Raw genomic sequence first — 280235 nt, forward strand, 5'->3', positions numbered from 1 at the left:
TCCTACTCTGTCTCCCTTGAGGTGTGACATGCCTATGAATTTTTTTTTCTAATTTTAATTCCCAAGACGAAATAACTCAGTGGTACATCATTCTCCTGGGATTATTAATACACCAACTTTTTGAAAGGCCTTCACAACAAGTGCATTAGTAGACCCTGTTGGCAAAACCCAGCAATCTTTCTTTTAGTATGATTCTTCTTGCATTGAAGCTGAACTTCAAATACCTGATTACTTGCCAGGTCTGGTACTGTTCAGGAGTAGGGGAGCCTACAGAACTCACTGTTTTTTGGCATGTAAAATCAATACTTGTGGTTTAGCCTTTGCAAATGTTGCAATGCAAAAATCGAAGTGCAGAAAATTTGTCTTGACAAATGCAATTTTTGTCAGTGCTGAAAAATGACGGAATTTTTCCTGGGCAAAACTAGTGTAAACTGGTACACGAGCGAAGCCCATAACCGTATTTGCTCAGTAGCTTCTTTTCTGCTGCTTGTTTCTTTCCTTGTTCAAGGAAGATTTCAGATTAATATCTACAGTTCAATTAGCAAGGAAGGTCTGTGGTTTTTCTTTCTTTATGAAAAAAATTCCTGTCAGTACCATGCCCCCTAAAGACAGAGGCTTATCTGTGAAACCTCCTTACAATTATTGTATAATGAATTCCAACTAGTTCATTAAAAGTGAAAATCACCAAAGAGACCTTTTAGGGCTAATCGTGTATGCTGTATGGTTTGGTGTAAGTACAGCATAAACTGAGCAGGCAGATAAGACCTTGTCTCTGTGGTAGTCTTTTACATTTGTTCAAAGTGTTAAATAAAAATAAGCCAAATGTAAAATTTGATACAAGTATCATAAAACTACATTGAAGGAAGGGTTTCATTTTTGATATGTATAAATCAACTCTTGCCAATAAGTCTGTGTGCCTGACTTGGTGAAGTACATAGTTATCTACATACCTTATTACATTTGTGGCAGGTTAAATAAAACTTGCAAGAAAACTGTTGCATGGGTCAATATTTTACCAATTCTTGTAGAACATGACATAATCTTTTCCTAAATTAAAATGCTTTTCCAGAATGTAAATTGTTAATTAAAATGTTCAACATCATATTCACATACTTTTTTATGTGAATGACAGAAGAACTGGACTATCTATCCAGGCTACTCATAAAGCTTAGAGTCCATGAACTCATAGGTACCGGGCTGAAATGCTTCATCTCTTGGGGAGTATTGACAACGCCCAACCTGAGATAATTATCTGACCTAGAGAGCTTGTCTCTTTACCTTCCATGTTTCAGAAGGTAAGGAAAGTTGTATCGCCCTCTTGAAAATACAGTTTTAATTTTTTTGAGTGGTGAAAGTTGTGATATTTCTATGACAAGGTTATCAAGGACAAAAGGAAGAACAGTAAGACAGCTTAGTCTTTGTTCTCAATGAATCAGGGGATTGTCTTTTCTTTGAGATGAGTAGACTATGGAATCGCAAAGATGCATGTAAAAGCTATAGAGGAAAAGCAATGTAAATTAACATGAACCAGCACAGTAAAATCTAAGACTAATGGCTACTACAGTGAATCAAATACCCCCACTCATTTCTAGCTCTAAATAGGTTTCAACCATGCAGGCAAATGACCTGCATGCTGTTGCTCACAATTCAGTCAAAATGTTTGTTCCAGAAACTCATTTGTACTGAAAACAAATAAATGAATTCTGAATAAGCTTCTTGCCTACTGTAAATATATTTTTCAACATATCTTACAAAGACAGTTTTCATTGTTGTTTTGCCGTGCGGGACAAATGCCTTTTTGTTTAAAACTGAAATATTTAGACAGAAATACTAGGTTGGTGCCTAATAGGAATTGAAGCTACTGCCTCAGGTCTGAGTACTGGTTTGTTCATACACTCACTCTGTCTGTCCTTCCCTGCTCCCTCTCTTTTCCACACACAAGTGGTGGACCTGGTCAGGTTGCAAAGGTAATTCTAGCTTTCACCTATGGTGTAATAATGCAGATTCAAAAATGTGCATGGGAGGAATCAAACCCAAAAATTTCAGGTACAATAAGAACAAAATATCTTGTTTGAAAACTGAAGTATTTTTTTCCAGTGGGGAAGAAGGGGAAATATTTTTTAACATTTTCAAGGGAGTGCAATGGAGATTCACGAGAACTGTGGTGGAACATAATTTTTAAGTTGCTATTAACAGAAACACTCATGCTTCCATGTGTTATGCTTTGGTGACTGTGTTCCTGAAATAGCAGTAAATGTATATTGCCACATAGATGATGATGATGTGTTTAAAAGAAATGAAATCATAAAATGCAGTTACATATCCCATTATGAAGAACCAAGGGTGGTGATCTGCTGTTCTGCTTCACATATCCACGTTAGTTCATTCAGGTACTGAAGCTCACTTGGGTATCTGTAACACAGTCTTAAAGATTACTACTGTTTTGAAAATGTAAGAGGTAAATAAAACACTATTACTGTGACAGGGAAGGCAAACCAAGCACCTTTCTTTACAGCATATAGCGAGTAGATGGCATGCTGTAGAGAGGAGCTAATTTACGACTTTTTAAATAGGAAGTGCTATTCTATGTGGTTTGCGGTTACTATTCACTGATGGTGTTATGTAAATGTAGCTTCCCTGATAGGTATGCCAATATTACCAAGAGCTTATATGTCAGAATGAAGTTTTGCATCTTCAGCTGTGTCCATTTGTAGCTTTTTCTGCTACGGATAAAAGTAGAAAGGGATATATGAGTTCCCCTCCATGACCTCCTCCTCTCTTGAAACTTGGCTCTTGAGAGAAGCACGCTGCTTCATTGTGAAGTGTTTTCACTCACTGGCTAATTTTAGTGCTGAGTTTCCCAGGGCCTGTGTCTCCAGTGGCCAGGATATCTGACTCCTATACCTGTCACCATGTGATCACACATGCCACTTTCCTGCAATGTCACGTTGTCAGCTTGATGTGGTGTACCAGTGACTAAACAGCATGCTGAGGACTCCAACTGTCCACTTGTGCATACATATGATAGCAACTCACACTTTACATGTTCCCTGGTAGCTTACTTATCTTTTATCACCCAATAATCACTTGCACTTAATGCTTATGAATATCTGACCAGCTTGTGAGTGCTGTAGCTCAAGGGTTCAATCAGCTAGCACTTCTTAAATGGTGCAAAACACTTGGGCCTTCCCATCAGTCTGAAGGAGATGAAGTCATCTTTCAATGAAGACTGGATAATGCTGGAAACAACCCTGTAACATCCCCTAGGGCATCCCGCCTCCAGGCTGGGCATGTGTTTGTTTCTTTAGTAGCATGCTCTCTGGGAATCTAATGATTGACACAAAACCGGTATCAGTGTAGCTAGCAGTGTTTGTCAGTAGATTAATATTATCCGTGGTATGATTACAAAGCTGATCATCAAGGAAAAAGTGTGTATTCTTACAGAGTTTGTGAGGCTGAGGCTGACTTTCACCGGTTTCAATCAGCTCTCTGTATCGAGTGGCAAGTTGTGATATCAAATACTGCTGCTCCAGAGAACTGGCATGAAAAGTAAATTAAGGCTGGGATGAGAAGTGATTGTCATGTGTACAAGAAAAGTCATTCTGACGAAGCAAACAGAAGTAATGTTTTTATGCAGACTTTTGCTAAGGCATTTACTTCAGAGGTGGGCAACTGAAACACCGTCAGAAGGGTCCTATTGTCGTTGGGAGGTCTCATAGTTCAAGACATACTTCGATGGCAACTGCTTGAATCATTAGATTTGACCAAGACTTAGAGATACATATTAAATTGGAACACATGTAGTACAAAATGAGAGAAAATATGATAACTGGTGGGGACTGAGGGGAAAGAAATACGTCACATACTTTAATGTGTATTATAGATATTACATACTTAGGTTAGATTTTGTTCTGGAATACATAGAACAATAAAAATATGAAAATGTATTTTTAGATGAAATACAGATATTGCTAACTGTAGCAAGTGACCATATCAGCTTAGTGTTACTTGATGCTGTAACTTGAAGTGTAAAGTGATTCAAAAGTAGTTCTGTCATGTCAACACTTAAAGCATACACATTTATATGGGAATGAAACCTTTTTAAAAAACATCTTAAACTGAGATGCTTTCAAATAAAACTCTAACTGCCAAGCATTAGGAGACTCCATCTACATGAAAGGTTGTTTTACTTTACTGTTAGTGTTTATTATTGCTTCAGACACACCTGGACCTGACCACAGCTAGGCACAGTACTCAGAGCAAGGTAGGTTCATGTTTATCTGCTAAGAAATAATGTCGTTCTTCCTCTAAATACCTGATTGCATAGTTTTTGTAAAGAGCACCCCTCCCCAACTTGTTTCTGGGTTTTCTTTGGGCATTGTGGTGTACTTTGTTTATTTTTTTATTTTAGTAATTGTAATTTTCTTTACTGTGTTTTTCACTAGTAACAGCTGAATACTGAGGTCTGAACGGAGCAGAGTACTTCTGAAAATGAACTGAAAAAGTCATTACTGCTCACTGGAATGGAAGATGGAAGTACCTATTGAGGCATAACATCCACAGACAGTTTTGGTTTGTAATACTTTTTGTTATATCATGGAACCACTGCTACATTCTAGCTTTAATTGAGGCTCACTATTTTTGTTGCTCAAGAATTTAGTATAATGATTAGAAACAGTTGTCTAATTGACAGCTTAAACATCTGGGGTAAATTTATACCCATTTCTTCTCACGTCAACATAACCTTATATCTGGGAATCTTTTTCCCTGTCATCAGCAGTGTTTATTTAATTTTAAATCATTTATCATTGAGAGTTAAATACAGCATCTCAACATTCATTTAGAAAACAAGTACTCTTCTTTGCGTGGTCTTGTGAAGTGGGCTTGTAATCTTGCAGTTCTAGTAGGTTTTATTTTATCTCTTTCCACTTGAATAAATCCTCCTTCTACACAGGTGACTGGAATTGAGAGCTTCCATGAATACTGTTCACATCAATATATACTACAGCGGGAATAACTTCCTTACCTCTTCTGAAAGTTATTCAAATCACTGGTGTTTTCACAGACATGGTGCATTTATGCTGTAGGCACCCCTGCTCTTGAGTAAAACACTCAAACACTGAGTTTCTCCAATTCTGGAGAATTTTCTCCAATTCTGATTTTATGACATAAATGCATGCTTTCAGTCTGCAAATAACCTTGTATCTTTCCATGATTTAGTACTTTAAAATCTAATTCTTTATTATTCAAATCTTCATCTCCTTCATGTTTAAAATTCCAGTTTTCTCCTTTGAGTGTTCCTCCCAATTTTATTTTCAAAGAAATTTCATTGCACCTCTTGTCTTGTGTGCCTAGGTGATTTGTGAATATGCTAGATAACATCAAGAATTTCAGGTACTTCACCAGGTGACTTCCAGCATTACAAATCTTCAAATGAGTATGTCTTCATTTCTCCTTTAACTAATTAGCTGTTCATTTTAAATATGTTCTACTAACATTTATCATCTACATTTCAGTGACGAACATTTTTCTAGAATATCTTTTTTTCTTGAAGAAAAATGTAAAATTATAGTTTGGACTACAGAGGTGTTGTCCCACTCTGCTCTGCACTGGTGCTGCTCCACCTTGAGTACTGGATGCAGTTTTGGGTGCCACAGTATAAAAAAGGTATAAAGCTACCGGAGAGGGTCCAGAGGAAGCCACAAAATTAGTGAAGGGTTTAGAGAGGAAGTTGTATGAAGAAAGCTAAAGTCACTTGGTCTGTTAACCCTGGAGAAGAAGAGATGGAGAGGAGACCTCATCGCAGTGTACAGCTTCTTCACAAGGAAAGGAGGATGAGCAGGTGCTGATCTCTTCTCTCTGACAACCAAGGAGAGTGCCCAAAGGAATGGCAGCAAGACGCACCAGGGAAGGGTTAGGCTGGATATTAGGAGAAGGTTCTTCACTCAGAGGGTGGTGGAACACTGGAACACGCTTCCCAGAGAAGTAGTTTTGGTGCCAATATTCCAGAATCATTTGGACAACACCCTCAGACACATGATGTGAATGTTGGGCTTGTCCTGTGCAGGGACAGGAGTTGGACTTGATGGTCTTTGTGGGTCCCTTCCAACTCAGGACATCCTAGGATTGTCCGAAAAACTGTTCATGTATCAATGACTCTTCATCTCCCCTTGTTTTTAAAGGTTTTTGAGCTAATTTAAATCAGACTGCTAGACTGATTCACAGTGTCATATTTGCTAACCTCCAGTCAGCTGAGACCTGCCCCAGTTAACCAGGACTGCTGATAAATGATGGAAAGTAGCTTGATGAGTACTTCCACCACCTCCCTTCGGTATCCTTGAGTGGATTCTGTCTAGCCCCATAGACTTGTAAGTGTCTAGATGCAGTAGTGGGTCACTAACCATTTCCCTTTAAATTATGGGGAGGCTTCATCCGCCTGTCCTATGCCAGCTCTCTTCTTTCTCTAGCTTGCCTGCCTGCTTTCATCAGTATGACTTTATGATGACATTTTGCTTCACTAAATTTATTAAAAACTGGTCTTTAGTCAAGAACTAACTTTTTTTTGTGCTGTTGTGCCTGAACTTGTAAGCAGTTTCCTCTGTGCACTGATGTTCCTACTTCACTTACTATACTGCTTGTCTAGCTTTATTCAAGTTTTGAAACGGTGGTTCTTAGTCAAGCATTTTTTTATGTTTCTGTTGAAGTTGATTGAATCTGAATGTAAACATCGCAGTTATAGTTATTCTGTAAAATGCATTTTGATTTTTAACTTTTGGTACGTAATGAGGGCTTTGCCGGCAGGGGTGATTAAATTATTAGTTCAAAACATTAATTTTCAAGAAATTTTTTTCTTAAAAACTTCTTAGTGTGTCAACAATAATTCAAAGGATGGATTTGATTTATTACATTACTATTGGATACTGGGTGTTTTGTGGGCTACAAGAGCTATTTTGAAAACAAAACAATTAATTTTTCATATTCATGCCCTGTTTCTTAAGCTGCTTTTTTGTAAACGATCAAGTGTAATTAGACTTCTTATATTCCATAGTTACAGGTAGTCAGTAATTAAATAATTTTAAAAAATCATGTGGAAACAAATAGTGAATTAAATTTCATTCTGATTGTAAGCCCTGAAGTGGAGTTAGGCTAACTTTGGTATAAACATTTTATGGAGCATTCTTTTTCTAGGTTGTAAGTGATGGAGGGCCTGGGACTAAGGAGGCATGAATGACTGTTGCTTAGCACCTCGTTCAGTGGCTGGAATGAAAGGTTTTCTGCTTCGTAAAGTCATCTCTTGCTCCTAGACTTTAACTCAGATCCTCTTATTCCTTCAGCTTTCAAAATACTGTAGTCAAACCTATATGATTAAAGTGCAAATATCAGTACAGTGTGATTTTCACGTACAACTTGGTTTTGTGGTTTTTTTATCCTTAGTTCCCAATTTCCTTCTTAAGACTGGCTTTTATGTAAGAATAAAAGGAATAATGAAAGCCTCTTGTATTGGGTTTGCACGGCAAGGTTCGGGTAGCAGAGGGGCTACAAGGGTGGCTTCTGTGAGAAGCTGCTAGAAGCTTCCCCCCATATGTAATGTCAAGATGAACCCATTTCTGGACAAAGCCAAGCCCATCAGTGATGGTGGTAGTACCTCTGTGATAACATATTTAAGAAGGGGAAAAAGTTACTGCACAACAGCAACTGCAGCTGGAGAGAAGAGTGAGAGTGTGTGAGAGAAATCACTCTGCAGACACCAAAGTCATCAAAGAAGGGAGGGGAGGTGATGTTGTAGATGCTGGAGCAGAGACTCCCTGCAGCCCATGATGAAGACCATGGTGAGGTATGCTATCCACCTGCAGCTCATGGAGGCTAATGGTGGAGTAGATGAATGCCTGAAGGAGACTTGTGACCCTGTGGGGACCCGTGCTGGATTGATATATGATGAACTATAGCCTGTGGGAAGGACTCACATTGGAGAAGTTTGTAGAGGACTGACTTCCGTGGGAGGGACACCTTCCTTGAGCAGGGGAAGAGCATGAGGATTCCTCCCCCTGAGGAGGAAGAAACAGCAGAAACAAAGATAAACTGACTTCAACTCCCTTTCCCTTTCCCTCTGTGCCACTGTGGGGTAGAAGGTAGAGAAAACTGGAATTTAAACCTGGGAAATTTGTTGGGGTACAGGAAGGTGTTTTTGAGATGTGGTTTTATTTCTCATTATCCTGCTCTAATTTGATGGATAATAAATCAAACTAATTTTCTTAAGCTGGGTAAGTTTTGCTGGTGACAGTAGTTGGTGAGTGATTTCCCTGTCTTTATCTTGAGTCATGAGACTCCTATTATTTTTTCTGTTTCCTATCCAGCTTGGGATGGGGAGTGATAAAATGACTTTGGGCACCTGGCATCCAGCCAGGGTCAGCCTGCCATGGCTGTGTAGCATGTCAGCAGATTGAGGGGGAACATCGCCTTTTATGTGTCTGGAAGTTGACAATTTCCAAAAAGCCGAAGTAGCGGCAGCAGGAAATTTCATCAGTGAATTTATGTTTCGTGCTTTTCTTTCTCTTCTTTTTAATGGCAAAGCAACTAAGTCCAACTACCAAAATTGAAATCTTGTCTTTTACGATTTCAGTACTGATATCTGGATGACTATTGTAAACCTTGTAAGAATAGGCAGTCACCTCTGATCTCTCCCTGATGATTCTTTATCTTGTCAATAAATTGCAGCTTCTCTTGGTACTTCAGAGATCACTCTTTGATTCTGATGTTGCTAAGTCGTGTACTGCATTTATTTTCAATTACATTTTCAGGAATGTGCTTGTTATGTTCCATACACAGCTTAAAGTTTCTCCATCTCCATGTTTTTTTCATTCCATCTTTCTGATATTTGTGAGATAGTCCTCCCTTTTCAGGTCAACATAACAAGAACCTAGATATGACCATAAGTTGTGTCTGGGTGTTAATGAGGATATGAAAATATTTTGCCATTTTTGATGCCTTTCATGTCCACAGTGCTAAGCAGTCATACGGAGTCTTCAATGACTTTTCCTGCCTAGTTAGAGGTGGCATCCTCCTGTGTTTTGGAAGACATGGGAAGCATCATCTGTCTTATGTTGGTGTGAATTGGTGTTCACTGATGTACATGTTCACCCACACCAGAGAGCATTTTCCTATGAAGTACACTGATTCATAAAGAATGAGTCATACACACTGGGTTTGTGGAAGAACTGCAGTACGAAAGTAGGGAAGGTTTTTTCTTTTAATTTTCTGAGGTCTTTGACATAATAATAACATAATATTTAGTGAATCATTAAGATAGGAAAAATACTGACAGCAGTCTTATCAGAGTCACTGTCAGTTCACCCTTCATGACTTCAGTGCAATACACAAAATGCAGGTTTCATGTGATATGTTTTTCTAATAATTTTGTATGTGTAATGAACAGAGTTGCAAAGAGAAGGAAGTTCACCAGCAGAAATTAAAAATTGCAAAGGCACAGAATAATAGTCTTTTAATGTACAGACTATGTAAGAATTGTTACAAATGTTGTTTTCTGCTAAGAGTTGACAGCACTGAAGCATAAATTATCTAACTTGAATTTCCTTCTATGAGCTTAGTCTCAGTCCAAGCTAACTGTAACCTCTTTCTTGCAAAAGTGAAAATCTGAGGTTGCTCAACAAGAATTTGGGCTTTTTGTCATTTAAATTACTGAGCTTAACTCCTCTGTCCATTTTTTTCTTTTAATCTTTTTTTAATTCTTTGGATTCTGCTTGGATGTTTTTGTTTCAGTGTTCACTAGGTTGTTCAATAACTTAAAGAAAGTTATATCCAGATAGTCTAGATGCAGTTTAGGACTGGACTACGTGTGGGATTTGATGTTACCAAAAATACGCAGCTTTCTCCTGAATTCTTGGCTCCTGTTTTATCAAGTGAGAATTTGAAAAGAAGAAATTTATTCAGTTGTGTTATTTCAGTACCATATTTGTGACTGGAGATGAGCCAACAGAATCTATTTGATTTTTTTTCTTATTTTGGACAGTGAAGGACATAACTCGTGGGAGTGCATCCACCATCTTTCCTTGTTTTGTTTTCTCAAAGCAAAGAAGGATCACCAAATTGTCTAGTACACACCCTCTGCTCAAATAAGTTGCCTAGGGCTGTGTCCAGTCTCTACTCTGGGCATCCTATTTCAGTGTTTGGCCACCTGTACAGTAAAATGTGTTTTCTTACATTCAGATGGAATTTCCTGGTTTTTAATTTGTGTCTATTGCCTCTTCTCCTGTTGCTGTGTGTGTCACTGATGTGTTTCACCAGTAGTGAGTAAAGGGAAGGATTACCTCCCTTTGCCTGGAGTAGAGAGAAAGAAAGAATGTGGAGAATATATTAAACAAACAAACAAACAAACCAAAAAAACTCACGCATTTAGATGTGTGAGAATTAAGCTGTCTCGGAACTTGATCAAACCATTTTTGTCACCTCATTCCCTATTAAAAAAAGACACAGAAGGGAGTGATGGCTAACATTTTATGTCTTACTTTATTGTACTACTTCGTCTGAAATACCTGTTCTTTCAGAATTTCTAATCTGTTTATCTCTGCAGCATTTTCTTGTGAAAAATAAATTAAGTATGTCTTGACACTGCATAATGATTCCAGATGGATTACTAAAAGCATGCAGTAAGCCTGTTTCATGGGGAAAGTAGGGCTTGCTAATCAGTTTCTTTAAAACCCATTCAGTAACCCCTGGAGTTCCACTTGCCTTCAGGCACCTGTATGTGACCTCCTGGAGAAACTTCAATAAGTTGTGTATTCTGCACCTGGTAATATGTCAGCAGCTTTTGTGGCTGACAATGTAAACCCTTTTAAATAAAAGCAAAAATTAATTTTCATTTAACAAGTAAATCATATTCTTAAAAAAAACTATATAAAATAATTTTGTTCCTAATTCTACAACTGCATAAACAGTATCTTGACCAGTATAACTGGACATATTGCCTGTGCACTCTCTGCCTACCTTTATTTTATTGCATGACTTTTCCAGTTTTTGTGCTGAACTTCAAAGGTCAGGATCCGTTAAGTCTCCAAGCTGCTCACCTGAGACACACGAGCAATTTTATTATTTAATCTTCTATTTTGAACATGCAAAGCTTTTTGATTTTTTTTTTTTTTAGGGGAGGTGCTTTATTTGTTTATTGTTGCTAACTGCATTTTGATGACTGGAAAACATTTAAATATTGCTCAGTTTGCAAATTGTTATGTGGGAGAGGAATTGCTGTGCATGGCATTCCTAATTACTTCATTTATTGCAGTTCTACACTCAGGAGATGGCCCACTTGCTGTCTGCCTGCCTATTGCCTATCACAGTAATCATTTACACTTCATACTGTGGAAATCTAACAAATCCTTAGTGTGTGTGTGTCTGGTCTGTGCACAGCTGGCGTAAAAGATTAAGTTGCACATACACTAAAACGAATGATTGATAGACAAGGTTTTCACCTAGCAAAGTGCAGTTTTGTTACATAATTACAAGAATTATGTGCAGTAATAAATCTACTGCCTGACTATGAATTGAAGGGTTGTTCTGACTGAGTTATGAAAGAAATTATAAACTAATTTGTGGAAACAACATCTGTTGTACACAGGTAAAAAAAGCTTTTAGAAGAAAGAAAGAAAATTCATTCCCCTCTGTTTGCAGCAATTTATGAGACAAAAGGAGAACACCCACAGTATTGCAGTCAGTAGTTCTTGTACAACACATTTATATACGCAATCTCATTTGCTGAAAAACAAGGGAGCTTGTTTTTACATAGTCTCAGGGACTTCAAGCAGCTTGGAGTAAGATACAAAGAGTGGGAATCTATTTCTATATGTTTGGCTCATGGTCTGTTGAACTTGGGAGATCTTTCTTACTAATATTACAGATACGAGAAGAGGTTATTCGGCAATTATCTGTCTTCACTAAAATGGTGAAGACTGCTTAAGTTCTGGGAATATACCTCTCCTCTTCTATGCAGTCTGATGTCCAAAGTGGATAGTCACCCAGCACTTTACACACAACAAAATGCTTTTCCATCTGTATTGGATAACACTCACATTTTATAAGGTTGAATAGACTAAAACTGTAATTCCCTCACTGCCTATTCACATTAAGAAGAAAAACAAAAACCTTATTGCATATTTTGCATTGTCACCTGCCTTCCTGGGACTTGCAAATAGTCAGTGAGAAAAGGCCATAAGGAATTTACCACAACTTACACTTTTACGTAGCTTAGATGGTTCTTTTCAAAGACAGCATGGCATGACCAGTGAGAAATTTTGGAAGTGTATTATTCTGGTATGAATGCCTATTGGAGCAGTTATAGCATGAGGGCAGGTTTTGCTTATGCATTTTTAGTTACACAAAGAAGATATCAAGGATATTGGAGGTCAGTTATCACTCCTGACTAATTTAAAGCTACATGGGCTTTAAGTGACTTTCATATTTGCAATGGAAATGTACTTTTTTAAATGGTGCAAAAATCATGATCAGGATTTGAAGAATACCGGATAAGAGAGGTAAAAAAGAGGGAAGAGTCAAAGTTGTCGATGGTCTTATCAATGCAAGTGAATAATTTTTTTTTTAATAAAATTTAGTGGTAGCAATAAAAATACTCTGATTCACAAGGGAAAAACAATTAATTTTTTGGCCTTGTGAAAGCAAAACCGGTAATGAAGCATAAAAAATTATGCTGAATGAAGGGATAAATTGTTGCATAATCTAGCTGAGGTACAGAAGTACCAGAAGAGTAAGTGGGATAAGACCAAGGGGATCAGAGACCATGGAAGTAGCTGTGACTCAGAAGCACTAACTTCGCACAAATACTTGTATATTTGTATAACTTCAGAGTTGACTTTACTACTTTTTTTTTAATATTCTATCATTTGTCCCATTTATTTGAACATGTTTTTGCTTCTGCAAATGTTTACATCTGCTGTTCTATGCCCACCATTAATTACAGGAATAAATATCATAATTTTCACGTTTGCAAGTGTGATCAGGTTCTGTTCATACTAGTGCTATATAAGCTAATATGTAGCTTCAAGATGCAGATTGTTTAGAAAGTAGCTTATTAATTAACTGTAGTGTGTTAATGTTTAATTTCCAGTTAGACATTGGAAAATGTAGGAATCTTCTCTGATTAACTCTGCATCACTGTGTTATAACTGCCACTCTCTTGACTGTTCTTTTCCAAATTTTGGTCTAGCTACAGAATATGTAGTATTTTTTTAGAGTTTAATTGTATTTTTGAATAACTTAAACTAAGGAACTAGAAGAATAAGGAATAAAAGTTCTAAGATACTTCTAATATACATAAATTTACAACACGTGAAGAATCCAAAATGAGATATGTAATCCACTATGATCTGGGTATTAATCTCGTGGAATTTGCCTGATACTTAAATGAACAAGCACACAAGTAAGAGCATTCTTTTACTGCTATAGTGCCACAGACATCTTATAGACTGCACAGGGAGGAGGCAAAAAAGACCCTATGTCCAGGTCTAATATCCTGCTACAATTGGTTGTTGTTTTTTTTTTTTTTTAACTCTTACAGATTATATTCATGTAAGATCCCAGACCTAGGGCAGTAAATATTAATACTGCAGTAAAAAAATGTAATTGGCATGCCTACCATTACCTTTTATTGAATAGCTTCAAAGACTGAACATCTAAATATTGCAATATTCTTTAATGTAGAACTGTCAGATATTGATGTGAAAATATATTATATTGGAGTTTTCCCACTGTACTTTCTGTTTAAAGGAATTCATACAGTTAAAATGAGTTAAAATGAGTTCTTTATCTCACACAAATTCATGGCATAACATTTTAGTGTCAGGAATATGGAATGATGTGTTTATACTCTGAATTAGATAAGAACTATGTCCAAAAGATACAGTAATTGTGGACCACACTACCTACACTAAAAATAAAATAAAATACCTGTATTAAGAATCAATATTAATTCTGCTTTATAGTATAACAAAAAGACACTATGACTAAATCTGCAACCAGTGGTACATAAGGAGTCCATACTGGGTCCAGCTCTGTTCAATGTCTTTATCAATGACCTGGATGAAGGCATTGAGTGCACTCTCAGCAAGTTTGCAGATGACACTAAGCTGGGAGAAAGTGTCGATCTGCTGGAGGGTAGGGAGGCTCTGCAAAGGGATCTGAACAGGCTGGACCGCTGGGCCGAGGCCAATAGCATGAGGTTTAACAAGACCAAATGCCGGGTCCTGCACTTGGGGCACAACAACCCTATGCAGTGCTACAGACTGGGGGAAGAGTGGCTGGAGAGCTGCACGGAGGAGAAGGACCTGGGGGTGTTGGTTGACAGCCAACTGAACATGAGCCAGCAGTGTGCCCAGGTGGCCAAGAAGGCCAACGGCATCTTGGCTTGTATCAGAAATGGGGTCACCAGCAGGTCCAGGGAAGTTATTCTCCCTCTGTACTCAGCACTGGTGAGACCACACCTCGAATACCGTGTTCAGTTCTGGACCCCTCACTACAAGAAGGATGTTGAGGCTCTGGAGCGTGTCCAGAGAAGAGCAACGAAGCTGGTGAGGGGGCTGGAGAACAAGTCTTACAAGGAGCGGCTGAAAGAGCTGGGGTTGTTTATCCTGGAGAAGAGGAGGCTGAGGGGAGACCTTATTACTCTCTACGACTACCTAAAAGGAGGTTGTGGAGAGGAGAGAGCTGGCCTCTTCTCCCAAGTGACAGGGGACAGGACAAGAGGGAATGGCCTGAAGCTCTGCCAGGGGAGGTTCAGGTTGGATATCAGAAAAAAATTCTTCACAGAAAGAGTCGTTGGGCACTGGCAGAGACTGCCCAGGGAGGTGTCGAGTCGCCTTCCCTGGAGGTGTTTAAGGAACGGGTGGATGAAGTGCTTAGGGACATGGTTTAGGGACTGTTAGGAATGGTTTGACTCAATGATCCAGTCCTTTCCAACCTGGTGATTCTGTGATTCTGTGAGTCAAGGGATAAGGATCTTGCTAATCTTTCCTCCCACACCTCCGTCAGGAGGTTTTCTGTTATGTCAGGGAAGAGTTTCTGACACAAGCCTGCTCCCCAAGTTTCCTGATCCATGTGGCTGGTGGAGGGAGCTATTTGGCACTTCCCAGTGATGCTGGGAACCCCAAAGCAGTTGGGGAAAAGGCTGTTGGAAAGGAAAGGGGGAGCCCTGCCAGGGCTCTGCACAGCACTGCAGTCTTTCCACAATGGTAAATTTCTTCATGGTCAATTTCTTCCTTGTTATTTACAAACAGATTTTATGGACCTTCCTGCAATTTTTGACAAAAATATAGCAGCAGAAAAAGCTTGTCTTTTTTTTTTTTTTTTTTTTTTGACGTATGTCTGTAATATGTGCTTCGTAGGCTTTGTTTAAGAAGACAATGGGTTTATCTTGTTAGTGGAAGGACTTGAAGAGGGAAGATGTGACAAGGTGGAAGGGAAATCTATTTGAAAGATTCAGCTTGAGGAAAAGAGGTTGAACTTTTTTTCAGTGGGACTGATGTTCTTCAGCCAGAACTGGTCTTTTTGCCCTCTCATAGTCTCGGTGCAGTTCTTTGGGAGTGGGCAGAGTTTAAAGACATGCCTTCCAAAGTGCTGTTACTGATAGGAATAGGCAAACTTTTCTAATTTGCTTTAACTGAACTCATCCAGAGAGCTTTGGCATTTCCAGTGCTTCCTCATCTGAAAAAAAAAAAAAACAAAATCTGTGATCCATAGCTGATGCAAGTATTTTTTCTTTATTGCTTTTCACAGGAAATTAAACAAAAGTTCAGAAAGCAAACTGAAAGTGAGGTTCAAATCTCTTTAATAAAAGGTGTTAACACTGGCTATGTTTTTCTCTTGAAATATTTACTTTTTTTTTTATGGAGAAACATATACAAACACATCATTATTTCAGAAGTCTTTATTTGTCTTTATTTTGAAACCATTTTTTTTTTTTCGGCCAGAAAAGTTTATTGCAAATTTTCTGGCAAATTTGTGTAAACTGCTGTGCCTGCCAGAAGTTCAGCCACAAGGCAGTGTCTCTGTGCCAACTTCCTTATCATTACTGCACTTGCGTGATAACAGAGGTAGTACTGCAATCCTGCCAGCAGAGGGATGAAAGGCAAAACTATCACCAAAAATGTCAGAGACCACAGACCCACTAAGACCCCCAGATGTATTTCCAGAACCAGGGACACTGTGTTTGTGCACCGAAAACCCCTCCCGTGAAGGACCCTAATCTGTAAAGAATGCAGTGTAATGCAATGCAAGTGTGCCTACCATCAGTGGAAAGCTGAAGACAATTCTGGATCCCCAGGGGGTGGTGATTTTCTAACACTTTTCTGTCTTGTCATTTCTAAGATTTCCTGTGCAAATAAATTGCTTTTAAATCAATAGTTCAGTGTCGTTTTGCCATAATTTAGCCTGAAGGGAGCAGAACCTACAAATTTTGCAGGAAGACTCAGGATCTATTCTGGCAACCCCTGGACAGTCCAGTTTGGGTTATAACAACTGGCCATACCTTTAACTGTGTCAGTAGACAGTCTGAGACATGTTTTTGAAGTAAGCAGTTGCCATACAGTATAAAAGGGATGTTTTTATATCTACTCCCTTGAAAATATGTGTATGTTTTACTAAGCCAAACAGCCCTGTTATCTTTAATCTGCCTTGTGTGTTTCTAAATTTTCATGTTTCTTGCTTTCAGTCTATCTACAGTTGTAACAGATTTGTAAATTTAAGATACCTGCATAAAATAGTCTCCAACAATGATATATCTAAGAATACTAACATTCGAAATGGATATGTGCTTGACTGTTCCTAAGAAAATGAGTAATCTTTAACCTGCCAGCAGAACGTCATTGTGGCAAATCCACTCCCGGTCTGCACAGAGGAAGAGTCTGTGCTTTTATCCATCTTCTCCTCCCACCCAAGTTAGTCCAGACAAAAGGCTCTGCAGAGGAGCAGAGAGAGTGAAAGGCAGAGACTTCAGTGATCTCCTCCCAAGACACCATTCATTGAGCAATCCAGTCATACTTCACAGGCCAGTTTTGAGAATTAGGCTATGTAAATGTTTCCTTGCCTTTTCATTTTGCCTTCATTTCCCCTCTAACCAGGACTGCTACTAGAGAGCAACCTGTGCATACCTGAGAACAACAGTATAAATCTGGATCTGGTTCCTGGTTCCTTAGTTAAAAAGACGACAAAGCTCACTGCTATGCTGATGTTTAGGAAGGAGATTAGAAGTGTGTATCAAAGCCTGGTTTACCTAGATTTGTTTCCAAATAAATATTGATCTTCAATGAGCAGAAGGAACATCATTCACACGATTGCTTAGACAAAAGTACTTAAATGTGTAGACAAAACTCTTTTATTTCCTCTTCTCGGGAGGTTCTGAAATAATGAGCAGGCTGGCATCGAAACAGATCTCTCTGAGTTGGGTGTCAAATGGTTACCAGCTGCTCAGCTCTTATCCCCTTCTGTCATCTTTGCCCCTCTAGCATTCAAAACTCTCCTGTTAGCATAATTTTTCCTTGCAGATAAATGACAAGTTCCTTATTTCTTTCTGAACTTTTTAAAATATACCCTGTAATACATGAGTTAAATCTGGATTCTCTAGGTGTTGCTTAGATGAGATAGGTAAAACATTAGTTGTATTGCAAGTTTATACAAGCTTTCACATGGATAATCAGCAAAATGAGTTTCAAATTTGATATTTATGACAGATATTTATCAATATATAGTAACGTTGAATAAAAATTTAGAATGCACAATCACATCTTACATAAACCTCTTTCATCCTACACTTTACTGTAGTAGTTTTACTCAGGTGGAAATTATTTGCTGCTTTTGCATGTTGTCTTGATAGTTATACTGTTGTTGATTATTTTTTTAAGGTTGACTTTCGTATCTGTTTTTTTACATACGTTAAAACTTCAAAGTTTTCTTGGAAAGACTAAGGGCTCAATCCTGCTAGTCTTTACTTCTCTGTTAAGATTTATTTAATTCACTAGGGCCTCACTCTGTGGAGAAGGAGCTACTCATTTGGGGTCTGTGCTTTCAGTGAACTTAATATATATTTGAGAGTTATAGCACTGAATCATTTTCCAATTTACCAGACAGGAAAGCCTTCAAATGTCAGAGAAACAGACCTTCCAAGGGTTTTGATGTTGATAATGTATAGAAGTGGCCATGGTCTCTTCTGACACAGCATCATGTTGAAGGGCAAAGAGAGAATGGAAATTTGCTGAAGCAGCAAGAGAGAATTCTTCAGGGAAACGATAGGATGTTTTGATTAAACCAGTTGAAGAACAAATGTCTCTTGCTAAGGAAGGTTGAGGGGAATTGTTTCAGCTCAGTGTTCTTCTCCCTCCTCCCTTCGGCTTCTGTGAGTAACTGAAGTATATAAAGGATTTTTAATTTTCTTTCCAGATTTATGCGTCTGTAAACTAATTAAAGCATCACCTGTATGCTGCATTTAGCAATAGCTTATATTCACAAGGGGCAATGTAATTTTTAGATAACAATGGTGTAAGAAATTATTTTCTGCATACTACTCTTCTACCTTATAACCTCCATCATCAATACTTCTAACGGTCTGTTTGAAAACTGTACATTTTTAAAAAGTATTGGGACAAAGCTTGTAGTAAAATTTGTTTGCTCTCTCATGAAGATGGGATAACCCAATTGAAACTGATATGTCACAGTGCTATGTAGTCTGTAAACGCAACTGAAAGTTGGTTCTGGTCTAAATGTGCCAAAGTTTCTTTTCCACATAATTCTGGCATGTTGGAAATGTCCAGGTAGGTCAAATCAGTGTTATTTTTTGAAAGATGTAGTGGAGGAATGGTTTGTCTTCCTTTTCCATGACAAATAATTGTTGTTTGCTGAAATCTAAGAATAATAGGGACAAGCTGTTATGTTGCACCTTCTCAGTGTGAGCAGAGATTCAGTCTGGAAGTAGGATTGGAAACAGATAAGTGAAACAAAATGTTGTGTTTTGTGTTGCTTGAACTGCAAACATCTGCTTGAGTTTAACTTTTCCTACCTTATTATTACTTAGTGACTGCTATTTTTCTTTCTCCTTGCAGCTGATGCATCTGTCTCCAGGAGAGACAGTTTATTAATAAGTTCATATTTATTTGAGTTCTGTAGTATGTCATAAAGTAACTCGGAGTGCTTTAAAAATATTTATTAAACTTTGAAGCCCCCAGCTATGAAAACTTATTCTCACTGGTTAAAATGGAATCATTGAAATACATCAAATACTCAGGGTTTAATAGTTTACATAGTGCAAATAAAAAAGGCAAAATATAGTAGAAAACAAAATAATAAGCAATAATAAGTTTTTTACATTGCTTTTTTCACCATGCTAATTGAGAAAATACAATGATTCTGGAGATGTAATCGAAGGTTTAAACAGTACCCTATTTCTTTATGTATTACAAGTGCAAGTCCATCCAAATTAATGCAGAAATTGATATTCAGGTAAAAATGTTTTCTGTGTATTAGAGTCTTCAATAAAATCTTCAACAGAGAAGAGCTAACTTTGTCGTTTTTTCTGTTCCCCCCAGTTTTGTTTTGTAAGAGAATTTAGTCTTACAATTAAAGCAGTAGTTAAGAACTCATAAATCTTGATTTTTATTTCCGGTTCTACTAAGTGCAATGTTGAGTGAATGCATAATTCTCTTTTAAATAGAAGTTCTTTGATGCGGTTCCACAGTTATGCAAATTGTGGTTGTCCGGTTTATGTATCATCTGCTTTTTTCTCTTGCTTAAATTCTCATTACTGCAGATAAAGTTTAGGCTCAAATTTCAGTTTGATTTGTTTAGATCTTCTTATGAAACTACTATTTTCTCTCTTTATGATACAAAATTTATAGCGATCATAAATATATTGGTCACAATTTGAAGAAATTGACTTCTAAACAAAAAATGTCTCTCCACAACTTCAATGCAGAGTCAAGCTTCTTCATCTTATTTACATACTCTATGTGATATGAAGCGTGGAATTTCTACTATAGGTTACTGATTTGCTAAAATATTTGGCTTCTTCCTTTCCTGAGAGGGACTACGAATATATAAAATGCCTATGTAAAAATACATATAGATTGGTTGGTATACATACATGTGTCTCAACTCTAGAGATATACTTGTAAGGAAAAATAATTGCTTCTAAGAAAGACACATAGATATCAGCAAATGTTACAGTATCATTTGGACCTCGGAGAACTGTGTAAGACTTATTTTTCCTGTTCTCTGTTGAACAGTAAGTATTTCATGTATTATTTGGGTCTAATCAGATACTTTATTATTTGATGAATCACCCTTTCCTTTTGTAAAAGTAACATACCACAAGTAGCAATCCTTTTTTTTTAAGGATGACATATGTCACATTTGAAGGAAACAGTCATTATAGCATCACAAGATGTACAAGGAAAGAAGGAAAACTCATATAAATGCATTTCTTTAGTGACCCTCTGCTGTTGTCTTTCCTGTTCTACTCATTGAAGCTGGTTACCTTTTTTACGCACCTAGAACAAATATGGATCAGTCCCAGGAGGAAAGTAATGGACTCAGAATTGTTTTGGTGGTATCAATTCCTGTATGGAACACAGCTGGGGCTATCAATGCAGAGCTATTTAATCATGTTTACCATAGTAGCTACCTACGGGGTGCCAAATGTAAAGGTTACTATATTTGAGTAACGTTGTTAAAGACTTGGAAGGTTAGAAATGTGCTGTCTAAATGTTAAATTGTGTAATGATGGGAGAGGATGGCATTTCCTTGCTCCTTCTGCCACTGCTTTCTCTGCTTCATCTGAGATAGGATGCTATTGTATATGTGAGGGTACCTGCTTCTCCTTTTGTACTGCTTAGAGAGTGCCGGAGGTGTCCTGCAGCCATGCAGGGACCCCTACTGTATCATCCGTGTCTGAAAAGGGCCTTCAGATGTCTTGATTACCATTATTTGTGTTGCAGGAGCAGGTTTCTCTTTTCCTGGCCTTTGTAGTGGCATGCCCATTTGAGAAGTTAGAAGGAAGGAAAAATGTTTTGGCTTCGGTGACATGAACAATGCTGGTGCTTTGCCTGGGGTCCCGTGCTGTGCCTCTGGGAGATGGGTTTTGACCAGACAATTCACCAGCAGCATGCCGTAGCAACAGCTCTGGAAAGTATCAGACACGTAAGAGTTTTTTAATGGGGTTTTGATTGATAATCTCAAATTTGAGCTTCTCGTGAGAGAGATCCCTGAGTGACCATGCCCTTGAACATCCATTTCTGCAATCTTTCTTTCCCTTTTCATTTGAGTTTACTGCTGAGGCTCCATTGAGCTTTCATGTAATCACGATACTCTAGACTGAAGGCTGTAGGAATGAGATTTCAGCAAGGCTCAACTCAGAATAACAAATATCAAGGAATTAAGAAAAGCAAAGTCTGCAGTTCTCTCTGTTGTACAATCACTGTTTAATAAGATATACTTATATAATGTGGCTGGCATTGAGCTCTAAGGGATCTCTTACTGTGTTGATACTGAAAACGCCGGGAAATAAAACTCTCTTAAGACAAATTTTGGAGTTTTAGAAAGCAAACATCCTTTATCAGGACTGGGCAACTTGTGGGAGTGGTCTCCATCAATCATGTGCAATGAGACAAAGGCTGATTACAGAATATACTTCCCAATTACTTGCATATGTATAAATTTCCCCACAAATCTTATGCATATTCTATTACTTTCCAAGGTCTAATTTTAATGTTATGAAACTTTGCAACATACAAAAGTCTTGCTAATTTGGAGCTGGCTCCAGCTGTCTGCTTGACCTTGCCTTTTAAGATAAGATGAAAACTTCAAACAGAAGTGATTACAGAAGAAGAGACATCTATTCAAAACATATTATACTTCACACAAGAAGTTATCATTTTCAAAGAAAGAACAGTGTCTGAAAAACAACATTTTGAAGAAAACATGTTATCAGAGAAAGAAAACATGGTACCAGAGGGACATTCTGTCTAACTTCCAAAAGCCAGAACTGCTTCGATGAAACTTAACTGTACTTTATCTTAAATAAAAATTTTCCACTTTGAAATATTTCACTTTGTGAAGTTTCAAAATATTCCACATATTTATCATGCTTATAAGATTGGATATTATTTCTTAAAAGCAGAATGAGAAGTGACCACTTTGCAGATGCAGGGCTGTAATCAATGGTGGAAAATATTGATCTGGCTGACAATGTAGCTAGAGATGCATAAAGCATGGAAACTTATATAAGTTTTCAAGATTTTGTGAACTTGACTCCTTTCAACTAAGAAACTAAATATTGAAAAATACTCTTTATAAAAGCAAATTCTACAGTGCCCTTAAAGATCAATAAAAATGTTTTTAGAGCATTTCCCTTTCGCAAAGGGAAGTTTATAAATAAGAAAAAGTGTTTATTTGGAAACAGCACGCTTGGGAGCTTGACACTATAAGTAGTTTCCAGTTTTGTTGCAAAACAGAGTAGAGGTGGAATTAGACCTTGTTTTACTTTTAGTCTGGTTCTGTTAAAGTTTTCTCTGATTGGCTGTAATGTTAACAATCCAATGATAATAATAACTGTATTGCTGATTTTTAGTATAATAGAGCATCTCGATTTCAACTAAGATAGACATTCATCTTGTTGTTTTAGTTCCTTCCTTTGTAGGAAGCATTTCTACTTTTATGTTCTTAAGTAGCAAAAGATGGAAAGACAGCAAAGATGTTAATTGACATGTCAAAGGTTTTACAGCAGGTTAGAAATTAAATAAAATATATTCTGAATGGTGATACAGATTTCTGTCTACGTTAGAACACAAATCTGCCAAATGTGCCTGCAAGCCTACCAGAAAGATACTAATGAACTAAACCTTTCATCTGAGGTAGCCATGATTTCTTTTAAAATCATTATTTCAAATGAGGCACAATTCTATGGACAATTATTTGTGTAGTTAATAATGTATTAAGTAGCCATTGTTGATATCCTGCTCTGCATGCTGCTGTTGCACAGCTTTGAAAATAATAAAACACTGAATTTCTAGGGCAGAGAAAGAAAATCAACACAGCACTGCATGCCATTTTGTATTTGTTCTACTGTATATTCAAACTGTGGTTCCTCCATCGGAATCATAATAGTGTTGAGTTAAAAATGAAATCGTGTGGAATTTCAGTCTTACCCAACCAAACAGCCATTTTATCTTTCTTTGTTCATCCTTCCACTTCCTTCTGCATTACCTGCATTTTTCTGAGTGCTAGTGTGCATGTTAACCAGAATTGTATGTGCTAATACGTGAGAGGAGGGGGAAGAAAAACAAAGATTTAATGTTATTGTTTTATAAATGTTATTCTGTTGTATAATTTAACCTGATGGTTTCAGACAGTGTCCCGAGTGCTAGTATTAAAAGCTGTTACAATTTCAATTATGTCAATTGTGTATTTTTCTAGAAAATATTAACATTTAAAATTCTTTTAAAGAGTACTTAATGAGCGAGTAGCAATAAAGTGTGTAATGAAAACATGGTGCCAGACAGTATTTTTGTTGTAGCAAAATAATCTCTGAAAGAAGAACAAGTTTCACTATAGGAAGAAATAGATACATTTTCACTTGGTAGGTGAAGACCTCTAGACATCTACTGGAATGACACTTTAATAAACAGTAAGTAGATGTTACAGTTGATAAGAAGAATAAAAGGTGGGAAAAAATATCAATAGCTGTTGAAAGAAGTCAGGCCCCAAAACAGTGATCTGATTTTTACATATTCAATGTAAAATCCTCTTGAGGCTTTTGGGCGTGTGAAAAGTTAGCAATATCTAGAGGGAACCAGAGGAGTTGAATCTGTGTAGTTGGACTTAGGAAATATGGGTAACTCTTCCATAGCTCTTGAACTCTTGGTAAAAGTAATCTGAAGACTCTTGGAAAAGTATGTTCTTCATAGACAAACATTTGATAACACCCACTGAATTACTCTATCAACTGTGCAATTACTGCAGGTTGGTGCTGTCTAGAGCTCTGTAATGTTTATACTCAGTTTTCAACTCAATGATATATTGTGTGTACATTAGTGAAGAACTTGGTGTTCGGGTGATAGAGTTATGGACAGTGACAGAAAAAGAAGAAATCAATGTAGCTTAATATAGCTAAGGTAGGCACAGTGGTAATGCACTATATGGTTCCATCAAGTAACAGTAAAATCAGGCACACTGATAATTCACTACTTACTTTCAATAAGTAGAGATAAAACCTTTGACTATACCATGCTTGAGCTATTCTGATTAGGACAAACTGAGAAATCTCTGTGTAGCTATGCTCACACTAAACAATTTTAGAATTAAGCTGATATTTCTAAAAAAATAATAATAAATTAACACTATATTTCTGATGCTAAAAAGCATGCAGCTAAAATCCATATAGAATTTGAAATTAAATTTATACACACACACATATATGTTGGATTTTCTACTTCATATTGTATCAAAAAGTACAGGATCTTGTACCAAATATTACATTCAACTAATGGATCTCACTCACACAATAGTGTCTATCAAATTCTTCTCTCTGCTGCTGAGCACAACGGTACCTTCAAAGAAGAACTTGAAAGTATTGTCTGTGGGCACAGGGCCTTGGGTGAAGGTGGAGGGGATGGGTTTTTTTCTCCAGAGTCAGCCTGGTAAGTGGGAAACACTTAAGTAATAAATCCACACATACCTCATTGTGCAGCTAGTGTCACAGTCAGAGCTTTGGCTTCTGTAACTAAGGGACCCTCTCTGAGTAATGAAAGCTGCTGCAAAGGCAGGATCCATCTAACAAAGTAAGGCAGGAGCGTCTTTGTCAGTGGATTTGTTAACCTGGTAAGATTGGCCTTTAATCCTCCTGAAAGACTGAGAACTATATCTTCACATAAGCGATCAACTGACTGAATAGTAAAGGCACTCTGTTGTATCTGCTGACCATAAATACAGAAAAATGGGTCAGGGATGTCAAGGTTACTGACAGCCTTGGATACAGCAGCCGTGAGGTGGTGCAATTTATGATGAGAGAAGACAGTAAGCTCAATAGCAGGACTTCAACTCTGAGCTTTGAGACATTACCCAAGTTAAGGAAAGATTGAATTTGGAGAGCCAAAGCTCACACAGATTTCTGTCAGTGAGAGAGAACATGATTAGCAATACATAGTCCATCCAAGTAGCTGGCTACTAGTGTCTTCCCATCATCTGTCAATGTTGGAGCTAAAAAAGTTCAAGACAACGAGCTGGATGTCGGATCAAATTGTTCAGCAATGTTGTATGTGGTACCAAATCGGGAAGACCAGTGAATGCACTGGTGAACAGAGTGGCTTTTCAGAAGGATCCCAACAAGCTGTAAAAATGTGATGAAGGGAATCTCATGAGGAGGAGGTCAAACAGGCTGACTCAATGAGCTCTTGCAAAAGAAAAGGCCAGCTACACACTGGGATGTATTTGCAAGACCAGTAGGTGTATCCCTGTGTCCTGTTTTGTCTCCCCAACAGAAGACAGACATTGACATACTGCAACAAGTCCATTGACAGGCAGGAAAGATGGTCATGGTGCTGCAGTGGATCACGCATGAGGAGGGGCTGAAGTAGCTGGTTTTCTTCAGTCTTCGGAAAAGAAAACAGAGCAGAGATTTTGTGGTTGTCTACATCTATCTGAATGGAGGGTATAAAAAAGAGTCTCTTTTTGATGGTGCAGAGTGGAAGGAAAAGAGGCAGTGGACACTGTTTACAAAGAGGATGATTCCAGTTAGATAAAAAGAAAAAAAAATCACCATGAGAGCAGACAAGCACTGAAACAAATTAATCAGAGAGTTTGTGAAGTCTCTATTCTTGATGACATTCAAAACTTACCCGAAAGAGACCTTGATCAGCCTGATCTGTTTGTCCTTTTTAGAGCAGAGGCTTGGACCAGGTGATGTCCAGAGGTCACTTCTGACATAAATTTCTCTATGTGTCTATAAATTTAGTGGACTTTCTTTTGTTGACAGTTGAAAGTTTATAATAATAGATAAGCCTCAGCATCTGAATTCCTAAATTCTCTGGATTTGCCATTGAGTGTTTTGCTGTAGTTTATGCCTTAAACTATCGGTTTGTAAAATATTCTGCAAATAAAGCTTACCCCTAGGGAGACTATGAGATTTCGTCAATGTTTGTCAAACGCTCTGGAATCCCCTAAGGAAATATGTTATTTCTACATTTTCCAAAAAGACTTTTTTCATTTATTATGAGGATGTATAAGATGTTTTTCCATTTTTATTAGTTTATGAATTCAGTAACGATAGATAGGTCATTACTCATAATACAAAGTCTCAAAGTGGTTCAAGCATGAGTTATTGACAAAGGTTACCCTCAGTTTTTATGGCAAAAGAAAAGATATTGATTAGCATGTGTGTATTTTCAAGGCTATTACATCATATAGTCTGATACTGGTGTAGACAGATGTTTTTGGCCTGGTGATTCTAGTTCAGGCATATGAAAAACAGAAGGAACAGACGTGAGTTCCAGCTTGAGCAAACTTTGGAGAAATATTGTGATTATTTATTTTAAACAAGCTCTACCTCAAGAACATTTTTATGATGATGTGCAAGTTTAAGTCATGGTATTTTTTCATTTAAATGTCAGGGGCTTTTTTTAACAACTGCAGGACTGAGTGTGCATTTGGAGTTTAGTAAGATATTTGCCCTTAATTTGAACTGAAAATAGTTATTTCAAAACTAATGGCATCTCATCTGCAATTTATTTTTCACTGACAGCACTTGTCCAGATGGCATATAAGTGTAGGTGTAATTGCTACAGCACACTCCATTATTGTAAAAGCAGCAAATAGTCGGCTCACTCTTACACATATCAACCACATTTCACATGGAGGAAAAAAAAATTGTATATAGCAGATGATTTCTTGAGAGAACCATAAAGACCACCTGGTGCAAACTGAGCATAGATGTTGCAGATATCGCCGTACTGCTGTAGTGGTGAGAACATTGACAGGTTGGAAGAAATTCTCAGAAGATACCAGCAGAGAGCAATTTTGAAAACAGATCAGAACAACTGGGTAGTGGTTGTACTGTTTGGTTAAAAGATGGCAGTGGGCCCAGCTGAATTAAATGTTACTCGTCACATAAAGTGTTCACAAATGTCACAAAGCAAACAATGGTGTATAGTTACAGGAAGGAGAAAACAAAATTACTGGTAAATGTTAGGACAGTGCAAAAATGAGGATTCAAAGTAGGAGATTGAGTAAATATAAGGAAATATGGGTAGTAATTATGATAGGAATACAGTAAATAGAATTTATTTTGCTGGATTTTGCTGGTTTTTAGCAATGTTGTTCATTATAGATTTAATAGAAATTACGGTTTTCCTGTTACCTCACTGTCATGGATAAGAATTATGAAACTTTGGCTTATCAGCAATTTATAAATTATTAGGGTAGGATTACAAAATTCCTATTAACACTTAATTATCAGTTGATTTACAATGTAATTAAAAATGATTCAATTTATATTTTACAATCAAATTGATCAGCCACTTAATCAGATCTCAAAATAATGAGATTCACTCCTATTTACTACATGGTATAATAACTTTATGCAAGCACAGAGGTATAGAAATGTGTGTGCACAAAGATATATTAGTATTTAAGCACGGGAGAAGTATAAGTTATGACAGAGGGGGAGAGGCTAGCCTGAAAATTTCCATCTCAAGACTGGTAAGAATACTCACATATAAATGCACCAGCATTCCTGACAGGCGATTGTTGGATCTCAAAGGGGGGTCGACGTAGATGAAGGCTTATTAATTTGGTGTCTTAACAAGTGTGATTGCACACAACACGTGAGAGGTGTCCTAACTCAGTGGAAGATTACTGGTCCCAGCCTGCTGTGATCTGGAAGAGCTCAAAAGGGTCTTCCCAATTTGAGATAATTGACTTTTGTCAGATATTTGAATATTAATTTTGATGTTTTAATATTCACTTTGGCTGCACTTGGAATATGTCATACTAATGGAACTTTCCACTAGTTGCATCAGACCACCCCACTTTCCACTAATTGCATCAGGGCCATAATCAAAGTGTCAGGTGTCCAGTGGGGTGTGGCTAATGATCAATGTCTTTCTCAGGCAGTGGTGGGGACTCTTCCCAGACACACAGTATCCCAAGAAGATTGGGAGACTTCCCATGTGCTCTGCATTACTGTATTGTAACAATACTTTCCTCAGTGTGCCTGGTTGCGATTACTCTTTATAATTTCTCTTCTTCAGGCAATAAGGGAATTTCTTTCCCAGTTATAGCAGTTTCAGGTAGGCCAAGGGGCTGTCCTGGTGCCTGGGATGACCACCTCCATACAATGGGAATTATTCCTACAAAGGCTGTGTTCCATTGTATCAGATAATAACCTAAATAAGGGAGGGAAGGTACTTTTGCAAGTGCATCATAAAGGTTATACAAAGCAGCACAGAGTGTTCTTTGTAGCTAATGGGATGGGAATAAATCCCACCACCTAAGCCAGCCCTTTGCAACTGCAATGTAAACAGGGATCATGAAATTCATCTCGTCTAACTTAAAGTCTATGTGTTTACTTCTGGACTGATCACTCTTCTTTCCTTTGTATTCCACGGAAGCAGGTAGTCTTGTTTAGGCTGCAGCTCATTTGTGTCATTTTTAGATATTAAGATTTGACAAATTGCACCTGAAATGCTGTTGACTCTTTGTTGACGAGATCCTTGCTAAACTGCAGAAGAAGTTGTGGTGGCTAGCTAGCTCCAGTGTAGACATGCATATATATATGGATGAATTTCAGTATTAGTCATAGTCTTGTGATGATGAAAATTAGAAACTTTGTTTAGAGCTTCTGATTAATTCTGACACATTGCCCTAACAAGAGACTATATTTCCAGTATGGTGTTATCGAGGATACAGAATTGAGTGTTTGTGGCTTGGCTGTATTTTATTCTGTCCTGGTGATGCATTTAAATATCTTTAGGTCTGGCCAGACTATCTATATTTAATGACTGATGTAGATTAATTAGGAGACTGGAGGTCTGCATGTCCAGAAAGTATAGTGTTTTCCAACTTAAGAGAAATGAGCTTTTTATCTGGAAGTTGTCTCCTTTGTGCCTGTTTGTGGCCCAGGCAGATGGTGCACTAATCATCCTTACAAATATAGTGTATTGAGTATAAATAATGTAAAAAATCAAGGACTTGGAACAGATAATCCATTAGTTCTGTAGTCACACTGCAAGACAGGTTTCCTCCCTCTGCCCCATGGTTCTGTCTGAGAGACAGTTGAGAGAGCTGCTCCATCTTGATCTGACAAGTCTAATTTGGGTTTCACAAATAGAATTTCATTCTTGTTGTAAGAAGGCATATATACAATATATGTACTTCCATTTTTTATGTTTAAATTAAGATCCATCTTTCTTGTCTATTTCCACCCCCGACACAGTAGCATTGCAACTTCTTTTAAAAAGAAGAGCTGTATTTTGCCAAAGAATATCTTACAGCAGAAGACTGGAAAAAAAAATATTTGATTCACAGCTGGTGAAATGGATAGAAGAGGCATTTTGGTAAATATTCATTACACTTGAGGTTCCAAAATATATGAGATATTTTAATTTTATTTTCTCCAAAACGGTAGGTTATTACATTTTTAACAGATACACTGCACAAATCCAAACAACGTATTTTGGATTTTCGAAGATTATTCTCCTGGGTGTCTAAGACAAAAAGGAAGACCCACCTATACTACTAGGGTTCTACTAATTAGGAGAAACCCAGATAAACCTTGCAGGCTAGCTGTGCCTTGGTTTACTGAGAAAAGCAGAAAAACATAACCAAATTAAACCTCCACCCAAAGTGTACTCATTGGAGTATGGGAATGAATCCTTGTATGCCCTTCTAATGTGATAAACCATCTGTGTCAAAAAAAAAAAACAAAAAAAAAACTTTCATGCAACACCTTGCTCTTACCCTGTTATAGCCCATGGACTACTATGGAAGATGGAAAGGGGGAAAATAAAAAGTCAAGGAAGAATAAAAAATAAATTACCTTTGTAACAGCTGGAATATGCTCTGAAGCATTTTTTATTTTTTGTCATAAATACTCTTAATACACAACTGTAGTTGTTAGCTTGTTATGGAAATGAAGATAGACCTAGCCTCCTTCTGCTTTTGCAGCGATAAGATTGAACAAGGGACGACAAATTTAAGGGCAAAAGGAATAGCTGCTACTACACAGTCCACCTTTCTCTCCACTATTATATCTGAGTTAGAGCATTTCTTCCAGCATCTTTGTTAAAGCATATAATTTCCAAATATACCCAATACCCAGAGTGTTTACAGAAATGTTACCATAGGATAATTTCAGGTTCTACATGTTGTTAGTTCTGAGGTCCAAAGTTTGTATATTGGGTGGGAGAATAAAGACTTGGCACACAAATAGTGGTGCTTGTCTTGTAAGTCAGTGATCAACTGGAGCTGTCGGTTGCCTGCAGATATTCATGTGAGTGGGTAGCCATAGACACAGTGTATGTGTGTTGTTATAGATCTTTCTGAGACAATTTATGCTTTATGTCTCCACAGCAGAGAATTCAGTGGTAGAAAATTCAGCAATTTAGTAGTGTTCTAACTAGAAAAACGCTGCCTCTTGGTGCATTGACTGGAAATGCTTCAGCACTTGCTTTAAGAAGATGTGGAAAGTATATAACTCCCATCTCTCACTCTTGAGCCTCAACAAATGCTTTTCAAAGGCACAAAGATCTGCTGCTTTCCAGGTGGGATGGATGTGGTGGTTCTGTTGTAGAGTTCCTTTCTTGAGCAGCTGGTGATTTCTAAATCTTCCTAACAGATTTGTTTATTACATGGCTGACAGCTTATGTGAATTAAACAGTGTCCAGTGCTTGGGATGCTTTGACAATGACAACTGAAAATTTAAATGAGGGTCAGTAACTGTCATTTAGTGCTATGAAGGGACTAAACCGAGTGTCCTGGATGCTTCCTTACTTATAAAAAGTTAAGGCTATTTTATTACATTTGGGTTTGTATTGTATTGGTTTATCAGTTCCTTTCTCTTCACTTTCTAGGGGGTCATTTTGTTAATGTGTATCTTTGATGAAAATGTATAAAACCCCCCAATCTATAATGTTTACCAAATCTCTGGAGTTAATTAAAGGAGGGAATGAGTGTATGGCACAGAAGGTGCCATTTCTTTAACCACAAAAATTAATATGCTACTTCTTGGGCTTTCTTCCCTCCTCCTCATCCCGGCCCCCTCCCGCCCCCATCTTTCAGGAGTTTGATACCTAAACACAGTTTTGTCATCTGTTTTGGAAGAATTAGGGATATCTTCTAGAAGAGTGATCTGAGTGGAAACATACTCTTTATGGTCTCTCTGAAAATGATATGTAGTTCCCAGGGCAAGCAGGTAATGAATCCAGCTACACGCTGGGCAGTCAGTTGACGATCTGCTTGGCACAGCCCAAGGACTTATAGAATCTCTGGGGATGGAAGGGAACTACAAAGATCATCGAGTCCAACTCCTTTCCTTGCACAGGACAACCCCAACATTCACACCCTGTGTCTGAGGGTGTTGTCCAAATGATTCTGGAATATTGTCAGGCTTGGCATTAAAACTAGTTCTCTGGGAAGCCTGTTGCAGTGTTCTACCTTTGAGTGAAGAACCTTTTCCTAATATCCAGCCTAACCCTTCCTTGGCACATCTTGCTGCCATTCCCTTGGGTCCTGTCCTTGGCTGTCAGAGAGGAGAGATCAGCACCTGCTCATCCTCCTTTCCTTGTGAGGAAGTTGTAGACTGCAATTAGGTCTCCCCTCAGTCTCCTCCAGGGTTAACAGACCAAGTGACTTTATTTGCTCGCCACACAGCCTCACCTCTAAACCTTTCACCAACTTGAGTTCTGTGGAGGAAACAACTAAATTGTTGGCTGTGTTTCAGTTTTCTTATTTGTCCTTTGAGAATGATAAAGCTTATTCCCCTCAAAGCTGTGTTGAAGCTAAATTTAAAATGTGCAAGATAGATTATATTTATTGATGGAAACTGCTAGTAATGTGAAAAAGCAACAAAACCTGGTGATAATGCTGTGTTTTAAGGTGGGACAGAGAAACTGTCATGAGTGTTTAAAAAACTGCCTTTCTGAGCTTGGCTCAGTGAATGGTCACTAATATTTTGGCAGGACCTAAGGAAGGATGAAAATTACCTATTTTTTTCTCATCACAATCGATTATCTTTTCACCAATGACTCTGCAGATTGGTTAAGGTGAAATGAGATCAAAGATTACAGGGAAAAAGTAATGCCTTAATATAAACCTGATTGCTTATATTAGAAACAGGCCAAATGTGATACTTCAAATGAAAAGTTTCTGGGAAAATGTAAAGCCATGGTTCCAGATACCTCTTTGCAATTTTTGGATTTCATCTAAACACCAAATTATATTCTGAGTTATTTGATGATAAAATCTCCTAGAAATGTTTTTTCCCTTTAGGTTCTTAACTAAGATTATCTACATGTACATCTCTTAGACTATTAAGTCATCATCACTCAAAGTGTCAAAACTTGATTAAATAAAGGCTTTTACCACCTTTATCACTACATTTTTCTGAAACCAGACAAGGAGGATTTGGAACGTTTGGAGGAAGTAGAGATAGCTGCACTGGATCGTGGAGGAGGGAGTTTGGACAGGGGTTGGCTGTGGTGATCCATTGGAGTAGCGAAGACTTTGGAAAATGAGGGAATGGGGAAATCCCTGTTCTCAACATTACTCCCATCCTTTCCCCTTCAGCTTTCCACTTACATCTCAATAAACCACCTCACATCTTACATCTGCTTTACAGTTATTTTGAAATTGCACAGCACCTGCATCACCAGCAAGTTCATGCAGTAGTTTGGCCTTTTTAGTTTCTTCAGTGCTGCTTTATGACTAGATAGCCCTAAGGGTGAGGACAAAAATCCATGCTCTACCTTACTGATGAGAAAACCATTACCTGTCTTCTAGGCCTTGTGTGACTGCTGTTCTGTTATCTCCTATCTCTCTTCTTGTGAATCCTTAATGGAAGGAAGTAACACCGTGTGAGTAGCAAACTCCACCTTTAAATTGTTGACACACGCTTTAAAGTAACTACTGCAAGAGGATAACCTGGAACAGCAATGAGACAGTTACTCTAGAAAGATTCTCACATGTTCTATGGAATGTAAAGATTATTTTTTCGTCTTGGGTTTTCTTTGGCAACAACCTTATGGACACAAGAGTTTTCCCTACAAAACCCATTTGCTAAAATAATCAAGCTACTTTTCAGTAGAAATGAAATAGTGGAAGGGGTGACATATTTATTACCTGATTATATTTCATAAAATGTTTTTATATAGTGATACTGCAGTTAAAAAGACCCTAATTAAAGATTATCAATGAAATTTCAAGTATTTTAATACTGATAACAATTCTGAATTACTTCTGTCATGAAAAAAGACATTTGTTAGAATTGTCATTTTACTTCTCGACTAAATTCATAGACACAATTCAGAACTGCCTTTTTTTAAGGAGGAATGTTTATGTTCATAGTAATTTTTTTTTTGCCAGATAAGCCTTATGAGCAGTATAGTGCATTTTCTCTCATAAGGCCAGGGTATATGAGTGAGGGAGTTTTATTAGAGTAGAATAACGGTATAGTGACAGAAAATTGATAGGATGCCCCAATGCAAAATGAGGCACTAAATGAGGTCACTCAGCAAAGACAGCCTTTCCCAAAACTTGTCATTTGTTTATATTGCAACATTTTTGACTTGGTAAGAAAAAAGCTTTGTTGTTTGGGGTTTTTTTCTGTCATGATACTAAAATGGATATGTAATCATGGGTTATTATGATAGAAGGGATTTGTAAACTTCATATTATTGTGTCAGGATGACTTGGAACAGGAAGGGGGAAATGCATAAGGCAGGAGTACATTATCATGATAAACAATGCATCCAAAGAACACAGAGAATGGGGAAGATGGATGGCCTTCTGCCTCATTAGAGAAAATCAGCTTTTCTTTATATATATTCCTAGCAAAATCCTGGTAACTTATCTGGAATTGAGAAGGCATATGCACCTAATGTTATTTAAGAATAGCAGGAATAGGTTTTCTAGTTCAAGCTGTAGCTGAATAGCAGTATCAAGAGAAATTCCCTCTCTTCTGTTAAAAACTATCTAAGCAGAAACAGGAAACAGGACTGTAATCTGAACAGATGTGTGAGATGAGAGGGCTTACATTTTTAATAATGAACTCCCCCAGAAAGATCTTAAATTCAAAAAGCAAAATTTAAAATTAAAAAATGGTCAGAGATGGGGGCTTGGATAGAGAGGGAGATTGAATAAAAAGAAAACAAAGTTTCAAGGTAAAGTCTCAAGTCATTTCTCTGAAGAACTTCTGCCCCACCTGCAGTGTCTCTGCAGCTGTACTGCTACTTTCAACTTGGTTCCGGATGAATGAAAAACAGTTTGCTGCTTTCTGGATTGCAATAATTTCTGTCTCTTCCTTGTCCCACCACGTCCTGCTGTCAGGTGGCTTCTCCTTGCCAAAATAGGGTTTGCTGCCCTTGAGGGAAGGAGCAGTCTCTTTCTTCCACATCCAGTCCTTCCTAGGGAAAAATGACATCTGAATGGAGAACAAATAAATTACATGGTGACCTGCGTGCTCTGTGAGGGAGAAGAGGCTGGTCTGCAGCAGCTTCCCTGTGAGGAGAGGGGTCTTTGCTGTTGTCTTAATGAAGGACATGGGTTCCAACAGGAGGAGAAAGAAAGAAGTGTGCCTCCAGGTTTCTCTGGCCACATGAGACAGTGGGGTTGCCTGTAATGTCTTGGCTGCAGAAGAAAAACTGCAGCCACTTGGAAGGATCATTCATTATGGATTTTGGAGTACACTTTATTGTTTCAAAATAGTATAAGTTGGAAAAAAAATACGTACTTTTCTTCTCAGTGGCATAAAGAGTTGTTAATAGCTCTTAGTTAATAAGAAAGTCTAGTGACAGTCACATGGAATCCTGTTGTCTCAGTTTTAAGAGAATACCAGCAAGCTCCTGCGGTGCCTTTCACCAGCCCTAATTCAGGAGGTTCTTGAGAGCTGGAACAAATACTTGCAACCGTGAAGGCTAGGTCAAGCATAGCAGAGACTGTCACCAGTACCTGCAGTCAGTTGACTCCTCTGGCAGGCAAGTAGTACTCCCATAGTGAGCCTGACAGTTCCCCCAGTGACATATTTTTGTCATGACTGCACGTTGTGTGCTGCCCTTAAATGAGGGTATGTGCCTACTGTTGGCGGAGTGCGTCTTTGATTTGATGATCTTCAGTCTGCCAGGAAAGACTCAGGGGAGCTGCTCTGATATGAAATGAGCTATGTTTAAATATCCATGCCTAATTGCAGCTCCCTCACTGCAGGATTTCTTCAGGAGCCAGCACTATAAAACACTTAGTAAATACAAGTAAGAGTTTAAGGATAGAAACAGTCGAGACCTGTACAGTTGTCCTATTGCAAGAGGACATTATGTGATGCTCCTTTGCCGTCATCTCACAGCTTTTGGTGCACCTCTGTGTTAAACTGGACTGATGCACAGTTTTTGAAGGGAGAGGGTATGCTTCCCACAGGAAGGAGACACCCGCAGCTGCTGATGGAGAAAGCAGAGCCTTTGCTAATGATATTATGTGAATTAGGAGAAGCAAAGCAAAGGCAGCTGTTCTCTTGGTGGACAGAGACCTAACGTATTTTAAGGAATGAAGAGAAATGTCCTAAAAGCTTTAGAAGGAAAAAGGTTTCAAGTTGAGCCATAGACACAGGGTCACCCAGGGCAAAGGATAGAAAGTGTTCAGTCCCTCCAGCACATAACACAACAGTTAAATTGGCTGAACTAAGCCAGAATCTTCTTCTGTAGGAAGGATGTTCAAAACAAACCAATTTAGCCATGTAGCAATGGTGAACTACTGATCAGCCTGCTATGCTTTCAGCCAAGTTAAATGATTTAAGGGATTGAAAGGAGGAAGAGGCTGGACTGGGCCTTAGTACCTGCATACCTGCTTTACTTGTCTGTTTGTTTGTTTTTAAAAACAGAATGACTCACTCAATTTTTATTACAATAGGCTACATGTATCTCTATCCACAGATCACGTTTTCCCTGTTTTGTAGCTAGATTTAATTGACAAATCTAGTGAAAGTGTCAAGCATCATACTTGTGGTGGCTGATGTTTAGAGTAGTATATGCATAGGCTTTGTAAAGGGAAGGGGAATGGGACCTATTAATGCGTTGCTGCGGTTTGGGAGCTGACTTCTGAGTCATTGATTTAAGGCAATTTTCTGTGTGGGATGGGAGGAGAGATGTGGAGGACCCTCACGCTGTAACTGCATCTGAAACGAGCTGTTGTTTGGCTGTCTCCTGATTCTGGTGAACCTAGGACTGCTCAGCTTTGTCCCAGGGTTCTCGGTCTGGGCTTAAAGGAGAGAGAAGGCATTTCTCCTCTTTGCCTCTGTTCTGCTTTGGCTGGAGTGAAGTAACTGAGAGTCTCTGTTGCACAGAAATGGCATATCCAAATAATACAAATGTGATGTAGTGTTTCAAGGTTGTGGTGTCACTAAACTGTATCCACACAAAGTGGCATATAAATTCCTGCTGAACGTTAAGGACATTGCCATTCTTCTCATCTCTGTTTGATCATTAAGAAAACTGAAGAACACCACACGGTGTCAGAAGTGTGGAGTGAGAATGAATTTAGGATGACTTCAGAAAAGGTCACAGAAAATAAAAGGAAGGGGAAGAAAAACAAAAGAGGAATTTTAGCAGAGATATACATATACGGTTTGAACTTCCTTTCACCACAACCATAAAGACACATCAATCCAATTCTGTTAAAGGATGGCTCCAGCATCCCAAGCTTTTCAAAGTACTTGACAAAATTACAGGCAGACTTGGACACAAGTGAGATTAATTTTTCATTCCACAGTCCTTTGGATCCTCTCTGTACAGAGATGAGACGATGTGACTTTCTCTGTCCTAGAGTACAGGTTGTTTCCCTTCTGTGAATGTTGCTTTATTTTACTAGGAGTCATCTCTTCCACTTAACTGGTTAGTAAATAACTGTTGCTTCACTGAGGTCAAAAGTTTCCTTCTTTCGGTAAAGAGGTTTTTTTTTGCTGTGACACTTGCATTTTATATCAGTCTCTACATTAAAAGCCTTCTTGATACAAGCATCTAAACATTATAGTAGTGTGTAGCTTATTGCTGAGTCTTGTCTTGTCCACTTGGGTGATAACAGGCTTGAGGTGGTGCCCACCATTTTCTTTATAGGCAGCTTATCACCTGTTCTCAAAATTGTGAGAAATTTATGTGGTGCTTTATATTACTAAATCACACTCAATTTAAACTCACTAGTTTTCAAGGTTATCCAGTGAAACAGGTTCTTATGTATTCATCTGTGCTTTAAAATGAGACAAAGTTAAGTGATGGGGTGATGGTTTGTAAATTGACATTTTACTAGATCAGCTATTATTGAAATTGGGTAAGGATGTGGTTGATTAATAGTCAGGAATGATTTACAACTGTTCATTCTGATATTGTTTTTCTTGTCACACATGATTTGGTTAATTAATATTTTCACATTTTAAGAACAACTCTGCATGCTGAGACTGAAGACAACTTGTTTCAGGAGATAATACTTTAATACTGTGCTGTGTTGCAGTGCTGTTATGACTAGCATAAAGTCTGCTTGCTTTAACAGAAGAAGTGAGAATTATTTATTTTTTTAAATAGTGACCTTCTTCCCCAGGGAATGTGCTAAATGGCAGCCAGCTATGCATAAGAAAACAATTATGCCTGGAAAAGCAACTGTTTCTATGCTCACGAGGTCTTTGCAGTCTTCAGTTTTCTCTGGCATTTAATCTGAACTCTGCATTGGCAAGGAATGAGCTTTATTAAAAAAAATACAAATATTTTTGGAAATCAAACTTGAAAATGATGCTCACTGGCCATTTTAATGTTGTAAGGTGTCTATAGAGGTGGCTATATTATCAAGTATATGATTAAATGTTTGAGAAATTATTGTTGCTCTTTATTTCCAATTTAAGAATTGATTTAGTATCATTTGGTAAATTATCTGAAGGAAACATTTTTCAAAGGTATGTGTAGAAATAAGAACTAAACCCTCATTATAGGTCAACAGCAGTTGGGCATTTATTTCTCTACGTTTTCCCCTGCTCACAGTAAGTGGACTAAACTGTTGTTCTTTGGTATGATTATACTAGATATGTATGCTTGGAATGAGTCTAATTATTATTGGTTCTCTGCTGCCATTGGTCACAGAAACCTTCCAGTACCTGAAAGGGGCTACAAGAAAGCTGGAGAGGGACCATTCACAAAGGCTTCTAGTGATAGGCAATGGGTATAAACTGGAGAGGGGCAGATTTAGACTAGACATAAGGAAGAATTTCTTCACCATGAGAGTGGTGAGGCACTGGCACAGGTTGCCCAGGGAAGCTGCGGCTGCCCCATCCCTGGAGGTGTTCAAGGCCAGGTTGGATGGGACCTTGGGCAGCCTGGTCTGGTGGGAGATGTCCCTGCCCATGGCAGTGGGGTTGGAACTCTATGATCTTTAAGGTCCCTTCCAACCCAAGCTATTCTATGATTCTAAGTGATTATATCTCTCTAAAAAGATTAACTCCATTTCTTGTAGGCTGTATTGTTTACTATATGCTGGAAAAGGGCACAGATACGGTGGTGGTGATGCTGTTATATAAATGGTCTAGGACAAGGTAACACAATGGTGAGTGTCCTAGAGACACATCTGCATCCTTGTTCAGTAAGCTTGCCCCTGCTACTTTCTCAGATACATTGTTGGTGGGTGCTAAGCACATATTTATGCTAATTCTTGGATTAAATCTTGAAATAATAATTGTTTTCACACTTAGTAAATTACTTTTTGGTATTGGCTGAATGCTGTACCATCCATATCTATGTATTTTTTGTAGAAAAATGAATGCACTGTCACATGCTGATTGCTATTGTCCCAAGAATGTATTTTATGTGTAAAAGTGTTGAGAGAGGTGTCTCTCCTTTATTCTGAGCAGCCACTAGCTACCAAGCATTGAAATCTATCTGCATAGTGGAGGTTTCTTTCAGAGATTCAAGAAGGTTTGCTTTCTGATGATGAGTGAGATTTTGGAGAGGTTGTTTCTTCATTTTTCAGGGAAGAATAAGGGTAGGAGGTTATTTAGGAGGGCTTTTCTATCTTTCTTCCAAGAGCTAGAAAAACACTATACATTTCATCGTAAGGAGAAAACTTCTACTGTGATTTTATGTTGCAGTACCACTACAGAGAATTGTCTAATGAGTTGTAGTGTAATCCCAGAAATGTTTTGAAATGGATTCCTTACAGTTCCCATTTATAATGAAAGACAAGTCTATATCTCAACAGGACTTTCTTGTTCTTTGCATGAGTGAGATCAGTTTTATTTGTTCTTTTCATTCACATTGAGATTTGGGGTTGTTATTAATCTAATGGGGTCAGAATCCAGTTGTTTTGAAATCCTTGGTTTTATACATAAGCAACCCAAGTAATAAAATGGTTTTTTTAATTTTGTCATAGAAAAGTTTTCTTTACAGAAGTGCCAGGTTTTGCATGCACTGGATTTTAAGCAGTTAATTGTTCTATTTTCATGACATTTGAGTTAAAAAGAAACAAACTACTCATATATTTGCCTGTAAACACATGCTTTAACTGTTCTGTTTGGATAGGAATATTCAATATTTTGCCAATGAGAATGTTGCTGTGTAACAGCACAAATTTACCAGCTGTTAAGAGTAGTTTGGTCTTAGTTGTTTCCTTTGGGTCTTATGATTTTTAAACAAACCATGTCATTTGTACTTCCTGGATGATAATTATTCTTCTTTGTGAGTTTGAATGCTAAAAAATATTTTAAGTAGAATCAGATAAAACAACCAATAAAAACTTCCTTTACAAAAAAACCCAACACTCACCTCTCATTCACTTTTCTGAATATTTTTTTCCCAATCTTATCTCTTGCTGGACAGATGGATGGTTTCCCCTCTTAAGCTTGAGAGGAAGATGCAAAAGCATCTACTGACAAGATATCTTAGTCATGCATTTTCATAAAACTCTGAATAACAGCAATCACTTTAGCTGTTCTTCCTTTCAAAAGGGGCATTTCTATATTTAAAATAGCACCTTGCAATATATACCTATATCTGCAGAAGATGGAATTATGTCTACATCCTGTTTTATATGTGAATGCAACGTAGTACATTTTTGGTGGATATATGTAGTAGAATCTTTTCAATTGTGAAGTGTGAAAGAGCAACAAAGTATTAGTTTTTTAATATATTACTTTGATAAAGGTTATAAAGTTTCTTGTCAATTGCTACCTATTGAAACTGGTCCAAAAAGACTTTCTCATGATTTTAAGAAACAGATGACCTCTCCTTTTTATCTTCTTTTTTTTTCCTTTCCTTTTTCTCTTTCCTAATTGTGTAAAATCTCAGTCAAAGCAACGCCTTAATATTGAAAACCAGCTATTTTGTTCAAAGTTCTTTGCAGGAAATTAATAGTAGATAATGAAAACGTAGAATTTATCCTTCTATTTCCTTCTAGTGACCTCTCTGCAAAACTTGCGCACTGTTCTTACCACTGATGACTAAGAAACTGTGATATCCTTCCCAGTACCCCTGTTTACATAGAAATACTCAGTGGTGAAAATGAGGTGGCATATTGTACCATTAGTTGTCAGAATATCAAGTGTAGAAACAAATCTCCAGGCCCTCTTTAGAAAAGCTTTCGTAGATTTTCACAGAATCACAGAATCACAGAAGTGATTCTATCTACTATCTTTAGTAGATTTTGTACAGAGTTGCTATATTCTGCTCCAGCCAGAGGGACTGTGTTCCTGCACTTCCTTTTTTTGGTTCACAGATTATAAATTAAAAGCATTTGGAGTCATGTAATTAGAAAACTTGACTTCAGCCAGGTAATCTATATCTGTGTGCTTGGGTTGGACTTGGGTGCTTGTACTTGAGCTGCTGAGAACTTACATAAGAAAGATTTTGGATTCAAGTTGATTGTACCAGAGTTCAAGTAATTTGTTTATTTTATAAAGATATCATAAATCTTTTATATACCTATACATAATTTTCCATCCTAATTGTGAAGGATACATGTGCTCTACTAAGCAACACAGTGAAAAAAACATATTATAAGTAGCCAGTGAAATAAAACATTTTATTCCAATTCTCAGCTGTGTGCACACGTAAATCATGCTGCCCTGATTAGCAGTTTTCCATTGTAAAAGAATTGGTGGGCCATTCTTATGTTATGGTGCAGACGAAGTCCATGAGAGTCTGCCCATTGATTATGCTGAGTTCTAATGGTAATTATTGGGGAAAAGTTATAAACAGCATCAGGATTGATCAACTACATGTTTTGTTTTCTCTACCAGAATTACCAGGAAGTTTACTTTATTTATGTGTAGGTAGCATACTAAAAGTATGCTTGTATTTATTTTTATGGGTGTCTCATTAAATATGTTATAGTGATAGCATACATGGCAGAATAACAGTGTATCACAGTCTGAGGTTTTTCTTATTAATTTTGTGGGTTTTCATTGTTTGTTTTAATATATGTAGAGATTTCTTTCTTTCTTCTGCACTTTGCACTTTACAGCACAGGGGAGTCCGAAGTGTGTTGGATTATCTGTATTACAAACAAGCAATGTCATTTGGCATCTGAGCTATTTTATGTTGCATCTTGAGAAGTTAAGATGTCTCTTTCTTTATTATTCTCAGATTACTCTTTTGCTTTCTGTCAGTGGATGGATTGCAAAAAGTTGCTTTTCCTGTGAAGGGTGCAGGCTGTCATGGTGTTTTTAACTGATTTTAGTTCCAAGCCAATGGGCTGGGTTTCCCAGTTAGCTATAGGAAAATGCCAGCTGACCACGAGAAGAAACTCAGTGCAGCAAAACAAATTACATTTGGTCACAGTAGGCAGTGAACCACATGGAAATGACTCTGCAGTTGCCTCTGCATAAACCTTAGCTGTGAATATTTCTTAAAGCTGTTGCTCTTTCATGCTTCCCAAATCATGCAAGCTCATAGACCAGCAGCTTCTTGTAGATCCCTGCTTCTCTTTGACCCGATATTTGCTTTCCTTTGATGTACAGGAGCTAGCCTCTTTGACAGCTTTTTCTATATTATAAAGCAGCGTATAACGTGAGGTTGAAGAAACAAAGCCTACTGTTTCAAGGAACGTTCATCGTAGATGTGCATGCCTGGGCTCTGTAAAAGGCATGGCAAGACTCTCAGCAATACAGCACAATAGGTTAAATATTTATTTAATTTGTCTTGCTGTAGATAACTTCCTTTAAAGGGAAGTTTGGGGGAAAATACCAGTGAAATTTCTTGTCTTCCGGAGACAGGTTGCTAGGGCCATTGTAGTTACTGTAAACTAACAGTTCTTTGAAATTAACCACATCAGCTACCTGTGCAAAAGTGGAACACTCTGACTTCTGTGCTTTTATGTGACTTTAGTCAGAATCTAATAAATCTAATAGAATGACTTTATCAATATGAATAAGCCTTAGGTTAAGCCTTAATTTACACTTGCAGTCCTGTGTTTTCAAGCAGTCAATGAAGTGTATTTTTCTGTTGAATTCACAGATTCACATTAGCAACTACTTTCTAAGAATGCTAGGAATATGAAAAAATACTCTAAATCCTTTCAATTTGACAAGAGCGAGTTTGAAAATGCAGATGTCTAGAGTACGGAGTTTAAACACAGTAAAACTTGGTTATGCAGTCATAAAATTATCTAGTATCCCCTAAATTGTGTCTTACTATCCATGTGTGAGTTATTTGGCATGCTGGAAATGAGGCATTCAAATCCTGTATCAATATAGTTCAGGTGGTCTTTCTGTCCTTAATACAATTTTAAGTCTATCAGTGTTGATACCTTAAAGCAGACTGATAGCTTTTAATCTTTCCTAAGGTTATTCCAGATGAAGACCACTGTGATTGCACTTACTGTCTTACAGCCATCTAGATATAAATGGTTTATAAGCCCTTTTTATCTTCCTTTTTTAAAAAACTTCTCTAATTAATCTAAATGTCATGGTGAGAGTCGCTGGGGGTGGAGCTGGCATAGAAAAACCTGGAAGAGGATTTTTATCAGATATGTTTCAATTTGCTGTGGACTAGCAGCTAATACTGCCTGAGCTAATCCTTAGCCCTCTCCTTTGGTTGTCTCTGCCTTTGATTTATAAGGCAGCTGACCCCAGCCGATCCCTGTCAGCAGCAGTTCAGAGGGGCTTTCACAAAAGAAAGGCCTCTGATCTGACAAATCGATTGGCTGCAAGGAAGAGTTTAACGGGGAAAAGATATACCTAACAAGGGCTAAATCCCTTTCCTGGGGAACATGCAGCTGCAGCTCCGCGGGGAGGATGAGGCAAGCACAGATCAAGCTGCCCTGCACGAGCATGAGGGCTGAGCACGAAGAGAGGCAACAAAAGGCTCACCGTTACTTGCCTAATAAACCCGACATGGCAACAAACATATTTAATTTAAAAGCTTTTAAGTGGAGGTCAATTGCTAATAATTGTCCTAATTAAAAACAAATGCTGAAATGATATTAAGAGTCCAGCCTGGACTCTACTGAAGTAAGATAATTAGGAGATTGAGCCATCAATTAAAGAAGTCTGTGTGGTTAAGGGACAAGCTAGATTAAAAACAAAAAAATAAACTGAAAATGTAGTAATGTTTTTTTGCATAACTACTCATTTAAAGTGAAATCCTTATTTTAAAAGCAGATACTGTTACTTGCAATCAGTTGGGATGTTATTTTAATTCTACAGCCATAAAGCAAATAGGAAGCTAATTTGGAAATACATAGATCGATATACACTGAAGCTTCCTTAATTAGAGTAGCAAAAGCAAGATGATAGCACATGCAGTGTTCAGTACGACAGACCCATATAGTCCTTATTCTGAAAATATTTAAAGTAATATGATGTAGGCACCTGTATTCTTGTATGAACTTCAGTTCTGAAGTAATTAACCTTTTAGACTATGCTCCAAAGTAAATGCCTTTACTGTGAGGGATTGGGCTGCCTTGAGTCTACTGCTACAGCAAAATGGATAAAAAGATTTAGAATAATAATTATCAGAGCAATGCCTCTCTAAACTGTAAATCCTACAGACTGTTTTTGCGAAGAGATTTTAGTTGCTGGCAAAACTTGTAAGTCAACATGAATTTCTTTGCTAGAAGGTAGGAGAAGATGAAAACACTTTTCAGTATTTCTATACAAAACAATACCAGGAAAGTCAACTAGTCTAATCAAAATATTTGCATAGTAGACAGAAATATCATATTTCTGGTATCACCTATGGAGTCTAAACTCTCACTTAGTAAGATCAAATACACCCTTTGGGACAATTTCTGTTCATGTTTTTGTGAGAAAAGCTAGCAAAAAACCATCCCCAGTCTTCCCTAAAGTGAATGTAGCATTGGGAGTTCCTCAGTTGTCATTTTGAACAAAATAATGAAAGTATACTCTAAATAACCTGGGTCTTATAACCTGTGTCTAACCAGTCTAAATAATCTTATGGCATCCGGTCTTCTGAAAGCAAGATAGATATAGAATATGTGTAAAATTAATGCAAGCAATATTGTTTAGTGTAGCTATATATATAGATAACTGATGGAAATGATAGACTAGTGACTTTTGCACATACTGGAATAAAGGAATAAAATTCAAAGTGTCTCCTGGCTCACAGTTGGTGAACTGTGGTGTTTCAGTGCTGCCTGAGGAATTTCTGCAGCTGATCTTTGCTATGTCTAGCTCAGCCAAAGGATACTGTGGTGTCTGATGGGAAGGGATATGTGTCAGCTTTACCTGATGTTGGGGTGTTGCAGGGTTGTTTTCTTTTTGGTAGGACATCTAGATGTGCAATCAACTGGTTAGTACATATGTTAATTAGTAACATATGATTATTAGTAACAGAGGTATTTCAAACTTCAATGTTTATATTTGTATTTGGCTACATCAAAACATGCTGAAGACTGTGAGCATTATTGGAACCAACAGAGTTTTTATTAAGCCACATACAAACCTCCTTGTAAAAGAAAAGGAGAACATCAACCTACCAAAAAGCCAGGGGAAAAGCAGCAAAACAAGCATGGAAAAATATAAAGGATGAAGAATCTTATTTCTTCCCCAGCCAGAACATATGCTGTTTCCTTCACAATCAAAGTGAGTATGAAGTTAAAGAAATGCAATTAAGAACTTTTGCTCTGCTCTCACAATTAATAGTAAAAATAAGTAATCCACAAATAACTTAGTTTTGTATGATTCAAAAAAAAAACAAAGCAGGTAAAGCACAAAATAAGCAGAAGTCTTACTAATAAATCTGAAGTAGTAAAATCCATTGACAAACAGGAAAATTCAATTGTGTCTGGTAATGGCATTGAGCCTCCTTCATGTCACTGGGAGTCACACTGCAAACTTTGCCACATTAAAAACTTTGCTTAGCCACTTAAGGTCTCTCTCTGTAACTCAAACAGTATCCTTTTTCCATCAAACTGCCATATTGACTGAGCCCAAATCTCAAAGCTCCTTGAGAAATGAATCATAACTTATGTTATTGCATTTTAGTGTATTCAGAATGAATAGCTTCTGATGTTTTACTGCTCAAGTAAAACTAAAACCAGTAAATAAACCAAAGCATAGCCTCAACTTTTCAGACACCTGGATACTTTAAAAGGTGCTCTTAAATTAAGCGTAGCCTCCTCATGTCAGTCTAGTCTTTTCTTCCCATGTCTGGTGTCTTGCTTATGTTGAAATCTTTTGGTCATGCTGGGTTAGATAAACAACTCTTTGATCAATTCCTTTTTTTTCCCCCAGCACAGTGGAAACAAAGGATTTTTTTCTCATTAATTTCATCTCTATTTGGAATATATAATGCCAGTATATTTGGGGAAGTGTTATGCAAAGCAATAGTAGAAATCTGTAGTGAGTTAAAGCATATGAGAACAAAGAGCAGGCTTTTCTAACCTTTTAGCAGTTGCAGCAGGCTTAAACTGAAATAGACACTGAAAATATTTTATTGAGTATAATCTGAATGTGTCAGGGCAATTTGAAATGACAGCAGTATTTAGAGGTTTAAATAACCCCAGTGTTATTGTAACTGATTACCATCAGGGTAAAATTGTAGTATAATTTGTTTGATGCTCACTTTGGCTTTCATTTATATCTCTTCTTCTCTCCTTTGTAAACATATTGACTTTTATAGTCATGCTAACTTATATAACTTTAAAGTATTCTTTGTTTGCTTTGCAGCAATTACAACGTTTCCTTTGCTGCTGAGAAAATTGAGGCTTTGCGATAACTTTGCTGCCTGGAGCTGTGTGGTTAGGGACTGTTTCTTTCCTGCCACATCTAGGCTTGTTCCAAGATATTCTGGTACCTGGTAGATTACGCTTCATTTCACAAATAAATGATTAGACAATATTATGAGTCTCACTAAAACCAAGTGTTTATTGTTTTGCTATTTCCTCTTACTGGAGCATTTTTCTTCATTCCATATTTAACTCATAAGGTTCTGTGCTTATAAATCCTTACTGCAAAGAGCATACAGATTTGGGATCTTTTTACCAGAAAAAAATCACCACTACAGGCAGTAAGACAATTGTTGTGGTTTACACTTCTGTTGTCTGTATTTTCGTGTGTAACACTGAATTTCACAGCAACTTCTCTGTCCTCTCTGTCTTCACTGATTAATTTTGCAGAATTTTATATTCACTCATTTGCAAATTAAAATAGTACATAGACATTAATATTTACTTCACAATGTAACACATGCTTAGAACAAGGCCTTGACCATCATTTTTACTGCATACTGATGAGAGGAGGGCACAACAGGTAGGTGAGCAGTCCTCATCCTCGCAGAAAAAAGGCACTGTCTTTCTCCACTTTGGAGGCAGAGGAGATAAGGGAGAGAGGAGAAAGATTTTTAGGTCTCTGTAACTCTGTTACATCACTCAAAATGGGTAGTACTAGGCAATATAGATAGGCTAGTACTAACATTTCTACTTTATAAAAAGCGAGACTGTAATAACTAGGGACATGCAGGTGTATTAAATTATATTCCTTAGATGTGACAGCACCAGGGAAAGGAAAGCTTTGCATCTAAGGCTGTGCTCCAAAACTCTTCCGCCCAGTGGAGGTGCCATAAATATGAGATGCATTTTGCAATGTAGCTGACAGCTGACACAGGTTATTTCATTTCTAATCCCAAGGGGAGAATTGCATAAATGCTTTTTTCCATGTAGCCCTGGTTAAATGTCATGAATTTCCAGCACAGTCCTGTGTTGCAGAAGTATGCCTTACAAAAAGTTTTCAGTTGAAGATACTGACTAGTTATCTAACAGCATCTTGAGATGCAGTAGAACATACCTTTGGCTATGTTGCAGGGTACTGATCACACCTTGATTTTGTGTTCCTAATTTGAAGGAATGCAGGCAGTATTTTTGACTGAGGAGAAATCTACATCTTTTTTTAAGTTCTTGCATGACAAGCCATCTCCTGGGTAAGGGAAAGGTCTTCTAAGTGGTCAAAATGGGAAACAATCGCTGGAACAAGAATGAACGGCAGACAATGCAGCTAAAAAAGTATAATTTTGTAAACTTCCACACCATTGTCTCAAAGGCAGAAAAACAGTGTTCTGCCAGAAGCAATAACAAATGTGTTAGTACTTTTTGCTACTTTAAAGTTATATTACCTTTCTGATATTAAAAAAAAAAACAACAAAAACCCAGAACCTAGACCAGTAACATAACAGTTTTCACAGGCTTTATAGTTTATAAAATATTTAACAGAATACAGATTAATAATTAAAACTGACTGTGTCAGGTAGAAGGTATTTGTGCTTAACTTTATTTGGAAAACTCGACTATTGTGGTAGCACTTCAGTGCTGTTGCATATTATCTTTTCCTGTAAAACACAGGGAATGCGCTGTGGTATCCATGAAAGTAAACACTGCAGCAGTTGTGCCACATTTCCAGCTGCTGATTTCTACTTACATACACTCCCCAGTCAGTAATAATGCTAAATCATTAATTTACATCCTTGTGTGTCAGGCACTCTCATGACAACTAATGTATGCTAAACTGCCAATTGCTGTCACAGTATCAGCATCGGAATTGGTCAACCCAGAGTTAAATGGTCCTTGGGCAGTACTGACATCAGTAGGAGTAATGATAATTTTTATCATCATCCTTCTACGAGACTCAGCATAAATCTCCTCCCTGCTTCATCCCATTGTGATCATGAAGGACTCATGTAAACTGGCAGCCAAACTGCCGCTCAGTTAGGAGGGAGGGGAGAGAAAGGAGAGGGGACTGATAAAGGAAGAAGCTGCTGTGTTAAACATGTTTTTGTATTTTTATTTTTAACTAGGTGATCATTTGCTATGTTCTATCACACTGTAGTTTCCATATTGTACATAAAGCCTACAGACTTAAGAAATTTCACTCATAGAAATAGTGAAAAAGGAGAAACGAAAAAGCTCCCCTGTTTAATTTCCAACGTTCCATAAAGCAAATTGTTTTGACTAACAAAAAAAGCTCAAGATTTTTACATAGCTGTGATTAACAATAGTGCAGTGATAGTCCTTGGCACAGAAATGGATGTACTTTCAAATACGTGGTATAATTGCTGAATACATCGCCACTGGGAATGGGTGTATAACTATTCTGCAGAACAGTATTAGAATATGAAATAAGAAAGACCATTTTCATGTCTTGCAAAGTGAAGCAAAAGAATGTTGCCTACAAATTTGCCACAGATTTTCTGCTACAGGATTAATATAGAAATTCAACAATTAGATTCTCATCCAAAGAATAAACACAGGGATCTGGAGTGATGTTATATATATATATGTGAAAATACATATATACTATCTGCTGTGGATGCCAGTGTCTCCATGGCCTTATATTAAAAATATTTGTTGCTCTTCTAATAAAATCATCAGATGAAACAGTTGCTCCTTCTAACGCTAAGTGTGATGTTACCTTACCCACTGCTGGCATTCTGATTGCCTGCAGACAGTGGTATTTGGAGCTCTTCACGTAGCTAGGGGCTATTTTTCCTTCTTGTTTCAGGGTCATTTTTGTCTTAAGTCTGTGAAGCTGGCAGAGCTCCATGTGATCTGGCCGCAGGATATGCAAATAGCCAAACACTTATGCATATAGGGCTGTTCATAAGCTGTGTATGTACAAACAAGCAGTTTGTGCGGTTAGAAGTTGAGTAGTTTTTAATTGTTTGATGTGCTTGCCTGAGGGATGGTTAAAATCACAGTCTGGCTGGCATGCTGTTGGTCAGAGTGTGCAGCTCAAGATCACCTCATATAGGACGGTGAAAGAAGTATAGGTTGAGATTACATTTATTAATGTTTTAGTTTTTTTTTAAATGCCTTATTAAGTACAACTTTTCTTAAGATGGAGCCAAAAATTTTATCAAATTCACACATATTTAAGTGTTCAGTATATTTTTTAAAATTGTGCTGGTACAGGACCATGGTACGTTTTCAAACAGGCAGCAGTTGAAATCTGTAATTGAATAAAAGAAGTTATATTTATTATAATTGTTCAGAAACGTGCTTATCATAATTGAAATTTTAACCCCAGGGACCTGGTTGCTATGGGTGTCCTAACTCCACAGACCACACTGTTAGTAAACCAGGGCAGAAATGAACTGGTCCTGTGTATTGGATAGGCTGAGACAGCAAATCACCAAGAAAAGATAGGTAGAATAAATGAAGAAAAGTTCTTTTTACTAGCTCTCTGCTGTTCCCTCCTTTACCTAAATTTCTATGACTAAAGGGCCAAATCACTTTCTATAGAGTCAAGGAGCATCTTTGAGAGGAAAGCTGTGAATTATAAAAACTTGAGAACTAGCCATGAAGAAATTTCCACAGGAAGCACTGCTGACCTCTGGTTTCTGGTATGCATGTTTCATCTGCAGCTATTAACAAACCTAGGAATTAAGCTAACCTGTTGTATGACCTGTTGACCCATTATAAACACATTATGAATGAAAGTTTCATGATAATGAAACTTTGGACACACATTTTGCACATTGTAGCAACAATGTGCAAGCAATGTTTGGTGTTTGGTTTTGGGTGTTTGTTTTTGTTTTTGTTTTTGTTTTTGTTGTTTTTTGTTTTGTTTTTGTTTTTAACTAGGGTGCATCATAGGAGCTGTGAAACTAGGTGACAATTGATGCCCACTACAAGAAAGTAGGTGGTGGCATTAACGTTACTTTTCCTTTTTTCTTCTTACCAAATGGAAACAACTATCATCTGTTCAAAGTTATTTTATCAAGGATAAGTTTGTGATAAACTACTTTTTGTTTTACCCCCCCAAGACATACAGTAAGAATGCTAATATCAGATATAATGAGACTCTAAATTGCCTTTTTCATTCTTGAGAATACTGTTTAAACACCAAGCCATAATAGAAGAGTTGCGTATTTTGTGAGAGCAAATGTGTATCCAAAGCAGATATGCAGGACAAAATACAAAATAAAACAACAAAAAGCCTGCAGAAATGGGATCTAAAACTCTCATGCAGGTGTTTTCCTAGGAGAAAACAATTTTGATAACATCATGAATTGTAGGCATAGTAACAGGTGAATCTAACACCTTGTCCTTATCTAGCCATAGCTTGGCAAGATTAATAGAAAACGTGAAATTCTTAGCTGATATACATAGGGCCAACTGTATGTTTGATACAGGTGTTCATCATCTACCCTGAAAGCTTTTGCTTATATTTCAAGGTTTAATGCATCTGACATCCTGTGAAGACTCCGTTATAGAGTTGTTTGTTTTTTTCCAAGGATGTTCAATAGCTGCTCAGTTGTTTTGGGCAAACATGTTGGTAAAGGTTTTGATTTAGAACAGAGTCCTAAAAGAATATTTGATTTCTTCATTGCTGAGTTTTTGTGAGGGTGGTGGGTGAGTGGTGTTGGTGTTTTTTTTTTTTAACTAAAGAGAATTAAACTAATATGGAAAAAGTAAATTGTTGATGCAACACAATGATTAAAATCAGTAGTTCACACTTCTTGGTAAAACTCTACAGAAGTAGTGCAGCTGTAGTCACTTTTTGCTTACATGATGCACACTGACTGGTTTTAAATGTTTATTCTTGAGATTTTCTCATACCTTTCAAGTTTTTTGGAAAGTGCTTTTTTTAAAATCAGTTTGGTAATGTACAGCAGATTTAGGCTTCATTCTATAAAGATGTTGGTGCATGAGTATTTAGTGTCCGTGAGCAGTTCCACTGATACAGTGGCTTGTGCAGTGGATGGGGCCTTTTCTCACTGTCCTGGAGTCAATAGCTACTGAAAAAATAATGCAACCTTTCTGTTGATTTAAACAGGCCATGGATGGTGTCCTCTGTGCATCTTCTTTTCCCACATAGTTTTCCTTAGTAGCTGAAGACTGTAATATCTGCCCACGTTAGAGATCTTGACCAGATGCCAATTCTCCCTTCTGGGTTTCCCTTTGCTCAAGTTGTGCTACAGCCTCATTTGGAAGCATAATTTATTGAATCTTAATAATTTTAGATTTGAGAGTCATATCTTGCTTTCCAAGACTCTAGTTGGACAGGATTAGGTAATAGCAGTCTATTTATTGCTATCAAGAAATAGCAGAAATCGTCAACGAAAAGAGAGTTTCAAATGATTCCAATAATTTCCCACTGAGGTGCATACCTACTTTAAAAATATAAAAAATGTCACAAACCAAAAAGAGTATGAAAGTCAATTAAGTGAAGTGATTATCCTGAGGATATTTAAAGGCACATTTATAGCAACGACAGTCAGTGAGTCGTGAAAGCTCATGTTCAGTAGAGTTATCTCCATCACAGTGGCTGGGAGCCACAGTGCTTGGATGATTTTCGGCTCTCTCCATTTTAGTCATTTACAACTAAGGTGCTGGATTTGAGTTGGTCAGAAATAAGCAAAGGTAATTGTGGTATGATGGGGTTAAGGGAGAGGAAACAGTAATCTTTGGTTTCTACATATTTAAATACTAGTTCTCATCAGTAATAGTAACCGTGTTCAGCCATGAGTTAGACAAGTAGTGATTTCACATGAGAAAGAGATTAGAATCAGGTCTTAATAAGTGACGCTAATATGACCACTCACATAGTTTGTGCTAATTCACTGACTTTACATGGTTCAGATGTTGTTGTTGAGATTTATCTAAGGCTGGTTCCATGACTCATTTAAAGTCACTGTGAATTACAGTGTTAGAGAGGTGAACAGTCAATATGACCTTCTGAATGATGATGAGAAGAAAAAAAGCTTGGCTTAATCTTATTAGAGGAAGTCAAATGATTTGGAAAGTGACTGAAAGCTAATCAGCTCTGGGGATTACTCTGAGGCTTTGGTCATTAACATGGTGCTTTTTTTTTTCTTTTTAACCCCCAGCCTTTAAGGTTTCCTCAGCCGTTGTTATGGCAGAAATAGTAAATTAAGTGTACTGTTTGACTTAGTCACTTGAGTCTAATCTTATTATTTTTAGCTGGATTCAAATAGTCTTAGAATATTTGAGTCATCAATGTATAAAAGATGGTCCCTTTCAACTTACTTTCCTGTTAACTCTGTTCTTAAACCACAAAAAATCAAACTAGTACAAAGTGAAAGAACGAACCAATTGTTTGTGGACTGAAATGGAAGATAGTGAAAAATTATTTGTCAAGGGAACAAATTACCAAAGGTTTCACTTTGTCTGTATGTGACTTCAGTTCATTAGTTGCTGGATAATAGTTTAGGACAAACTTTCCATTATAAGAAATAAGAGGTTGTAATAGGTAAAAAATGCATGATGGTTCTCACTGAAAATATACCCAGCGACAGACTATACGAACTTTGTTGTGGTTTAACCCCAGTTGGCAACTAAGCACCACAGAGATGCTCACTCACATTACCCCCATAGGATGTGGAGAGAATTGGAAGAGTAAAAGTGAGAAAACTCAAGAACTGAGATAAAAAAAAAAAAGTGTAATAGGTAAAGCAAAAACTGCTCATGCAAGCAAAACTAAAAACGGAATTAATTCACTACTTCCAGGCAGGCAGGCAGTCAGCCATCTCCAGGAAAGCAGGGTTCCCTTGTATGTAACAGTTACTTGGGAAGACAAATGACAGAACTCCAAACTCCCTGCCCTCCTTCTTCCCCTAGCTTTATATGCTTTATATGACAGCATATAGTGTGGAATTTCCCTTTTGTCAGGTGGTGTCAACTGTCCCAGTTGTCTCCCCTCTCAACTTCTTGTGTGCCTCCAGCCTGCTCGCTGGTAGTGTATGGTGAAAAGCAGAAAAGGCCTTGACTGTCTGTAAACACTGCTCAGCAATGACTAGAACATCCCTGAGTTATCAACACTGTTTCCAGCACAAATCCAAAACATAGCCCAGTACTAGCTGCTATGAAGAAAATTAACTTTATCCCAACAAACTGACACAAGCTGAAATGGAGAAGCTACATATTAAATATTTTGAGGAGATGTATATTACTACCATACATACAAGCTCACCCTTGTCCTAGAGGCTTAGCTTTGAGGCAGCTGGCTGCAGGTCAGATTTTAATCTGGCCCAGGTCAGATTAAAACAAGTCATCAGTGTGCACGTATTTAGGGCAATACACCCCTTGGACATGCAGTCACATCAAGACAGTCTTTTGTTTCTAGTCATGAAAATAAAAATCCATATCTCTTAGTTGGAAACAAAACTTGAAATTACACTCTGACTCCAGTCACTCTAGCACCATCTGTCTAAGCTACCAAATAAGCCTCACAACCTCACTGCTGCAGTGAACTTGGCTCTTAGTGGGGGGTCAAGACCATCTGCAATTCAACTTATGCTATGCTGATACTCCATCTTTTTGGCCTAGTTCACACTGTAGTAGCAGCTGCAGTCAGAAGGTGGAAAAAGCAGTAGCTTTTTTTCCAAATAGGAAACAATGAATGGTGTCCAAGGATAAGGCATAGTCCATTGAGTTGAAATTGAGTTAAGACCGTTATGTTCCCTTGACTCGGAATCACATGCTACACTTGTCATCTTCAAGTATGGTGGGAAAGGGGCAATTCACAGTGTAGCACACTCACAATGAGATTTTTAGGGAAATATAGAGCAATAATTTCTTTAACTGAAAAGAAGAGAAAAGGCCGGTGTTTGAAGAACAGATTGTGTTTGATTAGCTGTGATGCATAACAAACAAGAAATGATCTGAAATAAAATAGTCCAGGAACTACTGTGTTTCATCCTAGCTTTCTTAAGTTGGCTGCAGACAGTGTAGATATTGCTTAGATAATTTCACGTGATTAAGGGGTAATTTCAATAAAAAAATAAAATAAAAATGCAGGTTAGAATCTTGAACCATAAGATGCCATCACGGAGTAGGAGTTAAGCGTGATTGATTTGTCATGGCTCATTTAGATAAGGAATATCTTTCTTCAAAGATGTATCTTCATTCCATATGTTTCATTTTTGGATCAGTAATTTGGCACAACTACTGGTCAGTTCTTGAACAGTTAAAACTCTTAAAACTGGCTGTTCTAAGAGATATGAACAGATTCAACATCTGTGGACTTTAAGTGCCAAATGTCCACCAGGTTTTAATGTTTCTATAGCTTTCTTTACTCTAACACAGGGCATCCAAAGTTCTTAATGGCTATATGTTTACAGCACCCTTGAAAAGAATATACAAATGCATGTGATAGAATATGCCTGTACCATCCACCTTCTCCACAAACTGAGCCACTCAGAACCTGTGAGTTTGTTTTACATGAGCATCCATGACATATATTAATACGTATGTGATATTTACACAGTGATATTTACAAATTAGCCTTTGAAATTTGCTAGATGTGAAAAGTGCAAAATCAAGTAGTGTCTGAAAATCTGTAGATTAAAAGATCAGCCTCTGAGGGGCAGAAAATTCTTTACATTGTTTAATTTACAAAAAGGAGGATTCCACTGGCAGCGTAGACCAAACATATTTGGACAAAATACATAAATGTTTAATTCTGTCTGCATTGTAGAAATCACCTGTAACTTGTTTTGAATTGTTTGAGGTTTTTTTCTAGCTCCAGATGAATAACTTCTATTGACATTCTCATTTATGAAAGTGTTACACAATATCAAGGGAGGGAATAAGATTCCTTTTTTTTATTTTGGCCACAGCACCACAAATTTTAAGCTTTCAGATGCTTTTACAAACTAATTTATACAATATCTAACTCTATCAGTATCTATTGTTTTACAGTTTCATACTGCTGAAATCAGAAATTCCTTAACCTAGTGATTAGAGTACATTGCTTGTATTCGTTTCAGGTGTCCATCAGTGTGGTTTGCAGGGGGATGAAGCCCTTTTTTTGTTTTTCCCTCTTTTTTCCTTTCATCAGTATGAGGAAAGAAAGAACACAGCAGAGTACAGAGTGTGATTCAGAATACAGTCATAACAACAAAACTTAAAGAGCTTTAGAATAGTATCCTGAGGACAGCAAAACATTATGGGGTTGAACAGAGATACCATCTGGATTCAAGCTTCCCAGCATTTGTTTTCTTGATCTCATTAGCAGGCATTATAAATCACCACTGAAGATGTGGAATTAAGGGAAGTCTGCCTAAAGATAGAAAAATGTATTTGCTAAAAGAGATAAAAGTCAAAATGCAAGTCTCTGACTGGAGTAATGTTCAAATTCCCATATATGACATTACTAAATGTGCGTTGTTTTGGTTTGTTTTTTTTTAAATAAAATTATAGATATTCTGTAAATCTAAATGCTGTTTTTACTGAGATGGAATTGGCATTCTTGATAAGTCTTGAACTCATTAACAAATAAATGAAATCCCAACATTTTAAATAAATTCCATGGCATTTCTCTCTTGAGAGAAGCCCTAGGACATCTGTAATGGACTAGAAGTTCAGGAGTAAGATCTTAATAAGAGAGTGAGGTCAGGCTGAGATCAGCCTGGGATTCTGCTGGAGTTCATGAATATTATCCATGAAAAGCTTTCTTCAGGACCTTGGCTTCAAAACATCACAAAAAATGAATCACAGTAGTATCACCACTGCTGAAAGAATGTTTGAGTACAAGGCAACCTGTGTGCTCACCTCTGCACCTTCAGTCACCAGAAAGGATTCCTGTGGGGTCATGTTCATTCTATGTCATGTAAGACTTGAAAAATATAACATAGCTGACAAAAGTAATTTTTAATATTTTATGGTTTAGAATTTATCAGACTATGCCACATTTTCCTTACAGAATTAGTACATACAGTGATAAAAGAAGAGAACAAGAGAAGGCAAAAAGGGTATTTTAACATCAAAAATACACGGTTAGTGCATGGACTCTTTTTTAATGTGTTTGAGGGCTTAGAATTCTTTTTCTGTCTTTTGAATGCTAATTAGTTTTACTACAGGTTGTACGTGTACAGGAAACTTCAGTTATAACACAAAAAGCAAGAGTGAATACTATGGTCTAATTGTACGCCTAGACATTCTTAAACAAGTTGGATTTAAATGAGTTTGTAAATTCTGTAGTACTGAAGGTTATTCTGTAATCCTTTCTGTTCGGGAAAAAGGAGACATTGAGTAACCTGTATAAACGAAAGTACCTTAAGCATGCAATGGAAATAGTCTTCTATCGATTTTTGTACTTAATCCAACATATCTTACTTTGACCTATGTTTATAGCTGTTAATATAAAATAGAGTTTTTTGCTGGCATTACAGTATTGAATTATATCAGTGCTGAGGAGTAAAATATAATTTGACAGTTGTCTGGAGGACTGAGTTTCTTAGCTCTTTGAGAGGAATTATGCACACACTTTTAGAGGGTTTGGGTTTTTTTGTCGTTTTAGGGATTCTCTTGTCAAAGATCTCAAAGTTATGATTTTCCTCAACTTCTTTTTGGTTCTTTCCCCCTTCAAATATACATCTTCTGAAATTGGACATTAAAAGCTTCACAAAGTCATTTATCTGAAGATAGAATAATTGTTAAACAAATCGTTCAAATGTTAAAGAGGTCCTTGCTTTTCTCACACACTTTTATTGTTTGCCTCGGAGGCCAATAGAATTATTGATTTTTTTAGAGAAAAAGAAACCTCTCTGAAGATTTGGTTTGACCTTATGCATAATGTAAGGCATATAATTTCAATCCATGAATTGAGCAATCATCTTTTACATTGGATCCAGTTGGTTGTGGTAAAACCTTAATATATCCTTTAGAAATGTATCCATTCATTGTTTTGCAAAACAAAAGGAAAAGTATCCAGATATTGATTAACATACTACTTCCTTTGATAAACTGGTCTAATGACTTGATTATGCATAATACTTCTGAAATTGCATCAAGCCCTATTGCGAAGCTATTTCAAAGTTAGCTGTGCACTTTCCAATTCCTGCCTTGGGAGGTCTTTTCTGGTTCTAATACACCAGAATATTGTGTCTTTAGTACTTGGTAGGAAAAGCACGAAGAGACAGTTGTTTAGCCTGACTTTGCCTATACACTGAAATGTCATTCTCAGAAAGGCTTTTGGTTTATCACAATCTGGACAGCACACAGATGGGCCTAGAGAATGCACGCCAGCAGCATGGGCTCCTGTCATAAACTTGACTGATTTCCCTCTGGTCCTCTTTGTAAGCCCTCAGCTACACAAGGCAGATGTGTCAGTGAATGACTGCAGAGCTGCAGAGTCTGTAGTTCTGGAGGAACATGCTGTGTGGGCCACCTGAAACTACAAAGCTTTTCTTTTACTGTGGTATTCTGAAACAGTCAAATTTTGTTCTGAAATTAAAGGAAACCTTGTTTTGCAATAGTAAATATTTTCAATGTCATATCTTAGTATTTCAAGGTATTAAGTATTTGAGTGAGTGCCCAATCCAGAACCTGGGATTATAGCCTTGCCTGCTATCCATGCTCTTGCCTTCTGAAATCTACTGGCAGATAAAGCTAGGAGCACCAGCCTTCCACGGTGAGTGCAAGCTGCCCTTTCTGATGTAGATGGTGGACGGAGTATCTCTAAGATACTCAAAAACTGAAAGCTGGGAGGGATTAATTACATTTGCAAAGAACATCAAGGAGATGTAACTCACTGTAGGGCTTCTCTTGAATTGTACTGGGAAATAAATCAACTTGCAGGGCCTTAGCTGAAGGATTTTGAGTAACACCATATATCAAGGAATAGCCCAAGCCCAGTCATTTACTGGGTGGCTGTGACTTCTTGCAATCTGTCCTGTCAAAGAGCTCAGATTTTTTTTTTATGGAAGTTTTTAATGTTTATAAACTTTGTTCTTTCCTTGAGTTGCATGAGTATCCATGCTTTCTGCTGTAATTGAGAACTCGGGGAGGGAGGCAGAAGCAGTCTCATGCCCAAGCTTTGGCCCAGCTTTCTACATAAAAAAACTTACCAAAATCTTCCATGAGGTAGAATTGTCTTTCTCCACACAACCCTACACTGTGCTTTCTGAACACTAAGGTTCCTCTAAGCCAGTTAGGAAAACTGCAGTCAAAGATGGGTGCTCTGACACAGTAGAGGTCAGGCTCTTGAATATGAATAATTGCACGTATGCAGTACAGGCTGGTTTATGTTGAGATTAAAATTGACTCTGCTGTAGAACCAAGGAGTCTGAGAGCATGCCAATAATATATTAGACTGTCTGCGAAATGCATCATTGGATATGGCTGGGAGTGGATACTGAATTGTTCATTTCCTTGATTGTTTTAATCTTGTTTTTTTGAGATTACATTGATGGTAAACAGACTTGTTAGCCAGAGGTTAAGTAAGAATCAGTCTTACATAAAAGTATGTTTGCAGTAAGAAGCAGAGGTATTTTTCATTCTGGGTGGAAACACTACTTAGAAATGTGCCCAAGATAACATAGAGTATTAACAAGCATAAGATTTGTGTCATAAAGCCCTTGATTTTTTCTTTTGCATTTCAATTATGAATGCTTTTATTTTTTCTCTGCCAAAGTTCACTTCAGATTTCCTGCTGATTTATTTTTGTTGTAAATTAAGATTGATTGATCGTCAGAACTCTTGGTTTCAAAGACTTGATACTCCTCCACTCCTGTTAGAGACAATGGGATCTAGTTTTTCCTAGGCATTAGGCCACCATTGCTGTCATTTTTATACTACTTGTGATAGGAAACTTCTATAACTTCTCCAATGATTTTAGATAGAGATTTGATTCAAGAATCTGCTTTAATTCTCTCCTTCTTAATGGTTAAAATTTGCATTACAACTTTTGAGCCTTTTTTCTTGAACAAACACTTTCAATGTTAATGACATCTATTTATCTGTAAATTCATGTTCCCAGTGTTTATGTGCTGTAACAACATCATATAGAAAGGATTGTATTCTAATGGTAGTTCTGTTGAGGTTCAAAAACCACAGCAATCCAAGTAATTTTTAAATGATGGCAAAAATAGCTAGCATAAAAGTTGTTATGGAGGACAGGTGTTGCTAAGATGTAGTTATTTTAAATAAAGACTGAGCAGGGCTGGAATGCGTTCTTCATGTCTTTTACTTTTTTTTACAAGTCTAAGTACTTCTTTGTCTCTGTTCTTTAAAATTGCCTGCTTTTATGGACGTAACTAAGATCAAAACCCATCACGAGGAATTATTATCTTCTCATTGGAAAATGTGTCTTCCCAGGCTGTCAGGGTTTAGGCGCACTCAGCTCAGTTTTGGCAGCTAAAATCATACAGTTGAACTCCCAAAACCCTTCTGCCCCCTCCCCTGCATGGAAAGGGGAGAGGGAAGTGAGAGGAAAAAGACTTACAGGTTGGTAACTAAAACTACACCTTCAATGAAATTATAATAATGATAATGATGATGGTGATGATGATAATAATAATAATGAAAATAATTAGAAAAACAATAAAATATACACAAATATATGAGATCGCACTCCCACCACACCCCTCAATGACTATACGTCACCACAAATACTGTAGAGCAGACACGAGAGAATGGATCCTTGGCTAGGAGGAAGCTGGACACAGGAACAGGATTCAGGAACACAAGTAGCTGGGCCAGTAACAATGAGACAGACAAAGTCCTCACTAGACGTTGGCCATGGCAGAAGAGAATTCTATATAAAGTATGTGGGATGAAGTACTCACTTGGTCAGTTTAGGATCACCTGCCCCACTTGCTCCTCCTTAAATGCGCAGCTCCCTTCTGCTACCTTGAGAATGGCCTTGGTTAAGTATAAGCATTGGCCTTTTTGCATACCAGTGCCCTGTGGTATCACTTTTGGAGAAAAATGCTGTCTCAAAAACATGCAGTTAGCTTTTAGAAATTAAGTTACTTACAGTTACTGTGCTAGTCACAAAACTGACTCTAATTTAGCCCAAATCACAACAGAGGCACAGTTCAAGGGAACCCTCCAGATGAGTTTCCCAAGGATGCCACCTGTGGTTTCACTGGGATTATTTCAGTTTAAAAGGAGACAGCTTTGTAGTCCAGGGACCTTAACTGTGCTCATAATGTGGTTTGTTATTTTGGAGAAATCCTTTACAATAAGTAGCTGAAAGAGGCACTGACCATCTGAAGGACTCCCAGTTTTTGGAAAAATCTTTTTAACATGACAAGTGCGTCTTCTCTTACCCCATAATTGGCCATGATACAAGGGAGATATGCTGACAGCTGAAACTGTGGCAGTTCAAACCAAACAAGCCACGTGCAGAAAAAAATACGACAATGATGAAAATCTAGATTTTCCCAGGGAAAAGGGTAAAACCACTTGTCCTTTGCAGTAAAAAATGCAGAGTGATGACAGAGGCAAATATAAGCTGCTCTGTTCCTGTCAATATGAGTAAAGGATTGATGGGAAAGAACTGTCTTTAAGTAGCCTTATAGTGGAAGATCATAGAGATCTCTGCATTCTCAAAAGAGCACATACCATGTGCTGTGAGTCACACATTGTTAGGCAGCTGCATGAATGCATTTTAATTTTAAAAAATAAATTATGGATAGAGTTCACCAAGTGACATTTGGTTTAGTTTTAGTTTGTCTTTCAGAGAGTTTGATATTGTTGTGAGCACTAGTCACACCACAGTTTTAGTTCAACAGCATTTCAGTTGTGTTCTAATGGCTTGTTCAGTTTGTTTTAAGTGGGGAATGCTCTGTGATGTAGAGGAACATCTCATGCTTTGTTAAAAATCAAACTTGTTTTGAGATTAAAATAATAAACTAGTGGTGAAAAAAAAGCACTTATTTTTGTAGCATTCATTTTCTCTCATTTCTTCATTTTATATTTGCAAGGTAGGACAGGTAGGAGACTTCTTCTTCCTCTATGCAAAAAACCTTTATACAAAATGCTGTTCTTGCAAGTTTTTGAGCTCATCTTCACAGGTCAGGCAAGGTCAGGATAAGCAGCCATACTTTTAGGCATTTTTACCTGAATGGAGAATATAGAACATATAACACTTGCCCATTTCTAGCTAAAAGAGGTGTTTAGCATAGATGCAGAGCTCCACACCATCAGGGTTAGGTAATGGCCTGACGGTCAAACTGTAGGAAGAGTTACTGCTGAGTTTCTCTTTTTGTAAAACAAAAGTCCAAAGGCCAGTTGGAGCATGAAGCAAGACAGGTCCTTCTGTGGTTTTGTGTTGAAATTTAATATTGAATGAAAGTAGCTGAAAGTCTAATGACCATTGCATTTTTAAGAATTGTACTTCTTTGCCAGAAGCCTGAAAATATTTAGGCCCATGGAGCAGCTGCCCAGGGAGGATATGGATTCTCCATACTCGGAGGAGTTCAGAAGGTAACTGTGCAAGACACTGAGCAATGTGATCTGGCTTTGAAGTTAGCTGTACTTTCAACAGGTGGTTGGGCTGGAAATCTCCAGACATCCCTCCTAATAAAATATTTCTAGGCTTCTGTGTGAAGAGGAGAGGATACAAGGGCAACATCAGTTACCAGCTAGCTATGTGTCCTATGCTTAATTGTGGGACCATGGGTTTGCAAGGCATGAGGTTAACTTCTCTGTGAAATGTGCCATGATTTCAGTAATGTTTCTTTCTCCTTTCATTGATGGCAGTGTTGCAATATTAGGAAGAACAATGAAAAGCTGTAGGCGAGATCACACTCTCTGTGAACCCGCAATCATTAGCAGCTTCTGATTCTGTTTGTAGAAAAAAATCCATCTGGGCTAGGTAAGGAAAGAAATTGTGTACTGGAATTTTATGCGTGAGAACTGCCCCACTGAAGTCAAGAGGACTAAATAAGGGACTGGATGTTTGCATTAGGTCTCTCTGAAGAAGCAAGCCTTAGTGTGTAGATTATCAGAGTAGTTCAAATGTGATTAAGCAAAACACTTTTGAAAAAATCTGTGGAGGGACACATTACTTATGCCACTTGGTGCTGCAAAAAAAAAAGGAGTCAGGTTATTCCCTTCTAATACGTTATCATACCAAACAGATTGTTTTTGCAATTAGTTTTATTTTCATTGAGGCAAAACTATAGTGGAAATCCCCATGATAATGAGAATGGCATGCACGTTAATATAAAATAAATTCATTATGATCAGTATTATTATAGCAGGGTCCAAATGAATTAGTAATGACAGGACAGTCAAAACAAAGTGGAACCACACTTAGTTAAAAGCATAACATGCTGTTAATGACATCATTAAACAAAGCCTAGAGACTATTAGAAATTTGTTGTGGAAGGGGGATTGTAGCCTTGGGTACACAGTGCTTGTTTCTGTGTTCAGTTGTCAGTTGAAACAGTAAAAATTTCATTCATAAAAGTGCTTCAAATTCTTCTGAGTGAAACATTTCAGCTTTTGCTCAGAAGCAAGTTTGGTTTCAAAATTCTGCTTTCTTTTTCCTAAATAAAAGTGGAAGTCAGATTTTCAATTTATTTGTTAAACTTACTGCCTTTCAGCACCACTGAGGTAACCCTTCTTCTTCTAATACGAAACATGACAAATAGGAACAACTCCACTCCATGTCATTTTTATAACATTCATTATTCTGCAAAGTTTTAATATGTTCTTACATGAATTTGTCTCATCTACAAACATCTCATTCTTAGCACTCTCATTTTGTGTAGGGAAGTCTTATCATACCTCTTATCGTTTTTGTCATCCATCAGTGAATGCTTTGTACCCTAGAAAGGATGTAACAGAGAGGTGGCCAAAACTTAACAATTCCAAGGAGACACTGTACTGCATAACAATATCTAATATAGCAGCATTAAAAACATCGATTTTCGACCCCTGGTTTACAGGAACATCAAGGAGGCTATTTCTGGACTTATAAATTTAATCATAAAAGCAGCATAGTAAAATGACTCAAAAGATTTTATACATTCATTAGAAATATTGCTGATTAATGATTACATTCCCTAAATCTCCCAAAATACCACAATTTTAGGAAAATGTTTTTCTCTTCTCATAATTTTGATTATGAGCTCTTTTCTCTTGGAAAACCTTATCAATAGTTAAGTATAAAAGTATACCATGGTTGGCATTCTCTGCACTCTGAAATTGGTACAATTAGGTTTACTGCAAGATCCAAAAGTCAGAATGAGAGACTGTGCTCTACTGATAGCAAATAATACTCAAAATTTCCTATACTTTCTAGTGCAGCAAGGGTTAATTGTTTATCATTTAAGGTTCTTTAATGCAGTGAGAACATGTTTTCTGTAGCCTTTGCTTCTCAATTGATGGCACATGTCAAAACTGAGGCCTCCACCTTCTACATATTCTACAGAATGGTTGAGATTGGAAGGCTTCTCTGAAAGTCATCTAATCCAACCCCCATGCTCAAGCAGGTTCACCTAGAGCTGGTTGCCCAGTACCATGTCCAGACAGCTTTTGAGACCACCCCCAGTGATGGAGACTCCACAGCCTCTAGGCAACCCATGTCAAGCAGGTATATTCTTCTTAGACCCTGATCACTAACTTAGAAGAAAGTCTCTGTACTTCTATATGATTGGACTGGGGCCAGTGTATGTTCTTGCTATTCTTATCCTTAAACTTCTGCTATCTTTCTTGCAGTTCTCAGTGCCTCACAACCCCAGTTAGACATTAATTACATTGGAGCACAGCCCTTTGGAGATTCTACCAAAGTAGAGAAAAGTGGAAGTAGTTCTATAAGCGTTCACAATTGAGATACAAACTTTACTATTTGAGAAGGTATCCTTGGATTAGTGTTATCTTTTCTAAAAAACAATAATCATTGTGTAGATGCATTACCAATCATAATGTATTTAAGGAAATTTGCAGAAGAGTTCACAAAATTCACTAGATCTTTTATGTATGAAGTGTGAAGTGTCCTTAACAGAATCAAGTTATGGGACTTTTTAATGTGTTGTGGAAGGGTCTCTTTTCTTGTCATGCTTTGTAAGAATTGTATCCTTCTAACTCCACATTTCAAATTTCTGTAGAGCACTAGTTGCCCTCAGGCAGAGGTGTCCATCTATGGGATCCATGACAGGATAGTGCTTCTGGTTTGCAGCCACCTCCTTCAACCCTTGCGGCAGAGAGCAAGTTGAGGGCTGGATGAATAAGTTTTGGTAACACCAACAGTTCAATCTCAGCAGCTATCAGGAACAGGGTATCACAGGTAAAGATATTGACTGGGAATGAGCTCCTGTTACAAGAAAAAATAATCCCACAGTCAGCTTCCTGACTTTTTCCCGTGAAAAATAAGTAAGTTGTCTGCCACAGTTTAGCCACGGTACTGCTTGACTGGCAGCTAAACACGAGGACTGGCAGCTAAACACAAGCAGTTGGGTCCCCAGTTCTCTTCTCTCCACCCAGGCAAGAAGAAAAAAAAAAGAGAGATAAAACTGGTGGATTGGAAATTAAAACTAAAACAGATTTAATGAAATAAAAAAAAAAAATAGTAAGGAAAGCACTATTAATAATAAAATATATAAGAATATACAAAAATATACAAAATCATCCCTCCTATCCCTGATGACTACATTACCATAGAAGCTGCAGAGCAGGCATGGGGAAAAGGTCCTGAGCTTGACTCAGTAGCAGGAGGGAGCTGGACTCAGGACCTGGATCCAGGGGTGCATGGATGCGGGTTCAGGGGCAAAAAGACAGGTGAGGTCTTCACTGAACATTGGAGATAAAAGAAGAGAACTTGACCCTCATGATCCCTCTGGTTTATGCTACGTATGACATATAGGAATGCAATACTCTGTTGTTCAGTTTTGGTTCACCTGTCCTGCCTGCTTCTCCCTGCAGGTGAGACCCTTTTTGCCCCCTTTCACTTTGAGCATTCCATCATTTTGAGGATGGCCTTGGTTTCTACAAGTATAAGCAATGGCCTTTCCGCATACCAATGCCCCACGCTATCTGTTCGAGAGAGAAACATTGTCTGAAAGACAGGCAGTTAACTTTCAGAAAATGAAGGTACTAAGATGAGGCTTAGGTGAAGTTAGAAAACTTACTCTACTTTAGCTCGAACCAGAACAGAGGCTTATGTTAACTTTGGAGACCGTAACATTGAGGCTAAAAATGAAGAAAAGGTTAAAACCATACTTGAGACTATCTTCTTACTGCTTGTTCAGCAAGGGATTGTCTCTGGGATAGCAAACAATGCTGAAACCAGAGAAATGCTGTGTAGCTCCTGTGAATCAGCTGCAGAATTAGAGTCTGGGTGCATATGGTTGCTTTGGAAATGAAAAATAATAACTAATTGATCAATGTACAGGAGCCAACTTCATATTTTGCAAAACTGCTGGGGATTTTTTTCAGGTGGGATCTTGCACCTGAATTCTGGAGAAGTAGTTTTTTGTATATCTTTAAATTCAACATACAAATATGCCCACTGAATGCAACACTTTGTGGTCAGGAAGAGGTGTATCAATCTTCCTCAGGAAGGATAGGATTTGGGAAAGAGTTAGGGAGTAGATGAGCCCTAACTTGCTCTGCCTGATTGTCAGCAATGGGAAGCAGGATCATAAGGCAAAGTCTGAGTGCTCCTGTTTGTGTAGAGGTGGCCCGGATGGAGCTAAGGGATAACTGGAAAGCATGCCTGCAAAGATTCAACTTATAATACTATCCTAAGAAAAAACAATTCATTAAATAAGACAGTCTCAGTCTTCCTTGAGATGTCTGGCACACCTATCCTTGATGACAGAAATTTTTCTGTTGATACAACACTAGTTGAATATACACAACACTAAGCCAGGTGGCAGGGCGGTAGCAGGACCAAAGACCAGGCTGATAACCAGAGGTAGAACTAGTGTTGCTGTCCTGCCCTTCAAGGGTAGTGTTGCTGCTGCAAAGCCATGAGTACAGCTTAGGTTTTTGACAAATTTTGTTGGGCAGAATTGAGCTTTCTGTTCCATCATTCCCATCCTTCCGTGCCTTACAAGATGCAGTAAAGCCCTTCTTCGGCCCCTCAAAATGGTGAGCAAGAGAAGAGCTGAGGGAGCTGTGTGTAGTCTCTCATCAGTTCTGTTTTCATAACTGCACTTAAAAAGAAGTGCAAATGTTTGTTTTGTTTTTGCAAACCAGCACTTTGTCGTAAAGCTGCAGAGTAATCACTTTCGAAAAGGAAAACAATGGTATTCAAATTGGTTCTTCTGACTGTAGAACTGCTTGTAGGAGAATTTTTCATTCTCTAGTGGCTTTGTATAGTGGAGCTAATTAACATTTTAAAAGCGAAATAAGCAAAAAGGTAATCTGTGAATGCTAGTTATGGTAAACTCAAGTCATTTAACTCACCTGTGAATCATCTGTGCAACCTTCCTGACTCTCACGAGAGTAAAGATTCCTCCTGTGAATAGAGATTGTGTAATGGGGCCCTAAACACGAATTAACAAGAGCTTTCCTACAAGTATACCTTAATGTTGCAGGGCAGTAAAACCATACTTCTCCGATTTCTGTGTAACATACAATGTATCCTTGTAACTCTGGTAAGACTATCAAAAGAAAGTGAACTTTATGATTCCTTTAAAAGATTTCGGGTAGGAATTTAGTGTCATAATGACTGTGTACATGTTAATAATTAATTGAATGCTGTAAGGGAAGGCCAGGAAACTAAGGCGATATGTGCTGAGACTCCTAAAACTCCTCCGTATGTAATTTACTTTAGAGTAAGTTTTGTCTCATTCTGTGAATCAGACATTCACCATCAGAGCTGTATAAGATGTCCAGAAGATGAGTATTTTGTTCAGAGCTTACATGCCATTTTGGAGCCAACGTACCTTTGATGTTCATCATTTACCACACTCCAAAATTTCCCTATGAACTGAAGCAACAAGTGGTTAGTGAAGGCAAACAAGGAATTGACTTTAAATCTCACAGAGCTGCTCCTTGATTTTGCATTACGAATGCAAAACCAGATATGAGAGCAAGTCTTGAGTGGGCAGGGAAGAAAAGGAATGCTGAAGTATAGAAGCAGTGTTCTCATGGATTAAATCTGGAAGAAATATTTTCTGTTTGCTCCACTATAGAAGGAAAGCCATTAAGCTCTTTGTCATGCCTGCAACAGTGAGGGCCTTATATCCTGTGTAGCATTAAAAAATGGACAGGTTGAGGACTGATGATGCACTGATATGACTGTTTGTTTGTAAATTCAGTTGAGATGACATTAGAGAACATCTTTGCCTTGTTTTGTTGCTTCCCAGATTGACAGTCTGCTTCAGATTCACTTGCTGGTGAGGTAGATAGCATATGTTGGGGCAGCAAGAGTTTAAATCATTTTTTCTTTATAAATATTGGATCTTCTTTCCATATTTTGATTATCTAGTCTCAAATACCTCTTGCTGTCTTCACTGCAGTGTAGGTATCTACTATATCAACAAATGAAGTAATGGAACTTTAATAGAGTAGAGAACTACTGCTGTATCAATCATAAATCATTTCTCTGTATCTAATTACCAAGGAACTGGTACTTAAAAAAGGAGTCTCTTTATCTTGTGGATCAGTTACTGGTGTGAGTCAGACTGCCAGAATCAAGTTTTATTTCCAGTTACTTCTTTTAGCGTCAGTAGTATTAGATTATATTTCCCCTCAAAGTGAATTGGAAATGTAGCTAAACCAGTACCTAAAGTACCCAGTCAATTTCCATCTTGCTAAGAAAGTTCCGTTCGGGTCCTCTCTAATGCAAGTCACAATTGAAGCTGACAAATATTAAGAAAAAAATATATTGGTTGAAATACAAAGACATATGTTTGAAATCAGTTTAAGGCAATCTTGTAAAAACACTCAACACCCCTACCACAAAATTTTTGTTCTGCACAAGCAGCAGATTCTTCCCTTTAGAAATAAATCTGAAGTAACGAGAAACAGGAGGGACTGTTTCAAGAATCATTTTTTTTTTCCTGAAACTGTCGGAGGTGTCCAGGGTCCCATTCATTCGTGGAATAAATTCATGTAGTGAAAAAAATATCTTTGTGATGAGGAAGCATCTTAGCGATACTGAAGCTCTATTTTAGGATGACATCCCTTCCTCCCTTCCTCCCTTCCTCCCTTCCAAGATGTTATATGTTTACATTTTCTCTCTAAACACACGCACATTTGAAAAGAAAAATTTAAGAGATTCTCTAATATATAGATCTATGTCTAAATAGGTTAAAATTGAAGGCAGAAGAAAGTGAACAATGATTAATATTATGGAAGATGTGAGAAGTGGTTGCTTTTACTGTTTGTCACTTTGTAAGCACTGGATATAGGGTAGTGTTTAATTATTTCAGTCTTACTATAACATGTTTATAATACAAACACAGATTATAAATAAAGTATAAGCTTTTCTTACAATAAACTTATCAAGTATAAACTTACCTAATAATCAGTAAGATTCTTACTGGCCGAAAAACAGACTAATCCAATGATTTCTAGTAAGACAGTTGGTAGTGAGCACAGAGTAAGCACAGAGCAAGCACAGAGCAATTTTTCTCTTTTCATTTTCTTTTTAATTGGTTTTCTGCTAAAAGCACTTTGGGTGGTGGTAGTTACATGTGTCACTACATTATATTTCCTAGCCTCCTTGGAGAACATCAGACTAATTACAAAACCTGAGCTCTCATTGTAATTTATAATCTGGCAACAGAATCAAAGAAATTAAACAGCTACTAGGAACAGACCTCTATGACACAGGCCAGAGCAGTACTTCTTTACAGAAAGGTCAATATCATTGAGAGGCTGAGATATTATAGGTCTAGCTAACTTGACACTCAAGTGCCGGTAACAGTAATGAGTTTCTTAGTCTGCACTCAAGAGTGTGTGAAATTAACCTCATATCATCTTCAAACTTGACCTCAATCATAGCAATTAATTAACAGTCACTGAAAGAACTTTAACAAAGAAGATGAGTGAAAGGAATCTGAAGTGTACAAGAGACACTTTTATTTTACATTTCAGCACATTATTTCTTTTTTTTCCAGTACTATATGGAAATTTTATTTTTGGTGAAATCCTGAAAAAATACATTATTAAGACAAAATCTTTGACTTAATATAGACTTAAGACCTGGATATTAGCGTGCAACTGCATAACTTAATCGTGTTTTTTTTAATCAATTTTATTTTCTGTGGAAAAAAGAGATGTCTGTATTTGTATAGTCTAGGAGATATCTGCTGAAACATGCACAAACACACACATATTTGAAGGCAATCAACAGTGGTATCATCTGTAGTGTTACACTTTGCCATCCTACACCCATTTAACAATAAAATCTTTCCTGAATAGAGTGGTTGCTTAGCTACAAGGTTCATTCACTTTCTGTTGTCTCTCCTGAGAGACCGTCAGCCAAGTTACCTGTTAATTCTGGCTCTGATGGTGATATTTCTGATTGTCACCCTACCGTGTATGCAGCCTAGAACTGTAAATTCATCACATAAAACCAGATACTAGTTAGTGGAAAAAAAAACCCACAGGTTTTGTTTGGTCGTTCTTGTTGGCCAGGGTACAGACCTCACAAAACAAAAGCGACTTTTTTACAAAGTTGAAAAAACTCCAGTTTCTAACAAAAAAAAAAGTTGTTGGCTGATTTACACATGCAAAAATTCAGAGTTTTTGTGGTGATACTTTCTGAATAAAAAAAGTCTTTTCTACATTTTCTATAATTCTAATTCTCTGACATACACAAAACAGAATTTTTTTTTTTGCATTTACGCCTTTTGATAAGAATGAAAAAAATTGCAATTAATTTTAAATGCTTTATTAGATTTGAGACACTTTGACTTTCATGCTTGGATTCCCTTTGAAATCTGAAAGATTTTAATTAGACAGAAAAGTTGTTTTCTACATGGAAATACATAGACCCAAACATTCCTTAAGAATAAGACAACTCAGATCTATTTTCAAGATGTATAGATGAGGTTTGTCACCAGCAGGAAGAAAATAAGGATCATCTCTCTTGAGCCATGTCAAATTCAACAAAGGATCATGAATATCGTTTTTTCTGTCATCTTGCTTGTACACCAACTGTACAAACTCACTTCCTAAATCAAAGCTTAGATAGGTAACTTGCCGAGAACAGTCAAACTTTCAGTCCATTTGAAGAGCTGCCAGTCAGTGGGAATCTGACAGGCTTACCAGGAATTCACAAAACACGATTTTGTCAAAACCAGTTTTCACACCTAAATTCTTGTTTTGTTGGCCAAATTTCAAAGCATGGTGACATTGCCAGTGATTTTGGAACAATGCTAAATAGAAAGACTTCATTTTTTTTAATACATGGATCTACAGCACAATTCTGAAAGTGTTTTGTATTAAAGGTAGATTTTTCTCACTTTGGATATTGAAATAATTGGAAACTTGCATTATTTATAATTCAACATGTAGGCAAACATCTTAAAGATGAACAACTCGTGTACACTGTTTTCTCCAAGAAGGATCATCTATAAATAATGCTTATTTTCAGTAGTCTATTCATTTTAAACACTTTGCCTGATGAAAGAATGAATATAATTAAAAGTATACTGTGTATAAGAAACTTAATATATTTACAGGAGACTCTTGGACTATCCTGACAATCTAGAAAAGGGTACTAGTTCCCATTAACATCACATGTTTTTACCAAACTGATTTATTTTAAACCCTTAATATTTTTCTTTATATTTAAAGACTCCTCCCTTTTTTTGTTATTTACACTTTTAAATTCATGTGTTTTCACAGTATTTTTAAGCATTTGAGAAACTGATTAAAACATAAATAAAAAATATGAATGCTGTGCAAAATATTTGGAAGGTACCACATATTTTTATTTGAATTATTAAAGGATATGTGCCCTCAGAAAAAAAAAGATTTCGGAAATTTTTTGAGAAAACATACTTTATCTTACAAATTTAAAATTCACTAGAGCAATCTACTTGTATTGGAAGTTGTGTATTGATGAAATTGTTGCTGTGCTTCATGAAGAATATTCTCTATGTCTGTAAATATCTAGGACTTACATTGAGCTCAGGAGAATGAAAACAAAGCAATTCAGATTCTTCAGTGCTAAGTCATAGGCATGTCTTAATGGTACTTCCTAGACCATGACAGCCTCAGAGCAATGCAATAAAAAAGAAAACACTTTATTCTTTTGCTGGGGTTAACATTTCATGAGTTATCTAGAATTGCTTGTGGAAAAGAAAGAAACTTGATTACCAGACATAGATAATGCAGTTCTTTTCAGCCAGTATAAATGTTACAGAGCAGCCAGGGATGATGAATCTAGACATTTATGTTAAAAAAAAATTAATAAAAAACTATGCAAAAAAAAAAAAGTGGAGGTGCTTCGGGTCTTGTGATTTTAGCAGGTAAATGGAAAACTCCTGACATTTTTGTACTGCATATTCTACAGTGTTAAAATTAATCAAAAACACATTTTCTGTTCCAAGTAAAATTGTATTTTGTATGTATTACTACTCTTCTGCTTCATTCTTTGCTATATGATTTAGAGATGGCTTTAAGCTACCCTCTTTCCATTGAGCCTTAGATATGACAGCTTATTCACATAATGTTGTAACTGTGTTCCCTCATGCCCTACCATTGAAAAAGTCTTATTGCTGCCATTCATGTTGTACAGCTGACAAATCTCTTATTCTTGTGCTATTCCTGTTTGTGCAGTTGCGTGAGGGTAACTGAGAAGAGGCAAACAGTTATTTCTGGGCTAATTGACTACTGACAAATTACAATTACCTCTTAACAGAGGAGCCAATAATAGCAGTTTGCAGAAGTCACAAAACGAATCTAGAAGTCATTTCATTAACACTTCCCAGATTAAAGGCACACGTCTGTGCATTTCAGCCTGACAGTAGTTCTAGGAATGACAGTAACTCACACACAAGGGAAACCTCCCTTGGTGTCACTCAATGGCAGTGCTTTTGTTCTCCTTTAGGTGAAAAATACCTATGCTACAGACAATGGTAGTGGTAAGAACTGGATGATATTGCCTATTTTTTTTTACTGATACTTCCAAAAACTGTTCTACTGAATTTCGCATACTATATATTTATTGAGTCAGGGATTTTCTGGGGAATACTAACAACTAATTCACTGGGGATAAAATTGCCAGCTCTGTAATTAAATCATTATCCTTTGTAGGAAGTTTTGAAGCAGTCCAGGTTCAAGGTTTCCCAGTTTCCCAGTTTCCCAGTCAGATAGGACTTTATAAATGACTGATAAGGCTTCTCAGGTACATGTGCTAGGCAGAAGTGTCCTCACCCCATACTACATACTGAACACACAATCCTTGACTGTTGCTGTATTTTTCTTGACTCTGACTGCTGTACTCCAGAGTATGTATTGTGTAGGCGGTGAAGTTAATTAACATCGTAGAATACAGAAGTTTTTTGTAGGAAGCAATCTTTGAATTTTGGAGTCAAAAGGAATTCCAGCAGAATTTCGTTCATCCACAGCTGCTTGACAATCAGTTTTTAACAGTGGCAATAGATCACTTAACCCACTCAATCTATTTGGTGATTACTTCATCAGCAGACACCAGCACCCTGTTCCAGATAAGTATCCCCACAGAATTTGAATAAATAAACAAAAACACTGTCTTCTGGGTTTCCAATGCTGTGCATGGAAATCAGTGATAATTAAATATGTTTCAATTTACTATGAAATTAATTCTTTACAGGATTTAGTAAGTTGTGATGTTTAAAAAATAAAATGTAGACTGAAATGAGTGTTCTTGGGGGATGCATTTCTTTTCATGATTCCACTAATGGTAGCTTTATCTATATAGATATAGATATATAAAATAGTTGAGCAGACAGGTTGCAATGTAAATCTAAGTACAAACAGTGCTAAACCATTGTCAAATGTGCTCTTTAATATGGAGTTGAGTAAAGGGTGGACTGAAATGCTATAATGCAGTACTTCATTTTTCCTGTAAAGTCTGGTACTATGCCTAGACAAAGTCTCCCAGTCCCAAGCCCTTAGCAATGTGGGATATTGTAATGAAATTCTGTCTTGGTGGATAAATAAGGTACCACTAGGAATTAACTTCAGAGCACTAAGCAGGAATAAAGCAAGCCCGACTGACTGATTAAATAATCTGCTTAAATTCTGGGTAAGAGAAAGGGCGAAAAAAATTTGACAGTTGGACAGACAGATTTAGAGACTGTTTCTTTAAAACATTAAAGATATGACAATAATCAATTAAACTGGTGGGGAAATCAGCTATTTAAATTACACCCTGCTTGGGAAAACAGTGCTATAAATATTTTTTTCCATTGGTTTGTGGAGAGCTATTGCTTGCACAGAATTAATTGTCGTGTCTTTGTTTAGATTTATCACTTCTTTTAATGATCTGCTTTAGAGTTTTTTGTGGTTGACTACCCAAGAAAATTAGGAGTCCATTAGTGTATGGATTAAGTTATGCAGATTGGAAGTGTTGGACAGGCGAGGAAAAGTCACATTAAGGAACAGAATTTATTTTTAATTTACAGCTGAATGAAGTGCAGGAAGACAGGTTAAAAGCAAGTTTTCTCTGCCTTTTCCAGGTGATTAGATTTTCATGGCCTCTGTGGTGAAGCATATGGTGGTCTTAGACCCTTTACTGACTGTTGCACTTAGCGTCATCTTAATTCATGAAACCTCTAGAGTTTTTTCATAACAGCAGTTATATTTTTCATGCTAATATTTTAATGAAAACAAAACTTTGTTAAACAACAGAAAGAAAATAACTCTGCTGTTAGATTTCTCTATGTGATACACGTGAATTCAGCTTAAGATCTAGTTTGACAAAATGGAAGTTTCTTAATTGAAACTTTAGATCCCAAAGACCTCAGATCAGTTTTCAATGAAATCTCGGTCAATCTCAGTTCATTAGCAGTTCTGTTTGATGTGAGAGTTTTCAAAATGGCTGCATTTGCATATTTTAATGGCTATAATTGCTTCCATCAGATCAGCTCAACACCTAAATCTGAGTTAAGCCCAATCAGGAATCTGAAGATATATTCTACCCTGCAGGGATCCTGACGCATCCTAATGGACGTGATAGTTTCAGAGTGAGTTGAATGTGTGCAGACACTACTGTGCAGATGTCGTTGTTTTGTATGAAGTTGCTGCAGCAGGAGAGATAAGGTTTGCTGTGCTTTATCCTCAAATGCAAACTAGAGAGTCTTGGGAACAGGGTCCAGATTTCCAAACTTCTCTTTTTCACACTTCTTTTCAGCAATATGTCATATCTTCACCGTGAGGAGTGTAGGTAGCTCTTTCAACTTTGTGCATTGCCTTGATGTTAAGTATTCTTGTAGGAAGTTCAGTGATGTTGGTTTAAGATCCTTCAGGCTGAGAAAGGCATTGGGTCTCAGTCTTCTAGTTCCTAGGCAAATGCTTTTCATTGTGAATTAGTATTTCTGTGGTGATTACTTTCTTTTTTTCAGCTGCAATAAAAAAACAGGTTAATTTGGGCTTTAGTTACTAAGTGTGCAATTCTGTCTTTCCTGAAGTCCTGTCTCTGTGTTTAGGCTGTAGATGAGGGCAAGATTTCAGGAATACCCCTGTACTTACCTAGTGTCTTCTTATCTGTCTAGGAGTTGGAAAGGAATGCCTTTTTGAATTGCATAATCCTTTCATATCCTGCATAGAGAATATCTGCTGCTGACAAGCTTTAGCCTCCTCTATACCTGAACACTAGACATTAGGGCACCATATCGTAGGTACCGAAACATCTTTATTGGAACAGATTGTATCTGCATTGTTAACTACGGGTACAGAAATGATCAGATACTCAGTTCTTTGAAGTACTTTCTGAGATATTACTCTTTCATATCTCTGATAAAAGCTTTATTTTCAGCAGAGGGCAAAAAAATATTGACATTCAAGTACCTCATAGAACCTGAGTAAGAAGATGGCTCTTCCGTAGGTATTAGTGGTAAATGATCAGGTTTTGCATTCTTGATACTGCCATTAGGCCACACAACAAATGCCTGTTGGTATAAATAGGGAAGTCAACTTTTATTTTAAAAAGTGGTTTCTGTGCCTGCAGAAAGATATCTTGAGCAAACAGTGGCACTGATGAAATGGCACCACGTTGTATCTTACAGGGCAAAACCTTTTTATAACTCCAGTCACTAGGAAACTTAATCTTAGAATCATAGAATCATAGAATGGTTTGGGTTGGAAGAGACCTTAAAGATCATCTAATTCCACCTCTCTGCCATGGATAGTGACATCTGCCACCATACCAGGCTGTCCAAGGCCCCATCCAACCTGGCCTTGAACACCTCCAGGAATGGAGCATCCACAAATTCCCTAGACAACCCGTGCCACTGCCTCACCACTCTCATTGTGAAGAAATTCCTCCTTATGTCTAGTCTAAATCTGCCCCTCTCCAATTTATATCCATTCACCCCTAGTCCTGTCACTACACACCTTTGTAAACAGTCCCTCCCCAGCTTTCTTGTAGGCTTCCCTCAGGTACTGGAAGGTCACTACGAGTTCTCCTCAGAGCCTTCTCTTCTCCAGGCTGAACAACCCCAACTTTCTCAGCCTGTTCTTGTATGGGAGGTGCTCCAGCCCTCTGATCATCCTTGTAGTCCTCCTCTGGACCTGTTCCAACAGTTCCATATCCTTCTTACATTGACGATTCCAGAACTGGACACAATGCTCCAGGTGGGGTCTCACAAGAGGGAAACAGAGTGGCAGAATCACCTCCCTTGACCTGCTGTCCATACTTCCTTTGATGTGATCCAGGATGTGGCTGGCCTTCTGAGTTGCAAGCGCACAATGTGGGCTCATGTCGAGCTTCTTGTCAATCAGCACCCTCAAGTCCTTGTCTGCAGGGCAGCTCTCAATCACATCATCCTCCATCCTGTATTGAAACCACAGATCACCCTGACTCAGGTGTAAGACCTTGCACTTGGCCTTGTTGAACCTCATGAGGTTCTCACAGGCCCACTTCTCCAGTCTCTCCAGGTCCCTCTGGGTGACATCTTCCCCTTCTGTTGTGGCAATTGCACCATTCATCTTTATGTCATCTGCAAATTTGCTGAGGGTGCACTCTTGAAATATAAATGCATCAATAATGCTTTAAATTTCAAATAGCAAAAAGAATCGAGATGTCATTGTTTTAGTACATGAACTATGAAGTCACATATAGCTGAATCCCATAATAACCTCTTTATTAACTTAATGGCAATTAATTTAAATATTGCCCTTACAATTTCTACTTAATCAACACAGTCTATATAGGGTATGTAGTATTGATTCTCTGGCTCATAAAGAGTGCAGTAGTGTTGAAACGGACAGAAGATATGGCTGTGCTTATTGGAACTCCAGTCTTCATTGAGGTGATATTTCTGCAGTTGAAACGCAGGTGCTTTCTGAAGGTATCATGGTGGCCTGACCTTGGCAAGCTCCTGGAGGCTGCCTGAGCCTCGCTCCTGCTCTCCCTCCTCTACAGGACAGGCTGAAGAAATAAGAGGGAAAGGCTTTTAGGTAGACATAAGGAAAGAGAGATCACTGATGAATCACTGCCACAGACAAACCAGACTCGACTTGAGAAAAAAATGGTTTAATTTGTTGCTAATTAAAATATGTCTGGGCAGTGAGAAACAAGGAAAATGAAAAGACACTCCTCCTACTCCCCCTTTTTCTCAGGCTCAAATTCACTCCTTTCTTCCCGGCTTCTACTCCTCTCCACTGCCCCCAAGTGGCACAGAGGGACAGAGATTGTGAGTTATGGTCACTCCCTAACGCTTTTGTCTCTGCCACTCCTTCCTCCTTGTAGTTCTACCTCCTTTACTGTGGGTCCTCCTCATGGGCTGCAGTCCTTCATGAATAGCTCTCATGCAAGTCCTTCCTGTTGATTGTGGTCCTTCAGGATGAACCTGTTCCAGTGCGGGTCCTCCATAGGCTGCAGGGGAATCCCTGCTTTGATGACCTGAGTATCACCTTCCTTCCTCCCGCTCTCCCCTTGATGTCTGCAGTGCTGTTTCTCACACATTTTCCCATCACTCTTCCCTGCCATGCAGCTTTTTGCCCTTTCTCACGCAAGCTTTCCCTGAGGTGCTTGCCTGTGGCTGTGGCATCCAGCCATGCCCTGCAGTGGTTCACTTGGAGTTGGCTGGGACCAAGCTGTGTGTGACATGGAGCATCCCTAGCTGCTTCTCACAGAGGCCACCCCACAGCCTCCTGCCAGCCCCTGGGCCCCCGCACCCAGTATGGTTACGCATATTTTAAATCTCACTAAATATAGCAAAGACAGATGTCTTTTTAATGTTGCTTTTGTGAAAATCCTTGTGAATCATTCCTCATCTTTCCTGTTCACAACACCCAAGGCAGAGGGCACAGGTGCAGGTACGCACGGTGCTGAATGCTATGACTTACCTCACAGTTCAAGTGTTTGCACTACAATGTTAGAATGGAGTAGAATTAGAGGTTTGAATTTTGAAGATATTGTTGAGCCAATTTGGAGACAGTCACTAGATGTGATATTTCTTGTTCTTAAGGGGGTTTCTGAGAGAGATAGGAAAGAAATATTTCAGCTTCCTGGAGCTATTAAGAGGGAAAACTTGATGCTTGATGGCAAGCACTGAAAGACTACCATGACACAATCTTAAGTATAAGGCGAATGCAAATTGTGATTAAAACTTATTCATCTGCTTAGTATTTTTTTCTCAGTTCTTCACTATAAATTATGTCTGGGTTTTATTATTATTATTATTATTATTATTATTATTATTATTATTCACTCAAAAAGAATGAATGTTTTGCTGCTGCCTCATGCTGCCTGTCTTGTGACACTGACAGCAGTCTGAAGATAGTCTTTTGCTGTAGATGAACGTATGCATGTATGTTGATTCATCACACAGATATTTACTGTTTGCAGCTAGGAGAAGTCTGGAGAAGGAATCTGGTTTGCTAATGCACAGAAATACATGGAAAAGATAGACAGGACTGTTAGAATATCACACTTCTCCTATAGTTATTGTAGTTCATTTTGGAAACAGACCATTCAGAAAAGATATAATGATGCTTTAGAAACTGCCATAGATTAAAAAAATGCGGAAAAATACACAATACTGGGCATATTGTAGAAATAATATGTGAATATATGGGAGAGAGGGGAATGTAATTAAAAGCAGATAATTTATGGATCACATGTAATAACTTGCATGTGGGATTGATATTAGTGTCAATAGAAAGGGAAGGATGGAGATGGGAAAGAAGGTGATTTAAACGAAGAGGGAAGAGGACATGACACAAGAACAGGGAGATGGAATAGAGTATGACACTGAATGACACATGAACTGTGCAGGGGATCACAACAGATGGTGGTATTAAAGGGTGAAAAACAGAGGACACAGAAGGCGCCTGAAAGGGGCAGATAGATAAGGACAATATTTTCCTTTGCAATTCTTAAAAATGACCAAATTATTCCAAACCTATAGATTCCTGAGGTATTCTGGGCAGCAAAACCACTATTTCCATAGAATAAATTATGTTATGCCTTTTGTGATAGGTGTATAAAACAGATAACAGCCTACTTCTACTGCAAGTTATTCAATTAGCGAAAGTGGTGGAGAACTACTCTGGGATCTGAAATCGTCAATTCAGCTAATGAACCATGTAGGTGTTCAGGTTGGTTCCATGTGACTTGTATACGGGAGGGTGTCTTTTTAGGTGTTGCATTTTTAATTAGAAAATTTCACTAACGAGTGTGTTAAATGGGCATTTAAGTCAAGAATCAAGTTAAGAAATATGAGCATCAGAGTGTGCCACTGGCATATTTGATGGAGTAGGTCACAGAGTCGCTCTTCACTTTAGCTGGTAGTTGACTCATTTAAACCTCATGCATTCTTTTAGAATTAATATTATCAAAACTTTGGGAAAGATATTACTATTTTCTGATTTTATTACTGTCCTAATCTACTTGCAGATCTCTGTAGCTTCCCACCATACCACGGCTCCTTACCAATTCCCAGATAATCCTGCCTCCGCTTGAATTATAAAATTAAAGTAAATGAAGCTCTAATGGGAACTGAACAGTTTAAAGGAATCAAAAGACTCAACACTGAAATTTCAGAGTAGACAGTCAATAGTTGCATGACCTGGATTGAGTTTATTCATTTAAATGAGATATGCTATAACCTAAGGGATCAGTTTAGAAAAGACTTGGGGAAGCTGAGTAAAGGTTTTTCTGAGTTATGTTCTCATGCCTACCTTATTTCATAGGATATTTTTCACATTTGTATCAGTTAATTTCATTGATTTCTTCTGGCATGAAGGAACACTCACCCCCAGTATGTAGAGTTCCTCCTTATACTTTATTTTCTCATTTCAGTCACTCTGGGAAGGAGCCAACCTGCTCCCTCCTATTTCCTACTGCTCTCTACAAAATAAACTTTCTTTACCTTTCCATGTTATCTTACATTGCAGAACAACAAAAACTGAATCAATTTTTTTTCTTGCTCTACTTAGTAGTTGCTACCCTACTGTACAACTATTCTTTACGGCATTTTTCAAGCATCTTTTCCAGAACAAACTTAAACTTGTCTCTGATGTTTCTAAAGTAACTACAGTCCTTTCTCACTGTTGATCTGTCCTATAGCCAAAAATAGTTTGGAGTGAGTTATTTCTTTTTCTGAAACAGAATGAATGTATTGAAATGCAATCAAAATCTTGTCTTCTGGTGAGTCAGAGAATAGTTTGTACTTCAAGTATTAAGGCTGGCTTTTACCTTATACTTTATTTTAATGCTCTCATCTAAACTTTACTGTAATAAATTCTATCATGAAATCTGGATCCAGTTCTAGTAATAGTCTACTGCCTATTTATCACCTAGATAAATTGTTTGTTTTTATTAGCCATGTATTCTAATGCCCTCGGCAGACAATAGGTAAGCACATTTGGAAAGGATTTAAAATGCAGGATGTGTAAAATGGCATATCACTGAACCGTGGAAAAACAAAGAATGATTCCAAATAGTGCACAAATTATATTTCTTTGATTGTAATCAGAAAACCTGTCATTTATTAGCATTATTTCAGGGAGCATTGGGAAGGCAATAAATACCATCCAAGCGTCAGAAAACATCCTCAGCTGTCTTTTAGTCATTACATTTAACCTTTGTATTTTCAGTATCTGTACTGCATGTGACAGACATCTTCAATGGGCAAAAAGAATGTAATCCACTTTTTCATTATTCAGACCAATAATTCAATGCTGCTTTTTTGACACACCCTCATGACACTTTACTTTCTGACACAAATGGTATTAGAGTGGGGAGCTAGACTTCTAAACTACAGTAAATTTGTGATAAGGATATATGATGTGGCTAAAATAGGATAGTATCTCTGGCATAATGACAAAGAAGTATGTATTTTACAGAAGTAAAAGTCAGCAAGCAAAGTAGTTTCTTATCTATGTTATCTTCTCAGTTGGAATTGTTGCCCTTACATATGTCTAAAAGCAGGGATCTGCAAACAGTGTGAGTATTGCACCCTCTGATCCTATGTGTAGTGTTGCATTTACCAACATTTGATAGAGGATTTAGAAGACATTTTATGTCCCCCTCTTGAAAGTGTGCTGTATCTTCTGCTTTTCTGCAAGCTCAGCAATAATCAGGAATAATTGCTGCAAGTTCTCATGACTGTTTTGCTTTACAAAGGCCAGGGAATGTTATGCACATGGTAACTGCTGCGTTTCCGTCATCTCCTGGATGTCTACTCATGCTGCTGCCTGTTTCTGCTTAGATGCATCTCCAGTTTCCTCTGTCTCTGCTTTTTTAGGGTTCTGCTTTTCTTCAGGCTCTGTCTCTTCACTGCTCCATCATCTGAGGATTTTAATAGTCCAGCAAACCACAGAAACAATTCAAAATGCTTGTTTTGTAGAGTACATGGGCAAAGGTGTTAGTTAAAAGTCTGCCTTGAAGGTCTTCCTTCTCTTGGATCATATTCCAACTTCTTCTCAGAGCAAGAATTGGGAGAAGGGATTGTGAATCCCTCCTAGTGACAGCTGCCTTCTGCCCAGACCTAAAGCCTCTGAGAGCAGATATGGGATGATATTAAGGCAGCTTTAAAGATCCTACACGTGCTTATGGTGCAGAAACTGCAGCAGCACAAGAAAGCAACCTGTGAGCATCCTGTCTTGCCTCTGGAGGTCTGTTGGAGTACCATCATCCCCAGAGTAACTCAGGTGGCAACTCTGCTGGTGCATGTGGTAGCTGTACATGTAACCACTCCACCTTTTCGTTACAAACTCCCCCAAAGGATTTCAGCGCATGATCATTGTTGTGCATGTCATGCATTTTACACTTAGAAACTGACAGCTAGGAATTTCATGGCAGATCCTTTTTTAGGAGTTTCATCTTCTAGCCAAGCTGTTTCCCTCTGCCTATAAAGTGAGTACGAAAAGCAGGTCTGACTTCTTTTTCCGTGTGTAGACATTTATGTAAGCGGCTAAGTGCTGAAAGGTAGCAATCACCTTGCAGATTTCTTTGGCTCTGTGTACAGTCCTTCAGTGCCTCTCATTTCAGAAACGATATATTTCCTTGTCATGTTAAGGGCCACCTTCAGAGGTCAGACACTTTGATGAAAAAGAATGTAGCAATCATAGCTACATGTAGTGTTCGATTCACCATTCCAAACACTTCAAGCCCAATTTCATACTTAACGTATTGGACAATTTCACCTTCTCATACAATATTTCCATGTGACTCTTTTTTACTGATATTGAGGTGGCAGCAAATAGATCCCTTTTTTTTTTTCTTTTTTTTTTTTTTTTTTTTTTTTTTTATCTATACAGTTTAATTCCCAGACTGGAAAAGATTTCAGACTTTGAATTGTGCTGTAGTCTGGAATGGAGTTCTAATGATTAATGGCACATGCGTATCTTTCTTTGCAAGGCCACAGCTGGGGCCTGATTTCATCGCAGCCTGATTGCAGGTAATTTCTTCCAGTTCTGTAATTGTCTCCTTATGAGGATATACCCAGGAATTTATGCAGAAACTATTCTAAATAACTTGTTCTAGGGAAGCTCTGTTTGAAGTAGTTAGAGGATTAGCCACATAGGGATGTATTTTTTTATTTTATGTGTTTACCATAAGATGGATACTTAGCATTATACCCTGTTTTATACAGGAGTTCTCACCTGGGAGAAGGAAAGGAATCCTACACTGTGCTAGGTGCTACACCCCATGAAGGCAGCAGATGAACAGGTAAGGACAATGCCCTCTGCAATTAGGAAATACACTGTTTCTTTTCAACATAATTTAATTGTATCCAAGTTCATAGAAATGCCAGTGAATTTAATGTTGCTTTTATTTCTTTGCTCCAACAGATTTGTAGGAAAAGCAGTTTTGGCTCAGTGTGACAACAGACGTGGACCAGCTGTCCAGCAGATAAACACCCACTTATTTGGGTTTGAAAGAAAAATCTTGGGCAAAGAAGAGATGAGGAAGTGCTGGTTATGGCACTGTGCATGTGAGTTGTGGCTAGGTGTGGAAATTGTGGAAAGGAAGTGTTGCTAGGGAGCACTGAATTCAGTTTGAATGAAATGGTGGTTGGAGTTAGTTGTTAGTTGTCCTACAAAGTCATACTTTTCATTTTACACTTGTGAAATGCCATTGTGTGGTTTGCCTAATGTGTGCCCCATAAAGCACTATCCAGCTGGCAGCTGCATGCTGGAACCAAAAATGAAATCACAGTCAGGCTGCTGCACATGTTCCTGTGTGCTTCTTCTCTATGTGTGGTGCCAAGCCTTCCAGAGGAAGTGGAAGTTCAGAAAAAATTTTCACCAGGCAAGGCCTGGACTGAAAACCAGAAAAGGAACAAGTGAGGACCAAATGCAACAGCAAACAGATGGCTGTACCTGGAGCCTGTTACCTGACATTTGAAACTCGGTGTCTTCTGAATGGGATAAATCTGTGCAACACCCTGGGGAATCAGGCAGGTCCGCTCAGCTCTTTGAATGCTAGCTCTTTGCAAACTCTGTTATGAGTGCTGGGAGGGAATTCAGCAAAGTGAAGGTTCCACTCCCCAAATGTATACTGCCATCTTTGTGTTAATGGAGATAATACTGTGGTTGTGCTAAGTTAAGTGTCACATCTCTGAAAGTTTACAGCATAAAAAGCAGTAGGCTAGAGTTTCTGCTTGTATGAATACAGCTTTCATCAGTGCAGCATATATGTTTTGTCTAGCTTTTTTTTTTTGCCCAGAATATTTTGCTTTCAGTTGATGTATTGAAAGGTAAAGATTTTACATCTCAAAAGCTGTAGTTTTACTTACCTTACAGGTAAAGTATTTCCTTTTTCGCTAGAGGACAAATGATCAAGATAGTGTAGTAAAAGGTCTTGTAAGATATGTTTTCTCTTGTATATGAAATGCTCTAGGTCAATCTTATGGCAAATTACAGTCAAAATTAAATAATGGTTAATCAACTAAAAAGTTTAGTCAGCCTATTAGCTAATAAATATTCAACACAATTTGCAGAAAGGACGTTTTTACAGTATTCATATTATGATGAAGTATTTTTATTTTTACATATATTCTACAAATCTAACTGAGAATTCCCCCTTTCTTCCCATAAAGGTAGAAAAACACCTTAAAAAGATATTGTATTTTCAGAACAAAGCAGTCTGTTGAATGATTGACTATTTCTGGAAAAGTCACATTTAACTCTTTCAAATAGAGACACTGTTTTTTTTCTTACCTTCATATGTATTTGCACGGTGCAGCACTTGACTCCTCACCTTCCTGGCTGCGAAGTCCCTGTGGACTGTAGGGCACTGACTTGGAGAGTTTTTCCTGATTTTTGGGCTGTGGTGCAAAGATGTTCATTCTGGCCATGTACTGGGCCAGCTTGGCCGGGCAGAGTTGTAGGGTTGGGTCCATGAGATGATGTGATAATGCTCTTTTATGATTTGAGAACAGCAGGGCAGTGTGCTGGGTCACACAGCAGCTGGAAACTATGATGGACCGGAGTTTATTCTGTATTTCAAAGGTAGATAATTTGCAGATGGAGTAGTGCAGCCATGGCTAATTGAGAATTTTAATTTTAGTCTTATTACAAACCTTAAGCAAGATTAAGACTGTTGACTGATTAAGAAAGGAAAGAAACTGCTTGCAAGGCAACCAAGCCAAGAAAACACCTTTGGAACTGTTGCTGTAGACAGGCCTTGGAAGGACTTTCCACAGAAGAGCTTTCTGAACCTTTCTTACTACTCAGTATAGTTTTCTAATGCCTTATTTCATCCCACTTACTGCACTCCTATCTATTTAATTAACTTATTTTCACAGGAAGTAATTACGATGTCTTTTTTGTTCCCCGAATAATCATTACGTTATTTCTGAGAGATAGTGAGTATTTCTAATAGCTTCTGATTCTAAGAAATACTGGGAAAAATATGTACATACATGCAAAGAAGTTTTAGGTTTTGTGTATACAACTTTTCTTGTGGACATAGTTGGTTACCCGGCCATTGCACCAAATGGATTAGAGACCTGATCAAATATCCACAAACTTTAGTATAAATATCTCCATTCAGCTGAATGAGTAAAAAGAATAAAATTCAGAGAGCAGTATGCTAGTACGAGCTGCTCAATTACAATATGGACTTCAAAACCTGCTCTGAAACCAGAACTATTTCTCTGTCTCACGCTACTAGCACTCATTTCAAGAGAATGAGAGAGGTTCAAAGCAATACATGACTCTGCACTAAAAAGGAAAATGTGATCAAATTGAAAGCATGTAAAGAGTTATCCCTGATGAGCAAGTTGCTATATGGTCAGGTGGCGTGCTTGGTTATAGAGCTGTTCAGAGTCAGGAGGGCAGAAGATATTTGAAAGGCACATCTATGTGTAATGGAAGAGACTTCATTAAAAAGAAAATATCCAAATTAGCTGTTGGTGGCTACTTGGAAACAGAAAATCGAGCTCCTTCATGGCATGTGGCAACAATTGAGCTTGAAGCACTGTGGGTTCAACAGTAGCACACAGCAGTCACTGAACAATAAAATGCTGGCACTCATGTATTTTTGTTGCATCATGATGCTGACAGACATCTCAAGGAACATTCCCAGCTCAATGTTGTTTGTAAGCTTAATACTTTCTACTCTATTATCTGGGATGCTACTGAGACTCTTAGAAGGATCCCTCTCACACCTTTCTTTTTGTACATCCTCGCCTTGTACATCACATTGCAAAGCACAAATACTGCTACAAGGAGACCCTTCAACGTTCCTTCTACTACTAGTTTGCCTGGGAAAACTCATCACATCAGTGACTGAGTGCTTTTCATCACAAATCTGACTAATTTTTGTTTATACTTGCCAAAACTCTTTAGAGATAACAACAATTTTTGTCTAACCATATTTAAAAATTATTTTTTATGGTAAATGAAGAAAACTGTCGTCTTGAGTTTTGTCTTTGTTCAATGCAAACTACAACTGTAAATGTAAATAGATATTGGGAGTTCAGTGACGATTCTGATATTTGGGTAGATTTAAAGCCTTTAAGCTCTTGAGAAGATACATTTGAAGGAAAGAATAAATGCAAGTTTGTATATACATTTGTACATTTCTTTAGCAAAGTAAGGCAAATCTCAGCTTAAACATTTTTGCTGTTTTTACTAAACATCTATGACTTCATCTCTTTAAATAAGGAAAAAATGGCTATAATGGGAGAGAGTTTCAATTGTTTTTCAGACTCCTCTTTAATTTGTGGCTGTCACCTGGAATCTCAGCTAACATAATTCAGGATATGGCTCTAGATTGAATTTCTGTCAGTTTCCGTTGTCAGAGACCTCTCTCAAATACTTGAAGACTTGAAAGTACCTGTTTTTGCACCAGGGGAAAAAGATGTTGGTTTTGTACTTTTGTAAGAGCATATGGATTTCCATTTAAGTCAGAGTTTTGTCATGAATTTATCTGGCTGGGTCAATCTAAGTCATACACACCAGGTTTAATATTTGTCAGCATCCATAATGGCTGTATGATTTCATTGCACAGTGAAATAACTGAAATCTCTCAGATTCTCAGATACACTAGTTGTCATGGTTATTAAGGGATGTTTTTTTAATAGCTACTGCAATTTCAAAATTTGCAGGTTTATGAAAAATAAATGCTAAATATATATTGTGTACACTAAGTTAAATAATTTTACAGTATTATGGTGAATATAAACAAAGAATAAAGACTGCTACAGGAGGTGTGCTAAGCAAATATTTAAAATCACATCATGATGAATAATAAATAAGACATAGTAATATTGAACGTTTCCAAAAATCACGTGTGACTAGACTTGAGTTAACACTTTCAAAATCTTCATCACGGAATAAGTCTGTATCCTTTCTGTTGATTTAATATTTCATGGAATCTCCTAGCATTTTTATAAATAAGCCAACATTTCAGCTTTTCTTTCCAGTATTTTTAATCAGTATAATTTTCACTGCCTACTTGATCTTCAAAACTAAATTTTTACTTTTCTGCCCTTGAGCTGATGCACCATGCTTTTTCTTTCTACTGTTATTTTTTTTGCCATGCTTACATTTTTATGGCATCCTAATGCATGCTGCCAGTTTTCACACATTTCTCTAAGACATGTCTGTCTGCTTTCCTAAGGGTCTGCTGGATCTAACTTTATTTTTAACTTTTTTTTAATGTAATTTTAATCTTCTATTAGTCCTTAAAATCTCAAGTTGGAACAGGTACTATGGCCGTAATATTTCTGTCTCCCTCAGAAGCAGTAAAATAAAGTTCACAGCTTATTTCGGGATATATTTCCAGTGAACATGCGCAGACTTAAGAACTGGGATAATGCCTGAGCTGCTTTGTTTTACCTGAAACCAGCTGGTTCCTTCAGCTCCAGCATAGCGTCCTTGACTTTAGATAGCTACACAGTCCCTTTCTCATAGCTGCTTTTCCTTCTGCTGCTTTTCCTTCCCAGGGCTGCAGTGAAGCTTCCGAACTGCAAAGACATTGCAGTCTTGAAGCTGTCAGCTTAATTTCTTCATTTTTTTCGAGGCGTAAATGGCAACAGTTAAAGCTAGAAGCTAAGAGAGAGCTCACATACTGGTGTACAAGATATGCAAGGTTATCTGATAATTACCAAAAGACAATTCAGAAACATCTGCCTGTTTTGTGATAAAAGCAATGTTTCTTAGAGCCATCTGTCTGCTTTTGGATTAGCTTTACATTGTGGAAATAACCTGCCTTTGATTAAGGTGATGGGGTTATTTTTCCTTATTACACCTGTAACTAAAATTATAGATGGATTTAATACGGCATATAATGATTCTGGAAGGGAAATATGTTTGTCTTAGACTAGAAATAATGGAATAGATTCAAGGAGCATTTAAATGGTGAATCTCTTATAATTTTTTTCCTTTATTATTTTGGAATGGTTTTACTGTAAGACTTGGTGAATAGTCAAAGCAAATACCATTTCATCAAAATTTGTTTGCTTAGTAGAAATTTGAAATTATCTGGCAGATATTTATTCCCTGCAGTGCTTTTTGTTGTTGTTTTGGTTTTTTTTCTCCCTGTTGTAGTACTGGTGAATAGGCTTTTTTTTTTGAGAAACTACTTTGTCCTGCTGTTACCATTCTGAAGAAGGCTGAACGCTTGCACATGTTCGACAAGTGTCTCATTTCATTTCCACCACTGTTCATTGGCGTTGAAGCTATACTGGTCTGTTACGAGGGTGAGGAGAAGACATTTTTAAACAGAAGCAGCCTATAAGAATGAAAACAGACAGCCAGCTGGGACTGTTGTCTCCCTGATGTAATGAGAACAGCAGGTATGTTTTGCTTCAATTCTAAAAGAATAATGATCCCACTGAGAAGAGTCACCACTGCTAACTATGCTTGAGAGGAGCCTGTAGTGTGCAAAGATGCTCTCAGACCCAAGCAGGAATGGCTCTCTTGCACCCACAGCCAAGAGAAATGAAGCAGTGGTTGGCTCCTTTGTGAGTTGTCTCTGGCCTTTTGAAACTGTGTCGCTTCAGTAATCATTTTTGTGGTGGCCCACTGTTCATAAATGAAGGGGAAAAGAAGAGACCACAAGTAAGGTCAGGGGTTTTCTTCATGACAAAGTATTTTTCTGAGTAACAAATGGAGTGTTATTAAAAATAATGCTTCATTTTTCTGATTATTTTCTTAAATTTCTTTTTCTTGCTAAGTGACCAAAATGCAACTTCAGCGATGGCTATATTACCTTTTCTTTCCAGGTTTCTAGGTGACAGATGGTGTTACTGACAAGAATCTCATTTCTAATGAACTGAGCTACACCAAGCATGTTCAGTAATACAAACCTCATCTGCTGTCTTTTCAAGCCAAAACTTTGGTCTTCATCTATTTGATAAAGTACATTTAAAAGCATCTTCTCTCGTTTTACTGTAAAACAAACAATTACAGAGGTGATAATTCAACATCAGCATCACATAGCTGGTGAATATATACATATTTACAAGCCTTCCAGCAGACAAGAGGTTTTTTCCAGTAATCGTGAAGCTGTTAAGACTGTAGTACGTTCAAGTCAGTGAAGCAATTAAATGTTGCTGTACTTTTTTTTTTTTTATTATTTAAGAGGATTGTCTGCAAGATAGAAGAGATTAATTTGGCCTAAACTTAAGAACTGTGAAGATAGAACTAGCAATTTCATAGTATTTCCTTGCAAATATAATTTGTTATATGGTCTATTGAATAATTTAAAGCTGATATATGTTCTTTGCAAATATTTTTTCCTGTAACATTTGTAATTTTTGTGTATTGTTTTATTGTAGTTTATATTAATAGGACATGGTAAAAGACTGTTTTGGTTAGTTTCTGTTTCTGATCCATTTCCCACATGCTCGTGAAATTTGTACTCCTAACACAAAGTTTCATATAATAGGTTCTGTCATCTCTCTATTGTTTCTCTAATTTCTTTGGCATGTTAGACTTTCCTATGTCACTTCCTGGCAGCATCCATGGTTGTTTCACTTCTCAACAGTGTGAAATTCTTAAACAGAAACGTAATGCCTACAATGTCCCATGTTGACACAAAAAAAGGAACACATCCACCTAAATGAAAGGATGGTAAAAACATGAAAATCTATGAGCGGTGAAAGAATATATTGTGCTTCCGCACTTCTTTCTTCATTGTAGCTCTTTTATTGCATTTCAGTTCTTTATCCTAATAGTGTGTCACCAAACCAGACTTTAATCTCTAAGTATGTGCCTTCCAGCACTATCCATACTTTTCAGAGTCACAGTTGATCACTCTAACAGACACATCACATCATTTTGCATACCCTTTACATACTATTTCCAAGTTAACGTCTCCCACTTCCAGGCCCGTCTGCACTTTATTCTAGCCAAGAACAGTGCTTTCGCCTGTGAAATTGTCCTGGCTAGACATGTCGACCAGAATGTAACTCCCTTGCCTGCCTTGCATCTGAAGTCAAAGCCCTGTGGTTGATATCCTTCCATGCCTTTAACAGAGAGTGACTACTCTCAGATTAATATTTTAAACTGTTGCAGAGACTTAGTGAACCACTAACTTTTTTGTGTGTTGTTATTTTCCACTTAAAATAGGCTACTTCCATATGCATCAGTGATAAATTGACTAAAAAGAGTATTTGTAAAGGATACTCGTGTTTTACTTTTCTAGATTTTCCTAGTTTTCTCCTGCAGGAATTTTTTTAGGAGATTTTTCCTATTACTTCTATATTGTGTCAGTGTAATATGAGGTATAGTGTACGGCACAGTGGATATAATGACCGCTCTATCAAGTCCTACATGGAGAATTAATAATACAGTTTCTATGCTCAAAAGCTTAATATGTATTAATAAACCAAAGGTTGAAAAGAAAAAGCTAAAACATTCTTATTGTTTGCTTTTTAATTAACCTGCTGAAGATCACAAAAAGCCTGTAGTTGGCTGAAAATAATAATCTTGTTTCCTGCTTCAAAATCAGTACATAATCATAACATTTTTTAACCTCTGATCCAACATAGGTTTTAATTTATAATAATATTGTTAATTATGAGAGGGGTGAAAAAATATTCTCCAAAAGCTAGAGTAAAAATTTTGTGGGTCAATAACAGCTAGAGTAAAAAAAAAAAAACTTAATAAGTTTGGAGAATTAAAGGAGGATTTTTTTCCCTTCTCCCTATCTTAACAAAGAAATAAGTTTACAGAAAGATTCCTCTAAGCCATCTGGCTTATTCAACTTTGAAGTCCTCCTATAAGGAATCTTTATGTGACTGTTCTTGTTTTAAAGGAATTAGATATGAAGAAAATAATATATGTCTTGTTGGCTAGAGACTGTGAAGTATATTCCGTAAGTTGACAGTCTAGCGCAAGATGTCAGAAGCTCTGAGTTGTCCAAGCTGTGAAGAGAGCCTGCAGACTGGACTGGCTGGTTTACAAAAGAGCTTCAAAGTTGGTTCTCAGGGCTTTAATGGTATCGCTAGAAAAAAAAAGAAGAAATGAAGTTTAAAAAAATGTATGTATGATCAGCTATTCCAACTTGTCCCTCAGAAGCAGTTTATTAGCTCATGTCAAGTTTCAGTCTTGAGTGAGGAAAGAGCTGTACAAATTCATTCTGTTAAGATTTTTTAATGATTTCCTGAAGAAGTTTGTTTTTCTACTATGACTGAAAAAAATTCAGTGGTTTTCTTTTTTGTGCAATGGCTATATTCCAGTTACCAATTTTAATCTGATTTTAATCAGATCAGGTGAGTATCAGAATCAGAAACAAAGGTTGAGAGAATGGAGGTAAGGGTGGGATGAGTGAGGAAGAGGGGAGCAGCAAGGTGGTAAACCAGGCTTATAACCTTCATGTGTCAGACTGGCCCACCGGAGTGTTAAGATGGGTGGCAAAGGAGTTCTACCTGTCATTTGGACTTGTAAATTATAAAATTACATATAGAAAACATCAACTTGATGTTTTTGTTTCCATAGTACAATTCTGTAGAAGTTGTGCTAGGCCTAGGAGCAAGCCACTTTTGCAAGTAAGAAGAGGTAACAATAAATTAATTTTACCTACATTACTCCTGGAAGAAGTTGAGTTATAAAAATGCAGGTGTTCCCTTCTGAGCCACAGAGTGTGAAGGAAGGCAGAAGCCCTCTAGAAATGTGCATTGGGAAAACATTTAATATCAGCAAATAAACTGGCTGCAGGAAGTGTGAGACTTTTTGGATTTAATAATAATGTAACACTTGTAACTTGAATCATCTGGCTCTAATGAAAGCCGCGTTACCAGTTTGCTTCCATCTGGCTTTAAGGTAGGGATGCTTTTGAGGTAAACATTAGTAGCAAGTTGTTCTTCACCCATTGGAAAGAAAAATATCACCAGAAACAAACAAAACCCCCACCCTAACTGTAGAGTGGGCCTCATGCTTTCCTTGACAGCCAGTCAACATTTATCTCCTTTTGCAAAATATTACAGCTTCAACAAGGAAAGCTAAGCTCTTAATAAACCAAGTTTCTTAATAACAGTCAGCGAGAGTATGAAAAAGCCAGAGAAGCTGCTGCTGCACTGTAAAAAAAAGATTAGAGGGATAGTTCGTGTCAAGTCTTCTTTTGTGAGCCAAAGGATATAAAGAGACAAAGCTTTCCAAGCCTCTCACAAAGCTGAGACAAGCAGGATCCTTCATTAGGAGTGCAGAGCGAGCATCTTGGGTCCTCTAGGAGATATATACTGGAGAGCAGCAGTCTTAAGAAGGAGACACTGCTGTCTGTTTCTGGTTAATCACACTTGTGCTTATTTTCTCAATCCTTGGGAACTGAAACTTTACAGTGACTCTTCTGAAGGCACAGGAATCCTCTCTGTCAAGACTTCACTTTTGATTTTATTTTGAGCTTATCTGGAAGAGGTATTCTAGATGCATTTAGCCGGAGACATTATTCTCACCTAATAATTTCTTTAGAAAAGTGAAGAAGAAAAGTGATTTAAATGTCATAGCTTGTTTTTTCTGGGTGCTTAGAGTATCCTCTGAAAATTCCCTGGACTCGACTGCTCTGTGGCCCTGCCCTACAAGAAAGTTCTTATATCTTAAATACGGCTATTTTGTATAGGAGTTCTATTGCCAGATAGGATAGGTAATGTTCCTGCTTAGCATCAAAGACATACTCTGCCTCTGAGCCATCCACAACACTGATAGGTTTCCATGGACTAGTGTATACAGAGGACACTGGGTAAAACATTGAATGGTTCTGAAGATAACCAGTTTTTCCTTCTGCTGTTATATTTTTAAAAATTGTTTCTCTTAGTTTTTATTGTCTGATATCCCATTGCAAATTTTGGGGGATTATTTTTTCTTTTGTTTTGGTTGGAATTCAAATCTACAAAATGTTTATTTCCTTTCGTGTCTCAGTTAAGCTTATGCTCCCCAATTCCACACGCAGAATCTTACTTCTAAAAACAGCTCTGTACACTGATCAGAATTTCTCACTATATTTCTCCCCACTCCCCTGTCAAATGTAGGAGGATATGATCACAATCACCACTGTTATGCCAAAGGAGAGACATGAAGAAAAAGGGATGTGTCAAGATTTTGTGGGATAAGAAGGAAAAATAATGTGGATTTCTGACAAAACATGATCCTTTATCACATTGCTGGTGCCTTCTTACTATGTCTGTCTCTTTTGGGGGGGCGGAACAACAGTAGGGGGAGAAAGATGACTAATTTTCTTGAATTTGTTTCTGATTTTTGAAGACCTGCTTAAGTTTCACGCTCTCCTTCCCCTTGCAGAGAAATGGCTATGGTGAGTCTTTCAAAACAAATGGAGCCAGTGTTACATGTGCATTACAAAGTAAGCCCGTATCGTTCATTATATGACATTAGCTTGGCCCTCTGGTTTGGTCCTTTCTGCCAGAGTACTTCTCTCCTTTTTCTTTCCTACTTCCAATTCTGTCATAGTGCTAAATAACTGTCAAGGGCAAGAGGTGCAGTTTTTATTATCTAGTCAATATTGTAGGCAATCTGGTGTCTTCTTCAGTCTTTGGGTTCTAAGTAGGTTGAAATAATTATTTTTCACCCAGTAAAAGGTTTACAAAATACCTTATGTACAAAATATGCTGTCATTGCAACTTTGTTTTCTCCAAGAAAATGTTCCTATGTAATGCTCAGCCAAGTAGAATAGTTTCTTTCTGACTGTTTCTATTGTTTTAGTAAATATGTGTTTTAATATTTTGCTTGTCTTAATTTCTCCTAGAATAAATTTTCTGCTATCTTCAGTGCGGTCCTTTGTAATGGTTTTGACTGGGATAGAGTTAATTTTCCTCCTAGTAGGTGTTATAGTACTGTGTTTTGGATTTAGTATGAGTATAATGTCGATAACACACTGATGTTTTAGTTGTTGCTAAGCATTGCTTACACTAAGTCAAGGACTTTTCAACTTCTCATGCCCTGGAGGTGAGAAAGCTGAAGGTGCACAAGAAACTGGTAGGGGTCACAGTCAGGAAAGCTGACCCAAACTGGCCAAACAACATAATGCTTAGCCTATAAACTGGAGGGAGCTGGCCCAGGAGTGAAGACCACTGGCTGTGCACTGGTCAATTGGTGGTGTGCAATTTTTTTCATTTTCATCATTTGTCTTTATTAAATTGTTCTTAACTTACTAGTTTTCTCATCTTTTCTAATTCTCTCCTTCATCCCACCAGGGAAGAGGAGGCAGTGAGTGAGCAGCTTTGTGGTGCTTTGTTGCCAGCTCAGATTAAACCACGACACACTTCTGAGTGCAAGGTTTCATTCCGATATTCATAGAGTAAATTCATTGTCCTTGATTTAAAATACTCCTAAAATTTCTTATTGTTATAATTGTGATGAGCAGCTCAATAAATTCAGCCTTTGTCTTGTGACTAGTATTCTGTTGTTTAATACGGGGCAGGCTTGTCCTCTAGTTCTGGTTCCTTTGAACTCGAATGGGAAGAGTCTATGGAAGTCTTACACAGTCCTAGAAACCAGGAGACTTTGAGACAGGACTTCTCTTAGTGTTGGATTTAAGATGTGCTATGAAGTTACACAATGAAGGCTTACTGTGATTTGCTCAAGGCAAGGTGGTAAGCCTCAATTTTAGGGACTACTGAATCATTTTCTTTAGTTTAGAATCACTTCTATTTCTGCTTATTTATTAATGTGTACACACTAATGTATTTAGCTGGTTATGAGCTTTTTTGTTATCTTTTTCCTCATCTTTAAACTGGGCAGATTATTGGCATTAATCTATATTCATATAGAATATATGCCCAGTATATTTTCTCACTTCAGTTTCATAAGCTGGTTTAGAGTGTTCTGTTCATTTGTGAGATACAGATGTTTTCTCAGAGGGGTGGAAGTCTCCAGAGTTGCACTTAGGAACACATCAGGTGGTCACAGCCAAAATAATTGTGAGTAGGTTGATATTGCATGTGTGATCCAGACCAGAGCCCTGCTGACACTACTAACATGGGCATTTTCTACCCAAGATGTCATTGCAGTCATGGATATGTCATTCAGATACAAGAGATATGTAGTGGACTCATTATAGGCATTTACAAAGAAACTTCACAGCTGCCCGATATAAACTACTTGTGTTCTGATAGAAAAAAAATGCTTTGTGTGCAACAGGACATATTTCTCTCAGTGCTTCAGCTCATAAACTGATGGCTACGTTCAGAAGGTCATTGTTCATTCAGGCACTCAGGGAGGAAGTGGCAGCACAGAAGAAGTGAATGGACAAATGCTTTATTGAAATTACTTTGGAGAGAAGAAGAAATAAATTAGATGGCTTTACAAAAAGTCAGGTGAAAATAAACAGGGGGGTTTGAGTGAAAATGATGTAAAATAGTGCAAACAGTAACTTATTTATTCCTTTGTGTTTTTTAACACTCTCTGTTGGCAATAAATGATTTGAGACTGTCGTCAACTGACATCTCAAGGCAATTGGGCTGAGAGAGCCTAATGTCCTTTGAATTTCCTGAGTTCCTCTGCAGCTGCCTCAGATATGAAGGTCCCATGGAAGCATTATTTTGAGTATAAAAGCAATGACAAGTTTTTTCCATATTTATGATTGCATACTATATAAGCACATAAAAAGTGTGTCAGTGTGTCGTAGAGGCCAGTGGCTCCCTAAGGCTGCACTGGCTCTGGGCTGATCACAAGCCTCCACAGCCAAACCTCCAGCAGTTGTGTTGCCCTTAACCTCAAACAACTCTCTCAACAGTAAATCCTACAAAAGCAGTGTTAGATACCTGCAGCAAGTTAGGATTTGTCTCTCTCAGATAGTAAGAGTAGAGACAACCTTCACTCTTCACCTTCAGAGAGATCATGTTTCCCTTGCTTATTCTTTGCTATATCTTAACGTTGTACTTGCTAGACCTGGTAGGGCATCCACATGTGGATGTTCTGGCTCCTTTATCTGCTTGATTTCAAGGGGCTGAGTCCTCTGAGATGGTGAGTTGACATTTTTTCTTTGAAAGAGAAGCTCAGAGGTATGAAGCAACTTGCACAAGATCATGTGTCAGCTACAGGGGAAGGATTCCACGCTCCAGTCTTCCTCCTGCCTTGCCTAATGGGCAGCCTGTCCCACCAGTATACCTGCCTACAGCTAAGAGGAGAGTAAAACTGTCATTCTCTTATTTAGCAGTGAAATAAATTCCATTTTCCAATTAGAAAATTATTAGGTATCTCCAAAGTAGATCAGACTTATACTTTCTTGGTTCTGTTTGCTTGATTGAATGCAGTGGTGTGGTTGCACAAATGGATTCAGTGGTGTGGGTAACATATCTGTTTATATGAAGAAACTTTTTCCCAGAATCTACCATGGGAGCTTTTAAGAAGCTAGGAAATACTCATTAAAATAAGATATTGCTTGTACCTCTTGAAGTCACCAAAGCTGTGAATTTGTTTTCCAGTGAGAAATACAGCACGTAATTTGACAAGCAGTCCCTAGAAATGGTGTCACAAAAGGAAAGAATCAAAATAAAATAGTTAAGATGCTGTTAACTTTTATTTTTCTTACCCTGTTGCCTTTGATCTCAGAGAGGGAAGGAAGGAGGTGTGGGAAAGAGATTTACTGGGCTGAAACCATATTTCTACAGTTAGTCGCTCTGCAGCTTCATCCAGAAAAGCTTATTCCTGTTTTTCACCCCCTCAGGGCTGACTGCCTCGGGAAGTGCTTTAGATAGGAACTATGATCCAGCTGAATTACAGCACCTGCTAACAGTTTGCCCACAGATCAACTGTGGCTCTCCAGAGCCTTAAAATACTTGCGCTCTTTGTTCAGGACCTCAGGTTCTCTTTTTAAAGACATCTTTTATAGTAAAAATAGAGGTATTATAAGAAGCTAACACATGCTTAAGGTCAAGGTAGAAAGCCTTTTCAGTAGTCAGAAGTTAGAATTGTAGTAAAATTTGCCTGCTTGTGTGGAAAATCTTTGATGACAAGATGTTGATTCTGTAAAATAAGATAGGATTGTGAACGTTATCCCTGTGACCTGGATAATTGCATGATGATCCACAAAAGAGAGTTTATTGGAAAACAAAATGTCAGCAATGTATTTTTTTTATGTTAAGGTAAAATTACTTTCACAGTAGTGGTTATCTATGAAATGTTTCCATCTGCGTTTTGTGAGTATATTTTATCTACATAAGAGATCAGAGAAATTAAAATTTAATATTTTTTTAAAAAAAAGTAAAACAGAATATTACTTTAATCTGTTTCCATGTTCAAGTGCTAAGCTGTACTCTCACAGAGGCAAACACCTGCTTAAACTAAATCTAATCTGGTATCTGCTTAAATATACAACAGCATAGCTAGAAGCATAATTTTCTCCCTACTGGCAAGAAAAGGTTTTGGAGCTCTTGAAATATTTTAGTTAGAAAATGATGCTTAGACTGTTGTAGCTATAATAAATTTGCTCTGTTTTTTTCATCTTTCCTTCTACATTGTCTTCAAACTCTGGAAAATGCTAATGTTAGAATTAATATATTCTAATATAAATTACTTATGCAAAATTGCCTTTGTGTGAATCTATAAAAGACTGATCTGTAAAGCACCTGCTTGCTCAGGCTAGAGACTACATACTGATAAAAAGACATAAATGTTGACTTGATAAAAAACCAGATTGCTACTGATAAAACAAGAATGAAAGTGTCTATACTGGCTATAATTTTTGTTCAATAATCATTCCATTTGATCTCTGCAAGCAATGCCCTGAAATCTAAAAATACTAATGATTAACCGTACTTTTCATTACCCTCAATCCATGTGCCTTTGTGCAACTATCTTAATGGGTGAAAGCTTGTGCCTTATCAAAATTTGAGTTGCTTGGCTTTTAAAATTATAAACATTCTCTTTCATTCTGCAGAAAGTAGTTTAGTCAGAGTTCTGTCTCCTCAGTGCAACACTTTACTGGCATGTCCAAATAATCGCAGCAGATTTTCTCTCCTCACGTTGTGAAACTTCAAAAATATTTCACATAATTTGAAATAGAATCACAGCCGAATCTTTTCAAACTTTTAGAAAATACTTTTCCAAAACAACTTCTTCAAAATAATTGTAGTCCTGACAAGCGCCAAAAAAAAAAGAAAATATGTGTAAGTGCAGGCGACGATGGAATTTATTCTACTCTTAAACACTTCAGACATCCAACAGAATTATTTAATCTCCTTGCATAAATAATATACTGTAGAATTACATTAAGGTATTGTCACACACCGAGGGAGACTGAATAGGACCCAGAACTGCACTCAAACATTTAGTTAGTTAGAATTCTACATCAAAAGTATAAGCTTAAGTCTAGATCAATATTAGCATCCTATAAGGGTTTGTGAGGGACTATACGACCTGTCTGGAGCTCAGTGATAAAGTCTTTTTAGATGTTTCCATGAGGCTGCCACTGATGAAGTTTTTGCAGATGCTCCAGTGCTTGGAGGGGTTGGATCCATGATGTTATGTTGATGTCGGTGAGGGTCTCAGACCAGCTGAGAGAGAGCTCCAATTATGACCTGCTCCTCTCATTCTCTTATAGTCCCTTCTGGAGTGATAACATCTAGGGTATCAGTCTGTCCAGCTCCTTATCTTCTTTACCTTTGGCCAGTGGTGCCACCGGTAAGGGACATGATAGGTTGCTTTGGCTTCTCTGCCAGTGCAACCTCCACCAATGTGTAGGGATCTGAAAAACTCCAGAGTCATACATCAAGTCATTTCCAACACACAAAACTCATGGTTTCCATATCCATAAGTCATCCAAGTACAACATATATCCATATATGTTTCTACTCATAAATCTTATTAATACTTCTGTTTTCAGAATCAATTCTGATTCTTTGGTCCGTGGTTATGGTCTAACTCTGCATACCTGCGTTGATATGCAGGAGGGGCTGATCAGGTGCCAGTTTGGTCATTCTGATAGGCAAACGAGTGCCAGAGACATAATGGCTAGCTCATTCTCCCTGACTCATCCTTGCTGCACATGCGGGCTTTGATGTAGCTGATGATGTGGAGTGGCCAGCAGACCTCCGTCTCGCTCCTCTCCACTCCTTGGCTCATCAAAGCAGCAGACCTCTTCAGTAGGTTCAAGGCAGGAAGGAACGTGTCAGGTGTATAATACAAAGTAGTATGTTAAGCATTTTAATATAATTGAAATAGATTAGATCAGACTAAAAAAAATACTTTTTAGATGTTGAAGAGGAATGTGTATTTAATTTTCTCCAAATGGAAGAGAATTTTAAACCCCCATTCCTTACTTCTTCGGGGAATTCCTCCACATTGAAACCCAGAATTTGAAGTCAAGATATTTCAGAGTTGGACACATAGAAACTTTACTATGTGGTGCAGTTTGGCAGTCTGGGGCTGTATGCTAATTCTGTTATGGAAGTAATCTGTAAAATCTAGGGTAGGAGGAGAAAATTATTGATGTCAAGTATTTTGTGCACATAGCTTTCCAGGAGTTTGGTTTCTGAGTAGCACCAGGAAAATGTGTAGCAGCAGAAAAATAAGTAGCAGATACAGCATAAGCAACCAAATGATGCATATTTCTTATTCAATATAGGATGCTGCAAGGGTTAAGTGATCCGCCTGCTTTTTTTCTGTTTTAAATGAGTGCATAGGAGACTCTTATTTAGAGCTCACTGAGTTCAAACAAATCATAATCCATATGAATTGCGCTATGGGTGATATGTAATGTTTAACTGCATTGTAGGTTCCTTAATGTTTTGCTCAAGAGATCATATAAACTACTTAAAAGCAAACACAATTTTTTTTTCAGTATTTGTAAAGTTCACAAGGAGAGTTACAATGAAATACGGGTTAGGATTTAGAAGCTCCTGCTGATCTCTAGCAGCTCCCTTTAATTTTCTAAGGGATTGTAAGTATGAATGGTTTCGAACTAGTTAGGTCCCCAAGTTTCAAATTTCTTAGGCTGTACACCATGGGGATGGGATCAAGTCTATCCCAAATGGCACTAAATCGGCCATCACTTTCTGTTAGATCTTACGCTGTTAATGCAGTCAAAACTCTCTGCCTGTAAGGTCTAAGTTCATGCTCTTTGAAGGGCTGATGGTATGGAGACAAAGGAGAAAAAGGCCTTTGGTACATGATACTAGTGTGAGGAGGTCTTTCTTTTCCACATCCACCAGACCACTTATTTCTAAAATAAATTTGTGTGGGTTTTTTTTTTTTTTTTGGTTTCGGGGTTTTTTTTTATGGTTTTTTTTTTTTCTTCTTAGCAGAATGTCAGCAATGTCCTTTCCCCAGGTCTGATTATTTTTCTGACAGTACTAGGTTTTACTTATAAATGACTGAAGTGTGTCACATTTATGTTTAAGTCCTCAGAAGCATTCTTCTTCTCTCTCTTTTTTTTTTAAAAAGACCCCTGCAGACTGTCATGTGGAACAAGAGGTACCCTTGTGTAATTTCTGCATACGCAGAGCCAAGGAAGTAGAGGGAAAGACAGGGGGAAATATACCACTAATATGACTGTGCAGAGTCATGAATTTCTCCATATTCTCTCTTAAAACTGGCAATAATAATTTTTCTTTGACTAATTGTTTGGGTTTTTTCCTTTAAACATCGCTATTTGGCTACTGATGTTACTCTCATGACAAGAATTACAGTTAAACAAGCAAACAAACAAACAAATAAAAAAGGCTCTGAATGACACAGTTTCTCACAGCATTCTGCTGCAGAAACTGTCAGCCTCTGGCCTGGACAGGCGCACACTCTCCTGGATTGAAAACTGGTTGGATGGCCGGGCCCAGAGAGTGGTGGTCAATGGAGTTAACTCCAGCTGGAGGCCAGTCACAAGTGGGGTTCCTCAGGGCTCAGTACTGGGTCCAGCTCTGTTCAATGTCTTTATCAATGACCTGGATGAAGGCATCGAGTGCACCCTTAGCAAGTTTGCAGATGACACCAAGCTGGGAGGAAGTGTCGACCTGCTGGAGGGTAGGGAGGCTCTGCAAAGGGGTCTGAACAGGCTGGACTGCTGGGCCGAGACCAATGGGATGAGGTTTAACAAGGCCAAATGCCGGGTCCTGCACTTGGGGCACAACAACCCTATGCAGCGCTACAGACTGGGGGAAGAATGGCTGGAGAGCTGCACGGAAGAGAAGGACCTGGGGGTGCTGGTTGACAGCCAACTGAACATGAGCCAGCAGTGTGCCCAGGTGGCCAAGAAGGCCAACGGCATCTTGGCTTGTATCAGAAATGGGGTCACCAGCAGGTCCAGGGAGGTTATTCTCCCTCTGTACTCAGCACTGGTGAGACCGCATCTCGAGTACTGTGTTCAGTTCTGGGCCCCTCACCACAAGAAGGATGTTGAGGCTCTGGAGCGTCTCCAGAGAAGAGCAACAAAGCTGGTGAAGGGGCTGGAGAAGAAGTCTTATGAGGAGCGGCTGAGAGAGCTGGGGTTGTTTAGCCTGGAGAAGAGGAGGCTGAGGGGAGACATTATTACTCTCTACAACTACTGAAAGGAGGTTGTGGAGAGGAGGGAGCTGGCCTCTTCTCCCGAGTGACAGGGGACAGGACTAGAGGGAATGGCCTGAAGCTCCGTCAGGGGAGGTTCAGGTTGGATATCAGAAAAAAATTCTTCACAGTAAGAGTCATTGGGTACTGGAACAGGCTGCCCAGGGAGGTGGTCGAGTCGCCTTCCCTGGAGGTGTTTAAGGAACGGGTGGATGAAGTACTTAGGGACATGGTTTAGGGAGTGTTAGGAATGGTTGGACTCGATGATCCAATGGGTCCTTTCCAACCTTGTGATTCTGTGATTCTGTGATTCTGTGACCACAAAACCAATCTGGAGATCAGGAAAATAAATTTCTATCTAAGTATTCTGATATTCTTTACATCACTATTGCATCAACAATTACAATTGTACAATTGTAATTTGTTTCCAACAGTATTACAATGTGATACTGATCTATGGAAGAATAATCTGTGACTATTAAATGCATGTTTTAAAACCATGTGCCAGTAAAATACCTTAGATTGATGTCCACAACTGATCATAGGTCACAAGTTATGTACACAGATAATACCTCCTAACTGACTGCTACTCAAACTGCCCCAACTTTTTTGACCTCTGTGTGTGTATGTGTGTATATGAGAGAGAGAGGGGGAAAAATACATTAAAAAGTTTTAGAACATACTCTAAATGGGGAACAGTTCTGACTCTGTCAAGCCAAGGGAGGAAGACCATTTACCCACCTATTTTTTGTAAAGTGTAGTTTGTTATTTCATATGTGATAATAACCTAACATCCTTGTAACTTCTTCATCCATATTGATGGTGCATTTGGCTTTCTGCAGTGTGTAAAAGAGATTTTTTTCAGCTTCTGAATATAAAAATCACCTGTGTTTTTCACATATTTCATCCTATTTTAGCCTTACAAATAAGTTAGCAAACCCAAGACAGTTTCTAAATGAATGCTAGCTATGTGCTAATACCAATTATTGTCTTTCAGTAAATAAATTCTGCCTTCTTTTATACATTTCATCTTTTCCTACATCTTTTTTTTCCTTTCAAAAATGTACTTCCCATCCAGCACCAGCATGCAGAAAAAGCACAACTTCTGTGTATAGAAATAATTCATTTGTAACCCACGTACACTCTTTGTCTTGCCTGGAAAATACAGATTTTGAGTTGGACTTGGGAGAAATGAGTAATTTGCTTTGTTTTATTATTCCTGAATTTCATTCTTTACTGGCTAAAGGAATGTATGCCCTAAATCTCAGCTTGTACACTACCCTATTCTGAAGGGCTTACTTGTGAGTAAGAATATGTCTTTTAATACCTTATTTGATTAATGTGGATCTGTTCTGAAATAATAAAATAAGATGCTTCCAACATCATAGCTGTGAAACCTATGATGTAATTGCCATCACAGAAACGTGATGGGATGTATCCCATGACTGGAATGTGGCTATCAACAGCTACGGTCTGTTCAGAAGGGACAGACCAGGAAGGAGGGGTGGAGGCATTGCCCTCTATCTCAGGAAAGGGATAGAATGCGAAGAGCTGTCATCAAAGAGTAGCCATGAACAGGTTGAAAGCTTGTGGGTCAAAATTAAGGATGGAAGAACCAATGTGAACCTTGTGGTTGGTGTATACCACAGACCACCCAATCAAGGAGAGGTAACCGATGAAGTCTTCTTCCTCCAGCTACAGGAGGCTTCACGGTCGCAAGTACTCAGCCTACTTGGGGACTTCAACCACCCTGACATATGCTGGAAAAGTAGCACGGCAAGCTGTAGGAAATCCAGGAGACTCCTGGAGTGCATTGAGGATAGTTTCTTAGTCCAGCTGATAGAGGCCCCCAACTGAGGTGATACAATATCAGACCTTATGGTCACTAAGGAAACTCATCAGTGCCATTAGGATCGGAGGCAGCCTGGGCTGCAGTGATCATGCACTGGTGGAGTTCAAGGTCCAGAGGGATATGAGACCAGTGAGGAGTATAGTCAAGACACTAAATTTCAGGAATGCAGACTTCCAGCTCTTAGAGGTAAGAGTCTCTGGGACACGACCCTCTGAGACAAGGGAGCAGAACAGAGCTAGAAAATATTTAAGGAAGCTTTCCATAAAATGCAAGAGCGTTCAGTCCCCGTATGTAGAAAATCAGGCAGGAAAGGGAAGAGACCAGCATGACTGAGTCGAGACCTGCTGGTTAAACTAAAAAAGAAGAGGGAACTGCACAGTCAGTGCAAGCAGGGACAGGGAACCTGGGACGTGTATAGAGACACTGCCCGGTTGTGTAGGGGTGAAGTGAGGAAGGCCAAGGCGCAACTGGAGCTGAACTTGGCAAGGGAAGTAAAGACTAGCAAGAAGGGCTTTTACAGGTACGTCAATCAAAAGAAGAAGTTCAAAGAGAACATACCCCCACTGACTGTTGGAAATGGTGATCACGTATCAACAGATGAGGAGTTGGGTTGACAGCTATTATTTCATAGTTGTAGATAATATTCTGAAATTCAAAATTTTGAGCAAATAACCAATTGTAAATTACGAACCTTTGCACAGCATGGACTAAACAGCCATTTTTACCTGACCAGCACCTACAGATTTTCTCTCCTTTAGCTGCTTCTATGCGACCCCTTTAGCTATAATGAGAGTTGCATTTATGAACAGAAAAGAGAAAAGCCAATACAAACAGTTCAAGCATAATAGTTCTGTGAAGCTGCAGGGAGCCACTCTTGACAATCCCAGTGAAAGCATTAGAGTAATCTCTTGGGTGCCTGTGGAGAAAGGATTGCCATAATGGAGGCAAATGCGTTGTAGATATGTTAGTAGCTCATATGTTGAATTCTCTTCTGATTGACCACTCCATCCTTCTCTTGTTCCCTTTCATTGCAAGGTAGCAGCAAGTCCCTTAGAGTGGAATCTTTAGTATTTCATTCCACTCAAAGAGTTTGCCTATATCTCCTATCAGCAAGCATAACAACCACCAGAGAGGTGATTGAGTCACCATCCCTGGAGGTGTTTAAAAGGCGAGTAGATGAGGTGCTTGGGGACATGATTTAGTAGTAGACAGCTATGCTTGGAGTTGATGATCTCTAAAGGTCTTTTCCAACCTAATGATTCTATGATACTGTAATAGCCCAGTGTGTATGAAGGACACTACAATATTGTTTACCTATATTTCTTGATTAATTTAGTTCTACAACAAAAAATGAAGTCCCACTTAAAAATACTGTTGATATCAAGACATAAATATTAAGCACAAAAAGAAATAGCACTTCTGGGCTTGTCTGTGACAGTCTAAAAAAGTCTGTACAAGTGCTACTATCCATGCAGACAAGTAGCTCTGTTTGTGGTCTTTATTCATATGCTAAACTAATGGCACCCCTTGTTTTTGCTCTTACAATGATGTCAGGAACCTTCTGTTGTTACTTCCTCAAATTATGTTGGTAACATGATCAGGAAATTGCAAAAACTGTGGGAGAAATAGACAGAGCAGGTAGGTTGCTGTATTTTGATAATGAGAGTTTAATGGAGACGGAAGACATAATAGTGTACGTACAGAAAAGGTAGTTGCGTACCTTTCTTTGTTCCTTTCTGGGAACAACATGTGCTTTTAGATATTTGCTTGCTGTTTTCCCCAAGCTTAGGTACATACAAGCAGAGGAAGGCTCAAAATAAATGTGCAACTGTCAGGTCTATATGGTACTACCATGCCATCTTCATTTCTTTGGATGAGCATTTGAGGCCACCCTCACATTCCTGAATTGCTGAAAAAGACAGCTGCATCCCAGCTGCATCTGGCTTGGGTGAAAGGGAAAAGCATCCTCTTGAACTATGCTTACCTCATGAAACTCTCTCATACCTGTGGAAGAATTAGGTAAAATGCGGATCCTTGTAAGTAAAGCCAGTCTACAAGTCCTGTAACAGCAGAAAGTAAATAGATCTGGTGAGAATGTAGGTGTCTAAGAATAAATTAATTAAGAATATGGAATACTTTCTGCCTGTAATAGGTGAACACACAAACAATTAACGAAAGGTAAACACATCTGATGACCAACCAGTTGTAAGTAAGCAGTTGCACACTCTATATGGTCTAAAGAAGCCAAACAAAAATATTAGGAACCAAGAACTATCGTGCCCAGGCATATATGCACCCATCTTTTTTTGTCAAAGGCTTTCTGGGTGTGTGACCTAAGTAGCATTGCATTTTGAAATATTTTCAGCTGACATTGATTTTGAGCAATGTCGTCAGCCTATCTGTATAGCTCTTCATTCTCTCTGTTGTGCTAGTGGGCTTGAGGCTTACCAGAAAGTCCAGGCACTTTATTCCTCCAGAGCTGAGCCTTTATGCTAGGCAACCACGCTGAGGTTATGGTAGAATTTTTTCAAAAAGATTAAAACAAGTGAAAGGGAACATGAGTTTTCTTCTTCTGGGATATTATCTGTGATTATCCTGGAAGCTGACCTCAGTGGTTCTTCTGTGAGGCACACTGACACTAACCCTCTCCTGCTCCACCTTACAGCCTTCTCCGGGATTCTGCCTTCTGAAGAAAACCACACTGTGCCTTCCAAACTGTAAATTATTTTTGATCTCTTGAATTAGCTGATTATCTTCCTGCATAATATAGGCCCACTGTGTTTGTCTAATCTGGAAGAAACTACTTATCTGGGTCTGTGGTTTAAACTTAGTTAAGCAATAGCAAAAATCTAAAGGTTATTGTGTAAGTTGGATAGTGAATTTGGAGAAATGAAAGGCTGGAAATCCATATTTCATTCATTTCCATAGCAAATATGTATCCTATAAGAACATGCCAAAAAGGAAAGGGGAACAACAAAAGCAAAAAATTGCCACCTCATACAATTGACAGTTGTGCCTCTTGGCAGCAAAGTTCATTATGAATGATAAGTTGAGGGCTCAAAGCAGAAGAGATAGAAGCCTTGAAGGGATTTTGTATAGCATGGTTTCTTTAATGCTGTAGAGGAGGTTAGTGTAGTTTAATATGACAGTTTGTCTATTATAAGACATTTCCAATCAAAGAATTACAGCATGAAGGATGGTCGTAAAATAAATGATATTGTAGTAATATTGAGAAAGTACTTATTTTTGCGAATACTTGTGGATAGGGCTTTAGGTACTAAGACTTAATAAAAATCATAATGCCTGATATTGTAAGCCTAATTTTCATAAGAATGACTTGAGAACCATAAGTTTATACAATCTAAATATTCATCATGCTAAAGAATCATTCAACCAGTAGATAACGTTACATCATGCACTCAAGAATTAGGTATTTCTGTTGTCATATCAGAAGCAGTGGTTTCTGTTGCATACAATTCCTTGGTTTGTCTCATGTATTTTTGTTAGAAATCATATATGTTCAACATAGAATAGACAACAGTAGGGCAAATATCTGATTGATCACATGTTTTTCTCATCCTCCCTACAATGATGAAAGGTGAAGCTCTAGCATCTTCCTCTTTCCCACTCCCACTCCGATAGTGTTTTACACATGGGACAAATCATAAATTTTTCTACACCATTAAGTGTAAAAACCTACTTGGCTTAAGGATTTCCAATAAACGACCATTTGACTCTGCACAGGCCTTTTTTTCTGAAGAAATGAAACTTTGAAGAATGCAGCAACCTTGTGATAATCTTATTTAAATGGCATTTTAAATTCAGGAGAAACAGGGTAACCTAGTTAGTGTGGGAATTCCTACCTCTCTATTTCACCTTTTTGTCTAGTTACCATGTCACCGGTATACATCACTTTAGATTTATCCTCCACTATCATTGCACAGCTGCCTTCCAAGATTGGTTGACCTTGAGTAGCTCTACATCTTCCCTCCTGAGTTCAGAAGGACACATTTTTTTAACATTTAATTGCTTTAGCAGCGGTACAGGAAGTAGTCTATACAGTTCTGAGCTTCTAGCTTCAGAAGGACGCATTTTTTAACATGGAATTGCTTTAGCAGTAGTACAGGAAGTAGTCTACATAGTTCAAAACTTCTAGCTGCAGAAGTAATTTAGTGATAAATGAGTACAGCATTGCTCAAGTCTGACATTCTGGTTCTGCAGGGCATCTGATATTCCAGGTGAGAGATAACATCTTTAAAATTTACTCATCCTAATATATTTCCTGTTCTTCAGCTATGCTTCCTGTTGCGGGTGCTCCTATGCTGAAAAGGACTACCGAATAAAAGTGTGATGTTGTCTTTGCTGTCTGCATTAGACTCACTTGTGTATGTCTAGTTTTGAAGTTTGGTGAAATTGTGTAACAATACCATATGCCTCCCACTCCTTCTGAGAATTGACTGATTTCACACATATATTCTATCTGAATACTGTAACTACATATAGATGGAGCAGATGGAGTTGCTCTGCTTTCAATCAGGAAATCTATTTGCTTCAGAATAGCGTGCATTTGTTGTTTTCACATTTTTTTTTGGTAGGAGAAGGAAGTTTAGTATGTTATTTATAGGGTTCTTTCTAAGTGGATGAAATGATCAGAATATCCATTCAGAGAAGTATTCTATAAAGAATATTTGGTAGGAAGAAGTAAGAAGGTGAAGGAGAAGATCACACAGGATTGTTTCATGTTGCGGGTTTGACTTTCAGGTTTAAAGGATACGGACAGGAAGAATGGATCTACCTCTCTTGTGTATGGCTGCCATGCATGCACGCTTCAGTCAGGCCATGTGATTATAATCACAGCATTTCAGCCTGGTTCTTTATCTAATCTTTAGATAACTGGTTCACTAATTGATTTACAGTAAGAAATACATTTAGTTCTGTTAATGGCTTTTTTTTTGGTGCTTCTTGTCTTCCTATTTAGTAATACTTGCATAAATATATTCTTGAATGTAAGCCCCATGCTTTATTTTCTAAGTATCAATCAGCACAAGACCAGCTATTTAAAGCATTTGACCTTCTGACTTTATGTCATCTCACCACATCACGGGGATTATAAGGTCAATATTCAATGACCACAGCATCCTCTTTAAGTTGGAAAGCGTTTAGCAATTGAGATCTTCCTTTACCTCTGTTTTACTATCATATGTCAGTCTCTTATTTGTCTAGCAGGCATTATTGTTTTTCTTTTATATAGGGTCATGCAATTTCCATGCTGTCACTTGAATAGTTATTTTTTGGTTGACTATTCTGATAGGCAGATTGTTAATAAAAGATTGTGTCTACTTCCTTATTTTTTATGTCAGATTATATTTCATGCAACACACTGTATACTGTACTTGAAATCCTAAATAACTCAAGTTTTTGTGGAAAAGACACCAGAGTATAAGAACACATAGTGTAAATACACAGTGACTAAATTAATTTGGAGGGTTAAAACTGAAAGTGATATATTTTAAAAATCAATACATATTTTGGGGGGTCCCTCTCCATGTTAATTACAACATGATAAGCTGTGGTTTAACTGAAAAGACTGAGAACAGAATATTCTCCCAAATGATGAGTATGAATAGATTACTGACTGGAACCACTCACTCATCACTGTGCCTTGTGGACACTCCCCTTACTGACATGCTGCATGGCTATTTGTCTCCTAAAGGAAACCAGTAGAATCTAATTCTAGTCTAGGAGATACCTTGATATTTGTAGGACAGAAGGGATCTGTTAAGTCATCGTACTTCCAGAGCTGCCCACCTACAGTTTCCAAGTTTCAGACACCTGATTTAGAACTGGGAGAGTTGTTGAAAGTAGATTAATTTCTTTCCCCACTTCCCATATTAATCCGCCTTTGTAGACAAGCAAGTTCAAATTCCATTCCCAAAAGATGTCTTCAGCCCATCAGCTACTGTATTGTCACTGGACTCCCAGGTCATTTGCACTGATTTTGCCGTAACTAAATAGCAAAATGTCTGATCAATGAGAGGGAAAAGGAAGTGGCCTCTGACAGGGTTCTTGTTAGAACATCCAGGTGTTGAGAGAGGGGGACTCCTCTCCCACTCTTTGCAGCTCTGCCTGGTTGTGAGGAAACCACTAATATTGACTAACAGCAACTAATCTCTCTGCTGGAGCTAACAAAGAGCTGGGAATGCCTTAAACACATACAAAGGGAAGGGGAAAACCCCAGCTCAACCACAATAATAGCCCTGGACACACTTCCTTACTTCATCTTCCATTCCAGTAATGTCTTGGAAAAAGCTATTAATGTCTGAGAGCAGGCAAATGTTACGTGCGGGATAATCTTATGTCAAAACCAAAAGAATTGAAGTCCTGTTTTGTATCATAAAGCTGAAATTAAGCATCTTGAAATTTTGATAGACAGATTTTCTAGTACCTCCTCAATGTCATCCATCTGCATCAGGAATTGATGTAGACCTTGCTTAGAGGAGCCCTCTGCACAAGTGACTCATTTCTCATTCACAACCCAGCAGTGAGGACAGGAAGCCCTCTCACTACAATATTTTACCCGTGATTTTAGCTTCCCTGTCATCAAGAAGCATCTGCTGTTCTCTCTTTCAGTACTTAACGTCGTCTTACAAACCTTATTCTCTCTCCCATTTTACATTTTTTTAAATCTTAAACTTCTAGAACTGGAGTGCTCATTTAGCTGTACTAATTTTCTTTATTTTTATTTGAAAGTCTGTGAACACTGAAATGGTGAACTTAAAGACTCTTTCACGAAAATCTCTCATCTTTTCTGAGGTAAAAGGGACTGTGGATGTCCTCATGATTACTTTTGTGGGTATCTTTTTAATAGCCTTGAGGACATACACAAACAATTATTAGGAAGGAAGTGAATACATTGAAGAATATCACACTGACTTAGGAATATGTAGAACTCGTTAATTGATAAATACATTGAGAGACAAGCATAGATCCAGTGATTTTGTGTTAAGCAAGGAGTTTATGCAGGTATTTACTTACAGAAACAAAGCTTTTTCTGCCTTTTGTCAGCCTGTGAGTCTGTCTGACCATGGGGCAAGAGATAATCTACATGCCTTTGGAGCACCTGCCTCAGTTTCCTAAGATCCCTTTGTATCTACCCCAAGCAACTTGAGGGCTACTTTGCACAAATAGCTCACAAACACATTCATGGTGGCTAGTCCCTGGCCCCATGCACGAAGTCCTTTATCTCCCTAGGAAGTATCATGTGAATGAATGTGTAGCTGCAATATCATATTGTATCAACTTGTACTTTCTTACCAATTTTGGTGATAAAGTTAATTGTCAACTACACATAGAGAGTTAGTTGGCCATGATGGGATACAGAAGGCAAGTCAAGTGCTTGGCTTCACAATACATTGAAGCGACAGATGTAGGGAAAATATATTGTTAGATCTATTTCGATTAGCTGCAGAATAAGATCTCTTTTCCTTAATTTTGAACATTCCTAGGGGACAAGAAACCTATCTTTTGTCAAACTCTGTTTACACTGTGATCTCTAACTTAGTAATTTAATTTAAAGGGAACTGTCAAGTTTAATTTGGTATCAAATATAAACGTATAAAACACACTTTTTTAAGTTTTGTGACTCAATCACCAGATTTATTTTGCATGCTTTGAGAGATACTGTTTTATTTCTGCAATATTCATTGTGCAGTATTTAAAATGCCTGATTTTCCTCAAGTTTCCTTGAAAATATTTTTCTTTTTAAAAGGTATTTCACAGTGGCATTAGCATTCCAAATAAAATATTGTTATTACCACAGATGATAAAATACATTCCTAAATTCCTAAAAGGCATAGATGTGTGGAAGAACTGCAAGAATTCAGGGGTTCTTTACCCAGTCCACACTATTCTTCCAAAGAAGCCTCTTAAGCAAAAAGTAGTCTAGCATTTCTAAGGAGATAGAGATCACAATTATCCCACAGGTTCTGATTGCTATTTCTAAAATACAGACTTGAAGACTACTGCTCTATTTTCATATTTCACCCTATTTTATTTACAGGTAAAAGGTATTAAAATCTTACAGAAGAAAGCTGAATAAAGATTTAGAACTAGTTCAAATTGGGATAAATTTGCTGCAAGATGGGGAAAAATTGTCATAAAGAAAAAAAATTTTGTTGTGTTTGTTTGATAAGTCCCAAGTTTATACCATTTGTTTAGAAAAGAGAAGAATAAAAGTCTGATATATAGAAGGCTTGGAACAAAAACCAAAACAACTTTCCAGTAAAATAGGAAATGATAAAAGTAAGCTAAATTCATCTGTGACATTACATTAGAACTGAAGTTAGGAGAGATTTTCAGGGTTGGGATACTTTGTCACTTGAAGTCAGGCTGTGGCTCAACAACACAGGGATTTTGGCCGTTGTTCCTGGCACTAAGTGACAGGTACTGCAACCACACAGGGTATTGATCTGCAATGAGCACATTCTGCCAGTTTGGTTTTGTTCTAAAGATGCATCAGGTGATATTTGACTTCCTACTAAGAGCCATAATTTGGCTGATTCCCTATCGTCCGTTGAAGATATCTTGGTAGAAAGTCTGCCATGTTGCGTGCCATCACTGAGCTGGGTAAAATTTTTTACTGCTGCTATCTGTTATGTGCCAATGCACTACTAATGATGGGGGAATCACAGCTTTTAAGCATTCAGCAGCATTACAGCCTGACATGTGTCTGTGTAATGTACTGTAGGCATATAAATTAGCATCATTAATTATCATGGAAAACTTAAAAACCTACAAGTTGTTATTTTTTTTAAACAACAAAAAGGCACATAAAAAGAAAATATTCTCTCTGAGAAGGCATTGTGTGATATACAAAATAATAACAATAATAAAATCATTAGGCAAGCTACCAACTGTGAGCTGTTTTAAGTATCAGTTCAACATGTCAATTACATTATTATGTACACTGACTAACAATTTTGCCAGCAAAGTGCAGTAGAGTACTCTTTTTGATGGAAGATTAAAAATAAAGTATAATATATGCTTTGAAATAACAAATTATGTAATGGAAATAACAGTTTGCCTGTATACAGTTATTTTTGAGAAGCTGTGTTTTATATAACAAGTCAAATATAATCTTTATGGATTAATTGATTCATTATGACAAATTTTATACAGGGTATGAATTAACCATTGTGGATGAAGATAAGGTTGGATTCTCAATATTTTTAAGTTTACTGTAGATCTGTTCCTCAAACTAATAAACAAATAAAAATTCCAAAAGTAATATGTCTGTGCTTGCTGCTGGAAAAGGCCTTCAGGAACGGCTGCAACTGTATAATCCAAGTATTACCGTTCTGTGAAATGCATATGATATACTACTTCAGATGGGACTGAGGGCTCACATTTGATAACATTTTGTACTTTGTATCTACCTGGATTGGTTTGCATGCTTTTGCACTTATCTGCAAAGAACTTGCGGAACTGGAAGAAAATGCAGGTTTCAAGAGACAGTGTCTGGTGAGATCCACCTATTCCCGGTCCTGGAACAGGCACAGGTTCAGTCTCTAGGTGATCACTGTCAGAGCTGAATTTAGGACTCAAAATTTTGTCAACATTTCAAATAGAAACAGGATTTGATTGCAACTGCAACAGAGCCGACTATTGTTTTAGAGTTTCCTCCCCTAAAAATGTTCATATTCCATGAGGCTCCCTTGTCAATATGGGCATACTCTCCTAAATGTTCTTCAAGGTAGTACTAATCAAGAGTCTTTGTGTTGCAATGGCCACACCAAGTATACTTAAGTACTGTCACAATAACTATCTTTCGCTATCTCTTCTCATTTTTTTTTTCCTCCCTGTATATTGAACAGATGGCCTTGAGCTTTATGTAGGTGCTTAATTAAGCTGCACATAACAGGAGTATTTTTTGCATGCATAAATTCCTCTTAACAAGGTTTTAAACTCTTTCAGCAACCAATCTGCTCTGAGGAAGGGTAGAACATTTTTATCTTTCTGACTTTTCTTTTAAATATGTGCAATATATGTGTTAGAACAAAAGTCTCTATGTTGTACTACTTGTTAGAAAAGGCTTAGGTTTCAATTCTGCTGGCTAGTAAAACTTAACAAGGGTATCAGTAAACTAAAAAAAGCTTAATTCCACTGCCAAGAATGTAAGAGACCTCTGTAGATGCAGTATAACAAATAGCAACATGTATGGAAGAAGGCAGGCATTGCTTTGTCTGACAAGGGCTTTTTAGGGCATAGGAACTTGACCTCGACAGCTGTACTCAGAACTAGCTACAGTATGTGTCAGAGTACATGCACTGAAAGAAGAAGTGCCCTTATGGGGAGCTGAAATCATGAGAACACTACACAGAAATGGCATGAGACATTTTGCTGTTACAGGGCTCACTGCATATACCTCTGTTGTTGCTTATATAGACCAAGAAGCACTTTTGCAGGTTTCTCATTCTGCAGTTGATGCTGACCTCATGCTTATGTGAATCTTACTTCTAAGGGGTAAAATTGCAATGCTTTAAAATGGAGTTTTCATTTATCTTCACCACTATTGTTTTTCATGGGCTTATTAGCAAGAGCCAGATGTTTATTACAAAGGGATTGAAGGTACTAAAATAAATAGTTGCTCTGTATTCTAATTACACATACATCTCTTGTATTCATGCAGCTTTTATCAGTGAGTGGTCTACTGAATGACTTTGTTGGCAAGAACTTTCATGGGATCTGCTAATGCAAAGCAGTGTTTTAAAAATGTCATGAACACTTACTTGAGTAGAGGCATTCCTTTTCTGCCATCACTCAACAAAATATTAGAATTTGAACCCTCGATGTTTTCAGCTAAAATATGCGTGAGGGTCACTAGGTGCAGCATTGATACTAACAATCTTCAGGTTCTGGTGAGGATTTCAGGTCTCCAGTAAACTCCAAGTTGTGTCTTGTCAAAACAGCTTTGGTTTAGAATATTGAATGTGTAAAACAAACTAATTATACGTGACCTGCAAGGATAACCAAGGTTTACTTGTACATGAGCAAATGATTTCTGTTAATAAAAAAAAAAAACTGAAAAAAAAATTGATTCATTCAGAGAGGAATGAATGAAATTTCAAATTTGATAGCATCTTGTTAACTGGGGTCTACCTACAATAAATCATTATACTGCTGATGTACTCTGCTGGACAGTCGCCTAGAAACCCAGCATAATAAATAAAGGTGCATGAAGTTATATAGTCAGTGGTTGCTGTAGCAGTGTATTGTCTCAGTTACAGAGGTAGATGTAAATGTATGCTGTTGAAATCCATTATGAAGGGATGTGTGCCTGTGCATTTGTGTGTGCAAATCTAAGTACACTTAAAGATATCTTGCTGTTTGTTCCTTCCATTTTTTTTTTTTTTTACAACGTGGGAAGGAGAGCTAAAGGGAAGCTTATCTTCCTAGGAAGGGAAGGTTAACACAAAAATGGAATTGATTCTCCTCTCAGATACGTGGCCAGGGATAACCACAGATCTTGAAAAATCTGCTGCAGTATTCTATAGCTTTACTGCAATAGACAATCTGTGATACCCAACTATGAACATGCACATATCTGAGAAGAATGAAATCGTGTGAGGTTAATCTGTTGTAATCTCTTAGTTGACAAGTTTGCCAGCTTCATCCTAAAAGTTTCAGGTTCTTCAGGCAATCTTCACATGACCTCTTTCATTTTCCACTGATAACAATTAGGGAAAACATCTTTTCAGAAGGCAAAATTATTTTTAATTCAGTGTGCAGCAAAGTGTATATATTTGATCCTCTTTTTCATATTCCATGTATACTTTGGGGATATTACAATACATAAGGGAGCATTTTCCTTTATCGGATGACAGCAGAAAGTGAGCTTGGTGGGATGGGATTGTGTGAAGATGTGAGCTGACATTGAACATTTAAGATGTGTATTGATTGGATGCATACAGACCTTCTTAAAAACTTAAACTCCGTGTCACTTCAATGATAGGTAATCCTACTAAACAAGCAGCCTTGTTTCTCAGGCTGGGTGGTTCATTGAAGAAGCTCTCTTACTTTTTCTTTTCTCTATTCCTGCCTCACTGTTGCTGTCCACTCATATGCGGATATATAATCCTTGCAGCGCGTGAACTCTCATGCTGATCTCTGAACAGTGTCTAGCTATACAAGTACATTGTGCCAGAGCAATCACTTTCTCTCTTGGTTCGTTTGGCTGGAACATGAAATAGGGATCAGAGCTGAGCCCGCTGATTAGTTCTTAATCATGTGAGAAGCCCCACAGAACTGAATTGCTACCACTCACTGTGGCTCTGTCTATTGTCACTTACACCTCCTGAATTAAAGAGCTTATAAAAGACTTGGCTTGATATTTCTCAGTATGTAACTCAGCACTCTGAAAAAGCAGTAAACACTTTTTTCTGTTCAAAGGGGAAAAATAATGCATGTGGTTGCTTTTTTCCTTCTGCTTATCAGCCTTTACTTTTGATGTCTTTTACTGTTGTTTCTGTATAGTAGCTGATTAGACTAGTTTTCCACCGGCATATTAGCACTTCAGATCTGTATCTTGTCACAAGAGGTGGCGTACTTGTGACAAAGTGTGCACAGTGTAAGAAGCTGGTGAAGCAGCAGTGAAGTAGTTAATGCCTCTTGGCCTCAATTGCAGTGCAGCTGGACCAAGTCAACTCAGAACATTTGTAGTACAGACATTGCTACAGCTCGAATCAGCCAGACTTCTGAGAAAAGGATTAGGGTGGCATTTTTGCTAGATGGGTAGGTTAAAACTACCAACTTTAACTGGATGCCTGATTTAAGTGGAACACTCTTGTTTAATACAAGCCTCCTTTTATCTTAATGGTATTGGCAGAGCAGCCCATTTGTCTCAATTTCCTTCAAGCAACAGTTCTTAAGCCAAACCTTGAAAGCTGTGAATTCTACTGTACCTCAGCAAAATCACATACTTTAGTCTTAGTCAGGTTTCCACGCAAGGTGGTCAATTTTTTGTCTTGTCTCTTCCTGATATTAGAGTAGAAGTACATTAGTAGCATTGATTCCCACCAGGGAAACAGGAAAAACAAAAGATTTTAAGTACTATAACATGTTGTGGTATGAATACTTTGAATGTAACATGATTTGCAGATTCTACGTGCTACCAAAATTATTCCCTTATCCAGTCTAAATGATTAAATAAGCATAATACTGTTAATTGTATTAATATAGCATTTTTCAGTGATTAGCAATACATAATGCAGTGACAACCATTAACACTGCTCAGTTTTGATTTTGAGGAAATTTGAGCAGACTGATCAACATGCTTGCAACTTTCACATGACACGACCAGGATAGTACAACTAGCTGCTGTTTGTTTTCTTATCAATAAATATTATTTTTATAGCAGAAATACTACTAAAGTAATATTATACTTTGAAATGTTTCAGTTCTAAGGAGATTTTCTATTCTAACCATTACAGTGGCTTGTTTTGAGCCTGGAGAGGGTTTGTGAATAAAAGTCTCCCTTCTGGCATTTTGCTGCCATCGTAGATGTCAGGGGAGCTGCCTGCATGTCCTTCTGTTACAGTGAGAGGACTGGGGTTGTCTTGTGCCCGAGATCTCTGTGCAGCATGGGACAGCACAGGTCTGGGCATGTGCAGGTTAAAACTTGTGAAGCACTAACTCCTCAGTGTGCAACACTCTCCAGTCAGGATCAACACACTACACCCCTTGATTCACCTGTGGCTTATCTTTCCCAAAGATACTTTAAGCTACAGATTATACTTGTAACATATGTGCAGATATGGTATGTTAGAGTTCACTGACTCCTATGGAGACTTCCGCAAGGCTCCCAAGGCACTTCCTCTGTCATGCTACAAGTAAGATTTGCCATATGGAACTTGTATTTTGTTACTGCAAATGAAGGCTTCCTGGATCAACTGACAGGCCACTGAATTGTTTTGTGACTCTGGAAGTTAGTCTTCTCATGCACAGTTCTGCATGTCAAGGTAAGTGCCATTTTTCCATCAATACAGAAATCCCAGCGTGATGGAACTCTGATTCTGGAGAAGGTGCCTTTGAGATTCAGAGAATATGTCCTGACAGAGAAAGAGAGCATGACCATATATAATATGCAGAATATACTGTTCTCTATTTTCTCTGGTGAAGGCTTTTCTGAAATCAGATTTTGGTGGAAGAGGAGGGCAGTTTCCAGTTTAATGGGATTAAACTGGGGCTAAAGGAACTTTTATTGTCAGTATATTTTTCTTGTCCCTCAATCTCCAAAAGAAACATAAACTAAAACAACTTGCAGTCCTCTTACAAAGGTTTCACAATTTTTGCACAAGAGCATACAGTTCAGAAGTTTTCTCTGAGCTATATAGCATTTCCTTAAAAGGGCACCCAGCCTGCAGACGTTGATGATCGTCTGATGAATATGTCTTGATAGACTGAATTTTGAATACTTATTAACTCTCTGTAAATAAAATTGCATCCTGTACCCAGTGAGTTCCTAAGCTTTAAATAGTTTGCGTGGTTGCTATGCTTCTCCTCATTAGACAGAGAAGGCTGAAGCATCAGCTAATGATGAAACGTTCCTTTTTTATGTATGCCTATCTCTCTTGATATTCTTTGTCTGGGAACAGCAGGATCCATAGGAGTTCTGAATTTCTGCTTCAGTTGCATTGTTCAAAGGTATGAAAAACTCCTAGGACAAATTCAGCCCTGGATATATCTGGACCTAGGTTCATTGCATTTTTGCTAGGGATTGCTACTATACTTTCTATTGATCTAATTATCAAACTTTGATTATCTTATTGAGTTAGTGGAGCACTGCCTGTTTCTGCCAGAGCTGAATGTGACTCTGACTTCAGACGGAGACAACTGAACAGAGTTCTCCAAGGCTTGGTCAGAAGGTTATTCCCCTTTGATGTTGCCACAAAGCTCCCAGCTTGGTTGTACAATGCATCAATACATGAACTGCACACAAAACGAACAGAGTCGAGTCAAAGTTTTGTAAACCTTACTAAGTGATTAAGTTCAACATAGCACGTTGCCAGCAGCTGGCAAAAACTACCGCCTTGGAGAAGAGATCTGCTCAAGTGTTGGAATATAAACTGAATACATGAAATATTTTAGGTCAGACATGTGGCTTTTCAGAAAAGGGTAGCCTTGTCTTTTGTTGATTTTCCACAATATTATGGATTTTAAGTAGTTTATCAAGGCAAATGTCTTAGGGTTTGTGTTTTGTTTTTTCTTTCCCCTAATCCTTGTTAAATTGCTAATTTTATTGAACATTTAGCAATTCATCACTTGGGTTAAAACACTTTAATACAGATGGACACCCACTGGTGAAATTAAAGCTTGAAACACAGGTTATTGCTATTTAGGGACACAATTTATTACCATTTTACAGGCAAAACATTCCAGGCAAATTAATTTGGGTCATGTAGTGAAGAAAAATGTGAAAGCAAGAGAAAGACAACTTCTGTTGTACAAGCCAAACTGGTTGGCACTGGTGTGTTCAGAAAAAATGACGTTTCGTCAGCCTGTTATTGTAAAAGATATTTGCAATTTTTGACCAACTTTCTTATATACCCTGCATTTTGCAGTCTTAAACAGCAGGCTTAAGGAGTAGATTTCTACACAGTCTAAATGGAAGAGCAGTGTCCTATACAGCATTGACTGCTAGACAGTGTAGATACATAAGAAAGTGAAACACTGTTTATCATAATAAGCTAGCATGGACGAGGAGTTAATTTATAAGAACTTGTGATGATGATCACTTCGGCTTATGTCAATGACAAATTCTTAAAATTTTCTCCTCCTCAACATAAATCTGTCAATTGGGTTTGGCTTAAAGGATTAAGAAGCTTTCATGGCATTACTGTCACTCTCTGAATGCAGATCTCCCCCTTTTCCCTCCACCTCCCGGTATGAAAACAGTACTGACAAGACCGGCATAAGCAAAACTGAGTGAAGGAACTGACGCTGTGCAGTAATAAAGGTATTGTCCCAAGCCTTTGTTTGATGTGAGTATGGAATTTCAGCAAATGATACCTGAGTATCCTCCCATCCTCATCTCCATGGTTTTCTCAGGATTTGTGCTTTTTCACTTTTTTCTAGCCTATGTATAATTTGGATATTTTTTTTAATCTAGTAGAAGAACAGAAATATGTTTTAAAGATTTTAATGAAGTATCTTAGTGTTTATTTGCAGTACAGATTTCTCTATCAGTCTGGAGAAAATTGAAAATCCCTTGTGACTTCAAACGAGCAGGGTGTGTTTGGAGTTGAGGATTTTTCTTCCGTATTGTTGTTGGCAGGCTTGTTACACATTTTCCAACTCTTTGGTTTGGCTTTGGTCCAGGATCCATTGCTTTTCATCACAAGGAGTCTTTCTGTTACCTGCTACCAGTATTTGAAAAGGCTTTCTTAGACTTAAGAATAACTGTGCCACCTTCCGACGACTATTACTAGTGTGATAATCCATAGCCACAGAAGTTCAGCTTTGGAAAAGTGTCACTATACAAATGACCTTTCTTGAAATTTCAGAGGTTCTTGAAAGAAAATAATGTGCTATCCCTATGCCAACTATTACATCTTTCAGTGAATGCTTAGGTAAAATTTACTTCAAAAGTCAGATATTTCACAACTAACATGAATTGAATGAAATTTTTGTGGCTACCAACAGAGACCGCCAAGCTCCATTATTGTGTAATTTGTAAACGAAAGAACTCTATCAAGGGCATCATTATCTGTCTTCTTTAATTAAACAGACATACTGCGTACAAACACAACCGCTAAAAATAACCCAATGGAGAACCAGTACAGTTGATACTAGTGTTCTGATGGTTTCATGTGAAAATCTTTTTCAATCTCATTTACATACTGAGAGAGAGTAATAGTTATTCTGTTGAAGTTAGGAAGTTGCATAGCTTTTCTTGAAAAGATTAGGCTGTGCATACTATCCATAGAGTTGTGCTACCTGGCAGAATTAATGAAGCTGTTAGCATGATCTGTCATGCCAGAAAAGATCCTGAAAATAATTAGAAAGTGTCTTTGAATATTTAGATAGGGTACATATTATATATGCCACATTCTCTTGTAGGATATACAAGATTGTGTTCCAAAATATTCAGTGACCTCTTGCAACTGCTATACTTAAGTCAGAAATATGGACTTCATGAAGTCTGTTATGCTTCACATGTCATTCGGTTTTAATAAAAGGCATGAGCTTCTATGATCCACTGCTTATCAGGTGAATACAGTATTTATTTAAAAAAACGCCAAACAAACACAAATTGTATATTGTAATTGTCATAAGAGAGCTGTCTGCATATTTTTCTAAATGGATTTTGTAGGTGCGTGTCGATCAATTTATACATTTTTTTATCACGTGTATAAACTTAATATTGTGGAAAAAAGAGACAAAAGTGCATTTTAGGTGGGAAGTATGTGCATCAGCTAATGGGGATGTATAGGTTAAATTGAAAAATGAAATGAAAAATAAGAAGAAGGGAAATTAAGGTTGGTGCGGGGAAAAAAAATGATTAATGTATGTTTAGAATGCTGGTTCTGTTAATGATGACAAATTGCAAGGGGCGTTTTCATTACCTGCATGTTCAGCTCCCTTATCTTGATCTGATGGGGAAGAAAACAAATTGTTGAATACTATTACATCTTTTCATTGCTTTGCTTTTAAACACAGAGAGAAATTGTAGTTGACTTACTACACACATCTCAGGATTATTTACTTAAAGTTGCTTAGGGATATATGAAGATTTCAAAAAGCTATTTAATGTGTATACTTGGGAGTAAAGGAATAATTAGACCATTACCTGTTTAGAAGGTAGACATTAAAAATAAATTGTAAGATTAAGCTTTTATGTACAGTGAAACAGAATACAAATTCACTGAAAGAAATGCTAACTTTCCAGAATTAAATGAAAAGCAAACCACAGTAAAATACTTGAGGACTGTGAAATTGAGAACTATGGGGTCAATATTTTATTATTTTAAAATTATTTTAAGATAACTCATCTTTTTCTACAGTAAAACAGCATGAAAAAAGCTAATCTCACAGGAGGCATTCCATTGTCACAATCTAATGCTCAGAGGATTATGATATGCATACTGGAGAACTTTCTAATGGTGTGGTGAGGTGATTACTTGTGATTGCATTAACACTGTTTTTTTAGTTAAACTGTTCTTTGTGTATCTTGCAGTAAATGATCTCTCACCTCCTGCAGTGCAAGGAAAAACATTACTTAAAGCAATGCTGATTGCCCCACACAGCTGGACAAAACCTATTAAATTCATTTTGATGATCATTACTATGGTCATAAACGAGTGTCTGCCCCACGCATACCTGCCACAACTAAATAGCCTTTCAGTTTTGCAGTAGTTGTGTACAAGTTACTCAGAGGGTAACTGAGAAGGAAACAGGATGATTTTATGTTTGTGGTCAGAATTCTTCTCAAACTCTGTTTTAGTATAAGATAAGTGATCTTTTCTGTCTGTAACATATGTCAGAGTTAAGTCTGTTATTTTTTAAAACAGTTGCAATGACACTGCCCTAAAGCACAACAGGACAGTCAGCCCATCAGTTCTTCCTATTCAGAACTCTGATATTTTTTATTTGGAGTAAGTGGGTAAAAGCCCTAGAAGAAGGCATGCCTGAATGCTAAACAATAGCTATAAGTAAAAATTAACAAAACAATATGTTAATACCCAGATCTTTCGTACTCTTGTTGCTGTTCCAAGGAGTGTCCCTTCAATGCAAACAGTTAATTCCTGATCAATGGATAAGATACAGGATAAACATGTGGCACTAAACAAAATTAATTAAAAAGAAGCAAAGGTCATTTTGTATAGCATCCTATGGATACAGTTTTATATTATTAATCTACACCTGCATTTTTTTTTCTTTTAATGAATGCAAAAGAACACCTCCGTAGCCCAGTAAATGCAGTATTGTTTATACTAGGAACAGAATATAGGCTTTATACTTAAGTTGCAGACCAATGTAATCACTTGTTTAACCACAATCAGGGCCCAGGTAACTAAACCAGCTTAACATGTGTATTTTCACTTTTACTTAATACCAAAACAATTACAATAGTAATTGCCATACATATACTGTGAAACGGAAGAATCAGTGAAAAAAACAATCTTTGCTTAAAGTCTGGTGCCTTTACATTGGTCACTGAAAATAACCACAGAAATTACCCTTGCAACAAAAGCCTGGAGAGTCAAAGAAATCTGTGGAGGACCAGTCCAGCCTGAGAGCTTTAGCTAAATTTTGGGCCTAAATAAGATCTTCAATCACTACTTAATTACTACATTCAACGTTCCTGTAACAGTATGGTCTCTCAGAAATATACTTTGGGCACAATGAACTAACCATTGCTTTGTTTTCATGAAAATACACAAATTTGCCTTTATTTTACTTAGGTTTTAAGATAGAAGGGTTGTATAAGTTACAAGGGTGTCAGTGCACTTTGGAAAAAGGGCTTTGAAGAGCCTTATTAAATGTGTACCACTTATAAAATAATACTACTTCCTATATTATCTAAAAACGTTTAAACCCCTCTGAAATAACAAGTGTGAAATGAAGTAAAACAGAAAAATAAACTAAGTAAAGGACAAAGGTTAATAATACCAAAGAATAACCACAAAATTTAAAGCTGTTGTAAATTAATCTCCTGTATTTAATTCAGAATTGATGAGTGTAACAGTTATATTAAATGGTGTGATTTCTACTACATTTTTATTTTTCCCTCTGTTAAATTCTGATCTCAGCTAAACTCTGAGTCTTCCAGAGTAAGATTGTCTCTCTTGTTTCTTATGCAAGAGTTGATAATGACAGACTTTGTGTTTGAAGAGCAGGTATCACAGCAGATTTGGAAATATTACCCTGCTCAGTTTAACTAAAATATCTAATGCCATCCTTGTACTCATACTCCAGTCAATTCTTTTTCTTGTTGTTGTGCTTACTACAGAACATTTCTACAGCCTGCTTTTTCATAGACAAAGGTGCACAAGTGAGATCCCTAAAGGAAAATGCTGTATGAGTTAAAAAATCCTCAGTGTCACTTTCATTTGGATAAAAGGGAAAAATGGTGGTGGCTTTAATATCTAAGAATATGAAAATATAAAGAAATATGCAGAGAGAAGAAAGAAGGATACTGCTGGTTTTGAAGTCATATGAGACACAAATGTCCATTGCCTATAATAATCATAACAATAGACTAAATTGTGATGAAGAAACTGGAACCATGAAAATTAAAATATGTCAACTCAAACTGAACAGTAAACATATGTTACATGTTGAAGATAATAAAGAATATGACTCCACTGTTGTCCTTAAAAGATGGGAAATAAAAGAAAAACACACTGGTATATTAAAAAGGTTAGAGATTCAGTTCTTTTAGGGGTAACGCATAGTAAATATTGCAATTGTATTATATCAGAGGATATCCATTCCATGCAGTGAGATATATTATGCAAAGGCTTTTGACCTTTAAGAAAATATGTTGATTATTTTTCTCTGCATACAGAAAAATGTCAGCCCAGGTGTAAATAAATGTCATTAACTTTGTTTTTGTATTCAGAGTATATCCACAAGGACCAAGATGTGTTGGTATTCAGACACCTGAATGGAGAGCATTCGAACCACTCATTAACCCTCCTAGTTCACTTGACTGATCAGGCTGTCTCAAAGATATCAGACTCTTACATTGCCAAGGAAATGAGTTCTTATCACATCTATAAAAAATTGGGATGCACATGGTCTTACCACTAAAACTGCATGCATTGCATGTATTCTTATAATGGTTTTAAGAACTGCTTTCCTAGGGACCTGAAAAAGTCCAGTTTGAATTTTCTATTTTATCAATTTAAATATACAGGGAAGAAAATTAGAAAATGTAGAAACAGCACTGTTTTCTCTCATATACGACTACATGTCTATATATTTCAGCCTTTACAGAATACATTCCCAGGCTAAAACCTCATTTTGTGTTGAATGTTTCATGTTTCAGAGTATTACCCTTTTCTAAGCAATATATTACAGTCCAGTTAATAGAAAACAATTCCCCTCCATAAACTGAATACCTGGGACTTTTCCATGATCCAAATTTCTATCTATCTCCAGCTGTTTTTATGAAAGGGAAAAGGGACGTTTAATACGCTTAAGATTCTGAGGAAAGAAGATGACAGTAGTTCTTAAGGAAGCCTAGCCACAGTCTCTCCTGCTGTTCCAAATACATCTCTCTCAGGCCAGGCAGGTCAGTCCAAAAATACCTCATTTCAAGAATCTGCTAATGCTGATATATATTTACACCTTTTTAAATTTTGAAAGTATGATTCATTTCAGTATTCAGTGATATACTAAAGTCAAGTGATGTAAGTATATTTCCTTCCTCCTGAAACAAAGTTGACGTTGGTGTGTGACTTTCCAACATTTAAAAAATGTGGTTCTGATCCTTAGTTTTACGCAAGTGTTTCTGAGAATAAATGCTATTGCTTTAACAATAACATTGAGCTCAAATAAATGCCTGTGGGCAGCTTAGGTTTCATCACTATTTTCATACAATTTAACGATGATTGATTGCATAAATTGTTGGGAATTGCAGGCACTCAGCATATTTAAAAATTAGGTCACTTGTATAGGAGTAGGAGACAAATTCAAGCATCCAAGCTGAAGAAAAAATCATGAGGGTGCTTAATTACATCTTGCATACTAACCTAACCTGGGAAGCTGGATGCTCAAAGGGTGGTCCTGTAGATGCCCACCTCTTGTTTGAATCTTTGATTTTAGTTGCATTATAGGTGTCAGTAGACAAAGTTATGAGTGAATGTCTGCAGGACTAAATCCATTGTGGAAATTCCCTAAAGTATACTAGATTGTACAGGAGCTCATATTTCTGCTCCTTTCTGATGTATCTCAGTAACATTCAGCACGCAGCCTTGACATCCTACACTGTTACATTACAAATCTGCTTGAACACTCTAGGAGCTTGTTGGTAAAACTGTTGGGATTTTTTTTTAAATAGTCCATTGACATATTTTTGCTGTGCTATTGAGAGATTAATAAAGGACTCAATGATGAAAGACTTTATAGTAGGTATTTTGTAGCCATTTATGAATTGTTATGTCTTTCAGTACAAGATTCATTGTGAATTCAGGTGTTAAATGTGTTATGAAAAAGTGTTTACCTATACCAATCCAATTTTCAGACATTAATAACTAAACCATTCACTCTACATCAAAAGCACCTTCTGTTGTGAAAAAGATGGCTCTCTAAATAATGTATTTTACCTTTGTTCTCCACCTACATCACAAAGCCTATGCAGTTTTGGAGCAGAAAAAAAACAATGGAAATACGGTGTCCAGGAATAGTTTTCTTTCAGAGTTGTAAGGGACTCCAAATCACTAGGCAGTGTTGATATAGTAATAATAGTTGTTACTTGGAGGATAAGGAGGTGGAAGTGAAAAGAATGAGAAGTTAATTAGATCCTGCAGGAAAATCTGCCACATGAACGCATATGCTTATAAACGTGTGTGTGTTTCCATAAGTATATGCACACACATATGCAGCTGTGGGTGAAATGTAATAGTATAAGTACAGAAAACCTCAAAAATGCATCAATAATTTGCTGATCTTTCTGGAACTTCTACATTTTAGTGAAAGCCATTATGAGCATACTTAATTCTAAAGTATGCAGTACTTAGTATGACTTATAAAAATAAGTTCAGTGATGTATCACAATCTGTGTCTTCAAGGGACATAACACTTCAGTCTTTATGTCATTTGGTTGTCCTGAAGCCAATTATTTATGTTGGCTTAAAAATCTAGTTTAGAAATACTGCTAACTGACTTTGCTTATTGGCTGTGACAACAGTTCAGCTAACCTGTACGGCAAACCTGGTTTTGAAAATAACTTAGACTGGATTTTTTTAGTGTGGTTTGTAAGAAATCCTTAAAGATTTTTAGAATTTGGATTTGGATAAACAGCAGAGACTCATGCTCAGCTGAATTCTTTGGTGTACAACCAAGCTGCAAATTGCATGCTTGAAGAAACTTTAGAGAATTCTCTTTAATGAATGTTGTGTGACTATCCATGCAGAGAAGATTGAATCGGTAAAGTTCAGTGCTGTGTTCCTCAGTATCTTGATTTAGAGAACTTTGAGTACACAGTGGAAAAACTTTAAGAAGGGAGTAACCTTCAAGATTTATGAGAATATTACATTTTATCCTTTCTTTCAGTTTTCAGAGCTCAAAGGTGCCACCGCAGAACATGACAAATCAATCTGCAGGTTAGAAATAATCCCAAAGTGTTCAGTGGAGCTGAACCTACAGACAGGATTGCTGGTGAGGAACATGTTCTACCATTCTCTGCCCAGTTACAGAACTGCATTGTACTTGTGCTGGAAAGACGCTGGCTGTGACAGCTTATATTTTTTAACTGGTTCAGCTTCTTTTTTTTCTAAAAGATACTTGTCTGTTGAAGAAAAAGCCCAGTTCATCAAAATCAAAACCTTTCTCAAGAAAAGGTCAGCTTTAACAAATGTTCTGCCTTTAGGAAAAAGTATTTAAAAGTATAGAAACTACTCTTCTCTCACTGTACAGTCTTAAAATAAATATAAAATAATTACCTGCTCAGAATTTCTTTTTGAAATTCAAGTGAATGTGTAATAAAATACAAACATTTTCAGAATTAGTTGAGTGTTTCCGTATCAGATACAGATTTTTTTTTTATTTTTAGTTCTCAGAATTGTCACATTTTTACTATTCTCTGTTGTATAGGTTTTTCCTTTTTAAATTCCCCAAATATCTTTATAATTTTTCACTTATAATGCAGTTGGAAAGATCTGAGTTTGGTAAAATATCAGGTACAGAGAACAGGATGCCTCTCTATGTGGCTTACTGCAGATTTGTCAAGCGTACTTATTTCCCTTTGTGGTAGTGGCTAAAATCTCTTCTATACCGGGTCATAAACAATAATCACTGTTGTTCAATACTGTGTTTAATTACTGCCCACTAGAACATGTGTAAAATCTGTGATGGATTTTTGTTCTTTTCCTCTCCTCTAAGATCTAGAATGGGAGGAAGAGATGTTTAATTTTTTAGGAATAGTTTTGATTTTTGTTAACTTTATTTCAAAGTATTTGGTTCAGGAAGCAGGGCTAGGGAAAAGAATCCTGAGTTTGGAGTGGAAAATAAGGAAGATTTTTCCAGTTTCTCCAGTCCAAGACAAAATTATTTTAGACTTAGACTCAATTGGAAGAAACTAACAACAATCACACAGATTAGTTTTGCCATTTGAAGGAGTTCCCTTTCACCAGAGGAGAATATTATGGCAACTTGTATCGTAAACTTGAGCTTTAAGTAGTTTTTCTAAATTCCTTGCATGAGGAGCACAAAGAAGATAAAGCATAAAGTCTGGAATGTGATTCAAAGTGCATGTGATGGCTGAGATGATGCCTGGTATCACATTCTCCTGCACCACAAGGTGCAGAAAGCTTTATCTTAAGGAATGTATTGTGGCTTTAGTCTAAGGAAGAAATTATGGAAGTGTAAAAAACGAAAAGTAAAAGGGAGGTTCATAGCGCATGGCGCATTTTATCAAGGTCACACTTAAAGAATGTATTTCACAGAAACTCATGAGAGGGGAAACCAGACTGGCACAAGGGTTTCAAAGAGTTTGATGAGTATCATCTGCAAACTCAGACTAACTTTTTGAATGATCTTTCTATTTCGTTATGTTATGCTTTATAATCTATGAAGAGGAAGAAAAAATATAACAGTGAAGGATCTCTGGTTTGGTTTGGGGGTTGGAACTCTTTAATACAAATAAAATTGACAAAAAATCTCTAAATAATCTACTCGTGTCATTTGGTGTGTCACTGAATCAATGTTACTGGTTCTTGGAGAGCTTTAGATTCAATTCTCTCTAATGCATCTAATATGTTCTACAGCAAAAGGGCTATAAGAATTGGAAGGAGCTGACAAGTGCAGACAGGAACGTGTAATGGTGAAATTTGTTGATTAGAAAACACTTTTTCACACTGAGAACAAGTGTTATATTATGGACTTTCAAGTTGTCAAAATAGAAGTTCTTGCAACTGAGTGCCAGATGCAATTTTGTAAGAATAGGCTCAAATGGAATGAAGTCTTCTTGTAAGTCAGTCATGCTTGTACAGTTAAGTAAATGCTCTTTATATCTTGATTTTTATTTATTTTGAACGAGAGAGGGAAAAGGACATGTAAGAAATTTTCATCTTTATCCTGTGAGGGTTTTTTCCTCAAAACCTTCTACTCTGCCACTGTGTGCCCACTTATTCTAGCAGAAATTTGTGAACAGAAATGGTTTGGAAAACCAGAGATTAATACTGAAAACATAAACCTACAGATTTAATAGAAGAACTTTTCCTTTAAATACTAACTGCTTGATATGTTTGACTGCGTAAATACCATTTAATTACAAAGTAAAGGCATGCTCCCACACATTAATTGGTAATTGTTTTACATACTAGACTCAAAAGTAATTACTTTCAGCAAGAAGAGAGGTTGTAGAAGACAAAAATAATCATGCATTTACACGTAACAGGGTGCATTCTGTGTTTATCTTCTTCCACTCCCTACTACTTGTAAATAGATGATCAATGATTTCCATGCAAGAAAGGACTAACTCAATAACTTTTTCCTGTACAAGAAGCTTTATAGATTTGTTTGGTTATAAATTCATTAAACAGAAAAATTAAGAAAGCAAATGATGCATATTGCCAAATTAAAATGAACTGTGGGAAAAATCATTAAAAATTAATGTGCCTTAGATTCCATTCTATTTTGTTTACCACTCATGGTAGTTTTATTGCTAATTCAGGAAAAGAAACAGATGAATCAGGAAGAATGCAAGTTTTATTTCATCTTAAATGACACAGTGATAAAAAAGAAGCAGCACTCACACATGATTTGTTATTGAGAATTAGTATCAAGGATGATACAATATTATGATACTATGACAAATCCTCAGAATGCATGACAGGTCAATTGCATGTGAATTATAGTATGGAGATGCAGTGTCACTTTGACTGACTTGTTTTGTTTTTATTTGCTGTACCATAGAATTTTATTAGGAAATGCAAGATTGAAGAAGCATATTTTGCTATTGAAATCAGCTGTATGGATAGGTTCCACAGTCCAAGACTGATACTCAGAAGCACTGCTTACTTTGATGAAAAGTTTCAATATGTCAGTGGATACATAATTTGCGTTAGAAACACAATGCTAACAAATGCAATCTTGACATTTGGAACATGTCAGTCTTTGCAAACATGGAGGGTAAGGGCCATTTCTAGCCAGATAATGCAGCTCAGCCTGGATGCAGGAACAGACAAAGTAGAAGCAGTGCAGAAAGAGAATAATTAACAGTGTGGCATAACAGGAGTGGAAGCTAGTACTAGTGTCCATAAATGGAATTAAGGAGGAAGTGTCAGTGACATCATACATCTATTACCTTGAAATAATCTGTCGGCCTTGTCATGTCATTCCTATTGCACTTATGCATTGTAGAAGTGACAATAAGAAGGGAAACATCATTTAGCATTTAATCGTGCCTAAAGTAAATGTCTAATGTAGTGTGGTGGGTTGACCCTGACTGGATACAAGGTGCACACCAAAGCCACTCTATAATTCTTCCTCCTCAACTGGACATGATAAACAAAAATGTAATGAAAGGCTTGTGTGTCAAAATAAGAATGGGGAGAGATCACTCACCAATTACTATCACAGGCAAAACAGACTGTAGTTGTAGTTTCCAAGTCTTTTCCTGTCATTTCCCTTTCTGCTTTCCCCGGTGCAGGAGAAGGGAAGAGAGAGCTCAGCTGTTTGGTTTTAGCAGCAAAATTGGCCAGATTGGGGCTAAACCATGACAGCAGCCATAATATGTAAATGTTCCAAGACTTTTTTCTTAATTTCTCTAGATACATTCAACCTTGACAATGATTTGTTTCTTCTTGATAAAGTCTAGGAATTCAATAAGATGCCAGGAGTTTGTTTTTTTTTTAAAAAAAATAATTTTGCTTTTCAGACATTAAAGAGATACTGTTGGAGGTTGGCACTGATTTTCAATATGCATGTTTGGAAGGAAAATTATTCTCCCTGGAGACATGGAGGGACTCATGGACTCAGCACATAAAGTAACTCTGGCCAGTCTGTTAGAGAATGTCAATGACTTTTTGCCTTTTAGAAGGCATTGCTTTTCCCGTTCCTCAGGGAATTTATTTACTGCTGTTAAAGGATCTTGAGAAACAGTGAACACTAACTCCCTCCCCCCCCAAGATTCATGGTCTACCTGGGTTCTTTGCCTCTACTCCATACTCCATACTCAAATACTAATCAGAAACCATATTTCGTTCAGGGTTGGCAAGGAAATGATGGTGCCTTCCTGACGCTACTCTGTTCTATTCACCAGTTCCCTACCGAGTAATTAATCTAAACCAAGCCTGCAGGCTTTACACACAATGTTTACGATACGAGTGATGCATAAACTATTTTTTTGTGACTATCTTCCTTCCTGGGCATTATTGACCACTTCTTTAGTAAAACTCATAGAAAGGAAGCAGAGATTTCTCAGCAAGTCAGAATTTGAAACTGGAATTTCCCTCCGTGAGGAGAAGAAAATCACTACCAGTTTATATATTGTCTCACTAAACCATCAATGCCCACTTCTTTCATCTGATATTTTCATAGAAATGTGTAGTAATTTAGGTTGGGAAAAAATTCTGAAGGTCATCTTGCCCAAACCCCTAATACGAGCTTCGACAACTCTGAGATTAAATCAGATTGTTTGACAAGTTAAAACCTGAAAATTGCTGCAGAGTGAGGTTTGATAACATCTTTGGATAATTGGTTCTGATGTTTTTCTGTCCTCATGGTGATTATTTTCCTCCTAACATTGGACTTTCCTGTAACTTCTTTATGCGGCCCATGGGTCTTGCAATGTGACTATCAAATAAAAGCGTGTCTGTTTGTTTTAAATAAAGGTTGTCTAAAAGCTATGTTAGTTAAAAATAGCTTCGATATTGTTTAATACTGTAGTAGTGACTTCAAATTCTAAGATAAGAACGGGAAGAAACACACTTCCGTGACTTAATGGCTACTTTTGACAGATGTCTGAACTTTCTAACACCCTACAAGCATGCGGGTGCGTTTTTACCAGTAGAAAAGCAATACTTGTATTAAAATATAGACCAGCTGGTATTTATAATCTAATTATAGGACATTGAATCAGTCAAATGCAACATTTTGTAAAGAAACCTTTTGGCAAGGGATTTGTTGTATGACAGGTAATATTTGGGTGGGGGGTTTTGTTATTTTATTAATTTTATTCTTTTTATAAATATAATTAACAAGGGGTAAAACTTCTCAGTTCTTTCTCTGTCAACTGAATCACTCAAACTGACCTGTATTGATTGATTCTGTAGTTGTGACAGCCTGAACATTTTTATTTGTCCATCTATCCAGTTCTGTCTCTTTTACTTCTGCAGAATTAATACATGACCTTTGAGTGTAGTAAGAAAAATTACTACCTCCTCTGGCCTGGCATAAATTGTCAGTATTGAAACACTGTGCTCACAGCCACCAAGGTTTTTTGAATGTTGATATGTTGACATGCTGTTGTGCATAATGTTTTATACTTCTCAGAAAAATAGAAACTCCCTTGTGAAATATTTACACTTCAGTTCTTATTTCCCTAGTCTGCAGAAGTTCAATATACTTACTGAGTCATATTGACTCCTCCAAGGAATAATAGTAAATGAATTTGCTTTTTCCTGTATCAGAGAACCAGGAAAATCATCAGGCATGACTGTAATTACAGATTTCAATGCAATGCCATCAAATCAGATTCCTCTGACAATGTTTTTTTTCCTTTCATCAAAATAAATATCTAGAAAACATGAAATCTAGTGGAAATTTAAAATAGTATTAGTTCCTCTTCAGACAGCATGGGCTGGAAATTGGGAAGGTACTTGGACTTAGATTACATTTATACTTGCAAATTTGACTTGTCAAGCACTGTACATCTTTTCATGTTTCTATCTTGATGTCCCCATCTATGTAGTAGAGATAATACTGTAAACCCTTGTAGGAGATCCTTTGATAAAGAGTGTTATCCTGGTCTATTTTGAAAACAGTGACAGTAATATCATAGAGCCTTATCAGAAAAGAAAGATTTGTTAGAATTTTGCATTTATTTATAATGATTGATTGTTAAAATTAATGTATTTTGAACATTCATGCCAAAGTTTCATGCCATTTTTCATAGAATCATAGTATAACTGGGTTGGAAAAGACCTCTTGGATCATCAGGTCCAACCATTCCTATCGACCACTAAACCATGTCCCTGAGCACCTCATTTATCTGTCTTTTCAATACCTCCAAGGTGGCTCAACCACCTCCCCAGGCAGCCCCTGCCAGTGTCCAATAACACTTTTTGTGAATTTTTCTTTTCTGATGTCCAGTCTGAACCTCCCCCGGTGGAACTTGAGTCCATTCCCTCTTGTCCTGTCCTCAGTCACTTGGGAGAAGAGCCCAGCTCCCTCCTCGTCACAACCTCCTTTCAGGCAGTTGTAGAGAGTAATAAGGTCTCCCCTCAGCCTCCTCTTCTCCAGGCTAAACAACCCCAGCTCTCTCAGCCGCTCCTCATAAGACTTGTTCTCCAGCCCCCTCCCCAGCTTCGTTGCTCTTCTCTGGACACGCTCCAGAGCCTCAACATCCTCCTTGTGGTGAGGGGCCCAGAACTGAACACAGTACTCAAGGTGCAGTCTCACCGGTGCCGAGTACAGAGGGAGAATAACCTCCTGGACCTGCTGGTCACACCGTTTCTGATACAAGCCAAGATGCCATTGGCCTTCTTGGCCACCTGGGCACACTGCTGGCTTATGTTCAGCCACTGTCAACCAACGCCCCCAGGTCCTTCTCCTCTGGGCAGCTTTCTAGACACTCTTTCCCTAGTCTGTAGCACTGCAGGTGTTAAAACAAATGGTATGAAACTTTATGGAGCTTTATGTTAATGTGACAAATATGGAGTAGAAAAAATATATTTATTTTGGTCCTACCCAGGACTAACCCTATAGCTCAGGAACCAAGAGTAACAGCAGAAAGACAAAGAGATGGTTAAAGAACATGTTCTAACCTTTCACAGTGAGACAAGAATCAACTCGAGTACTTCACTCAGTATGAGTAAACGTGTTCAAATATAGATGTTTTCTTACCCTCGGTCAGAAAATGTCAGTGTACAAGACTGAACAGCGAGTACACATCAAGACAACACACCAGCCCACAATGCTTTGTCTGTGAAGTAGTTTTTAGCTAACAACAACATCACTGTGCTTGAGCACTCACCTCTTACACCAGACCTTGCTCCCTGTAATTTCTGCCTCTCTCCAAGGATCAAATCAGTGCTCAAAGGAACCCATTTTTTGTCAGTGGAAGACGTAACAGAAAAACTGTGAAGGTCCTCAACAGCCTTTCAGAAAATAACCTGTGGAATTGTCTTGAACGAAGGAATCAACATATGCAGCTGTGTATATACTCAGAAGAAAACTTTTTTAAAGGTAATCATAACTGATTTTCCTAATTTGTTAAATAAAAAGATTTACAGGCACAGTCTCTCTTTTTACTTGTGCTGTATGCTTAGTACTTGCCTAGTAAAAATACAGCCAGAATACCATATAGAAATATTTTAAAAACATTTTAGATAAATATTATTAAGTGTCATTGAACTAGTTACTTGTACCCAACTTTTCAACCTGCAGGGAAATAATAAAAAGCAGTAATCATTCTATTTTAAATTTCAGAATAAAGCAGAAAATAAGTATTTATGAAGAAAATGGACTTTTGGAATCCATTACATTTCAGACCAAATATTTTTCTCTCAGTGTCAGAAACGTTGCTTTTGCGATTGCGGTAAAATGGAGTAGATAGCCAGATTTATTTTTTCTTGAACTTTCTAAAAGAAACTATACAAATGCTCACCAGTCGCAGATGTTATAGGCAGAAATAGCACACAGAGTATCAGGCTACTTAATACAGAACATGATTACTGTACATTTATTCTAATAACTTAGTGTTATTTCCCTTTTGAGTATAAGTAGACCATGAAATAACCTCCTTTTTTATGATGATCACATCAAAATACCAGAAGTGGTATTCTGTTTGGCTCCAGTTTTTTTGATATCTGATTATTCCACAGTTTATTGAATTCCTTGTTTAGAAACTTATTACCAAGCAAATTTTTAAAACTTTTTTTTCTCTAATTTTATGATACTTCTTCCTCAAAGACACAAGTTATTCATTACTACTCCCAACATCTCACTTCTCTTAGAAGTTACGCTTTTTACAATGTTGCAACATAAGGCAACATTTATTTTTCCCCGTAGCTCTCTTCTATTTGTCATGAAGACTTAACCATTTAAGTGAACAGTAATTGCTCAAACTGTTTTTAGTTCTGCGCTTTCTCAAGATTCTAAGACAGGACATTATAATTCAAAGCTTTGAACAAAGTTTTTCTTGTTTGAGTTAGAATTTTTTTCCTATTTTTAGCCATAAAATCCTTATATTCTTACTAATTTTTTTTTTCAAAAATAAGTAAATTGACAACATATTTCAAGATTTTAAGCAAGTATTTTGCTGACCTCATCTAATAAAATTGCTGCATTGGAACTAGTCTCTAAAAGTGGAGAAATCCTTTTTAGCAATGCCAATCCCACCACAAATATAAAATACTGCTTGGATCACATTGTGGAAGAGGTATGACAAAGAAATGTATAGTAATTCTCTTCAGGTCTCGCATTATTTGTAAGAACTGATGTTAAATGAGAGAGACGAGTTAAAGTATTGAACAGGTAAGGACGTATTTTTTCATTGAGTCCTCATATATGCTACCAGATAACAGTTGAGAGGTACGTAGTTTTTGTTGGATCTTCTATTATTCCAAAGTTTATCTTTCTTAGAAAGGAGTTCTAACATTTAATGTCCTGGAAACCATGGCAATTATGTCTACATTGATTGATTTCACAGTGGTAATTGCTGGAGTGTGTTGGTCAATTACAGTCTATTCAACTTCAGACTTTCTTTAGTAACTTAAGAGAATTGTCAGGTTTGAAGTTGTTGCTTCTCATTTATAATAGTTATCAATGGTGGTTGTTTTGGACCAGCCTGTGTCATGGGGAAATATTCATTTCCCAAAGGAAATACCTGACAAGCGAAAAACCCTGAATGAGACTCCACCATTCCCTGTGCGGGAACTTGGCTAGAAGGCTTTTTCTTACTACATGTAATCTAATATTTCCATGATGGTGTCTCTTAGTTTGTTCTGCTGTAGTATTTAATTTTATGTGACTGGTAGACTTTAAATGTTTTGAGGTTATTGTCTTTTATAGGCACATATATTATGGTAGCAAAAATCTTTAATACTTAAGTTACTTGCCACTATCATTCTCTCACATTTTTATTTTATCCTCAAAAATTCTATTGCTGTCTTCTTTTCTCTTCTCATAACCACCTTTTATAACCCATTCTGAGCTTAGACATTTTCTTGATGTCTGACATTATGTGGCAAGATACATAAGGCAATCACTACAAAATCTGGGATAAAGGTTAATAGCAATCAAAAGAGAATCCAGGTATGTACTTTTTGCTTTGAGATGTCCAGCTTGTTATGTTTTCATTTGCTTCATGAGGGAACTCATTAGAAACATATGTACATTTATTGATTCAGCTGCCAAAGCTAGGCATAAGAGGATGATTAATCAAGCCTGAATAAGGAAAATCACTGTAAGTGGCTAAGAGGAGTGAGTGTTAAAAAGGTCAAGCAGGCAGAAAACCTATTTCAGGGATTTCATCATAAACATCCTGCCTCTTCTGCTTTCAATTAGAGCCAGTGTTCTGGGTTTCAGCTCCACTATGTCTTGTGCAGTGGCAACCCTCATCAGAGTAATTTGACTGATACTCTTACTGGCCTTTGCTGCCCCACTGTAATAAATGTTCACTTGTGTGAGATGTTGAGGTAAGTCATTATCTCTTCTATGCCTACATAGGAGTGTGTTAGCTAAGAATAATACTTAGCCAAACATTAGCAGCTTCATTACCTTCTTACATGGATTGACTTCATGCTACATTGGAAAGGTTTTACACTTTTTCCTTTGTATTTTAGAGTCAATGGTAAAATCTGAAAACTGTTAAACACAGTGATTCTCTCAGGTTTTTTTCAGTATGTAAGAACATCATCACTGTTAAGACATTGCTGTCCTCCTTTTTTTTCATACTGAGGAAAAAGAATAACCCTTGTCAAATACATTTACCCTCTGCTTCAGTTTTACTGTTTATGCAGAATTAGATCACCATATCAAGTAAAGTAGTTCAATAATAACCTCTTTTAAATAAATCAATTTTAGGCTTATTTTTCTGCAGGTATGAAGAGGAGGTATGAATGACGTGAGGTGTTGAACATTGATAGCCAGTAGCTAATTAAAATTAATTGCAAATTTAACAGGTATTCTAAGTTATGTGCATAAAATTGACAAAAGCATTAAAAATGGAATGTTAAACTCAGTTTAGTACTAAATTGCACCTAGGAAGATTAAGACGATATATCCACATAGATTCAGATATTTGTACAGGAGGAAATAGAAAATGGATAGCCTGAAAGTAACTATAACAAAATGTTTTGGGGGGGTTAGTTTGACTTTTTTTTTTCCCTTTTCAAATTCATAAGCCCCCCCCAAAAAAAGAAAAAAGATTTGTGGAAATCAGAGGAAAGTTTGAAGGTGATCGAGATCCAGAGTCTTCAGGTGATAGAGCCAGAAGCAGTATTTTCTCAGCCTAGTACCTCTGACTGTATTTCCAAAGTAGTCTGAGTCTTAGTAAAGGAGAAGGAAAAAATAATGATCTCTTACATCTTATTACAGTCCAGTTCTCCAGGTATGGTAATTCCTGCAGAATTCTGCTGTAATTCTGGTTTAATCTATACATGCTTACAGAGTATCTGGCAGCACTTGAAATGAGATTTTAGTCTCTGTGCTCCATCTTGTGTTATTCATTGTTATACTGACTGTGTTTAATACACTTGCAGGAAGCCTGTTACATCTTATGTACTACCTATGCAAAAAAAAAAAAAAAACCAAAAAAAAAACCACAAAACCCAAAAAACCCAAAAGATAAGCAAAGGGAGAAAACTTTGTAGAAAACTGGGGGTGCTAGCTTAAATATTTTTAATTATTTTTTTCTTAACTTAGAATTTGGAGATACGAGTAACTCTATGTGCTTACAGCAATTTAACTGGTGGAGGAGACACTCCTCTTACATACTTGAAATATGTGTTCTTTAGAAACTTCAGTCTAGCATTTGGAGAGCACATAGTAGTTTCTTGTCTGATGCCTCTGAAAGAGGTGGGCTGACTACTCTGTTGTGAAGTCAACAACAGCAAATAGAACTACTCCTGAATATTGCAGGACTTGCGTGGAGAAGTAGTTTTCATCTCTCTTCAGCCTTTCTCATCAGCTTTTGATATCTTCAGATCCAACTAGATCCTTTGAAGTTGCAAAATGAGGCAGTTGAGGAGGAAACACATGGCTGTTCTGAAGTCGTAGACTGTGAACGTTACTGTGTTTTGGAGACCTAGTTTCAGAAGACTGCGTCTTTCTCTTAATTCCTTTCTTTAGAGTTCCCATTCTTGTGACGTTCCCTTGTCCCTTGTAAGTCATCCCCTCTCCTTAATTATTCACCGTTCATTAATACATATTCTATGACAAGTAAGATTGAGACAAGAAAATTGATTAGCATGACACCTCTGAGGTATTTAAACCAATGTGCTGCCTCCAGACTGGTGGCCTGTCATAAGCTTAATATTTCATGCGTGGAGAATGTAATTGTACTCTAAAAGCAACATCAACGTTCATCTGTTGGCAGAAGTGCAGCTTTGCTAAGGCTGGTCTTTGGAAAAATACAATCGACACAAAAATTGTTAAATTTAAATTAAGCCCATTATTTGCCAGGAATGACCAGAATGCAGAACAAAACAAAACAATTTTGGGGAAGGAGTATTACACAAGAAAAGTACAGAAAATATAATTGTTTCTTCCATACTTAAATTGGAAGGGGAGGATTATATACAATGAGAACTGCAAAACATCATTCAGCTAGTTGATACTATTAGGTTTGATGTCAAAATACCATAATTTAAAAACAGTGTGAACTTTGGGAATAAAAGAAGCTACTGATTGTTAGATGCAATCTCGATTATTGGTAAGAAATGCAGTGGATATACCTTTTAAATCTTTTTTATATTCTTAGATGCAGTGACCTAGTGAGATGATCTTACAGGTGTCCACTATTGTTTCTCAATATTTGACATTCAGAAAATCTTTCAGTTAGGATGAAGCATAAGTGAGGATCTGACCCTTACACAATTCCAATAGGGCAGTGTGATACTTAGCGCTGAGTTGAACTCTGTGAGCTGGTATTCAGCAGTTTACACTTGTTACAGCACAAGGGCCATCATGCATTTAGAGGATAACATTAACCATCATAGCAAGAAGAGGATGTATAACATGTTTCTAAGTGTAGTCACTGTCAGTACTCATAGTGCTGGCACACACTGAAGCCAAAAGTTGTAATCTGCCTTCAGTAGAAGAAAAACTGGTGCAAGTCATCTAGCCTGTTTTCAACACCCACCTTACAGAGATATGAATGTTGCCCTGGAAAACTTCGTTTCTGTCCCTGCATAAAGGCAGTGAGGATAGCTGGCTTAGGTATGGTCAACTCCAAGTGGATTGCACCCACGGCAATTTAAATACATCACAATTGCCTACACTAAAACCCAGAAATTATTCTAGATTCATAGGGTGCTACAGAATAAGCTTGACTAGACACTTAGTAACTGTAAACTTCATATGGACTCCTGGACAGATAAAATAACCAAGTTCGTGTTGTGAGATTTGGAGAGATTTTCCAGATGTATCATCACACCATCCAAACAAGCTACACTGCAGATCTAACTCTATCTGAAGTTTTTTTTACCAGTTTCTGCTACACAGTGAGGGTATCAAAATGTTTGAGTGTAAAGAGATGTTAGTGAAGTACTAAGAATCAGATAGAATAAGCATATAAAAGGATACTGTGTTACGGCTACTTGTTACTACTCCGTTCTCAAGCCTGTTTTTACTTTAGTTTTGTAAGATTAAGAGCAAAGCAGGCATCCTCAGTACTTATCCCTGTCCTTGTGTTCTTTCTTGATGTAGCATTTACTGATTATATTTTTTCCGCCTCTTCTTTAAGCATTTTCTGAGTTTACAAGACAATAGTTCTGCTCACTTGGCTTTGTTGGAGACACATGTACCTAGAGGCATCAGAAACTTGCTGGATTTTTTTCCTTCCTCCATGTACTTTCCATTCAGGTGGGCTGATATCATCAGCTCTGATAGTCTGTCACTTCTTTGGTATTCTCAGAGACATAATTGAGCACAGGAGTCAACATCAAAACAACCAAATCATGGCAGTTGAAATACAGTGCATAGTGGAAGTTTTCACTATTTGTATGTTTAAATAAGACTGTAATCTCAAAAAAGAGTATCTTAAAAACTTAAAGATTTGGTATCCTAAATATTTACAAATGGTTTTATGCATATGGATAAAAAATATAATGTCTCTTACCACACCTGTACTGTCCAGCTACATTGAAGATAATAACTATTTCTGTTATATACTTTCCAGACTTCTGAAAAGTCTGTTTAAATTTGCAAGTTCATTTTTGTCATGTGCAATAATGGACATTAAGTACTCTTTAGAGCAAGCAACTACTGATTTTTCTCTTGCTATTAAAACCAGAGATCATTATTATTAGAAATGATACTTAATAAGGAGGCTTATGCTACACTAATGCAAGGTGGCTTGGTGCGTAGAAAAAAATATCCATCTAACTTGACTGTTTCATTAAGTCAGCTGATAAGTGGGCTTGACCAGATATTTAAAGTACTGCTTTATTATTTTTTTCTTAATTATGCAGTGAACAATGCTATCACTATAATACATTAGAGTCTCACTGATTCTTAGAACCAATTTAGAGGCTTACATGGGTTTATTGAATTTTGTGACTTAACAAATAAATGAACATATATAATGAAAATTCAAAGTTACTGCACTACAGTATTTGTTTACTACAAAGGTTATAATTTTAATATAACATATATAGATATATGTTATGTATAATATATAGAACAATATTTCATTCTATTTCTAGTAAATGTTAGTTATCTATTGTCAGGATAATTAAGTCTTACTAATGAGACCTTACTCTAGCATCTGTTGTCATCTATGAGGACAGAAAAGAATGCTCCATAGACAAACATCTGTGATGATCTTTTCATATTTTCAAGATGTAAGTTAAATCCGCATACTAATTCAGATTTTGTTCTGCATTACTTTCATGTTCCTCTGTTAATAGAATGACACAGATAAAGCAGGAATGGAATATTTATCTTTTTTTTCTTAAGGAGGCGAATTAAGTGACTTTAGGAGAAAGTCTGTAATTAATAGGACACAAGGATAAACATAACTTGGAGCTACAGTGTGCTCACATAGAAAAGTCAAGAAGGTTTTATTTAAAAACTGAAAGTGTCAGCTGTCTGCTAACCCAAAAACACAATGTTCAGAGATTTTCAGGGATCCAGCACAGATTATTCACACTCTAAGGCCTATGTAAGGCTTAAAAGTGGTAAAGGTCTCTTCTCAGTCTCCAGTAGGAATTGTAGTATCCCTGCTTAACAATAGACGAAGACGTAATATAAATACCACTGAGTATTTTACTATTGTTAATAACCAAGCTGAAACCACTGCTGACTAATATTATGAGTGCTGCTCTTTATCAGCTAGGGCAGCTAAGTCCCTTAATGCTTCTCCCATTAGAAAGGATTTGTGTGACCTTTTCTTTGAACAATATTAATCCATTCAGTGTTTGGAAAAAGCCTTTGCTATTGTACAGAGGATATCCCTTCAGTTTGAGGAGTTGCCTTTGAAAAAGCACATATTTTGCCATCTTCAGGGAAGCACCAGAGGATGCTGCATTTGATAGAGTTAGAAAGCAGCAGAGAGGGAGCATCCACCTTTCCTGCTTTGTCATTCACTGAAATTAATCCAGTACCTGTAGAACTATCTATCTATGCTAAAAGTTGAGGTACTTGGATGATACTTCATAAAAAGCAGAGTAATAGAATCACTCTTCAAGTTTGGAGGAAAAATAACCCCTCATATTCAAAGACCTGTGGTCAAAAGTGTTTAGATGGAATGCAAAGAAATAACAAATTTATGGGGTTTAATTGTGCATTAGTATGATGATTTTAATATGATCACATTGCCCTTCCTGAGGAGGCCTGTCTTGCTTATTCCAGCACCATTTATTTTGTAATTCAGCAAAAATAACTTCCTTCATAGAAATTTCTTGTTCATAGAATTATGCTACTGAATACTTCTCTGGTATTTGACAAAATTTGATCCTAATTTGAAGCCCCAAATCTTCCAAATTTACACATCATCTTTACACCTAAACTATACTCCCACTGATGTAGATTTTTTATCTTGCTGACTATATTTTAAAAGTAAAAAACTGTGCTTATTGACAAGATCAAGAAGGCTTCAAATGTTCTAGTGAGAAAAACATTTAAACAGCGGCTATTAGTGCATTTGTGTGTAATATATTAATTTGAGTAGAGGGCGTACACTAGTATCTTGAGAGACAATTCTCAAAATCTAGGGATCATTATGGAAGTTTTTCTGTTGGTTCTTTTTCCAAATGTTGTTTGTATTTGCTTCATAGGTGTTTTTATAAGAATTTTTAAAAAATGCTTTAAATTTGTTAGGATCTTGCAGAAGTTTCTGTCTTTCATGTAAACAGAAATAATCTCATTAAAATGCCAATGACAGAAAACGAAAGACAGGGAGCATTCCAGCTAAACTAATCTGCACTTCTGAGACCTTGCAGTTTAAAAAAAAACCCTGAAAAACTCAAAGTCTGAAAATAAACATATCACTGTGAATTTTATCAACTTTGGATCTGATTCTCATTACTTACAAGTAACAATGTAGGAGTAACTTAAAAATCTTCAACTATTTCTGCCATTTAGACAGAGATAAAGTCTGAGTTAATTTGATCTTAGACCTCAACAAAAAACAGTTCATTGATGCCAGTGTAAATTGTTAGGTCTTCATAGATTACGAAAATTTTTATGAATAAGGAGATAAGAACATATTTTCCAATTTCTTTAAAATCCTTCTGTATGTCAACTGTACTCAGAAATAGGCACAGTATTTTTAAATTTATAAGTAAGTAAGATTTAAGGGGCTTAGCTGAATGTACAGATCCCATGGAATACAGTAAAGATGTTGTGACAGTACATTTTTTAAAATCTCTTTCAGTTTTTTAACTCCTTTAACCCAAATTTGTATGCTGAGAATATTCTTTAATGTGCATCCATGGAGTTGACTCACCAGTATTTTTGGAGCTCAAGTTACAGATATAAATATTCACAAATGCTTATTTTTATGCACACATATAATATGATTTTCACAAGAAATAACAGCATAAGGTTATGCAAAGTCACAGCTAACAAAATCCAAAAGAAAGTCTCATCTGTTATTGCAAATGACAATTTTAACTACATCCTCAAACAACAAATTGTCAAGCTCTTGAATAAACGAGGTTTTAAGTAAAAGCTTTCCTCTGATGTCAAGAGTAGGGATAGTATGCAGCATTCCTCAAGGTGCACAGGGAAGGGCATTCAAATTATGGCAGCTTGCTGCTTTTGTGGTGAAATTTCTCAGAGATTATGTCACACATTTGCAATATCAACAGTCACCTCTGCCTCTCTGATGGGGTTTACATAGAATAAATATCTCAATTTGGAAGGGACCCATAAAGATCATTGAGTCCAAATTCCCATTCCTCACAGGACTACCTAAAACTAAAACATACAACTAAGAGTAATGTCCAAATTTTCCTTGAACCCTGACAGGCTTGATGCCATCCACTTTCCTGGGCAGCCTGTTCCAGTGGCTGACCGCCCTCGCAGTGAAGAAACTTTCCCTCATATGCAACGTGAACTTCCTTTGATGGACCTTCATTCTATTTCCTCATGTCCTATTGCTGGTCGCAAGAACGATAAGCTTCTCCCTCTCCAATGCCTCACGTTGAGGAAATCATAGACTTCAATGAGGCCACTGCTCAGGCTTCTCTTCTTCAAGATGAACAAACCAGGTGAACTCGGAGGCTCCTCATAAATCTTGCCCTCAAATACTTTCACCACCTCAGTGGCCTCCTCTAGACATACTGTAATAGTTTCAAGTTACGTGGTGGATACTCTGCAGTTGACTCAGTTGTGAAGTTACTCTGCCCCAAATGCACGTTTTTGATGTTCTTTTTTTTTACTTTAATTAATTTTATTTTTTTTTATTTTTATTTTAACTTATTTTGCTTGGAGAAGAAAAGTTAAAATGAAGTGAGAATTTTGCGTTTAACAATTAGCCATTTTTTTCATAACAGTAGGCAAATGTTGGGGCAATTTTAATTAATCTGGAAGTCTGTGAAATTAAGAAATAGTAGTAGATGCTCCATAAACCATAAAATCTCCAAAAGTTTCAGTCTGCCATCCTTGCAGTGTAATGTTGTGTGGATGGTAATGTGGGTGTCGGGATCCAGCCAAATTCCTTAAGTATGAAATCGAAAGGGATGTGTTGCTGATTAAGTCACACTTATTGCAGCTGTGCAGAATTTGCACTACCTATGCTTTTTCATGCTAAGATGAGAAATGACTGAGGCAGATAGAAATGGCCACATTTTTTTTAGCCTCCAGAATCAAGAGAAATATTTCAAAGACTGTATTCCCAGAAATCTAGACCACTTAAGAAAATATTTGATCACGGCTTCTCTCTCACTCTTAATGTTTTTTCACCACCCTTCCCTCTTTAGAGGCAGCTATGTAATAACAGATTCTGCTTCAGCAGTTTGGCTGCTATTTGAAAGGTGAGTGAACTCCCTAACTAGGGGAACAAAATTTCTACCTACTGTTCTTCAGCGTGTCTAGGGAAAGCAAAAAGCAAACAAAGTACAGGTGCCTGGTCACCCATGTGATCTATGATGTGAAGCATTATAATGAGAAGAGAGCTGGGTTGCAAGGGAGATGCTCTGGACCTTTTAATTATGTCTCATGCATCAAGTTATAGTTCTGTTGTCAGGGAAACTGTTTTGATGATCTCTGTTCTGAATCTTTGCCATTATGAAGTCCTATGCTTTGCAAGGAGAAAATCCAGAGAAGTATTCAAACAATAAACTATTAAATAGTTTTAAATTGATATTAATAATAATTAATCATACGGATTTGTCTGATTTTGCATTTACCTTCCTCCAGGTGAGGTAACATAATGTCATTTTGGGGATCTCTGAAGTTTGGATAATCATGCTTAGGCATGGGCTACCAAGAAATCATTTGGAGTGTCCAGAGAATGAAAGTATGGCATGCAACTTTTCAGACCTAGAAAGTTAGAGTTCTTCTGTGACCTTATAGAAATCCTTTTGCTCGCATTCCTAAAAGTGTTGGATGCCTCAAATTTTGGAGGTCTACTTTAGAAGTCTGTTGCCAGGGTTAAGTAATAACAAGTGAGATGATTCTGAGGGTAGATTAACAGAATATAAAAGCAAGTTTTATTCAGTTAGAAGTTTCCAAACAACGCAATTTATATACTTCCTAGGGCTTTATTTCAAGTTATAAGTTTTGCATAAAAAAACCCTACTCAGTTGCATGTTACTAACAACACAGTGGGCAGCTGAGACTAAAACAGTTGTTTTCCATTTATGCACATGCAGGCAAATCCCTTCTGTCCAGCAAGTTCTACACCTCACTGACAACCCATGCAGGATATATTGGGTAGAATATGTGGCATCCTTGAACTCTTCTCTTTTGTAGCATGAAGGAACTACAAGTAAGATCTTAAAGGGTTTAAAAGGTCTTTAGAGAGGGGATAAGAAGCTGTTTATTTCAAACAATTATCTTGAGATCAGTATTTCTGCTAATGGAAGTTGAACTCCTTAAGTAGTACTGTCAACTGTGGTTGACAGTACACAAGGTCATAAAGAACAGACAACAATAACACAAGTTCATCTTTCAGGACTTAAAGTGTTCAGACGGCCTCTAAAACTAATAGAAGTGGTTAAATAACTTTTTTTTCATCAATAGCAAGTGCAAAACAATTTAAACCACATATCAGTAAATCTAAAACTATTATTGCCCATTTATTTTTTTGTCAAATTCAAAAGGTGATAATCTTCATAGGTCCGGTAAAACAGTTTTCATTGAGAAATGGAACATGTACTTTTTCAAGTTCATAATAGTTTCAAATAAAGATGAAAGAACTTTTGAGAAAGTGTTGTGAATCACTTATCAAAGTGACAATTTTACCTACTTGCACTATAATGTGGAGTAAATTATTTAACCTCACTCAACCTCAGCCCATTATATGTAAATTTGGATTACTGGCATGTCTCCTTTTCACGTGGGCAGTAGTATTCTTCCATTTTCTATCTCTAACAAGTCTCATAAGGATAATTGCCTTAAAAACTCTAAATATGTTACATCAGGGAGAGCTGTTACCTTGCTGTATATAACAGAGTACTTCCCCAAATAGGCATTTGAAAACAGCTTAAATAACAGTCTTCTTTTTTCTCCAGTGTGTAAAAGGCAGATTAAGTGATTGGACTTTTTCCTTTATTTTTATATAAAATAGTATATATTAGCTGCATAAAAAGTATAAATACTGCATAAATGCAGTAAGAGGGGAGGCAGAACAATTAAAAAAAACAACCCAAAGCATATGCATTAGATTGCCAGATCTGTGGCATCGATTTTCTCCTTTCCAGAAGATCTTCTTTTGTTTAAAAGATTTAAGTAAAGTGCATATTTAAAAGCAGACATGAGAGGAGAAGTAACTTAAAGTATGTTTTTCTGTCATGGGATTATGACTCATGCACTTTTATCTGTACCAACTAACTTATCAAATTTTTCTGTAAAAAATCTTTCAGTGAAAAAGGATGGATGTTTAAAAACTTATTAGGTTTTTAGTAAAATGCTTAGGATCATTTTAATAAATAATATAAATTTTTAAAACTTCTGTGCAGGGAAGAAAAGCCCCAGTTATTTTTATTCAGTATCTTCTGCACTTCACAGTGCAAAATATATCTAAGATAGTGTGCTAATTTGATTTTTTTTTCCTTCTGTATTTCTAGCTTGTTCAGGAAGGAACATTGAAGTTTCATTTCTATGGATAGGTGTCAAGTATGGATAGGTCTCTGTATCTCAGTTTCTTAACTGAAAAAAAAAAAAGAGGTACTATGATACTACTCTGATAGTTACTAATAAGAACTATAAGGCTAAATATTATTAATTTTTTCCCATTATTTCTGTCTGGGAATAGTTTCTGCCTTGTTGCTTTAGATTTATCGATGAGCAGAGGATTTTATTCAGCCTGTTTATTCAAAATATTTGCCATGTAGAATATACGAAGAATTGGAGACCTAAGAAAAATTTATGAATGTTTCTTGGTGTGTTTTCTCAGATATAGGCTGTTTCAGTTTTTCTCAGATATAGGCATGATATCATGAAGTTTTAGGGAAAAGCATTTGGCTGGCTTCATGGATTTAGTCCTGCAGCAAGGGTACAAGTAAAATGCTAGGACTCCCTGTGAAGAATTTGCTGTATTGTCCTTATGCTTTACAAAAAACTTACATGATTTAGGCACAGAATTGTTGCTGATTTTCAAGGGGAGGAAAACAGAGGGAAATAGTTTGTGTAATTTTGGAAAACCTGCTTCTATAATCTAGTCAAAAAAGCAATTAATACATTTTAACCTGTAATTGAAAGATATCTGACAATGCAGCTTTCCCCAGGGTATGACTCAATGGTCACCCAGGCCTGCCATAGTCAAGTTTCTTAATTTCTTTGTCTGGGGACTGCATTTCTTGTCTACCCATGTAGCCAACAAAATATTTGAGCAGTCTGTCCTTTGGTCTAATGTCTTATATTTTGTAACTCAAAGCTGGTCTTGCAGATAATATTACAAAAAAGAAAAAAAAATGTAATAGGATACTGTGCCAGCAGCATTCAGTGAGGAAATAAATATTTCTGTTCTCAACACTCAAATAGCATTTGTAGAGTTTCTATCTTCAGCTGTCTTTCAGGCACAAATAGACAAACAGTCCTGGCATCTAGTAACATTCATTCGCCTCATCTCGCTTGAAATATATCTGTACAGGTGTGTTCTGAAACACTAATTTGTATGGAGGGACCTGGGGGCGTATTTTCTATTTTTGTTGCATATTGCACTGGCATTGATGAGAAAACTTGGGTCTTATCTGCAGCATATCATACATCCTGTAGCAACCCTGCAGGTAAGCCAGGTAGACTCCTTCTGAAATACCTATATTTAGTAGTATGAAAAGTGTTCTGGAGTAATGTTTGCATACGGATTTTACTGAGACTTTCCATTGTATTGAAAGTGAACTTTCTATTACAAATAGTAAAAAAGAAGGGATGGCAGCTGCCTTGTGTGTGGTGAAAGCATTTTTCTGAAGGAAAAGTGTAGAACTCTTTGGAGATATTGTGGCATTTCCCTATGAGTCTATTAAAAATTATCCCATGCAAAAACTAATTGCAGTACTGTATTGTTCGCTTCCCAGAAGACTTTCATTTTATTGAAAAGTACTGCCAAACTGTCAGCCTTGTCCTAGATAAGGAAAATAGTTTGAACACTGCTGGAGGAACAAATTGCTGTGAGTTAAACTGGACTGTAGTTTTTAACACATAGATATTCAACAGAACTGTGTGTGTGTGCTTTTATCTCATGGTAAATGCAAGATGTTTCAATGAAATTAGAGTAAGCAAGCCCTCTCACATCACAGAGAAAGAGCACGCGGAGACTGCTTTTAGCAGAGTAGCTGACTTCTTGTAATATCACAGCCTAGCTTATTTTGTCATAACTCATGTAGTTGTTCCATGTAACTATTGGCCTTTTTGCTCTGTATCATAATAATGTTCAGTATAAGCTACAGGTCCTACTTATCAAGATTTATGGCCCTGATCTGGCTACACTTACATATTAAAGAGTCTGGTATGTATAGAATGTCTGGGAATGATAAATCAGGACACAATGGAGGTGGTATAACACTGTGATATTAATCTAAAGAGAATCTCACTGAGCATCAAGGACCATATGGCCAGTACAAAACCTAGAATAAACAAGTATGTTTGTAAGACTTATCTTTCCAGTCAGAAAATTTGTATTTCCTCCATTGAAGAGTTATGAGAGACAGCTAAGGCTAATTGTGGCAATAAATTGATAATTTTTTATTATGTTTTAACTCCATTCCTGTTCCATTAATTCACTAACAGTTATAATCCTGCACCTAACATAGAAAAATATATGGTTTCCACGACTGGTCGGCATACTTTTGGGTGCTTTTTGGAAGGCCCTGATGAGGATGATACCTCTTCAGCACGCCACAGGGAGAAGGTGAATAAGGCTTCTTTGCATGCCTTCTGAGCTACAGCTTGGAGAAGGTAGCACATGAAAGTTTAGGAATCAGCTTCAAGTCGGTCTACTGGATCGCTTTGTTCCAATGCTAAAATCTTTTACTCTTTGAGTACCGATGCTCAGGCAGTTTTGCTGACTGAAACACTAACACGAGACTCTGAAAAGGCTGGCAGGGATAAGAGAGACAATTTAGGGGGAATGGTGTTGAATGAGATGATCTGGAGATGAACAAGGAAGGAAGCAACCATTCTAAAAACCTCAGCTCCCTGTTGCAGGGCAGAGGTATAAATCACATCAACCTTAGCAAGCTACAGGTACTTTAACACTTAAAAATGCCAAAAAAAGTTTCAGCAGGATACTCAGAATTGAGAGGATAAAAGATTTAAGGCTGTATAGGAGTGCATCTATACTATCAAAGAACATCAGTCCTTGGTTTAGTCCTAGTTTCAAGTTTGTGCGCACCTCATACATATAATTTCATGCTTAAGATCTCTTTTGGACTGATCTGTCTTGTCCCGCTGAGACAGAATTTGGACTGTTAGGGCTGAGGACAGCCTCTGATCCACTCTGTGGAGAAAGGACAGCAGAGCAACGCCCTCTGCCTGCACAGCCCTCCATCGTTCTTGCACAGGGCCTTGTACCCCCAAACAAACCAATTGCTCTTGTGCTGTACCTCATATCATGTTGGAAAAGAAGCTCTGTTCCAGTGGGCAGCAACACAGCTCTCACATTATTTAGACACTTCAAATTGAAGAAACAATAATTGAAATAATTGCTAGGGCTAGGGACTCATCACAGAGGGTCCAGAAGTCACCTGGGCAAAGCCCTGTGCTGTGTGGAAGCAACTTCTCCCATCTAAATGGAGATCAGCGAGGCAGAGCCTTACACATCTCCTATGCAGTTACTACAACATCAGCATAAGGCTGCAATCTGTACAAACTGATTTGTCCTTCCTATATGTACACAATAATACAGGCTTTAAATGCTATTTTAGCCGTTGCTAGATAAGAGTAGTCCTAGGCTGTTTTGGACTTATTACTTTCCAGGAATAGAAGTATACATTTTTTTTCCAGGGAGTGATAAAAGTTAAGGAGAGCAAAATCATGTTCAGTGAGAGCAGGGATGTGGGAAGTGAAGAAGAGTAAAACCAGAGATGGCGAATTCTACACGCCTTTTAGCAAAGTTCAGAGTAGAACACCTCCTAGAAGAACTGAAATAATGACAAAAAGTGAAAGAGTTTGGCCCATATGTCTTTTATGTATTTTTTGAGCATTTTTCACAAATAACATAAAATCAGACAGTTTCTGAAACTAAAATTAGATCAAAACACAAATATGTTTTAAAGTGGTTGTCTTTAATTATTTTTTCTAATACAATTAGCATTATGCAATGCAAGAAACCACCTACCACTTACTACATCCCATACAAACAGTCATTAAATATCTTTTATTTTAAGATTTAGACTCTTGGAATGAAGCTTTTTATATCAAATTGTCAAACTTTACTGAAAATTGTTTGGCTGCTTTGTAGGTTTATTACATGCAGGTTAAAATTCTACAATTAAGAGGGCTTGCTTCATACTATGTTCCTACAAATTGAATTTAAGACAGCTTAGCAAAGCCTTGTGACTTTGAGTTTTTTTCTCATAATGTAACTGGGGTGGGGCAAACCCACGTGTGCTTCAGCAGAAAATTATGTGTAAGAACTCATACCTCCGCTTTAGTTGTAAAACACTTTAAATTTAATCTTCAGAAGGTCCCTCTTCAATGCTGTCCATGTGCCTTCAATTCTTAATACTGGAAAATTTCCAGTTTCAGAACAGGTAGGATTTCTGTTGTGGAAGAAACAAGGATATGAAACAGTAGCAGTTGCAAGATTGCAGAAATTATCTATTTTTCTCCTTGAAAAACAGCAGCAGAAATAATTTACTGTTGCTTCCACATTGAATGGCAGCAGATGGTGGGCTTTACAGTACATCAAGTCCCTAGTTGAAAAGAAATTAGTTGCACAGATTTTGAAATATTTCTTCTTCATCTATTGCTATTTGTAAGGTGTAAACAACCCTACTTACCATTGACAGACGATAAAAGCAGTCAATGTGATATTCAGGCAATTTTGCCAGAGGAAAATCTAGCTCAGATTTCATTGTATAAGAAAATAGGTTTCCTATAAAAAGGTTCTATTTTCTGTAATTTTCCAGTCCTGTCTGCTCCTACACTATTCCCCTTCGTGGCTACCACTGGTAAAGCTGCATGCCCAGTACTGGGGAGCCAAAATAAAATATAAATCAGCAAATGATTTATTTATTGAAAAATTCTATTTCAGATTTTCCAGAATTGATAATCAGTTCAGGCTAAATTTACTGAAAGTTTGAAATTTCAGGAGGAATGAAAACAAAACATTTTTGTAAGTAAGCTGTGCCTTAGCAATTTAGCAAATGCTGAAATTAACTAGAATCTTCCATAAAAATCTTACCTCAGATTTATGAGGTAAATTAGTGACTTAGGATACAGAAAGGATACTTAGGAATTAATAACTAAGGATACAGAAAGTTCTATGTGCGGGAATGCTCTCACCTCTCACTTTTTATTCCCTCTTAATGTTAGAACTGTTAAGAATTTTCCTCATTCTTACCTAATGATACTTGTGCTTTGTGCATAGTCTATGTAGGTATGTATTGAGCCACTATAACTTTGTGATAGCCTTGTAAAGGGGAATTTGAATTAAAATCTTCTATATATTCCTGGAGAATATCCTAATTACTTGAAAAACTACTAGGTTGGGTTTTTTTTTGTTTTTTTTTTTTTTGTTTTGTTTTGTTTTGGGTTTTTTTGTACCAGAAGATTCCAAAATGTTTCCACCGAAGTAAAAGAATAGTTGATGGGAAATTGCTATCAATGAACTTGGAAAAAACAGCATTTGCCATTACATCAAGGGAAATGTTATTTTTCCCAGACATATTTTAGTCATTAAAGTTAGGTCTATGTTATTTATCATTCTGTTTAAAAGTAAATAATGCAAGCTTGCTGATGAGTGAAATAAAGATTTGTAATAAGGTCTACATCTTTTAATAAAGTGCAACTGCAAAGCTCAAGTTGTCATTATAGTCTATGGAAATACATGATTTCTGAAAGAAGAGAGGAGAAATTGATCAAAAAAATTATATATCTTCAGTTAGAAATTTATAAATACACAAAGGAGACAGGATTAATCAGAAAAGAAAAGCCTTTTTAACAGTCACTTCTCTCCATTTTTTTCTCCATGTTTCATCCATTACCTCTACTTACTTCCAAATGTATTTTTCTAATATTAGCACTTTCCAGTTGTTTTCACAGTTTCTTTAGATTGCCTGTAAAAGAAAATCTGTAAAAGAAAATCTTTCTGTTACACGTTTTTTCTGTTGTTCAAGTTGCCATCATTCTCTGATAATATTTGAATTATGATCTGTGTTACAGTAACCCACTAACTGTACAGAAAAAGCTCTCCAGCTGAGGGATGGGATACAGTTGTCCCTATAGCGTGTGTCTGGTTACTCATTGGATGGATCCTATTCCATTACTGCCAGCAATACAAAGTAAACATATTTTGTCCCATCTATATAGGAAGAAAGGGTTTTGCTGCTGATGACTCTGTTGTAAGTTTATTCTTCAATATTATATAAAGTCTAGATGAGCTTCTCTGTTACTACTGTGACTCAAACAGAAGCTCAGACGCCAGAGAACATGTTTCAGAAAGAGAATTTTAAGTAGTTTCAATAACCTGGAATATAAAGCCTTTCTGGTTCTGATTATGTGAAAATGCAGAGAAAGAAAGCACATGTATTGGAGCACATTTCTTCACTTCCATACCTGGGCCTGATCAAGTTTCCCTGGGCTGTCAAAACTGATGGTGGCTGTTACCTAAAAACATATTGAAGTTACATCTACTTGAGGCAGAGTTTCAGGATACAGAAGCAGCTGGACCTGACTTGGGCTAGGAGGTGTGGTGGGCATGGGGATAAGCAGACAATTTTTGTATCTTCTGTAGCAGGTGTGACAAATGAGTATGAGTCCATCCTACAGGCCGTTTTCACTTTATCTTTTCTCCTATGCTATGTATCTCTCTCCTAATATTATCATTTGTCATACCTTTAAGATTCATCTCACTATCACAAAGCTTTTGGATCATGGACCTTACATTCATAATTGATTCCACAATGGGCCATTTGTGACTTCTTTCTTGATAAGATAGCTAAAAATTCAGAATTCTGTTCCTTGACCTTCATTTTAATCCGTGCCACTTTCTAGAAGAGTTTCTGACAATTTCTGCTCATTGATCTCTGTGCTGCCTCTATTCATTTTAAAGCTACATGATGCGGTTTTGCTAACTAACCAACGGGGAGCTATATCTTTTCGAAAAGGTACTGCACTGTTTTTCTACACTTGGTTATGATCTGTTGCTTTATCATCTCAGATAAAAGTTAACACTGCATCAAAACCCAGCATATCTACTTTTGTGGGCGCTTGCAGATGCTATTTTTTGTTGCGTAAGTACCTAGAAGACATTGCGAAGACCAGAATACCATGTTACAGGCACTGAATGCACACATATGAAAAGCTTATTCCTCCTATAATTTCAGATTTCAGACTTTCAGACTTTATTACCAGCTAAGGCAGAAAATAGGCAATACAGGTTCCCTGGACTACGACTTTTCTTCTGGGGAAGACGTGCAGATTTACTTGAAAGTTTTTAAGGTCTTGCTTTTCTGAGAGACTCCCCTGGTGCTCAAGGGCCAAGCCTGAAGGGATGTGGCTATGGCACAGCACATCAGGCTGCAGGAATTGCTGCCTCGCAGCTCGCAGCTGCTCTACCTGCTGTTGCTGTTCTTCCCAAGAGCTGCTGTTGTGGCTCTCCTTAGCATGAAACATGGCACAAGTGCAGTGCATGACCTTCCTTAGATGATCATTTAACAGTATGCATCATTAGGATATCTTAAATGTCTCCCTTAATTAAGAAGTTAAGCTTTTCACCAGCTTGTCATTAATACCTAGAAATATTGCATAAATTTACAAAATTATGTATTAAGTATTCATACACAAGGAAAGAAAGGTTATTTCTTTCCTCCATAAAAAGAAGGTCTTACTTCACTTTTTTTTTGTTTTGTTCGACAGCCATTTTATGTTCCAGGCATTGTGCTCTTTGAAGACATAACTAAATGGTCTATTACAAACACCATTTGTAATGGTACCTTCTTTTTTTTTTTTCCATTTTGGGGTGGTTTTATTTGTGGAACACAAGCAGAAAAGTTTGATAGCAGGTGATACAGGCTTTCAAATGGTAAAACTGTAAGTGCTAATCTCAGTTCGTAGCAGGATTGCTCCATCTACCCAAAATCTGGAAAATACCAAAAATTGGGAGAAGTGTCCAATGGGATTGTGTAACTAGCAACATCTGCAGGCTCTCAATCCCTCTCTGACTTTACCCTCTCTTCCATCTCATGTGCTATTAGTAGCAAATTTGTGACAAGGGGAAAAAAAAAAATCTTGCAGGAGTTTCAGCATACAGACATCTCAAGGACAGAGGTAGAATATTTTAAAAATTAAGTCTTGCACAGGGTTGTGCATCAGGGTGCAATTGAACCCTTTAATTACACTAAAAATATTTTCAGATACTCTGTTTCTTAAAAAAGAATATCTGAAAATACTCTTTAAAAAGAGGGTAAGAAATGTTAGTTCCGTATTTCATGATCTCTCTGCTCTTTACCACTAGTGATGCTAGTAGACCTTTTAAGTATTGGGTGTTCTTATAGAACAGGAAAAAGCTCTAAACACTGTGATGAATTTTTCATCGAGATACTCAGCCTGTTCAAAAGAATATGATAAACTGGTACAAATGGGCCTTAGAAGATAAATAAATTTCTCTCATAAAATGAAATTTAGAAATTAGAGTGTTTGAATTACCTCTATGCTGAGGTCAAGGGACCCTATTCAATTAACTTCTGTTTAGAAATATGCGGCTTTGAAAGTGTTTGCTGATAGGTATAGATGTGCCCCCTGAGGTGCATGAAGTTAAAATTGTATTGTATTTGTGTTTAGCCACATACATTCTTACTGTCCCATTCCTTGATTCTACTTTTTATTCATTACTTGTTTTGTAGACATCTTAGCACACTTGCAAAACTGGCAATACTTTCTTCAGCTATGAAACTGAGTGCTGTCAGTTTCAGATCAAATAACCGCATCCTTGCTTTTTCAGAGTGTTTCAAAAGAGACCTGTGTTACACCTTGTTAAGTTATGCTTAGTATATATAGTTATTCCCAGCCGTTATAAACTCAATTCAGACTAGCTGAAATAAGCATAGCCCAGGTCAGAAGAAAACTTACATACAGGTTTATTAACAGAGTGTTTCACCACATTCTTCAAAAATGGCCATCATCTACCCAGTTTAAGACAGTGCAGAGCAACTCATGGTAATTGCAATACTCTGCCACCCTAAAGGATCATCAAATATATAAGACAAACACGCAAAACTACTGGAAGAGCTAAATTTGAAAGAGAAAACATTTTTTTTCCTTACTTATACTTAAAGACTGTTACTTAGAGACTCATACTGATGATCATTAGTAATGTCAATTTATACCAAAGAACCTTTCCCATCCTTGTAGATCTGTTAGTGGGTCAGGAATGAGGGGCAACTTGCTGTTGTGACTGCCTTCTGCTCTACTATTATCAACATGAATGTTGATATATATGTTGATAGCCCTGTGTTGGCTTAGCCACCAGATCCACATCTAGCATTTCGCTGATTTTATAATACCTATTACTGTGCAGAAGCTAAAGAAAATTGATAACAGATAATGATAATTTGACAAAACATGCAAAATGACACAGAGGTGTAACTGGAAAGGATCTTTAATCTTGTTTAACTTCTTAGAACTGACAAGAAAGTCTTCCATTTAAAAGTCTTCATAATATGCTCTTGAAGGATAGAGAAAAACACACTTTATTATTAGTTTCTGTCCCTGCTGCTGAATACAATTTCAATTTTATGACAGTAGAAAACTATGTTCATAAAATTGGCTTTCCACAGAAAGGAATCTACAATAGGTTTAACTTTCAGAGAAAGGAAAGGATAAACAAAGTTCAAGCTGATTTTGTGAAATGTACTCCACTGTATCTCAGTTTTAAAACAAAAAAAAATCCACACCAAAATGTTAAAATGTAGTGAATCTACGTTGCGTTAAAACATACCCTTTTTCACTCTCACATGCAAGTGACATTTTCTGTCTTGCTTCTCAGAGAGTGTTTAGTGGTGTAACACCACTGCAATATCACCTGTTATGAAGATTTCATTATTTTTTATTTTTAGTGATGGTACCAGTGCATCACAAAATAGTATCATAACTAAAAACAAAACTGGTGTCAAGAGTGTAAAAATGAGTAAAGAAAACACTGAAGCAGAATGCCTTTATTTTTTGTTGATTACGTTACTAATTTATGAAAACATTAAAATGTTTATAACTGTCTTTCTTAATGTGTGAACTCATGAGGTGATTCTGTACTAGCAACAGTTGATACAAAGAATATCAGGAAATTAATAACTAGAATGAGGAAAACAGCTTTTAAAATCTGGGATGGGTTATCTTCCCAATCTTAAATAAATAATTAAATGGAAAACCTGACGATTTTTAATTTTGCCTTTTATTTCTTGTTGCCTGATGTTTCACATCAAAGTTCAGCATTTTAGAAATATTTATTGGTATGTGTGCCAATCTTGGCACCAAGAGTTAAATAACATAATCAATATTTAAGGCCCTAAGCAAAAAACATCTCAGCCTCATTGGGCTGCAGAGAGTTAGTGGCTCCCTTCAGAATTTGCTGGTCTCAGCAATTCCTGATAATAGTGCTCTCCTTGTTTGGATGCCTGAAGTCAGTCACTATATACTGATTCAGAAATATGAAATGATGATTTGCCACAATGAAGCTGGATTAATCAAGGACTAAATTTATTACCACTGTAAAAGGAAATTGCTTTTTTTAAAAACATCTGAGGAGAAAATTTTAGCTAGCATGCTCAAAGACCCTTCTTTAATCAACTAGAATATTCTTGTCAGTCAAACATTAAAAAAAATGACTGTTTCTATTTTGATCTCTAGATCAAGGTCAGACTTGTCTCAGCCAGTATTTTGTGAGAGAAAATATTTAAGTTTGAATGGCATGCACTGTACAATTAGCTGCATTTTAATAGTAATTTTAAGTGGAATCTGAGAAATAAATAAATCTATCATTCATAAATGAAGGTTGAGGAAGAACAAGAAAGAATATATATATGTCTTGCCTTGAAATTATAATGATGTTAACTCTTGTCATTTCACTCGCAGTTACTAATTACAAGATTAACCCCATGTTATGCAAGAAAAGCAAAGAAAGATGCATATCCTTTTGAACTTTTGCCATATGTGGCACATAAAGATCACAGATCACAAAGAGAAAAGTGTTCCTGGAAAAGTTGTCATGCTTCTTGGGGATCCCTCATGTCTGATGTGGAGCTGGGCTGGGCCAAAAAAGCAGCAAGGGTAGCTATAGATACTGTGGTGACATCCACACTGCTCTTGAGCCACAGGTTTGCCTTCTCTCTTTAGGGGAATAGAAAAGCAACTCCTTCCATTTATTCAAAGGTACCACTTTTTGAAGTCCACAAAGTCATATAAAGTGACTAAGAATGTTTCTTTAATACAGTAGCAGAATGAACAGAAGGTAATCCTCGTGAGTAATCAAAGAATTTACTGTATATTTTAAAACTTCTTTTCCAAGGCATAAAACTAATTTGAAGTTGTGCAGGTGTAGTACTATTCAGGTCACATGTGTAACAACATACATTTTCCAGGGAAATGATAATCATGTAAGGTTGTTACTTCAATGATCGTGAACTGAAAATTGCTAGTATTTTACCATACAATAAATGAAACTTTCCCCTCTTTACTAAAAGGGAATAGTACCCTCATGTTTCTTGTAATAGTTTCTAATACAGTGATCAAGAACGTGATACCGTATTTTGGGGAGATACAGGCATGTTATTGGCACTAATTCTGTCAGGACACACAAATGAAGTGTTTGCTCTTAAGACTTAGATGGGTAGCCTTTGTTTATCTTGAAAGACACTGCTGCACACAATGAAATCCATTTCTTTTTTGAGAATTCTTAGATGAAGGTAGACAACATGCTACTACCTTCAGTCTATCCTATCCTATCCTATCCTATCCTATCCTATCCTATCCTATCCTATCCTATCCTATCCTATCCTATCCTATCCTATCCTATCCTATCCTATCCTGTCCTATCCTATCAAGCGACTGGTACATCTTACCTGATTCAGTCTTTATAGGATGAAAGGAAAATCAGTCTTGCAAAACTTTAGTCAAGCCATGCTGCAAAATAACTTCTTTCTATTTACTGATTGTTTACTATCTTTGATTCCATATCAAGTTCACACCAAAACCCTTTCTATCCAACGATCAGTATGTTATCCTTAAAGTCACACCTGAAAATAAACTGCTTCTTTCTGTTTCACAAATTACATCAAACTGTATTAATTGCATATATGGTTCGCTGCCCATTTTAGAAGTTATGATAGAAAGAATAAGTCTCTGTCTCTGGTGCGTCCTTTGGCTTGGGTGTAGAAATAGGTGTAAAGTATACAGGATTGACCAGTCTCTTCAAAAGTGGAGACAGACTGGTTCCCGTTTGCTTCCCTCACTGCCTCAGAAAAAGCAGAGGGAAATAAATGCTGAGAGTTACAGACCTGCATGAGAAAGAGGAGGTGATTTTCCTTCAGAATTGGTATGGCATAATGTTTGCTTCAGGCATAGGAATGCCTTGCAACTGTATTTAGGTGCTCTGACTGTTCCTCCAAGCTGGACTTCACAAATCGCCCAGAAGATTTGCTGGCTGATAGGAAGGTAACTATATTCTTAAACATTATTAAATTTGGGGTTGTGGGTATGATCACTTAACGTTGATTTTAATATCATTGCTAACAGGCAACAAGTTATAAACTTTGTTTTGAGAGGAGAGAGTGGCCAGAAATCATTACACATCTCTGAGTTTGTTGAATCTATTCAACTCCTTTACCTGAACCAAGTACAAGGGCTCCAACAGTAGCACAGGGTGTCTAAACTGCACAGAGTCAGCGCATTCCTGATGGTTCCTGCAGAGGTACAATCACTTCCTGAATTTAGATAAAGGTGGAGAAATGTGAAAAGATGAAGGCAGCAAGAGAAAGCTGAAAAGCCGTAAAATATTTCATTTTTTAGGCCTTTTACTTGTATTTATTATGTACATTTTCATATTAAAATTCAGTTTAGAAAACTTAACTTTCATCTGAACACATGTTTATAGGTGTTGGGGATTTTTTTATCTTGCAGGTGATGTTCCTAAACAAAAATTGGGCTTTCTAAATCTACACTAACTCTAAATGATTACCCTTTCCTATATTTTACTCCTTGAATTTGTTCTCAACAGGTATTTTTTTCACTCCTTTTAAGATTTTTCCAGAAACATTTCAGTAATTTACCCATGCATGCAGTCTAATAAAAAAAAATTAAAAAAAATACTTTCAATGATGCTTTAATAATCACATTTACTTTACACTATTTTAGACACACAATACATTATATGACCATATTTTTTAAAAGATATGTGTGTGTATATGTGTAATGTGTCAGCACACACTGTACAGTATTACTATTCTCCAAGCGGGCAACAATCCACCAGCATTTAATATTATTAGTGGCAGAGAAAGCTAGGGATGTTATTTTTAAAAAGATATCATGGTTGTCATGTTCTGATGCTGGCAGTACAGAAAAGCTATCACTTGTTTTCTTCTGCTCATTTGTTGGCTAAAGCCATCAGAGGGGTTATTAATTCCTAATTTGTTATATCAGGGGAGGTTTGCTAACTGCCCTTTTCTGAAACTTTCTTGAAGGGGAGAGGGATTTATTACCGTGATAAAAAGGGGGTCTGTTTTCAATTCAGCAAAACTAAATTTCATTCATTAAGGAAAATTGTCTATTTTTTCCCCTAAACCTCTTCATCCTGCATATGCTGCAATGCTGATTATATCTTGCCTTGAAATTTGCATGATCTGGTTGAGAAGAATGCTGAAAATTCCTGTAAATTCTGTTTTCTTTCTCACTGCCAATCCTGCAGCTAAGCAGGTTACTCCTACTGCTTTCCTGTACGATAGAGATTTACTGCATTTGGAGAGGAGAATGATGATGCAGGGGTCCTTTTCCCTCTTGCATATGTTATTACTCTGACCTTTCTATTGGGGCTTGGTTAATGTTTAAAGACTTTAATACCTAAAATACTGATGCGAACTACCAGTGACAAAGGAGGAAGGTTTATATTAAACTTTTGTAGTGCTTGGGATTTAATTTTCTCTACTTGGAAACATGAATCAAAAGACTAACAAACTATATTTTTATAAGCGGAGGAAATAAAATTGTGTGAGGCAAGTATCCAGTAACAATTCTTATTTCTAATGATTAATTAAACCAATTTTGCAGTGTTTCCTTTGGTGAGACCAGCTATTTTTATTGGACTTCTGCAATAACTTACTTACAGTTCAAAGACTTCTAGGACTTCTTGGGTACCAAGGTCTGACTTAAATTAATCTGATCTGCTAGATTGGCTTGTTTCTGTTAACCTCACTTCACTGACCGTTCCCATTATCTTTTTCTGTCTCTGCTGGCCACAACTTGCAGGGGTCTTTTCTCCACTAAATATTTTTCCATCCCATGCTTACTCTGTCAGCCTCTCTGTGTTCAGCCCTTGACCTGCTAGTCATCTTCTCCAGCCCTGCGTTGTGCTGTTCCTCATGCCTTGGCCATACCAGTTAATTAAGAGATATGTGTTAACAGCTATCCCATCTCAGCTTTTGGAAGAGTGCATGGAAGGGAAAGCCCTTACACTTGGAAGACATATTACAAATTCATCACATCTTCCTACACTAATTGCTACAGTATGGCTAATTTTGCTCGATCTAAAAAAAAAAAAAATAGTCATTCCTGAATTGTTGCATTTGGTACCTTGGAAATAAAATTCCTTTCCATTGCAGAACATTCACCACTCTGTGTCTTTGATGAGTTTACCTTAGTGGAATGTCCAGCCCAGAGAAATGGGGAGTTTTTACTCTGTCATAACTCCTAAGGCAAAGACACAGTTTTATCACATAGAATCCAACTATGCTTTTGGAAAGGAAGAAGCTACTAATAAAAGAAAGTTAATTTTGCTACTTTCCAGTGTTGGAATTTTTATTAACTGTCATTTGACCTTTATATTCTACACATCTGAGATTTGCTTTAGTTTGACCACTATTAAAACTTCTCTCTTTAAGGTATTGATAGATACATAAAATCAAAGGCCAAATTTTACTTCCGGGAATGTCATCTGAAGTAGATCTGCTGTTGAAGTATTTATTCGACATTTTCATAGATTTCAAAGGCAAGTGGGAGCATGCTGATTATTAACTCTGACTTCCTCTATTAGCTACACTAAGAAGCTCATCCAATTAATTTATGCTGCAAGACCACAGCTTGCATTTAATTCTACAGATACAGGTTTTTAAGTGACACTAAGTGTCTTGACTAAGACACTTTAGGTAACAGAAAATCCACTGATTAAGTAAGTTTGGTTATTTGTTCCAGTGTGCATTATTGCACTTGACATTAAAATGTGCAGGGCATCAAGAGTCTTATTTGTTTGTTTGGTTTTCCATTTCTTCCCTACATTAAGAGTCTGAGTTGATTGCCACATTAAATCATACTTACTGGCACTGTTCAACACTACTTGGCTTGCAGTTTAAAAAAATCATGGTAGTTGTTTTGGAGGCTATTATCTTGCAGTCAGACACAAACTGAAGTAAACTTATCTTTCCCAAAGTGAGCAAGGAAACTTTCACCTTTCCCAGAGCTACAGAAAGTGTACATGGTGTATACATGTCTACAGGTTATCTTTCTTTTTCTTACTTTATTTTTTTTTCTGGGAATGTTTCCACTTCCCCACTCATTTTAGTCTGTTTCTTCTTTTTGCACATTTTCTCAGAATTGAAGATGGGTATTTGAAAGATGACAAAAGCTTTCTCTGTCAGGTTAGTGAAAACTAGAAAAGGAAGAGTAAGCGCAGCTATAGAAATACTTGTTGAAAATTCTTGTCTTGGTCACATTTGAGAAATACACAGGCTGTTTTTGCATTGGAAAAATAAAATTTCACATGCATATTCATTTAATGTGTCTGATGCAGCTGCAAAATAGGTAGGTGTTACAAAGGGGAATTTTCTGTTACAATACATTGACACTCTTACCTCTAGGCAAGAATCGATTCATCCCTTCTAGGCAAGAATCGATTCATCCCTTCTAGGCATTTTACATATCTACCTACAGGAGAAAAAAACCCTGAGAAATGCTCCTACAGAAGCAGAAGTACTAATATAGTGTGATATTTTTAAAAAACACAACATAACACAAAGGAAAATCAGAACAGTGAGAAAATTGAAATCTGGAAATCATCACAGAGAATATAAGAGCTATAAAACAGCTTTCCTACATCCTGATTTAAGAGCCTTAAGTCACAAGATCAGTACCACTGAGAGAAAGAAAGGTGATCCTTAAATCTTACCTAGACTTTACTCAGGAAAATTTCATCATTGACTTTTTTCATTAAGGGTTTTACTTGTTAATACTGACATTCCTTTATTGTAGTAGGATTTAAAATAGTATTTCAAATTCAAGACAAATTACAGGAGACTATAGTCTTATTGCTTCCAATCACCCAGCAGTTTGTGTACTATTCTAAAGAAAGTAATCATCAATGGCTGAAGTATTCTCCATTAATCTAAAACTGATATAATTAAGTAAATCAGTGCTCTTCCTTCATGTTAATGATCTGGATAAACAATTAAGTGAGACAATCAAAATTATTTCCACAGTTGTATGCTTTTACCCTCTGTTGAAGTCTGTCAGTATGTTAGCCATAACAGTAGCGTTTATACTGAAAGAAGTTTACTTTTGTGGTATCACTACATGATAACTAATGACAAGTCAGTTTGGGCACTTATAACTACAGTGGATTATGGACATATCAGTAGAAGTACACCAAACATTAAAGAACAAATTTGAGAGACGAAGAGGAAAGTTCATCTTCTATTTATGCTGGCAGTAAGGTGGTGCAAGCTGCATCTTCCACTGACACCACGTTTCAGTACAGGATTTAGAAGACCAGAAGCAGAAGATACTTACAACACATTTATTTCTGACAGTTGCCAGCAGGTCTCTTTTGGCTTGTAAATCCCATTTAATAGTGATTTATTCCATTTGGTGTTGTCATGCATGCTAGATGGGCTGCAGCTTGTTCTGTTTCAGTGCCGTAAGCATCGTGCCATAATCATCAAGCCATAACACGTGACAAATACCACAAGCTAATAAGTCTCAGACTCTCAGCAGGACTTCTGTTTGAAAACAAATTTGTCAGCTGGGTTCTGGTACTCTGATGTTTCCTTGTATATTTATATGTGTAATTTCTAAGGTTCTGTTCTTTTTCGTTTTCTATTTTTTTTTCAGTTTTGTTCAGTGACTGTTTTAACAGTATAGTTGTTTTTATCCTATATTTTACTGACACAAACATATTTTCTTAGCATTTGTCTACAGGTTAGCAATTTATCTTTTACTGCACAATGATATATTTTTATTTAGTTTTCTTGTGTTCCATATATACTACCTCTTCATGTCTTTCATCTGTTACTATGAATCTTTCATAAATACCTCCTGTTTAAGATCTTTTCATGGCAAATATCAATCCTCACTGTGGTTCTAACAGTAATATGAACCTTATTAGGTTTTCTTCTCTTTGTTTTGAAGAGAGTTTTCTTCTGTGTTTGTTGAGTGCTTAGTGCAATGAGGTTTCTGTTTTTTACAAGGCAATTAATAGGAGCAAAAAACATTAAGTATCTCTGATTTCTGTTTCTGTGGTGAATAAGGAAGATACATGTATACATGACAATATCCAAGACTGTCATAAATTCAGGTCAATCATCAATGACTGACACAGTAAGGATCTTTTAACTTGGTTGATCTAGCTTCACCCCTGTTGATTCCAAGATTTATAAAATACATTTCAAATTCTCATTTAATCTCAGTTTGAAAACCTTATTAAGGAAACTCTTATTGTTCCTCTTATTGTGCTGTGGTTTAGCCCCAGCAGGCAGCTAAGTATCACGCAGCTGCTCACTTACTCTCCCACTCCTGGTAGAAAGGGGAGGAGAATCAGGAGGTAAAGTAAAAGTTGTGAGTTGAGATACAGACATTTTAAAAGGAAAACAAATGAATAAATAATAATAAAGAACATAAAAAAAAATGATGCACAATTTAATGTAGTTGCTCAACATCTGATGACTCGATGAGTGATTGGTCTTCCCATTTATATGCTGCACATGACATTATATTGTATTGAATACCTCTTTGGTCAACTTGAGTCAGGTGCCTGGCTATGTCCTTCCCAGCTTTTTGTGCAACTGTACACATGAAAAACACAGGAATCCGAAAAGGTCCTTGATGTCTTAGCAACAACTAAAACCATCAGCATATTACCAACCCTCTTCTCATACTAAATCCAAAAAAACGGCAGCCGCTGGTAAAAAAAAAATAACTATCCCAGCTGAGCATAAATATTACCTAACAACAACAAAAACAATATGAATTTTCTACATTATTCCCATACTAAATCCAAAACACAGCAGCTATTGGGAACAGAATTATCTCTATCTCAAATGAAACCAGGATATGGCAGGAAATTTGTCCTCATTTACAGGCTGAATTTCCCCCTTAAGTTCTTCTGGTAGACCTATTTTTAAAAAAGAAAAAAATCCCTAAGGCAAGGGTTTAGCCTCTAGAGACAAGGCAAATGTAAGATGATAATAATCTCTGATTTTTCCTTTTTTTAACCTAAATGTGCCACTGTGTTGTTTCTGAATAAACGTACTCTTAAGTGTTGTGCCTCTCCCTGCAAACCCGGGTAGAGAAAGAATACAAACCCACATTTTGCCCTTCACAAAATGTCAGTTGAGAAAACTTGTCTTAGGGAGTAGTTGAATGTAAAAGCTCATCCATGTTTACTTCTGATATGAATGCTAGAGGTTTAATTTGCCACTTTCACCCTGAAGATGAGGCCATGGATTAAAAGCTATTAAGCCACATTGGTCTAGATATACAATTTCAAAAATTTCTCTCAGATCCTGTATGCGTTTAGCGCTTTATGACCTACAGTGCTTTTTCATTTCAAATTATAGCATTAATGGGTATTACTTTCCCTGCTGTATTTACACAGTCCATTGACATTTGCATGACAGCAAAAAAGACTTGAATTCAAAGATTTCAGGAAAATGCTTGAGAAATCTTTCTTCTTGTTCTGATTTCTTTTTATTTTTTTAATTTAAAAAAATGTTCATTATCCCAAATACTTTGTTTGAAAACACAGCTTTGATGTCCTTTGGGAGGTATGGTTCACATCTCCTCTGTCTCACTTTTCTACAAAGGCAGGCAAACACATGACACTTCAGTCCTGTTCACCTCACCTTGCAAGTGGTAAATGTGTTATACTATTAAAATCTCCGACACAGGAAGCTTTCTGAAAGTTGTGAACATCATGTGTTTAATCCACATCAGGCAGAACAGGAACATGAGGAAATCAATGAAGCTCAGTGATAAATGATTTTAATTGAAATATTTATTTTACAGCTTTTAATAAAACATTTTTATGCTACTGACTCTTTTCCAAAATGAGCAGAAAGCTACTTCTCTCCAGTAAAGTTTCCTTTCATAGTCACTTTCAACTAAAGTTAGGAAGCACCTCAATGAATATGAAAAGCCTGTTGTACAGAATCTGGTACAAAAAGCCATAACATCATGGAGGAGAGTAGCATAGTTTTAAGAGAATTGGTCAGAAGAAAAGATAAAGCAAATGTGTGTTTCCCTTGGACTACGACATTTTTCATTACCCAACAAGCTCACAGGTCTTGATGGGAAGTATCATAAAATTTACACCCAAAGTAGAGCTAGCTGACAGGAAAAACACTGAAAAGAAAAGGCCTGAGGCCAAAACTTAATGCCTGTTTAAATTATTTTGTTGAGGTTCTTTTCTATCTCTGCTAGTTGTTTCACTACTTTTTGGGGCATATGCATAGTTATTTCCCAGAATAAATTATGGGAATTGATTGCTGGATGTAATGTGTCAGCATAATGACCAGTGTATCTTCATGCAAGACAGTTTGTTGAACTGAGATTTTTAAAGAAATTCCCCAACCCTTGTGTGCTGCTGTTGGCTGAGGCAGTTCATTTTCCTCATAATAGCTAGTCTAGCTATATGTTTTAGATTTGTACCGATATCAGTGTTGGTAATTGAGGGGTGTTTTTGATACTGCTCAGCAGTGCTTATACAGAGTCAAAGGCTATTCTGCTTTCCACCCACCCCACTAGTGAGCAGGTTAGGGGTACACAAGAAGTTGGGAGACAACACACCTAGGACAGCTGAGCTCAATTGATCAAAGAGGTATTCCATGCCATGCCATGTCATGGTCAGCATATAAAGCTGGAGGAGGAAAAAGGCAGCAGGTGATGTTCGGAGTTCTGGCATTTGTCTTTCCAAGTAACCACTAACTGTGATCGAGCCCTGCTTTCCTGGAAATGGTTGAACACTTGCCTGCCAAAAGGAAGTAGTGAATTAATTTCTTGTTTTGTTTTGCTCACATGAGCAGATTTTACTTTATCTATTAAACTGTGTTTATCTCAATACATGTGTTTTGTCACTTTTGTTCTTCCAATTCTTTCCCCCATTCAACTGGAGTGGAGTGAGCAAGTGACTGAGTGGTGCTTAGTTTTTGACTGGGGTTAAACCACGACACATTGGAATGCAAGTAACACACCAGGACAGAGGAGAAAAGACCTAAGTTTCTTATTTAGCACTGAACTTGTAGGTTTGACTGCAGTTCTGGTATTTTGGGAAATGACAAAGTGAAAATTATCAGTCTGATACTTGTAGACATACTAGCCAAAATATTTTAGGACTGCGAAAAACACACACAAAAATCCATGAAAACACTTATTGTATCACAAAGAGACTTAGGTGTACTCCATCTGAAACAATCTTTCTTTAAAATGCATTCTTACTGAGAAAATCGAGGGCTCTGTGATTCTCCCTTATGCTCCTCTGTCTAAAAATATGACCTTCACAGAACAGAAACTCAGACAAGAAAATCAGCCAGGCGGATTAGGTGACCACTCAAATAGTTCAGACAGTGAATTTCAAATATTCAGCTTCAATAAATACTTTTCACACAATCATAAAGTGAAGCATTTTTGCAAAACAATCAAAAGTCAAATTCAGAAGTGCATTTGTTTACAAGGGAAGGTTGTTCTTCCTCCAGTGACACTTAATGTCAAATTAAATTACACATGAAACACTAAGAAGCATGACGATGTTTTAGTATCTGATATGTATAATGAGCATGTGATAGTTACTAAATAATTACATTTAAAAAACCAATTAAATAAAAATAAGGATTCAGGACATTATAGATAACATCTATTGCAAATGTACTTTGTGTTAATTAATGTCTTTTTTCCCCTACTAGTCATTTTCTCAGTGTGCTTGTTTAACAGTGTTCTTGTGTAGTTCTCTATACGTGGACAGAGATAGAGTGCCATGAATCTGTACTAAAGCCACAGTTAGCAAGACTCTGTAGAGTTTAAATAATAAAATCAAATTCCCTTTTACGCTGCAGAACAGAGAGTGAGTTCAGGGGTCCATCAAACAGAAAACAAATTTGAAAACATGAACTAACCTGGCTACCATCTTTAAAAATATTATTCTCTCTTCCACAGATCCCCTTCTATTGCTTTTACCCAACTGGTGATCTGTTTTCAAGAGTGACTTTTTTCGTTTCCTGACAATAACAAGTCAGGAGAAGATGTAGGGCATTTCCTAGAAGGTGAAGAGCTGGTGCAGTTAGACCAAACGCAGTTTTCCTCAGCTCCTGCAGTAAAGACAGAAAGGATCAGGCCTCAGGCTGGCCACACTCAGCTCTGCTCCAGTGTTGCTGAGCCACTGGGTGATTTCCCAGGTGGTGTCATCTTTGTCCAATGCCAATCTAAAGGCTTGGGTAGCAGATAAGGAATTCCTCACAGGCTTCTCTTTCTTCCTCTCCCTACCTCATTTGCCAAGCATTGTCTTAACGAAGCAAGTAGCCTGGGACACAGTTTCATGGTTTGCATGGAAATAAGTAACCCATAATTTTTATAGGAATGTTCAGAAAGCTGGCACCTGGTTGTCCGGTAGGAAGATAATTACACCTAGTCTCTGTGAATACATGTTTTTCCTAGTGTACAAAAGGTATGTCATAACAAAATTGTTATGTTCTCTTAAATATCTCCAAGACCACATTCGCAGTCTGACTGTTTTTTATTATTCTGTGCCCTTTCTTCATTATCCACCCAACTTCTTTCTTCACTGGAGGTAGCAAATGACCATCCAGTTTAGCTGCTGTGGCCCTTTTCTACTGGAAAGATAAGGACTTAATACAAATAAGACCTCTGATTTGCGCAACACATTTAGTTCTTAGTTTGTACCTTAAATGTTGGCACACAGCTTGCACATTCAGGTTGGAGGGATATGATTATTTTAGTCCAAAATTAACAAATTATAGCAGTTTACAGCATCAGATTCAACCTCACAGAATTCTCAGACACAAAGAAAGAATTAATTTTAAAGTACATATTTTTACTACTGTAGTCAGCCTCTGAGTCAATGACACATGCATATTTCTCAGTGCGGAGTATTTTTTTCAATAGTAACTTTCATGGCTGAAACCATGAAACACTGAACAAATATCGTTAATGATTTCTTTTTGCAAAAGAGCTTTTAATGACTTCCCTGGTTGTGCTCCTTTTTCTTTCCTCCAAACATTGTTCACTTTTCTGAACATTCATTCCACTGAATAAACACATAGCATGGTTGTTGTGGTTTGTTGAACAAACATTTTGTATTTAAAGAAAAATCTCAGTGCTTTCATTCCCATCTACATTATGATGAAGTTAAAATTGATGATACTTCTCACTGACAAATGAAATATACTACACAATGGCTTTTAATCCCTCTTCCTCCTATTGAATCTCAGAAATATAAAGGTTACTTGATCTGAAATCAAAATGCATTACGATCTTGGTGTGAACAGTTAAGACCTCTAGTAGTCTAATATATTTACAACCATACTTAGTTTGTAATGTGATCCTTCTGAAATTTAGCAGCACAATTGCAAATGATAGGCATGAGAAGACATCAAGAAGACATCTAATCCCTTTCCTTGCCCAATATCTGCCTAATTCTTGATAAATATCTATCTAATGCATTCTTAAAATCTCTCTAATGCTAGACATTCTGCTGCCTTCCTAGGAAATCTGTTCCAGTGGTCTTCATTATCCCAACATTAGAAAATTTATCATCATGTCTCATCTGAATCTCTGTTAATAGACCTTAAGCTCATTACAATTTGTTCTATTGCCATGGACATAAAGAATTTTGCAGTGGCTTTTTACTACTTGAAAGCTGTTAGGTGTCAGCACTGTTATGTCTTGGCTAGACAAAACACCTCTGTCAAATCACATTTTCTCTTGTTATTGCTCTCCTCTAGTGTCCATTTGACACTGGATCATTGCTTTACACTTCTAAGATGTGTGCATCCTGCTTCTAGTGGCATTTTGTACCCAGTCCAGGGTTCCCGAAGAAGGTAAATGGAAAGGAGGGGAGAGAGCATCCACAGAACTTCATGGCTGGGAGTGGTAGAGGAGGAGGGCTTGCATACGGGGATGAGAGAGGAGGACCTCCCTTTTTAGTGGCAGCAAGGCCAGAGACTGCAAACCTAATCTACACCCTCTGTAATCTGTTCTTTCCTGTTGCTTTTGCACAGCCACCAGCAGCCCAATCTCTTCCAGTGAACAATGTGAAGTCAGGAAGGAAGCCAATTGCCCTTCTGGCATCATAAACCAATGACTTAATTTCTCCTTAGAGTAGTGGAACAATAACTACTTGGTCTTTCTCTCACTAAATTTAATTCTCATGTTTTGCTGTCCTTTAATTTCAAACTTAGCCTTAGTCAATAAGCTTAAAATAAAACGTTGATAAACATTTCTACTGATCTAAGAACAAATGGCACTTTTCTTCTCCCCTCTCCTTTTTAATTTTTTAGATACAAGCGTACTGAAATGCTCTGTTTCTAATCCAGTTCTGAAGCAGAACAAAGCAATGAGACAGTACTGATCAATTAAGCAGTGCTTCTATCTGCTTTACCTTGCAAGTAGTTTTCTCTCTACCGCACCACTTTCATGCCTTGAGATTTTCCTTCCATCCTGCCTTCCAATTTAAGCATAATTGGTAGCACTACATGTTTTTTCTTTCTTAATCTTATTGAATTATTTGATGCATAAAAAAATATAAGACTAGTATTCCCTTTCACAGTTTCTGCAACATTTCTTCCAAATGGAAGTAAATCCCAATTGTCCTTGCAATGCAATGCAAATTCCCTTTGTTTGTACGAGGTGGAAAAGTATATTCACAAACATGTGGGAGGGCAGGAGAATCTGACAGCCAGACTGCCGGCCACATTTACAGTCCATTTTCCACTACTACAGAAGAAGCTGAGTTTTAATTCAGGCCTTATCTGATATGTAGTGTCTCATAAAGTTAATTCAATACTCATCTGGGTAGAATATGTTGTGTTTTATTATATATATCAAAAGTTAAAAACTTGTCTACCATTGGAGTATAGAGATGAAGAGTTGCTGACACTGACACTCTACTAAATTCTTTTTTCCCTTCTCCCAATCCCCCTCCCCAGCCCTTTTCCAGTTCATTAAACTGTAATTACCTAAATCAGCACTGAAATCAGCCTTAAATCAGCACTAAACTTTTACATACTTATACATGCCTATTTGTGTAATGTAAAAATTGAACCCCATACTAGTGTAAACTTGCAATATTGAAGAACATTGTTTTATCTGCACCAAATTTTATTTTTATATGTTGAGAAGATTTAAAAGTTTGTTAGATTATATAAACCACGTTTTTCCCCATTGAAGACTGAGATTTAAGAATATGAGCCACAAAATGAGAGACAAATTAATTTTTAATACACGTGGTACAATTCTTAAAATTTTAGTGTAATATTGTTAGTGTAGGTGCTAAATTTTAACTGGATTCATACTATCAGTAAATGATTGTGGTCTGCATTTTTTTTATCTCATTAGATAAATATATCAGTTTGACATTCAATGAAGCCAACCAAAAAAGTTGTTCATGAAAATGACGTCCAGAATGAAAGAAAATAATGTTCTGTTAACCAACACAGCTATAACAAAGTGTGAGAAGCAGCCTAGAATATTAATAAGTGTTGATTTAATATTGATTTAATATTAAATCATCTTCAAGATGTGACATTGATGTATTTCAGGATTGTTTAAAGTTATTCTTCAGTAAAGATTACAAATGCTTACAAGTGAGTCCTTCAGAAGGAAGACTCTTGAAAATAAATTTTCATGCTTCACTTTCTTAACATCTGGTAAAGAATTTACAGGCAGAAGACACAACTTTCAAAGTCTATCTGTGAATTGTTTTATTATGTAATACCACACCTCAAACTCAATGCAAAACCATAGCAGTTATTTGTGTTTATATTACTGTTACATGTCCAGTTGTTTAAAAAATACACAGAAAGAATGTTTTTAAATTGCAGTTTGCAGAGAAAACCCAATAGTAAAAAATATATTCAAATAAGTATTTTTTGGCTTGAAATTTATTAGTCCATCCAAATCTAAATATTTTATGGGACAATGTAGAACATCATGACAGTTACCAGATTGTTCAAATGAAGCTGAGGAATTTGCCTTCTGAGAACATTTATGTCACCTCACCCTCCCAGCTCTTTGACAGTCTTCCTGGTGGGTAGACTTCCAAGCATGTGACTTCTTACCTTTCTAAATTCCCAGCGTCTTCTAGCTCCTTCCTCCACATACCCTCCAAGATTGTCCATAAAGGCTGGATAGAGATGGAAACTATTTTTCAAAAGTTGTGTAGTTTGTCCTTTCTGTGAATGACAGAATATTTTAAATATATGAAATTCTTAATAAAATTAGTTTGCTCTTCCCTGCTGTCCCTATTTGTACTGTGTTTAATATTTTAGTATTTGTGAAGTTACATCCTGGAATTTTTCTCTGCATTTATCATAGACAGTGTGAGAATCTAGCATTCAAATTAGGAATGGCTGTGGCAGTTTGTAGGATAAGGTGTTTTAATTCATCAATTGCACAGAAAAGACTGTGTTTCTCATTACCAAACTACACAGGCAGCACCAGACTTTCCTCTACAGTATATTGACTGTCTTACTACACTGAATATTGCACACAAATTCAGTGATTCAAATGAGAGTAAGTGACCTTAAATATAACTTCTTCAAAAGCTTTAGTTGATAAGTTTGCAGTGTACTATCTCCTTCAAAATTGTTTTAGGAGTGATTGTTAACATCATGGATTAGTCTGATAAATATGCTTCTTTGTCAAAAATCATAGAAAAATACATCTCTCCACTGAGCATGGGATTTTATTAAACTGAAAAAAAAGATCATGCTAATGCTCTGTGCTGTCTACTTCACCAAACCACTTTGTCAATGACCCTGTAAAACATATTCTATAAAATCTTTAAGAGAATCCTCACACAAATTATTATTCTTTGAATATCTGCAAAAAACCTTCTAATATGTCAGGGGACACACTTTGAGTCTTGAGTTTAGTTAATCCTAGTCATTATGCACTTCTAACTATTAAAGTTTAGTGTCCTTATGTTCTGACTTCAGATGTGAATACCGTGCGCAGTAGCAGTCACTTTATATTGATCCATTTTAATGTGAATTTCTGTCTGTAGGCAGTGACTATTGAATTCGTTGACATAGTTACTTCTCCAATCTTCCAAAGTAATTCTGTAAACAACCAAGTCTGTAACTCACTTTAAATCCATGCATTCACACTCATATATGGGTAAGTTCTGACCATACAGCTAGTGGATACACACTCTAATTTGTCATCAGCTTGGTCAAGTAAGGCAAACCAGGCTGCGGTGCTTCTCTACCTGCAGCCTTCATTTGTTTGCCAATAAATGACAATATTCCCTGTTAGCATATATTCATGCAATGATAGTTCACATAGCTTTGTAAAAATGGATCTTGTGACCTGAACATAATTTTATTTTTTGATTGGGTTATGTATCTGTCTGAGAAAATAACTTCCTACTTTAATTAGATTTGACACTGGGAATAGATATAATGCTCAATGAACTTGCTAATTGGCTGATCCTAAAGTGCTTGACAAAAAAGAAATTTTATTGAAATGGGAGAGATGCAGCAGAAGTTCTACAGAGCTTTACAGATCACTTGGTAAGATGGTTCCACCTGTATATAATACTCTCTTAATATAACCAACTGCAAAGATGCATCCATTCAGGAAAAAGGAATATGGGCTGCCATGCAAAGGAAGAGTGCAGCATTCCAGAAAGCAGCAACTTAATAAAAATTATTTTAATGTAATTGTGAATAAAAATATTGATGCAACAGGGAATCATTGATGTACTGGAGATCTATGCAGAGGGGTGGATGGATGACTTTTGTCTCTTCGTGTTTGCATTAATAAGATAAATTTTGGAACACCCTGTCCGATTTCAGTCTGCAAGACCTCTTGGGGAGGAGGATGTTGGCCTTACCTAAGAGAATGTCATCTGGATGTCTCTGACTGGAGGAAGTGTGGTGGCAGCCTGCTGCTGTTGTGAACAACTGGCTCCTCACTGTGCTAGAGGGTCTGGATATCCCCTCATGCTGGATGCAGTATCCTCAAGGCTTTGGACATGTGGAACATCTATTTTATTCGCATCAGCTGTAGCAATCCTTAAAGCTGGACAAAACAGAAAACTGATTTTTTTGCTTCTAACTTTGGTAACAGCATCTGGCACTGGCTAAGAATGAGCACATCTAGGTGTCGGCATGGTCAAGGTGACAGTTCTGGCACAAGGTACGGCTTGAGCAGGGACAGCATTGTGTAGGAGCCTTGGAGAGCACTATGATGAGCGTGTGCTAGAATCTCTCTCCACCCAAGAGCGGCCTGTAAGGAGACATCTGGACAGCCCTGAGGGACTAGCAGCATGCAAAACCCTCAGTTGAGTCATGGCAAAACGTTGTTTTGAAGCAAAATAGAAATTTGTGTATAATTTTACAAGACTGTTGCACAGTTGAAGACAATACAGAGAAAAATGTAAAGGAGTCTTCTGGAAGGCATGAACATCTTTATACTGAAAAGCAATGTTACTGGATTTCTTCAGGGTGAGTACATTTCTGGAAAATGCATTAGGCAGAGACACATTATGCTTTAATCACCTGCTTTTTATAAATGGGAGATCAAATTGGATGATCAAGTGAACTTTCCTGCCCCTAAGATGTCTGGAAATGAAATTTCAATGAATAAATAATATAAACAGTAGGCTTAAGTTTGATTAGTTTCTTCTTTCTTTTGTTTTTCTTTAAGCTGAAATAAAGAACACAAAAGCCTTGAGGAAAAATAAAGTAAGCCACTCACATTTTATGTGTAGATTGAGACACAAGTATTTGCAGCATGGATATCACATAAGACATTGCACCTCATAGAAAGAAGCAGCTCAGTGTATTTCCCTAATACATCATTACTTTCAGTATATTTCTTTCCTCATCTGTGCCACGTATTACTTCATCTTCAGGATGAATCTTCCAGGTTAGATGGTTTCCTTCTTATTCTTAACTATGTTGTCTGTTCTTCTAATAATTTAATGTTAATGATAATTTTGATGTCTGAGGTATCATTAGTAAGATAGTTGATAAAGGTAACAATAATTCAAAAATTTTATATCAGCAACTTCAGAAAGAGGAAACGTAACTGCTTGAAGAGAACCTGTATCATGATTCATAAGAACATATCAATGTCTAGGCATGTGAAATGTCAGAACTTACAAATGGATAAGCGGCAAGAAAAAGACAACTATTGCAGAGGGGTAGCACAAAGAAATAGATATTGTTTCAATGCTTTACTTGTATCTTTCAGCAAATTTTCCATGACTGGATTTCAAATTTTCAAAGGCAGGTCTACAATATACTTTTTAATAACTATTTAAGTACGATGTTGGACTCAGATACTTATGTCAGTCAAGCCCTTTTTAAAAGTTTCAAAAAATACCTATGTGTTTGATTTTATTCTAAAAGAAGATATGGAGTTAAAATAATTGTTATAGACTATTTGTACCTGTACCATGCTGCTATGATGACTAGTAAAATATTTCTCTGCTGACAAAATTTAATGCCCAACCAGAAATTTTTGATTTATTGTCTTTTTATGTGATCTTTGATATTTTCATATTACAATAATTCCTACTGGCAGAAGATCAGTATCTCCAATCAATATGATAAGATCAGTATCTTATCATGCAATTAAAAAATGTGCAAGATGATGGAAAAGCAGCTTTATTTGGTAAAAAGACAAAAAAAAAGAAAAGCTGAACAGCTTGCTCAGAGACATTCATGATTTCTGTCAGAATCTTTGATTTGAGTATTTATCCCTGAATGTCTGTGTCTGCAACTAGAAAGAATTCTCCTTCCTCAATCTTCTTAAGTATTAAAGGCAAATTTACTTGTGGCCTAAAATTTGATGGGTTTGAAAGAGCATCTTTGGTGCTATAACATTTTTCAGTACCCGTTAGGCGTAGTAGAGCCTGCTTGCCTCCAGCTGTCGAAGCAATGGCATTAACCAAGTTCAAGTCATAGAACTACTCAGTATTCACAACAGAGAAATTGTGTTGGTAGTGTCAAAATACTTTTTCAGTGTTTTGGAAATAAACAAGGACTAGTGTAAGTTACAAAAAATAGAGTCCTGGAAGATTTCTGCCTAACTGAATGTTCACTAGAAATAAAGTAGGGGACAGACAGACACTAGAATTAATTTTATTTATGTTTATTTATTGCAAGTATGAATTTGCTGCAACTCCTCATACATTGTGGTGATCACTACATAAGAAAGTGTTGCTGGTAAACAGGGAGCTAATAACTACCTAAAAAAGAAGGTTGTGGAGAGGTGAGTGTTGGTCTCTTCTCCCAAGTGATAGGTGATAGGACAAGAGCAAATGGCCATAAGCTGCGTCAGAAGTTTAGATCGGACATTAGAAAAATTTCTTCACAGAAAGGGTTACCAAGCACTGGAACAGGCTGCCAAGGGAGGTGGTTGAATCACCATCCCTGGAGGTGTTTAAAAGGTGGGTAGATGAGTTGCTTGGGGATGTGATTTAGAAGTGGACAGGTACAGTTGGAGTTGATGATCTCAAAGGTCTTTTCCAATCTAATGATTCTATGATTCTAAGAGATTTAAGGAAAATAGAAGTCTCCATTAGAAGAGCACCTGAATCTGGCTTGTTTAGCATGGCATACTGAAGGGGTGAAAGATTTCTCTCCACAAATAACATCCAAAAAGGAAATAGAAGGAAGAAAATCTATTTAATATGAAAGAAAAATGTGAAGACTTTGACTATTACTCTAATATTAAGTGTTTCCTTAATATCACGTCATCAGCTTTAAAAGGATCATTTCTGCTCTCAGACATTGTTTGGTGTTTTGCATAGATGTCCAAATAGACCAGCCTTCTTTCTTCCCCACCACAGCTGAAAGGAAAGAAGCTGAAATAAAATACAAAGATACTGCTTTAAAAAGTAACCCCAAAAAATCCCTGTTGACTTTCAGCCAATTAATGATTCTGGAGGTTTTGCTTTCTGAAAACATTTGGAATTGACAGTACTTAAAGCAGCATAGAAGACTGTTTTACATAACCTCCTTTCTTCACTTTTCTGAATACTGCATGTGGTTTAGGTTGTGTTTGCAAGGTAAAGTTAAGAAGGAGCTGAAAGGTAGCCGGATGATGGATGTACTAAATTGCAAGAATGGTTTGCACGTATTGTTTCCTTAGAGATCTTAATAAATGAAATGCAATTCCTACTGTGGGACTAAAATTCTAGCAGCATGATAGCAGGAGGAAGATAGTCAGAGGAAATAGGTCAGTGCTAAAAATCATCAGGGATTGGAAGACGTCTAGCTATAGGCACTAGTTGTCCCTACCAGCACCACCTAGGGCCCCAACAATGCACTTTCCGTCCATGGGCCTGTGGTCTCCATCTGGGCTTGGGTCCTTGCCTAGGCCGGCTTTGAGGGAGCAGCAAGGGCAGGGAGCTCTGCAAAGGAAGAGGACTCAGAGGTAGAAACCAGGCCATGCCTGTGCACCTGTGCTATACGAGGAACAAGAGCAGAGAAGGTTTGCTAACATCAGCCAATGTCAGGCAGCTTTCCCCTGTGACAAACAGGCAAATCCCTCCTGCCAAGGCATGTCTGAGGCCACATTGGGCAGTTGTCAGTGGTAGCAGAGGTCCAATGCTCAGGAGAGGCTCACCTGCAGACCAGCTCAGGCAAGGAGTGGGGCAAGGATCTGTGCTAACCTGCTAAGGGTGTGTGAGTGGAGCCTTTGGATGAAAATTATCTGGGCAGATAAGGGTTACTGGTGCACTCAGGGCTCTGAGAAAAATTATCCCAGAGCTCCCAGATTTGCAGCACGGAGACCTTTCTGAATGGCATCATTAAAAGCTAATTAATATTCCAGTAGTACATACTCCCTTGATCAGAGCCTACTGTGCTAATTAAAATAAAATCATGACTCCAAGGTGTTTGCAGTCTACACAAATGAGATAGGTGAACAATGGTAAAAGGACATTCATTGTTCCAGTTTGATTGAAAAGAGATGCAGAGAAGATGCTTTCTTACCCCGACACAATTTAATGCTAGATACAGAACTGCGCATGAGGTTTTTAACCTCTAACACATGAGGCTGTCCTATTGCTGAAGTTTCCAGTGTCTGATGCTCAGATTTGTCCTCTTTGGGACATGGCAACACAAAGCAAGAGAAGGGTAGCCCTTGGGCAACACCTGTAGACTCTGAAGTCCAAGTAACAAGCATAAATCACTCCCATGTCCCTACAATAGTTAAAGGATTTTGTTCTACAACTGCGTAAGTCCTTTTTGATTATTTAATATTTTTTTTTCACCTCTCCATACTGGAGATTTTATTTTTGTAAAAAGAGAAGTATTTTTATTGTTTGCTTTTAAAGACTGCGCTGTTGTACTTGCTCAGGCCAACTTAACTCATCTGTGACTTGGCAGTGTTAAGTTTTGCCATTATCTTCTACAGAAGCAGTGCAGATCTCCTGATCCTTAGCTGAGTGATGACAAGAATGAGCCATGTTGGTGCTGGAACCAGTACATGTCACCAGAAACTATCTGCACTGCTGGTATGCTTTGGGAGTTTTTGTTCAGTGCCTAGGATTTTGGGCAGTCTCACAGTCACGGGTTTCCAGGTAGCAGATGTAGCTACCTCATCATTGCCTTATTATCATGGTTAATTACTAGTATGAATCTGTTGCTGACACATTTGAACAGTGATTTCCTGCACACAAATTTAGTTGTGAAACAGGAGATTTTTTTTTTTTTATCAGAAAGTAGCATTTCTGTGCAGTCTTTTGAATTCAACATGAATGGCTTTTTCCATTCAAGAGATTGAGATTTAAAATTGTGAATGCACTATTTGTTTGAAACACTGCTTTTGTCCCAGTGTTTTAAAGAAATGCTTTATAGTTCAAGTAGTGGGAAAGTCTAGGGGTTTTTTTAAAGAACAATGAGATGTCTGAAGAAAGCTGGTGCAAACTGAGGCAGAAGAAGGAACACTGTGATTTTCTGCTCTTAAGGCCTTTTTTGTATAGGAGAGGAGACTCAAGCTTAGATCATGAGAAATGGTAATTTCTTTGTAGGCAACTTATTTCAAAGCTCTGAACATGAAGGAGTCACATCTTCTGGTGTGGGTCTAGTGAAGCCAATAGTCATCTATTTTGTACCAGCTGCACACCGGAGCTGTAGAAGCTTAGTTAATTCTCATTGATTCTTCACTTTTTCTTCCTCAGTAATAAGAGGCATTTGTTAAAATTTAAGACATATACTACACTGGTGGCTACTTTAAAATATGATTTATGTATAAACTATCATTCAGAAAAGAGTAGAGGCTACATAAATGACTTGAGTTTAGAAGTAACTTGCTCATTGTGTTTATAATGGCGAGAAAAAAAACTGCCACCATCCAATTGCTTCATCCTATATATGCTAGGATTTTTCTGACTTTGTATCTCATAATATATCCCTATTTCCATTAAAATAAATAATTTGCTTAACTGCTGTCCTTCTGAATACTTTATTATTCTGTTCACTGTCTGTGTTGATTTTCATGAAGTTTTAATCAGATATATCCGTCTCTCTCTGGATTGCTTTTTATTCCATATTTTTACTTGTCTTACAAAGAGTTTTTTCCTCAACGAGACTCCAAGGATTTTTTCTAGGTAAAGATTTTGTTCTTTAACATTCAGGTTTTGTCAAATGTTATTCCTCTGAAAAGGAAATACAAATCGCTATTTCTTATCCACCAGGGCGCAGCGGCAATGAACACAGCCAGTGGCAAACTGTATTCCTGCTCCAAAAGAGGGTTAAAGGATAAGGGTTGGCTTCACCTTTGGAGGACAGAGTTTATGATTCTATTCTAACTTTTCAGAGCCAATGTTAAGAAAAGCTTAGAATGCTGCTCTGAATTGAGTGTAAGGTGTATCCAAAAAGTGCATCTCATTGCTCATATCTTGATAATCTTGTTCCTGTTCTGACTATTGAAATTAATGTAAAGATAAGCAAAAATAAAATTTCTGAGTTACAGTGTTGTGAAATTCTTTCAAACAACTTTAGGGGTTAGGACTGGAAAATCAGGAAACTGGTTCATTCAGAAAGAAGAGTAACTTTTCATGTGTGATCTTCAAGAGGGGCTGGCCCTGTAGACTATACTCAACAGGGAAATGGCTTAAAAAATGCTTGTACTTTACGCAGACAAACGTTAATAACAAACAGAGAATCAAGAGAGGAGAGAAGGAAAAAGAGAAGGTGAGGGGAAAACTTGGAAATGACAGAGGGAAGAAGGGAAATAAGAAGATGGAATGGTTGTTTCCAGTCAGTGGTGACACATGCTGATCATCATTGCTCTCAACTAGAATTTTGCCTGAGGTCTTAGTTTCAGCTCTATCTTGTGGAATTCAGATTCCTCACATGAAAAAATAACATAGCTAGGCTATGTGTCTTTGACAAAGATCCTTTATTTACCTGGACTCTAGGTCTCCAGATATTGTCAGTGGGTGTTTAAGGTACTCATTCAGAAATATTCAGCCACTAAAGAAAATTGCCTTTAAATGTGGTTTTCTGCTACAATTGATTAACAACAGTTTGTTATTTGTCCAGTGGGAATTAAGCACATAATCAGCCACCAGCTGATTGGTGGGACTGATCAATACTGGCCTTGTGCTTCTTTGTACTTGTCTGTATGTAGTATCTGCTTGTTTGGTTGTTTTTTTTTTCTCATTCATACACAGTGAATGCTTTGGGAACAGCTCTGTGTAATAAAGACCTAGTTTATGCCTGTGACTGCTATATGCCACAGTAATAGAATAAAAATGGCAATGGCAACAATAGTAATATGCATAGATCTGGAGACGAATTATATGTATTAAATCTGCCTGAGGTTGCCTCTTGTTTTCATGCTGTGTGACTAGGTCCATCTGTTCAAAAAAAAGCTATTGAAAGGTACTATATTTTTTTAAGCCAAAGACCAAGCTGACAACTTTCAAACTGCTGCTTCATAATAAGGTGTCATATTATCCTCCTCCAGCTATTTCACACCTCTAGCTATTCCCTTTAGGCAGATTCTAAAATGAAATTAGTGTGGGGCTCAGTAAAGATTATGCACGGTAAAGAAGCAATGAAAAATGCTTGAAAGAATGTTAACCAGCATTTCACAACTTTATTCCTAGAGGCAGTGGGGTGGTCACACGCAGTGTGCATTAATAGTAGATCAACACAAATCATTCATAGTGGCCTGGGCATCACATTGAGAAGAAGAATGGGAAATACATAACATACATAAAATTATAATAAAGTATCATAATGTGGACAAAACTGAATCTATTAACTAATACAGTCATTTTCACATACTCCAGTGAGTTGTTCCTCTGCTCTTCACTCAGAGATAAATGTGGGAACACAAGAGACCTGTCGTGTGCAATTTGCCTTACGTAGCCCATCTACCATTATCTATCCCAATACAAATATGTACAAGCATGATATACAGCCATAGATCTGCAGACTATGCCAGCTATTTCTCTGTTATTAAGATGACTGACATGATAAAATAAGCAAATCTATCCTTTAGACCCACGTCCACTAAAGAGTCCTGATTTCCATTTAGAAAAAAACCTCTTTAGGACTTGTTATAAGACGTTGTAAGATTTTCTGTAATCCTACAAATAGGATCATCTCCTAGAAGATTTTTGCCATTCTTTTACAATGCTGCTGCTCTTTAATTTCTGATGTGCCATTGAGAGGCATGATTTTGAGAAATTATGATAGTTAATATTTTATTTAGCTACTTCTGCCTCAAAGTAAAACTTTTTTTCTGTTGAGGATCCTGAATGCCATGGTGGGAGACAACCTAGTTACTAGACATTTAGCTTTTCTATGATATGTAATGTACTGCTACTCTCTCCTCCTTTTTCCCGTGCTTGGTGAATATTATTCTAGTCACTAAATCAGAGTAGCACCTACAGTGGTTTATTTGCACAACAAGGAAGAAAAGCTACTCAACTTGCAGTGACATGTTATCCAGAGAGATAAACAGAGTCACTGAATTTTGACCAAGGATGAAGTCAAATAGATACACATGATAAACAGCTTTGCTTGTCTGTAAATCTGAGAATTAACAAAGGTGTTCAACCAAAACAACACCAGAAGACCACCACTACACTTTTTTTTCCCCTTGATATTTATTATTTCCATTAAGGTGCTTACATAAAAGATCAGGAATTTTGTCCCTTACTCAGTCATCAAGCCATTTTCTTCTATGTATTCTAGAAGGAATGGAGTTTTTCAGATTTCATCCATTTCCTGTAGAAATTGTATTCTGAATATTTCTTGTCAGAATTAAAATGTGTGTAGAAAAGAAAGATACAAGCTTGAAAAAATGAGGATATTTCTAAGAAGAACAAAACAAAACAAAGCAAAAAAAACAACCAAAACCTAAAATGCTCTGACTTTCGCACATTGAAATTAGCTGCGATCAGCCATTAAGTCCTATAGTCATAAAATTAAGCTTGGGTTTTTTTTTAACTGATCTTGTTTAAGCAGCTTCGTAGATCTTATCAGGTGTTGCTGGAAGCCTAATTCATTAGTCAAAATAACAAAGTGGAATTTATTTATGTAACTATTATTAGGCTCAGGCCCATTTATTTAGAAGCCTTAAACATACAGGAAAAAAGACTGTCAAAATAGCACGTGAGGATTTGGCCTACTGACTCCCATTAACTTCAATAGGAATCATTCAGCCAAAGCCACAAATCCTACTTTAAATGTATAATGGAGAGAGATTAGACTTGATCTGGGCAATGAACCTGAAACCATGAAAATGTCAAGTCTTTGAAAAGTTTTGAGGTAATATATATACTTAAAAGAAATTAGACAAATGTATGATGTTGTGCAGACTGTTCCCTGTGACAAAAATCTCTTTTTAGTGTTATCTTTCCTGTATCATTTAAAGCTTCCAGTCTGTAAGACTGATGGCTAAGTGGGGTTTTATAATCTCTTTTTCACAGCTGTCATGTGCAAATATATACATAACTGTCTTATATTCATCCTGTTGACAAGCTGCAGCTAGACTGCAGATCACAGCAGGTATTACAAGTAAGCAGTATGTTCATAGCTATATCTTACATCTTTAGAAAAAGGATTATGCAAGCCTTTAGCTTCAATTACACTGCTTTTTCATACATCAGCATTTTGGTCGAGTCAGCAGGCAAACTATAAGACCAAGCGTATTTAATATGAGGAAAAAAAGGAAAAAATGTGAGATTGTGTCCTCCTGACCCACTAGTGCACTTGACCCATTCTTTTCACTCCTGTGTATAAACACCAAGATAAAATAAGTTGCTTAATTGGGGAGGGGGGAACAGTTAATTAAAATATTTAGATGAGGAACTTTCAGGCAAGATATGAGACATTTAAGATACTTGTAAGGTCATTGAATCTTTTATTCTACATCTTTTATGTTGATATCCAAATTCCTCAAAGTTTCCTCTCACTTGCAAAAGATGTCTAGTTGCTGCTCTTAGTGCTATGTCCATTGTAGAGCCCTTGAAAAAAATCTTGTTTATTTTTATGCAGGTATAACTATTCTGGCAGAAGTGTTACTGCCAACCTAAGAGAATAGTTACAGCTCTTTGATCACACGTTCCCTTGCAGAAACAAAAAGTCACTGTGGATCTCTGCATGGACACATCTGAAATCTGACTGTATTCAGGTGAAGAACAGAGAAGTAAGATGCCCAGATCATTTCTGTGTGAACTGCTGGCTACTGGACACTTCCTAAATTGAGAAAGAACCAAGTTAACTTAAAAGCTGTGTTTCCAATCAGTTTGAAACAGTGAGTCAAGGTGTCCAGTTGCCACCTTCTGGCAGCAGAGCTGTTCTATTTTCACCTTGAATAGAACTGGCCAAGGGTTGAGTTCATAAGGCACATTTCATCACAAGGAAAATTGAGTATGTAAATTGAGAAATGCTAGCAATAAAAAACTGAAAGCACCAAACAGTGGAAAATTATGCTTTCTTGCTCACAAGCTAGCAGCTGTATTTCTAGTTGAAGAGAACCCTTAAGTTGTAAGCGAAACTTATCTGTCACTACATGTGCCTTCAATGCCATGCATACTGGGAAGGAGTACAGAGTAACGTCACTTAGCTCCAACAGGAGTTGCAGAACTGGGTCCTTTACTGAACAAGTGAATACAAAATCCTAGACCTATCCGGTATGGCATATCACCCTGCATATGTATATTCACTGTGTCAAACAAGCCCATCATGCTAACTCTACAGATACTATCTGGCACCACAAATGTTCTCAATATGCATCCAGACTTTATGACACTCCGTTCTATCATCTTGCATTTACTAACATGTCAAATGTTTATGGTTGCTTACTTATCTAATTACCTTGGATGCCACTATATGAATACATGGTATCTGGGAAAACAATCTTGTATAGAAATTTGGCAGGAGAATCTGATATTTTATAGTATAATACATTGTACTTGGTAAAGAATTAAATACAAAGAAAAGATAGTGAAGCAATGGAATATTTGATTGCTATTGAATGATGTGTTTAGGCTATGTTTGACTTTCAAATCCATACCTAAGACACCATTTTAAGATTGCATTCAAAAGTTCCTTTGCATTCAAAGGGAAACTCATTTAGGTTATTCTGATTAAGTTCTGAATTGTAATATGTACCTCTGTGTGCCTAGCAGACTGCAGTCTCTGAAATTTGGGTCTTGTCTGCTGCAGTGGCTGGATTTTACACCTTTCATCCTTGTCAAGTGAAGCACTTCAGCAGTTCCCTCGGAACTGCAGTTACTGTGAAGAATGTCCTTATTTTAAGTTGCCAGAGTGTGGACATACAGTCTTTCCAGAAGATGGAAGAATAGACTTTTCAGAAACTACAAACTACATTCCTCACCAGTCTTCAGGAAACAATTTAACTATCAAAGCTTTTTCAGATTTTTATTGGAAGCAATAAAACTTCCAGACTTTTGGCATTCTCTGAAATGTTTGTTTCTCTCTCGAACTTGACATCAACTATTAGTGGACTATAAGAAACAGTTTGTCTTATGCTATTAATAATTAAAACAGCAGATAAATAGACTGTGCAATATGACAGAGCAGCTGCCATGAAACATTTATTAAAATTATTTCTTAGTGGCTCTCTGACTAAAGAAATCCAGTCTCTGGATTTTTGAGATGTCTTTTAATTTACGAGAAAGGATTAGGGTGTAGGAGAAAGCACCAGATACTAGTAGTGGTGATGTCCTTCCAGTAGAGCTGCTGAGAAGAACAGTGTAAAGGCAAGGGGCTGAGCTCTTCATGGTCACCCTTGGGATTGTCCTCATCTCATCAAATGTGTTTCAATCTGTCAGGCTATTACAATCATAATTTTGTAGTTGTTGGGGTTTTTTTCCTAATATTTTTGGGAAATTTCCTCAGAGAAAGGAAAATATCCTTATTTTTCTGAGCAACAGCATAGATTTGGGGTAAATTAAGGTAATGAGTTCTTAAAAATGATTGGTTTCTACCGTTGGTGATTCTGTTACTGACAGGTTAATGCATAACACCATCCTATCAGAGCATAAAGAGGAGATTTAAGAATGATAGGCTCTAAAACTATGTGCTTTGGACTCACTTTCATTTTCTGTTTACTTTATTTACTAGTATGTACTTCCAACTTAATTTTTCATATGACTCTTGTAGGTTTGACAGTGGATGGTCTGCTAGCTGCAATTGGCTTTTGTACCAGTACTGTCAAGGGATTTCTGAAAAATTATGTCCCAATTTGCTTTTGTTTTCTGCTCCAAAGGCTATATTCCTCATACACCAAATGTCTCTTTGCATTAGCCATAAACTGAGAGAAATTTCACCTCTGTAAACCTTTGCTTGCATGAAACTGAAATGTAGTGTTTCCCTACGCAATTGTCAGCTGGGTTTAGTGACATAGAAAGAGTATGGAGTTCATAACACTTCAAAGGTTTTTGATGCTTTCCTGAATACCAGCCACAGAAAATAACTATTTAGATTGTGTTTCTGGTGCACAGTTTTTATTCTAAAACATGGATTACAGTTTAGTTTTCTTCTTCTTTCATTTAGCAGAGGAGGTAAAAGGCTTAATGCAGTTTAACACTCTTTCATCAATTCTCATTTGGTAAATATTAAGAAGACATTCTTTTTGTGATGGTTGAACAGAACTAGAACAAATATCTGGTTCAAGAAAATCTTCCAGTTTTGTCATCAGTTTACAATAAATTAGAGACAGGCTTTTAACCTTTTAAATCCCCAGTGTCCTTATTTAGGTTTTATTTCATTATCAGAGCAATATATTCTGCAAGCTTTTTTACAGTTACTATGTGAAGTCATCAAAATGATCATTGATGTGATTAAGGATGCCAATAAGCTTTAACTGAATTTCTTCAGATGCAAGAGATGCCTAGTTGCTGTATACAGTAAATTCCAAAGAAGCATTGTATCTTATTTATACTTTGTTCTGCATAGAGTGTTTGTTAAGCTCAAGGGATTTTTCTTTCCTGTAAAGACAATCATCAGCTCAATGTTGAAAATCTGCCTTCAGCTATGATATTCTTTTTCACTTGGTCTTTTATCCATAATAAATTACCGGGTTTGTTTATTTCCTGCATACGTGGTACTTGTATTTTGACCGCGTGCTGCCTTTTTAAGTTTTAAGCTTACTCTCCTTGGTATCAAAGATCTTTGCACAGCATTTTTGCTAGTCCTAACCTCTCCTCCGCACTTCACTGATATGTGCAGTCAACTTGTGGAGTCTCTGAAGTCCTGTGGCTTTGACTTCCTTCAGGATCTATTGTTGTAAAATCTGGTAAGGTGCCACAGAAAGTAATAAATTCAATCCTAGGTCTTTCTGTCATCATCATGAATATATGACTATGTAAAACATAGGCAGCATGTATTTTAGCAACAACAAACCCAGATATCTTCAGCAAGTAGAAAAGTCAATTTATCTCACAAAGGAAAGGAATAGGAACACAGTCTGGGATGAATTAGTGAACATCAAATAGACAACAATTTGCCAAAAGGAGATATCTATACCTCGATTTCAGTGAATGACCATTCCCACGCAGAACAGAGAGGTTCAAGTTTCCTGTCTAGATGTGATTTTCTTTGTAGTTAACTTTTGCATCTAAAACTAGCAATTAAAAATGCATGACAAAGTCTAAGGAAATCCTGAATTGTGTTCACATTTTTGTTTTCCAAAAATGAAAATGTATCCAGCTGTAGATATGTAAGTGAAAAGTAAGAGGAAAGGAGTCATCACTGTGATTTCATTTTTATTAATCATCTCTCATTCATTTAATACAGTGCAAAATTAGCATGAATTCAGCTACTTGTGAAGAAATGTTTCTTATTACTCACCTTACATTTTATTTCAAAACTTCTGTTTTCTGAGGACAGACAGTCTCTGATATCTTATCAGTATTTAAACCTACTGTGCTATAATGAATTCTCCTTTGACTGTAAGACTCAGATAAGATCAACCATGAGCCACAGTGGTTCAGAATATTGAGTATATGTTACCGCAAAAAGGTAGGGTAACCTGTTTATGTCAGTAAGTTTCTTTAGTATTTTTTAATTTAAGAACTAAACTAACCTTGATGATGCCTTACTGGGTTTTAGAGGATGCATGTAGAGTCAATAGGATACAGTCAAGCCAAGGTTAAGCAAGACAAAAATTTTTACTCTTGTGTTTTATTTGAAGCAGTTTTAGCAGTCTTGTGAGTTTTTATTTTATATTTTACCAGAATATAATGAATTACTATAAAATCCTCTTCAATCTAGGTAGATAGATCACATCAAAAGCATAAATAACATCATATACCAGTAGGAATTAGCTTATTGACCTTCAGATAACTTGACAGTGGTCAGATTCAACACATATATACATATACACATGCAGACACACACAAAAAAAGTAATACTGATGTATGTTGATTTTGTTGCTGTCCCTGTAAGGCAGAAAGCATTTAATGAACACAATAAATCAAAAGCAGGACTGCATTTTAAAGCAAATATTTATTTGATCATAGCTGTGGTATGTGTGTGTATGAATATACTGAGAAACTTCTGAATAATGCAAAGAAGGCTTAAAACTTTGAAAATGTTATAATTTCCATAGCAGCTGGACTTCAGTCAGCCCTCATCATTTGCATTTGCACCAACAAGGAGATGGACAATTATTATCAGACAGTTCCTTCTGTATTGAAGGTGTGATTAAAAACTTAGTTTCTTTAGGATGCTAAATGTGGTAGAAGTTAAGGGCTAGCATGTTCTACCACCTCAGCTTAAATATTGAGAAGAAAAAGCTTTTCCTCTCTAGAATCTGACACAGAACACACTGAGTTTGGGGGTGGATTGTTTCATTTAAGTCAATCAGCTTTGTATTTGGTCCTTTATGAGATATTAGTACACCGTAATATCACAAAGTGCATGGCAGAAATTCTTGGTACTGCCAGGCTTTGACATGCATTCATGAGTTCTTACTGATGACTCAGAAGGTGAGCTGAATAGCTGGGGGCACATTGCTTAGGATTTTTTGCACATTGTAAAACTCACAACCTTGTTTTCCTGCCATCAATCTGCTTACTGTGGTCTATGGTATTCTGCTGAATAGTTGATCACATAGTTTTCAGTGTTGTTGTGAAGAAAAGCAAGATCCACTGATTAGGCATCGAAATACTATGTGCTAGAGAACTTGGAAGATAAAATGTTTAGTGCTTAATGTTTTGTTTGTTTGCTTCTTTGCTTGCTTGCTTTTCTCCTCATTTTTCCTAGTAAATCATATCTTTTATCATAACTCTTTATGACAGTGCACTGCTTAAGATGTACCGCTGAGAAGCCCTATATTTGAAACTATCCTACCCCAGAATAGATTGCATGCCATGAAATCATTTTTTCCACGTATTTTACCATGTTTCCTTGTTGCACTAGCAAAGTGGTTGGCTCTGCTCTAAACAGATAATGAAGGAACCCCCATTTGCTGCTTCACCTATTACCTTTTCTAATAACTTAGTTCAACTGTTGTAAAGGGTAGGGGATAGGGTAGAAGTAAGCCTGCCTAAGCCTAAAGAGTGCATTCTTGAGCAAACACAGGGATTGATGTTTTTGGAAGATGCATAATAACTAATCTGACTAGACATCATAGTCTGACTTTGATATTGTAATCATTTGCTAAAGCTTCGGAGTTTCAAGCAATTCTGAATGTGTTTCTTTAAAAACAAGGCTAGACCTTTGCTCATCTTAAACTTCATAGTTACGATGAAATGTACTTCAGGGCATAATAATGTTAAAGCTTCATCAGTGTTATCTGACAAGCACTATCATTATGGCAACAAAGCGCCCTGTGTTTCAGAGTAATGTTTTATATGGACAGTGGTTGAGTCCTATCTCATTTCTCCAGTCCTCTGACAGTGTCTATGATAAATGGATTGTAGCCATCTTAAATTCATCATTATTATAGTGTCCTAATGCAAATAAAACCTTACAAGGACCTTGAGTCTCTGCATAGGTGCCCTTCTACTGTTTTGGTTTTTTTTTTCTTGGCAGTGCCAATGTATAGAAAACCATCTTAGGAACTTTGTTTCTGGATGACACCCTTTCTTGATAAAAAATAAAACTGACTGAGTCTGTATGATGCTGTGTTGTATCACTGTATACAACACAGTGATGTGTTATATGTGATATACACATCACTGGTACTATCTTTTTACAGATGGATTTGAACTACACCTCAACTGAAGTTGAATTAGACTAGAATAACATAACACAGAAAACGGTATTTATAAACACAGTGTATTACAGTTTTCTGTTTCATAAAAAAGAGTTCTAACTTGTGAGGAGTTCAAGAGAATGTTGGACTCAGATTTTGGAGGGAATAACAAAAATCATATCCTCTACTAGGCTGACTTTCTGCCATAAAATGTCACTTGTTTGAAGCAGTTCACAAATTGTAACCTGAGAATAAGACCTGAGGGTATGAATTAATTAGCAGATGGTATATGCAGCTCCCAGAAAACTGAAGAATGTGAAAACTCCCAAAATGCCAATTTAATCCACTTGATTTTGTCATTAACTTCATCAAGAGTAGGACTTTGTTCTGGCTGTCATTATTCCTGGAAGTTTACCTAAATGATTAAGATCATATATTGTTTAATGTTTTTTGCTACTTTTACAAACAATGTATTTTTCATTTTTAAGAGCAGACTCCATCAACATTTAAACAGACAGGAATTAGTTTCGTTTAAAGCAATATTAAATTTGACTAGTGTCAATTTGCTGTGGCTATGTCAAGGCTGTAGAACTTTGCAAAGACAGATGTGTAGGATTAACAGATAGATAACAGTAATCCCACTGCAAAGTCACAGGCAGAGCACGCTGGTACATAATGCTGCATCATCTGTGCACATTTTCCCTTACTGACTGCTCTCATTTTATGAAGAATTCCCAGTTGTATCTGCAGCTTGTCATGCAGTTTCTGAAGACTACGTACAGAACATAGGACGTGAAAAACGCAAAAAGATGCTTTTTAGGATCCAACACCTCTCTGCCACCCAAAGAGCCTTATAAAATAGTATTAGCTAGCAATTAATTTTGACTTCTCCACTGTAGTGGCCAGCTAGGTTTAATCATAACATTGTACTTAGAAGCACACATCTCATTTTTCTACTTCTTGTGTTACTCCACTGAGAAAGGCCCTTCACTCCTGGATTTTTTGCAGAGTTCCAAGTGTTAGAAACTGCTTGCATTTCAGTCCTTGAGAGAAAAAACTTCAAAACAAAATTATTGAGATTAATTTCTGTTTTATTTGGTAGTTGTAGCAAATGGATTATAGCTTTTTCCACATTTTTAAAGATCTTGTATTTCTAGTTGATCATTGGAATATTTTGCAGACTGTAGAAGATTGATAAGAACAATGGAAGTATAAAACTTTTACATTAAACTTTGGATGTATATTCATGGATATCACTGAATTATTCAAGGAAAAAAGTACATAAAACTGTCAGAAAAACACCTGAAATTATTAATTTATTTAATTAAAGGGAAGAAGTTCCGATATTACCGCAGCTGTGATTAGTATCTGACTACACCTATTTACTATTATTTGTAGCACCACGTTCCTCTCTACATTGTCTGCAGATATTTTAAAGTTATCTGTGAAACAAAATGTGTCTGCCTTGCCTCTAAAAGTACAGAAATTTTATTTCTAAACCTTCAACTCCCCACCATGTTCAAAGCCACAGTTCCATGTGCAAGGTCTTTTCCCCACCTTTGGCAAATTCATATTAAGAATGATTTCTGTTCGCAACATTTTTGTCCTTACAGCAATCACAGTCAGAACCTGGTGACTGATGACAGGTTTTTTTTAACTAAATAGCAAGTATTTTAGATCGTGTCAAGACAAGTTACTTAAATGATAACAATGTTTATGCCATCAGAGTGTTACATATAATATACTTTCAATTGAGAGATATATATATACGCATATATCTATACACACACCCACACATACACATATATATATTAGCTATATATATTAGTACATTCTGAAGTTATTATCTATCTCTGGAAAACCTGTTCTATTATCCTTCGCTTTGTATGAAAAGCAATTCTTCCTAACATCATAACCAAAGCTGTGAGGCAGTCTTCCTTCCATTCTGCAGGCAGATATTGCTTCCAGTAAAGCAAGAGCATTCAGCTTCTCTGGATCATAATGTTTTTCTACATTGCCACTGCACAAAAGAGAAGGAGAATCACACCAATGTTTAGGCAATGGAGCTTGTTTGAAATGCAGAGGAATGCAGATAAATATTAGAATATTTATCAGTACATTTTTCCAGTTTCTTCCTTTTAGAACTGTCCACCTTCTAATGTATGCAAATTTATTCTTTGTTAAAAATAAAACTTCAAATCCAATAACAGTAATTTCAGTGGAAATGAAAGAATGGTTTGTCTCCTTGGACCTCTGAGGGAGTTTGACCAAAATAATTTTCTTAAGCAGCACCATAAATCCAGGGAAAGAACAACACATTTAGATAAATGAAAATCTGTCAGAGGCCACAGTGTTAGTGATGTTGAATTGGTCATTTAATTATGTATTTTGTGCATATCATAAATAGTGAGCAGCTTAAAGAATGACTACTCAATAAAATAGCAAGGAAGAAATCAGAGTGAATTTTTTATCAATATTTGTCCCCTGTGACCCATGTTTCACCCAATGCCATTGTAACCATGTGATGAAAGGATGAGAGTGCTGAGATATCCAAACCTACTGCCTGTTCTGATAGCCATACCTTTCTTATATTTAGAAAATTAAATAAGCAGATGTGATCAAATACAGAAATGCAGGGGTAGCTCTTTAAGCATATTAAGTCTCATTATGCACAAAACTTCATGCACAAGGCAGCTGTCCCATAATACCAAAATGACAACGCAATGTGTCTGTGAAAGCACTTTGATCTCTTGATATCAAAGAAAAGTGATCCATACTGCTCTTGTGCACAGTATTTATGTATGCAAGGCTGAGAACTCACTCAGTAAACAGAGCCTTACTTGTGTGTGTGTCTGCCAGAAAGGGTCTGAGGCAGCTACAGGGCTGACTACACCTTCCACTTTTTTCTCTTTCTCTCTGCAAGTATGAATTTTTCCTTTGCCCAGTCTAAGACTTCATTTAAGAGTTATCCTCCAAAAGGATGTCTGTTCTGTCCTTTGAATACAGTCTATTCAGATCTAATTGAGCTAGGCTTAAACAAGACAGATCAAGTACTGGTTATGCTGTAATTACGAATGTGCTTTTGTCAGTTCAGGCTGTTCAATCTGCCTCTGAGGAGCTGTGTGAATGTGCAAGTGTCCCAGCTGCACTAAGCTTTGCACTGCAGTGGCTAATTTAAAATTAGCAGGTGTACCTGATCTACAGTTGCACTTTTTGTTGTGAAATAAACATATTTTAAGATGTGCAATGTGTTAAGGTAGTGTGAAGACCAACTTCTTTACTTGTATTTGCTGTGTCTTAAACATTGCCTGAGTGCAGACCTGAGTGTGTCTGAGGGACTTTTCTGTGGTTTCTGGTTAACAACGAGAGGGGGAAGTGTAGGATTAGGCACTGGTCCCCCCACCTGCAGGTGGGCTAACAGTCCCGGGCAGCTGTCACAGAGGAGGGGGAGCAGGTGCAGTGCAGCGTCACCCGAGGACTGCATAGGCGTACCCAAAGGGTTCACACAGGTTGTTCTGGCAACGGTCTGTTGAACTGCCAGTGACCTTGGATTCCCCAGCCCTAATTCCAGAACTTTCCTGAAGGAGCTTCTGAGCATGCCTTGATTTGAGAACTTTCACAGCAAGACCACCTCTCACATGTTAATAGAGCAAAGACTTGCCCTATAAATAGGCCCTGCTAAAAAAGCATCAACATGCGCTGACAACCCCACGGAACCGGCCTGAAGAAGTGTTGCTGAAGAACTACCGGAAGATGTGTTCCTGAAGAATTACTGATGGGGAATTGCTGCTGGATGGACCATGTTTTCCTGAGGAACCACTGTGCCCCATTGGAGTGGTAATAATTTCTCCCCTGCCACATCTTTCTCTCTCTTTCTCTGACTTATTCTACTGAACCTTCTCTTTTTCTTGGCACTATGGTGTATTGGATTGAATTTGAGTTGTGTTGTAGTTTGTTTAGTGACCTTGGCTGTGTCCAGGGTATCAGATTGTGTTCTGAATAGATTGGGGTCTGGTTTTGTGAGCCTGAGAAGTTGCAACCTAGGGCGCACCTGAGCTTTCTGATTTTGGTGGCGTCCAAAATAAATGCTTCATTTGAATTTACCCAAGGAGATTTGTCAGTCTGTGATTTGCCATGCAGATATCAAAAGAACAGTTTTACCCTCCCTCTTCAACTGTGAAGGTTGGAGTGGGCCCTAACGCTACTGGCGTCAGGAGTAGGCTGTAACACATAGTAACTGTGCTTAAGTGACTGAGCTAGTGCGACTTCAAATCCTCCCTTTGAGAGCTGTAGTCATGGGTTTAGACAGCCTCCCTCCTTAAAATCAAGTGTTGTTCAATTTAACAGCAGGAGCAAAGTACATAGTTGAGAAGTCTTAAGACTAGTGTAAGCAAAGTTTGCTCTTCCTGGATGGTAAGCCAAGCAAGCCCGAGTTCATTAAGAACCTCTATAGATATCTATTTCATAGTCTGCCTCTCCCTAAAAATAATTACTCTTGAAAGCGCGATCATATTTTAATAACCCTATTTCTACTGCATTTTTTTAGACATTATTTTTGGGGGACAAAATCTGGTCTGTTGCTTCTTCAGGAAATAAAACTTCCAGAGCTAAAGTTTGAGCATTTTTCCTTAATGGGAACAAAGCTTGTAAAGTTTCAGCTATCTTTTGCTTGTGTTTGGTTTTATCTCTTAACATTGCAAATCAAAATGCACAGGGCAGGCATGCCAGTAATACCATACTTCAGAACTTTCATAAATTGTAATAAGGAAGTTTCCACCCTCCAGCATGAGTTCAGCTGAAAGAGAGAGCAACAAAACTGAAAATTAATGCTGGCATTACGTTTGAACAAAAGAAGGTAATAATCTATTCCTCTCTGCCCCTCTATTTCTCTCTTGCCCCCAGTTAACAATGAGACCTCACCTGGAGTATTGTGTTCAGTTCTGGAATACTCAATGTAAGAAGGATATGCAACTGTTGGAGCAGGTCCAGAGGAGGGCTAAAGAGATGATCAGAGGGCTGGAGCACCTCCCATACGAGGACAGGCTTAAGAGATTCTGTGCTTAGAAATGTTTCCGGTTTTGTTGTTTTCACTCTTTCCTTGTTTTGTTGCCTAAAAGCAGTGAAGCCATGCTACATTTGGCACTTTCGTAGTTATGTATGTGATAACAAAATGGAGTGAAACCGATGTCATTTGGTGAAACAGCTGAGGTGATCTTATGATCTGGTGGCAACTGCGGAGTTGGCAGGAACATCTCTTGCTGTTGCAAAGAGCCTTCTGAGGTCATTCACTTCAGCTCCAGGGAAAGTCACTCACCTGCAGAACTCTTTGCCTCCCTTTTTGTGCCCATTTCTCCCTCTTTAGGCTGCCTCCCCTATGATAAAATTGCCAACACACTTCTGGTTTTCTCCTAATAAGTAGTTACAGGGTAGCAGGTAATTAGGAGACTCTCCACTTACAACAGTATCTGGGCTGGGGCAACGTCAGCAGCTGATCAGCAGTAGAGTGCAGCTCAGCACAGTACAGAAAAAAAAAGTATTATTAGGTGTGTATACAACCTCATTAAATGTTCCATAGTAGAAAATTGGGGCAGGGTTCTTTTCAGAAGCTGGGCTAGTATTCCACTTCTTAATTTGTGTGGTTGTTGTGGCTGCTACTTAGCTGAGGATCTGGAACACATTATGGCTGTCCTTGCAATGCTCACCAGGGGCCTGTTCTGAGTCATCATCCCTCATGGTCCAGGAAGGAGCCAGGAAACAGCCACCATCAGAACTGTGAGGGGAAGTAACTCTCGTTTCCCTAGACGGAATGCAGCTAATATTATCCATGAAAGCTACAACCTGTCAAAGGGGGTGAGTCACAGATGGCTTTCCTTCTGGCAGAAACCACTTTGCTATGCTAGCCAGACATAGCTGACATATCACATATCAGTACTTCATTGTGTAATGTTTGTGTTTGGTTTCTCCAAGTGTTGTGACAGTTACTTAAGGGAGCCATCACAGGGCAGCTCAAGATAAATAAAGCAAGCCTAGAGTTAGCTAGGTGAAAATCCTTTAACAGGTAGGCACTTTTTTATGTCCACTTGTGTAAAAGAAATTGCATTTCTTTGTCTGATTGTTTGCCCTCAAATTCCTAATTATCTGGATATGACTGCTAGGAACTTGGTCATGTATTGGCTCAGCATTCACTGCCATTGCTGAAAAAGACTGTTGATAAACTCAAGTGATCGGAAAAGAATTATTTCCTAAATAGGTACTGGATGATAAATGACATTAACAAAAGAAATCCCTATTATCTACTGCCAAAAAAGTCATTTATTCTTCCCAGAAAGTCATTCTTGTGTGTGTCTTACTCAGCTGAAGACTGGCAAAATAGCATATAGCATACTCTGCTGGACCACTGGTCCATTTAGGTGATTGTCTTAGTTTACATACTCAAGTACAAGTTATAGCTATAGAACAGGTGCCATATTGACGTTTTCTAGCTACCTCTTTTAAATGGGTTTCTTTCCTGAAACCTAAGAGGTTTAACAATTCATTACAGATTCAGTGTGGAAAGAAACCTTGAGTCAGCAGAATAGAAATCTTAAACCATTTTTTTTTTGCGATATAAGTGATATAAAGCAGGTAATATATTTGTCACATGTAGAATTTATGATCATATTTTTTTCCTTTTAAATTTAAAGTTAATTGAAAAGAGATAGGTTTCTAAGGGTTAGTTTTTCCATATTACAGATATTTAAAGGGACAATTTTTTTCATAGGTGTTCGATTTGTTTTAAAATGTTACCTTTTTTATCTTCTCATCACCAATCATCAATACCATCTCCATATACAAAAAATCAATCATATTCTAGTTAATACCATCCATATCAATCCATAATCAATGACATTTCACCCAGTTTCAGAAAGTGACATTTTCTCATTTCTTACTTGAAGTGTCAGAACTCTTTACCTGAAGAAAGGAAGGGAGGGGAGGGGAAGAGAAGGGAATGGAAGAAAGATCTTTCTCCGCCTTCCGTTTTATGTAATGATGAATATGCAAAAGTTAGGAGATAGGGAAGATAAGGTACTTTAAAGCTTAATACCCTTGGCTTTTCAGAAATAAATATTAAAGAAATGCCTTCAGTTTCAGAATTCCGTAATAATAGTACAATCAGTGGCATTCATAAAATTAAACTGCTTTTGCTGTCAAAAAGAAAACAAAAACAAAGGAGCAAAAGGGGGTTTTTTTGTCGAAAAAGAAACAGTTTTTGTTTCTCTTTACTATTCTGTTAGTTTTACTATAAAGCAGCGGTGCTACTCTGGAAAGCTAAATACATAAACAAAAGAAATAATTTGGAGAAAGTTAGAATTAACATCTATCTTAATAGTGCAATAAAATGCTCAAATCTGACACTGAAGTACAATTATGAAGGGTGTATTTACATTCAGAGGCCTCAAATGAGCATATCGATGACCTTACACTGGACAAGAGCCTACTGTGACTTGCACCATCTCTTTTTTAGGGAAACTTTTTCTCCATAAGTAGTTCTCAAAGAGAAAAGAATGATATACTGCCAAAACTATTCTCCTTTTTAGCAAATCCAATAATACCTACTTTGTCTTGCCTCTTATCTCACAGGAGGTCATAAAATACTTTGTCAGTGATTCATGAGAAATACACATTATAAGTCTTTTCATTTCCGATTGTTAATTTTCTAGTCTGTGTGTGGAAGTGGGAACACATTATTCCATGTACTGAAATCAGAAGCAGCTTCCTGACATTTAGTATGTCCATTAGAAAGTGTCATAGTGAAAGCAATAATGGATGAATATTGAAAAGTGCAGAAGTTTGATATGGTTAATTAGAGAAGATGAGGTGATAATTCACAATTCATGCCACGTAGAGAAAGTAGACTGGCTGGAGGAAGCTTCTAGAAAATGTTGCATAAAGCCAATTTGGTCTAACAGAGCAGCCCACTTTTGGTACATGGATCAAGGTCTGCAACCTTTCCATGAGTTTATCTCCTTTCTTCTCCACTTTGCAAACAGGCATCCCTGCCAATGCAAGTATCCCATTCAAGGTGACAGGACAAATCACTGGAAAAATTAGCCCCAGCATGTCCCTGCTGTTAGGTTAAACAGGAGGAGCAGGCCTGTCAAAGACCAATTTTTGCTACTCATATGGTTTGCCTCAAATAATTTGTTTTTTGAATGTTAAGGACACTAGAGGCAGTGTCCTTCAGTACTTTATCTCACAAGAAGCCTGGCTGTTATTTTGCTGCTCAGAGAGGTAATGCTCCAATGTTGCTGATAGGGAGAGCAAGGGCAGAAATATATCTTGGACTCACCTCAGACCTCAAAGACCCTTCAAGTCCCCCCAGTTCTGTTTCAGAACCTTCCAGAGAGAACAATGTGCAAGTCCACCAGGAATCCTGTGCCCTTGGGACCTCAATAAATAATCATAAGAGTGTGGGGCAGCACCTTGTCATTCTGAGAGAAGAACACCCAAAGGCCAGGTGATGTCCTGCACTTTCCTCTCTCTCTCTTCCTTTCCTTCCTTTTCTCTCTTTCTTTCTTTCCCTGAACACATATTTAGCAAGCCAATGCCAATCAAATTCCTAAGATTTCCTGTATGAATAAATTCCTTTTTGTATCAATCATTTGTCATTGTTTTGCCTTCGTTTAGCCTGATGGGCACTGAATCCATACATTTTATGGGGAGCTCCAAGGTCATGCCCCGGCAACTCCTGGACTGTCCAACTTCGGTCATGACAAGGTCAAGCTGGGTCTAGGCATTGTCCTAGGAGAAGGCTGTGGCACATGAAGGCTACTTTTTGCTGGTGTAGGGAGTTGAAGGCTGCATTTTTTTTCCTGGAAAAGGCTATCTCCCTCCCTGTAATGGCCTCCACATCTTCCTTCTCTCATCAGTACCAGCAGCCTGAGCTTCCAGGTTGAGCTCCACAGACAGATGATGGTTTTGAGCTGAATTTGTGGCTGAAAAACCTGTTCTGAATTCTTTGTGAACAAGATAGTTTTGGTTTGGCAGATAGACCATCTGTTTGAATGTACTGAATGCTCTATGCTGATAAGAGAAAGAATCACAGAAATAAGGAAGTACTATTTCATAAAACCTGGTAAAAAGACTTGTTGGATTTCACATAAGAAGCATAGTAGAGAGTAGAACTGAAACTAGACTTCTGGCATCTAAAACCATTACCCCTCCATTCCACTTTATTGTGCTGTCTCATTAATCTTCTGGGCTGTGCTGTGTCAGATCCTACTTTGTGTAAGCCTGCCACTAGATAAAAATAGGAAAAAAAATAACAAGATTATCAAAGTTTCTGATAGCTGTCAGGTATCCCCTATTATTTTCCTTATTAGCGTTGTTCAAGTCTATCCAACTCTTGGAAATGTACCTATGAATAAACTATTATTTTCCCTTCTTTTTTAATCTAGCATTAGTTGCTACACATCTATGTTCAGCTTTTCCCATGATAGTTTCCTCCAATAAAAATATGCAAACTTTCCTCTGATTTATCCATCACTATGACATTACAGGCTTCATTTTCCACAACTCTCTTCATCCTCCTCAATTCTGTTCAGTTAAAACACTTTTGGCTCTAATTGCTCCCTCTGATCTTGGAATTAAACCACTCAATAAACTGGAGCTTCTCTTTGAACTCATGTAGTCCTGTTTGAAAAATCATGAGACAGGAGAAACCCATAGACTTGAAACTTGCAAACCACTGAGACGATCCATTTTCTTCAGAAATGGCTCTGTTGGCTTTCTGACACAGAAGAGCTCTTCATCCTGGCAGGTCTTCCAAGGCCCCTGATGATCCTGAAGCCAGTGTGAGAAGCATTGTGATCATTATGCACAGTCTTAGACTCCCTTATCAGTCAGTACATCGAAGTATGACCTGGAAAATGCATGCAAACACATATTAACTTACTGGACGAGATGTGCCAGAGATGAAGGAAGATCAGAGTAGGGGTTAACCTATTTATGAGTTGTAATAGACTTTTACAGGGGGTTCTGTAGCTTTACTCCCATCTTGGTAATTCCCTTGGCATGAGGGTTAAGAAGGCTTACCCTCATTTAATCAAATATTGAGCTGATACATAGGAATTTGCTTCACAGACTAGTAAGTGATTGACTCTAGATGAAGTATAAAGAGAGACTATTTTGTTCCCTAATACAGTTTAAAGTGTTCATTTCATAATTTGCCTCATGATTGGTTCCCAGAAGAATTTCTTGCTTACCTATATTGACTTCTAAGTTTATCCATCTCTTATGGGAGATGATTACCTGCTCAATTCTCGCAACAGGTATGTTCTTTCACCTTTTGCTGTCTTTTGACTTGCTTTCATTTTCTACTTGCTTCTGGAAGTTCAAACACCAAGCTCAAAAAAAATTTTTGAAATGCATATGACCTTGTTTTCCTATGAAGATAAAGTCCTTTTTCTATACCAGAATATGGCTCCTTAGCACTCTGTTAACCCCTTCTGGATATTGTAGTCCATTTGACATTCTTGTAAGCTTTATTTGAATTTCTCTTGTACTCTTGAATAAGAAAGTGTGTCAATGACTTGTCTTCCCCTTGGAAACATCTGTTACATAGACTTGTTGGTGTTTTTTAGTGCATTGTTTTACTCTAGAAATTTTTCTCTGATTTTGAAGTTATTATTACAGAGCAATATCCTGTTATCCTGGGACAGGCGAAATGCAGCTATCAAACAAAAAGTGAGATTTTTCTGCAGGTTCTTTCACTGAAACTACTAATTAAGTTTATATAAATCATAATTAATAATATATATAATAAACAAATAAAATATATAAAATAATTATAAATAATAAAGTAGAAAATATTTCTGTCTGATGTACATCCACTCTTCTGCTATCTCCCGGTCAGGTAATACAATGACTTTTATTCATGTTGCTCATAGCTAGACATCCTCCATGAACTGCAGTTGCGTTCTTTCTGCAGGATGCCTGGCTCCAGCTTTTCTAGGACTCCTACAAAGCCCTTGTATCCTAAACCAAAAATACTTTAATTTGTGAATTTTCAGTGTAAAATGACTGATATTAATATGAAGGCTATATCAGACTTGCAGAGCCATTCTTTTTCTTAATAGCCTGGTAGGGAAAGGCATTGCGTACCTAGTGGCATGGCACGAGGCCATGTGTAAGGCTGTTCCTGGCATCAGAAGACTATCTAGAATTTTGTTATCTGTTGCTTTCCTATTAGAAGTGTCCTGTTCATTCAGCCTCTTAACTATTTCCAGAAAACTTTTCCAGTTTTCATTTTAGAGTGATTTTAGGTGTTTTGCACCAAAAGAGAATCTACTACTGAACCTATACACCATTTGGAAGGTCAAAGGGAGAGGACACAGTAATGAACAAAGTCACTAAGTTGTTCAACAATGCAGATACATAGTGAAGCTGAGCTAAGCTTTTTTTCAAGCTTAGGAGACCGTCCAAGTGAACCTGCCCAGTTCATGTCTCTGACCCAAACCCAAATATATTTGCTAAGTATTGCTATTATTTAGGGCTGGATTAATCATATTATAAAAGAAGTTTGTGACAAAATTTTTATTTAATGATCATAAAGAATAAGTGCATAAAATAAGATTAAGGAAATATTCATGACAATGTTTTTCTTAGCTTTATTGAGAAAAGTGAATAAAAAGAGGTAAATCCCTGATTTAGGTGCTGTCATTGTATGATGCAGTGCAAGAATGCAATGAAAGAAACTTTAACACTTTCGCTGACCAATGAATAAAGCAATATGGATGCCTTATTTAGTTTGCTTTCCTCCTAAGATACTATCAAGAAAGATAAAATTCCTGTTTTAACTCAGTGATGTATAAAAGACTGTGGAAATATTAATGAGTTCTGAGTCACAAAGAGCTGACACTTGCTTTATGCAATGTTCTCTCGCAGTCCATGGTGATGAAAATACAGTCTTCATTGAGGCATGTTAATTACAGAGAGGGAGTTTCCTTATACCCATTAATGGATAAGGTTCCTGGAGGTTATGCAGCCTCAATAGTGAAACTTTTGAATCTTGGCTGCCTTGGATTAAAATGTATTGTAAGATTTCCATCTCAATTAAAAGGGTCTGTGTGACGTTTAACTTTAAGAAATTAACTCAAGTTAGGCAAGTACATTCAAGGATGAGTTCTGAATAATGTTTAGTTTATTTAGGGCTTTAGTTTATACAGAGCTTTACAGTCCGTTACTACAGACCTTTGCAAACTCTAGACAGACGCCTTTTCTGTAGTCTTGTCCCAAGTCAAAGACTGGAAAAACAACGGTTTTCTTCTGCCAGGGTCCTCCTACTCACCCTCAATCAGAGGCATAAATACCACCTAGGCAGATAGCGACAAGGCTTGTCTGGGTTCTATTTGAACTCCCCAAGGCTTTGGACATCTGCGGAGTACCTGCACACTACCCTGTTGCACTGCATCTACAGAGGGTCTCAGTACATGAAGTGTTTGCAGTGTGTGATGTTTCCGTGGGCTGCAGAGTGCTGAAGTGGCATCACATGACAGACAGGCCATCTGGGTATATGGTGGGACTTGAGTGGGCTTATGTGGATGAGAAGAAGAAGGGAAAGTCCTCTTTCTCCTTCTTGTGCATCGTTCAACACAAATGTGCTGCAATTTTATCCCTTGCTGTTGCTGCTGTGTGCTCGTACCACAGACCTACTTCAGCGATAGGATGTAGTTCTGAAAGGTAGCTCCACAGCAGTCCTAAACTGATTAAAGACTCGTGACACCATGTAACACATCTACTGCAGAAACAATCACCTGCTTATCCAGATGCCAACAGAGAACATATTCAGTCAGAGAATTACCCAGTTTTAGTCTATGGATAGTCCTTCTTCGTCCAAAAATAACTGTAAATTTAATTTCTCTATGAAAAATAGGTTTCGATTTTTCTTTGAAAGACATTTTCCTTAACCATGCTGTACACTACAACATCCTACTTATACTGTCAGTGACCTTCAGGGGGAAGTGATATCACTTAGCAATCATCAGTACAGATTTCTAGTGACCTAGAGGATTCATGTAATTTTCAGTGCAATAACTGTAGAAAAAATACCAAAATGTGACACTAAAATAATACTTTCTGGTTCTTAGTGATCAGACATAAGTATTGAGTCTGCTACCATTGCATGGAAAGGAATGTTTCAATAGGAGAATATGTTTCATATGAAAGGATGATCAGAATGTGAGAAATGAAAAGACACAGCAAGAGCACACAGCAAGGCAGCTCTGGATCTCAAGAGAAGGAAAATCACCCAAATCTCACTATGCCGACTGAGTATATCACTCCTTATTTTATTCAGTCTGTGAGCTATCACAAACAACTGTAACTTGGCCAGTTATTATACTCTTTTATTTAGCACTAATGTTTTGCTATATCAAACACATTTTCTGTAAAATATTAACCCCCTTGTTTCGGCTGTTATTATGGAAAGTATTAAAGATGTATCTGCCATGCTGCCGTTTAAAATTACCAAAATACCAGGCAAAATTAACATTAGAAACATGCAGCAAAAAAAATGAGGGAAAGAAAGAGAACGAGTAAGTATATGCACACTGATATAATTAATGGGTTTTTCTTTTGCAGGATTGTTTTCTGAATAATCCTTTGTGGTAACCGCAAGATTGCAGCAATATGAAGTAAATATACTCTTAGATCATTTATGTTTTTTATGCTGCTATGAATTCTGTTATTAAAAGATAGAGGGGTAAATATTAAGGTACATATTAAAAATCAAGATGTCACCACTTAACACTCTTTCCTGAGATGTAACTTCCGCTTTGTTCCTTGGCTTTGAGTCTGTTTTTAGTAATGAAAATCAGAAACATCACACAAGTCGGTGGAATTCTGTCAGGGTAATACCAAAGCAAGCTATCAGCTTCCTAGTGAAAAGTCACCAATCCCTAGCTTACATTTTATAATTTGAGGATTAAATAGAACATGCTCATGTTTAAAATTAGTATGGATAGAGCTGTGGGTATGTCTATTAATTATTTAATGCTTCTCTAAACTTACACAAGCAAAACTAATTTTAATGAGTTAGAACTTAGTTAGCTTAGGCTTCAAGAGCCTAAGTTTTACCTGTAATGTTCCGTTCGTGTTCACATATTGGGCAAGAGTCTGAATAGTAAAAGTGTGTTCATTTGAAATATAATTATCAGAAAGGACAAAACTTCAAGCCTCTAGGAAGTATCTTTGAAACAGTCCATGCATTTTAATGTCAGTTAGGACTGGGGCAGTTCTTGTGAAGGAGAGGTACTTTAAAATACAAGTGGAGTTCTATTATGAGGATGAGCCCACTAGACTTTACTCCAGGGATGAGGGCAGATCAAAGGTAAGTTATTAGCTCAACTTTAAAATGTAGATGCACAGTTGATTTTGACCCATGAGTGGCCGCAGTAAAAGTACATACTGAAAATTTTCTTGTAATTGGGGAAACTGGAGTGTTTTCTATCCAATTACTCAGCATTTTGTATTTATTATTCCTGACAACAATAATAGAATGGTATTAATTTTTCAATTAATATTAGCATGAATATTGACTTATACTATTATGTATATCAAGACACAAAGAAGAAAAGCTTTCCTGCTGCTTTACATAATTGAATGATGCTACTTTAACATTTGGAGGACCTGTAGGGAAGTATAATGAATTCTGCAAATACTCAGATTTTCATATGGGAAACAAACAACTATTGGAAACAAATAGAAGGGTTTAAAATTAATCTGCTGTATTCATGCAAAGTACTGTTGGCTTAATAACAACAAATTCCTGAAAAAAACTGTGAAGTAATCTTTGCCACAGAGCAGACAATGCTATTCTTGCATTTAAGAATTAGGAAAAATTGATATTTATACATGGAATGAATGTCTGTCATTTCTAAATCTGACTAAATATACAGGCAGCACAAAGGACAATTTTGGGATCCCTCAGTAATCACCCAGCAAAGCAAAAAACATTGACAGTCAGAAGTCATCAGGAGTCCAAGATATTGAAAATAAGTGAAAACTAGGATAAATATATTTGGTTTATTTCGTTCGAGTCACTGCATAGCTGTGGCCTAAATAAAGCCTACCTTCACTGACCGGCCAGTTATAGCTGTAGCCTTTGATGCAAAATGAAACAGTGCTGCCCCAGATCCAGGTGTGAAGGATGAGTATCCATCACCCAGCGACTCCTGAACAGAATCTGCATTCCTTTCTGTGAAAAAAAAGGAAGGAGTCCAGATTAATCTCATGCTAGACTATTTTACAACCCACATTTTTTCTTTGAAAGCTAGTACTGTTGATTTCTAGCTGTGAGTTATGTTGTAGGCAAGAAGTAAGAAGAATTAAAGTCTAACAGTATTTGGCCAACACCAGGCAAAACGGACTGTAGGCATGTCTTCTCACTGTAGCATTTCTAGAACTGCATGAATAAAATCAGGTTAACATGCATCTTTTCTACTGCCAGATGTTGACGGACATATGTCGGATTATATTAAAAGACAGAGCTTGGAACATATTGTCGGAGGTAAAGATGCAAATGCAGCTCCATTTCAAATTGGAAAGTTAATACATTTTTTTGAAACCTAGGTTTTGATTCCTCTGCTTGCCCTTACAAGCCTCTCCCTCATCACTTACAGTCTCTCAGTAATTCCCGGGAATGGATAGCTGCAGGTAAATTTATGTTAGTGGAAAAATGTCTTATTTTTATTTGAATGAAGATAATTATAATTCAAGGAATTTGGCAGTGAGATGGCTGGTACTACATTGCTCCAATTATTAATTGTTTGGATTTATGAAATGTGGTACTTTATTGATGATATTCTCGCCACTACTTTTACAAATCCCCTTTCACAAACTTAAGTAGTCAAGGTCATCTCAGGGCTGGTTTTACTCTTTCTCTCTGCTCAGGTTCAGACAAATCGCTGCTACTGAATTCTATTCAAAGCTGTCGCCACTGATCTTGTCCTGCAATGTCTGCTTTGTGGAGTATTTGGCATCTCTGAGCAGAGCAGGACCCCTGCAAAGAGCCTGTCTGATGATCTGCTTTTTGGCTTTCACCTTCTTAATTAAGAGTTTGCTCAAGGCAACGACTTTCCCTAGGCTATGTCTTCATTTCACCCTTCTGTGTGTTCACTGTGTGTTCACGCATCTAGGCTCAGAATATAGACTCTTAGTGTATCAAAACGGTGAGTGAAAAAATGCACGGATGCTGAAAAATAATTTATGTAAATGAAGCCTTCCCATGCTAACTTTTCTCTTCTCCTAGAGGGGGAGTGCAAGTCTTTTCTTAATCCTTCTGGCTTATTGCATTAATAATTCATGACCAGTGTGCTTTATATAGGCAGTGGCTCACTCAAAGCAAACTTACAGTAAGCCATTTTTCTTCCAGTGTTCATCAGAGTGGATTTTCTTAAGAACATACAGCTTTCCAAACCACAAATTCTTCATTTCTGGGGAGAAAAAAATCACAGTTCTATGAACTGTTTTAAATCGATTATTGAGTTGTTACTTCTCTAAGGAGCTGAAGATGTGCATAAATCAATGAAGGAGGGGTTTAGTACGACAGATTCTTCAGAGTTAATTAAGGTAACAGAGCTGCATTACCAGGAAGGCACAGCGCTGTGAGGCAGGGCTTGATTAAACATTTCACTAACTTAATCAGAAGAACACCTTTAGTATATTACTAATAGTAATGCTTCATCTTTGAAGACTGGGACAAATTTAACAAGTAATTCAGTAGTTTTACATCTATAACAAAAAAAGCAACTTATAAAATTTTGAAATAGTAAAAAGGTTAACAAGCTCTTTAGTTCCCACTACTAAGTAATAGTTTTCTAATAATAAATTACTAGAGTTACGTTGTAGAAAAAACCCAGATGGATGGGCTTAAAGTAAATTTGAAGAAAACGTTTTCAAGGCAACCTTGTGGAATGTATAAAGTAGATGAATGATCTGGTATAAGCATATGAAGAAGGTAAAGAATTATTAAGTAATTTTATAAGGTATAAAGTAACATGAACAAATATTTCAGAAAACTGGAAATATTTGGAACTGTATAATGGTGTGGCCTCATTTAATAACATTGTAAAAGAGGAATTTCCAAAAGAAACTAAAGAAATGTGGAAACAAGACAGAATCCAGTAGGTGAAAGCAGGTTTTCCTACGTTAGGACAGTAGTCATGGTAAGTAAATCTGGATTATAGAGTTAGCTGTGCTTAAACTTTTGGTAATTTACACATTACACTCTTCATGTTAAAGAAAACCTTGTGAGACATCTTTGAGGGCCAAAGTCTGTAACAGAGATGAGCCATCTTGGAAATGTCTTCTGCCTAAATTCCAGGGTTTTGTATTTTTTTTAAGAATGGCAAAATCACAGTAGAGAGGCTGAACCTTCACTCACCTGTGTCCTCCACAGAGACCCAGAAACAGGCAGATAACTTAAAGGTGAGCCCAGAGCAGAGAATGCTCAGAAACCTAGTTCTCAAGCAGTCCTCAAGCAACGGAAAATTGTCGATCATCTGGACAATTTCTCTTGTAATATTTGCTATGTTGTAGCCAGTGCCTATTTGCTGAGTCCTACTTTTAGCTTGCCTACTTTTAGGCAAGTGATCTACTTACCCTGTACACTTTTCAAACACTGGACATCACAAGGTGCTCAACTCAAAGCAAAATAAGCACTACACCTAAAGCATTGACACTAGTGGTCTCACAAGCACTTAAAATAGTCATGATTCCTTTTTAAGGTCTGCATCCCCTGGGTTCTGTTTACTGTTGTTAAGCGATGAGGCAGCAGAAGCTGTCTCTTATCCAGTCACAGCAGGAGTGCAGTTGTTTTTCCTATTAGGAAATATAAAGCTAAATAGAAAACTACATGAGGTTTGTTTCAAAACACTTTCTTTCAGTTACAATTTTCCTAGAGAAGTTCTTTGTCATCACCCAGATCCCACTTGAAAGCTATAATAAAAGGGAAAAATACTAAAACAATATTAAAGAGTTAAATTTTAAATCCCAGTAAATTGGCATGCTGGCAGAGAAAAGATAGATTATAAAATGATTTTCAGCCACATTCTGACAACAAGATGTTGTTTATCAGGAAAACGAAATCACTTTACCTTTTAATAAAGTTGCAGATTATCTAAAATCCACAGTAATATAAATATTAGGGATTATTCTGGTATGTTACTATCCTATGAAATTGAATTGAAGGCCACAAGTGAAGTAGTGGGAAGTGATTCATACCCCTATAAAACACATCAACAATGACAATAAGTCTAGGGTACGTAGCCGGTCAAGATCAGAAGTAATTTATTTTATAATTCTGTGTAGTCTGTAGTTTTTGTAATTACGGGTAAGTGTTCATATTGGAGGCGTGTTATAATGATTTGGTCAGTTAATAGGGAAAAAAAATCACATTTTCTTCATTTAGTTATAATGTTATTTCATACAAAATTGAGTTTGAACATTTTATGCAGAAGCGTATGATTAATATTAAGAAAGGAAGCTAACAATTTTGGAAACTTTTTGTAATGTTCTTTTGGTAACCCAGTTGTTTTGATGTCTTAAAACTTTTCAGGCTAAAAATCTGGAGGTTGCTCGAAGTGATGGGGAAGTCATACTGCAATATATGGACAGACAGAGATAACATGGAGATGTGTTTTTTCAAAAAGAACTGCGGAAGACATGAAGAAGTGTGGATGGAAACGTGGTATGGATACAGTCACTACCTTGTCTGCTGTCTTTACAATAATATAGGGAGTTGCAAAATCAGACCAGCAAATGAAGTTTGACATAGAACACCTCCCTTCACCAGTGCGTGGTCTCCCAGAAGAAACAGTGAGGATGGGGTGGATGGAAGTGCTCAGACAGCCCATTATCTCTCCCCATCCCTATTTATATGCCTAATTAACTACTGTAACTAAGAAGAACAGGAGAATTGCAAGTTCTCTTCTGGCCTAGTTAAAGATTTTTGCTGCCTCTTTTCTCTGCTTTCTTGCTTGCAGCAAGGAATGATTTGGCAAGCAGACCTGATGTGTAACTACAGCAAGAGTAAACACTACCTGAAGAACTTATAGCATGGGATGAAATAAAGGGTGGCCACAGGTGCTACCACAGCTGTGCATCTTCCTCCATACAGCACGGTATGGGTTGCAGTAGATGTTTTAGGATGGTGTCTGCAGTAGAGTGGCAACAAGGGCTTGCTAACTCTGCTAGTAAACCTTCCCTTCTGATGTGCAATATTATCAGATATTTATAAGTATTGATCAACAGATCAATAGATATGGGGCAATTATTTTCTATTATTTCATTTACAGCTGTGACCAAAGAAAATTTGAAGTACTGATAGGAAAGTGGAAATACTTACATATTCAAAATATATGCATTGTGATCACTGAAGAAAAAAACTCAGAAACTCAAACAAGAACTTAGAAGTGGTCATCAGTCTTAAACTTAGGAATGTTTCGGGGTTAAAGAGTTTCTTGTTATCAAAATCTTCTCTCTTCTAACTGCAGAGATTAAAGATTAATTAACAACTGAAAATGAAGAGCAGTCTTTAATTAAAGAAATCATAGAACCATTTTGTTTGGTTGGAATAGACCTTTAAGATCATCAAGTCCAACTGAACCTGTTGACTACTAAACCACACCCCTAAGAACCTCATCTGCCCATCTTTTAAATACCTCCAAGGATAACAACTCAGCCACCTCCCTGGGCAACCTGTTCTGGTGCCTGATAACCCCTTCAGTGAAGATATTTTTCCTGATGTCCAGTCTGACTCTCCCTTGGCACAGTTGGGGCCATTCTACCTCATCCTATCACCTGTCACTAGGGAGTACAAACCAACACCTACCTTGCTGCAACCTCCTTTCCAGAAGTTGTAGACTTCTGTAGTGATAAGGTCCCCCCTCAGGCTCCTTTTCTCCAGGCTAAACACCACCAGTTCCTTCAGCCACCTTTCAAAAGACTTGTTCTCCAGAGTCTTCATCAGCTTTGTTGCCCTTCTCTGGACACGCTCCAACACCTCAATGTCCTTCATGTAATGAGGGGCCCAAAACTGAACACAGTACTGTGGGTGCAGCCTCACCAATGCTGAGTACAGGGGCAGAATCACCTCCCTGCTCCTGCTGGCCACAGTGTTTCTGAGACAAGCCAAGATGCCATTGGTCTTCTTGGCCACTTGAGCATTCTGCCAGCTCATGTTCAGTTGGCTGTCAGCCAACGCCCTCAGGTCATTCTCTGCCAGGCAGCTTTCAAGCCACTCTTCCCCAAGCCTGTAGTGCTGCACAGGGTTTTTATGTCCCAAGTGCAGGACTCAGCACTTGGCCTTGTTGAACTTCATCGTGTTGGTCTCAACCCATTGATCCAGCCTGTTCAGATCCCTCTGCAGAGCCTCCCTACCCTCTAGCAGGTCATCACTTCTGCCCAGCTTAGTGTCATATGCAAACTTACTAAGGGCACACTCAATGCCCTTGTCCACATCATTCATAAAGATATTGAAAAGAACTGGAACCAGCACTGAGCCCTGGGAGATACCACTTGTGACCAGTGTCCAAGTGGATTTAGCTACATTTACCATGACTCTTTGGGCCCAGCGATCCAGCTATTTTTTTACGCAAGAGAGGGCATGCCAGTCCAGGACAGTGGCAGCCAGTTTATCAAGCAGAATACTGTGAGAAACAGTGTTAAAGGCTTTACTAAATTCCAGGTACACTATATCCACATCCTTTCCCTCATTCATTAAACAGGTAACCTTGTCTTAGAAGGAAGTCAAGTTAGTTTGGTTGGACCTGCCAATCACCTGGTTGTCTTGTGTGTGCTGTGTGGTAGCACTCAAAATGCATGATCAGTATTGTAATTGGAGGATAGTTTTTTTGTCAAAATGAATTATAAAAATAATAGACTGGGTTTTGTGAACCTTGTGAACATGGATGTGCATAGACAACATTTTTTAAGCTGGTCTAGCTGTTCCTTGTTCTTTAGTTTACGCTGTTTTCTTTAAAGTATGTAAGGTCACTGGATAAACGCAGGTGTGTTGTAAATAAATATTGATAGAGAAATGTTATAGCAGAATAACAGAGACTCATTTTACAAGCTCATCATGAGTTTCAGAAGTGCTTTAACAAAATAGTAATAGTCCTCTGAAACTTGTCTGTTTTTCAGTTATTAGGAGGAGTACTGTTCTCGCTGGCACAAACCACAAAAACCTGTTAGGTTTTGGCTTAGCCCTGGGAGAGTTAGCAATAGCACCCTCCCATATGTATTGCATTAAACACTTCAAGTCACTTTAATAATGCTTGTAAGTTTCATTTAAAGGTTTTTAAAACTAAGAAACCATGAGATTATTTTTAAGCATTCAAAAAGAAATTAATTTGGCAGTCTCTTATTATACTATGTTTAATGCAAGCACTTAAATTCAGATGTTCAAAATGACCAATGATTTGCAGCTGTCTAATGTGGAGAGGTTTTTTTGAAAATGCAGGACACACAGAATTGATTGAGCTGAAGAATGCCCTTGAAGGGCCTTGAAGAAGCAGACAACAGAAAAGCATTGCAGGGAAAGTCCCTAAAATACCTATGGAAAGCGCTGAAGACAGAAGAACAAGAAACACTTGTAGCTTTCTGATACCCAATGAAGGAATTGCGGTTGCACATAAATAGCGCGTGCGTGATCGCTTGCCTGTTAACCAGTTATTTTGTAGTTTGAGTGCGCAGACAGTTGTTAGTAATCAATCAGATAATGCCAAAGTTTTGTATTCAACAGAGTTGTATAAAAGCCACCCGCCTTTTCAATAAAGGGTCTTCTGTTAACACAAGTTCAGGAGCCCCTGCTTCAGCCTCCTCAGTCTAATTTGTGCCATATTGGAATTCATTATTACAAACCTTCTGAAGTATCAAATATCATACCATTTGGACCCCACAAAATTGTTCTTTTCCTGAGTTATAGTACCACAGTTGTGATGTAAATCAGTTTCTAAGTTACTTTGGGAAATATTATGAAAGTGGATCCTTTAACACTTCCTAACTTTTGTAAAGGCTTTTGAGGACATTAATGAAGCACTTAGGCAGCAACCATGTTACAGACTTCAAGACCATTAGATGACCAGGCTGTAAAACTTAATTAGCATAATTCTATGATATGTAGTGAGCTGTACACTGCCACTAATTCAAACCTTCTTGTTGAGAACAGAGAAAATTACCTGGTAAATAGTCAGCTTTGAAGTATTGCACAGAAAGTCCTGAAATAAAATCTCAGAAGTTTTGAAACAGTGGATTGAGACAGAGGGAACGAGAGTGACTGTCTACAAACATGTCAGCAGCTGGTTTGGTTTGTTATGTGCAGGGAAAAGCTTTTTTAAAAATATTTTCAGGGCTAATTGACTTGAGGTAGCTTTGAATGTTAACTGTGAATTTCTTACTCTGGTGAGGAGGATAGAAAGGAGAAAAAAAGCCATCTCCTTTCCCAAAACCGTAGCCTTAAAATTAGGCTTCTGTTTTGCACAGAGAGATGGGGGATGAGAAGGAGAGAGACAGCACAGGGATCTTTACACATCTCAGTAGGAAACGACTAACAACAAACAGTATAGCAAAATAATTCTTTTCTGTAAGACAGAATAAAAAGAGGAATACAGATATCCCTCCAGGTGCTGGGCACACCACATACATGCAGCATCAGACAGACCCCAATAAATACAGTGGCAAAAGAACATGAATTTAAAGCCTTTGACACAGTCTCCCACAACATCCTTCTCTCTAAATTGGAGAGATACGGATTCGATGGGTGGACAGTAAGGTGGATAAGAAACTGGTTGGATGGTTGTATTCAAAGAGTAGTGGTCAATGGCTCAAAGTCCAGATGGAGATCTGTGATGAGTGGTGTCCCTCAGGGATCCATACTGGGACTGTTTAATATCTTTATCAATGATATGGACAGTGAGATTGAGTGCACCCTCAGCGAGTTTGTGGATGACAACAAGCTGAGTTGTGTAGTTGCCACACTGGAAGGACGGGATGTCATCTGGAGGGACTTGGACAGGCTGGAGAAGTGGGCCTCTGAGAACCTTATGAGGTTCAACAAGGCCAAGTGCAAGGTCCTGCACCTGGGTCAGGGCAATCCCCATTTTCAGGACACAATGGGAGATGACGTGATTGAGAGCAGCCCTGCAGACGAGGACTTGGAGGTGCTGGTCAATGAGAAGCTTGACATGAGCCAGCCATGTGCGCTTGCAGCCCAGAAGGCCAACCGTATCCTGGGCTGCATCAAAAGAAGCATGGCCAGCAGGTCAAGGGAGGTGATTCTGCCCCTCTATTCCTCTCTCGTGAGGTCTCATCTGGAATCCTGTGCCCAGTTCTGGAATCCTCAATGTAAGAAGGATATGGAGCTTTTGGAATGGGTCCAGAGGAGGGCTACAAAGATGATCAGAGGGCTGGAGCACCTTCTATATGAGGACAGGCTGAGAGATTTGGGCTTGTTCAGCCTGGAGAAGAGAAGGCTCCAAGGAGATTTTATAGCAACCTTCCAGTACCTGAAGGGTGCTACAGGGAAGCTGGAGAGGGGCTATTTGTAAAGGCTTGTGATGATAGGACCAGGGGCAATGGGTATAAACTGGAGAGGGGCAGATTTAAACTAGGCATTAGGAAGAATTTCTTCACCATGAGAGTGGTGAGGCACTAGAACAGATTGCCCAGGGAAGGTGTCGATGCCCCATCCCTGGAGGTGTTCAAGGCCAGGTTGGATGGGGCCTTGGGCAGCCTGATTTAGTGGGATGTCCCTGCCCATGGCAGGGGGGTTGGAACAAGGTGATCTTTAAGGTCCCTTCCAACCCTAACTATTCTATGATTCTATGAATTAGCAGAAGGGTCCTCACAGCCTAATTGTGATACCACAGGGACAGAGAAAATAACACCTCACCTTTAGTTGTGCGTATGCATGGGTGGACATATCACCAAAAGCTGGTTTGCTGTGCATCTGAAATGCACTTTCACCGCAAGGAGGCATGGAGCAAAGTTCTAATGCATCCTTTATGTTTCAGTCCTCATATATCTTCCTGGACATCAGCCAAGCCCACAAAAAATTACACGTCAACAAATTGCGGAACTCAAAGATATATGGCAGAAACAAACAGATCTCATTAAGGCTGTCTATAAATTTTGTGTCTGGCCAAAAAAGACTAAGTATTGTGTAGCCTGAAGATAAGCATAAAAATGTGAACGGAAAAGTCTCTTCTTTTTTTTCCCCCTGACAATAGCAAGAAATAGAACACTAGGTAATTTTAGAGCAGAAAATTTTAATGTTGGAAAGTCCTTTTAAAACAGGCAGTAGAGCTTCCATGGCTCCACAAGACCAGAGGAGATCGATACTACTTCATTTTTCTTATAAGAAACAAAGCCAACAGAAACCCCTATCAGATTAATTTGGGTTTTCTCAAGCGACAACAAAACCATGCAATGAAGACTACAGCCATTCCTAACCAGAAAATCAGTTACTTTCATAATGAGACTAATGAGAAAATTCTGCCACTATTTTTGAGAAAAAAGAAGACTAGCCCATATTGCAACAAAATTCATAAAGTTAAAAAAAAAATCCAATTATTTCTCTTCCTGAACTTTAATTTGATAGCTTCATTATTTCACAGTATTCTCAAAAATGTTTCAAATATAGTACATTCAAATACAGACATATTTTCATATAACATACTTAAGTCATATTTAACTAATCTTTAAGATTTTCAAAAGCTGGGAATTGGGAGGGCCTTTCTTAAGGATTTGTTGGTTAACAGGGAATTTTTTCAAAATAATAAGTTAATATGTCTTTAAGGCAAAGAGGTTTAGATGAGAGGAGGAATACAATGTGACTTGCAAAAAAAAAAAAAAGACTGAGAGCTAATGCGTCTTCTTTTGTATACACGGTGTGTTTGGGAAGCTTCTGATTAAATGCATTAATCAGATTTACTGTACTGAGCTATTAACAGGAGCAGTGCCTATAATGACATAACATGTTAAGAAACTGCTGTTTCTTCCTACGTTTTAAGCAACTTGAAACTAATGGTAACTTGGGATTCAGTGGAAGATGCTTTCACTGGCAGATAGTACCATAGCTTGTTCTTGTACAGTGCTTTCTTATTTGCTTGTTGGTTTGCTTTTTTGGTTTGGTTTCTGTTTTTGTTGTTGTTGTTCTAGACAAACACATAAGGCAGTCCACCTGTTGTTTGTCTAAACCAAATGAATTACCCGCTTTTATTTGCCATTTTTACCCGATAGCTTATTGTCATTAAGTCACAAATAAGCAAAGGGATAATTTAAAGAGGCAGAATTCTACTTCCAAAACAACAGCGTATAAAAGGCATGTAACAATAAAAAAAAAAAAAAATAAAAGTCACTTAGCAATGAAACAAATGCATGCAAAATCCTGAAAGAAGAAAGATTTTAGGGAAAAATTATTACATTGAACTGGTTGTAAAGGGAAAGTGTTTCATTTTTTAAAGTTTCCATATCTTTGTCAAATCACACAGAGGTATCTTCTAAAAGCCTTTTTTTGGTCAAAAGAGCTAGTAGGTTAATTTGTCCTTTCAAAGTATCTGTAGAAATTCTCATTTAAGGCAAAGCGTCTGTGATTTCAGTGACAAGGTGACATTTCTCTGTTATGCATTCATATCTACTGAGCAAAAATGAGAAATAAAAAAGAAAGTATAGCTGTGGGAAGCACTTTTGAATATGGTAGGTATCACAGCCAAGCAACTTCATCTCCAAGAAGGGAATTCAAGCAATGTATTTCCTGCCTTCAATCTTCCATTAAAATATTATATGAATATCTCATTCCTGACAATATTTTTAGCAGAATAATCTGAAGAAGCTAAATCCTTTTAAAAAATAATCAATGTGTGAAAAGAAAGTGATAACAACAACAGATTTTGTTGTCATCATAAGAGGTAAGCAACTTACAAACAATAGCACATAGACACACTCCCCTCCCCCCGAGTGTGTTGCATTCCAAAAACCATCTCAGGAAAATGTCTAGTTATTATGCCTACTATTAAGATCTGTTAAGACTACAAGAAGTTTTGATCTGTCCTATGTCTGCATTTTCATCAGAGTTTACAAAGAAGATCTAATATCTAAAAGTTGACTCAGAGAAAGGGATGAAATGGACCACGGAAGACTAAAAAGCTATCTATTCACTTTATAAGGGATTTGAGAAAGAAAAGCTCTAACAGATTCAATCTCACAGCAAAGAACATTTTCATTACCCAGTTGTTAGTTGAAGGCAGCCTAGTCAAACAGCTGCAGACTTATTCCAGGGACTTGGAACTTTTTATTCCACTCATGTATGTGGTTTTGTTGGATGATTCCATTAACTTCTGAAGAGTTACCTTGGGTTACACAGATACCATCAAAATGAGGCAAGCAACCTCAAAAAACCCTCATCATTGCCACCACCAAGGTTAAAAAAAGCTCATGACTTCAATAAATAGATGTTACGTTCACAGATATATTTTAGAAAACTAGTCATAGAAACTTTTACAAATAAAACATAAAGTACTAGAAATCGCTCCTTCTTGACCTTCTCAACAAGAAAAAATCTTAATACACAGCTCAAAAAGTGAACCACTGATTGAGAAACAGATTCCAACCAAGAAGCAGGAGTTCCTAAATGTGGTTGGTGATAGGGAAGTACAGAGTTGTACAGCAGAGATTCATTTGCTTCTCAGTAAAAGATAAAGTTGCCAGACAAGAATTACTCTGTAAGGACTCTGGGAACGCAACACTGGACTGAAAATAAAGGTAAAAAACCCCCAATGCTGCCAAAAGCACTCTGAGTGCAAAGGTATACAAGGCAGCTGTAGATCACGTGAGCCTTTTCTGACAGAAATCAATTTTGTAATGTTTTAAAGAACTTCTTATCTTCCCATTATTTTCTTCTTTATAGACCAGATTTCTCTAATTTATGTTTTGTTGTTGGACCTGCTAGGTCAATAAAAGAGTAAGCTGGTTTTGTTTTATGTTGTAACTAATGCAAGTTGTAAAGAAATCTCTGTTGAAACCTATTTGCGACAATAAGTGGGAATTGCACTCTAGTAGATGTTAACCAGTGATTCTAGGATAAAATGGGATTTCCTGGGTGATGTAATATTGACAAAAGTGTCACCAGCCAGCAGTATACTCGTGCTTACATAGAAACAACAGTGAATTTTTAGTATCTCAGAAACATACAAAGCACCTTACATTTCCAGGAAGTTGTAATTTGTGAACATGATACAGTAAAAGAGATACCACCATGAAACCAAACAAACCTATAGGGGAAAAATTGCTCAGGTACTAATCTCTATTGTCTATAAACAGTTGTTGGCTTATTAAAAGAGAACCATTTTTGTCCACAGCCTAAACACATATCTTTTCTCTTTAACTTTTTTAAATATAAAATTGCATGCTTTCTTTTTGATGCCTATTTGTCATATCTGAGGATTTTCATGGGTGACACGCAGACATCTGTTCTGTCCTAGAGTCAACATAATGTGTCACAAATCACTTTGAGAGGTGTGAACCCCTTAATACATCAAATGATGGAGATAGTGTATGTTTCTTGCTGTCAGCCTCTTCTGAATGCTTCCTCAGCATCCTTTGCTGCTCTACCTACTAGTTTGCTCACGTGTCATAGGTCTTAGGCTTTTAAGTTATCAGAAACACCAGCTTAAGTTGCTAAAGATGCCAGGTGGAAGAGCAGTACCATTCAGCCAGACCAGAACGAGAAACAATTATGCTCAGTGATGGGTTTCGTAGCCCTGTTTGCTGAAAAGGCAGGAGCCCAGTCCCTCACTCCATTATCCTATGGGCTAGAGTTCACTTCATGGGTTGCTTGATACTAAATTGGAAAGCTATGATATTTAGGAAGGAAAGTTCAAAGCTACATGAGTCAGAGTGAGTTCCCCTTTTATTCTTTCACCATGTCAAATACCACAGATTAGCAATTTCTGTAAGTCGTATTTAATGCTAATTACTACAGGGTCAATGAGCTATAACCAAAAATCTTTAATTAGTCCTTTCTCATTTAAGGTTTATAATGAGTGTTTCTTCATGTGTATCTGTCCTTACCTATCCCATACAAGCCTGTATGTTGGCGTTCATCTTCAGATCTTTGTTTTTCCTGTTACACTAATCAAATATGCCTCCTACTAATGCAGAGAGGCTTTGCACAAAGCATGTGAAGCTAACTGCTTGATATATGACAACCCTTTCTCTGTGCAGTGTGCTCCCCTCAATGCACTCCCTTTGTGCTGTCATGTTAGAGAATACAAAAGGACTCGTAATTTGAATTTAGCACTCCAAACCTGTGGAAAGAGAAAGTATATTTTCTAATTGCATTCACTTGCATTTCAAATTGCATGTATTGCAGATCAGTCCATGTCATCCCCTGCACCCTTGCCCGTGTTGCCACAGTGGGGTGGGATTTGTTTGTTTTTTTTTCCTTACAAATATAAAAAAGTATCAGGGTTTTCTTTGTACTTAGAAGACAGGAATCCCAGGCCTTTGGAACAGGAAAGAAACACAGGAGTTAGTGAGTGAAACTGTACAGCTCTTTTGTTGCAAAACAGAGATATTGTCTTTGTTTCTTTTGTCCTTCAAGTTATCTCAGTAGTACTACTATTTAAATATTAGTCACACTCTTGGGAGAAGATAAAAGTAGTAATTTTGGGTGGGTTTTTTATTTTATCTTTTAAGATGTTGAGGTTCATGTTCTTAGCCTTGTCTCTGGTATCTTGAGGCTAGAAAACTTCTTTTTAAAGAAAAGCTGAAGTTCTGATAAAATCATATGGCAAAAGGGCTCTCTGAGCTTTGAAGAAGTTTGACCCAAGACAAAAAATTCAGCATTTTGCAAATACGAGTTTTATGATGGCGGTATTATTTAAATGCCAGGAAGAGTAGTCTGTTATTCTTTTCCTAGACTATTGGAAAATTGTTTACAAGATCGAGTGTTATTGTCAAGTGAGATTAGAAATACAAAGCTGGTGTTAAAAACAGTTAGTTAATGTTTACACAAAGCTTACTCATAAATACTGTAACACTTGCCTGCAACAAAAGCCTATCATTTAGAAATAGATGTGCAATAGTCTATTTGCTAAGATATACAGTGCCTTTTTTCCAGTTGGACAAAAATCTACGAAATTATTTTGGTCAGAAAGAGGAGAGACTGGGATTAGACTTCTAAAACTCTGCTACTACTTTTACCTCAGTTGATGGCTTTGGCAAACATATTGCTGCAAGTTCATGGAAAGCCAGACAGCCTCCTGCATGGCTTCTAAACTGCCTTAGGGCTGCCTAAACTTGCTAGGGAAAACATTCCATGTTGTGGAGTTCCTCCTGTTGACTTTCTCCCATTCTGAGCAGAATATTTGAGAGTGTCATTAAATAACAGAGACTGAAATTGAGAATGGTTTTGTAGCCTAATAGTTAGGGCAATTTTCATCCTGATAGAGCACCTGACCTTCAGTCTCTGTTCTGATGCATATTTAAGTGTTCTGTGCAAAGTGGACAGGTACCAACACAAGTGAATCAGGAAATGCCATTACACTTGCCCCACTCAATGCCCTGGTGCTCAGACAACACTCAGGCAGAGACATGTTGTAGGTACAAATCTCATAAGCAGAGAGAGAAATATAGGAGGAATTACTAAGAAAAAATTGAAGCTGCTTCATTTATAATTCTTATTTGATCCTCCCCTCTTCATTCTATCTTTTCGATTTGTTTTTACAACACTCAAAATCATTTCATTTTCCACCATTTCAAAGAAAAATAAGAAAGGAATTTGACATAGTTACCACATTTGTTGACTACTTGCTTCCATGAGTAGTCCAGTTCATTGAAGAACATGTTACATCAAAAAGTTTGAAAATGTCTGTAAAAACCTTCAGATATCTCTAAACTTCTGAAAAATCCTACACTGATTTGTAAGCACTCTGAATACACTGAATAATACACTGAATATTATTCATGTAAATAAATACGCTGAAATATACAGTGCTAAAATCGGAAAAAAGTGTTGAACAATCTACTTGATCTTCTTTAATACGCATTAAAATCCAGATATCATTTGTCCAAGTTTTTTTCTTAATATAGGAAAATAGAAGATTAAAAAATGGAAGATTCAATCCAGAAGAAGATCTCTTCAGATTTCTTTTGAGGAGATGGAGTAGGGCATTGGATTTTATATGCAGATACATTCCTCAGAGTTCTGTCTTTAAAGAAAAGCAAAACTTCATTAATATGAACCCTAACTTGTCATTTGACAGTGACTATAGGTTTGTGTAGACTTCCTTTGCTTTGACAGACAGAAGATCAATACGAAAACTGCTGAAAACTGCAGGGTACAGTTCTATATCCTATTTTATAATATTAGCTACAGAAAAGTGGCAAGGAAAGAGATGAGGAAGTAATCTTCAGCTGAGGACATCTATGAATAATTCAGCCTGCTCAGTTTCAAAACTTTACAGTTCACAAAAGCATAATGAAATGAGGAAACTCTATTTACCATTAATAACTGCAGGCTTCATCAGAAATTAAGTCTCTTAAACAGAGTAAATGGACCAGCTGCCCTCACAGCAGTTGAAAAGCTTAGCTTGTCATTACAGCTGTCTTTGGCAAAATGTACTTACTAACTTGGTTTTATTCCTTACTTTCAAAATGAGGAGCTAACAGATATATAATATGTTTAATTTATTATTATTATTACTATCATCATCATCTTTATATTTATTATTACTTATTTTCTCAATGAGTTGTGGTTTCATACTTAGTGAGCAGATGAAAAATACCTCTGTTCTGTAATCCTCTTCTAATTCATGTTATTTTCCCGTTTGAGTTTGAACTGTTTGTTAAAATAATGAACACTGACATTACAGGCAGACTTAACTTCCCCTTGCTATGTAAAATCAGTTATTTTTCTATTTACTTTGTTTATAAAATGCACATACATCCCATGACTCAACTAAGTTTATTGCCAGAATGGTAGTATTAAGCCTGAAGCAGTAATCATACTTGCTTAAATATATATTTGCCTATACATACCTATGTATTTATTTATCTTTTAAATACATGCATTATATACCCACACATGAGTATACACAGCTCAAGCTTTATGTTTGGAATTATTGGGTCTGAAAATATTCAGATTACTTTCACATTTTTATGAAATTTTAGTTCTGTACATGAGTCAGCTCCAGTTTTACAAGTCAGACTAACAATTGGTACATATCCTCACATCTTAATGTGGCATCTTGTAAACCCACAATACAGTACATAGAGGGGAAAGGGAATTTTTCTTCTTTTTTTTTTCTCTTTCTAAAGGAAGCACCTAGGTGTCCCATATCTCTCTTGTATTCCTATGAAAAGATACAAAAGGCAGATTTGACTCTGACTTCTCTGTATTCCTTTCTTACTCTGGAACTGCCTGAATAAGGATCCAAAGTATTTTTATCTTTATCTCACTCAGGCTTAGCCAGTATGTTTTAAAAATTATTTGATAATATATCTTTTCTTTATTTTAAAGACAAAATGTATCTCTTTGTAAATCCCTTGTACATGCAGGAGGCTACCTGATAGCCCTGCACTTGCACAGGTTTGGTCCTGCTTAATCTGAAGTTCACAAAGCCCTAGATAAACCAGCATAATAAAACCCTTTTCTGTCTTGAGACAAGCCATAATAAATGGTAAATGAATAAATCCTGTTTTCTTCTTTTGTAGATAGCTTCTTTTCAAGTACGAAATAGGAAAATATATTTATTTGTAAGTATTTGAACTTGCAAGTGGTGTTATATAGGAAAGCATTTAATAAATGATGAAGGCATGAAATGAAGACAAGAAATGTTTGGTAAAATTGACTAAAAGGCAGGTGAGAAAACATCTGCTTTGAAAAGGAATGATTGGGGGGTAGAATGTTACACTTTGGGTTCTTCAAGATGAAATTCAAAATAAATCTTTCTTTATTTTCCTTAAAAATCTCCACTAAAAAATTATTGCCAATTATATTAGTTCATAGGCACTGTTAGTACATAGCAGGATCGGATAGCAGGATTGAAGTATCACACAGAAAGAATCTGACTGAAAAAGAAGGGATAAAATACAATAGTACAAAGAAAAAAGTCTTTGAAGGCACTTGTGAAGAGTAGGAAAAGAAGCCTTATAGCCATAAGCCTGCAATGTGGAACAGGTATGGCAAAGCCAAATGCATCCTTTTTAACAGATGATCATTTCTAGTACACATAAAACAATATTCATTTTGTTTCAGTTAGCACTATTATGGGAGTTTATCTGCATCCAGAGTCTTCTGTTAGCACTCGTTTTCATTGTACTGTTTTGGCCAAAACAGATTTGCTTATTAAATATATGAGAATTTTTTTCTCCCACTCCCACTTCCTGACAGCCAGCCCTGACCTCACAGAAGCACAGTCAGCAAATCCAACCCCTTCCCACTGGGCATCCTTGGCTATCAGGTGTTTGGGTTCACAGCCAAGAGCTGCTTGCTCAACATAGTTTAAGTCAAGGCTAGAAAAACAGTTACTTCTGAAAAAAAAGACAGTGTTTTCAATCTTTAGATAGCCATGTATGGTTTGGGACAGTTAAGGACTCAGAGTTCTTTTGCTGCTGTTAGACTTGATACAAGATTTTTCCGCCTCTTTGGCTTCAGCTTCCCAAAAGTCGGAGACCATTTCACTGGCAGAAACATAGTATCTCTGAATTCTTTCAAGAATTTCCTAAGGACTATGAGGGCACAATGTGAAACAACCAGAAGGAAAAGCTTCCTTTTGCTGTGAGAGTGGCTGAACAATGAAAGAAGTTGCACAAAGAGACAATGGAGTCTCCATTCCTTGAGATATTAAAAACTCAACTAGACATGGCTAGAACAACTACAGCAACCTGGTCTAGCTGACCCTGCAATCATTGTTTGGTGAACATCTATGGAACCCTTATTCAGGTAGAAGGATAAATGGTTTTGTGAAGTAAGATATAATAAAAAACATAAAAACTGACTTTCCTTGTTTTTCTGATGGTAAAGTTGAAAGAGTCTTTATCAGTTCTAGACTATTGATCAGAAATTAACCATTCATAGGATATATTTGAAAATGAAACACTTTGCTCTATATATTCATAAATTGGAGCATTCATTTTAATATAATTCTATGTATTTTAGAATTATTTTTTGTAACCGAAGAGGAACCAGTTATATTATGTAGTACACTCTCCTTAATAACACAATTTTATTGGAATTTAGGTTGATCATCATAATTGTATGGAGTGCACGTATTACTATTAGAGTATGCTGCATTAAATTACTATACTTTTATTAGACAATTGAGTTTGTGTTTGCTCCATCGGAAATGAAGACAAAGGACTTAAAATCAAAAAGATGTCTGAAAAGCAAAGACTAATTTTGAACTAGCTGCTTCTATTTTTATACAAAACCAGGAATCTGTCCCTTACAGGTGTAACTGAATGACTGTTACATGTTTACTCTATTTCAGAGATTTTACCATTAAAAAAAAGTCATTCCATGCATGATGTTTAGCTGTTATTCACGAAAAATGAACTGTACCACATGCACATTCGTAAGGAATATTCTTCTTTCTTCCAGGGAAAACCATGACCCAAGGGCACGAACAGCATGTGGACAGGGTTCAGCTTTTCATCTGTCCCTCTCTGCAGATGTATATTCTCTCCATGTGTAGTGCTCCAAAAGATCTGCACAAGATTTTTTGTTCCAATTGTTTATAGAAACAGACAAGAGCTGTGGAGAACCTCTCCTCTGAAAGAATGGCATCATGAAGCATCATCATGAAGCATCTTCATTACTTTTAAACACTCAGTATAATCCTCACCAGAATCTCCTGACTCATCCTTGAAAGACTCTCTGCGTTGTTAGTGTACTTCAGTCTAATTTATTATGTAATTACATGCCTACACATAAAGTATACCTGTATTTAGCTGTGATTCAGCAGTGATGTAGACTTTGTAAAGTCATAAAGACTGTAAAGTCATAGAAATACTACTTTTTACCTAAGAAATATATACCAAAGTTACCCATTGTCTGTTCAAGATTGACAGTAGTGATTTTAAGAGCGTCCCCATTGCTTTCTGTATCATTTATTTGTGAACATGAACATTTTTAAAATACGAACAGTAACTAACTGTTCACTACTAGAGAAATATTAATGAAATACTCTGCATTAATGGGGTAATAAATTTACCCTTCAGGATTTTTTTCATTATTCCTACCTATCTACTTAATATTTTTTAAATGCGTTTTAGTTGAAGGCTGCTCATAAATATTTCCAAGTAATACTTCAATGTTGAGCTGCCTCGGATACCTAAACAAAAAGGAAACCAGAAGAATACAAGGGTTTTGACTTCATATGATTACATTTTTAACTACTTCTGTAAATAAAAAATAACATATAAATGTACAGTATCTAAGATACAACTACACCTGAGTGTGTGCTTTCCCTAAAGTATCCATCTAGGAAAAATTCAGTGCTATAGGAAGGCAGTTAATGGCGTACAAAAATAAACTGATGGTAGAAGAAAGAACTTACAATGCAAAAATGACATGTATAATTGGCTGCTTGAAAATAAGTGTCTGAATCAAATCTTACACTTTTTAAAAGAAGTAATGAAAATCCAATGTTAATCTTGCTATAAAAACTGAGTATGTATTTCCTTGGATAATGGAGAAATATCCTGGGATTCTTCTTGAGTTTAAAAAGCAATGATACAAAAGAATAACTTTATATGCAGTGCTTTTAGCTGCCAGAGATCAAGATGGGAGCACTAAAATTGTCAGAGCTCACAGGTACTATCTTATGAAAGAAAGGTTATTTTTCATTTCAAGTTCTGAGTCATCTAGTGCAAGTTCAAAGAATGAAATTCAATGTTCTTAAAGCACGTTCTAGGAAATGCTGACATTGCATTGTAATTTCCCATCAAACTTCAGATTAATTATGTCAAAATCATATTTAGAATCTATTACTTTAAGGAAACCACATGTTTATAAAATAAGATTCAAGGTGCAAACCCTGCTACAAATATAGTTAGTGAAGATGAATCTGATGGCTGAATTTTTGTGACCTTTTTGCTAATGTTTATTCTTACTTACAGTTATTTACTCCAGACATGTTGGAAAGAGTAAAACATATCATGCTGATAAAGGCTGAAGCCTCATTGCTGCCTCTGCATTTTGATGGAAATCAAGAACTTGGCAAGGAAAGATTCAACCAAACCCTCAGTAGCTGCTCCCCTGATTTAAGTATTAGTGTTGGTCATAAGGCACAACACTGTGTTCAAAAAGGAGTCTACCTTGGCATGAGATGCCTGGGGTTTTTCTGCTCTCTTTGGTCTGAAGTTAATCACAATCTCTGTTTAAATGCTACTATTTTTCATAATACATTGTGAAAATGAGGGGGTTACAGCTTCCGGAAACCTTGACTAAGTGCTTTCTGGGCTTTTAAAGATAAGAATTTTCTCTGAATTCATGTGTGCTTTAGGCCACACTGGGGACCTTACAGCGTTCTGGCTTGGGGTATTGTGACACCATCCCATGTGTAAAGGCAAGAGAAACAGTTCCCTGAAATGGAATCCAGACAGGGTGAACTGTCAGCTCCAAGAGGAACTTATTTTTAAGGTTCTGAACTTAAGAGGCATCTGCTCTTTTCAAACAAAACTCTCCAGCTTGTTTTGGGGTGCTTGTTCTGTGACTGTCTACACTGAATAAATGTCAGACCATTCTTTTCCCACACAACCACCTCTAGAGTTTGAAGTGAAAGCAGAATCAGCTTTCCTCCACCAGCTGAGCAGATGAATTTTGAACAGTATTAATTAATTAGCAGATTCCACTCTGCTATTCACATGACATAGCTATTGTTCAGGTCTTTCCTGATCCAATGAACATAGATTCTACCTAATGAACAAAAATAAAGCCATTGCTCCTAAAATTGAATAACTTTTCCTAAGGCAATATCATTATTACATGCAGCTGTGCAAAATAATTTCTCTTAACAAGATGTATTTGTGTGGCAAGGTTTTAGTAGCAGGAGGGCTGCAAGGTGACTTCTGTGAGAAGCTGCTAGAAGCTTCCACTGTGTCGAATAGAGCTAATGCCAGCCAGCTCCAAAACAGACCCACTGCTGGCCAAGGCTCTCTATCAGCCTCGGTAATTCATGATAATGATTTTGCAATAACATATTTAAGAAGGAGGCTGCTGGGATAGGGGACCAGTGTGCAAGGGGAGAGTGATAATGTGAGAGAAGGAGGAAGGAACGGCAGAAACAACATGTGACAAACTGACTGCAACTGTCATCCCTGTTCCCCTGCTAGAGGGGAGGAAGTAGAGAAAATCAGGAAAGTTCAGGAAGAATGGAGGTGTGGGTGGAAGTTTTTTTATGAGATTTGGTTTTATTTCTAATTATTCTGCTCTGATTTGATTTGTAATAAATTAACTCAATTCCTCCAAGTCAAGTCTGTTTTGCCTGTGATGGTAATTGTTGAGTGATTTCTCCCTGTCCCTGTCTCGACATGTGAGCCTTTTTTTTTCTCTCCCCTGTTCAGCAGAGGAGGGGGAGTGTAAGAGCACCTTAGTTGTTCAGCTGACATCCAGCCAGGGTCAACCCACCACACAAGAACTACTAGAAAGTTTAGTCTTTTGCTAACTGTGACATTATGTTGTAAACTGTATAATTTTCTGGAAGAAAGTTGGGAAAGTACATACCGTGTTTCTTGTAATGCTGCACCATCCCTAATTTTAGTAAAAAGTTGTCTGAGAGCCCTGAAGATAGAAAACTTCTGTTTGATTTTACTTGTTGTTTGTTTTTATTGAACAATACATAGCATACACAGAGTATCCTGTTAGTTAAGCTAGAACTGTGGTAGAGAACACGACACTTTATTCTTGATGAAAAGAGAAACTAGGCTGGGTCATCTACTTACAGCAAACATCATACCTACCTGACTCACTTATCTTGCAGGAATCACTCAACAAGTGTCTTATATAAACTGTATCCCAGTACAGGGTGAGCTGAAGTTTCTATTCTAAGAGGCTACTGAAATTACAAAATAAAGAATGACGGGCTTAAATATGAAAAGCTTTCAGCACCTTAAAATTTGTACTTCTAGTCAAATTTTGAGAAGTCAATAATTTTCAAGTAATCAGCACAATATTTAATGTGTTCATAACATTTTAATAATTTTCTCAAAGTATTAAGAATAGCCATCTTAAAAGTTGAACATAAAACCTTCAACAAGAAGACTGCGTGTTAGAAAATGGATCTCAGCATTATTTTTGTAGTCTATGATACCATAAAAAATCACATTTACTGAAAAAGAAAACTCTATTAGTTTTTAATATGAGGTTGCTGATTTATTGAGGCATAATACTGTTTGCATTTTAAACTGAAACGTCATGTAAATTGCATCAAATTTTAATAAAATTCTTTTTCAGCACATTCTGAACCTTAGAAAGTCAATCTGAAATGTTTGTCAAAGGGTAAGACATCCTAATTTTTTTTTTACTGTAGGAATCTTCATGTTAAGCTAACCAGCCTGATTCTGATTCATATTTATTTCCGATGGCATGACAGTACCCTGGCAAAATTTGTTTGATTGATATTTTAGTAAAATTGCTAAATCCCTATATTCTTTTATGTGTGTTTTGATACAACGGTCAACCTAGCCATTTGGAGAGGCATTTCCAACCTATGTTGAACTAAAACTAGTTGAACTGCACCTTCATCACATAATGTCCCTTCTCACAATTATAGCTGTATCAGAAGACCAATAACTAAGAAAGTATCAGTTGAAAGCTCCCATTTAATCAAGCACTAGAAGCCTGGAATCCAACTGCTGCCTGGTTTGTTTCACATATAAATCTGGGAAGTTCTATGGGAAAGCGTGAGCAAAAAACATAGAGGTAGTCTCTGTAACAAAAATTTTCTCCTTCCCATTTACAAGTTGATTTGACATCTTTCCCCTCAGCACAAAGGGAGAGCTACAAACAATAGAAGTGGGATGTTGAATATCACCTTATATGTTTTTCTAAGGACAGACACTGTTCAAACAAACACAGGGAAGTTATTTTCTGAGACTAAGATTGTCTCTTAAATATAAAAAAGTAGTTTTAGTGATAGTAATATAACACTAACAACAACAACAATAACAAAAATCATTTAAAAAAGCAAAACACCCCTCCATAACCCCGCATTCCATTTTTGTAGCAGAATGGGGTGTAGGAGTCTTGATCTGGTAGTTCTGGGAGTGCCCTTTAAAATTTTAATCTTAAAATGCATGCATTCTCTTTTCAGTGTTGCTTTTAATATTGACAATAGAAAAAGAATGGCTTTTAAAATAAGCATATATATTTTATATGCATTATTTTATTTAATAATGACTGTACTTTTATTTGTTCTTTCATTAAATGTAATCAACAGGTGTCAGCATTTAGATTAAAAACATCCCATGAACTCTATACCCTGATATATAGAGATAATCAAGCTAGGGGACCTCAGCCTTCATTCCACAAGGTAATGAAGGGTCCACAAGGCTCCTGTGGACCCTTAGTTTATGAAAGAGTGCATCCACAGAGGGGATTGCATGCTGAAATTTCAAGTCATTGTGTTCAAACTTCCTGCTTTGCTACCACATACCCCTGGAACTTGGACTACAGTCTTCTGGGTTTAATGTTACAGTTTCTAAGATTATACGTGTTTCTAGAATATAATTTCCTTGCCAGATGATGTAAGAATAGTAACAGAAAATGAAGTTCATGCCTCCACAGATCCTTATGAGGCTGGGAAACTCAATACTGAATAAGTCTCTGAATTCACTGAGATCCACAAATTTGTTCTTAATCAGAGAAGCTGATCAGATAGGGATCCCTAGAACTGCCAACTGGACTAGTCTGCACAAAAATCTGGTCTCCTGGTTTAAGTCCTCTGCTGGTATCTGCAATGTGTTGAGAAACACTTAGACAGACTCATCAGCTGAGATAACCTCATCTGCACCCAGGGTGAGAGCTCTAGTTGCTGACTGGTAGCTGCATTCAGATTGCTAACAGATCTTTTGGGGTGTGGGCTGGTAGGATTTCAAGAGCAGATCTTCAGGTAAGTGTCAGTCTGAGTCTTTTAACTTTTGAAGTATAAATGCTGTCTTTAAATTGTAACACAACTCCCTGTATAAATGTTGCTTGTATTATTGAATGACAAATGTCGAAGGATCTGGTTACATCACGTAAGTATCTGAATTATGCTAAAAATAGCTACTAAGGGACAAAATAATGCGAAGAAAGATGAGAATTAGCCTCTCAAATGGAAATTGTGCTTTTAAATTAGATGCATGATAGAGGATGACAGAATAGTGATAGAAGCAGCAATCTTTGCACAGTTTCCTAGGGACTTCAAAGTGAGTTTTCCCCATGTGAGAATTGCAGGATCAGACATCTTATCTGTACTCATTTCTTTCAACATCTGGCTCTTACATTTGTTGTCAGGAGAGCTTTTCTCACCATATGGGACTTGTGAAACGTATTTAAAGCCCTTGGTAATGTTCAGTCCATCGCCTACTTGGTTGGGCATTCCTTACAGCTTTTTTTAAAAAGTGCCACCACAAAGCAAAGTTTAATTTGCACTTTAATGTGGGGAAAGAACTCTTCTTTTCATAGAACAGTTCTTTACAGTGTTTGTCTCTTACTGCTGCTTTTAAAAAAGTGAAAACCCCATTCCCCATGCTGCCTCAAGAGAACTTGAGCATGTCCTTTTCACTTATTACTGTCAGACTGGGATTCTTCCTTTTCCAAACCTCACTTAGCAGCCTGAAGCTAAAAAGGTGTTTTTTCAAGTACCTGCAAAATTTTCTCCCTTTCATGTCATGGGATGTAGAATGACTTTTGGGCTGCTTTTTGAAACTGAAAAACTGGTGAAAATTAACTATTCACTCTTTATGTCTAAGTGTTTGGGGAAGGATCAGTCAGATAGCTGTCATTGCTAAACATTTATGTGGGAGGTGAATGTTGGTGTATAAAAAAATTGTCTTATGCCACTCTGTGATGAGGATCTGATTTCATGGATGTCCTGTAGTTATCCTAAATTCTATTTTAGATTTTTCTGCTTACATGCAGCCTGACTCAGAAGCCTTTGCTGTATGTTTTGCACTGCTGCATTAACAGTGGAGAAGTGAAATGGTAGGTCCTGAGGATGATTAAGGTATATCTCTAAGGATCAGTTGTCCATCACTGATTTAATTTCTGTGTAGTACAGAGAACACTCCATAGTAGGCTGGGGTATGTGGTAAGACCAGCATTCACAAGCCTACCTTTGTGTCCTACGTACAACATAGTACCTGTTCTCACTATTGTTGGCAAGGTCCAGTGCATAATTTATATATCTGGTTTGGTAATCATGGAATCATAGAATGGTTTGAGTTGGAAGGGACCTTAAAGATCATCTAATTCCAGCCCCTCTTCCATGGAGAAGGACACCTCCCACCAGATCAGGATGCCCAAGGCCCCATCCAACCTGGCCTTGAACACCTCCAGGGATGGAGCAGCCACACCTTCCCTGAGCAACCTGTGCCAGTGCCTCACCACTCTCATGGTGAAGAAATTTCTCCTTATGTCTAGTCTAAATCTACCCCTCCCTAATTTATAGCCACTCCCCCTCGTCCTATCACTACAGATATCAGTCAAAACAGATTCAGTATCTCATTTTGGATTCAAGGCCTCGGTTAGAATTCTTGTTCCACTAAAGTTTTTTCACAGTTATCAATTCTGTTCAAACTGTGAAGAATACCATTGACTATCAAAAACTCCAGAGCTCCAGAGCAGGAAGAGCAGTGACTACCTGAAAATGTTATTGAAATAACATATTCTAACTACTGAGATTATTTTTAGATATAAATAGTAATATATACACATGATGAGAAAGTGAATATACAGTTTCCTTGCTAAACAAAACGTGCAGAATCATTCGTTAAGGTACCTTTCTCACTTCTGCATCTTGAATTTATGGAAAGTGGATAGAAGATGAAAAGTTTGTTTTTTCTTCCATTCTTCTTGAACGGTCGCTGAGTGCATGTAACTGGGTGATCTACAGCAGTTGTGTTATTAGCTCAGGTTTAGCTTAATGGGATATTTCTGCTGCAGGATTCTTGAAAACTGTGAGGGATAGCTCAAGTAAAACATATTCTGATAGCTTTAGGCTATTCTGAATGACCAGGAAGTATCATTATCCAATAATAAATATTTTAATTCTACTGCTGTTGGTAGTTTAGAAAGTAGGGTTAATTACAGCACACATGGCAAATATGTAATGTCTCTGTGCATTTATTGCCTTGCTGTAATGTGTGGCTTCCTTTTTTTAAAGATAGCATTTATTGTGTGTAATCTGTAAGTATAGTTATATTTATATAACCACATTTTTTTATCACCATACTCTTCTTGCAGACTAGAGCACCTAATTTTCTCCAATAACCTTTTCTTTCCATTTATATTCTGGCATTCTACTGATTTAGTTTACATATTTCCTCTATCCCAAGTAATTTGAGATACTGAGGGTGAAAATCATGACAGAAGACTCAAAAGAAACCATTTGGTTAAACTTCTAGGTGGCCATCAAAAATTCTTGTTTCAAATGCCTTTCTGCTGTGAAAAAATGAACAGATCTTCATTGTGATATTCAGCTTTGATCAAATGTCATATCTGGGATTCCTTCTGCAAAGCAGTGTTTTTATAATAAGAGCTGTTATAATTCTGCAGCTAACTCTTTAAAACAGCATTAAATAAAACTCCGTGAGCTGGATGCATTTCACAATGGATAGCATATCTTGCTATTCTCTGGAAGAGGGAAGTTTTAAGCTAACAGTGCACTCTTAAATAGTGTTTTGGCACCATCTAGATATTAGTTCATTCTGATATTAATTTCCTCTGTGTCTTTGCATGAGTAGTCAATCAAGCACCTTTGATTTTTCTCTAGATTTGTTTGCATTTAAAATAGAGATAATGATATTTTTCCCCCAAAGAGCATAGAGTTCAGCTAGAACAGGATAATTTTCATAAAGCATCAGAACTTTGACAACATGATACAAACTTATCTGTGATTTTGGACTTCTGTTATATAAAAGCATGATATATTTTAATTTCTTCTCTCGTGTCTGTTTGCTGAAATATACAGTCTTGTAGATATATTACTGTAGAGAGACATTAATCATTCCTTCCCAGCTTCAAAGATGAAAGGAAGAGAAGGAAAGGGAAAGGAAGGGAAGTCTCTAGTCATCTTCATCTTGTATGCATCAAATTCAAAACCATACAGGAAGATCTGTATTTCTCTCTCTCTGTTATCATTCCTGCAAAATTTTTTTTCAAATACTTTATGCGATGTCTACATGTGTCTTGAAAGTTCTGATTATAAGTGTAAGGTTTGCTGCCTGTATCAGAAATTGCAGTAGTAGGGATTATTTTTTTTCTTTAAGTTCCTTAATAAATTAGTGATGTAACCTGCAAAGAGGTCTCTAAATTATAAGTGGGCTGGTTTTGTTAAAGCTCAAGAAACACATATTTCTGTTTGAAGAAGTAAAATAAAAAGTATTGTTAGCTAGCAATCCTTCGAACAGAAAGTGGATGCCTTCAAAGGGCAACATACTTGCAGTGCTCTTACCTTTCTTCATCTCCTTATCAAAAGCACCACATCTGGCTTTCAGAGTTCAGATATTTCCTTCTGAATAGACCAGCAGTGGAGGGGAAGAGAGGGAATTGTCCCGAATATGCTTGTTTCTGCAAAAGGCTTTAGGAAACTAAACACAGATCATCATCATTGATAACCTTTGATTTCTTTCATGTTACCATTTAGTCAGTGAAGTACTTTATTTTATTTTTTTCTCTTAAGTCTTTCGTCTTTCTCATCTATTTCCCACTCACTCTGTTAAATCATCTGGTTAAAAAAGAATCTTTATCAAACCCATTGAGGTGCCAATCTGTTCATATCTGATTTATTTTTCATGAAATAGGCTTTTCTCTTCTCTGGTAGTACTTAATCTCTATAAACTGGATGTTTTAGTCAATGAAAATTTTTATGACTTCAGCAAATCAGACTAGAGAAGAAAGCAACATATTGGTGAGGTGAGCTATGCAGCGTGATGAGATGCTTTCTTCCTTTAGGCTCCCAATTGCGAAGCAGTTTGGGATAGCTATAATATTTGATTGATACAGTCATATTTGAAGTGAAATCCAAAGAAGAGCAAATCTATGGCTCATCACATTAAAGACTTTTCTTACATAGGTTGAACACGATTTCTGTTTAAAAGCTGAATTTACCTTTCACTGTAAGGCTTTTTAAATCTGTGGCTGGCAGACCTGACTTAACAATTAGTAAGTATCACACCTGTGTACACACGCAACTGCCTGTAAAGGTGTTGATTCCAGCAAACTATTTAGAGGTCCTGTTTCATGTCAGTAAAGGCGGTGGGAAGTTTCATAGCATATCTCTAATGGCAAAAGCAATGAACTACAATTTGTTCACAATGCACATCTTGAATACTTGATATAGCATTTTAGCCAAAGGAATTGCAATACGCAAACTGATATGGGAAAACTGTATGAAGGTTCTGAATCATGTGGCATATCATAAAAGCCAGTGATAACTTTGTTTCAGGTATTCAAAAAAAGAAGAGATGGACACACATATGGACATCTTCTCCCAGCAATGCCTAAGCAAGCATTCAAAATATTAATTTTTTTAGCAATATTTAAAGAGAGCAGTTTATTGACTACTTGTGAATAAATGTTTTCTTTTTCTTTATAAAGTCCTATTTTTATTTACTTTCCTTTGAACATTTACTTTGCTTTGAACATCCCACCCCTTTTTCAACACAGACTGCTTTCTCTCTGGTTTTGGGTTTCTGTCAATTTCTCTGGCTTTCAGAAGAAGTCAGAAGGTCATCAGCATGATATTCTGATATTCTTTACTCCACAGCTCGGCTAATGAAGTATTAGGATAGACTACACTGCATTTCCCTTCTAAGGAATCAAAATCCACCATGAGATCTGTGCAGACAGAGATTTTTTTGAGTCATCAAATTTAGGCATGAATTATGGTACTGAGAAACACTATGTTTAAAACCTCTTTGGTGTTATGACTGTATAACAGTTCTGTTTTAAGAAAAGTTAAGAGAGTTCAGCAGCTTTTCAAATGAAAGAATTGTGGCAGTCAAATATGCACATGCAGTGGTATGAAAGTATGAGATATCCACATGAAGGTTTTTTGAGAGATTAAGTAGTAAAGACCACATCTTGTCAGATGATGTATGCTGGCAATGGAAGTGAGAGCTTTGTGGGATGTAGGAACATAGTGTTGTCGGAACAGGACACAGAAAGCTGAAGGGACAAATAATTTAATCTTTTTTTTTCCTCCAATTTTTGATTTAAGGTTTGCAATGTTGAGTTTTTTCTTTCTCTAACTTTATATACACCTAAATTAGGTTTGCTGACGTATATACATGTGTTCCACTGAAATGTTGACTCTTACGCCACTAGACTAATGACATGTCCTTACAAATATTTCTATGCATATGTAAGATAAAGATTGCCAGTAGGTCATTCAAGTCAAGTAATATTCCATACATCCTTATGTTTCTTAAGACAGGAATTCACAAACCATCTCATGCAAGTAAAAACACGAGACAGTTTTCAGTGCTGCATCTATTCTCCACATCTCTTTTGTGCCATGGGTATGCCATTAATAAATGGCACATTTTTCTTGGGGATATCTTTAGCACTGAAATGTAGTGTTTAGCACCTATAAAAGGGTGGAAATAACACAAAAAGCTGAAACCGCTACTGATTCCCTGGAAGATGAGGGTGCGAGGCTGGAGGTGTGAGTCTCAGCACAGAAGCAGATGCTGTGCTGCTGCTGCCACCTAGGAAGCTACTCATTACTAGCACCAAAGGTTTAGATGTGAACAGCACAGTGTGATAACCTGTGACTTGAAAAATACGTGTTTGCAAAACCAGTGTCTTAGTGCTATAAGGGTATCCATGAGAGGTTAAAGTGTTTACCAAAGTGGATGTTGAGTAACTTTTCTACTAAGTTACCTAACCAAGGATGCTGATGTTACCTGCAGCAGTCAAGACAGTTCTGACTCACTTCTAGCTTCTGGATCAAGCTCCTTCACATAAGAAAAATGAAGCCAAGGGTGGAGGCACGTCACGAGAGGAGCTGTATGATTCAGATTTCCACACCACATCAGGCACTGCTACAACTCCTGCCTCTTCTCACACTCTTTTTGCATTCCCCTTTCCTTAAGCATCTTTTTAATTTTAAAATAGTTTGTTAAATGAGGGCCCAGAATATCCAGAGTGCCTGGGTTTGTGAATTACACAGTATAATTTCTGATACATTTCAAAAATAAATATTCATAAAAGATCAAATATTAAACAGTTATAAGAGATTACTTACTTTAGAAAATATTTTTCCTATTCCAGAAATACTGCAGTTTATATTTAATTCTCTTAATAAGAAATAAGTTATTAAACAGATACATAATGCTTCCCTTTTTGTTTCCCATGGGGTTAATCATTCATTTTGCATAGAAAGATTAATTTAAATGTTTTATTACACTTTATTAAACCAACATATTTTTTTCAGAAGGAGTGATTGCAGTTTGTGGTATTAGCAGTTCTTTCAAACAGATGCTGATTTGGAAATCACAGAGATCTTCATGTATATTAAATCAATTGCTAGCATCCCTACAGAGCAGCCTACAATGAATTAGTAGTAGCTCCTGATGGTCTGAAAATGTAAATGCATTTTAAATTTTGTCATCTGGGTATTGACAGTTCATTTTTCTCTTAGAATTACTGCAGTTGTTTATTACTGCTTATTTGATTTTTTCAGTTCTTCATGACACACTGGAGACGCAAGAAGGAAGATGCTGTTATATTTGAGAAACTGAGAAGTAAAGGTGCTTAAAATTGCCCTGTCCTGGGAAGCATGGGGTCACTGTGGTGCTATTGTTATTGGGCTGCTATAGAGATAAATGTCCCGTACACCCACAGAGCTTCTTGATGACATGGACATGGTTCCTACTGTTTTAGCTGATGCCCCTCATGACCAGGCTTTGCCTACACAGTTTGGAATCTAGTAAAAATCATTTCAGATTTAGTAAACCTAAATCTAGGAGCATATTATGATGCATAATCTTGCTTTTGAAACACCATCTAATTGTATGTTTGAAATGAAATGTCAAGATAGAGACATCCTGTAAGAATGGGTCTACAGGGTCAGAGTAAAGATCTGCCTCTAATAGTGGTTATTGCAGAAACTTGTGGAAGTACAGGAGAAGTGTTGGTGTACTCTTTTTCAGAAGCCTAGAAATATTTTCTGAATCCTCAATAACTAGTAATTCAGGCAGTTCTGAAAACACTGGAGTATTCAACAGTCTTCAGTGATTATTTTTTACTCCATTAATTTGCTCAGTTGCCTTTCAAACTCTGGAAAAATGTAAGCATCCTGAACATCTTTTGACAAGGAATTCTATAGCTTAATTGTATGCAATATGAAAAATAGACTGGTTTTGTTCGTTTTGAGGCTGCCACCTCCCAGTGTCTCTTGATGTTCCTTGGTTCTTTTATTGTAAAACACAGTGAATAATTATTCTCTACTTATCAGAATCTCAACTGTATGCCTTTCAAGTAATAATTTGAAAATATAAATCATTTATGTGGCAGTTTTGATTGAGTGTGATCATGAGCATGTATTCATTCCTCAGTTTGGGTGACTTGCTATAAACCTATAAATGGCCGCTGCAAATACTCTGAAAATAATAGATTTTCATGTATTATTAAATATTTTCAAATACAAATGAGATTAATTAATAATGTTAACAATATTTTCTTTGGTGAAAGTGATTCATCCAGATTACCACATTCCATTTGTCTCTCTTTGATACTTGCATGCTTTACTAATCATAGATTAATGATGCTAAGATCTAAATCCTGGCTCTAGCGTTCATACATTTTATCTGGCCTTTTCATGCTAGATTTCCAAAACATTCTCTAAAAGGCATAGGGCAAATCAGATGAGTAAACCCCTGAAAAACATGGAAGAATATGGAACAAAACAAAGTTAGTGAGATGTGAATATATCATTTTGAAATTCAAAGCATTAAAATTGGCTCACCAGACAATATTCTAGAATTTCACTGAGGAGTGATTGCATAAATGATGAGTAGAGAGAAATTGAATCTTATGAATCTCACAGTTTTATTAGAATTTGTGGTAAGTTCATTAGATTTGTATACATGATGTTGTTTTATTTTACCTTTATTCTTTGGGCAATATCTTGTTTCTTATTCAATCCTACCAGAGTAAAAAATGCTCATGAGAAATCCATGGAATTTGTGATATCAGGTTTGGAAATAAAGACCAATAACCTTTCAAACATACAAATGCAAAGAAAAACCCCACAAAACTTTATGAAACTTAAAGTCTGTTATAACTCTAAGTGTCATTTGGAGAAAGCAGATGCTTTTAAAATCTATGGATATTACATCCTTTTAAAAATACTCCTTTAAAAAAAAACAGGCTTTCTTATAACCATAAAACATGGGTAAGCAAATACATGATGTGTTTCAGTTGACTTTCTCCCCTTGGCTCTAGCATTTGCCCCAGTATTTATTGCACTCTTTCTTTCCTGTGTAGTAACTTACTGAAATATAAGTTGTTTTAATAGTATGCCCTGCAAGTTTGCTGATCTGATCTGGGCTATCAGTATCTGTGCCTGTAATACTGAGCTTGAGAGATGTTGAAATTTCAATTTTGTATTTGTTCCACAGCAACATTTAAAATCCCAACGTCAGCTAGTAAAGCTTATTATGAGCTAATGAGATCAATTGGAATTACAGTCTGTAAATGGTTGGACTTTTAAAGGATACATTCCTACCTTCTATTTCGGGCATTTAACATTACTACTCTTTCCAAGTAGATGAATGCCCAATAAATGGCCACAGAGTATTTGCTGAGTCTTTTTGCTATAAATGTGATGGGGGTTTATGGTGTTATTTTAATGAAGTTAAAATGGTGTTATTGAGTAATGAAGATTTCTTTACAAAAGATCCATAGTTCTAGTTAGCAATCCTGAGTGGAAAAAAAGTGCTCTACCACTTCCATAACACATGATCAATCCAGATGGTCAGAGCATATGGCAGCAGTGAAGTTGTCGCTGCAGTGCCTTTGGGTACCCAAGTCATGTGCCCAAGAGAAGATGATGCCTTCTTTCCTGAACTGACCTTTGAGGGAACAAGCAGATTTTTCCTCCAGGTGTTATCTCTTAATGTGGTTAACTATATGCCACCAACAAACTGGTTTCAAAGTCAAACATTCACCAAGATAGGGCTTTCCCAAGGAACTTTATTAAATAAATTATTTTAAATGTTTCTGTCCAGAAATCTGATGAAGACAGATGGCAAAATGGAGTTTCTTTCCAAAGGAAAGGATTTTTTTATTAGTTTTGCTGGAAAGACACTACATTTCTGGGAAAGATTTAAGGACTGCAACTGTACAGAAGAAATGTTTCAGAAGTGCTGGTAAACTATTCCAAATATTTATAAAGGCACAGTGTTTTTTCATAAGCACTATCTTTTTAAGAGTGCTTTTATTCGGATGTGTTGCCAGCAGCAGATATTAACTGTATGGTCTGCATTAATGTGGAAGTTGGGACAACTGCTTCCTGTTTATGTGTAAGAAGGAAAGCTGAGATTAAAATCCTTGTATAACACAGTGCTTAAGTACATGAGTCACTTTAAATACGTGAGATGCTAGAATGAAAACTAAGGAATGCCAAGTAATTTAATCCAAATATTACTGAAATTGGATAGTGAAAAGGAATGCAAAATGTAAGGTAAATTGTAAAGCCAATTCAGTTGCAGTACCTCCACTGTTTCAGCCACATTCCTAGGGATCACTGTGCAGGCTAATCACAATTGCTAAGCATATTTGTGTTCCTGTGACTGCACCACTGAAGTGTGATATTCTTCTCTCCAAGATGTTTGCTTTATCAATGATGAAATGCAGAGATTTTCTTTGTAGCGTGGTTGACTCTCTGAACAGTGGCTCACTCTGATGTGGTATGTGACTCATAAATGAAGAAATGATGAGCAGTAGCTGAAATTGTCCAAAGGTCTGCCTAAGGAAAAGGCAGACAAACAGAAGGTGAGATGTCACATGGCTTTAAGGATCAATCAGGACTCATAGTACTGAATAAAAAACAGGAGGGAGCTACCGCTACCAGTCGTGGCTCTTTTTTGGCTCTCTATGTTTCTGAGAGTAAGAGAGGATTCAGACTGGATATAGCAGACACTGTTACTGAAAAAAACTGAAAGAAAGTTTTAAGTTTTCCTTGTTTCTTGAAAAGGGAAGTTGGAGTAAGACTAGCTTTACTGTTTGATGTGTGTTTCTGGTACCATCTTTCCATTATTCTGCATCCTGTATGTTATTTGGAGCAGGCTTCACTTTATAGTTAGCTTCTGATCAAATGCCTTCTGTCTTTATAATATCTATAGTAGGTTCACAGTTAAGACTGTAATGACTGCCACAAATTATTCTGGGTACATTGACTCATTATCTCATGCTAAATCTTTCATATATATATATATATATATATATACTAACAAAAAGAACATTGCACAGAAAAGTTTCCTTGGAAAATACATTCAAAGTATAGCACAGGAGTCATACTGAGATTTCATAAGTCCTTTCATTACCATCACCATTTTATTTACAGTAGAGTTTTTTTGTAGTTGGTGATAATTGATGTAGCTACTAATACCACAGTATGATAATCTGTGATTTAGAGACCAAAACTTATTTAATTCCATTTTAAAAATTCAAGTAATTTATGGAAGATTTTAAGATGAAATTGAAAACATTATTAAAGTTTGTGGGTTTTTAAATTGAAACAGCATTTTCAAGCCTTGTGTCTCAGGATTGTTTCCTGTAAGCTTTGGGACACAAGAAATAATAGTATCTGCATTCTTTTTTGCTGTAAACACATAATTTCCCTGTCCTGAATTTTGTGGTCTCTTCTAATTGCATGAAAATTATTACGCTTCCTATTTTATTTGTTCCCTGGGTATTGTAAAGTAATAAAACCAGTTTGCCTGCTTGTGCTGTAATAGGGAGAATTTTGTAGCTGTGTGAGGCAAATCCAAATTAAAATAAAAGGTTGTCAGCGACATAATTACACACTAATATTTTCCAAGATTTCTCAGGCCTTATGCATGCCAAGGAGCCTATTTCTCAGGAAAATATATTTATTATTATTATATAATATTATGCCTGCATTTACATTTACAGTATTTCAATTCAGTCTGTATAAGCGTGGAGACCTCAACAAACCATGCATATTTTTACCGAGTCCCCTTTTTACACCAGGCTTGTGATCACATTAATAACAGCACTGGCTTCAGACTTGACAGTGCTGGAAGTTCTGTGAGGGACAGACTCTGAGCACAGACTCCCCAGCCCTGAAGGGCACATCAGCCTGCACTTTATATGTGCCTGGAAGAAATGCTCTGAATCAGGGCCACAAATCTTCAACATTAAAAGAAACAATTCTTTCTGCAGCCATAGAGCTTTCTGTCGTATCAGTCTGTCAGCCTGTGCTGAAGTATCTTTACTGTCACTGGGTGGAAATTGACTTCCTAATATTAGTGTCAAAAAGGCTGAAATAGGGATATAATATTTTATTATTTGCTTGGGTTTGGGTTCTTTTATTCCATAGCTTACAAGCTTGGAAAGTAACTTTTGTTTAATACAAAGCTCAACAGCTCAGACACCTGCATTCCTCCATATTGGCTTTATGAATAAAATTATTACTCAACAATTGTGGTTGTTATTTTTGCAGTGTATTGGATTGAAAAAAAAGAGCTATTCATGAACAACATAAAATATTATTTCTAGTAAAAAGTAGACAATTGTCGTGTTTTAAGCTTCTTGAATTCTCATCAAAATCAGACTGATAGAAATCTGCTAATCAGCAGGATATAAACTCCTTATTTATATATGTGATAGTACCAGGCTGTATAAACCCAAGGTGCCATGTCTCTGCCTCTAGTCAAACTGGCTGCAACAAACTGGAGCTGCTTTAGCTTTTCATCACTTTACTATTCTTGGTCTTGCTATCTAGTGCTTATCACCAAACACACTTTTAGTTGCCTTTAATTTTCACACGTCTTAGCACTTGGGACTGAAATCTGCAGTTAAGAGCCTCTACTTAAAGTGTGATTGTTAGAGGGACTTCCAAATAAAGTGCATTCAATAAATGAGGGCACATGTGTGTGTGTATCTATATATGTATATATATATATGAAAAGGGCAAGAATATCCTATAGATAAGATCATATATATATTATCATCTGTAATCCCTACTTTGTTGATGATATTTGATGCTTTATTTTTTTATTTAGAGCCCTTCTGTCACTGAGAGGCCACCTATTGTATAGCCATCCAAATTTGACTGTGATGAATGTGCCCAAGGAATATACTCAGCAGCAGTTTGCAGGTTTGGAACCTGAATTATCTGGAGTTTTGGCTTTATTTAGCATATTTAATCTCCTGATTTGTGTGCTTCTGGGCTCTACCTAGGCACTATCACCTCAATGGGACTAAACATCCAGCTGCCCATCGTGAGAATGTCTACAAAGAAACAACACTACATCATTCAGTATCTGGACTATAATGCAAGCAGTCAGAGACTCATAGGCAATCTCAACTCTGGCACATCCTGATTTCCAAAACCTTGTATTTTTAACAATAATTTTCTGAGTTCTTTATAACACAATGTTTATTTTGGCTATGTTACTTGGGGTTTAAACTTGGAAAGATATCAACCCCAAGAGTTAACTGCCACCACTAGAGTTTGAGGCTATTTCAACATCTCTAACAAGGTTTTTATTAGATATAGCATGGGTCATGTTACAGCTTTTGTATAATTCAAAGGTTAGGGGAAACGGTCTACCGTTTCCATGATGTCTGTAAAACAAATAACAATGAATGATTTACCTTCCTTGATAAAGAAGCTACACAAACTACTCTAAAGCATTTATTGCTTTAGCTTTCAGGTACTTAGCAGCTGCTAAGCAGCAAAAAGTTCCTGGACATTTTTTCTACAAAAAACAAAGTAAATTTTTAAAAGTTTGAACAAATTATTTTTAATTGAATATATGTGATATGGACAAGAGCTCAGAAGCATGTATAGTAATTTCTTTCCATTTTGACCAGTTGGTATTAAAGTATAAGAAAAAGATTTTCATCCTACAGATGAAAAGCTCAAATACATTTTGAATGAAAAATCAGCAATCTCAAGTCTATGTTGATTAGATTTTCACTATTGTTTGTACTGCAAAACCTCCAAAGAGCATCTATCTTGCACAGTGACTTTGTTGTACTAGGTACTGTACCAAGGCCTTGTCCCATTGTACTAGCAATCTGTGTAGCAAGTATTAAAAAAATGCTCAAAATAAGGTAGTTGTAGTAACACTTTCAGAAGAGACACTAAACCACGGGAATCCGAATTTCACAAAAAGCCATTGGGAATTGACTGAATTCTAGACTGAGCTTGGCAGATACAACAGGAACAAGGATGTGCTTATTTTATCACCAAATGCTTTTACTGAGGAGATTCAGCTGCAAAATACAACACTGATCAGCAATGTAACATTTTTCTCACTGTAGCCTTCAACTAAAAAGAGAGGTCTACACAAATGCTGAAACATACTCAGTCTGTGCCTGAATGATCTGCAAATGGAAATCTTGCAAAATGCAAAAGAGGATCTGGTTCAAGTTTTAGGACAAAAGGAAGAGTCCACATATTCCCCACACTAGTTCCTAGTTTCCTTATCTTTTTAATGTTTTGGTTGCAAAGAAAGTGAGTCCCTATATTTTACATAATCTTTAAATGATGACCATCAATTATGAACCATTTGAAGGCAGATAAATTCATGATTCATGTTGTGATATTGGTGCAGCTCCACTAGATTTGTCAGTCTTAATTTCTACGGAATGGCTTAAAATGTTAATGTTACAAAATAACCCTGTTTACAGGTAACCATCTTGTACTGAGGTATTAGATGCTACTGCTGAACTGCTTAGCAGTTCCTGTTCCAACACTCCATGCCTCCAGCTATGTCTAACATATGAAAGTGCACAGTCAGATCTATCTATTTCATTAAAGACCTATTAGGAAAAACTGAGTAAATGCCTATTTGAAGCATTATGTATGTAGTTGTGTCTAACAGTCTTTTCAGTAATGAACCATGGATAAATACTGACGAATAGACCGCAGAATAGTAATAGTTTGAGATAGACTGATAGCTTCCCATTCATCTTGCTGTATCAGTGTAAGTTGGAGTAAAAATCTGATTTTCTGAAGAAAGCTGGCAGTACCCAAGTATTCAAGACTCTGCCAGCTGGGATTGGTTTTCGGTATATTCTACCTGCCACAAAACATTGATATTAAAATAGAGAAAGAGAAAGATCAAGATTAATCTTTGTGTCCAGCCAAAAGACTAAGTGTTCTTAGTCAGGGTCACCATGGAAACCAGCAGCAGTGTTGAAAATTGAATTGAGATGCTCAATGTTTGACATAGACGGCCCATCTCCAGAAGCAACCAATCTCTCCATCCAAAGGGAGACATCATCAGACTTGTTCTCTGGTGATGTTATATGTCCGCCAGAAGAAAAGACAGGTGCTGAGAAAGCTAAATACAAAGAGGAAAATGAGCTAAAGCAAGGGCAAGATAATGAATTTTCTTTTATAGAGTGGAAGTAATTCTATTCATACTTAACAGTTCTCAGGAACTCAAGTTTCATAACTAAAACTGTGTGGTGCTAAAAATGTAAGGCAGTGTGGGACTGTAAAGCTCTGCTAGGGACTTATGTTAAAATTTGATCTAATTTTGTATGTGCTCCCCAGGATGAGAAGTATTTTGGAGACATATTTCGGTCTTTCATGTCTGCAGAAAGCAATGCCACATGATGATAATTCAACTGGACAGTTGCATCTTATAAAAAAATCATCCCCAGCAATCTAATCCAAATTAAAAATCCAGTACTTTGCATCACAGAAGACATCACTCACACTGAATATTTCATAGGATAGAAGGGGCTGCCACAGAAGAAATATACTTTTACGGTGTTAATTCCCATGCCAAGGTGAATATCAGTGTTATATTCTGAGGGTGGGGAGAAGAAAAACAAAACAAGCCAAAAAGACAAAAAGGAAAAAATGGCAAGTCTCAGCACTCAGCAACTGTGTTTCTTTAAAGAGAAAAGTGATTTCTTACGACACCGTTCCCAGGAGCACCATCACGGCTTAAAAGCATTTTCCTGTTCGGTGCAAGTTTTTGTGCCTGTTTGATTGAGTGGAAGGAGTGCAGGGTTAAAATGAGAACAGAAATGTATGTTTTGGCTGCCATGCAGTCGGTACAGTAATAGGTCGGCAGAAACATCAAAACACAATCAAGAGCTGTCTTCAGGGCTGTGAGTGAGCAAAATTTGTTGGGCAATCAGCCAAGGGAAAGGAGAAGAGATCTTCTGTTGTTCTTGTAGCTCATCAAGAGGTGCTAAAGAAGCAAATTCAAATATCTTTATAATTAAATCCGTATCTCTGTTATAATCTGCATGTGCAGATTCATTACGCGTAGTGTAACACAGCTGCCACTTTCTTTCCTCTGAGGTGACTAAATATTGGGATGAGAAAGTTAATAGGTTATAAGGAGTATGCATACAGTTTGCAGCATGGTACAAAATATTTTGAATACTGAATTTGGGGTGAATTCAGTATTCGGGAGCATTAAAGCCAAGAGTAAGTGCTGCAGGTCATTGCAAGTAAGTGGTTATAGCTGGTTAAGTATCTACAACATTATATCTTTTGCAAATGCTGTTTTGGTCTAAAACCAACAGTGACAATAATGACAACAACAATAATGACTCCCAAACAACCAGGAGCATCTGAGAGTTTCAAGCCATTTTTTTAGAACTTTCCTTCCTGAAAGACAAGGAAATAGCCACTTGTGTTCAGCTGTCAGAAGGAACTGTAAAAGCCTATATAAGCAGCTCAAAACGTTATATTCACATGTGTAGGGGACACACACATAAATTTCCATATGTCTACACCTTCCAAGACAAAAAACAAGGACCCATTTTGCAGAAGGAGTCTCTGGTAGCCCTTCAGTGTTGGAGTCAAGATTGTATTTCTTGTTATGATACTTGTTTTTATGCTCTTGAACAGTACTGGAAAAACTTTAAAATGACAACATTCAGATAAAACTTACCACAAAAAGAAAATAGCTTTCTAAAGCAAATAACATTTTAAGGCACAAGAAATTTTTCACTCTTCCTATCAGACTTCTTAGTGTCCATGGGACAGGAATATGTTGGACAAAGAATTAAAAAATATAAAAATCCAAAGAGAAGTGCTAACATTTCTGTGGCAGACTGATTTACATGAGAAATGATGGATTTCTTGAAGCCTCATGAACATTTGATCTGATACAGAAGGCAAAGCGTCCAAAATGAGTTATCAAATCAACATGTGGCTCTACAACTTTCTTATGTATTTGTTTATGTGTTTGAATGTGTAGCAGAAACAGAAGGCTCAAAAGCATTTGTGAAACCCAGCCTTTTGGTATGATACCAAGTGACTTCTCTGATTCCCTTCATTAGCTCAGTGGGTAAGATTTCAAAAAAGGTTTTTCTTTGCTTAACCAGCTGGCAAAGTGAACATCCTTCCTTTTGTGATAATGATCACCTTCAAGTTTCCAAAATAACTTTATTCGTAGACACTTTGTATGCAAAGCATTTTTGTGATTTTGTCTTTATTGAATCTCTGTGCTGGCCTCTTAATATGCAGCCAGATTTGGTATGGGAGCTTTTCTGCTGGTCTGAAGAGCTTTCCTTTTGCTCCTTTGCTGTATGGGTGACTTGCATTCATATAGCAGAAAAAAGCATAATGATCTGGAAAACATTTAAAGACTCTTCATGGGTTCTTGAGGGAAAGTTTTGATCTAAAATAAGACTTCTAGAAACATGCAATACTGCAAAATCACAAATGCTTGAGACTGGAAGGGATCTCTGAAGGTCATCTTGTCCAACCTCCCTTCTGAAACAGGGAGCTGTTTGCCAGGACTAACGATGGAGACTTCACAGCCTCTCTGGACAACCTGAACAAGTGTTTGACTATCCTCCCAGTGTATAAAAAAGGAAAGCTTTATGTTTGAAAGGAACTTTCTGTATTTCGATTTTCACCCATTGCTTCTTCTCCGTTCGCTGGGCATAACTGAGCCTATCTTCTCTTTCATTTCCTCCCCTCAGGTTTTTATGCACATTGATAAGATCCTTCACCAAGCCTTTTTTTTCTCCAGTCTGAACAGTCCCAGCTCTTTCAACCCATCTTTTATGGCAGAAGCTCTGGTAGCTTTATCATCTCATTGGGCCTGGACTCACCCTGGTGTGACCATGTCTCTCCTGCACTGGGTATCCCAGTGCTGGAACCACCACGCAGGGCTGTGCAGAGGGGAAGGATTATGTTCTCAGACCTGGAAGAGAGCTGGAAGTGCTCTCGCCTCCTGCAGGCCAGGGGGCTGTTGTCCTCCTTTGCTGCACGGGTGTACTGCTGGTTCACAGTCAGCTTGGTCTGCGCCAGGACCCCAAGTCCTCTTGAGCAGAGCTACTTTCCATCCTCTTCTTGTGGTGGGGATTATCATCTCTAGAATGGTGTGGAGATGGCAAGACATTGGCCTCTGAGCTATACGGTTTGCCTCTGTGAGTACCACCTCCTTAACCATGCGTCTGGTGGTCAGACAGCAGCCTCCAGGCCCACAATGGGGAGTTTCACTTGCTGCTGTCCCTCACTGCTCCTCCTGCATTGCTAAGGAGACCTAACTAAGTGTTGTCCCCATGCCTTCTCCTTTGGATGTCACTACAGGAAATATAGCATGAAAATGAAACAAGATCCATTCTCCGTCAAAACCTTTCATGAATTATTTTCTCTATGTCCATGTATCAGTTTTGTTTTCATTCAAAATCAGGTTCTGCTAATCCCTGAGGGAAGAGCATTTAATTAATTTTTGCACAGCTGTAGGATGTTATAACCCAACCCAACAGGGGTATTTTGCACATGTGGAAAGAGATGATATTCAAAGCCATAACCAGGATTCCAGCTACAAAACACTTGCTCAGAACCCTATGAAACATAGAAATATTCTTTGAAAATATGCTCCTAAAACACGTAAAGTGCCTTCATAGTGAAATACGCCATGTGAGTAAAATATACCAAGTGAGTGAAATAATATTATAAATTAATTACTAAACAGTATAAATGTTTGTAGCCTTCACTATAATGACCCTTTGGAATGTTTTTTTTTCGCTGTAACAGAAATAATCTAGCTATAAGTACTTGTCAGGCATGATGGGGTAGGATAAACCTGCCTGCAAAGATCATAAGGTGTAATGAAAGGCTTTCACCTTTATGTCTGATAAGTTTGATACATTGAGTAAATGTCAGGAAAACTGACATTGAAACAACGCAGCCATTTTGGCCAAGTGCTGGTGTTCATCTTTTTCATTTTAATCACAGACTTCTCACCAGGGGACAACAGGAAGAATGCAAAATTCCTCAGCTTGTAGTACAACCAACAAAGTGTTTTCATTTCTTCCATTTCTGCACATGCAATGTAAGCTGTATTGCAAACAGCAGCAGTAGCACAAAAATTTATTTTGTTCCTTTCACATGAACAAGGGCAGATGATAACGGTTAGTTCCATCATGATCTGTGACTCTCCCACATGCACACACTGTCACAACCAGGGCCAGGTCTTCATATGCAGCCCTTAGTACAAAGTCTGCTGAGTGCAATGGCTATAGGACTGGAATCTATAACTTAATTTGCATACCAAAATGAAGTAATTTCCACCTCCTGAGCACATGAGTCTGTTTTGAAGATCCAATTACCAGCAAAAGGCTATGTAAAATATCTGCATGGGTTGTATTAATCAATCAACACAACTGATCCATATCAGGTGATTTCTTCACAGCCGTTATAACAATCTGCTCTGAAACAAGGGTTGTTTTCTGCAACATAAATGAGACAAAAAAACCTTCAGGATGTTAGGATTCATTCTCTAGGCTTGCCACAGAGGAGTTTGCATTTTTTTATGGGAATAATAAAATGGTATCTGAGGGGATCTAATTTAGTGCCACTATGAAAAGTGATTGGAACTCTAACTATACTTACAGGGTCAGCCACCTAGATTTATCAATCCTTGCAAGGAATAACCAAGTAACACTCAAACCACATTTTGACATTTATCTGCTGAAGTTGCTTGAAAATACATTTCTCCAATATTTCCATTTAGGTGTTTTCTGTAGTTGCCATATTTAAAGTGTACTCTGAAAATATTCTCTGATACATGATCTTTTTACTGTTCATTTCTTTTACTTACATCCAAGACTGGTTTTACTGAAAACCAAATGACTCTCCCAAAATTTCTTTTGTATAACTGGAAAAGCCCCTGTTTCTCTAAAGCCAGCCAAGCAGTGTACCATCCCTGATCTTTGTCTTGGGCCTTATGCCAATGTTTTATTTAAATGGGCTTTTAACAGTTTCATATATTCAATTGCTACCCCAAGGTGGCATGAGGGATACCTAGAGCCGTTGCCTCTCCATGGCAATTGTATTTTCTTCCCCTTAATTTTGCTCAACACAACAGCTCTTGTAAGGCACAGTTTATCTCCTAGAATGGTGTACTTAAATCTGATTATCTTGGTTCAGTCCAATAGTCTCAAGCTCCAGAAAACAGAGTAGGGTTTGTTACTATTATTTGTGTATTGCCCTTAGAGCTCACAAATTGTCTCTTTTCTGAAAATTGTATGGTGAAAATGAAGCAGAGAATATAAAGAAATATATATATAAAGAAATATATATATAAAGAAATATGTACATATAAAGAAATCCAGAACGGTTTAAATTCATAATATACTTATTAAAAAAACAGTTTGAAGATGTTGAAGTATTTAGGTCATTTTGTATTCATTATTATTTTATGTGTAACTTGCTGTTATATAAAATACTGAAGTAGTCGGTGGGAAATGAATTTAGGTCTTAAAGGCACTAGAGGAAGACACGCAAAGACACGTACTTTGAATATGAGCTAGGATATTTCGTTTGCTATTTGGAGATATTATTATATCATGGAGGCAGGCTTGCAGTCACGCATACTCCACAGCTGCCAAAAGACAGCTCTGATCCTGCTGTTCCCAGGCATAATAGGAGTTAACACTGAGTTTTCCTCTTCCTCTCCAAAGCTGGCCAGTGCAGGTCAACACTCTTCTTCCACCTTTCTGTGTTATGACAAAGCTAGTTTATTCACCTCAAAACCACAGTTTTAACTTTAGTCAGTGTTACGTGGTGTGTCTAGTTTGCAGTTAAAAAAAAAAAAAAATTCTAAAGACCTTCTCACCTCTAGCTTAACCCTTTTTGAAGTAAAACTGCAGGAGTGAATCAAGTCTCACTAGCTTCCAGACAGAGTGCTGTAAGCCCGGCAGTCTGGTGACACTTGCACGGAATACATAAGCTGAATAGAAATTGCGTTGCCTTGACTTAATACTGTCAGAAGGTTTGAAAGCCTAGAGGTAAAATGGGAAGGAGGATTGTTGGATATTATTATCTAGGAACAACTTCTTGACGTCATGATAATTTTTATCAACTATAATAATTTTCATTAACATTCTTGAACAAGAATTATAGATCTTATTTTCAAACTTCTGTTTCCATACAGGTAACTCATTTTACTTCTTATTTCTGATACATTATTAATTTTGCCTTGCATCCTATCTCGTTCTGGTTTATCTCTTTTGGATGCCTATTTATTTTTAATTAAATATTAATAATAATAATATTTTAATTTATCCTGTAATTTTGAAACAAAAGAGAAGAGTGCTGCAGTGGTTCTTGACATTTCGAGGAACAATATTTCTGTGTGGTGATAGAGGAATCCAAATGGCAATGGATCTGTCTCAATGAAAATCTGGCCAGGACTGACAGCATATGAATTGTCCTGCCACTCTTATCCTGTAGATGTAGAAGATAATTCGTGGAGTTGTGTGGAAGTGTCAAAACAGATAACAAGCTATCTGCGTTTCATACATCCAGGAAGGATGTTCTTGTGGGAGCTAGCATCTGTGAGAAAGAAAGATCAGCTACTTAGAGACAACAAATATATTTTGGCTTTGGAGATGGGTGTCTCCTTCTTTTTTTTTCCAAGGTCTTTATGTCAAGGTATGAGCATCAGCCATTCAGGTCACGGGAAATCTTTGCCTTGCATCATGTGAAAATCAGGAATCTCTCCAGTATGTTGAACTGATCATTCAAAATCTCTTTTATCATAGGACTTTGGTGCTTCAGCAGTGTTACTAGAAGCTCTGACTGAAGATGAGCCATTATTTTTCATTACTTCAACAGCAGGAGGGTCACTGCTGTGTCTCAAGATTCTTGGAGTGGGATTTGAGGTTTATTCCTGGCCTTTGATCGTTGATTTTCTTATTAGGTAAGAAGAGAGTAAATGCCCTTGCCACCTCAATGATAAAATAAACTTTTCGCAGTGACTTTCATTTTTGGTGCTCTATTTTAGTTTAGACCATGGCTACTCAGAATAACTTCAAGCTGTGATGTATGATATTATCATCTTATCAATGGAATGAGAAGGAACATTAAACTTTATGACGTCATTCTGAATCAACTTTAAAATCTCTTGTTTCAGGACAAGATGTAAAGTGATTATTCATTTTAAACAGAAATTGGTGCAGATTTATTCTTGTCTTCTTTTTCCTAAAAATGATCAATAATAAGATTTTTTAAAGCTCCCTGAGGGACTAAGAATTTCTATCCTTGGGTGAGGCTGACCAAGTTTGTGAAGTTTCTTAATGTGTGATGTGTACTAAATCAAGTTTACCTCAGACTTCATTCTGCCTTACAAATTAAAAATAAGTAAACAACAAAAGAGCCCTCTCAATATTCTTGGACTAATACATTTCAATATTTTTTCTGATAATTAGAAAATACTTGATTCAAATGTGCTTAAAACTTGTGAATGTAATGTTATATAATGACTATGTAGGGAAAATGTTTCTTGTTCAGAAATAAACACGATTCAAACATCTGTCACTCAAAGTTATCTTTAAAAAACTAGCAGGCAAGACTTAGAAGGTAAGAATTTACATATATATACAGACAGACATGCCTTCTAGGTCTAGACATAGGTTCCCAGCACTGTATGTTAATAAATTAACCATGTTTCAGAAAGATGTAAAAGATTTCACTTATTTCAAATGAATCCTACCTATGTAAAATCTATGTGTTTTTATTTTAGCTACAAGAATTCAGAAAGTGCTAAGGACAAGAAGAGTTAAGAATGTAAAAGCGTTGAAGAAGGAAATTTGGTGAAGTACACTAATTACTGATGCAATAGAGGATCGATTATTTTCTTTCCTGGTTATTGCTTCAAATCCAACCTAAGGTGCTCAACTGCAGTTATATACGTGTGTGTATATATATATATATTTATATGTACATTATTTTTCTCTTCAGCTGAATAACAGCTAAGTGTTTGCAACTATTCAAGCACACAGAACTACTCAAGTAAGTATATGTCAGAAAATTAAGGGCCTAAACCTGCATTTTGTGGGAATTGTTACTATTTGATTTATAATGGCATACTGGCATACAGTTCTCCTAGAAAATGGCAGAGCTAAATATTGGTGCCAGTAGGCCAGCTGTTAACACAGCTGGAATTAAAAGTGAACATCCCCCTTTTCCCAAGCAAACATGGAAAGCAAACTCTTGTTTGCTTGTGTTCATCAGAAAGCTGGCAGGCTGTTGAATACTGTTTCTTGTGCTGCCGAATCCCAGTTTGTTACGTTTTCTTTTTCTCATCTGTAACTAGGTCTTGTATGACTACCTACCTGTACACTGTAATTTCTTTAGGGTAGGCATCATCTTTCTGTTATATACTCATGCACAACCCCAGTCCACTAACAGTCCTGAAACACACATTAGGTAACATTCAATAACCGGAGAGATCTGGGACAACAAGCTAATGTTATCTATGTTGTTGATAGTCCTATAATTAAATGGACTGCAGATTAATGTAGCTGGTTTTATTTTTATGTTTAATATGATGTCTCTAATATTATTGGTAATATAATTATGGATATAAGAATATAAGTATAGCCCTCAAAAATGTTTTCAGTTCAATCTCTGTTGAAACGGCTAAATTTCTTCCTCTTCCTACTTTGCCTCAAACTGTTTTAGGTCCTATCTGAACTTAGAGAAAGAACTGAAAGAAGATAAAAGAGAAAAAAAAAAGAAGGAAAAGCAGAAATTGAAACTCCTTATAGAAAGAGAGTTTTGTTAGAAAAATTACTTCAGTTTCTGGGGTGAACGTTTGAACTCCTGGCTGATTCTTTTACCGGAATCTCTGAACTAACTGCTAACTAGAAAGGGGAGACAGTCATTTTCTACCCTCAAGCAGAATGAGCAAAATTGAGATTTCTACTTAAAGTTGGCAAGATTTGACTTATTAAGGAGCATGATCATTGTGTTAGTTTGGAAAAGGAATATTTCAATTGTAGATTTTTTTTTTCCTTTTTCATTTGCTTGCTACAAATACACTGAAGCAAAAATACATCTGCAGATAAAATAGATGTATGAATGGACAATATTTTATTTTTTTATTCTGATAGTTTCATTGTAGAAGCATGATTTTTAAAAGACCAGAGTTGTGAGATGTTCTTTTCATCTCGAGCTTAAAGATGTTTTAACACCAAAAACTGCTAATAAAATGTTATCTAAACAAGAATCAGTTTTCATCCTTTCATAATTGCAACTATTTTCTATTTGAGCGACACTCAGTATTGTTATAATATTTATGGGGTGTGGACCAAAAATTGGATTTACATTTGAATACCTCATAAAAGATAAGACAGAGTAGGATTTCAATAAAGTCACAAAAAACCCCCAGGTGATTAGATAATATACAATACATGATATATATATATATGCATATTTATATACATATCATTCTATTTGTATGCTGGATCTCGTGATATAGAGTGCAGTTCTGGTCACGTTTCTTTAGAATGGGTATGATATTTTTAGATTACTGGAACTATTAGAATTCTATACAAAATATTGATACGTATTTTCCATTAAAACCAATAAAAAGACATATAATCAAGCTACAAATAAAAAAAAAATTAAAAAAGCACAAAAAAGGCAAAAGAATGACTGAAAGTCAATGTCATTTTACTTCTATTTTATAACACTAGATAAACATATATAATTAAATTGAAAGCAGTTAATTCAAAGTTACCAAAAAAAAATATATACTTTTACATGACATACAATTCTAAAACTCTTTTTCAGAAGCTATGATTGAAGTTGAGAGCATAAACCAGCCTCTGTGGATTAAGTTTTTTTAACACTTCACAAGTGAGTTAGGTGGGTTTTTTTGCACTATGAGAATGCGGACAGAAGAATTTCCTAAGATGAAAAAAAATGTTCGAAATAGTTTCTTGTGTCTCCCCTTGAAGATATTCTCCAGGTCATCCTTTGTTACAAGGTTCTATATTGAGTAAACACATCAGTTCTTAGACAGCTTTATATCTGTAAAGGAAAAGAGTCTTATTTAATGGAGATTAGATTTAAATAACAATCTGTCGTACAATGTCATAAGTGAGAAGATGTCATATTTAGATGCTGTTTCATTCATTTGAGTATCCACCTAAGTCTAGACAATTTTGACCCATCGGGTAAACCAGTTTTCGGAGAGGGTTATTTTTAAGAAGCTTTGGGGGGTCTAGTAATTTTTAAAAAGATAAATATCATGCCAGGCCTTTGCTCTAAACCAGTTATCTTAAATTAAATGGTAGTTAGGGATGGTTTGTTTACCCAAATAGTGCTTGGGAACGTCATCAAAGTAATGGTCGCATAACTCTGAAGAGACATATTGTTTTTCCACAGCCAAGGAGGAAGAAAACTTAAAATGGCTGAAAGATTGCTATAGGCAAAGAAACAGATCCATCTGCCAAGAAAATAAAAAAGACAAAAATATTTGCAAGTTGTTCCTTATAATATATACTCATTGCAACACTAAATTAGATGTTGACTCCTTTGCACAAAGCCTGTTTTTACTGCAGGTGCCAGCTGTTTCACAAATCTCTGCTTGCCTTTAGTGGACAATGGGGAAGCTCTTTTGTGACAAGAATACCTCTGTCGGATATAGCAGGTAGCAGAGCAGGGTCCCTCTCACACAAACAACAACTTGCTGTAGATCTTCTTGCTTCAAAATAGTATTTCATTTCTTTCTAAATTGTATTCCATAGAGTAAAGGAGATATCATGCTGAGATTGTCAGCAGCATTCCTCACTGCTCAAGTGGCTCTTTGAACAGCTGTTAAGGTATGACTTTAGCTTCACAGTTGCTCTGAAGGGATAGCAAATAATGAGTGAAAGTTGGAAAAAAACATTTGAATTACTAGGCAGGCTCCTTATTTGTATCGCACTCAAGGTCAGCCGGCAGCAGTGCCCATTTGTTTTTAACCGACACTCGGACCCCATGTCTTACTGTGCAAGATGAAACACAGTGAGGGAATAATCACTCCTCTCTATTACCTTAGGGCAAAATGGTTGGTGTTACTGCAGATTAAGTCTCTTGGGGAAACAAACCGAGCAGGATGTTTTACTGTGTCTGTGCATATGTAGATACAATATATTGGAAACTGAGTGTGCGATCCAAATCCTATAAAACAAACCCCAGCGAGTATTCCCAGAAAAGTCTTCTTGTATCACTTCTAGCATCACTTCCCAGTGCAGGGAAGTACCAACAGTGGAACAACTGCAGTAGTGTTTCTTCTATTTTCTCATCCTAAATCATGGAGCAGAAACTCCTCAAAGGAGGGATGCAGGGAATAGCTTTGGCTTTTCAGCTTAATGGACGTAGGACAGACAGAAAGGACACACTGAACACTGCCTTTATAGCAAAAATGAAAAGGAAGAGAAGTCATTTAGAAATTATTTGATGTGTAGGAGGTGTTAACAAAGTTAACAAAGACATTACCTATCAGAAAGTTCAACAATTTTGTTGCCAGTCATTCAATAGTAATGTAGTATTTTTTCACTACCACTTTTTCTGGAGGAATGATCAGAACAGCTTTGCATAACCAGTTACAGTCAAAACTGCTTTGCAATCCTTGTGTCAACAACTTAAGTGAAACCTTTTTGGCTTCTATCCGGTTTGCAGGAAATTTGGCTGAATTTCAAGACAAGCTTTTAAAGCCAAATTGGACCAACATTACATTAACTGAAGCTAAGGAAAAGCTGTGCATGAACAAACAACAAAAGAGGTACCTTGGGTTCTTATATGATCCATATAGTTTTTCCTTAAAAATTTGTGTAAAAAAAAAAAATTAAAAAAATTCAACTGCATATATTGTTTGTCTTGAATCAGAGGATTTCTCACAATTTCAAGTCTGTCTGTGTGAAATATGATAACAGAATAACAACCAAGCCCATATTGTTGCTCTATGTTAACATATTTGATAACTCTGTCACTTAAACTTATCAAAATTACACTATATCATATTTTCAGGTTGCTACCTTTTTCCTAGTTCATGTATCATATTAGTATTGAAATTATCTCATGCTTATTTTGAATGATAACTAATCCCACAAATAAAGGATTTACCATGGGGTAATCTACACAGGTAATACTGATACTATGCTCCAGGCTGCATCCAGCCCTGATTCTGCCACTATCATTCAAATGAAGCTGTATGAAATATTGTCTGTATGCTAATCCCATGCAATCCACATGGAAAAATATATCCCTTAGCATCAGCATAAGTTTATAAGTTGTAAATCATAAACAAGGTCTAGAGCTTGGCAAGCTACTTGCACAGTTGTACAGATTGTTGTTTGAAGGAGAGCTGTAGTAGTGTGCTCTTTGCTGGCACTTGGAAAATACAGTAAATATTTTGCAGAACACATCAGCTGCTGTCAGCTTTGTGTGCAATACAGAGCTTTTATGAAGTGTGTTATTATTAAGGATTAACTACAACATTACCTTTTAATAGGATCATAAATCTTTAATTATCATTCAATATGGTACCAACTAAAATTGTTTTAGGAATGAAACTTTTTTTATTAAAAGATATGTCTAAGAAATTTCTTTTGGAGGTGAAGAAATCATAAGTTCTCAGGGAGAAGTTAAGGCATGCAAAACTCGAATTGATTTTGAAGGATGCCAGTCTGCCGACTGAATTTACCCAGTTTACCACTACTATTTTTACTACTTTTCATTAAAAAAAATCAAGTCCCTTTGTGATCATTATATTTATATTTGTTCTTTAACTTTGAAGTGGTGTCAGCTCTGATTATCATCCCAGGGTATGGGCATAATGTAACATCCTTTTCTGCTGTTAAAGACCAAGGCAGTGAAGAAACAGCAGGTTGGTGGAGAGACTTTTTTTTCAAGAAACAAGAGAGTTCATTGAAACTATATTAAAACTACAACTCAAATTTCCTGCCAGTTGAAACGTAGATGTCCATTGCTGTCATTGCAGCTGCAATTTCAGCTCTATCTTAGTTAGCTTCCCTGCAAAGACCTTTCTGAATACTTTTCTCCTCAGGTTTGAAGGCTCCCTGTGGCAGCAGGCTGTGCAAAGGGAGACAACTTCGCACCTCAGAGATGGAGCTCAAATACTGTAGTGATGGGAAAGTTTTTAAAATGTGCAAGACTGCATGTAATTGCCTGGAGGGATATTTTAGGCATCTCCCAAAGGGGTAATCGCTGTGATCAAAGCTTTAACCCCCATTGTGCGCAGTTCAGGGGGCAGCCAATAGAAGGCCCACAGAGTGGGAGATGTGGGGCAGACAGCATATCTGTTTCTGAAAGTGTATATTGCAGATAAACACTTTCCTGTTAGTTTAATCTTCAACATTTTATTTTGCTTTGTTTTTCAAAAAGAAGTTGACTTTTACATGGGAATGTTTTTTGGACTATATCCATAGATTACACCCATGAGTAGAAAGACAACATACTCTACCCTCTCTTAAACTCATGCAAAGCAAAGAGGAAATATCTGCCAAAGAGAGCGAGCTGCACTAGGAAAATGTTCTTTGTACTGTCTTATGAATACAAGTGTAAAGCGGTAAAGCTTCAATTGCAAGGCAAGGGAAAAAGGGGACACCCTTTTCACAGCAAGTATTTTCCAGTCCACTGATGTAAAACCTAGTGTTTTCTTATTAGACTATATGATGCAGGGAATTCTTTCATCCTTGCTGATACACTGGGCAAAGAAAACATCCATATGCATTTGGTGAAGCTGCATCACAACAGTTAGTGGTTTAAGCAGTCCTTTATTCTCTTTGTAAGCAGAAAAGATCATTTGCAAGCAAGGTTATTATTGGTCCCAAGGCTGTTCTACAGGCTGTCAATTAAAAGATAATCTTAATGTGATTTTTGCAAGTGAAACCAAATTTGCATCCTTTACATGCAAACTTGACTAATTAACATGTTCTTATTGCAAATATTAAAACAGAAACCTGCATCTATATCATTCCCCTTATGCCTCTCTTGACTCATATTAATGTACTTGTGCCTTTCTGTTTTTTCCAACTGTCTCTCCTTCCCTCTCAGATCTCAAGTACCAACATACTATCTCAAAGGTAAGATTGCAATGCTTTAGCTTTTACTAACTAGGCTACTTTGCATAGGAAGTAAAGTAGCATCAGCATAGGTGTCAGTCTAGCCAGACTGCATTCTCAAGAGCTCTGGCAAGTAGAGACAGTTTGCTTTGAAATTTGTGATGACACATCCATGTTGGCATGGCCATCAAGATCAACTAGTTTAAAGATGATGTTGATAATTACTCCCTGTTCTGCAGTCCTCCAAATACATGTAGATGTAACTTAACGTATCCTTAACGATTGTATTTTCTTCTGACCTTCAGAAATAACTGTTGTCCTGTGATCTAGAAGCAGTCATAATATTGACATGGGTTAGCTGGCCAGCTTGCAAGTTTGAATGCTTTTGCAGTAATAATTCAAGAGGAATTTTGCTTCCTGTAGGTGATTATTTTTGAAATGCTTACAGTGGCTACATTATCTAGTAGACTGCTATGGGAGGAACAGTCTTGTAGAGTCAAATGGCAGTAAAGGTTTTTCTGTGTTTATTGATTCAGACTGCCTTGCACCCATTTACAGTTGGGGTTCATTACGTGTGCTGCTTGTGTGCATCTTCTGGCCTGGTTCTACCCCCCAAAAAAAATGCAGTTGATGCAAGAGCTGGGAGGTAAGTGGTGCCACAATGCAAAGACTAGAATCACAGAGCTCTGGAGTAGGTTGAAATAAAGGTTGCCTAAAGGTCGCCTAAAATCTCTTAATCTAAAATAGCAAACAGTGCTACACGTTAATTGAAGGATTATGGTTTCTTGCAGCCAAAAGGAACTGAGTTGGATGACTTAATGGTGCATTTCCAAGACAGGCAAGTATAGATTTTTATTTTTTTTTAATTTGAATTTAAAGTATTTTTCAGTTTTACCCTTGATTTTCAGTGCTTAGCTCTGTTTAACTGCAGAATTTCCTTCAGTTACGAGTAGACTCTAAATTTTAAGACCAGCATATGTCAGGCATATATACGTAAAAAGCTATAACATACCTGAGCTTTTGCAATCTATTTTCATAGCCCGTTTCTTAAGGCAATCCAACCTATGATTTTGTATTTTAATATACTTAATGAAAAAGTATAGATAGCTTAAAGGAACAAGAAAAAAACAATCAGGAATGTTTGCATTATTGTTTTCCAAATATGTTGCTAGTTTGTTTGATTATTTTCACAGATGAATGCCACAAATAATTCTCCCTTGTTTGTGAAATGCTCATATTACAAATTCCAGACTAGCATTTTTTATAACAAGCCTTCATACCAGAATAAGCAATTAATTAACTATTTCCTCAGCTTACACTACCTCATTGAGAGATTTTTTTTTCCTAAAAAGCAACTATTTTTGTAAAAAATGTGGTATAGTTGGGGGGGTTTGTGTGTAGGAGCTTTTTTTTTGTGTGCTACACTCCTTTCCGAATGTGTTTTACAATCTCCAAGAGACTGAGAGGTTATTTCTCACTCTATTTCTTCCACCTATAATTTACCACTGGATTGTAGATGTATGTAGACTGTAACATGGGGAGAAAAAAATAGTATTTTTCATTATATTGATATTATTGGGTATACTGAATAAAAAACTACTAACTTTAAACTCCAAGCCTGGTGGAATGCATGCCATTTATGTTTTAATTAAAGAATTTGAAATAGCTATACTTCAGAGCTTATTTCTTTGTTAATATTTTTATTCACAAGGATGAATTGTACAGAGTAAATAAGATAAACTGTCTTGCACAGAAGTAAACAAAAAAGTGGTCTGCTTAGAATATAAGTTTGCAAAATTAGCAGCCCAATTACAGTGATAATTTTAATTTGTCAGCGTCTGGCACGCTGACTTCAAAAAGTGACAGAAAATCTGCATGTGAAACACACGTTCAACTTATTCAGGGCAATAATTTGGAAAAGTTTGTGCTTATCACACAAACTTGTCCTGTGGGCAAATGTCAGACGGTTGACATTCCCCTGCCAATACCTAGGAAAACATGTCTCATTGGAAAGGAGGGTCATTTCTGGAGATTGAAGGTTCCCCTGGCCTCCCTGCTTCCCACCAGAGGCCCTGAAGCTTCTGTCCCTCACAGATGAACGTTGGGTGAGCTCTCACCCCTTCAGGGCTGGAGATATTCACCTCTGTCGTCACAAAGCTTTTTTTATTCTATTTTTTCCCTTCCACTTGCTAGCTGCCTCACTCTGCTTCAGTACGTTTCTCTGCAAATGGCTGAGCCACAAAGCTGACACTGTTTTCCCAGGGAAGTTTGCCCTTACTTTCTTTGAGATGAAATTCAGGCAGACAAAAGTCAAAATTTAAGCTCTAGGCAATAGGTAACATCTTCCACTGAAAGGTGCTTGTGGCTATGATATTACTGTGTATTCTCCAGGATCGGGAATGTTTTAAATCAAAGACTAGCTGTGTCCTAAGACCCTCTTCATACTGCTGGATCCTGTTTCTTTCATTCTGTCCTAGGTCTCTCCATTAGAATCTCAATTTATCCCCATTTTTTAGCAATTTGCCATCATCATATCACTAGGAATGTTCCCATGTCCTTTACGGAAAATGAACTAAGTTTTTGTGTGAGTGTTTTGGGCTTTATGCCTTTCTTTTTAGGCACTTTTGCTTTGCAATATTGTGCTACTGTAATAGAAGGATATAGTACTATTTCAAACCCAACCACAGAGAGACTCCTTTTTCTTTCAAAGCAGGCCGTTTTTGGGATCCTCAGCTACCGGAATTGTAGCAGCTATTACCACACCCTGTTCCTGATGCAAGTGCTTATGTTCTAAAGAGAAAGGAGGCTTTATCCCTGCTCTACCTGCAAACAGCTACTCAGAGTACAGAAAGAGAGAGCAGCATCTCATCAGAGCCCTCCTAATTAGAAAAAGCCTACAGGTTTCCATTTCATTTGAACTGACGTTTTTCATCTGCTTATTTAGGAGGCTATTCTCCCTCCCTTCAAAAGTAAGAAATTCACTGTACAATCTTACTGTTAAGGCAGGAATTAGGTTTCTTTGCTCTCATACATGTGTCCACTCCAGATACATCTCTGTATGAACCATGTAATTCTGCCCTGCAAGACATTTGTTTAGCCCTTGCAGAAACTCTAGGAACTGGCTAATGATTCTGTTTCCTTGATAATACAACAACAATTCATGATACATCATCCTTCAACATACTTTAAAATAAATATGTCTGTATTTTCTATGCATTTGGAAATGCATAAGAGCTGCATCATTTACCGGGGCATTTCCCTCAGCATGGAAGACTCAGTGACTTGGAGACCATCCTTCACTTGAGAGCTTTTCCGTGCCACCACCTAATCAGTACACAGAAGGTAGGAAACGGCCTCTCTGACAAGACAGGCAGACCCTGAATATTTTGTTTGTTCTGGGACACAACACATCTTTTAGCTGCCATAGCTCTCAGCTGGTTCTTTGCTCCAAAAATAGATGGAACTTGTAACTTAGGTCACCAAAGTTATCTGGAAACATGTACATAAATTCCAGTCAAAAAAAATTTCACATATCAATTGAGAATACAGAACAGAAAGATTTTATTCAAGGCATGGTGATCCAAGTTGTTGCACTGATGTAGTTTCCATGCTTCAGAAAGATTAAAAGGAAGAAATAATAAAAAATGTTGTAACTAAGCCTATTGAGAAATATTGATTCAGCACTACTAACCCACAGGAAAGGCAGGAGTTCTTGCATTTACTGTAGTTGTAATAAGGTGAAGTTTTACTTCTCAATGATCTTCCACTTCGAACACAAACATTGAATCAATATTCAAGGCTGCTGTTTCCTACTGGAAAAGTCCACAGCAGGATAAGTGGAGGAATGAATCCCTCTGCTTACATAGATTTTAACACATAAACTACGGGGATATACTAGTTCTGTGCTTTTTACCGAGGCACTGTGAGAGGGCTTTTGAACTTTGATGTTTTCAAGTTGTGCTTGTAAGGATAGTTCAGATGCTGCTGTCAGATTACCACCGCTGGGAATCTAAAGGGAATCTGGATATTGAATTTTAATTGAGTAGTACAGTGAGATCTTTTAAGCACAACATCTCCAATAGCAAAGCACCAGGGGGCACCTGGGGCAGGTCTACAGCCGCCTAATAACAGTAAGGGGGTGGGAGACTTTCTCTCATCTCGTTAACTTCCATGTCCTCATAAGTGTAAGGAAAAGAGGAACCAGAGAGAGGAAAAGGGAGAGATTATATATGGAAGAAGAGGGAAAGAGAACATAAATCAGAACAGGAACAAATATTGTGTTTGGTTTGGAACATAAAACAGGTTTTGCTGCCTTGTAGGGCAAGATATACAATTAACAATTTTCATAATTAAAATAACAAGATATTAGAGGTTGCCCAATGAAAGGATTTTTCCTATCTGGAACAGCATTCAAATCCAAACTTCTTTTCAATAGAGATGCAGCACAAAATTTGGGTCCAAACTGAGTACTTGTGTATCTATATATTTAGGTCAGATGAAGTGATTCAGTGTTGTACTTGATACATGTAATGCTGGCTGACTTCTTTCCCTTCCCAGTCCTCCCCTCTCCTGGCTGACTTAGGCTGGAAAAGGCTTTGTTTGAATAAGAATGTCAATATCCTCTTAACGTCACCATGTATTTAGCCCTGCTCATGACAATAGCTGACTGTCAGTGTATAGAGACAATGAGACAGACTAGAAAGCAGGACAATACCATTGGTCTAGCTGCTGTTCAGAACTGAATAAAGCACTGTCCCCGAATGGGGGAAATATTCAGAAACAGAAGTGAGTCTGACTTCCCTGTTGCCTTGCAGTTACTTACTATTAGCATTCACTTTCTCCTGGGAATGTTATATGCAAAGCATTAGTTTCCTTAACGTGCCTTACATCCATGGTGGTGCTGTTTATGAAAGCTGTTAGTGACTAAGTGCTGGACTGCAGTCATACTGTCCGTCTTGCTACTTCCTACATTTTCCAGTATAATTTCGTAATAACTAATACACATATGTTCAGGACAGCCCGTCCAGGGATTTCCATTGTCTTGAAGGCTTGGCAATAGAAGTGTTAGTACACAGCAATATCAGGTTTTGTGGTTTAGGGCATAAGTGCTCACTGTACAAGCCATGATCCTTGTTCATGCTGATGCCAATGATGAAGTGCGGATACAAAAACACTGAATGTTTCTGTGCATGGAGTTTTGCTCCACCCAGAAAGAGCATGCTGCATGTATCATCCCAGCTGTGAGTTCAAAATGACTGGTCACTACAAGTGCTCCCATTGCCACTTCTTATACTTGCTTCTCCCACTACAAAAAATCTAATTTTCCCTAATGTCACAATGCTGGTACATTATCATCTACTTCTATGCCTTTTTTTGCTGCTGAACTGGTGAGAAAAGTGTGCAGGAGCAGGGTCTCTCGGAGTGTTTTGTGAGTTGAGGGCTAGTATCTTAATCATTATGATAGTCTACATTTCTGCTTTCCAGACAAAACTAAGTCAAAGTAAATATAAAGGGATATTGTTGCTTATTCCTTATTTTGGAACATTTTCTAATTTTGCATATTGTAAGCTTTATTCTAAACAACTATTAACATCACTGCTACAAAAATATTCCACTGAATCCTGTTCCCTCTTTCTTTTATTGCACATAAAACATCACAGAAAACTACAAAACTACACTCAAGACTTTTCAAAATGATGTGCCCATCGTTTTGAGGCTGGCAGTGCTTTATCTGCTGAAATACATGTTTAACTCAGCAGACCCAAACACCAATTCTATCATGAGCTGTAACATTTTAGCCTTCTATAGGGCAAAAATATTTGGTATCTGGCAAAGGTATATCTCCTGGAGGAGTGTTCAGTCTTGACATGACCATGTGTAACTAGACTCTTGGTAGACTGTCCCAGCAGTCTCACCATGTCTGTATTATTTCAAGAGCAATCAAAAGAGACTTCAGGGCCTTGTGACAACTGGTTAAGTGATCAGGAGCACAAGTAGTAGTCTTCCCTGTCCTTCCAGCTTCAGGGAATGATGAGGAAATAAAGAGGAAAAGCCAGCAGAACAGTTTCTGGCTCTATACCTGTCGTCACCGGCAGAATTCTGGGGCCTGCTGGTGACAGACAGGTTACACCTTTCTCAAAGAGGTAAAAGGATCCCAGAAGTTGCACAGAAGTTAACAAGGCTCATTGGAAGAGCCTTAATCTATATTTGAAAGAAGAAAGGGATAAAACTAGGATCACTAGAGAGCATTGGTGGGAGTGGCCCACCAATGTTTAAGAAACAGTGTGCTGATGAGGTCCTTCAGTCTGCTGTCTCAGTGGATTGAGATCTCAGTAAGCGATTGAGATCCATGCAGTAGCGAAGTTGCAAGGGTTATCGGTGCGTTAGAAACCATGAAAGTGCCTGAGGACGATCATCTAGTAATTATGGCTTCTCCCCCCATGGTGGGATGGTGGGATCAATCGACAAACTGAAGTGCACCTACATGAATGCACGCAACATGGGAAACAAACAGGAGAAGCTGGAAGCCATGATGCAGCAAGACGACTATGGTATAGTTGTTATCAGAGAAATATGTTTACTCACACAACTGGGGTGTGGCAATGGGTGGCTATAATCTCTTCAGAAGGGAAACACAAGGAAGGAGAGGCAGTGGGGTAGTCATGTATGTTAACGAGTGTTTTGATTGTCTAGAGCTTAATGATGGCAATGACAGAGCTAGGTTTTTATGGGTTACCCATAATCAGAGAGAAGGCCAACAAGGCAGATATCATGGTGGGATTCTGTTATAGACAACCAGGATGAAGAGACAGATAAAATATTCTATAAGCAGCTAGGAAAAGTCTTACAATAGTTAAACCTGGTTTTTGTCTTCAACTTATCAGATGTCTGCTGGAAATGTAATACAGCAGAGAGGAAACAGTCTAGGAGGTTTCTGGAGTGTGTGGAAGATAATTTCCTGACATGGTTGGTGAGCGAGCCAACTAGGGAAGGGGCCCTGCTTGACCTGCTACTTGTGAACAGAGAAGTACTTGTGGGCGGTGTGATGGTTGGAGGCTACCTTGGGCACAAATATTATAAAATTATATTTTCTATTGCTGGAAAATTAGAGAGGGGCATCAGCAGAACTGCTACTTTGGAATTCTGGGGAGCAGACTTTAGCCTGTTTAGGGACCTGCTTGACAGGTTTCCTTGGGAGTAACTGATGTGAAGATTATTAAAATCTTAAGAGAAAAGAAAATTGGTCCCATGGAAAACAATCGGCTCAAACCTTAAAATGTATTGACCACCTAAAAAAAATCTGTGCAGCAAAATGCTGATTCTGATTTTAGGAATCTTCACATGTGTCTCTGACTTGCTGCCTACTGGCTCCCTGACTTTCACCTCCCCAGGGAAGTTGTCAAAGTGGCAGCAGCCAGCAGATGGGAAGGTTTGATATTTGAATACATAAGCCTCAGCCAACCATAATGGTTGGCTTGTAGTAACACACTGGGCAGTAATGTGCTGGGGTGGGTGATCTGTGGGAACCCATCCATGTTGTCCAATAGCTAACTCTAGCAGAGAGCTAGGCTTGGCTGGGGGATGCCTTTTGCTCTGTAAAAATGAGATGCTAAGTTTTCTTCTACTTAGTCTGACAATAAATTAATCACAAATATTTTTAAATGCCAAAATGAAATAAAGAAATGTATCTTGATTTTTGAGGTATTTTTCTTTAGGACTACGTTGGCATGGACTTTGCTAAAAAGAAAATTCTACATATTCTTTCCTTAATAATTGTTCTTCTAGTTTATAATTAATTTTGCACATTTTCAGAGATGTACTTTCACCTTTCAGAAAAAACATTTCCTCTGATTTGTCAGTTGTCCATTTGCTGTTTCTTCTTGAGATTTCTCACTCCTGATTCATGAATCCATTAAAAAGCTTTCCTTTGAACAGTTGCCCCCACCTCTATGTCAATTATTTTCCAGTGTTGGTGCTGGCAAGTAGAACTTGTGACTCTCCTGAGCAATTAACCTGCCAGTTATCAATAGAAAACACCATGCACTGTAACAAAAAGCCACCGAGCAGAGAGGCAGGAGTCAATGGAATGTACAATACAGCTAATGGAAAGTGTAATTGTAAAATGGTTAGCCCATCTGACTTTGAAACCTTGGCAAATGACATGTTTAAGTAATGGCTTTAGGAAGCTCGATCTCCCAACTTCCTGTGTTCTGGGCACCATGGAAAAGCAGTAATGCTTATTATATGCTGCGTATGTATAAACAGGGTATGGCAAACAGTCTGTAACATCATTCCATATGACTGCCTTTCTTTAAAAAAAAAGCCATAGAGTCGCATTTGTGCTCAAATCTGCCTTGCTTGGATCCCAGCGCTCCATTTCACATAAGCAGCTCACCGATTTTATAGAAAGTCCTCATCACTGTGCTCAGACTGTGTTTTTCTTTGTGAGCTTGCTTGGAACACAGTGTGAATGAGCTGCTCCATACAAGGCAGGCAATGGTAACATGCTGCTTTATGTACTCACCATGCAGGAGCTGGTCCTACAAGGATTCAAAACCACAACGCAAAATCTGCCTGAGCTGCACTACTGTGCATGTACAGCTATCTCTTACTGCATTGTTTGAAACAGTTGTCTCCTCCTTTCCCTTTCCTCCCACCCCAATATGACCTCTCTGAAATTAGACAGTTTACTCGGGTTCACAAAGCTCTGCTCCTGGGCCTGTCAGGGTGTGTGCTGCACTGAAGAGTGGAACCAGACCCTAAAACAGTGAGCTCAGTAACAAAGCAATCAGAAAACGTACATCTGAACTGTTGTTTATGTGCACCATATTGATCTCTACAGTAGATCACATTGTTTCATGTCTTTTAATTGATATGAAACTTTTTTGGTGTGGAATAAAAGTTACTTTGTAATACACACATTGTTCCCTTGGCAACTATTTTCTGCTATCTATCCCATTGAAGAATAGTTAATTGTCTGATTTAATATCAGTTCCTTACGACAGAAGATAACAGGGACATTTACTGGCTATCTGAGACTGGTCCAGGACAGTGAAATTGTCCATCATCTCAAAGTGTGATCTAACTTGGTTGGTACTAAAGAACATCTGAAGGTTATTATAACTGTATAAGGCACAGACGAGCCTGCATTTTCTACTGTACTACATGCTTTGTGAAGTGTAGCAGCACTAAAGATACACATTAGCTCTATGAAATTGTAGTCTTCCTGCATATTACATTAACACCAGTTAATAGAGAATTAGTGCCACCTAATGTAAAAATGTAACCCTAGTGTCTCTGGTAGTATAACGGAAAGTTTTTTTTTCATTCTTTATCTTCCACTGGCAATAAAAATTAGTGAAATAAAAATAACCATGGATTGTGGAGCAGTTAAATATTATATATTCCATTGCTATTAAATATAATCTATTCTTATTACATAAACTTTAGTGTTGATTAGCAAGAACTGTTCTGTTTTATTCTGAGAAACCGGTCATGTTGTAATGCTCTAAGGGATTAATTGCAGTAACAAAATACACTTTTGCCACAGTCTTGTGTAAACTATAATTATTTTGACCCCTGTTGTGCAAACATGCATTTAAGTTCTTAATTGCATTCAGGTGAGGAGAATTAAATGCATGTATAAATGCTAATTTCAGCAGAAACAAGGTCCTATATGTAGCTCTTTTTTACTTTTACTAGAGGTACAAGTCTAAATGACTTGGTATCTCTAGCTATTTTGTAGGAGAAAAATAATCTTTTAATAAAGATTAGTGAGAGTAAAGATATAAATATATGGTGAAGGAGTGCTCTAGTTCCCCCAAGATTACCTATCAAGTATTTCCTATCTGAACCAAATTTGCCCAGAGAATGAGCAAAGAGGAAAGGATTTTTTAAAATTTTTCTTAAAAGTTGTAATTTCACAGAGAATCCTTTTCCCTTCCTTACGCGCCAGACTTCTTGTGCATTCACTGCAAGAATCTCCATCTTTCAGTTGCTCAGAGGGACAAAGGTATATGATAATGGCTGAACATTGAAGACTTGATCTATCCTGTGGGTTCACTACCAGTTCCACTCAGGACACTGTTTCCAGTGACTGTGGAGAAGGCAAAGCCCTGTTCAGCAGCTAGACCAAAAGGTCTATACAAGGAAATACACAATACATGGAGCTCTACAGCTTCACTCTATAGCACTGCAGTAAGCAGTTTAGGGCCCGAGTAATGAAGCTTCTGTTACAGTACTAGTTTAAGGTTTTGCTGACAAGATTTCTTTTATCTTTTCAACTAGTTTTAAGGTCAATATGTGCCGAAGAGCTTTTGTTGCCTACGATATTTTATAAAGATATATTTTTGCAAAGGTTGTTTTCGACATTGGTACTGTTAACCACAATAGACCTTCAAATGTTTGAATAGGATGCACCCAGGTGTTGATGAAGGAGTGATAGCTACTGGCAAATACTTAATTGTGCTGGTTTTAAAAAAAGAAAGTGTGTCAGTGCATGACATCTTGAACGGAATCAGAATGAAGTATCAGTAAATGGTACTACTGTAGCTTCTGAAAATATTTATATCATAATATTATAACCACTTATCAGGTGGGAAGAAAAGCGACTACTTTGGTTTGGTTGCATGACCAATAGTGTATAATAAATGAGGTGAGGAAAACTGCCCAATCTCAGCGGTTTTGCTTTATTCAGTGATTATGTCGAATGTTTAATTGAAAGACACCATGCAAATTAAAGAGAATTAGGGTCAAAAAATCCATCACCTCTATTATTAATGTGCATTTGGTAAAAGCCACCATTTCGTTACACTAATATTTATAGTAAGATACTTTATTTTGCTTAAAATGAATCCTGAAATTCATAAAAATTATGAAGTCAGCTAAATCTTGAAAAAAACAGCCTATTACTTGTCTCAATGAACTTGAATTCATAGAAGCATTAGAAAGCCAAATATTACTCTGAGACATAAACAATGAATGTGTGAGGGCTTTTAGAATAAATCTCAACACAGTCCAAATGTTTTAATTGAAATACAGTACCCAGGGAGAAAGGCAGCTAGATTAGATATTTGACTCCGATAACGCGGAATGATAATGTGGAATGAATACTGTTAAAATACTTCTAATGAATTAACTGCATATATATCCTTCCTCACCAAAGTAATTTAAAAAACGCACTATCTTTAGGTGATAGCGCATAATAGAAAATTCAACTTTTAATTGTAAAAGTAATTATTTGTGTCAAGCACTCATTTATTTTTATTACAGCTCCAATTTAGCTCATTTTTTTTGTTACCATAATGTAAATGATAAACATATTTGTAACTGCCTTTATATCAAGTTATGTACCTAAAGCATAAATTGTCACTGTTAGTATTAGTACTCATTCTGATGCACGGAAAATGGATTCTGGAACAAATTGCCCAGAAGTTGCATGCTCTGGCTTTTGAGATAGTTACATGAGTCTGCAAAAGGTTTGTGTGTTTCACAGACTCTGATAGACAAATGGAAAGCTGAGATGCTTCTACTGAGCTAATCTAGACTGTTCTGTTGAAACTATCTTCCAGGTGCTAAATGGTGATATGCTTCTTCCTAAAATTTGTCATTTCCTCTTTCTGAAGCACACAATTTCACATGCGAGCAGGAAGAACCTCAGCGCCCGCATTGCAGCTGCATGGGAGGTCCTTGGACCAGGGAACCTCGTTCTCTCCTATTATTTTCCTAGCTTTTCTAGCCTTAATTACGGATGATGCTGTTTCTCCCCTCGCATTCCCACCCCTGGCATGCAAAGACAAAACTATCCTGCTGGGCTGAGGAAAGGGAAGGGCAATTCTCATTAGGCTTAACTCAAAGCTTCAACACGGAAGCTCCATGTAATAGGCTCTTGACATGCAAACTCTTGCAACAGGTTCTGTGACAACTATTTGCAGGTACAGGCAGCCCAATCTTAAGAAGAGCTGAGCAGTAACAAGGAGTTCCCTTGGGCATTACAAGAGCAGCTTGATTCAGGCACTGCATCAGTTAAATGGATGCTGTAGATCTTACTTTCAAATACATGGAGGGCTGAATATCTCACTTATATGAGTTGGACTAGAATTGATTTTTTTTAAAAAAGTCTATCTAATTGTAACTGTACCTACCTGCTTTCCTAACTCCACTCACAAACTAGTGACCTTGTCACGTTCTTTTCAACTATGCCAAAGTTTCATGGGCATTTGAAAGCATTTCATGTGAAAGCAGCTGGCTTTCAAAACATGTAACATTTCAAGGTAAAACCCCACCATATCGTCATTATCTTATCAAGCCATTTGTACTGGGGTGCCCACATGATCTCTCCTTTTGGTCAAATATCCTGGCTAGCAGCAGCTGGTAGGATGCTCAGTCATGTTCTTGAGGATACTGTTACCACACAGATGAGTGCTGCTTTAACCAAAGTGGACCACCAGGGATAGAGCACTATTTGAACTGGGCAGATCACTCAGTTGCATTTTGTCTGTGGAATGGAATGGAGTTTGGATTTAACAGGAATATTGCAAGTATCATTGTAACCTTGGGTATGGATTATGGTAGACACCGCGTTGTGCTGCCTAAGGGACTCGTAACAAGGAAATGAACATACAATGTTCAGAAATGTATGAAGATGCTGAAACTGGTGTAAAGCAGCTAATGGTCAAGGGGTGAATGTCAAGGACTTAAACAACCCCTGCTTCTAGTTGGATAGCCTGGATAAGAGTGGCTCAAAAGCTGGAAAAGTGAACATAAACCCACTCACTTAAATATCCAAAAGCTGCCAGCGAGGGTATTTGCCCAAAACTGTTGGAGACACTGAGAAAGATAACCATCAGCTGGATTAAATAGTAACCTAGTAATTATAAAGAGACTTTGTAAAAAGGAGCCAGCTTGAAAAGAAGTGATAAAGTAACATAAAATGTGTTTGGGGCTGGGTGCCCAGGCAAGGGAGGGAACCACCTGCAGCCCCCACAATTGGGGTGTGGGGGCTTGCATGCCTGTGGATGCTGTCTCTTGGGGGTGGCACAGGAAGGTGTGAGGCATCTGCAAGTGCATATTAACGTTTTGAAAGTGTTTAGTGTTGTGAATATTTTTCCTCTATTGCTGGTATTGATCCCGGATGCATAGGTCATAGATTGCCAGTTATTTGTGTGGCTGTTAGTAAACTGACAAACCTTTTGATCTTGATTTGATTTAGATCACCTGAACTGAAGAGATTTTCCCCGTAACAATGATATATTCCAGTGGGTTGTTCTGAGCTTTGGTAACTTTTTCTCCCAGGTACAAGAACTTTCTTATTCTTTCCTATAGCTGTCGCACTTTTCCGTGCCTCAGATTTCTGTACTTGTTAAAGATCTCAGAAAATCAGCTTCTAGACTCTACTATGGTTAAGAAGAGTTTATTTGCAATTTTCCCCATACCATCATTTTGTGAGTGAATTAAATATAGAGAGGGGGAACAGCCAAATAGCCTTTTTGCTAAGATAATTTATATAATTATGTATCTAATTTATATTCACCAGATCCTATAAAAAAGGAGGAGGACTTGACAAGATGCTAAGTGCCAGAATGTGAAAAAAACACAAACAAACACACAAATCCACCAATGAAAGCCCAGGATAGATTTCTGTACCATTCTCTGAATACACTGAAAGTCATTTAGCACACTGAGACATATCCCAAAGCCTTTAGTTCATCTGTGACTTCTAAGGTGAAAAAAACAGAGGAAACCATCTTTCTCAGGAAAATTATATTTACATCTCAAGGCCTCTGCTGCGTTTATAGATCAGTGGGAGGGCACAGAAATTCATGGCAGTTTTGCTTGCCTGTGATCTCTTGCTGTAACAAGGACAACAAATGCCTTTTTCCGAGCAAGCTGGTTTGTCCATTTGCTGAGCCATTTCTTTGAACTGCCTTCTATTAACAAGAGTATTTTGCTATATCAGATTTACCAGAAGATTCATAATAAGCCACAATATGGTTTTTCATGCTCCTGTGACCAAACTGTGCACAATGAGTGAAACTGGTCCCTGCATACTGCAGCAGTGCAAGGCTTATGGCATCTCTCAACTCCCAGTTGTGCTTTCAGAATAATGTATTGGCATTTATGAAGGCCAATTTGCCCACGGATGCATTGCACTCAGTATGATCTCTTTGTCCTATATAGTGAGCTTTACCTAAGGTTTCTAAGCTCACCTTTTCCTGCCAGCCAAAGTCCTCACAAATAAACTTCTTCTTCAGATTTTTGTGGGATTTTATGTTTCTGAAGAAAAACCTATGTAATGTGTCACAGGATACTGAATGATCCACAATATTCCTGTTTTGTACTCAAATTTCTGCATTTCTGGCACTTTCAAATTCCGTATTTCTGGACAACCAGTATATTTAAGGGAGGAAGGATTTTCATGCCACTTATGCATGCTGTGATATTAAGGGGTGCTGCTTTTGCAGGAAAAACAGCCCCTTTTCCTCTATACTAAGCACGGATAAAAGTAGCTGCTGTCTTCAGAGGCAACCGATGCCAATAAAGTTCAAGAAAAAAAACAGAAACATTTACCATGTTTAAAGCATTGTGCAAGTCATACTGCTTTGCAGTACTGTGACTAAGAGATGCGGATCTACCCTATCTACTCCTGGTTGATGGATACTGGTGAAAAACAAGAACAACTCTTGTCTTCAAGAGGTATAGCGCGAACTGTATTTGTGCTCTTTTCAATTGCTAAAGACAAGGTCATAGTGATAAAGAGAAAATAATGAAAGAAAACTAAAAGGAAAAAAAAACTGATGCTACTCCTTTTTCCGACCTTTCTGCATGGCTAGATACTGTGAAATAGATCAGTTGCAGTGAACGAGCACAACCTCCTGTGGCCATAGCCTCTGCGCGCACTCCCTGACAGAGAAGTCCCAAGCACTCCTGCTCAAACCAGTGTATTGTTGGTTCCTAAATACAGTGTGTAATGCCCCCAGCTGAGCCAGCATAACACTTCTGGGAGTCACTTTGTGAACCAGAATCAAAGGGCCTATCTGCCTCACGGAAAATGTGGTTTTCTGACTACAGATCTTTATCTGCACACACCTAGTTAGGATGTATCATATAACTGAAAGGATTCCACTCATTTTGGAAGTGTTATAGTGATATATATGCTCCTTCTCAAACATCCTCTTGTATTAATCCTAAGGCAGCATCCTATATCTCCAACCCCCAAAAATATTTTTGTACATACTTCATTGCTGGATTCATATACTTGCATAACACAACAGGAGCTGATAAAGTCTGCATTTTCAATTAATTTTCTTAATGTAAAAATCATGTTTGCCTATTTTTAAATGCATACAGTAAACTAATGGGAAGAAACACAAAATTGTATCTGAATTAGAACTGTCATTGCTTTGGACTTCTTATCTGCTAACACAGGGCCCTAGCTTTGTTTTGCATTTTACTTTCTGCTCATAAATGATTTAGTAAAATGCAGGCCATGAGCTACCAGTACAAGTACAATGCTGCACATTGCACCCCTTGCTTCCTATGATGAAAGTGCTATTGCTTCATTTCTTTGTAAACCAAGGTAAACTTTCTTTCCTTCTGCTGTTGTTTTTTATTGCAGAAAAGTCTGAGGAAAGGTATATTAAGTGTTTACTGATGGCAGTAAAATTAAGTCAAGTACTTGATTCCAACACAGATTTTCTAGTGTGTATTAAGTGGAGAGCTGATTGTAGAGGACTTATTTGTCAGACTGAAATCTTTAAAGACACACCTCACAGTATGATAAATTTCTATTAAATTAGTTATTTGTCCTCTACAGTGTAATCTTTTCCAGGAGATATATAACATAGTTTTAATGCAAATTCAACCCTAGGGAAATAAGACACATAGGAGAACCAATGTAGTCATACTCCATTCCCATTAGTCTTTTCAACTGTTAACCTCAAATTTGTTTCACTCTGTATCAAACACAAATGCTGTCATTCTTACACTTTACTGTGTCATTCAATACGTTTCTTTCCTGGAAATGAATTATGTTTGTTGCTGGAAAACAGTATAAATTCGGAGAGGATTTGGGAAAAAATCTTTTGATGTAACTACCTGTATTTATATTTTGTGACCACAGCATGCCAGACCCAGCTTGTGCTCGTGGGTCTCTTGAAAACAAAATACGTATTTAGAATATTATCACTTATTTATAGGTTAAACCTAAAATGCTTCCTGGCAATGTCCTCAAGTTGAGCACTGCTGTTCATCCTACATGACAACACAAAAGGGGTGTAAGTAAGGAGCCTGAAGAAAGATATTGCTGCTTTAGGCACTACTGTGGTTGTTTATTTAAGTCTGAAATCAGGAAAACACTGAAGCCTATGCTTTTTATCAATCCCGTAATGTAGATACTAACCAAAGTGCTCAGGTGAATCCAAATAGCAAAGTATCATTCCTGGTGCTATTTCACTACTCTCATGGGTATTATAGCTCTTAGGAGTGACAAAGTGACTAGAGCAGTGACACTACATTGTAAGAAGCACATCTGATTTTTCTGACCTGGTGCAAAGCTACAATACCCCAATAAGGTAGATTTGGGTCATGCATATTAGACTTTTCTTCCTCACTGTATTCGGCCACATTGGATTGGAAAGCTGTACATTTCTAAATAGACACTCTTATACAAATATGTACCTACATATGTATCCATTTTAGGAAAAAGACCCCCTAGGGGGCTAAATTATAATTTAGATCTTGGGACGATATAGCACAGGAAGAGGGTTACCAGAGGGTTTAAGAGGTTTGTTCTTTTATTGTTGCAGATGTCACAGACTAACCTATCTATGTTGAACAACAGCAACAGTGATGAAGAACTACTAGATATAGAAGAGGATATTATGTTATCTGTTTGTGGAAAATCTCGCTTCTAACCTTCAGAATGCAATGAGTATCTAGGAGTGTGCAGTGCTGCAATATTGAGTTAAAATCTAATCCTGCTTTTATTACCAAAGAAAGAGTTTCCACTCCATGACTTAATAGTGATTTGGAGAAGAGATGTGATTAAAAATTGACACCTTCCAGATCAAATTGACCTTAGCGTCTTGATAACTGTAAATTGGATATTCTTTGACCAGTCATTTCTTTTGTTTTTCCTTTTTTAAAGGAGCTGTAGCTTAGGCCACCACAAAATACATATATCATTTTCAAAGCAGTGCTGGTTTTTGCAAAGTTCACATCCTATTGCTCAAGAAAAGGCAGGATATGTATAAAATATGGTCTTCCTGTTGGAGTCCAACTTAGCAGACCCTCCAGTATCAGCTCCAAAATGTGTTCTGTGTAACAGAAATGCACTGAAAAATGAAATGTCAAAAAGCCTTAAGAAATAACAATTGCATCCTCTTTGTTCTCTTCAAAGAACTTCTAGACACAGTATTAGAAAAGAAAGCAGGAGGGATCAAAGAAAGCAAACTGGTATAAAAGAGAATGTCTTTGCAAATTTTGTTCTGGAAATCTCTGAACAAACAGATGGTGCTGTTGGACAATGCCAGCCTCTGAGAGACCCATAACTGAGTACTCATACTATTGTGACCCACAACAATTAACACAAGATATATCTGGAAGACTTACGTTACCAGTAAATGGTTCTCAGATTACTCTACTAGGTTCTCAGCTGTGATTTTATAATGTGCAATTATATTGTGTTAAGTGTGGTTATTGTTCCCAGGAAACAGTAGTATTAGCATTGACGGAGTGTCTATTCTGCAGGAGTGTGAACTTCACTTTGGCTGTAAACATGGCAAGCCTGGAATCAGACCTCGTCATGGCCCACTTTAAAAGAAAGTCAGTTCTCTTTCCTGGCACAGTACCAGAATAATTCAAAATCACCCAGAGTTAGATATGTACACTATATCTTTTACTAAACAAGATACATGTCCTTAAAACACTGGATTCAAATGATCAAACAACCCGCATGGGACAGAGAACAGACAGGAAAAGCCACAGCTGCAAAAGTGACTGAAACAGCCCATCAGTAGCAACGCTTCACAGCACTGTAACAACCTGCTCAACTGAGCCCAAAACAGCACTGGGAGGCCTAAGGTTTCTTGGAGTCAAACCTGAAATAAATCAAACTAAAACCACTTGTGACTGCCCACTGCAGCTGCACCTGTTGCAAAGAGAAAAGGAAAAAAAAAAAAAAGAAGAAGAAAAGGAGAAACGATAGGAAAGGTTAAAAGAGTTACAGAAGACATAGGAGACACAGTCACCACTTTGTGACTCTACTTGTAGCAGCACGTGTTTCTCAGAAGACGGTGGGTGTCCACACACAACACAGGAACGTGAGACAAGAGAAACAAGAGAGGGACAAACAACAGAGAGACAAGACAAACAGACAAACAGAGACACACAGATGAAACAGAGAAAACAGAGAGGGTTGCAGAGAGTGTTGCAGGCCTTGGTGGGGATTTTTAAACTCTGTGTCCCCATCCCTTACCTGATCAGGCAAAGGGGACAGGTAACAGGCTTAGGCATGTCCCTCCTCCCTAGACTACTCCAGACATGCTCTCCAGCACTTCTGTAGTTGCCACTGAGGCTGGGAGCAATCACATGCTTTGAGCCATTCAGCTCATGTCAAGCCAGGTCCACACAGACTTCTGGCAATAAAAATTGCTGTGTGGACAAGAGAGTCAAATGTGAGAAAATGATGGATTGTAGGTATGACTACTGACAGTGTCAGGATGCACTGACTGCCATGTTGGAGGTATCTGCCTCAGCCTAAGCAGTAGACGCATCCCTGTGTCCAGACTCTGGCTCACTCTGGGCTTAGAGGAAATGCAACAGCTCCTTCAAAAAAGTTATTGCCAGGGATAATCCCAACTCTTAAGCCTTTCCACTCTCCTGCTTAAACACAAGCAATAAGATGAGCTTTGCTGTGGTTGTTACTACTCAAATGCAGGTATATATTGTTTGAACTATCCATTGAAAAATGGAGGTAGCTATTTTATATTGAATCCAACAAATTGTCACAGCATGCAGCTGAGGATTTCCCCTGTCATTCTTTGCATTCACTACAGATTTGTGGTTGCACAGGCTGGCCCCATCAGCAGAATTCTTTGCAGTGATTGTGTTCCCATGCTCTTTTATTCAGGTCAGAAGTGAGGGCTGGAACAGCTTTTTGGAAGATTTGCCAAGTTTTTTTGGTGACAATCAGTGTTTCCATGCAACTTCTCTGCTTCCTGCTATGAATTTATCCTGGGTCTTTCAGAGTAGCGTCCTTGTTGTCTTGTTCAGGGAAATGTGATGTGATCGATAGCCTTTCATGCGTGTGTGTAAATTTAGCATGTAAATTGCAGCCCACAAATTAGGAGTTAATTCAGTATTCCTCTGTCTCCTTTAAAAACATTAATCTACAATGCAAGGAGAACACAAACAACCATCAGTTCAGCGTGAAAAACCATTAGAGGCACAAAGAAGAGGATGTATTATTTGACTTGCTCAACTATTAATTTCAATTCATTTTGGTACTTATGCATCTACTAACAAATAATAGTCAATTCTGTTGTATTTCATCATATCATCTTATTTTGTAAGCTGTAGAACAGGCAGCTGAATGAAACCCTGTCAGTGAAGCCCTGTATTATGCAGACTACTTCCACATCATAAGCTTCTTTTTCTTGACCACTGTTTAATGTTTTACTGTAGTAGCACTAATAACTACTTGCTATGGCAGTTTTCCATGAATTTATACAAAGTCATTGATGTGAAAATTGAGCAGTATTAATCTCCTTTCATTCCACATGTAATCGTTGCATGCAGGCATCCTTCCCTTCTGTCTCCTAAATTTTAATATGTGTTATACCCTGTGTAATTGAATACGTGCAGAGGCAACTCTCTTTGAGACTTTTGAGCCTTGTTTACTTAATTTTAAAATATTTTATGAGGGAATAAAAATTTACAGTACTACAGACTATGAAAATGTTATCTATTGAAAAATAACTCTGTAAATGAATTTGCAGCTCCCAAGGACTTGCAAGGTATTATACATCACTATCAGAATGGCACTGGTGATAATACATATCTAGGGTGAATACAACGGAGATATCAACCTTTATGCTACTTCTGATACTGGCCACTAATCTAAAATAAATTTAGGACATGTTTTAGTATTGACATATGCCACTCAGCCATATGTGTTTTGCATATGGCCAGTAAAGCACTGTAGATACCTTTTTTTTTCCTTCCTCTTACTTCTGAGCTATCCTCGGGAAAATTTGCGTTCAGGCCTGACATGTTGCAAATACAAGACAAAAATAAACTCTCTCTCCTACTCCTTGTGTTAGTCATCTTTGATTTCAAGACAGCTCAAAGGAGGTGGGAGCTTACTTGATGCTTGGCAAATGCATGAGCGCTCAGAGCTAACAGAAGGGAGACCCTAGTTAAACAAAATAATAATTTGCCGTAAAGTGCTGGGACAAACCTTTGAGAAATTGTGCTAATATTGAAAGAGAAAGCTTATGGAGTAGGGGTAAGTGTGAGAATGTTTAGTGTTTGATGATTGTTTTGCTATTGACCTCAGGCGGATTGATTCCATTTCTGGTCCTTGCTGTTCGGGGTTGAGTAAAGGAGAATAAGAAAGTAAGAGGGGAGGGTCTATTTGAAACCTCAACAGTTTATCAGTACTTGTGCTATCTCAACGTTGTCCTGCTTTCAGGACTGTGTATAACTACACCATCCCAGAGGCACCACTGGGAACAAATGACTCTGCAATGGGGGACGCTGACTTTACCAAGAACACTCTAATGATGCAGCAGGAAACTAAACCTTTCTCAGCTGGCCAGCCCTATAGGGCTTTGCACCATGTCTCTTTAAAGTGAGCTGCAGTATACTACTTAGTTTAGCAGTTTAGGGCTGGACCTTCTCCCTCCCATTAAAGGCATGGCAGAGCTGGGATTCTGCCTAACCTCGGTCTCTTTTCTACCTCTTTGAGGACTTCAATGTAGGTTGAGGACCTGAGGAATAAGAAAGTGCTGCAATACTTGCTATTCTGATTCCAGCCAGCAGATGATGGCAGTTCTTTTTTTTTTTTTCTTTCCCTCTGTACTTCAAAGAATTTGATACTAAGAGGATCCACCATGCCTAGCCCAATTCAGTAAGTCAAACTATGAACCTTGTTACTCCTATCACTCAAAAGGAAAGCCCAAGAGCTCAGTGCTGTACTGAAATCCAGTGAAATAAATCTCAGGTAATTCTCCAGCAAGAGGTTAAGTTCAGTACAGTTTTTAATAATCTTCTTGCTGATTTGATCTCTGTTATGCATTTTTTCTTTTTTTTTGCTTTAGACACATCAAGAAACCTATCTGCTTCTCCATTCCACAAATTAAATATCTCCTCATACCATCTTGAGTATTTACCACATGCACTCGCTGCTGCAAACTGTTGCAGAGTGAGTGAGTGAGAGAGTGAGTGAGTGACTGATCAGGGGAGGTATCACTGAATAATTGTCACGGATTTCATAGAACCATAGAATAGTTTGGGTTGGAAGGGACCTTAAAGAACATCTTATTCCAACCCGCCTGCCATGGGCAGGAACACCTCCCACTAGATCAGGCTGCCCATGGCTCCATAGAACCTGACCTTGAACACCTCGAGGGATGGGGCAGCCACACCTTCCCTTGGCAAAACCTGTCCCAGTGCCTCACCACTCTCATGGTGAAGAAATTCTTCCTAATGTTAAGTTTCAATCTGCCCCTCTCCAGTTTATACCCATCCCCTCTCCTCCTATCCCCACAATCCTTTATGAATAGCCCCTCTCCAGCTTTCCTGTAGGCCCCCTTCAAGTACTGGAAGGTCGCTATAAGATCTTCTCTGAGCCTTCTCTTCTCCAGGCTGAACAAGTTTTAAACAATTTTGCTGTACTGACTGCTAGGCACTGTCACAACCAAGATTCTAGTTTAAACACATCCTTGGGAAGACCTGCAGTATGGCCATTTTCATGTTTTAATACTTCTAGCAAAAATATTCACAGAGAATTTGGCAGCTTTCTGTTTCCTTAGTTTGCTTTCTTAGGGGATGAGAGACCTGGGGGAATTTTTAAAAGTATTTCTGTAGGCTTTCTAGGCTAATGTGTTTCAGGATGCATTTAGGTGGATGGCTTGAGAAGGAGGGTTGTTGGTTAGTGAGACAGATGTTAAGGAACACTTTGAAATCTTAGGGGTTTTTGTTGGCAGGTTTATACAGCAAAAGGAGAGGGGTTTAGATGAACATTTTTAGTGTTAAAGTGCAAAACTAGATTTCTAATTAACATTTTTTAATTTCTAAGCATCAAAACCAATTTCAGACACTCCTCTTTATAATTATAGAAGGCAGAACAATAGTAAATGGTGGCAAGGGAGATTCAGGAATTCAGAAGAAGGGAAAAAATGCTTTCCAATGGTAAGAATAGGGAAAAAGTGGATTAGGTTGCCTAAATAAATTGTGGAGTCTCCATCCTTACAGATATTTAAGAAAAACACAGCATCAGATCTCTCAAGGATGATCTTAATTTTGTTGATCTTACCATACAGAAAGGAAGATCTGAGGATATGTCCACAACCCCTTGGAACATGACACATCTTATTTAGGTGCTAAATATAACTCTGCGTTTATACATACTAGAACTAAAACTTTTACACAAAATACTAGATTTTGTACAATTATCTCAACATTAGTCTTAACAACTTAGACTATTGAGTTGACAATACCAGTAAGATGGTAGTTTTCTTCATAGACTATTCTATGTTTTATTGTTTGGTTTAGTTTGGTATTTTTTTGTTTTGGTTTAGTTCATCTTTTTAAGGGAAACAAGGAAATAAGCTTCCTCAAACGTTCTCCAAAGTA

General features: G+C 37.2%; 1 long non-coding RNA gene across 1 annotated transcript; it reads left to right on the forward strand.

The window, feature by feature from the left end:
• The first annotated feature begins 18266 nt into the window (after nucleotides 1–18266).
• On the forward strand, nucleotides 18267–226948 carry LOC128850958 (uncharacterized). Its single transcript, XR_008448227.1, has 3 exons — nucleotides 18267–18409; nucleotides 208179–208310; nucleotides 223224–226948. It is a non-coding gene; the product is annotated as an uncharacterized LOC128850958 (long non-coding RNA).
• The last annotated feature ends 53287 nt before the right edge of the window (nucleotides 226949–280235 follow it).

The sequence above is a fragment of the Cuculus canorus genome, chromosome 1 (assembly GCF_017976375.1).
Source record: "Cuculus canorus isolate bCucCan1 chromosome 1, bCucCan1.pri, whole genome shotgun sequence".
NCBI lineage: Eukaryota > Metazoa > Chordata > Aves > Cuculiformes > Cuculidae > Cuculus > Cuculus canorus.